The sequence below is a fragment of the Macrosteles quadrilineatus genome, unplaced genomic scaffold (assembly GCF_028750875.1).
Source record: "Macrosteles quadrilineatus isolate MER2022 unplaced genomic scaffold, UCM_ALF_1.0 Scaffold_5__1_contigs__length_97177068, whole genome shotgun sequence".
NCBI lineage: Eukaryota > Metazoa > Arthropoda > Insecta > Hemiptera > Cicadellidae > Macrosteles > Macrosteles quadrilineatus.
In genome coordinates, this window is record NW_026542598.1 from 19,728,329 (window position 1) to 19,996,069 (window position 267,741).

Below are 267,741 nucleotides of genomic sequence, written 5' to 3' on the forward strand. Positions count from 1 at the left end.
CTTTTTAGGGAAATAATTAGAGATTAAAGCCCTGGGGTCCTTTAAAGTTTCGTCTCCATAAGATTAACATGGGTAGCAAACATTGTTATGAAACTCCAGCTGTTGTCAGAAATTAAAAGTGAGAAGAAGAACATATGTTAATTGTAACCAGTCAATGTGTAAATTATCTGTGTTGTATTGAAAATGTGTATAGTTTTGGATGTTGGTTTGTGTTTAATAATACAATTTATTAATTATTGAACTTTTTAAGTCAGGAATGTTTTGTAAAAAACGCTAAAAAACAATATCAGCTTATGAAACATAATAAAATATTTACAGGAAATGTTGATTATATCAAACTGTTATATACAGCATGAGTATGTCCATGAGTTACACACCGGTAATCTTGAATCGACTTAAACTCATTGTAAATATGACTGTTCGTTTTGAAATAACTTCTGTAATACTTTTCAATTGCTCGAATTCAAGCAACGTGTACACTAGTAGCAATAAACACAGCTACAAACACTACCTGGCACCAATGTGTAAATCAAGGTTATTTTACACATTAATAGCACATTTAAAGACCAGTACGAGTATTCGGAACAGAGATTGTCTCCCACAAAAATTGTGACACCATCAAAACCATAAGAAATTACAAACACATAGCTAGGTAATGCCATGCCTCTATTATACATTTTTACACAGATCTACCGATTCGATCAATAAAATAAAATAAACTAAAACCGTAGAATTAACAGATAGAAAACTAGCAAGAAACAAAATGCCAGCAAGCATAACAACTTTTGCAGCGAAAGTAACTTCAAATTTCATCTCACAATTTTATTGTCAAGTACTTAAGTAAATTTTCTAAATTCTTTATAAAAAGAGCCCATAAACCCATTAATATCGGTGTGTCATAAACTCATTAACCTCATTAAATTTATTTTAAGTTGTCCATTCAAAACTTGCAAGAGACTTTTCAACGTTTGTACACATTAAGAATTTCACTTGAAACTATAAACAAAAGTAAAACCAAAAGTAAAACCAGCCTTTTTAAGGATCTGAAGCTTATTAAGGATGAACAGTGTGAGTTTTTCCATATGTATTCAACTAGCAATGTAGTTGAGTGAAGTTGTTTTGATCTAAACTGTTTTATTAGATTGTTTCAAGTTTTTGATAAGAATTAACCAATTAGGCTTATACCCAGACTATATTGTTAAGGAAAATTGTTAAAGTAACAAACTTTATATTTAATTGGTGTTAGTGTTTATTGCTTTGTGATGTATTGTGTTCATTACAAAAAATAAAACATCGTGTAGTCAAAGTTGAAATTGTTTACATTTTTAATATGATTCTGCATTGGCAAAATTTACAGTAATAATAATATTAACGCCGCAGCAAACCTGCCGACTTTTCCATTTGTCTGAATTCATTTTCAACTAAACCTATTTAAATAACATTGGGTTTAATGAGTATGCCTACCAAGGTTTGCTGCTACAAGGAAACTAATAAAGTGTATTTTTTAGTAAAATATAAATAACTTAGTATAAAATAAATAAATTTGCCAAGTTTGATCAAATGTATCCATTAACAAGCAAACTACATTTTACAATATTCACCATAGCATGGGAATTTTAAATTTACAATTTTTTGAATTTTTTCCGTTACCAATAACCGTACAAAAACACTTTGATATACTAAATTATTTGTTTTTTATGCTCTTTAAAAAGGTCTAGAGATAAATTGGTAAATTTTTTATTTTGAGGTTCAAAAATGAGAAAAACAATTTTTTACCCCATAAAACCCCACGTAAAACCTCGTTCCCATGGTCCAATCATGCTGGTTCGCGAACTCATTCAAGTTTATCCCGCTTTGCAGCTTTAAACCAAATGTCATCAAAATTGGGCAACAATTACTCAAGTTATCACGTTCACTATGTAAAAATTCGTTCAAATGGTGTTTTTGGCCTCTGGGGACATCAAAATGAAGAAGTAGCTCGGTCCCGGGCCTAGACTTTACCGTGCCACCTACGGTAATAGCTACTTCCCTATAGGGAAATTCGCTAAAACTTGTGTTATAATGGGGAAAAGATTATCAACTAAGGATATTCATCCTGGGGGTGAGAAAGATACCATATTTATGTACACTATTTCCTGTATCGCAAAATTAAAAACGCGAATTAAAAACTTTCAGTCAACCAAGTAAGCAAAATAAACCCTCATGGCGAAAAAAATAATTTACAAACGCTTCCCACTCAAAAAACTGGCATTAGCATAAACGTGTTGTAATGAGGGATCGGTTTTTCATGTGGGATTGTCATTGTGGGGGGGGGGAGAGCGACTTGTGGCCAGTAAAGCAGCTGAGAGAATGACGTCACACACCCCTCCCCCCGTCAACCCCTAGCTTAGGCCTAAGCCCTGAAACCCCTGAAACAAGCATGAGCTGCCTTCAACAAGATTCGGACCGAAGATAGCTCAGTGGTTGACAACCAGGTGACGCGCCATCACCTGCCTTCTGCACCCTGGACATCGCGATGTCATAATAAAGGGATGTCAGAGGGAATACACTGGACACTGGGGTAGTTTGTCAAAATGTTCACTTCAGGATGGTTGATGGATAATCGGTAATGGTATATAGTTATGTTTCAAGTGCTTGTAGACTTTTGAAAACCCATTCTATAGTCCTATACTGTACATCCAACAAAATAAGAGTAATACAGTATTGTTCTGGTATTGGGAATAATGTTTAAGACCGTTACAGATGTTTAACTACTGTAAATTTTAAGTACCTAGTAGCACTTGAAAAAGGTAAAGAAATTCTTCATTTAGTTATGGAAGAATGTATGACATTACTACATTAATTACAATTAATGTAGTTAATTACCTACATTAATTAATTAACTACGTTTCTACATTATTTTCTTGTTGTTCAGCCTCTCAATTGCGTACATTAAAAATACAAGCCATAGAGGTAATAGACAGACATCGAGAATAAAAAAAGTCTAACTGTACTGTACAGTTAATCGCAAACTATTGTAAAACCATAATCTCAAAAAAATAACGAAATTCAAAATGGTTATGTTTATTCTAGAAGTGTAACATATTTCATGTGTTACAGGTGTTTACACACCACTTGAAAATTATCACCAAGAAACACATAACACAATCGATCAAATTGTAAAATAAATACTTCAGTCTTATGATCAACCTTTAAATACCATTTACCATTACCATTTACCATCCGGTGTCTTCTCCACAATCCAGGGATCGGGGAATCGTCAAACTTCTTCCTGGGACCAGGGGAATGATGGGTTTGTAGGCCTATTCATGTCTCAGGTGTTGGAAAGTGTGCTCCACAATAAATTCGAAGACTGTGTAGTATGGCCTATCTGTTAAGTATTGTTTTAGTTTACTATTGAAGGTGACAGGTTTTTTGATGGTTTTGAGTTGTGGTGGTAATAAATTGAAGAAGTAAGAGCCAGAATAGTGAGGACTATTGTTGAATTTCTGCAATTGATGTTGTGGCAAGTCTATGTTATGTGTGTTGCGGAGGTTGTATGAATGTTGTTCTGATCTCAGGGTAGGTGTCGATTGTTTTGCAAGTGTGATGGATTCCAACAGGTACAGGGATATGACTGTAAGGATTTTGTGATCTCTGAAAATCGGCTTGCAGTGTTCATAATTTGGCAGTTGAAAGATTGTCCTTATGGTCTTCTTTTGGATGGTGAGGAAATACATTATACATTATATAGTTTTGCTGAAGGTTGAATGTGACTTTTAATCTGATACCCATGCTCATGTCTATTTCCAGCTTATTTCCTAACCATTTTACTATAACCAATTTCCATAATTAACTTTATATTTTCAGTTATATTCTTAATTGGATTCACCTTACATCACAACCTTCCAACGCAAATCTACACTGGAAAACACGTATCCATTACTACTAGTAATGAATTTGCACATAAAACCATTCGTCTAAATTTCTCACCTCTTCAATTTTCTAAACGATCCTCAATAGCGTTGCTTTGGGGAAATTAGCGCAACTTTTCCTACTAATCCCACGATATAAAGATAAGCTCGATTTCTTATTTAGTTTTTGATTAAGTGCTATAATGACCGAGCCGCATTATTTGCTCACATTAACCCTCCCGCTTATCTGGAATTGCATCGGCGCGGCAAAGAAAGGCGGGAAGGGGTAATATTCGCGCGTAGCCCCACATAAAGACGGAAGAACAAAGTTTAAAAATGTATTAAAAAGTCCGAAGTGGATGCGTCCCAGGAGCGTTATAATCTACAGTATCATCCCTCTTATCTTGGGATGTTGTAAAACTCCCCCCCCCCCCCCCCCGAGATAAGCGGTTCCGAACCCATAACCACATCGTTCTACCGCTACTTGCAAAGAATTGTATAATTTATGCTTCACTTGATAAGGTTGGCGTTATTTCATTTAATTCGCTTTTTTATTATCTCGTTAGACCCCACCTTTCCCTTACAAACTGTCCCGGCCCTTGTTACACTTCTTTATGTTTTCGCACTTTTAATTTATATTTTATGAAGGGTTTACGACCGCGGTTTTTGCCTCTTGTAATTCCCGCCAGCTAACTGGGATCTCTGGAGTATTTATCTTGTGTTTTTAATTTTCTCGGTTAACTACTGAAAATCCTTGGGTTTCTGTTGTTTAATTTCTTAGTGTGGTTTAAAAAGCGTTTTTCTATATAGTGGTTTCTATTTAACTTTTCATTCTTCTTACATTCAATCTTATTATTTTGAGGTTGTAATCGCTATTCTTTACATTTTAGGTCAGGAAAAGGAGGCAAAATGACCAAATATGGGTTAATTTCTCGTTTAAGCCAAATTTGGTACAGTTGTAGGGGAAGGTCCGGGCGCGCTTTGCCCCTGACGCGCAACCGAATGCAAGGGTTTGCAAGATTTCTGTTTTCACCTGCTACATTGAAGGTAGAATCAAAGTTAAGGTCTCATATTAAAGACGATGAAATGTTCTATAGTTCTTTGTTTCTATATTTCAATTATTTTAAATACACACCTTATAAACTTGAGTTGTAGTACACGAAAAAGGATCTTTTCAACTAGCCTTAACTAAAAAAAAAAACGTTTTTTGAACATTTGAAAAACGCAGAACTACAGATTGGTCTTTGTACTACTGTACTATAAGCCGTCTAGAGTGTGTAGCTATAATTATTTGTTAATTCTAAAACAGAAATCTTGGAAACGTCTGCAAGCGCTTCTCGCAGCGCTGTCCAATGGGGAAACGGGGAAACATAGATACTGAAGCCCGAGCTGAGATTTCCGAGCTGAGGTAAAGCGCACCCTTAACCAACATACTAAAATTACCAACCGGTGGAGGTGGAGCTTAAAGCCCACTAAAAATAGCATAGAACATTGAGACAGGTGAATCGCTATAAAAATTATTAGAAAATGTGTTGCTATACCTTGAGCTCGTTCTACAATAAGTGCTTCAAACACCATAGTATTCTTTAATACTTCTAAGTATGTATAACATACAGCTCTGTCAATAAGTTTATACCATTATCCATGTTATGTCAATCGTTACGTTTCTGTGAATCGAGAACAAATTAAGTTCAAAGTCGTGCAAAATCAGGTTCGTACACGTCCTTAATATTAAACCCAATATTATAAGTAGTCTATATAATACTAACCCATTTTTAATATACCAAATATTACCCCAATAGCCTTTCGAAATATGTGGAGAATCCTTAAAAAGTCATAAAAAATTGTACTCTAATTTTCCCATGAAACGCGAAAAAATAACACGTCATTATCAAAATACTATCTATGGCTTCCATACCCAAGCAATGCACATCCTAAATATAATTGTATTCAAACTAATCACATTAATGCATTCACAACTGAATTTAATTACCAAAAATAATACCAGTAGTTTAACAGCAAAATGCAATGACAATGCAACCACCATAAATACCCAAAGTCAACAATGGTAAAAACACAGAATCATTACTATCGCTCTAATAAACATCAACTTTGCAACCAATGGCGGTGAATCATACGTATATCTCTATTATGCCACTGTGTTTGCATATCAATAAACTAACGGCGTATCGTCCATAAAAACCGCCATTGTAGTGATGGACTGACGTGGGAGATAGGTGACATAATTCCCTCAATTATACGCTAAACCACAGATCGCAGTCTGTGGTCGTTTGTCACGGGTAAATCCGGGACAAATGTGCAGTTGGTACGACTGACAGTAATACTGAGATCAGCTGATTTCAATTATCCGCGATAATCAGCTGTTGGCGTTAGATAGTGTAATACCGGCGTTTGTTCGGTGTAAAAGTGAGGACTCGGTAGTGGATGTTGTTGACAATTCGTCGGCTTATTTGACAATTGAATGCTTAGTTTTACGTGTTCGCGATAGTTGTGGTTAGTTTCAAAAGCCCAATAAACTGATCGTGTGTTGCTTTGAATTAGTTACTTAACAATGAGGGACTTAAATACCTTTTCACTGGTTATTTGTGGTAAATTGTATTTGTATCACAGTTTGTTTATTTAAGAAGAATTTGTCAGGTTATAGAGGTTATGGTTAAAATATAAATTCCCCTAAATAATGTTTAGAGTTTTTAAACTATTCAGTAAGGTCAGTGTAATGTGTTTTATATCTGTAGTTTTTATCTGTAGTGTTTTATATATGTGGTTTAATATCTGTAACGTTTTCTATACTGAAATGGGAGGCGATTGATTTAAAATATATGTGTTATACATAGGCTATACTTATCGACATGTTTACTTAGAAATCAATACAAAAGTTATTGTTTAATTTGTACAACACAGACAAATGAAATATAACAAATCGAAACAACAATTTATTTCAATGAAAAGTTAAGTTTAATTAATCATTAAATACAACAATTGTGTGAATGGTCTAGATAAATTTTAAATTCCTTTATTTAAGTGTCTTCTCAATAGCCACCGCCGTTTATAACAGTTTAAATCATCTACCAATAAACACTTCAAACAAAAGCCTACGCTCTGGATCTTAGTTTAAGTCGAAACAGTCACCTTATATCATTAATAACTAATACAAAAAACATCAAAGACCAATGCAACTAACTCAAAAGAAAACCGATCCGCAAGAAACCCCACTATTAGTATACCATAAATATACAAAACATTGAACCGGACAGCGCGCTGGCTGCCTGTTGCATTACGATGAATAATAATTGTTCCAAATGAAGGAAATTAATTCAATCTTGATGTACAGCGGTATTTATAGGCTGTATCTGACACAATTCAGCAATAATTCTTTGCGCGTATCTGGAGTTGCAGTGAGTTATGTCACTTTAAGCGCGGCTCACCTGATTGTTATTAGCATAATTATGATTCATGTGATATTCGCGTCCACCATCGCCACTGCCGTCTGTATCGCAAGTGAATTGTCCACTACCACTGCCACCGCGATATCTCGATTGTTATTGTAATTGATGGTATTTCGAGGGTTATTGCATTTAGTTACGAAATTTGTGACTTGGTTGCGTATTTTTTAATTTGGGTGGTAAGCGGTTTCGAGTAATATTAAATACCATTGTTTTAGTTTTGATTGTAGAATAGTTATTCACTACAAGTAGTCTATATTAAGCATCGCAACATAAAATTACCCTACAACTATTTTTATGTATATAAATAATCCAATATTGATAATGAATGCTATTTTTTCTTCCGACGGTAAAGCCAATACGTAAAGAAATATGGGATGGTTTGATAGAGAATTTTGAATGATAAATAAAAGTGTTCTTGAATTTTTTTATAAAATCGTCCATTTGTAAGTAAATTTAAATTATGAAAATAAATATGATAACCCTTTTGGAATTTATTATTTAATCAAGCTATTTTGTTATAACATTGATCTCTTTTGCCTTAACATGCATAACATTATTTATAAAGATCGGTTGAAAATTTGAAAAATAAAAATGTTTATGTAAAAAAATACTAAATAACAGATATCTGGTGAAAGGAGCGATTTTAGAAAAAGTTCATTCTTGATTTCCTCTTTATTTTGACCCATAGAACCATGTCCTGGAGTTTCGCTTTTATTTACGGGACACCATGTATATGAGGCAACATTTATTACAATTCAGTAATGTAACAACAGTAAAAACTCAGTGTTGGTTTTATAATTGTAATAATACCTATGTCACTTTATTTTTATAGTTACTTATTTTCAACTTTATTTTCCTACTATAAATGTCCTACTTAATTGGTGTAAATACCCTTACTAATGTGATCTTCAATGTTGCGTTATGGCATTGACTATACACAGAATAGATTTCCCATGTAATGTAAAAATTTGAAGCCAAAAAAGCGTGGTGCAATCTGTTGAGATGGTCACCAACTAATGACATATACTGTGATAAGTGATAAATCAATCAGCTGTTTGTTATGATACTGCATTGGTTTAAATTAATACAAGAGGTTCTACCCACAAATTCATGGGTGAACAGAAGTCTAAATTAATTTACCGGTAATCAACTTTGAATTTCCCCATTTCATTTAAAGGGCCCAAGTTCGAGAAATTGTCATCTGAAAGGATGTCAAAGGCAGTGGAACCTTCATACCTTACGTCTGAGGTGGCCGAGGTGGGTACGGTTGTATCTGAGCTCGCCGCTCTCTTTCACGACGTCTTTTATACTTTACTTAAATACTTTTCAATGAATTGGCGACCTGATGTTAAAGATCGGTGATAACCTCTTGGAACGAACAACATACATGGTTTGTTAATCTCATATTCATCGTGTTTCGATCGCCTTAATCACTTACTTGTAACAAACAGCTAGAAATAGCTTCATTGTCCATTCAACGCACCTCGCTTAAGAACATAAAAGTAAATAAAAAATTAGTAAACAAAAATGTAAACAAACAAACTATATTGTCAATTGCATTGGCCAGCTGTTGTTCACTAAATTAATCGAATAATGTTAACTTCCAAAACATGCAAGGCGTAGCCCTTTGAAAATCAGTCAGTGGGGGAGAGCCCTTAGGGAATTCGTCCATATCAATACTTTTCGGCAAATCTACACACTCTAAGCTTCATTTTGATATGCCATATGCCTTTATTTTTATATGGTAAATGGCCTTAAGCGTTTACATAAAATTTGATTGTATCACTTTAATAATATAATAGATTCACCCAATACACTAGTAAACTCTAGTGGGATGATCATGAACCTTATCTATTTTCTTGGCTTCAAAAAAGAACACATGGGAAGTCTATAGTCTATGGTTATGGTAACCAGTTTCTACTCCTGAAGTCATCTTAAGGCGTACAGATGTCATCTAGTCTCTTATTTTCTTACATTTATCTATGTATTTCTTAGGTAAAGACAATTTAAGATGGTGATGAATAAACTAAACTTTTTACACAGTTTTATATGGTCTCTTAACAAAAAAAACCGATTTTGATTGGACACTATAGCTGTGCAGAACAGATAATCTTCGAGGAAGACCTACAACTATCAATCTTTGAAATAAAACCGTCAGGTGGAGTTGTTGGTTGATTTTTTACACAATCCCAGGCTAAGGGCGGCCCCGGGGGTGTCAACAGAAGCCATAAAATGAAGAAATAGGTGACTCGGAGAGACACAATGCCAACGGTGGCGCCAGACCAGCACCATGTGATTAATACATCTGTGGTCACGTGACTTAGCAGTAGAAATGGCGGGTAAATGTGGCGGGTAAAGTAGAGACGGAATGTCAGCTGTTTAAATGAATTACACTTGTGGGAAGAATGTTATTCCATCTGAAAATCTCATATAAAGATCAAGTAAGTTGAATTAGCTGGTGTTTCACAAATCTTCCAAAGAATAGGTTTCTTCGGATAAGATATTACAAAAATACATGATCAAAGTGATAACAGTATCCAATCCAATGTAAGAGTGTTTCATATTTGTAACAGAATAAAGAAGTGAATTCTATAGTAGTTTCACTTTTAATTAATCTTTCTTGTTTTCCTTCTTAGTTCCTAGTTCCTAGTTAGTTTCCTAGTTCTTAGTTCTTAATTGAATTATGTACTTTTGCACTTTGTGGGTTTTTTTAATATTTGACAAGATAAAATCTCAGACCACGAACTGTTAAAAAAACCAGGCATTATAGGGTTCTAAAAATGGTTCCAATAACTTTCTTAATTTTATTTGTCAGTGATAGTGAATTATGTGAATTAATGCGTAAATTATGCATTAAGAAGAGAAGATTTTGAATACAGTACACCGAATTTTTAATTTTGAAACACAAAGAGTTTTGTCAGTTAGTTTTTAACGTACGAGTTAAACTGAAAGTTACTATTTGGTTTAAGCCGTAGTAAAAGTAATTATCTAGCCTAAACTCCATGTTAACAGGCAAGTTAATTGGTGCGTCAACCAACTAGACAAACTATAGATTCACTCCAGCATATACTAATTACCTACATCATGGACGATCACCCATATGAAGGTGTTGTTACTCTAGCCTTCAGTTATCGTCTCTAGCTTATTACAAAAATTTAATTTGTACCAATTTTCTGTAAGCGATTTTGAGCCTTTCGACAAAATGTCATCGTGCCACTACCACAACCCCTTAAAACCCTATACTTACTAGACGCAGAAATCTTTTTTCACAACACACTTAGCGTCCTGCAGGACTGCTCGACTTTTACCATATGTTCCAGGTGGGTCGGGCATGTTGTTCATCGCGAGAGAGCCTTCAGCCAAATTAATTAGCATAACTAGATCATATAAAGCGGACGCTGGGCGCTCGGCAGCCGCCCTCAGGGCGAACTTAACATAATTGTGCGTGCGAAGAATGGAAGGAGGAGCCCCACGCCTACTCTATATATCGTCCGATTTGTCTCAAATTAGAGCCATATCTGATATTTGTCCTATCTTACGAAATATTATAATAAATTATTACAATTAATTTGATGCCCGGAGAAACCAGCCTAATTACATGAACAGGTAATGAGATGGTAGATATAGTTTTACGTCCTGTATACATAGTACATGGCCGCATGCAGGGGATATGGAGAAGGGGTAGCCTACTTTGTAAATGGAGAAAACTGGTAGGGATACGAAATGAAAATGTAGCATTTTAACAGATTTTTAAATAACAATCCGTGAACTTTTAGCGATCTTTTGTTGTAAAGAAATATTCGTAATAATTCGTCAATTTCATTTATATTCTCTGTTGATTACTACAATACTTAAGGTTTTATTGTCAAATCACGGCCTTCGAGATACGATCCCGTCGTTGAATTGGCAAATATTTTGGCCGGCGTTGGATTAAATGCAGTAGGCCTAACTCATTTTCGGGCAAAACTACAGTTCAACATTTGGTGTTTTGTCCCAAACATGGATTGCTACAAAACAGCCGAAATGTCGACCACTACTTTTGGTAATTCGCAGTCATCTCCCGACAAGTTCTCCAGACTGTCTACTATGACCGTGGTAGCCTAAGCCTGTCATCCATACCTAGAGGTTTCTGTTTAAACCCATAGAATGCAAAAAATGTTGAAGGTTTTACTCATATGGTAGTTTATGTTAAATTATCGAAGTTGTTTTTAGCGTCTGAGTATACCGTCTGATTTTGTGCCGAATATGGATTACTGCAATGCATTCAAACTTCATTTAACATTTTACAAGTTCAGCGACGCATTCATCTCTAGAAGACATACATTCGACAAAGATCATACGATACTTTACTCTTACTGAGTCTTAGCTCGTGACCGAAACCCTGTAAAGAAATCCAGATTAGTTTCAAGCCATTCTATTAAAAAATATATATAAAAATTTCTTACACTTTTTCATACATCAACATACTCTTCAGCCAATTGAATGCCTCAATCTGAAGTTTTAGTTCTGAGATAAATCACAGTCATTACTGTAGAATCATACACTCCAGACTTCCTCACTACTATTCCCTGCACACACTATATTGTCTCAAGTCGTTGTCTCGATTGAATAACGAATACATCACTAGGCCAGAGACAGCCCATGGTAGCCCGGATCTGATGTTATCGCCCAGCTTGTCGAATATCCCGTCAGATGGAGTGGCAATACTCCGGTGGTCCGGTCAGACCGGCAGCACGTCCAGCCTCCACGGGGGCCGATGTGGTAGGTTATTGGGGACAAAATGTCATAGAATAAAAACTTTAAAAAAATTCATTGATCTGATTGAATTCTATGTTGTAGTTGTAGCTGTGAAGTTGTTTGAGTAGTTTAATAATCTGCAGGTCGTCGGTCCAACATTGAGAGAAGAAGGTCTAAGTAGCATTGCTGTGGCTTAAAACTGGACTCCTTGATATTTATACCATTTTAAATGACCTGGTCAAAAAATACAGCTCATCTTAGTCAGTAATAAAGATATGGAAGACGTCTCACTTATTTGACACTCATTTACCAATCATGTTGGGTTAAAGTACGGCCTTTTTTGTGCCCGAGTGCGTGCTCCCGACTACAAAACGTGCAAATAATTTTGTATGCTTATGGTTGTATGTTTGCATAAGAAAACAATATTTTATTTATGTATTACGAAAATAAAATGTTTATATTATATTTAAAACTTGAAACCCTGAAAAACCATCTAATGGAAAATATATTTATACACTAGCTGGCCCGGCAGACTAATGTAGTTATATGTCAAATGCTTTTTCATTTTCTAGATTAGCTCGTTCGCATCGCCCAATCACGTCCTGGTTGAAGTTCGTTCGCTACGCTCACCTTTTATTTGAAAATTAACTCATGTTTTTTTTAACACATGTTATTGTATTCCACAGTTTAATGAAAACATTTTCTCCAATGCTTATGTAAAGACAAGATTTTTGAATTTTTTAAATCAAATTACTAAATAACGGTTGGATGGATTATACATTTCCTTACATAAAAACCTTCTCCTGGCACTAAGGAACACAACAAAAAATAAATTATCCAATTCGGTGCACTCGTTCTCGAGTTATGGAATACCATCAAAAAAGGATTCATATTTATTTATATAGATTAAATAAATATAAATATATTAATCAAGTGTAATTTTAGATATTAATATTGAAAGGAAATTACTTCAACTGCAATAGCTCTATATTGAATATGTGTATAACCAATTTTCTCAGGGTGGTTCTTTATATTACCTTCTTTATCAAATATTATAAAGTAGGATTACATTACTTTAAAGATATTTACTTACAAAAGTGTTAATTTTCTTATTATGCCAAGATTATATTTTTTTAATAACGGTTTGTCAAGTCTTACAGCATAAATACGATCGTTTAATGTATTGGGGTCAATGATCGATAAATTGAAAGAAAAGCTGCTTTCAATGTTTCCCAGCTAAATTGAAAGGAAGGAGTTCTTCACAGATTTTATAACCAACCTCTTCTGCCGATTTTACAAGTGAAAGAGCGACAAATGAGACTTGATCCCACAAAAAGGAAAGAAGATTGTAGTTGCGAACATGTTTTGTATAAGACTTACTGCAAATGTTTAATGTGAGTGCAACCTGGAAAAAGTAGACACGGTGATACAAATGATGTGAGGTAGCTTCGGTATGTGTGTATTAGTTAACAACTAATAACTGAATTTAAATAGTTGTGAATTCAGCGATAAAACTTATTATATATATATAGTTTTTATTTAACTAACTACATTCTGTTGTTTGATCAAGTTGTTCGATCTTTGTAATTATCAGAATAAAGGCATAGAGTCCCAATCTTCTTACAAGTGCTTCAACATTACAAGTTGTCCTCATCACTGTGGACGACACTGAACAAATGTAAGGAAAATGCAAAAAAAAACCATTTTAAAATTTTAAGTACTTTTGTACGCTACAATCGTATAAAATTCTATTTCATCAAAGGTTTCGGGCTTTTTAATCCCTCTGTGCACTGGTAATTTCTAAAGCAATAGGGTAGTGGTAGTACTGTAGTTATTTTATTTTAGTAGTTAATTATTTGATGTGTAATTTTGTCCAACAACGGTGTTTTTTATTTCCAATATGCAATATGAGTTTTAATATTGGTGTACTTAACCATAAAAGGCGATTCCTGAATGCTATGAACAGAGGCTGTACAAGAAAATTTATTTACACAAGTCAGAAGATTTTCTTAAACGTTCAAAGTAATTCTCGCTTCAAGCTTATTATGTCTTAGGCTCTAATTTTTCTTATATTACTTTATCCGTTAATTAGTGTGCCCAGAAGGAATAGGAGAGTATTTTGGAGTAATTTCGTCTAATAAACGGTGTATTCACAAAAATAACACACTTCCATCAAATTTAGTTAATTACAAAAATCAGGGATGACCTTGATTGCTGATTAACCCGTTTTTCCGTCGGCCGAGTAGTGGAGTATGAGCTGGGCCAGCGCAATCTTATCACAGCTATCAATGCATTCAACATTCATACTTTACTAAACTCTTTTTACGCATCCTGGAGTGTGCGTATAACTTCTATAACTAATTGAACGCAATCTAATGTTGTATTTCTACGCACCTAGTATTTCCTGGTAACTAGATTGTGCACATGTCCTGGTGCCCTACTCCCTACTAAGCCGCAGCAGCCACAGAGCTGGTATTTGCGGACAGATGCTGCGATGCTGCCGATGCTATCGCGCGTGTGCCGATGCCTATCAGCATCAGTAACACTATCTTGCCCGAACACTCTTTTGGGGACAATACCCGCTGCTCTCGTCTTCTTTAAGCTCTGTCAACGGCTACTTTTTGCGGTCCAATATTGTCCAACTTTGGCGTAATCCTTAAATTGGAACGTATCGTTTTCATCTAGACATTGAGGCGCCTGTAGCGCTCCTACGTTGGACAGATGTAAAAACTTCTTAGAACAGCTCAGAATATATCGATTTATTAGGTTAAGTAGTTGGTTCAGTAAGGTCGTTAATTCTAATGAGGAATAATTAAAACATAAATAATGTTACTGACCTGTCGTCAATCTGTCCTACTGTTTCTGAGGTAACTAGTTTCTGGGGTTTCAACCACATTTTTAAATCCTTATTTCTTCTTGTCAGACATAAATTACTCATAATTGACGTTGCAAAATTTTAAAATACTTTATACACGAAGAAACACACTCAAAGAAACATTTACTTTTACAATATCTACAATACGCGAGACCGGCTAAGGGCAAAACCAGACTGCTGGCAAGACAAATGTAAAGTACTGTAGTTGTAAAAACTTTTTCCTCATATTCCAAATAACTCTGTTTTACTCTCAGTATTAATAGAACTACCTTAGCCCCGCAACACATGTATAAACAATAATTCAATGCATCGTGAATAAAATTATTTTAATTTTGTCTTGCGTGAATGGCCTATTATCAACAATGGAATGAAACCAAATCACACGAATCTCTTTGTACATATCCCCAGTACAAGCTGTACTTTAGAGGATACAGCACTAAGGGAAGCAATAATTATTCACAACTATTTACACGTATCTCATTTGTTCATTTTCTGTGAACAAGCTGTATTTCAGAGGATGCAGCACCAATGGAATGAATAATTATTCACAACTATTAATAACCGTACCTCATTTGTTCATTTTCTGTGAACAAGCTGTATTTCAGAGGATGCAGCACCAATGGAATGAATAATTATTCACAACTATAAATAAACATACCTCATTTGTGCATTTTTTTTTAACAAGCTGTATTCCAGAGAATGCAGCACTAAGGAAAGGAGTAGTTATTCACAGAGATTAATATTGACATTTAGACTTGACCTAGAAGAGTTACATCAAAATACTCAGGAAACCAATCCATGCAGTATTTTAAAGTCGATGAAAGAGAACTGTCTCCACAGTTAAAAAGATTTCCTCCATTTGAACATCCACTCTCAACCCCTACACTCCCGGTTTCTCCACCATTTCCATTTCGTCCACAAAGACCAAAGGCCCCCGATGTCTTACCTCAATCGTGACACTTCCCTCTCTGTCAAATCAGCTGTTTTTGCATCGGCACATACAGTAGGCCGAACAGTGGAGTATGAGTAGGGCCAGCGATCTTATCACTGGTGGGAGGATCAGAAGCGTGCTCTTATCTGTGATCGCCGCTAGATGCGTACCTAGATACACGTGTTGTACGTCAGCTGCCCTGCGAGTCCTTCGTCCTTTGTGGCTTGAGTGTCTTGTATGTTTGTTTATCAAAGGAGGTTGTCAAGGAGAATTGAGGTTAGGTTCACTTAGTATTTTGGTCGGGATTTCTTAGATACTGCTCTTGTTAGTGATATATTTGCTATTTCCAAGGATAACTTAGTGAGCAGTTTGAGAGTATCACTTCATAGCCAGAGCGTCCGTTATAGGTATGTTTGGTTTTCTTAGGAATTCATCATGCATTTCTTCATATATTTATCAAATATTCCGTTTGGTACTGATACTTTTGCTATTTCTGATGTAATGCTTGATTGCAGTAACTTAAGGCTGGAAGTTTGGAGATGAATCTGCTTCAAGTTAGGTATTTAACTCTATGCTTCAATAACGATGGATTTGTAAGATATTGCTTACTGTTGTTGTAAGATATTGTCTTACTGGATTTGTAAGATATATAATCGTATTTGCTGCGTTTCAATTTATGCTATTCTACACTAGCTAGACGTTTCACGTAGCTGCTGAGGAATAGTTACATTGAAGTTTAATGTGAAAACTATAAAAGTATAAACGAACAAATTGTTATACGTAGCTGATAGGCGAATGATTGTCCTAAACAACCAGCCTTTAGATGATTCAAAACTAGATCGTCCTTGATTATTTAGCTTTTGGTTGGGTGAAATATTGTTTTTAAAGTATTTGATGAACTAGAAAAAAAGGTGAAGTCTTCACATTCTATCAATCTCCGCTAAATCGTTTTGGAATTATTTACAACTATTCCTTCAATTGTCTCGTGGTTGTATCCCGAATAACTATTGCACGTGAATGCTCCTGATTTAACACGAGTTTAATTTGTTAGTCTAAATAATAAACTATTACCTTCTTCTACATCACATTGTCCAAACTAACAATATAATTCACAATGTTTAATGTTTGACGTATTTGCAAACAAAGAAAAGGATGTCCAATGATTAATCCTGGATAAATTCCGTTTTTAGACAACAAAACACCCAGCAGACAGGATTTGTTCAGAGGCTGTAGTGGTTGTGAGGGGGGAAGGAGGGGAGGGATGTCTGACAGAAACCATTAGTGTTGACATCTTCACTCCTTCATTAGCCCAATAAATATAACCTGTCCGCAGACACAGGCTTAACCACGCGTTCAATTAGGCCTGCGAGTGTCAAAGTTGTAGCATATGCTCCACAAACCTCGGCTTAAGTGATAATTTCCGTTATCTTCCGATAATTAAAAAGGGTTAGAAACGTCAAAGAGGTATTATTAGAGGACTAGGGCCCTTGGAAACGAAATCGTATGGCTTAAATGCTCCAAATTGAACTAGGGATTAAGAAGTGATGTTAATATCAACAGAATGTTTTTTGGTTTGTTTATTTAGGGAGAAAATGATAGTGAACGACTTGGCATTTTAGAGTTAAATCCCCTTACGCATGTGACTTCTAATATTGAGTCGGTCATGTTTGCAATTCAATAATGAATAATTGTAATAATGTAATTGAATAAATTATTTCCATTTAAGAAAAATAACCATTTATTGCCATCCAGCTAAAAACTTCTACCTTCAAACAAACTAAATCAATTCCTCTAGGCTTATTTAGGATTTTTTTTGTGTAACTGGATGATGTACAAATCACCACCTACGCTCTTGATAGTATAATGTAAGTATCTTCGTTGTTTGGATCGATTTACGAAGTACTTTATATTCCCTAAATATTTGTAAAGTAAACCCAATCTCATCAATTAATTATGAAGGCTTACCTTATAGTGGATAAATTCTTGAAGTACTTGTAATAGTAAGCCAGATGTACATTTCGTCACATGAGGGATATCATCAGAACAACGTTTATATTTTAACCACTGCTTCGGTCCGGAGATACACATTTTAAGTCCTACAAGTCCTACGCACAAGCCGTAAATCGTCCACTGACCAATATAAGTAAATAATATAGTTTTTTTGTTGTTGTTATTTTTTTTAGTTGTGTCAATGTTTTGTGATGGGATTTATGTTTAAACTTTGCACTTGATGATGACACAGATGAGACGAATTGTACATCTGGCTTCATATCACACGACTTCAAGAACTCGACAACCATAAGGCAAATATGCATAATTCCTTTAATAAATTTTATGGTTTTATTATAGTCCCTGTACATGAGAAATTAACATATTCAACCATCAATTTTATTTTTAAGGTCATATCGTCTTCAAAAATGTTCCTCTTGGCACACACTCCCCTTAATTGAATATGGTCATTTTAGTGGTAAAATATTTTTGTATACGAATCAGAAGGGTAATTATTGTTGTATCATAATCATAATGATTTAATTTTAGAAATTATCAATAACCATCAAGCAGAATAGCTAAGGAGGAGACACGACAAAATCCCAGGGATTTACAGTGGTGAAAAATCTTCAGTTGAATACCAAATGCTAATTTGAACCCCTACCACAAAAAGTAACTCTTATACCATTGTCAGTAACTGTAGTAGAAGAAGGTGACAGCGAACCTTTAATGACTATTTCAAACAAGACACCTTCTAAACTTAGCCGACCACAATGGTGTAGTCCTAAGTCCAGCGTTCCGAGAGGTGTCACTAGTGAAGTGGTGACTGAAGCCTAATCCAGACTCAACAATGGTCAGAACAAAGCCATGTTTGTGTAATAGTCCAGCCATTAGTCTTCCTAGTTCTTCCTAGAACTTCAGTGTTTTGCACTTCTGCTCTATTTGAAGCCACAGGTTGAACTGGCTATTTTGAAAAGAGGACATTGGCGTTGAAGCGTCCACGTCCACCAGTGGAAATTGGGGTTCCAGTGATTGTTTCTCGGACTTGGAGAAAGTTCTGGAAGTTTAATTTTATGGTTGTTCATAAATTCAGGATCTACAAGTTTAAGGGTTCGTAGTTAATTACACATATTTTCTGAACAACGCCAAACAAGAAAGCTTGGTTTCCGCAGATAACTTACGTTCTCTATCCCAAATATTAATAGCCTAAACTCTTGAACTCTAGATATTTGTCTTAATTTTTTATTCGATACGTAACATCAGCTATATTATATTAATTTTCCCAAAAACATATTAGAACTATATTTAATTTGAAATCGATTATGAATTTAGGTACAACTAATTATGTCTATATGTCTTGTAGAGGGGGATTAGATGGCAATACATATCGTACGATGGATTGGATGCTACAACTGAGAAGTATATCTTTCACGCAGAATCAATATTTCTTATATTAATGTGCTTTGTATATTGTATAATATTCCATTTTTGGCCAATGTAAACCTTAAAGTATCTAGCTACGCGAGATACAGTAGTTCAACTCTGGTTTCTTTCTAGACATATTTCCCTCTACCTTCACTGTGTTCAACAAATATTGACCGAGAAAAGAAAAGTTTTATACACAACGAAACATGAGATGTTCATTAAAATATTTTCCAAACCCATCAAAATAATTTGCCATAAACATTATTATTTTTCTCAGAAACTATAAGTAAAAAGATTTCTGAGTAAAGAATTCTGTGTAATTTACTAAAAAAATAAATGTTAGGTATTCAAATTTCAAATGTATTCTCGAAGTAAAACTCCCGTAAATGAATTGGCAAACCCGATTTTTGTGACCTATAATAATAGTACAGGTTGCCTAGTCTAGAAATAGATACCACGATCGCTCAACCTTTACAAACTCAAAGACGAAAGTTAGGGTGCGCATTTTTAGTTGAAAGCAGTTGGAGGATGATTGTAAAATGTAGAGACATCCAGAGCTAGAGATATACATATATAATATATACATATACATATATAACACACACATATATATATATAACATATATATTATGTATATCTCTAGCCCTGAGTGACATCTCTGTATCTTTGCGACAGAGTGAGATTAGCTGTTTCTTCAGCCAGGATGATTGTTAAAAGCCTAATGATAAAATCCAGCTAGTTTCAGTTTCGAATGATACCATTACTGTTGAGTCAGCAAAGTCACCTAAAACGATATATGAATTTTGGGGTAGTGTAGAATGAAATGAGATGTCTGCAGTTTTGTGACTAGGATCAGTTGTTTCTTTAGTCAGAACCATTTATTTATTAAAACCCAATCATCAATAACAGTTGAGTTCACTTGAAAATAATACCAAATTTACCAGTATCGAATCGACCTCTGGACTTATTTTTGACCACGTAAACCTAGAGTAGACAATAACCAAGCGGCAACAAGAAGCGCAGTTTTCAAGTAGCAGCTGTCTCTTGATGTGCTGATGTGATGCGTGCAGATATCTACAGGGTATGTCAATAATTACGCATGATTTGTCGTCCACGCCTCTCCAACAATGGTGATGGTATCTTCCCCCGGGCTCGGCCCCCCGTCTTGAGGTACACCTAGTCCACATTTCTGCACCGGGACCCTCCTACATGCGACATTTAGGACCAGACGAGCGAGTGAACAAGGATATCCTAACTAGATGTAAAATAGATCTTTAAAGGCACATTTGCGTATGTAAGTTTTGTACCATTGGAATATTTTAGTGTTTTGTAAGGGAACAGTGTAAGTACTGGTCTTGCTATCACCTAACATAGACCTTTGGTTGGATAGCATAATTAATTTAAATCTCAGAGACAAAAACATCTGGTTTCAGTATCTTCTCCACTTGGGATCAGACCAGCACCCTTCATATTTGAGGGCGGGTGCTTTAACAGCTCGGCTACCCGAACCGCTTTCTTAGCCTGGTTGCGGATTTTCTGAAATTGTTTATGATCATTTTGAGGGTTGAAGCATGACAAATAATATTATTGAGACAATAATACTCGAAAATGTGTACCAAGAGTCTAGAAACTTCGTAGGAACCTAATTAAATTACGTCCATGGAGAGAGAAGAGATGAGATAGTGGAGGTCAATTTTGTAAATGCTCGACACGCATTAAGTTTATCCAGAGATATTCTAACGATGTTTAACAGAGTTGTCTACTTTATTAACATTCTCACGTCGCGACGATGAAGCTCCTAATTTTCTTGTTTGTGACAAGAAACACAAGTTTAATCAAGATCGGCCCGATATGCTAATGGTGCTGACGGGGATTGACCGGGCAAAATAAAACCACGACGGTCTCGGTATTACGTGAATTCGGATTTCCAAAACCGCTAATGGTGGCTAATGGGCGTTTCTGGGGGATTTTGAGGGGGAGGTGTTAGGCTGGCGCCTCCCGTCACCTGTCAGCCCAAATCTTTACCCCTTTAACTCAATTTGTTTGGTCCCGACCGAGACGTCGTTTGAGTGACAGGTTTCTTCTTGACAATCGCTTCTGTTGCTTTTCCTTTCAACCCATTACGAACCAAACTTGGTGTCGTCTTACGTCCTACGCAGGTGTAAGGAGGAGTCCGAGTGTGTCTTTGTGGCACAGTGTGGAGGATGAGTTAGATTGTTTGTGAAATTGAATTCCATGAGTGGAACTTATTTTGAAAGGGTAAACCCACTAAGGGTTGACTATAGACTGAGGAAGGCTGTGTGGATTTGTAATGTGTGAAAAGGGAATTGTACCTAATTTCTGTAGCACCAAATTTCGGAATCGTTTAACTGTACGTTTATGGCAAAGACGTAATCGTCTCTTATTTTGGCAATGGTAACAGTAAACCCCACATATGTCAACTGAACAGTTATGGTTAACTTCAAAATAAAATACATTGTATGTATCTCTTTAAAATAAGTAAAGGTAGATTTGTTAAAAGCAAAACGAATAAATAAGATCTATCAGGCCAATGACATAACACCGCATTAAATACAACGTTCTTTGAACATTAGCATAAGAATCATCTGAAAAAGTAATTACCTTTCAATGGATACCTCCTAAAATCTCATATCTTCTAAGGTTACAGCACATGAGAGACCTACATTTTGCGTCAGTAAATCTAACAAGTACAAATGCACACTTTTTACACTTCCACATACTCATTATCTTTTTCCTGTTTCAAACTGCTCTTCAAGACAACTAAATCGAAAGAAAAAAACAAATAAAATGTACAATGTGCAGATATATAGCACAATTATAGCAGATATATAGTTTAACTGTACAAACTATCATAACGTTTTTATAGGATACGACGTACATCACTTAACTTAATAAAATCTTCTTTGATCCAACACAAATATTACTCCAGGAAAATTTAGCTTTCGGTGACTTTTCATTGCTAAATTATGTCAATTTCACGTTTCACATTATGCAAAAAGAGATAATATTTGAATCCTAACTCCTCGGTTGATCTATGTTTTCATTATGTTTGTAGACCCAGACCCAGATCAAACAAGACAAACAAACAAATCGAACATCCTAATTGTATGGATTTTGGATTGTGCTGCCCTCAATGGTTACAGTATCGAACCTCGGTGTGACATATTCACTGACACATTCACAAACATTTAATTTGGACAGTTTTCCCGTGTGCGATTCTTTCAAACAGAATGTTACTGGGGTAAACACCACAAAAGCATGAAGTTCCCTAGCAGCATTTTATTCAAACGATGCAATCCCTCCTGGTACACACTGCACAGATGAAACCCAAAGTCGCAGAAGTATCGTGCGTATCAGATGCGCTGCCAGAGCCAGAGGACACCTTTGATCCAATACAGCTGTCACATCTAATTGATGCTGTCACCAACGTTCCTGTACTCTCCCTACAGCACATCCTCTACCCCTGCCTCTACCTCTGATAACAGATAACGTATCTGGCCTGTGTGCGAGTGATGTGATTGATTCCGACCGTCAAACCATCCAGATACAACCCTTCTTGCCTAAAGGTCCTCCAAACAGATTATTTGCGCGATTACTTTTTTCGTACATGTGTTCTCTTGTGATGGGAGTGTGAGAATTATTCAGTCTGTTTTTTATTGAAGATCGGTTTGGGTTTTTCTCCCTGTAAAATGTTTTACTTTTCTTTTATGTTGTTTGTGTGTTGGAAACCTGCACTGTTGACATTGTTTGAAGTTTTTGTAAAGAGACGGTCAAAACCATGGTCTTGTTAGTACCTAAAGTCAACCTTTTGTTAGATAGTATAATTAATTGAGGGTCCAAAATTATCTGCTTCAGAATCATTTCCACTTGGTACTATCAACATTGTGGAGAGTTTATAACAATGCCCAGAAAGGGTCAGAGAATGAAAATATATTACAAAACTGTTTAGTTTGATAATGTAAATTATTGTAAGATTAGTACAGGGTGGCGCATAAAGAACGCATGGATTTGAGTTGGGTGGTGAGAGCAATAAGAGCGTAGTAGTGGAGGGACAGGGCCTGGTTGTTTTGTAGGTTACGGCGTCCAGTTTTATTAGCAAAGGTGCAATTGACCGTGGTGCATCGCGTTTTTGCTATAGAACATTTTATTTATTCAAAAGTAATGAATCTGTTAATTGTTCAATGGCTTCTCCGCGCACAGTTCAATGGTTCAAAACCCGATCATAACACAATACTTTGTTGGGTAGCCTCTTTTTGCACAACTGAATCAGTTATGGAGCAGTAGTGGTTTGTTGACAGCGTAACGGAATCTGTTAAAGCCCTCGCCGCTCCACCAGGCGATGTGCTCCAACTCTGTGGGTTTGTCTTATGGTCTTGACGCTCGCTGCAGGGCAACCTGAAAAATGAGTTAAAATTTCATCCTTACAAAATTATGATCGTACAGGAGATTTATAAACGTGATTACGAACAATGGAGACTGTTTTTAGAGAATGGTTGATGTTCTTGCCACTGATGACGTTTTGTTTATGATGTTAATGATGGAGCGCACTTTCATTTGGATAGTTATGTAAATAAGCAAAACTACCGCTATTTGGCAGATGAAGACCCAAAAGAATTACATCTAAAACCACCGCAAGATTTGAAACTTACTGTTTGGTGTAACTTTCGAAAGTGGGAATTCTTGGGCCTTGCCGTACTTTTTTTAGGACTCGCGGGACATTGAACTTGGTGCAGAAAAGCCATTGAGCAGTTATAACAGATTCAATTATTTTTGAATAAATGTTCTACAGTAAAAACGCGATGTGCCACGGTCCACTGCAACATTGCTACTAAAACTGGACACCCTAACCTACAAAACAACCAGGCCCTGTTCCTCCACTACGCTCCTATTGCTCTCACCACTCAACTCAAATCCATGCGTTCTTTATGCGCCACCCTGTATATATGAACTGGTATATGAAGAAAAGGTATCATACTTGAAGAGTAGATGTAGATGTTTCGGTGTGTAATATGCCAATTGAAATGTTATTTAATTTTAAAGTGTGAAACAAAAATGCCATATGGATAGTTTGTCAAGAATGGATAGCTTGGAATTAGATAGCTATGGAAGGCAACACTATGCAAAATGGTATTGAAGCGTATTAATTACTTCACATCATTATTAATGATAAACAAATCATTTGCTAACCTAGTGGATAGCGTCTCGGACTTCGGTGCGGGAGGGACGGGTTCAATTCCATGAACATCCACAACACGTGAATTTGAAACGATATTTCCAAAGGCGTTTAAGCACTTTCTCCTGTAACTCCTCAAGAAAAAAATTCACTGGCGTTGACAACGTAAGAAAATTACATCTGGGTCCGTTTTCACAGATATTTACCCAAAATTGAACCGACGACCCTTAGAATACTATAACCACTCTACCCAATCATATTACAGCAATCATCCCACAATGCTACAACCCTCCAACCATACATAATCTTATTACAAAAACCGAGCCTGGATCGTGTAGGAAGGCCGCGGCACAACTGGCAGATGAGGTGTTGTTGAGATGTCCAGTGATAAGACACAAAGCGCGTCCTCCAGCTGTTTGATAACATCACAACCCTTCCCTCGCTGTTTGTTTTCTATTGAGCACATTTTCCACAGTGCTGAACTCGCCCTGTTTATGTAGGGTTGTACCTGCAGCTTACAGCACAGTTGAGCTCAATTAGGCGCTAAAGCTGATGGTAACTGTGATAAATATATTCCCACCGAAGAGGATGTAAGGGTAGCAGGCTCTATGTGGTGTTAAAATGTAGGCTCAGTTAAAAGTACTGTAGGACTGCAGGACTAGGTTTAGGTAATAGTGATTTGGTAACTTGATTATGGTAAGCATATGCTTAATCCCAAAGAAGTACAGACTTTTTTTAACTTTAAAACGTTTTTCTCAGCTCGCTTTCTTGTCCGGTATAAATTTTGCGATTGATTTTAATTCTTTATTCCCGATGACCGGATGAGCTAGAGACTTGAAACTTATAGCTCACAAATGGATGACAAAAGAACATTATGTCATTTTATTTTCATATTTCCCTTGGCCTTAGTCCCATGGGCTTCCAAAGTGTCAATATTACATTTGGAAGGAATGTAAATAGTCAAATATATCAATTGAAGTCAGTAGCAAATACTTTGATTTGACAGTTTGTTCAAAGAGGTACAGTTCCTGCTCCCGATGGATTTTATAGTTTTATAATAATGAGAATAGTAGCTTTTTGTTTACAATTTTGAACTGATTAACATGTTAGGATTTAATAATTCAAGACAAAACATCTTATTATAGATAAAAAGGTTTTTTATGTATTAACAGGCCATATAAAAATAGATTCAACATATTTACACATTAAGTGCTACAAACTAAAAAATAATTTTAAAATAAAAAAACTTTTTTAAATACCACGTTTTTAAACACACTTAAAAGTATAAAATAATTTATAATTATGTGGAGAGAATAAATACATGTAAGATTTCAAACGAAAAAAGTGCGGCGAAGAACGTCTGGCCCATGTTAAATTTTAAAAAGTTTAGGGAAAAGCCCTGTGGTGCGACTTGTACGATTTCAGATTTATACTTTCCTATGGCTGGTTACTATGATTGTGCTAAATTTCGTGCAGATCGCTTCAGCCGTTCAGGAGGAGTATTTGTAAAAATAAAGCAGGAGTGTAGTAAGAGCTTCGCTCGCTTCGCTTCGCTCAGCTCAATTAAGGCTATTGTATTCCATCCCTGATCCCTGAAACTAAAAAAATATTATATATTGGCCTTTTTTGCCTTGAAATGTAGTATTATATTACATTTGTCTACTTGTAACAAATCGAAGGCCAGGAATATTGTTTGTATGAAGTAAAATAGTTATATGCAGTTAGAAGTGTGACGAGACTTAATTGTATGTAGGTCAATGGGATGATTAATTTAAAAACCATGGAAATTGCTTCATACTCTTAGCACGATTTTCAAGCACATGAAGACGATTCAATACGTAGTTCAGAATGGAGGGTTGCTAATAGGATTATTAAAAGTGAACTTGCAACGACAGGGCCTATAATCAAGTGTACTAAGTACTATCAAATTAATGAATGTTTTATATATACATATTTACATATTATATATACATTAATTTGATAGTACGTAGTACACTTGATTATAGGCGCTGGATTAAAGCTCAGAATATTTAGAGGGTTGCTAATAGGATTATTAAAAGTGAACTTGTAACGATAGAACCTATAATCAAATGTTCTATAATTATGTACTATCAAATTAATGAATGTTTCATATTATAATTTGTATTTGTATACAAAGCTACATAATAAGTAATGTTTGTTTTATTCATTACAAAAATACAAGTATGGAGTTTGGTTGAGAAAATAGTTACCTAATAGATGAACTTTCTTATCAGCCTATAAATCCGTGTTCAGTATATGTTGGCAAAAAACCCAATAAGTCTTTGACTTTCGACATAACTCTATTATTCCATGGATAGATAAAATGTGTTCAAAACAAATGTTTAAGTTTTATTAGTAAGAACTAAATGGATAATCAAGAGTACTCCGTAACTCTTTAGGAAGATTGTTTAGTGTTTACTCATAATATGTAACTGTAGAATTTACTTCAAAGCAAAACCACCCCGAATAAAAACATAAGGACAAATAATAGTTTAACACGAGAGCAGCTGCAGCATTAGTCACCCTTATCAGTCACAATTCCTCCACTTTTTACAACCCCGAATAATAAATTACGTCCTTAACTCGGATTGTGATAAAATTAATAAGATTACACTTTTTACAATTTATTCGGGCACATTTTAATGTCATGTTTTTACTGCGGGCGCTTATCTTCACGTACAATATTACTTCCCTGAATGCCCGCTTTCACTTTGCTTGCCCTGGGTGTCGTAAGAATAAAACTTCTTTATTGCGTTCACGCACTACTTTTTCCATTTTCATTGTTATTTTCACAGTGCAAACATATTTTATTTTATTAAAGTAGTGACAGATTAGTTGTTAATGTATTATTAAATGGTTCTAGCTTTATACCTACATTAATTTCAGCTCCTAAAATAATTTATCGAGAGTTTTACATATGTTTAATTTGTTTCAATACAGTTTCAACTTCCAAGGTTCATTAGGTTTTAGATTGTTCGATACTATACCCAGATTTTCTTCATCATTAGACTTATAGTAAATTGAAAAAAAATTAATCTTAGGCTTGTAAAAAACTACACAATGCCATTTTATTTATTGTGTACCAACCATGTATTCTTACTCAGCTTTCTAAGTGTGCGTCCCAGTCTTCTTTAAAAATTGATTAAATGATTACTTGTACGTGACTATTTGTTATCAGTAAAATTACTTTTTGACCGAAATGTAAGGTGTAATAGTAAAGAGTATTATATTTACAAGAAACGCTTTTGTAAACAAATTTTACCTCTTAAACAAAAAAATTATGTTTCCATTTAGTCTTTATAAATGTTTCTGTGTACCGTAAGTTGAAAGTTGATCGAGGAAATAGTACCTGGGGTGATTCTGTGATTCTGTCTCATTTTAGCTTCAAACTATACGTGGTATTGTGATGGTTCATTTTCTTCTGATGACACTAAAACTAAAATGCACACATGTTCCGGACCTACATGTTACATAGCTTGTAGCATTGATTTTTAATAAAGCAAGTAGACTTATCGCCCTATTGTAATATGATTGATAAGAGTTTCATGTATGTAATGTTTCTAGCCTGCAGATGTCAAATAAATGTTTTATTTTTATTTTAAGGTAGATATTTTACGATTTTTGCATTACAAATTGATTATAATGAAATGCAATGTCTTTATTGCGTGTAAAATGAAAATACATTCATTGCAATCGTCATATAAATAAATTAACTTTCCATACAAAGAAAACCATGCAAAAACATACTTAGAAAGTACAAAACCGTACTTTCTACTCTATAATGTTAATTCACTAAAAAATAACTCTGTCATACAAACTATTTACTTACACAATAGACCTTCGACTTTTTTAGCACCTTTTGGAAAAACGTACAGACTAACCACAAGCTTCTTCAGCTGTTCCCTAAGGACCATAAATATATAAGTAGGCCTAGTTAATCTCATGCTAGAAGCCGCATTAAAGGGAAATCCGCTGAAGACATCTCTTCAGAATCTGTTTGGATAGTTTGGTCAACAGTCAATAGTTGCTCGCCCGCAGCCCCTAGCCTCGCACAGCAGGACGCTAGACTGCGCTGCGGGACGGCTTTCGCGCTAAACACCCAATAATACACGCTAATATCACTGAGTTATTGCGGACGATGGCACAATGCGCGCTAGCGTGTTTGTTTAGGTAGGCCACCGATATTTCACGCCTTCAATAGAGGCCGAATAAAGATGTCTGGGTGTGGAATATCATAGAAGAACGGTCAGGGATGAATACATTGTTGACTTTTTGTTGTGACTTGTACCCGCGAACCTCTTGAAATGAGACCTCTGTATCAAAGTGGCCTTTGTGGTGGATATTTATAGTTCGGCATAAAGGAATGTCGGGAGCATTGGTGAATGTTGGCGACCAGAGTGTTGAGGGGTTTGAGAAAGGATAGGGAATGTTGTTGAATATACAGCATAACCTAATATAATATTAGGTATATGATTGTTAACTTAAAACTGGATTAAATGCACGCAGTTTGCTGTACGTTTGGTTGTCCTTTAGTACCAGTTCAATGCAGGCCACAGTGAACATTTGTAAAATGTCAATTAAGCTTGATTGTTCCGTAAGTGGTTTGAAATATGCCTACTATTTATATGTTCATGGTCAAACTATGTTTCAGTGCCATTGTTTTTGTACACACGATAAACTTAGCCTATATTGTAAGAATCTAAAAGTCGAGTTGTATAGAATAAACTCGCCTTTGGCTCGCTGGGGGCTCCGCCCCCAGGCCCCCTAGCTGTTAGTCGTCATTCAGAAATTTAGGAAGGGGTGAGAGGCCATCACCAAGAAGCCGGGGAAATTTCAAGCCCGTAGCACACCTAGAAGTGGTCTAGAAAGCACTCTCCGCATCTCTAAATTCTTTGTGGGGTTGTAATAGCGAAAATCGATATTGAAGTAATAACCATTTCACAAAATATTCGAGTAGATTGATAAGTAGAGAATAGTAAAGTATTATATTAAGTAAATAGTTCATCGTAAATATTCATGTATAAGTTTATGAAAATATATTAAGTTAGTTTTGTTTCCCTGTCAGTTAGCCACAAACTGTATGGCATATCCAGTTCCGCCACGGGGAGGCCAGGAAACGTAGGAACCATATTAATTTACAATTATTTATATTAACAGTTATAGTATTTAAAGTAAAAAGATGTTAGTAAATATTTATAAAAAAAAAAAAATAGATCAAGTTGAAAATAGATCAAGTAATGTTTGTTTCTCTGTCGGTTAGCCATAAGAACATTTTTACAAATTTATATTAGAAAGCCCCTTATACAAAAATTGTGGGTAAATTTGCGGTAAGTGAGTATGTTAGTATTTTTACAATTGAGTTTTTGGTCAAAGGAAGTAATAATATAAGGATAGAAGGGTTCGTTATAGTGAAAATCGACATTAAAGTAATAACAATTTCAAGAATTGATTAGAGGAGATTGATAAGTTAATAAGTTGATAATAGTAAAGCATAATATGAATTACATTGATTATAGTAGATATTCAAGTATATAATTATGAAAATAGATTAAGTAATGTTTGTTTCCCTGTCGGTTAGCCATAAACTTTATAGCAAAGTATTATATTAAGTAAATAGTTCATCGTAAATATTCATGTATATGTTTATGAAAATAGATGAAGTTTTTTTTGTTTCCCTGTCAGTTAGCCACAAACTGTATGGCATATCCAGTTCCGCCACGGGGAGGCCAGGAAACGTAGGAACCATATTAATTTACAATTATTTATATTAACAGTTATAGTATTTCAAGTAAAGAGATGTTAGTAAATATTTATAAATTTATTAATGAAAATAGATCAAGTAATGTTTGTTTCCCTGTCGGTTAGCCATAAACTGCAAGGCATATCCAGTTCCGCCACGAGGAGGCCAGGAAACGTCGGAACCATATTTACAATTATTAACACATGTACAAGTCAGTAAAATTTTGTATAACATAAGTAGATTGATAAGTGAATAAGTTGATAATAGTAAAGTGTTATATTAATAAAATAGATTATAGTAGATATTCATGTATATATTTATGAAAATAGATCAAGTAATGTTTGTTTCCCTGTCTGTTAGCCATAAACTTTATGGCATATCCAGTTCCGCCACGAGGAGGCCAGGAAACGTCGGAACCATATTTACAATTATTTACAAATGTACAAGTTAGTAAACGTTACTAACTAGGTACCTAAAGAAATATAAACAAAAACTTAACTAACTAATAAAAAGAAGAAAAAAATATATACAACAACGGGGACTTTTGATAAGGCAGGCCCCCTATCGTACTGCCAAACTAAAATACTAAAAACACACGAAAAACGACTTATTTCTAAAGAAAAAACCAAAAGAAAATATATACAACAACCTACAGCTAAAGTCAAGTCAGGGAAAGTCAAGTCAGGGTTAGAGGAGGAGATCGTCATACACGATATTCTTCGCGTATGCGATTCCACCTTGGACACGGTCGGGACGGACAAGGACGACTATATGGTCTGGATGCCTGACTCTACTGAGCAGGACGTACAACTGACCATGAGTGAAACAGTCACTGCGAAGATCGACTCCGACGCGATCAATCGTCTGGCCCTGGCTTTTGTGGCCAGTCATGGAATATGCCAGCATGAGAGGAAACTGAAGACGGCGGACACGAAGCGGTGACCCCTCGACGAACGGGAAAACGAATTGAATCCGGGGAATACAAATCGGATCCTGTTGTCCAGGGAGTCGCACTGTGATCAGACGAGGTCTTATTGCAGTCACGATCACTTTAGTGCCGTTTACGAGTCCGCTGTCAATGTTCAGGTTTCTCATGACGAGACACACGGAGCCAATCTTGAGTCGCAGGACATGGTCTGGTACACCCTTGCCAGTAGCTTGGTTCAACAAGTGAACGTCTACATCCATACCATCGTCGTTCTCCTTGTCCACAGAATCAGCACTTCTCAACTCATGAACGACGCCGTCCATCAGGTTGAGGACGGTGTTGTTGATCTGCTGGACATTGGCGTTCATGGTCGAAAGAATGGACCTGCCAGCAATTCTGTCTGTGTTGTGTAGGTCACAAGCAGGAAACACAAAATCTATCAAGTCGGGAAGGGATGTCACGTATTTCACACCGGACAGTGGGATCAGGGCAACAGAGTCACGGCCTTCCCCAAATGGAACAGATGAAATTGTTCCATTGCCTACTTGGAGGAGGAAGTCAGAGTAGGCAGTGGACCCAGAAGTCCGGTGAGGAGTGGAGAGAGAAAAGATTTTGAAACTTGACCACAGAGATGACGCACACAGTGATACACAGGCAATGTCGGCCGGAGTACGAGCCTTGGCAACAACTGGTGCGATCTGACGGAAATCTCCGCAGCAGATAAAGATCTTATTCCCGAATGACTCAGGTGAATTCATGAGATCACGCAGAGATCTGTCGATGATTTCAAAAATGTACCGGTGAGCCATCGGGGCCTCATCAAAAACTATGAGCTGTGCGGCTCTGATGAGTTCTGCCCGCTGAGATCCGTTGGTCAAGTTCCAATATCCAGTGCCATCGCCGAGATCAAGTGGTAGCCGAAACATGCTATGTGCTGTCGTGCCACCAGGCAGATTACCAGCGGCAATGCCGGAGCTAGCGACAGCAATAGCGACTTGGTTACGACTACGGACGTAAGCGAGAATTACGTGTATTAGGAAGGTCTTGCCGTAGCCTCCGGGTCCGTCAAGGAAAATCAATTTTGTTGATCGACGATCGACTTGGCCCTGTAGTAGAGACCGAACATAATCGAAGACCGCCCTCTGGTCGCGGGAAAGTTTAGGTTCCCACTCATCTACAAGCGATCTCTGACGATTTTCACCGTAGATGAGAAGTTCCCTCCCCAGTTCGGTCGTGTCGTCGTCTACAGTAGGGAGACCGTGGTCGGCCAAGCAGGATCCCTGACGTCGAAGGCTTCGATCGATCTCAATCAGAGCCAGCTTGTACGCAACCTCGTGATCAAGAGGATTCCGCTCCAAATGGTCTTCGCACAATGCGTCACGGAAAGCATCCCACAAGAGGGCCGCAGGAGCTCCCATGTTGCACAGAAGGACAAAGAAAGAGCGGAGCCTCGGGCCGACCATGAAACGAGCTGCTTCCTTGAGGGCTTGGTGGTACTCGTCCTCGTCCTCAACCAAACCGAGGGTGCGCGCAACCTGTTGATATGTCGTGCAACCATCACCACCACGAGCGAGCAGGTCGGCGTATCCCCGGCACGGAATGACCATCAAAAGGAGCCTAAGAAAGTACTGCTCGCTTCTGTTTGGCGAGACCCAGAAGAGACGACAGATCTTTTGACCACGCTTTCTTGAGGTAAGGAAATGCTTGCCGTCTGGATGGTCGTACACCTCAGCATTACTAGGGCGTTTGTTATGAATAACGTACTGCTCGAAAAAAGACTGGTAGGTTAAATCGTCGAATACCGAGTCAAGAGGCCTATTGAAATACAAGAGCAGGTCAGAGGTAGCTCCCGAAGTGGCGTGTGTCACGTTGTTAGGGCGGAAGCACACAGTCTGTTTTCCCTCTAGGTGGACAGGGAGACAATCGACTGTGGGCTCAGACTTTGAGATGGGAAAGTCCAAGAGACGCCAGCATGCATCGCTGGCTCCCACCATACGCTTTGTGACGTAGTGCTCAACTTCATCGTCTTGTTTACTAAGAGGAGTAACTTTGACGTTCTGAAGCGAGCCACCCTTCATGAGGTATTTAAACAGATACTTGATCACACGCCGAGTGGAAGCCACCTCCAAGTTGATGTGCGCCTCGTATTTAAGAAGTAATGCTGAGTTGTACGGCACGACCCAGCCGTCATGTACAGGAATGGATCTGTTCCTTGACGTTATGCTGCCCTCATTATCATAGTCTCGCCGGTACTTAACAAAACCCCTCTCGTCTACATGGGTTGATTCACAGGGAGGTTTGGGGAAAAATTTAGAACAGCTGCCTTTGGCAGTGTCCCAGCAAGGGAAGTCGGTCCTGTGATCCGTACCACAAGGGCCGTGGATCATGTGCCGCAGAACCAACGCCCTTAATCGGCCTCCTGCCTCCTCCGGAGATGGAATGTCAGCGCGGATGAGGGAGTCTATGTCCGAAGCCTGTACTGGTCCATCGCCTTCGATTTTAAACACGATGTGGGCATGTGGAAGGCCCCGCATCTGCATCTCGATGACGTGGACTATGTAGACAGACCGACCGAACATAGCTCCGCTGCGCAGATCGCGGAGGAGTTCCAGCAGTTTGATATAGAAAACTCTGCAGGCCGTGCTGGGATCACTGCGACCGCTATTCCGTGGACATGATTTTTTGTTCTCCTCCCAAGTCGCACTATATGTGAATGTGAGAAAAAATGTGGGGAAGCCGAGACGTGAGACCAATGCCATAGCATTCTCGTATCGAAGTTTCATGTATCTCGGCCCCCCGGTAAACGAACTTGGGAGGTAAACCTTTCCAGCTTGTACCCCACCCTCCCCCTGAACGGTCTCGTCATTGTTAATGTCGTGTAGCACCTGACGTCCACCACGATTCGCCGCTTCAATCTCATCCAACGGCCCTATCCTCATGGCATTTTCAGCTGCCTTCGTCTGCGTGAACTTGATGTAGTTGAGCTTCTCGTCCTCGTATCTGGCATACATTTCGACCTGCCATGCTTGAGACAGTCGGCCGAAGTGTGAGAAACGAGGCTCAGACAGCAGAAGGCAACGGGAATAATCATACTGGGACAATTTGTTGTTGTAATTGTCACGGCGACCAATATGCCAGCCCAAAGTGCCTTGAGGATAGAGGAGAGGGTATTGGAAGGGCTCCATGAGAGGACTAAAAAGGTTAATAGAAGTGGGTCGTCCGGATCCAACTTTCCAAACGGAAAGCTTGCGGGGCTCGTACACTGTCTCGTCGGTGCTTATGACAGCGTGCACCTCAACGCCTGTTTGCCTGTCTCCTAGAACGGGACCATGGGTAGATCTACTTGTCACTTGGAAATCCAAGTGAGCGTTCACAGCTGGCTCACTACCCAAACGCCGATAGTGAGCGACGTATGGATTCTGCTGTGACATGTACCGAGTGATGGAGTCAACAATGTCACCATCAAGTAATCTACCCAAGGCAATGTTCCGCCGTTCTTCACCGTCGTCGATATACAGACGAGAACGATTTACAAACTGAACGTCCCCAGTCTTGGTAGTGAACTTTTGACCGGGGTCGGACAGATTGTAGACCTGGTGGTACATTCTCCCTTCGATCTTAAAGAAAGATAGACCACTGGGGTGTCTGTACCCACCAGATACTTCCAAGGCACTAAACGCAAACAGGTCGTTGTAGGCACGAGCCCTATCGAGAAAACGCCGATCCGAATAGAAGGATTCATCAAGAGGGCTTAGATCAAGGACGTTGTATGCCCCTTGTCCGCAACACCACTTCTTCCTACCCTTTTCCTCCTCAAAAAGTGGAGCGCCACAGTGCATACACTTAAAAATATCATTGTCCCAAAGACTAACTTTTTTAAGACTAAAAGCTGGAATATCATTCAACAGCTCCCCCTTCCAAGACCCCATTGGACCGTGATCAGAAATGCTTCGAGCAAGTGAAGCAGGCAAGTGACGAAGATCGGAAAACAACGGATTATGTAACCGAAAAATCTGCACCCTTTGTCGAGAGGCATCAGGATTTCGTTGGCTGTATCGACCAACCGCCTCCCTGTTGACCTCAGGGTGAGTTTGGCTATAGCGATGTACAGCCTCCCTGTTGACTTCAGGGTGCGTTTGGCTGTAACGGTCAGCAGCAGCTCTGTAAATCTCAGGATGGTTTTGAGAATAAACCTTATTTTTCCCTCTGATTTGATCAGGGTGCGTCTCCCGATACTTTTTCTTCGCCGCATTCACTTGCTCTTCCCGCGTAGTTTCCAAAACTTTCGGGCGCCCACGTTTTACCTTTTTAGGTCTCCCGGGACATTTTTTGGGCTTGAAACTGTCTGGGAGGGGGGGATAGGTTGTGGATCATTATCGTCACGTTCGATCGACCGGACAGCGAAGTCAATTGAAAACCTAAGTTTCATGATGCTGTACTGTCCGCCGACGAACGCACAATTCACCAACAACAGTGAGGCTAGTGTAGGGAAACTCCCACATACAAATAACCTAGCCTTGTTTTTATCTGGATCTACGTCTCTTCGGCGGGTTTCATTAACGGCGTGAGAGTCGAAAAGATACAATTGTTCTCTATGACGCCAAATTGCGACGGTGACTAATTGCCCCGTGAATAAAAACCCACCGTCGAGAGAATCCCCGGGCATGGTACTCTCCAAAGTGGACGTCAAAGATTTAACGGCCTCATCCAAGCCATTAACGCAAGTCGGGTACAACCCGTTACTGACATGCGTCATATCATCAACGCAAATCTGTTTGTCATCAATATCAAAATTCCGTGACAGTTCCTCGGGGTAAAGGTACCTGCCAACAACGCAATACTCACGGCGAGATTTCTTATACAAGCAATCGCCGGCCGTGAGTATTTTATCAATGGCAGTTGTATTGAAACCACCGCAGAAAACGTGCCAGGAGAGGGCACAGGCTGCATTAGCCGTGCACTGAGCATTACTACTCTCTCCGAATCTTGGGTCTCCCTGATGGAACGACCCAGCAGCAACGCAAGAGTAATCCATACTATCAATACGTACGGTAAACTCGTATGGATCGCAAAAATAGAAAAATAATAGTCCCAATAGGATTAAGCGATAGTGAAACTTTAACAGGTGTAGTCAAATCAGGTAGCAAAAATAAGAGCGAGAACCAACTCACTATATACAGGATTACCGATTAACGCGTACTGCATGACCAATGACCCGCCATTTTATTTTTTTTTAGGCGTTTTAATTTTAAATTTAACTACAAGGAGTTATTCTTTAAAGATAAAAAGAAAATAATTTAAAAATTTGTCCAAAAAGTAATTTTAAAAATTAAAAACAAGTCGAAAACCAAACAAATTTTCGGAAAATCTAAAAGTAGGGCGTTTTTTTAGGGGTGAAGGGCCTGATTTTTTGAAAACACCTAAGAGGGTTTTGTAGAAAATTTAATTCCTGTTCCTGGATATACTTTCAAATCTTTTCTAGCTCTTACTGTTTTCGAGCTAAATCCGTTTGAAAAAAACGTGTTTTATCGTTTTCAGAGGTCCGCTATTTTGGATTTTTGGGGGGGTTAAAATTTGAAAATGGGACTTTTGAAAATTTCACCATTAGCTTATGATCCCTTAATACAATACTACCAAATTACAAGTCTCTAGCACATTTCTAAACGATTCATATGACCATACCAAAGTCATTATATTTCAATCTTATTCTCCATAAGAATAACACGGGGCTCGTAAAAGTGGCAAAAAACCTTCAAATTTTGAGATTAAAATTAAGTTTTGGGGTCAAGGAGTAAAGTTACGAAAAAACATGTAATGAGTAAAATTTAAAATAAAGTAAGGAGAATGCAAAGCAATAATAATTTTTGAAAAAATAAATTATTTAAGTATGAAAACATGGCGAAAACCGGTAAAAATTTAATAAAAATTTTCCAAATTTTGAAAGTAGGGCGTTTTTTGAAGCTGAAGGAGTGCGATTTTTGGAAAACGCCTAATAGGGTTTTGTATAAAATTTAATTCCTGTTCCTGGATATACTTTCAAATCTTTTCTAGCTCTTACTGTTTTCGAGCTACATCCGGTTGAAAAAAAAGTGTTTTTTCGTTTTCAGAGGTCCGCCATTTTGGATTTTTGGGTGGGTTAAAATTTGAAAATGGGACTTTTGCATATTCCACCGGTAATTTAAGGTCTCTTACTACAATACTACGCAAATTTGAAGTCTCTAGCACGTTTCTAAACGATTCATATGACCATACCAAAGTCGGGAATTTTCAATGTTATTTCCCATAAGAATAACAAGGGGGGGAAATTCGAGATTACGGGGGGGTTAATGTAAAAAAATGCGACTTTTTAGGATTTTCCCGTGGGTTTGGGCCCAAGACCTACAAGTGTGCCAAATTTCAGATCTCTAGCTCATCTAGAAGTGGTCTAGAATTAGTATCCCCATTGAGTGAGTGAGTTACACATCGGGCTGTATAGTTATTTAGATATGCAATGTAAATAATTCTGGACCAGGAAACTCGAGATGTTGATAACTTGCAAACACTGTGTTGGAAATCTATTCGCTGAAAAGTAAATAAATATACCAGAAATAACCCCTCACTAATCTCTCCTAATTATCAATTGCGATGCTGATACGGTAAAAAGGGCGAATAAATAATATGTTATTTTCACATCGATTTCAAACTGATAGGCAAAAACGTTTACAGCAGTTTTGTTTATAGAAAATATTTAGTATCAATCAAATTATTATTACCAAAATATTCAATTTTGTCGTCTCTTATCAATGAACCATGTAGTTACTTGAATTTGTGATTCAGTTACAAAGATATTAAAGGAGGGTGTCGACATTTTTAGGGTTGTTGTGGCATTTTTAAATCATGCTGCTTGAAACCCCCATTTTTTGTCTTAGGACGCTTGGCAAGAGCCTGGAATTGTTTTTCAAATTACTTCAGGCTAGACCTAGGGGTTGCGGCATTATCACTTAGATAAAATTCATTGGTGATTTGGCGGGATTTAAACCCGGGACCTCTTGGACCAAAGTCCCGCGCCCTAACCACTAGACCAGCTCGCTCCCCATAGGTTGACGAGGTTGACCATAATGTGGGGTATAAACCCCCGTAGGTAGACCATAGTGTGGAGTATAAACCCCCGTAGGTAGACCATAATGTGGGGTATAAACCCCCGTAGGTAGACCATAATGTGGAGTATAAACCCCCGTAGGTAGACCATAATGTGGAGTATAAACCCCCGTAGGTAGACCATAGTGTGGAGTATAAACCCCCGTAGGTAGACCATAATGTGGGGTATAAACCCCCGTGGGTAGACCACGCTGCTACCGCGCCGCCGACGCAACGCCCCCAGCGTCGACAGTCTAACAGTATTGTCCGCGTTATTAGTTTATGGCGCTTTTAGATTATCAATGATCGGATAACGACTACTTACCGAACATTCCGAAGGGATTAAAAACAAATGGGGCTAGTTAAGATAAGTCGCTCGCTGGTTGCGGCTGCAGTAGGCTTCACCAGTGGCGAGATCGCCAGATAGACCCGCGGCTACTTCCGTGGCTATTGTATTTAAATATGCTCCATACACTAATTATATCTCGCCCGACTCTCCCTTCTCTTCGTTTAGCGTTTTTTTACACCTTGAGCGATATTTTGGGTGGGGCTATTACTGGCCACATTAAGCCTGTCGACCATTGTCTTTTCGGCGAAAGCTTTTTTGGGTTAATAAACCTGTTGGGTTTGATTTGTGGTTCATTAATGAGTTTAAGTCAGTCCTTGCATTACCTCGTGGATAGTGAGAGAATATATATTTATTTATCAGAGAATTTTATTTGGTAGGGAATGGATCAAACCCTAATACTGTTACCATCTTACGTTTAGATATCAGAATTAATTGATAACCAAACGTTTCTGGTTGATAAAAAAAGTCTTATGGGTTTAGAATCGGCGTTGCTTGGGATCGAATACGAATCCTTAGATTTGAATGTGACACTAGGCCAAAACATTTAACCCAATCCAAAGCGACGCATTAACGATCTTTTAGTTGAAATGTTTTAGTTTGGCTACCAACCTAAGTACCTACTATGATACTCATTTCTCGTCATTATAAAGCATAATGCCCCATAAGGGCCAAACACGGCACAATATTAATGAACGTGTATGGGTTAAATTGAAGGCAAAAATCAGATTGTGCAATCTATTGAGTAAACAAAATTTTTTTTAAAAAATATTGCTCAATTTTAATTATATTGAATCGTATACGGGTGGTGTTGCGCCATATCGTGTCAGTCTGCAAGTGCATCTTCATGAAATTGACTCAACCGTAGGTTGCACAATATTATTGAACTATGGTCACTCTCAATAAGATTGCGTCGTGTATGGGCCCCTTTTTAGAAGTGCTTGATAGTTCACGTTCCAGATTTGTGGCAGCACTCGAACAATTTTACTTCGGCTGGTGATCATTTAGAGTTGTGTTTGCTCTTGTGTACTTGCTGACGTTGTGAGTCAGTTTGTTATTTTAGCCTAGATCAGTTTTTTGTGTAAATTTGAGTGTTTGCCATTACAAATAAAGGATTTACGTTCATTTACATATTCGATTATAGTTTAAATACGCGATTTGATCTTTTCTAGTTATTATTATAGGTAGTAATAGAGAAAAAGTGTATAGTTTTTAGAATCCTTTGCAAATATGAGTGAGAAACAAATTAAAACCGGAATAAAGGAACAAATTTGCAGAACAATGTTTTATACATTTCCATTTACAAACAATAATTTAGTTCGTGTTGCTCCTGGAATCAATTCGATTTAGCTGATTTAATTATACTAAATGTTGATTTCATCAGGGACTTATTTTAAACACTCAAACAGCTCGCAAATTAAGCTTGCTTACTTCACACAAGTTGTTGTTCTTGTACACAACCTACAAGGACATTGGAAAAATACTTTACATCCTGTAAGATGTAAATATTTCGGTGGGAAAATCGAAGAGACTGCAATGCAAGGCCTTGAGTATTTCTATGTCTTCCACTTTCATCGGGTATTTCCCTGGTAATCCCCAATCCTACTTAACCTACACCTCAAATATCAGAGGCGAAGTACTGTAACCTGTGTCGACATGATCGCACAAATCCCTGTGTGATATAAATAATATCGACTATTTCTAAATACGTGTCAGCTAAAATTATTGTAATACATGCAAAGTCCGGTTTGAAAAGTATGAACAAATGCATTTTAAAAATAGCTTTCTGATTAAATATATCAGAATATTAGTGGTTTGGAAACAAACTACCCAAGACCCTGCATAAGGCACAAATGTAATTAACAAGTGTAAAATTTAAGTCCTAAGTAAGAACAACATTTTGAGAAACTCATAACGTCTATATCTGAATATTTTGTCGGGTTTGTAAACAATCCTCCATATCATAATTTTGCTGTAATACAATTAGAATTCGAACATAATCTTAACTTAACTAAATCACGAGCATTCTTAAATTCTTCACTTTAAAGAAAATATTAAATTATTTCAACTTAACTGTCAAACCGTTACACTCCCTTCCACATTCTTGAAAAGAACAAAATAGGGACGAATCACATAAAAATTATAATAATAAAATGTTTGGAATTTCTAATGAAAAAGTGTTATTGTTAGTTTGACCGATTAACAATCTGATATGGTTTGAAGATGCCTTAATGACTTAATGACACTGAGAAGACAGAATTAAAGCATTTTAAAAATGTCATTGTTGACCCGTACTAAAATGGTAAATAGTTTGTTTTTAACCTAATTGCGCTTTAATGATAAAATTTAGTCTTTTCTACTAAATGATTAGCGAAAATACATCAAAAACAACCTTTGGGGTACAATTCTGATACATAATTAATTCAATGATAAAATGTTTATATTTCACACATGTATCTAAAAAGAATTGAAAATAAATAAGAATTTAAAAATTACAGGAGCAGTATGAGCGTCGTCTAATTTTTATTGCACGCTAAAAACACAGAACATAATTTTTCTTCATTAGTTATATTGTCGTTGTTAATATACAAAACAATTTTTAACTTTTAAGTTTTTACTTTTTACCGCAAAACTTTCCAAAATTGAATAAACAAAGTTGAGTTTTTGCCTCATGGCTGAAGAAAAGAGAACTCGGGTCTCTATTCCTGAAAGCTATAAAACAGCTCGATCTTCATTTCGGTATTTTAAATTTATTTTTTTATTTAATAAAACATTTTTAGACGTATGGAAACTAAAGTTACCCACCCAAACTTGGTAAACGCCGGTCGCATGATTGCTTATATTTAGTTATGCAGGTTTGGCAAGCAACACAGGGGAGTACAGTACTAGGCGGACGTAAAATTAACAGAGTAATAATTCTATGTGCGTTGAAGATACAAATATCTTTGTTTAGGCCTATGTAATCATCTTAAAATTTAGTTTGCTTTGATTTTTTCCAAACAGGTATTTTATTGATCAATAATTGATCAAATTCAAATGCTCCATGAACATTTTCAAATTTGTCTACAATGTTGCAGTTCGAGTTTCCTTTTGCATTGTATAAAGTAAAATTAATGTAATTTATTAAAGTAAAGTTTTGAGGAGAATATATTGTAGTTTTGTCTTATATTCTCCACAATGTTACAGGTGATCATCGGGTGCGAGTTTCCCTATCAACAAAATTAAATCACAAACACCGTTATTTAATACTGACTGGTTTCATAATACTACCTCACATTACTCCACGGTAAGCTACTATGCCTATATTATTTAAATATTCTGCCAACCCAATTGTGAGTATGGATATATAAAGGGTAGATTCTGTTCCTGTCACCCCTCACGTCATGCGTATAACGTCCCCAGTATGTCAAGGGGTTCTATTGCTATTCGTCCACAAGCAGGCCAGCCAGGTAGGCTCAATCATAATGGATGTTCAATATCCTCGTACGATTTGAATACGAGGGAGCGATAGCGGGTCCGGGCCAGGGGATAATAGATGTGGCGTTTTGAAATTCTGGCAGATAAACCGTTCTCCAGGGAGAGAAAAATGAAACGAGGCACGAGGGAGAGAGCGAGAGGGTAAATCGTCTCGACGGGAGCGGAAGAGAGAGGGAGAACCGTCGTCATGGCGACGAATAGACAAGAAGAATGCGATTGGTTCGGAGATAAAAACAAATGAATAAAAGCGCGGAGAGGGGTAGTTTGGCGCGAGTCCTCTTCCCGCGTTTTTCTCGGTGCGATTTTTCCCTCCCGGAACGACAGAGCGTTCCGGTGCCCATAGATCAAAAGTTTTTAGTCGAATTTATTGCTCCGAGATAGGGACCTTGCGAAAATCGCGATGTATTTTTTCGGCCCTCCGAAAAAACAACCCTACACGGGAACGAGATTTCATGTCGGAATAAAGAATGACTTTGTGCGGTATGCTTTCTCCCACCCCCGCGACTGATAAGCCAGATTTATATTTCCGACCCTCTGCAAAAAAGCTCGCCGAGTACGACCCCGGCCTAACGCTGTATTCTTTATTATTGTAAATATTTTTATCGTTAAACACCGGTCGGTAGAATGTCCGGTTTTGTTTTCTCTGTGGCGAAATACTACACGTACAATGGGCGGCAATATCTGTTGTGCTCTGAATTAGTTTCCGCGGCAGCGCGGGTAGCCACTGATAAGGGCTCGGTCTTCGGTTATCAGCTGTCCCGGGTAAAGTACGAGCTACGAGCGATGTCGCGGCTGTCAATGGATGCGACATGGATTCTACCTTATCGCGAGGATTACACGCTTTAGAATATCACCATCACTGACATCGCCACCGACCCGTCCTCCATGTATCACGTTCTGGGCGATATACCTTCGTAAACTAGGCGAGCCGGTGTACACGATAGATGGCGATCTAAGGTTATTAGTACGAGCTTAATGACACAATACTCAGATCCTCTAAAGTATCGTCGGGTAATGTAAAAATTCCTTACTGTAATAATTAAATTACTAAAATATTATTTTAATAAAGGAAAAATGATAAAACAATTTAAATAGAACGCGGCTCAAAATCCTAATGTTTGTTGTGTCGCGGAGATAGAATCCACCACCCTTGCACCGAGACAATAACCACTCAAGTCAACAAATTCAAAGTGTCACAGATTATGACATAAAAGTTCCAAGGAAATATACAGTCGTGAAAGATTAGGTAATATTATAATCAAGCAGAGGTGAAAAAAATGTTAAGAAAATAGTAATTTGAATTCGCCATCAATACTCTTTTGAACAAAGGGGTATTTTCAACGTCAACCTAGCCTAGCCCACTACCATTCCGGCAATCTCCAATCTCAGCAGATTCCCCTCATATTAGCAGTGGGAATATTCATTTTATCGGCTATCAATTAAAACTGTACACGGAGGGATTAGAGGGGTGGGACCCTTGATCGGATAACAGCCCTATCTCGCTGGAGCGCTGTGATAACACTGAAACTGCATACTTCATTTACCGCCACCCCAGACCCTATAAACAGAAGCGTCCGCTAATAGACTGTAGGTATAACTGGCGGATTTGAAGCTAGAGACCATATAGACACATTCGGCATGCAGAAGCGTACGCTAATAGACTGTAAGTATAACTGGTGGATTTGACACTAGATACCATATAGACACTTTCGGCCTGCTAGACTGTAGGCCCCGGGTACGATACGAGCGGCGAGCGGCATGAGCGGCGCCGCTCTGACATCGGGTCTCATTTGGTTGCGTGTAAATTTGTTGAGGGTGGCCACGATACGTCTGAGCGGCGAGCGGCGGTGAGCGGCACCGCTCAGCATAACAGTTTTACAATAAAGGTTTCCCACTCTCGCAACAAGAGAGAACCTAATTCCGCCATGAAAAGCAGTTAAAATTAAGATTAAAACAGGACATAAACAAAACCAGGGTAAATTGTGAGAGGGTCGCACTGGTTGATTACCAACGAGGGAGACTGCAGACACCAGACAACCTCACTACTGCGCAAATACTTTTAAATTAGTTGAGTTAAGCTGAATAGGAATCGCCCTCTTGATAAAATGACGTCAATATTGTCCCTGTCTAAGTCACTGTACGTCATCTGTTACCCCATGCAGCAGCCTTCATACTCATTGATCAATTACAAAAGGATACTGTGGGATTATATCGGAAAACTCAATATATAAATTTATAGTTTACTACCTTCGCAATCCTGATTTCGTTATAGCACTACGGCCGTTTCGTTATAGCACTACGGCCATTTCGTTAAAGCACTATGGCCATTTCGTTATAGCACAATGGCCGTTTCGTTATAGCACTATGGCCGTTTTTTATAGCACTACGGCCGTTTTGTTATAGCACTACGGCCGTTTCGATATAGCAGTATGGCCGTTTCGTTATAGCAGTATGGCCGTTTCGTTATAGCACTACGGCCGTTTTGTTATAGCACTATGGCCATTTCGGAGTTTACTCCATGTTTCGGAGTAACAGGACTCCGTTTCGGAAAACTCAAGATAATGTGAAGCTCTCTAACAAGTGCTTCTGATTGTTGACATAGACGTCAGTGAACCGTAGTTTAGTGTGTGACTAGTTTGTAACTTATGGTTAAAATTATAATTTGATAAAGACTCGTTATTAATCAACGTCGGTAGCACGACAGAGTGTGAACCAAGGCAGTGGTGTCTCAGTACTACCATTTACTTAACATTTATCTGTACAAAGTTTCGCTATACCACAGATTAAAAGTGGACGTGTGTACTCTTCAATCTGTGGTTTCTGTATACTATTGTGGCCCTTGCATTACTAGGTACGTTCCTCGTAAAGGATTTTAATGCCAAAGTAGGCGGGTTTTAAGAGGCCGCATTTCTCTTAACAATTTTAAAAATCCCCGTTAAAAATGATAGGCTTACGCGAGAGGTATTATAAAACAAAATTATACGAGGCTTACTGGCTAAAATAATAAACTTGCTATTCAACCAGGCCCATAGTGGCATTACGTCATAAATTAGATTCAGTTCTAAAAACGTATGTTTTTGTATTGGTTTAAATCAAGAGAAACTACAGGGTTTTGATAAAATCAAAATTTTAATTTAGCGTTGCAGTTGTTTTTATCTTTTACCTTAATTAAATTTTGGACCAAGTCCAACCGAAAAAGTCTGTCTTCATTCTGTGGCTAACGAAACTGCAGTTTTCCAAAAAATGAGGATTTAAAGTGAGAACTTTTAAATAACTTAATTCATTATTTTAGCAAGTTTGGCTCAGTATACATACAATAATTTATTCTCTATTACGATTTTCAACTTGTTATATATTCAAGTGCTGATAAAACTGCAATACGCTAATTAATAGAACGCTTATTTCATAGTTATTAAACATAGTTATTTAGTATTAGAACTCATTATTCGATTCACATTCACGCAACTCATTCGCCTAATTACTTTAGGTTGCCCATCCATTACATAAAAAACCCATCTCAAAATACTCATTACAAATTTTACACAAAACAACATCAAACCTCGCAATCCACCCAGAAAAACATGCATTTCCCGAAATGACAACCGCACTAGTTTTTACACTCCATTGTGCCCGGGACATATCGAATACAAAATCATTCACACGCAGCACAATGGGCCTTTATGGACTGGGATGATGTAAGGCAAGTGTGATATTGTAGTGTAATGATGTAGGGTAGGTGGAGAGGGTGGCGAAGCGAAAGCAATAGCCTGGGAATTAACTGGCGAGCTGTGGGGGGGTTGCCTAAACAATGTGAGGCATATGTCGCGCGGTTACATACAAATCACGCTCCGGTTACTATAGACCTGGGCCGTGGACGTCGTGGACGATCGTTAAGCGAAATCCGATCGTGACAAATGTTTTCGACGCACTCCCCGTCGGGGTTGAATTTATTTTGAGAAATATCGTTTAGGATTTTCATCCATGTGTGATTTGTAGGGGTTTGGTTGGGATTTGTTGTAAGTAAATCGGTCAGACCACAGAATGAATGCGTGAAACATAATGAGATGTATTCTTTATTCCATGGTCAGACGAGGGAAGATATTTTAAGTAAGTTTTAAATTGAGTCAGATTAGACTAAGAGGGCTTTGCTGTATAGCAGAGAAGGAAAGTTTTGAACTTTGAAGTGTACAGGCTACTTTTAAAAGGCAAGATTTTTAAACCCAACACAGTATGGCTGTGTATGATTTTTTAATATTTTTATTACTGGAGTAAATAATAGTAGTTTTTGCGTCGAATTAGCTAAATTCAATGGCTTTTTGCAGTAAATCATCTTCTTCGTGAATATTGAATATTCATACCCCTACAGATAGCAAACGGGAGTGCCGATGGAGACCTGTGGGGATGCGTGCGTGTGAAGGGACTTGACCTGGTCTCCATCGGCACTCCCGTTTTGCTACCACTGTTAAGTTGACCCAATTTTAAATATTTACCTATTTTTAATAGTTCATAATATGATTCCCTGACAATTTTTTGGAATAAGTAAATCAATATTGGTTACTCTAAAATTTTTATAAATTATTGCATTTCTAACCTAAAATTACGATATAGCAAATTTATGAAGAAAGCGTCCATCTATTTGAATATTGTTGGAGTAATTCGTGAAAGTTTGCTGTCATGGAGAATTCGTTGGGTCAAGAACTAACTGTATCCTATTAAAATTGGAGAGATATTTTCCCTTGAGTTTTCAACGTAAATTTAAATTTACAACTAAGAATTTGTTATTGTGTATTGTACTGTAAAACATGTAATAGTTTATCCTAGTTAGTTTAGTTTATTCGTATAGAAACACAGTTTTCGTGTTGTTTAACACCATAGGGGTCAAACCATTCTACTAACAAAAGTAGAAATATAAACATTTGTCCAAACTCATCTGTCACTAATTAATTGTTGTTAGATTTCCACCGCATTTGGCTGTCAAAACCTGTGTTGAGTTTTAAGGTTTAAAACACTGACCGAATATAAAGATGGAATGAATATAAAATAGTATTGTAAAATGTAAATGATGTTTACAAACTGCTAGAGAAAATGTATACTAGAACAATCAAACCTAATCACACCAAGGGCTGACTTAACTAATGTAGTTTTCTTTTGAATAACTGCTACACTTTTAAAGTTTCCTTCATATTGAGATACATTTTTATAATACCTATTATAATTTCATCAACATGTTACATTGGTATATTCGCCCCCCCCCCCTCACGGAAGATTCACCCCCGGTTTCACGCGCGTTATCTTGTCCCGCGCTCGTGCCGGTTTTATAGTCCACTTTACAACCGACGCTAATCAAACGACCAATAACATTGGACATGCCTTTGTGCCAGCCTCCGTCTAAATATGCCTACAATTACACAATGTCACAGTCATACAAAACTCATCCCAAAGTCTTGGGAACGCTTGCGCCGATCCTCCGCGCCGATTAGTCCAAATATTTATGGGACGTTTACGGGGATGAATTAGCGGGATTGGAGATGGGGTGGGATTGAGCAAGAGCGTCGGTCGGATATGATATGGTTATTCAGATTTTCCTAGGGTGGCTGGATAGCTGAGTGGTTGTGGTGCTTGCCGGTTCGATCCTAAACGAACGTCATTAGCTTTTTGAAAAACTGGTCCGAATTGTCCTCTTATGGGCTTTTAACAAATGGTCCTGGCTAAAGACATAGCTGATCTTAGTCTGTGAAGTGTGGGTTCTCTCAAAAAGAGCGCCAGTTGATAGGAATTATTATTTCTTATGCAACATTTTGTAATTTATGCAAGCTTGCTGGACAACGGATTGTAAACTGTTCAATTATTGTGTCATTTAAAAGTGTTAGACAGGGTTTCAGGTAAAAACCCCCTCGGTTGCGTTCGCATATCATTAAACTGATAAACATAATTATTATCATCTAAAATATCGGTAATCGAGGGATTGTTATGTGTTTTAAAGCTATAACAAAAATAAAAGGAAGGGTAATTGTAATTTTAAACGAGAGTGGGTAGTAAATTAGACAAAAGTAAGTAACGAAATCATAGTTGATCTTATGATATGGAATGACGACTTAATTATTCAACGATGTGTTTTAAGGGGAGAAATTCAGTGAAAACATAGGCATGTAGTTGTAAACTGTTTTGGTCCCTCCAAAGTTTAACTTATGTACATTCATATGTTTCCCTACTACAGTACCAAAGAATAAAGATTGCACCAGAGAATAGGGAAGAGTATGACCACTCTTTATTCTATGCTACGACACATTTGGTACTTTCAATGGTACTTTTCCTGCTATTTGAGTGTAAAATAACATAGATTTTCGTATGAAATTACAATTTCATTACTAGGTGAATGCTTCTAATTTTACAACTCGTAAAAAACTTTAAATTCGAGTAACATACAAAGCAAGTCGAACAAAATAATACGGCGTTAATCATGGCACAATATTAAAGAGGGGTTTCTCTCTTAAGCAAAAGTTGGATTAACCTTGGATACTTGATAAATTTACTTAATATATTTGAAACTGGACCAACCTATAATTATTAGAATTTTCTATTTATAAAGATGTCCCCTATTGTACATGACTAACCTACACACTGTATACATTAACTGGCGCCTGGGCCCTTGACTACCTATAGCTTCATACTCCATTCTGGACCGAGGTGTGTGGCACGGTGGCGCCCCCCTGGGTCTTCGCCCCCCGGGGCTAGGCCCCACAACCTGCCACTTCCTACTTCATCCTGCAAATCCGTCATCCTCCTACCTACATTCGATATTGTCGATAGACTAGTCTAATACACGTCCACGTATTGAATCACAATTCGCTTTAAACCTCTTTCATTGAGTAACCAATACAATTGTTTATGAAAAATAAAATAGATGATTTGGTATTTAAGAAACAACTATTTAGTTTTTGATTTTACCCATTCTGTACAACAAATATACCATGCTTTTCCAACCAAAATGGTTTAGTTAACCATTAATTAATCATAATGTAAGGTACCTAGCATTAACTTAAAGTAAAAAAGTTGTGTAGTTTCCCCCTACATCCACTCAGTATTATTTTGTTATTATTTTCAAGCCTGAAAACCTTCCACGCCGAAACACATAAACAAGTCAATTAACGTTTCAACTACGCAATAAATGTTAAACTATACCTAACTTGTATCAAATACAAACCGCAACTCAATAATAAACAGGCAAATAAAAACTTGAACGTTTCCAACATCAATTCAGTATTTGGTCACGTATTGTAAACCTGAAACAAATCCTTGGTGAAACACATTTTGACCAATTCAATTTTTGGACAAAAAATTATATTCCACACTTTCATGTCAAAATGGTTACATCAACATAAACTGACCTAATTAAAACTACACATTTAGCAAAAATACACTCACTATTGGTAACATACTACTGTGCAATCATAAATTTCATTACACATTTTGACCAACCCGTGTACAGTTTACATTTCAGCTACGTTTTATAGCTCCCACTGATGTACACAGCCATCAACTGTAGATGACCGTTTGGCCGGTAATGAAACTGTGTTTACCGCCTCCCCCGGGACCCGGGACTCTACCAGGGAGAGGGGGAGTCCTACGGGACTCTAGAGTCCTGAGGGACAGCTTTAGCATCGCGTTTATCCTGTGTTTGATTGTTGACTCAATTGTCTTGTGACATCTGTTGTATTTCAACAATCAACGCGAGGTTGAGATTGTCCTAGGGGACTCGACAGAAGCTCTGGGTCACATTAGGTTTTAATTGACGATTTTGAGGACAGTTTTATATCCCGGATAAATAGTGGAGGAAGATACGTCATTGTTGGCTAAATAAGGTTTTGTAGCCCCCCCTGAGAGGGAAATTATACTTTGAGAGCATCTGTGGCATGTTTAATGTTTGGTGAAGGGTAAACATTTAGAAGTATTTTTCTATTTTTTGTGCAACTTGTCCATTATTTGACAGCCCATACATTACTTTGATTGTTCATCTTAAATGTTAGAATGTAAGTAATCTATAATCTATCACGACGTGTATAACTCAACGTAAAACCATTTAACCCATACCTGGATGAACCTACGAGCTAGTAATTAATTTTTGGTTTAGCGATCTAATAGAATTGAACAAGTAACCTTACATTTGTACAAACAATTTATATGTAGTTGCATTTGATAGTTCAATGCAATGTGTTTGACGTGCCTACAGGTATAAGTGTGGTTTTAAGTTTTCCGTTTTGTTTTTTCCTGCTTAGGTTAGTTTTACATTTTAACTCCTCTTCATGTTTTTCAATTAGATTTATTTATTTATTTTGCGTGGTGTGCTCTTAGGACTTTCTGTTATCTAGAAATTCCATCCCCATGTTAAATTTGTAGCCAGATTTGTTTATCAAAATCGTCATAGTTGATGTGACCCACCTACAGATTGGGCTGATCTAAATTACTAAATTATGTCGAAAACAAACTTGTTTACCATGTCAAACTTAGGGAATGACGTATGGTGAGCTATAGCAACTGTTATGACCCATCAACCTGGTCAGCAACCAAAAATAAGGTATATAAAATAGAAATTTAGACACTAGCGCTTTCTGTAACTGGCTCACACAACTACGTTCTTTTTTAATTGAAAATTGGCGACAGCTGATCCATATGGATGGGTTATCTACATCAGTATCCAATAGGTCAATGGTTTTAGTGACTTGGCCAATTGTAAAAAAAACGAAGGACTGAATACATTTTGAATCTTGATTAATAAGGTGGTTTATTTGCAAGGGGACTATTTCTCTTTTTAAATTTGCAGTTAAAGAGAAAACACAGGGCCATAGTTGTATCTATACTTGTTACACAACTATGCTGCTGCTATACGCAAGCAGGACTTTTATTTTTGTGACAATTACTCCTCCGAAACTACTGAACCGATTGACATGTTTTTGGTGTCATTGGAAAGAGCGTAACGTGAAATTGTGCACGAAACTTTCTATTAAACTTTTTAGGAAAATAATTAGAGAGTGAGGCCCTGGGGCCCTTTAAAGTTTCGTATTTCTCCATAATATTAACATGGGAAACAAACATTGTTTTGAAACTCCTGTCGTTGTCAGAAATTAAACCTCACTTAATAATTGGTCTCCGTGGAAGTGTGAAAAAATTCACAATGTTTACATTTGCTTTGACATTTAAATGTAAACAACCAGAACTGTCAAATGCCTATTTCACAATTTCATACAGCTGATCCAAAAAATAAAACAACTATGTGGTAGGTTTATTTAATCTTAAACTTTATGATGGATTATCTATATATATAAAAGGCAAAGCCCTCATTTATTATAAATCCATTTCAATGATTATGAAACAGATTTTTCCCGTTGCGAAGAAAAATTAAAAGTGAGAAGAAGAACATATGTTAATTGTAAACAGCCAATGTGTAAATTATCTATGTTGTATTACAAATTTGTATAGTTTTGGATGTTGGTTTGTATTTAGTGATATAAGTTATTTATTATAGAATTTGTATTTTAAGGATTTGGCATATGAGTAAGCCTGTGATAAATAACACCATTTCAGAGTTTTGCCAGTTTTTGTCTAATTCTGTCCTGTAGAGTTCAAAGTAGCCTACACTTTATTGTCTACAAATTGGCTAAATATTTTAGGTACGGTATTTTATAAAAGCTGACAGCCTTTTTAAGTTGACTTAAATTGTAAGCTTACCTTTTCCCGTCCATGGGCAGTTTTATTGTCATAAATTAACCCTTTAAACTGGAATAGGACTGTTATGTAAATTGTTAGTATTTCCATTAGTTCTTTTAGTTGACTGTTTTAAAATCATCGGAAACTATGACTGTTAGTTTTTAAACAAGTTGTTTGTTTATAAAACACTCCAGTACTTCTTTGCAATTGCTCGATTTTGAGCAACATGTACACTAGTTTCTTTAGAATAAACCCATTGGTAAAATATGGTTTAAAACAAGGATTTGACCTGCAGGCCCTATAACTTAAAGTCTATGTACAAATAAATTTTTTATTCTCATTTAATAAAATGTTTGCAGTAGTTAATAAACACAAACCACACTTAATGACTATAAAAAATCACCTTTTAAATTAACAAAGGTCAAAAGGATTTCACCTCATAAAACGCAATCAATACACCCACACTCTGCATGAGGTATCTAAATCAAGACTCCAGCGCCATATAACAACCTCATTCGTTACCGATGAAAAGCCTAATTCATAAAAACATGTCGTAATTTTAGTTTTATTTGTCTGTTTTGATGAGTCAACGTTTAAATAAGCATAAATATCCGAGGTATAAAGCCACGGCCCAGTTGCCAGCGGGGCGTAGCCCTACCCCCCGCGGGATCACACCAGCTTAGACACTAGGCTCTACGTCCCATGGCTTTATAGTGACTAAACCTGTCCTGCTTCTGCATCAACTTTACATAAACAAAATTCCTTGCTTTAGGGATTTTACGAGTCTAAAATTGCCCTCAGTCCTGGATCATTATCATTTTCTCGTATTCAATTCACCTGTTTCGGTCTGGAAATATTTTGTTTGCAAAAAAATGCCTGGAAATAATTTTAGAGGCCTAAATAATATATGGGACCAAAGATATGGGAGAAAATGGAAAAATTCGGAATACCAGATAAGCTTATTAAATTAGTAACCACATGTGTCTCAAACTCTCGTTGTAAAGTGAAGATAGATGGAGAAACCACAACTAAATTTAATGTGAATACGGGGGTGAGACAGGGGGATGGACTCTCCCCCCTCCTATTCAACATTGCTCTAGAGGAAGCCCTACAAACAATAAAAAATGCACACATGGGACTAAAACTAGGAACGAATATTAATATATTAGCTTTTGCAGATGACGTAGTACTGATGGCTGAAAGAAAAGAAGATCTTAGGGTTTTAACGGAGATACTAATAAATGAAACTGAGTATGTAGGGCTAAAAATAAATGATGCAAAAACCAAATTCATGATAGTAACAAGAGGAGAAGCTGGAAATAATGAAGAGTTTTTTCAAGTCAACAACCATGAATTCCAAAGAGTAAATAATTTCACCTATCTAGGCGTTCTACTATCTGACAAAAATACGGAAGACATGGAAATTCAGAATAGGATAAATTTAGCAAATAAGAGTTGGTACGCATGCAGTAAACTAATGAAATCAAAACTTTTAACAAGAAAGACAAAAATTAGAATCTACAAAACTATAGTAAGACCTGTACTTTTATATGGAGGGGAAAATTGGATCCTGAGCAAGAACTCAGAAAAGAAAATAATAACTTTTGAGAACAAAGTTTTGAGAACTATATATGGGCCAGTATGTGAAGATGGAGTATGGAGAATCCGCCACAACCGGGAGCTAAGAGAATTATTTCAAGACCCTGATATCATTGGAGAAGTTAAGAGTAGAAGATTAAGGTGGGTTGGCCATATCCTAAGGAGAAAGGAGGAGAGTCTACTGAAGATAGCACTCAGAGGAAATCCGAGGGGAAGAAGACCAATAGGTAGACCGAAAGCCAGGTGGTGGGGTCAAGTACGAAAAGATTTGGAAAGGATGAGGCTTGTAGAGGAAGATGCATGGGACCGAGACTATTGGCGACAGCGTGTTGGCGAGGCCAAGTACCAGCTAGGGTACAAGTGGCCATGGCAGTAAGTAAGTAAGCAGTAAGTAAATAATATATTACCAAAGTAGAGGCCCATCTGATATGGTAAGAATGAGTGAACATGGAAGAACTGTTTAGTATCCGCAAGTTGCTCTGAGCGTATATGTTTCCAATTGTGTTCAAAGCATTTACGTTATAATAGGCCTATATACACACATAGGCATAGTAAATAAACAGTAAATTGGTCGGTAAGCTAACATTGAACGCATTAATCTATGAAAACATTTGAGCAAGTTAAGGAGGCGGACGTAGATAAAATTTACCTTTAAATAGGCATCGTGACGAATGTTGTAGCTATAATATTTTGCCATAAACGTAGTATTATAATATATTACTTGACCTATGGTTTTACATGGTATACTACTGTATTAGTTTAATTATGATTCCTTATGTCTGACCCTTGGGCAGAGAAGTAGACATCAAATCTAAATCGCCTGCGATATCCAGATTTCACCCGAAAAAAGTTGAATATGCAGGCAGAGTGTTATTTCCCCCATAGTTCTTAGCACTATGATGTTAGATGGAGAGGTTACAACCAGTTACGATTCAAGTTTGACATGATGAAAATAATGGTACGTTGGCCACTATACTCTGGCAGGAACCCGATGGACGCTAAAAGGCGACCCTTCGCCATATAGGTCTGGTCTGTGGCCCAATGGAATTTCTACTTTGCATAAGTGTATCAAACTATGATCCTGAAAACTTTCTAAGCACCGTACCTATTACACAAATTACCCAACATATTTAAAAAAGCTTGATGGCTGATTTGCTGCAACACCGGTGTTATTTCCCACCTCAAGTACACCATGACGTCAATATCAAACTTATTTGTTTGCGGCACAATTAGCGGCAAGGGTCGTGTGTCAACGCTATTGTCTCTTTGTTTCATTACAATACCGAGAGCAGAAGTTGGTTGGCGGTCTGCTGTCTGCACTCTGCAGCATGAGCATGAGAAGGTTTTGTGTTGCTATGCAGCCTGCGGGGTGGCCACCGGGAGTTCCAGAGTACCTACTCCAGTGAAGTGCTGCGGAGTGGAAAGGGTTACATGCCAACAGTCAGGAACGACAATGTACTGATGTTAACACTAGACAGTAGTGCGCGTGCGGCGGACGTGGTAACTACTAGAACAATAGACAATAGAGAGTATCAAGTCGCCACTTGAGAGTTCGCCAGGGTGGGCTATCTGGGTGTCTGCCACCCCTGCATGAGATACATACACTTCCTGTATGTAGACCTACTGCAGCACGCGGTACAAGAGCTGTTATTGCTTATGTAAAGTAAAATAGACAAATACAATTAGTAAACGTAACAATGCAGTTTGCAACTCAGAATCTAAGTAAAACTCATTCATCCAATTTTCATCAGTTGACATATCAATTTTGCTCATTGGTCAATTTTCTATCCATTCAACATTTCATTCATCAGCATCAACTAATCTGTATATTTATACATTTTGTTCATAAATTAGTTATCCATTGTGATATATTACCAACTGCGATGGGGAAGCGTATTTTAACCTAAATATGAGTGTAAAATGAAGATGCCTTGCGTAGCTTTGTTACTGACTAAAGACCAGCTGTTTCATTAGCCACGACCCTTTAAAAAGTCCAATGCTGGGTCCAGTTTTGACCCATCAAAAAACTACTAACTTTTCTAAGGATCGACCTTTTGATCACATAGAATCATAGCCACTCAGCTACCCAGCTTATTTAGTCTATTTATCCGCTTCTGATCAGTCAATCCCTTGCTCAGTCAATTCATCCACTAAAACCATTCACAAATCAAGCATCCATACATCGAACTCTTTATTCTCTCTTTACTAAAGGAAACTAATCAAAATTTGTAAATACAAACGCAACTAAAAGAATCAACCAATAGTTTAATTTCCTTATGTCATAAGACGTTTCACTTAATGCTCGCGATTAATGAATAGCAAAGACAACTAGTCATACTCTGGTTTAACTTGTGCAAAGAAGCAAATTGAAGAGAGCAAACGTGCGTATTCTTTTCATCTTTAAATCCATTGCATGTATTTAAAAAATAACAAATCTCTACCGTGTGTGCGAAGTAATCATAAAGTCACACGTAGTGAATTTGACTATGATAAAACGGGAATCACAAATATTCCACACACAATCTTACTCCAAAGAGTTATTGGAAAAATGATGATAAATAAGTTTTCATGAAGTTTCAGGATTAGAGATCTACTCATTTTTCAAGTAGTTACAGTTAGTGATGTAAAATACCTGGGTATTTAAAACTCGGGGTAAATACCCTGGGTATTTACCCGGGTAAATACCCAAAATCCATAAATACCCGGGTATTTTGGGTATTTATGAAATCGATTGAAATTCGTTTTTATCTACCCCTAAATATGTTATTGTTATCATTACATGATAAATTAGGATAGTCTATTTCACCTTTTACAGTATCTTGAAGCTTTGCAGAATTGCTAGTACCTTTTATTTAATGATTTAGCACTTGTTTTTATGAAATCAAGACAACACCTCATCAGAGAAATAGTGCACCTAAATCTACTTCTACTGTTATTAAATTATGATAGTTAAAATTTGTATTGTGTAAATGGCTTGGAAGGCTAGACAGACCCAAGGCCTGATTGATATAGGCAAAATGGCAGAATACTGAATGTACAGTAGACTCCCTCTTATCCGGGTTCCTCGGGACCGAGGCTAGTCCAGATAATGGGTTTTCTGGTTAAACCGACGTCCCCAAAAACTTGTTAAAAAAAATCGTGTACTGGTACTGTCATATTCGACTTTAATTTAGGAGAGCATTGTATTTATATACGTGATCACTGGTCTCAAATCTTTCCCACGAGAACAGTCGTTTCAGTACCGCTCACTTCTTGCCAATCTAGTCAGGTTAAACCAATGGGCTGATAAAAATTGTCCGGTTAAAAGGTGTCCGGATAAGAGGGAGTCTACATTAAACTTTTCTGTGTTACCGCTTAGATAGGAACAAATGTATCTCCTGTTTTTTGGTCTAACTTAGGGCCTATAATATAATTTTGAAAGATTTATTGTGCTATAGATTCAAATTTTTTGTATCACAAGTTTATGAAATTAGTTTTTTTTTATAAGTTTTTCCAACAAAAGATCTAGAACAAAAATATTATTAAATCCTGCCATCCTACAGATTTAATTTTAATTATTTTCTTAAGTTGTTTACACATAGGCCACTACTAGGTTAAATTTTCCTAACTTTCTAAATAATAATTATTACTTTACAAATTATTTTTCTTCACTTTTAATAAAATAAATTCATCTATCTATCATAGAAATTAAAAAATCATAAGTAGTCAGGACCAGTGCAACCATGCGACCAGGGTATTTATGCCGATTATGCTCAGACCTGGGTATTTATGGCGATCATACGGAGAAGTAAAATGCTAGTAGTGACCATATGAAATTTTGTTTTACACATTTTATTATCATTTTGCTATCCTTACAAGGTAATAATTGCAAAAAAACATCTCAATCTTCTCTAACTTTAATACAAATTATAAATACCCAGTTTTTGGGTATTTACCCGGGCCTGGGGTAAATAACCCCCGCCGCAGCAAACCTGCAGACTAAGCGAATTTCCATTAACCTGATTGGATTTACACTAAAATGCCTCCATAAAAATAGCACATTTATTTCCTATTTAAATAGAATTAGTTTAACGAGTACTTAGGTTTGCTGCAACAGGGAGGGTAAAAAAGATTTTTTTATAAAATGATAATAGTTTAGTAAGAAATAAAAGTATTTTCCAAAATCGATCAAAATATGTTCATAAACAAGCAAACTACAACAGTTGACTTATTCTCCATAAGAATAACATGGGAATTTTAAAATTACAATTTTTTTGAATTTTCTCTGTAACAATTAGGCGCATAATAATGCTTCAATATACTAAATTATTTGTTTTTTTAAGCACTACAAAATGGTTTAAAAAGAAATTGTGAAATTGTTTGTTTTTAGGGTCAAAAATGGGAAAAACCTATTTTTACCCCATAAAACCCCCCATAAACCCCCGTTCCCATAGTCCGATCATGCTGGTTCGCGAACTCATTCAAGTTTATCCCGCCTTACACCTTCAAACCAAATTTTATCAAAATCGGACAAAAATTACTCAAGTTATCGTGCGGATGGACACACACACACACACATATATATATATATATATATATATATATATATATAGATATAGATATATAAAAATTTGAACGAATGGTGTTTTTGGCCTCTGGGGACATCAAAATGAAAAAGTAAATCGGTCCCGGGCTTAGGTCTTACCATGAGACCTACGGTAATAGCTACTTCCCTATAGGGAAATTCGCTAAAAACTATCTACTTTATAAATCTCTACAAATAACAAAACACCGCACTCTATTATGAAAACAAATGGTATGTATAATGAAATAATAACATTATTTTAAAATCTTTTATTTCTTTAATTTAAGGCTTGGTTTATGACGGTCACCTTTTTATACTAGACCCGTTTTACCTTAAAACAAAATCTCACATCAAAACCTAGTGAAAACTAAAATCACAAGGAGTCCAATAATTAAGAAATACATAACCATAAACATAATTAATTAATGTGTAAAGTATCATTGTGGATATAGATTATTAGGAGAGCCCGAGTGTGAGGTATTTGTGGGCAAGTCGTATATCTACGCGGGACCGAGATCTGCTCGTATGTTAGCTCCGTCTTGGCGTTATCTGATAAGGAGGGGGTTGATAAGGAGGGTGGTGATAAGGAGGGGTATCAAGATGGCGTACTGACGTCACATCCATCTGCTACTATTGATCCGGCCTGCAAACAATAACTACACTTGCTTATTATTGTGCACAACTTCTACTTGGCTGGAATTATCTGTGATTCTGAAATACAGCTTGTGGTTGGGTTTCATTTTAATAATGTTGAAATTGTGAAATAAGTTTGACTAGGTTATCGAATTTAAGACTATGTTAAAAAAGGGATTGACTGGGTTATCGAAATTCTGAACGACTTAAGACTATCTTAAAAAAGGGAAGGATATAATATGACGATATTTTTTGGTTAAACGCAAACGTGTACCTACAATGTATTATGTTTTAAGATTGATTACTGAAGTTTTTCATTGGCTTATCTACTATTGGTCACTCCTTACTGTACATATTTACTGTATCTTTACTGTACCTTACTGGTACAAACAACTGTTAAAACTCATATACAAATGTAACTATATTCATTAACTAGACCGTCCATTCCAAAAACTTTTTCACTGAAGATCAAGTTGAATGCCTGTATTAGTGATGACGAATCAAATAGCATACCATACAGATAGATACTAGGCTGGCACATCATAGAGTGTGGTTTATGGAGAAAGATGAGTGTAATGAATAATGTCAAAGCTTTGTCAATGAAACCAACTGATTCTTCAGACAGAATTATTAAAATTCATGTAGGCCTGGTATGTATTCATTGCCTATACCAAAAATTTTAAAGGGAAACTGGGTCCAGTTTTTAATTGTCAAAACTTATTCTTCGACTTTTACATCAATGAACATTATACACTCAGCTATGCACACGTGATCTCATGACATGTTTGATTCTAGATACTTGATCTCGTTTTCATAATTTACTTTTGAGGACTCATTCAACTCCTACTGTTAATAGCTTTTACATTAACCATTCTTTATCATTGGCTTTTTTGTGGATATTAAAGGGTGCACTTCATTGAACGACACCAACTAGTGTATTATGGACTCATAATATAACGCTTTATTTTTAGTTTGAACATAATCAATCACATAAATAATATATGAAAATACAGTATAAAAATCCCACCCGAACAAAAAAGTCTTCCAATAGCTTTTGTTTTAAAATTATCATCCAAACTTATTCCTTGGGAACAGTGTTACCAGCGCAGTGTACTGTTTACACAGGACCCCTCATTGACTCAGTAAGCCTCACACACAGCTTCAGATCACATTTCTTAGGCAGAATTAGCGGTTAGAATCCGCGTGGGAGAGAGGGTGTTAACACGTCTAATGGCGCGGACACGCGGCTAGCTGGGGGGATTATTTTTATACTGATCTATAGTTTTTCATCTTTATTTCGTCCTGGTAAAAAATTTCCCTTTGCAGTAAGAACAACATTGAATTATGAACTTCAATGAAAAAACTTGGTTGATGTTCAATTTAAAATTTCGTAAAATTGGTCCATAACAAAGTCCTGTGAAATGAAGGCAATTTCGAAGGACATATTTTCATTTTATATTGTTCACGATGTCGTTATTAGGACACAAACGACAAATAAGTTACTTGTGATCTACAAGCAAGTCATTTATGATCCATGCTTCACAAAATTCATAACAGGAAACACCTCAATTCACAATTTTATAGAACACGAAATAAAGTAGTAACACAAAACCATAGGTAAATACTCAGTCCATATTTGACATGTTATTAAAAATCCTCTAATCTGTACTTATTTTACACATCTTGATGCAACAGAAGACAATAGTAAAACTAACTATTGTTTAGCCTTGTGACGCTATTATACATATTTTCTGTGTGAAATAGATAAGGATTGATTAGTGAGTCGCTACTTAATATTTTTAAAAATTGTATGAAACAGCTTCAAGCTAATGGTAAACACTAGAAATTAACGGTAACATCAATCTGGCACATATCTTTCTGGTCAAAACCACTTATATCGGTAAGTGGTAGGAGTGATTGTGTCATTTTATGGATATAATCAATACAATTGCAATAAGTTTTGAACTGTAATTTTTATGGTTGTACCATTTTGTCAAGGGTTAAATTTACCACAGCATGTCAAATTTTAATCAAAATCGTCGAACGGTTTTGTGATAATCAGCCTGGAGATCCCATGGATTAGTACCCACATACCAAATTTCAACAAATTCGGATCACAGGTGTATTCTGTAGCTCTGAACACTCCACAATTTTTGGTTCTGGGGGATTCAAAACGGACATTTTCACTAAACACAAACTCGAAAATGTTAACGAAAACCATACTTTCTCCATGGGAAAAAGAAATATATAGGGGGGTATATATAGGGGGAGACAGTAAAAATGACATCCAAATCGCTCACTACACTACTACTGTAGTTTTAATAATTACACATTGTGACCAACCCGTTCACCGCCAAATGACAGGAGTTTCACATCTATGTCTGTGGTCTTGAGCCAGATATAGCCTGCTTCTACGTCGATGATCTGTTGACATTATCTAACCCTACAAAAGGTTCTAATTTAATCACAGATCATATCACAACATCTGCGTCGGGCCTTCAAAGCTTCCCTCAACATCATCTCTGCGCTTGTACATGACTGATAGGAGTCTGTGTGTTTGTTTGATGTTACAATTGGCAATCGTATCTATCTGTTACTCCATAAATTGTATAAAGGAATGCAAAACATAATGATGGGTGCATTTTCCTACGTTATCCAAAAGAACCCGGTTAGGTTGATGTAGCTTTGTTTTTAGTATAGTTGATGTAATATATTATTGTTATTATTCAGAATGTACATTGCCTGAAACAAGTATTTTTAACATTTAATTTCAAATACAATGTTTCACCGCTTTAATGTTGCAATAATACATGTTAATGCATTTTTTGACATTTACAAAAAACAAGATGTTGTACTGAGTATATATTAAAACATCATACTTAATTACGTCGCATTTTAACGTATAACACGTTTAACTTGGAATTGGTGTAACGTGGTTATGTCCCATTCAATTTCTTGAGAAATACATTTATTGGTATATGAGGTATATATATATATATATATATATATACATATAGATTAGATAACCTATAGAAGAGAGTCGGATCTTGGCCTTGTGGACACCGTCGAGCCACAAAATAAACATGTATAAATTTGTATTCTATGAGAAGTGGCGAAAATATTGTCTGACTTTTGAATATATTGTAGTTATTAATTGTGGTAAGCTGCAATGCAACGTAACTTTAATGCAATGGTTGGTTGTAGCTATGTATTATTTTGGCATATATTTACAACTTCACAAAAATGTCTAATAACGATTACTTGTGTAAAAAAAATGTTAGGTGTAGGGTTGTTAGTTAAAGTTAAATATAGTTTGGATGAAATTAATTATTGTTTTCTTAGGTAGTTACTGAGTCTTGTATGTCTATTGTATTTAGGATATAATGTGAGTGAAATAGCCATAGCCAGAGCCCGGTACACACGCTCAGCACACACCTGATGTAGCCAAGATATGTGTGCAGTCAAAATTTTACTCTGCTCAAAGTTCGCTATTTTTATGGTAAAAAAGCACCGTGTCAACATGAAAAAGACTTTCATTTTTACCGTGACTCTCGTAGCCGTCTCATCATTCTTCCTTTGTACTTGTTTCATATCTCGTCATCAGGAAATCTTTTCTTCTTTTAACTTCACCACCCACACGGAAAACTTCTATGAAGTGCAATTAATTATGTGAGAATGTCGAATACGTCAATATCCACCACAGCTCCAAAAATTACATACGTTCACTGACGTAACTTGAGCCAGTCTAAGTACACATTTGTGCAAACACATGTCAGAGCGTAGACTGGTGTAGATCTGAAGGAACAACTTTGGTTAAAAACAAACTTGAATCCCTCATTGTTCCATCCTTCATTTTGAAACGTTACATGGACTTCCGATAATCCTAGAAGATTTATCACCCTATTGTAAAATCTAAAGTGTTTTGTATGTTCGATTATGTTTCAGAGCGCTGATTCTGACGTGTTTTATGTTTAAAATAAAATAAAAATTTTGAACCATAACACTTTAAATATGATACAAGGTTGAAAGCATGAATAAGTATTTTAGTTGATTTTGAACAGTTAAAAGTAGGTAAAATATTTCGGCTGATTCATAAAGCACGACAAATCCATGACTCAATACCAACATGTACGACACTCCCCGATGGAATTTGATACACAAGAAGCTAATCTAAGTTCTCAACCCTTGCTGTACAGTCACATAGAGGGTAGGTGGGGGGAGGGGGGTGGAAAGTTCGCGCCACGCCACAATAGCGCCGCGTGGCGCGCGTTAATCCGCTATTGCGTAACTCCCTCTCACGCGTAACCCTCCCTAAACGGCCGCGATCATAACTAACTGACTCCACCTACGAGGGGATGCACTGTGACCTGTCCGGCAAGAGATCGATAACGGGCAAAACAGAGTAACTGTATAATTCATTAAAGGTAAACATTGGCTCTAAGGAGAACATGGTGTTTCTCAATGTAATGGTTCAAAAACATAGCACGTTAGCTAAGGGATAATGTTGGTCACTGAAAATCCAATGATTGAACTATGTAGGGAAGTACGTAAAAGGTCACTAATCATAGTGAAATGTCAGGGAAGTGAAGGAAAAGTCACTGATTAATGAGATTTTGGAGGTCACTAAAAGTCTAAAACTACTGATTTCACCAGGGTGGAAGTCACTGAAAATACACTGATTTTACCAAGTTTTCATTTTAGTGACTGATAGAAACTCAAAAGTATTCTAGATAACAGATTTTAATCATGCTTAAAGATTAAATTGAATTTTCCTATCATAGCAAAAACCCCACAAACGAATTCCAATTTGTGTGCTAGTTATGTCTAGTCAAAACCATCAAACGATGGATGGTCAGCTCACACAGTCCTTACTTCATTACCGATCAATTTTTTTTCATAAAATAATTTTAATAAAAACTATTTAGAAAGCTGTGTTTAATATTATATACAAACAAAATGTTATATAAATAGCACCAACACTTGAGAATTACCAAATGTTTTCGTATAATTTGTTTCTGTAATATTTAGACAGTATTTTATGATATTATTGTTCGTAATTGAAATACATATTATGAATGTTTTACATTTTAAACCCATTAAGCACCACCGAGTAATACTCGATACACAGACACTTTTTATAGGTTACAAAGTGGATCAATTCATAAATTTATCATTTAACACTAGCACAAATGTACCGTACATGTAATAGCACAGACTAAAGGGAGATTGTTTACTCTGTGGCAATAGGTTTTTTAAAGAAATTAATTCCAAGGAATTGGTTATTCACTTACTCCATACATAAGCCCTCAGGTAACGGAATATGAACGACATAGGGCAATGAGTTTAGTGTGGTTTATGGTATAAGTGAAGTATTTAGTACAGTACAGAATTAAGCTTAGTTTAAGTAGTATTTTTCAAGGGTTTGACCGAATTGACGACCATCAATGCTACATTGATATATACATATATATATCGATCAATCGATGTGGATGGCAGATAACAATTAACGTTTGTTTTGCGTCGTTTTGAAACCACGATCTTCTCAAATCTAAATAAATTTATGCATTTAGTAACGTAGATATAACATTTAGCGATTTGGTATTTATTTGTATGGATTTGGCGTGATGTACGACGGCACGAGAAACATACAACAAAAGCAATCTTAGATAAACAAAACCAAATTTAGGTCACATACATAAAATGAAACCATCTCAGATAAATATAATAGAACAACCAAACACTGAAGTTATTTACATTTCATTCAAATCACTCATAAAAAGACGACAGAAATTGAAAAACTTCGCAGATGGATATGAAAAGGTAAGAGGATAAGAAAATTGCATCAGGTCAAGCGAAAGAAAGCATTTTTGCCATCAAGAGCAGAAAGCAAGGGGAGGCAAATTGCGGGGGTGAAGACACATTTGTGGGGGACAGGGGGGGGGGCAGGGGGGTCGAGGATTGATGGGGAACGATCTGCAAGGAGGAGATAAGGTATCGCGCGATGCGGAAATAACATGGTTGCTAGGCGACCATCGGCACCCGCCATCTTGAACATCTACATCACTACATCTACATCAGTCATTAGCAGACGACAGTTGAACAGCTGAGAAACCTTCGACCTTCAACAACAACCTAAATTGTTGTTTATTAATTACTAGCTGTAACCCGCGGGCTTTGCCCCGTTTAACTTCTTAATTTTCAAAGATGATCTCGTTCGCATGGCTCAATCACGTCCTGGTTGAAGTTCGTTCGCTACGCTCACTCACCTTTAGGTTGGAGCTCGTTCGCTACGCTCACTCACCTTTAAGTAGGTTGGAGCTCGTTCGCTGCGCTCACTTGCCTTCAGGTTGGCTCGTTCGCTACGCTCACTTGCCTTCAGGTTAGCTCGTTCGCTACGCTAACTCGCCTCCAGGTTGAAGTTCGTTCGCTATGCTCACTCACCTTTTGGTTGCAAATTAGCTGTTGTCATAAATGTAAAAGAAATAATAGTGCTGCATCCTGTTGGTAATCCTTGTAACTTTAATGCTATTGAACATCATAGAACAGAACCAACTTGTTTAATGAAACAGCTGTTAAGATTCATTAATTCCATTTCTCATAAGGTTAACATGGGAAACTCCAGAGCCACTGGGGCGGAGCCCGAGAGTCCGATCTGAATAAAAACAACTTAGTTTTCCTATTTAATGCCTAAAGAATCAGTGTACCAAATTTCAGCCTCCTAGGTAAATGGGATGTGGGAGAATTAGTGATGAGTGAGTCAGTCAGTGAGGGCTATGCCTTTTATATATATAGATTACAAGTGGCGATGAAAACGTTTGTTCAAGATTAGAGTCTGTTATGTATGATCATAGGGTTAGGGTTACTCTATTCTATGATGTGGAGTGTGATACAAGATAGGATTTGGAAAGTGTTGTGGGTTCAAAACCACTGAGTTGTTGGTTTATTACTTAGCCACCAACATCTATCCCTAAATTCTAAAATTCACATTTGTTTACAATGTAGGATCAATGTGTAATGGTTTCATCAAGGTTAGGGGTTTTGCATTTTATTTGTTTAGCTGTAAGTTGCATTAGCACATCTTATATTTTACAATAACACTTACAGATTAACAACAACGCGACGAGCAATATATCTTTTAGAATTTAAATTTATAAAAATCCTGTGTTCTATGACTGTGTTCTAAAAATATGATGCTATGACTATAATTATATGCCTATAGGCCAAACTATAAGAAGAGCTAACGGAAATTTTAATACCTTAATACGTTTAACAGAAATTACGAATTCATTGGATGAATAAATGAATATCCATTCATGAATAAAGAGGGAAAAATATATACACACATGCAAGCAGATTTGATACTTTGTGAAACAGCTTCATTTAGGTATCGATTTTAATATGAGACCATTTTATTTAGGTTTTAATTTTATTCATGACACTTATTAGTAAAAGTTAATCTGTATATACATACAATTACCCATCACTCATGCTTTATATTAACTGTCTCGTTTAGAAAAAGTGACACTTACTCACTAGCTGGAAAAACAGGTAGTGCAGTAATCAAAAAAGGAAGATAGATCAAAATAAATCAAATAACTTCTTACAAAGACAATACACGATGTATAGAAAAGTCAAGTCTTACGAATATCTTAAAATCTGTTGGAAAACTTCACTAATAGTTCATAAAAATCAGTACCTCCAACAACGTTTGAACTGTATAAACAGACAGTGGGTAGGCAAGTTTAGTTTTCTTATAAGAATAAGACTTGTCTTTGAAATATTGAAGTACTGTATTTAAAAGGTCACACTAACTTATTTTACTAATTTAGGTCGCTTTCACCCCCTCAAAAACTGCTAATTGTAGACTCATTACACAGTTGGGGTTAGGGAAGAGAATGCTGCAAATTGTAATGGTTATGTACAGAAGCGTGAGTAGAAAATAATCTAAATAAATCGAATTTACATTCAATCAGTCAATACAATGACATAACAGTTCTGCTACTTGGACATACGTTAACGACCAACTTGTTATATTTACATTTGAATTCAATAATAAGGTTGCACGAATTAGGTACACTACACAAGGTTCGTAAGGTTACACTACGTAAGTCGGTTAATTAATTCTGAGGCGATTGAAACGTGTCTTTACGTTCAATACAGATCTTTAATGTTCCCACTTGGTATTTAAAACCATGTGTAATTTGTTAAATAACTACTGTACAACAATTCAATTCAATTCAATTATTTAAGATGGGGACGCCACTATGTGCGTATTTTAACCCAACTATGAGTGAAGGATGAGTGTAGGATGAGTGGCGCGATCTTGTAGTCTTTTTAGTGACTAATAATGTGTTCAAACTACACTACGTCATAAAACTCATAAAATTTCCTCCGACCCAACTACATCCCAGGTTGTTGATTTTCCATCCGTTTACGCCCGGAAGCGCTCACGCCGCGTTCGCCCCGCAACGACACCCTTAAAGATCCTCTAAACGACCCCTCCCCCATGAATACATAAAACATTAAACTACATTTCATGAAACACCCTGTAGTCGATACCCGCTCAGCGGCACGCGGCTCGCACGCGGCAGCGGCGCTGGACCCAGCGATAAGCAGCAGCAGCCCCCGCTAATCTCAAAGTCAACAGTGATTGATTGACACTTTGCTGTTTTAGTTTTTTGAGTGCCCCAAATTCCCCCCCCCCCCTCGGCGTATTGCACACGTCATGTTTTTTGTCATCTCAACAACTAATTTTGATTAAGCTGATCTCTGAAATTAGCTTGACTTGTGGGAGCCGTCAGTGTGTCGTGGTTTTTTATAAGTTTTTTGTGGCTTGTTTTGGGTTTGTTAACTTGTAAGTCTAACGTAGGAACGGTAATTTGGATCCAACAAAATGTTTAACAATCGGAATTATTGCTTTGCATCATTGGTCAGGTTTTACCTCTCAATATGGATATTACTAGATCTTCTATTCCCATGTTAAAGATGTAGACTTTTGAGATAGAATTAAGAAAACGAAGTAAACAATCCATAAATTAACTAGCTGAGTAATAAACAGAAAGGACATTATCAGAGGCACTATATACAGTCTGAAATTATATCTTTTTTTAGTTAGTGTTAAAACTCAAACACAGTTGATATGACATAAACGATGCTATTGCTTACAATATGGCCTATCAGTTTGACCGTTTGACTTAGTTTTAAAGTTGGTAAGTTTGTACGGTGCATTTGACATAAATCAATAAATCAGTAATTCACATAAGCGCACTGTCCGTCAATTCAACTACATACAATACCTTCGGCCATTTGTATTTTAAACCCGGTGAAAATTTCAACGACGTGATGGAATTACTAGTTTCATTAACAGTCAGGATAGAAACTTCTATTAACTTCAATATGTACAAAAATGGCTTTGTCTGATCCATTTGTATGAAATATTTGATTTAGTATCCAAAAGTCTATGATGTTATTCACTCATACTGTGACCGTTGGTTAGGGCAGCTCTGATGACGTCACATAACTACCCAGGCTCTCACGCCAACCTCTGCTTATCGCAGCGCACAGTTATTTATTGGCCAGATAAAACGGCTTAAAATCGCCCTAGAACACTCTTAAAATATCCTTAATTTGTACCCTGATTTACGACACGTTGCTGTATTTGGGAAAATTGTACGTTTCGGTTGAAACTGGTTTGTGATTCTTTAACTCGGGCGGAATAAATTGACCATAGGTAGGTACAGCTCTGTGGGTAGGTACTTGTTGACAGTTTCATTTCACAAGTAATTTTTGTAGTTTTATAACTCAATATGTGATTTGATTGGTTCGTATATCTTTATAAAATGCTGAATGGCTCTATAGAATGGAGTGAATGTCGGTATCCCGGTATAAAACACTATAGTGTTACCGTATATAAAAATTCAATGGTGAAGCTAGCTTTGTTAACTGACTGGTCTTTGCAGTCAGGACTATTCGTTAAAATCCCAATGATCAAGGACAGTTGGTTACCATAGATTAAACCCGCAGTAATAGATATTAATATTACATGGAGTTTTCCATCCAAGAAATCAATTTTCGACATACTTATAGCGAATAAGCTCGTCACACATTGAGGTTATGCAACACAATAATAGTTTACGCATGAGTTTACACAACGATCGCGTAAATATAGTTTTAACGACAAGAGTAAAAATTTAAGGTACGAACCTTGGCGAGTGCCTTAAAAACTTCTACGAGTGTCGTTAAGACTATTTACACTACTTTACCTACGAAAGTTTTTTAATTACTACAATCACTACTCTCTTCTAGAGAGGTTATAACCTCTCATTGCCACTGACAGTCATGCAACGACTCGTTCTACCGAACACTAATTGCACCACTCAACAATTAAATTGACCTGAACAGCTGATTAGTTAGTTCGAAGTATTTCATTTTTACTTCTTTTCTCTCAATCCTTGAACCTCATTGGTCGGTTACCCGTGTTTTTAAGTAAAACAATGCTGATACGTGAGTCTTTTCAATTATTCTAGGAACTGAACTGAAACTTCTAGTTTAGTTTAAAACACTGTCGTAGGTCGTAGGTAAACAGCCCACATATACAGGGTGTTGAAAATGTCTGGAACCAACATTATATCTGGTGAGTGGTTAAAGAAAAACAAATGATATTTTGTGTACGGATATACTATGGTTTTACCTATCTTTTGGTGCCTTATGAAAATTTTTACCACTTATAGGGAACGTCCTGTGGAGGATGCAGTAATAAGTTTAAATGGAAGCCTATGGTAAATGATACATCATTTTAAAGGCCATTTTTTTCTGAGTAAGGAGCCACAAGTTTCATCTCAAAAGGACCACCCTAGCAAAAATGACGACTGTTTGAAATTTAAATAACCACTTATAGGGAACGTTCTGTGGAGGATGCAGTAAAAAGTTTTTATTGAAGCCTATGGTAAATAATACATCATTTTAAAGGCCATTTTTTTCTGAGTAAGGAGCCACAAGTTTCATCTCAAAAGGACCACCCTAGCGAAAATGGTGACTGTTTGAAATTTAAAAATTCCGTTCCCTATAAGTGGTTTTTTAAATTTCAAACAGTCGCCATTTTTGCTAGGGTGGTCCTTTTGAGATGAAACTTGTGGCTCCTTACTCAGAAAAAAATGGCCTTTAAAATGATGTATCATTTACCATAGGCTTCCATTAAAACTTTTTACTGCATCCTCCACAGGACGTTCCCTATAAGTGGTAAAAATTTTCATAAGGCACTAAAAGATAGGTAAAACCATAGTATATCCGTACACAAAATATCAGTTGTTTTTCTTTAACCACTCACGAGATATAATGTTGGTTCCAGACATTTTCAACACCCTGTATATGAAATTGACACTACTTTGTACTTGTACTTTGTACTACTTTGTACTTTAACAATGTCCAGTTGGTTATTACAACAATTATGTAAAATTAACTACTTTCTCTTCACCTAAATGAGTTAGGTTATGTTCTTCGGAGGGAATCCAATACCCAAATCCATTTATCATCAACGAAGCCGAGAGGTTATAGCTGGATTGATACAGATTTGTATCGATTCTTAACCAAGACACTACTTGTTATTGGGCTGCTAATTAATGATGCTCTGTAACAAAATCTCGACGATAGAAGTGAAAACGGGTGGGTTTGGCCAGTTCCTTTACGACAAACGTAACACACCAATCATAAAGTATAAAACATAAAAGGGCGTGTATCTTTCAAGAATCGTAAGAACATTAGAAAATGTACACCAAGCTTGAATTTATTTTTAAATTCTTACGTTTTAACAAATGCGTCGTTTATGTTTGAAAAAATCCGCGACGAGGGGTGACTGCGCGCGCACCCCGGAAATTAAAGCGGGCAAACTTTCATCTGCGGACGCTGACTATTTCCGCTCTGCTGCCAACCGGCAAATGTGCAAAACAGACGTGAACAAAGGAAAACAATCACCCCAAAGCTGTAAAGTAGTCAAGTCATTTGACTATTCTTAAATACTTATACAAGAGTTTAGTAGTTCTTGCTGCAGGTGGAGGTGGAAGGACAATCAGGGGTGTCACAAGAAAGATATATTGAAGGGACATACTTTGAATTTCCCAACTACAACTACTATATTACACGGATTTCCCAACTATATTACAAAGATTTCCCAACTATATTACAAAGATTTCCCAACTATATTTACTCACTTGCACTTCACATAAACTTACATGAGATGCCGATAAATTTAGTCGTTGTGTTTGCTTAACCTCTGCTTGAACTAACGAAACAGTATCATAAAATACAATTTCATGCAGTTTACTTTCGTTTCTAAAATCAGCAAAATCAATAGTATTTTTGAAACTATGTATCTTTAGTCAATGGTGCTGGTATTAATAATGTGTTTATGTAAATACAATGAATTATGGAATGGGTAAAGTCAAAGTGGATGATTATGAATGTTGTTTTTACACTGAAAATATATTGTTGTGTCTTAATTAACAACAATAGGATTTTGTAACTGAAGAAAGATAGGGTTGGTTTTGTACTTTTAGCGAATTTCCCATAGAGGGAATAAGCTATTACCGTAGGTCTCAAGGCAAGACCTAGACCCAGTACCGATTTAGTTGATCGTTTTGAGGTTTTCAGAGGCCAAAAACACCCTCCGTTCAAATTCATAGTGTCCATTAGTGCGATAACTTGAGTAAAAATGATCCGATTTTGATGAAATTTGGTACAAACAAGTAAACCTATGTTTATTCAAACGAGTTTGCAAACCAGCATGATCGGACAATGGGAACAGAGGTTTATGGGGGTTTTATGGGGTAAAAATGGGGTTTTCCCATTTTTTACACTAAAAACATAAAATTTCACAATTTCTTTCCAAACTATTTTGTAGAGCTTAAAAAAAGAAATAATTATGTATATCAAAGCGTTGTTGTATGCAGTTACCGAAATAATTCAAAACATTTTTTAATTAAAAATTCCCATGTTATTCTTATGGTGAATAAAAAAACTTTTGTAGTTTGCTTGTTTATGGATATATTTTTATCAAATTTGGCAATTTTGTTTATTCTATTCGAAGCTATCAACATTTTGATAAAAAAAACACCTCAATACCTTCCTTATAGCAGCAAACCTAAGTATTCATTAAAATAATTGTTAGGTATTTAATTAGGAAATAGATCTGACAATTATTTTAAGGGAATATTTTAGTAGAAATATCCAGCCCGGTAAATGGCAATTCGCTTAGTCTACAGGTTTGCTGCGGCGGGGGTATTTTTTGTTTACTGTGATAAATCTGTGATCTAGCTGCAGGTAACCACTACTAAAATAGAAGAATTTGGGTAAAAAAAGTATGTATAATGGATAGTGAATTGTTTTGTATGTTGTTTGTTGATGTCTTATTTTTACAATGATGAAATTTGTCTTGAAATTTTTCTTGTTGATTGGTTATTAGCAACAAAATGGTTTTGTTAAGTTGATGAAAGGTAGGGAAAGTTTTGTATTATTTTTTTTTTACCGTGATATTTATCTAGCTGCAGGTAAAGGGTAGTAAATTGAAGAATTCGGGTAAAACAAAAGTATGTAATTGTAATTGACAAAGGTAGGGAAAGTTTGGTATTATTTTCTTTGTTTACAGTGATTTTTATCTAGATGCAGGTAAAGGGTGCTAAAATCGAAGAAATTAGGAAGAACAAAAATATGTTATAGGTAAAGTGAATGGTTTTGTATGTTATTTGTTGATGTTTTATTCTTATTAAGACTGATAAAATTTGTCTCTCAAATAGCATCAATAGGGTTTAAAACTGACGAAACGAAGGGAAAAATTGTATTATTTTCTTTGTTAATTATTGTGATATTTGTCAAGCTGCAGGTAAAGGGTACCTACTAAAAAAAAAGAATTTGGGTAAAACAAAAATCTATTTCATGTGACATCAATATCCATTGACTAATTGATTTTTTGCGTACCTTCACTACTTTATCTGGAATTACGTTTCAATTTTACAAGTTTTTTAAAGTAAATATGTGTATCTACAAAATGTATTTAAAAATGTGATCATAGTTACATCATTTTCATATTTGCATGAGCATCACTAATATATATTACTTTACTTTATAGCCTCATAAGTATTTTCCACTTACCCAAATAAAAAAAAGAAACCTTTAACAATCTAAACGCCAAACAGCTACAAAAAAAATGGCGAATTATGTAACGTTTTATATAGGGTGGGGAAGAGAGATTTGATTATTTCAGTAAGTAATCCTTAAGCAAAAAAAGTTATAGCAAAGAATAACTAAACCGCACCTTTGGTTATATTCAAAGAAATTCAGGTTATTCACTCAAAGGTAATTTTTTTTATCAATGGCTTTATTTGAGCATTTAATTACAGTAATGTTGGCGTAACCATTTTATAATACTGGTTTTACGGATGATAAAATAAACACACACAATTACACAGGAATGACAAGTTACAAAACTGAATGTTTCAGTTCAAAGCTTAAACTGATAAACACTTAACATAACCACATTTTCCAATACTAAATATATTTTCAGGTATACTTTTCAGGTAAATCTAGATACACATTCGAGAAACGTCCAGAAAAAATACTGAATTCAATCAGGATCACAACAATAAGATATTATAAATGTCGACTCCATAAAAATATAATTTTATCATCTACAAATTATGATACATGTACACACGGAGATTTACAACTTTTATTCAGCATGTATAAAAATATACAAAACTACAAAAATCGTTAAAAAAATACTTTTAACACATAAAAGGAATCAACAAAAATAAAATAAGTCATGCAATAACAAATACCGGTATCCGTGCAAATGGCTAAACAAAGCTCAGTCTATAAAGTAATAAGCTAGATAAAATATAATAAGTTGGCAACAATATATCATACAATTCAACTAATACTAGACTATAGCTAAACTTGACTAGTGCATTTTACAGAAGCCGATATGAGGCCAGATGATAATGTATTCGTTGTATACTTTCAACATTTACTACTCGTTCCATCATATAGTATAGAGATGAGTTACAAAAGAGTACAGAGCACAAAACCTGGTTAGTGGCAGTTGTAGTTACTAAGAGTTAAGCTCCATTAGACAAAACTATCCCTCTGAAGTGAGAATCCAGAAACCAAATACCGTAAATAAACTTTCGAATCACGCACAGATTAGAAACTACATGATTGGTGAATAAAAATGTAATTACTCTTTGAGCTAGTCTTCTTTATATCTGTTTGAAAAATGTCACCTATCAATCTTGTATGAATTGTATTTACGTATTCCTCAACTCAGCTGGAGAAGATTAGAGAGATAGATTTGGCTTTGAACAGAATTATTTTTTTTCTGAATTGGTCACCAATTACAATAAGGTGACCAACTAGAGAGAAAAACTTAAACAAATTCTGGATTCTCAACTTCGAAAATACAAGAATATAAAACACATTATTTCATAGCTACTTTTTAAGGGTTTACAGGTTTACTGTTTGAAACCTATACAAACAAAAGCATCACTGATGTATTATTTGTACTTTTTTGCACTGTAAGTGGCTGAAAAAATCTTTAAAATATTTAAATCCTTAATTTTATACAAAAAAATTACATTGTAGGATACATAGGCCTATTAGTTATCATGTACAATTAACAAATGTAATAAGTTAAAAATATCTAAATACAGGTTTTTTTAATTTTGGATTATATATACAGTAGACTCCCTCTTATCCGGACACCTTTTAACCGGACTACACTCGGCGGAAATGACATATCTTTAACCGGAAATTTTTTATCAGCACATTGGTTTAACCAGAATAGATCGGCGAAAGTGGGAGGTACTGAAACGACTGTTCTCGTGGGAAAGATTTGAGACCAGTGATCACATGTCTAAATACAATACTCTCCTAAATTTAAGTCGAATATCACAGTAAACGGTCCGTTTTAACGAGTTTTTGGCGATGTCGGTTTAACAGGAAAAACCGTTATCCGGACTGGCCTCGGTCCTGAGGAGTCCGGATGAGAGGGAGTCTACTGTATATTTTAAGGTGGTGATATTATCCAAGACTCAACAGATTTAAAATATATATAAACCAATAAAGCCGTTTGCCTAGTGACATTATACCAAACATTTTCTAATTTCAATACAACTTCAAAGCAATCAAACCAAGTACAAAATCAAACCAGTACGATTAAAGATCAATTTCTATGGCTTTTAAAATTATTAATAAAACCTTTTAGAAGTAACACTCATTAAGCTTGAATTTAAATTTTTCTATTGAGCATGCTAAAGTCATAATCTCAATATTTTTCCTATTCATTTACAAAATCCAGTTGTTGGTAGACGAAGACTACCCGTAAAAAAACCTATTTGACACAGAAACGCTATCATCGTCATAACTAATTATAGGAAGATACATCAGTAATCTTGAGTAAAAAATACTTTTTCGTCATACTGCAGCAAAAACAGATGTTTTTATATTTCCCTACCATATATCCCTGGGAGAAAAATCTGCTGTTGTAAAAATAGTTGTAAACTACGCAAAATTATGTATCAACTGATACATCGGTTGTAGCTTATTGTTGCATTCTTGTCCATAGCTTCACATATCGATAGTAATTTTTACTAACACAATGGTAATAGACTAAATTATTGAATCACTTACTAAATAGCTGCTTATTTGCATTAACAAAATTGAAAACAAGTTGGAAGTCGTTTTGAGAGGTTATCTTTTCATGAAAAGTATTATTTTTCTAGCTAAGATTGTTACTGTTGTGATATGACGAAAAATATATAGTAATTCATCACATGGCCAAAAAGTAAATATTCAACCATTGCTCATTTTCCGACCTTGGTTTCACCTCATGAAACTTAAGCTGGCCGAAAAAGAGTCAATTTACGCCCTACTGATGAAATATAGTAGTTTTCTAGATCATTAAATTCTACCTAGTTTTTACAGTACTATGATTAAATAAAATACCTAATGATTGTACTTTTTTCAAATTGGATGTAGTTGTATAATCAATAACAGTAGTTAAACCACTATTACATTCAAGCCATGGTAAATGAGAAAAAAAAGGAAATTTGTTGTATTGTCCAAGATATTTTGATAATAGTTATTTGTTAATATTACTTAAGTTTTACTTATTGGGAGCAAGAAAAAACACTCTAAGCAATGCCACAGAGGTAAAATGCAGTGTACAAATAATAATTAATTATACTGTTTCAAAATACACAATGAAACTAGGATTCAAACCCAACCAATGACTTTACCTATAATACTGACTCACTCCCCTATAAAAGGTCTGCACAAGACATAAGGTACTTTATCTGGCATATTCCCAAAATAAAACGTAGAATTAAATTACTCAATATGCAACTTTTATGTTGTTTTGTGTTTAAAAAAAGTTTACATAAACCTCCATCAAAACATTAAAACATGTTAAAGATTGTGTTAAGCAGTTTAGAATAGTGGATACACAAGTTGCTAGAAGCACAATTTCAAGGGTTTGTGGTTTTAACATTAACAAAATTTGGAAAAGCATATGTTTAAAAAGATTATTGAGGTTTACTTAAAAGATTACAACAACTAAAACTGATAATAATTCTAAAACTTTCAAGCCAAAATAAAATATGATTATGGAAGTGAAAAACATTTTGAACTCGCGATAATAAAAAATTCTTTGCAACTAGTTGTGCCAAAAATAACATCATAAGATGTAAGAAATGTAAGAAAATAAGAAATTCCCACTTACTAGTGCGGTTAAAGTATAAAAAGCTCTTAGAAGAAATATCACTAAATGTTGACCATTGATGCTTATGTATCGTGGTCGGGGTCTGGAATGTTACTTTGTAGTCTGGGTACCGAGTAGTTCTCTACGGCTCCTCTGGTGACTGCGGCTACTGCAACAACAGATACATTAGTTATCAATATATCAAAATAATATTAAAATCTTCATAAAATATCCTTTGAGAAATACACAACTTAACCCCTTCGATGCTAGATTTTTAAAATAATTTTCCTGAAAATGTTAGAATTATTTACTTATTTAGTCCGAAAAGTACTAGGCTTGCCACGGAGGCGAAGTCTATTGTGTTAGAAAAAAAATTGGTAAAAACAGAATCTTTCATCTCAAAAGTACTAAGGAAATATATATCGGGCCTCGATCATATAAGAAATAGAAAGAAACCATCACTGTTTCAAAACCGAGTTAACCGATATGCTCATTTACACTCACATGATCGAAAGCCGCGCCGGCACGATATATTACTAATATATGTTGTTAATAGTGCTTAGCACTTTTCGAATGAAACGCGGACAACGATATATTAAATAACTTCTTGATCAGCATTGTACGTGTTATTAAATTTACGGAAAGTAAATAAAAGAAACGTCTTATAACACTTAAAACATATATTTACGCTTATACTGTTACTCACAAGACGGTAAATATACAAAACAGATGGTAAGTGGTGATCGATTTCGATTGGACACTCCAATCATCATCAGACCCAATAGGCGAATGTTATGTCATTCGCCTATTGGGTCTGATGATGATTGGAGTGTCCAATCGAAATCGATCACCACTTACCATCTGTTTTGTATATTTACCGTCTTGTGAGTAACAGTATAAGCGTAAATATATGTTTTAAGTGTTATAAGACGTTTCTTTTATTTACTTTCCGTAACGATATATTGTTCCATAGCACTTTTCGGGAAAAAGACGCAAAACGATATATCGTCGCATAGCACTGAAAGGGTTAATACATTTGAACAAATTAAACAATTTGTTGAGTGTATCTAATAACTCAAACCAAAATCAAAAGTATACTTTACATTTTTTCAGGATAGCCTAGCTGGTGAAATGTCTGACTTGCTCTTTAAATTATATCAGTGACTTTTGTGACCCCAAAGTAAAATCAATCACTGACTGTTTCACCCTCCAGTAAAATCAATGATTTTTACCTCTAGTAGGCCTATAATCGGTAACAACCCCAATGCTCCAATGATCACAATGATCAGTAGACACACTGTTAAGTAGACTGGGATTTGCTATCCAAGGTAAAGATGATCCCAGTACAGTCTTAATATATTAAATGTAAGCCCCAAGTGTTAAATGCATTAATTTGATAACTACTAAATTTAAAACAATTTCTTATTCTATCCCCAACAAGGATTTACATTGACTCGCAAACTTCTACCTTTTAAATCTATGGATCACAAAATCAACTTGTTACCCACCATGGCTAGACTCATCAGCATGTGTTGGTGCCTTAGGAGGGATGGGTGGAGGCAGCGGGGGCCCCTGTGTGCGGGGGGACACTGCGGGGGGCAACACCCACTCCTCGTACCCCGACAGATTGTTACTATTCTCTGAGTAGCCTGAGTCTCGTAACAAGCTTGCACAGTCCGCAGCCCCTTCAGAATCCTGGGAAAAGTATAAAATCTTTGATCTACAAGAAAAGATCAATGAAATCTATCACAACACCCATCTAACTAGGACTCTAATCTGTTCCTAAACTGAATAAAAAGTTTAATTTTAATGCCATTAGTATACAACAGTCATAAGTTGATACAATGCCAGGTTTCACTATAGTTCGGCCGCTTAGAAAACGACCTGCGCGCTAATGCTAAACCAATGCTGGAGGAGGTCGCTTTCTAAGCGACCGAACTATAGCTGGTGCAGTTTACACAAATAAAAGGTTGGATATTGTGATGGACTGTTTGTCAGGTTAATAGTGCTGATATGATATTTCTCTCAATAAGATGAGGAACTCCTGTCTAAATATAGGTGATAAAAAGTGAGCAGCCTTTAGCATGAATTTTAATTCTCTGTGCTTGTGTGGCTGGCTGTTGGGAAGGGTATGTTGCTTAGTGGTTAATTAGCATCTCGGACGGTGCAAGGAAGACAGCTTATCCAAAAAGATTTGTGTTTCTTTCATGCGAAATTCCACTGGCATAGACATCAAAAATGCTCTAACTAGAAGCCTAATAAAAATCTTCAAGATGTGTGTAAAAATGTTGAGATGGATAGTTTTTCAGGTAAAATATCCTGTATAGTATAACATGTGATACAGACCTTACGACTAGGCAGTCGTTTAGGAGGCGCAGGAGGTACTTCTCCACTGTTCCTCTTGTCTGGGGCTGAAATACAAGATTGTTAGCTACATTATAGCAATAAAATAGTACCGGTACTCTAATTCAAAAGAATTTTAGTCAAAAGAGTTGTAGATTTTCTAGATGAAGTTAGAACACCTATACACGTTTCTAACCATATTCTAGTTAGTTGCAAACAAGCCAAGCCAATCGCGTTTTTTGTTTATGTTTAATTAAATTGCATGAAAGCGATGGTTAAACATGTATCATTCCCAAATCAAAATAGGTGTAAAGAGAGTATAGCTAGGTTGATGATGTGTGGTCAGACCTTGCAAGTTTAGAAAAGCTCTGGAGGTGTTTACATACACAAGAAGTGCCTTATTATTAGCAAATCTGGCGGATAAATAACCCACCATTGGTTAGGAAAAGGGTCAGTTCAGGTAGCATAGAAGAACCAAAAGTAGGTTGGGTGAGTAGGTACTGTTTTTGGTTTAGGTCCTGTTCTTTTGTTTTTAGGGAGATAAGGTTGAAACGAAAAGAGTAGTCATTAATAGGGGGATAAATATTGATTTTTGTCCGAATTTGATTTATAAGGAATCAATCTAGTTGTTTTGTGAATTTGTATCATTCTTTGGGGTATTTCTTTTACAGCATTTTCTTTCTTTACAGCATTTAGCTACCCCAAAGAGAGTTATGTTACCGTAATTTAATCAAAGACCTAAAAGAAATTTTGCTAAATCTACTCTTATCTCCTCAGACCACAAACAACTAGCTCCTAATCTCTTTAGAAATATTAGGCTCTGTCAAGCGCTACACTTCTATGAGTAAACTTAAGGGACTATAGGTGAGAGGTCTGCATGGTAAAATATACACATATGCAACCCATTGATGAAGCTTTAGTCACTTAGCACTTACTGGTCCGAGGGGGTAGAGGTGGAGCCTCCTCACCACCCCCTGCAGTTTCACCTCCACCATCAGACAGCCTCTGAGACTGTACTCTACTGAGCGACCTCTGGTGTCTCTTCATACCATCTCCACCACTGCAACACATGTGAATCAACATCAGTGGGCAAGTGTAACACGTTCATTGAGTTAAAAGAAACACTCCTATTAAACTTTTGATCAAGTTCTTAACAAGCGCTTTTTGGTGAGTCAGGTGGCTTAATCGATACTATGATGAACAGCAAAACCAAGTAACAATGTCTTGGATTCAACCTAGTGCTGTAATTTGAAATTTATCTATACAATTCATTCTTGTACTGTAGCGGCTCACCCCTCGCTTCCCTTTATATGTTCCATGCACAGGCCTTTGAGACTCTTATGGGAGACAAAATGCAAGGTTAAAAGAGGCCGTCAATCTCTTTAAATAAAAAAGCGTTAGGCCTATTTATCTAGGACATAAATCAGCATATTTCTGAACATCAACTTATACTTCCTCAATTAACAGTTTTGAATATAATCCTGTTACTAGTGTTCTTAACAAAACAAATAGTTAAGAGTAGGAGAGTTAATGCTGGGTTGTCACTCGACCCGATTCTGTTGGGACAGTCCCGACTTCAGAAAATTTTGCCCATGTTTATGCTGTGTTAATACTGGGGGGAGGAGGGGTCTCGTTTTTCCCTAATTAAAGATGGCAACCCTTAATATAATGAGGTGGTTAAGCGTGTATCTTTTTTGTCAGTAACACTTCTTCAATATTTATTCCTAGCAATAGTTTAATTTCATAAGGTTACTTGTGTTTTGCTGTCGAAACTATCCAATGTAGCTTAATTTGACTTGACTTCATATTTTTGTTTTCGGGAAAAGAGTACATCTTCAGTTCAGAATATCTAGTTGAATAAAAATGACGTTATTGACCATTTAACAAATATTTTTATAATTTTAAATTCATTTATTTTTATTTTATTTAAAACTACCGAGTGCTAGACATTCAGAGCAGAAGATATATTCCATTTTCCAAAGCACAAAACAGCTGTAGTTGAATTATTACACTCCAACAGATCGTTCTGCTAGCAACACAGATAACCTACACCTTTTTTTATCACTGACAATCGAGAGACCGATCCATCATGAAATCGATTTCACATTTTGTATTATTGCAAGTAATGCCTTTCAGATCATATTAATGTAGTTTTTCTGAAAACCGGTAGTCACTACACTCATATGACTACCACATCGTGATATTACTGAGTGCATGCTAACATCCCTGATCCCAAGTTTCTGCCTAGGGTTCGCCATTACCTAGTGTTGGAGTTAGTCCCAGTAGACCTTGGCCTGACAGGGATGGCTGGAGGAGGAGAGTCTCTGCCATCAAGTGCTTCTGACAACTCCTGAAACACACATGCTTTTATACAATAATGTCCAGAAATCTCTTAAACAAACTTGTAAAACTATTACAAACTACAATTAAATACATTCTATTAGGTGTTGGTAATTTTTCACATCCCAATCAACATTTATTCCAGGATAAAAAAACATCGGTTAATAAAATGAGACTAGACTTCAATAGATACAAAAATACAAAACGTATAAAATGCACAAACAAGCCTATACATTCTTGGTGAAAAGAGACTAAATACGATGTTTTAAATCAATCTATACACTTCTATTGCATTGTAGCATCAGCTTACCAGAGGTTTGCTGTAGATATCGTCCTCCTGAGCACTGAAGTGGTTGTACCCCACAGTGTTGCAATACTGCTCAGCACATGGCACAGGAGGTAGAGGGGTGCTGGAAGAGAACAGATTTAATATGTGTCTTCGTAAGTCATTATTAACTAGGTTGATTGTTGGGTGTTAGTGTAAATTACATGTGTCAGTTCTTCATTGTGGGGTAAAATAACGGGAGGATACAGTTGTCAGTACACAATTGGAGGTACAGTAGAAGTCCAATTATCCGAACTTCAACCATCCGAATCACCAATCATCCCAATCGCTTACAGAAAGTATATTAAAAACTTAAAACTACAATTAATGAGAATCGTTATTAAGGAAGGCAGAAGCTGAGATAGCGGCAAAATCCAAAACCTCTCTCGCGGTCGTGTAGACATAATCATCGTCTCCCGTGGTCACAGAAACATCGTCATAGTTTTTCACAATGACAGCAAAATCTTGCACATATTGTGGTCTTCTAGACATCATCATCGTCATCCGAATGTAGTACGGTCACTATTGATTCAAATAATTGGAGTTTTACTGTAGTTCCATCTTTTCAGTCCATACAGCTTACTTAAGATATTTGTAAATTAACATCTTCAATTTGGGATTTAATACCAACACACAGAATGTCATCATCTCGGTAGGTAATACCTAAAATCTCATGGTGGTGAGCCATTGATAATTGGCAAAATTCAAACCCAAACATTTTAAAAATATGTCTTTCAAATACAGACACAGCTATGGCCAAATATTAGGCATAATTCATCAACATCCGGCCAATTAGTCAATTAAGCCTTAAGTCTCTAGCTACCCATATAGGATGCATTCAACAATCCATGCCTTTAAGGAATTTAAAAACTGACAATTCATCACTAAATGATTTAATCTGTCCAATTGCCAACAAAAATGAGCTAAGTTTTCTGATGGTAAGCATCCCTAGACCAGTCTTACTCAAGAGCATATTTTGATATGTTTTTTACCATATTCCATCTGTGATAATGTTCAAAATTTTGTTCCTCTATGTTCATTGTTACACCTGTGATAACCATTAGCCTTTTTTAAGAAAGACCCACTATCATTCATAATTTAAGTTTGTTAAGTTTGCCTATTTTTAAATTATTTTAAACCTGTTAAATGTTAAACTAAGGGCAGCCTATATTTTGGATTTTTCATGTCTAATTTTATTAATTATATAAGTATTGCATCTTATATCTTTTTACAATAATAATGACGATGTCAATTACAATAATGTATTGTTTAAAGACTGAATAAATGACTATTCAGTGACTATTCAATGACTATTCTATTCATACATGAAACATATGTTGTGTCTTATTAAAATTTAGAATTAACACTTGTACTGACTTGACAATGCTGTCCATGGGTCGCTTGATGCTGACTCTCAGCTGGTCTAGTCTCTCCTGCAATCTACGATGTAGAGGCTGTACCTCAGCAGGGGCCAGCTGTCCGTGTACCACCAGTCCACTGGCTAGGATGTCCACCTGTCATACAGTACATACAGTATAAGTAGATTGAGAAAACTAAAAATACTTAAAGGATGAGATTCAAGGAAGACGGAGAAGATAGTACATCAAAGTTTTCAGAGCTCAACTAATTTGATATTTTACTACTTTAAGGGGAACCTTCTACACCTTCCTTCTGAAGAACCCCCTTGAGGAAGCAAAGTATCAATTTTGGGGGGGGGGGGGGGTTTCTACGCTGATGGTATTTTTTGACCAGTCTGAACCTTGGTGTTGTAATAATCTAACACCGACCTTTAGTTAAATATAATCATTAGTTGCCAAATAACAAATGGTGGGTTTTAAATTTACCCCGTATAGAATTAAACTATCAAACCTTTAGATATAATAGAGGAGCGCTATGACTACTTCGTTAACCATAGACTCGGATAGTTATAAACACTACGTAAAACTAGCTTAGGAAAACTAATAATGCTTCAAGATGTCAAATATTAGGACTACAGTAATTCTTTGAGGAAGAAGGAATAGATGGATACATTACTATTTAACAACTAATCTGATATTTCACCTCTTCTAACCTAGTGGTTTTGTTGTTTTTTTAAGTTTTTTTTTTATAAAGAAGTAGTATAAGGGTCAATAAACATTCTGTTTTCTACTGACAACATGGAACTCTTTTCTTAGGTGAGTTAGTGTATCCATTCATTTTTCCTTGATGTAATTCTAAGCCATGAGCTTTTCTCTAGAGAACTGTTGAAATAATTGATCCTTGGCATAAATCCTAGAGTTAAGGTTTCCTGGGAATCATTTAGTAGCTTTTGACTGATGGAAATAATATTTGTTGGATTTAATTAACAAGCAGTGTCCTAACTTACCTGTTCAACTATGAGTGTGTAAAGCCTCTGAACATGAGAGGCTGCTGTAGGACAACTCCTGATGAACTCTGGAGTGAAAAATGCCTCTTGATACTTAGCGATCCCTCCCATCACATTGGCGTCTATCATTCCCTGCACACAAACAGTGAAAACTCTTCGTAGAATCAGCACCAACGCTTTAACAATTAAGTGATTATATGAATATGATTTTGAAGTGGCAACCTGCTAGCATTTCAACATCAAAGCTAGTGAGTCATCTTGTTCTCTAGCAATACACTCAAAAACTATGATGATATTAATGAAGTTTATTTTGGCAACTATATGCCTCCTCCAACAACAATCTAAAACCAATAACACTATTTATTGCCTCATGTAGTTATTCAGTCAGTAAACTTTTGCTTTTTTGTTTGAACCCAAATAATTGTGTTTTGTTCCCAAGGATGTCAGACTGTTAGCCACAATTTGATTATCAACAATCCTTGAGATACTTACTTACAATCAGTATATTTTTGTCTAAGGGAAGATTATTGGATTAATGGCTGGAGGTTGGATTAATTGGCTCTCAATACCTTTATCCATTGTTATAAAGGACCTATATTTCCACAAATAAAGCACACTAAGAGTGTGGCAGCGTTTTGTAACACATTGTATCCCTAGTAAACAATTAGTGTTGAAAACATACATAAAGGTAAACAGCACATGCAGACAAGCTTAGTTCAAATAATATTTAGTGACAGTAATCAAATTATACAAAAATAAATTATTGTTAGGTTATCTACAGAGTTACGCCCACTGCAGCATTGAAAAATACTTAAACGGGCCTAATTAGACCAACTAACAAAAAAATACAACTGCATAGTTCTGTGTTACCAGTGGGATAGATTACTCAAGTATCAAGTAAGCAGTTACAAGTGAAAAATGAAAGCAGCTCACCTGAAGCCTCATGCTAAGAGGGTTGATGTTTCGCTTGGGGTCTTGCACATAGGTAGTAACCAGTTGGTTTAGTTTGCTATTAGCGTTCTGCACAGTCTCACAAGCGAACTGCACTGGCGGCACCTCCTCAGTGGACGACTGCACCACCTCAAACCACCGCAGTATACCTGGCAGTGGCGAACTGATCCCCAACAACGTCCGCTCCAGCCACAAACTCTGCAGAACACAAAGTATATAATAATGAACTATAGACATCTTCAATGTATGTAAGTATTTACTACAAGCTATATTTTCAAGGACACTTTAATAACATTCCACTCCTATAACAAAATTATAATTAAATACTTATAGCTTGCCTGAAAGCCATAAGCGATAGCCTTTTGATAGTTTGAAACCGGGCCCAGCTATCCTTGGTACAAGCAAAAAATCCCATGGTAAATAAACAACTAGTAGGAATTGGCAACTTGGCCAGTAACAAAACTCCAAAAAGCACCTCAGACATTCATCAATCATCTTTCATTCATATTGTTTGATAAGTCTAGTAGAGTCTACAGTAACACAGTGATGACTTTCAATTTTACTATGATTCTTGAAAGTGAAATCAAACCGTCCAACACTGCTAGTTTAAGATCACAGAATGACTTAACAATTTGTTACTAATTTTGCTCAATCAGGGTAAATTTCCTGTAGAAAGAGCACAACAATTTCTAGCATTGACTTTTGGATACTAGGGTAGACATTCTATTTATTATGTGTTACTATTTCATTTGAGTAGAACCTAGTACGATGAGCCACTCACACAGTGTTCTAATATCAGAAGTCTCTTTTTCTCTCTTGGTTTTTGAAACTGTGATAACTGACGTGACATAAAAGACGCAGTAATTTGCTATAAATTGTTCTTTTTTGTAGCTTGGTCAAAAAGTTGGTTTGAACAACCGCGTATTTGTACTTCGGCATGTGCAAGATACGTCATTTGCAGCGCTACTAAAAGAAATTATTAATTGATCAAACTCATTCTGTCAGCAAACTCTGTCAGTGGCCCAATCAACTACTTTCATTTACAGTCTACAACTTTAATTTGGAAATAGGGTGTTGACTATTCTCCTCTTCATAGCCAAAAGTGTTCTTTATCTTACTTAAACAATGTCCACTGAGACATCCAAGCACTGAAAACTCAAGGCCCTAAATAATTACTCTTAGTCACATTGTTTATTGTTGATAATACTTTTGTTTACCTTGAATTCATTGTCCTTGTCTATGGGAGGTTTGTGTATCGGCCGGTCCAGCTGGAACCGAGACACCTGGTTCACTTGGTAGAACCTGGCCACCTTGAACGGAACCGAGGCAAGCGGAGGATCGTCCTGGGGAGGCCCACTATCTGGCAGAGGCTTCACATTGCAGATTTGTATGTCTGTTTAGAGTCAAGGATGGTATAGTATTGATATATGGACTACAAATCTTAAATCTTTTACACCCTTTGACTGTTGAGTGTTGACTATCAACAACTATCTTTTCCTTAATCTCCATTATTTGCATATAAATGAGAGGCTTTTTTTATAATCAAGCAATATGTGTAAGAACATTTTAGGTGGCAATGACACACTGGGCTAGAAAACAACATTTCACCACAGAAAACATATTACTATAACCCAGAATGCCAACCGCATGGTAAAAAGCATTAAGTGTTTTGAGAGAGCTTTGCCTGTCAATCGTACGCAGCGCCACCAGCGTTGCCATGCACTCAGCATAGCAAAACGGTTGACAGGCAAAGCTCTCTCAAAACACTTAATGCTTTTTACCATGCGGTTGGCATTCTGGGTTATAGTAATAAGTTTTCTGTGATTTCACTCACCTTCATTAAACAACAGTCAATTTGTGCGCTTTGTTGGGGCAGATATTTTACAAAGGAGTTTCTTAAAATACAGAAAATGGACTCTATAATTGGTTTAGTATCTGAGTTATTCTAGTGCTTGGCAGTGGCGGCGATTGGGCTTGAGAGGTGGGGGGGGGGCGAAATCTAGATTTATTGTTGATATAATTCTATTTTATAATTTTTATAAATAATATTCCTTATGAAAGTGGGGGGGCAACTGCCCCCCCTGGCCCCCCCTAAACGCCGCCTCTGGTGCTTGGCTTGAAAATCAGAAGGCTGCTGGTTTAGCATTCTAGACCCAGATACCATTATTATTTTTCTATCAATTAATGCTATTTAACAGAAGGTCGCCATTGGATAGAAACACTAGAGTTGTGACCTTTCCATTAAAATAAAATACCAAGGATATAGAAAGCACAAATTAAAACCCATAAACTATCCGTGCTGTTTGTGTTTTAAGGATACATTGAACATCAGAGTTGAGTATTGCGTGAGATGGAGGACTGTTCTTGGACATTATCTGAGCTGAAGGAAACTCTGTTTGTAGTCTCTGGGTGAAGGCCTCTATCCTCTCATACTCCAGGCCTCGGTAGATAAACACTTTGTTCTGCAAAACCATAGAAATTCCCACATAGAATACAAAAACTGAATTTCTATACAATTCAATATGTCATTGTCATGCTTGTATTTTCATGACCATCAAAGGGAGCAAACTCCTCGGTGATAAGTTTTTAGAACTAGAGTACTAAGCAAATTGTAAAAATAAAAATACATATAATATATTGAACTTATTACTGTATTCAGTATTCAGATCTTATACTGTGATATAAAGTTCAGTAAACAACTGTTGATTATTTTAAGAAAACTATTTTGTGTATAGAGTTTTAATTGTTATTAGAGTTTAAGAGTTTTTAGAGTTTTTTTTATTGAGTTTTTTTTTTTATTTCAAGATGAATCATTAAAAAATAATGTTAATAACTACTATTTTAGGTCTCTTTGAATAGACATTGCTTAAATGCTTAATTCTGATTAACCAGAAAAATAGGATATCCAAAACGGCTTTGCCCTCTGTATCTCTATTAATTGGTGTTTTATTGTATCCTGTTTCTTTGAAGACACAGTGTTTAGATTCAAAGTATTCAATTCAATGAATATACATTCCAATAGTAAAACATGTACCCTTAGAAAGAGAGGGAAGCTGAGGCCGTAGAAGCCAACTCTGAAGTACTCGGGTTCGGGTCTGAGCAGTGTGAGAATGTTGTCACAAAACTTGGCTTGCATCTGCAGAATGTGACTCAACTTGCCGTAGTCGAACAACTTCTTCTCATACAAGTTAGCCAGCTCCTTGCACAGCGGGATACCTTGCTCCCAGCACTGCAGCAAGCACATCAGTAACTTAGTATACAGCTTCTAAATTCAAATAAATATACCTAAATCCATCATCTTAACATCACTCGAGATCTTATAATCCATAAGATATTATAATCCAGCCTGAGTAACTGATACACCAAGCGTAATAGTCAAAGATAACAAGTTTATATAGTAGATACTAGATTCCTTCATAGGCTAACCAACACAAGTAGACTTCTCATCCCATTGTAAATTTTGAAGCACGTTTTTCATGTCTAGTTCATGTACGGTGGCACTGGGCCCTAATGTTGAAAAAATTTTGTTTCTATTATTTTAAGTTTAATTTCTTGATTTATGCTTTACTGTTTGGTTATATAGCTAGGGGACAATTTATTGTTTATGATTAGATCGTATTATTTGTTTAAACGAGGTTTTAAATGACTGTAATAACGGGAAACAAATTGTAAACAAAACACGACCTCTACATAAACCGTACAGAACTAACAATAAAATTGTCTTCAGCTGTTCCATAAGGATGAGAAATCTACTAAGGGAGTATGTTTTATCTATGATTCCTTCTAATCTGGTGAACTAACTGGGCCCTTGGTCAAAATAAAATACCCTTGCCACAGCAAACCTGCAGACTAAGCGAATTACCATTTACCTGATTGGATTTTCACTAAATTACCTACTGATAAAAACACATGAACTTATTACTCATAGCACTAATATGATTCCAAACAAATTCACAATAGAAATGTTGTATTGTATTGTACTGAGAAGACATTGTGTCAATTGTTTACCTTGCCCTTGTCAAAGTACTGCAGTATCTGGTGGTACAGCTGCTCCTTGCGATGCCACTCCGGCTGCTCGGCCTGCGCCAGAGGATCTGACATCACAGCTCTGTTGCTCCACTGTAGAGAGTCTGCGTACAGCTTCAATGTGAACCCGGCCTCTGTGTAGTTGTCTGCGGGGACGTGCAGTGCGTGCAACTTGTAAATATACCTCAGGTACATCTCCTTCCTGTTTATCTCGTTCTTGTAGAAGTTCTGCAACAATTGTTGAATGTATGGTATGGTATAACCGTATTACTCTACTCTTGGTAGAAATACTTCTATCACAGGTTCTTTAACTTTAAATGTTACCAAGCAAAACAAAATCAAACCAAGTTATTCAACGAATTTAGTTTGCAAGTAAACCGAAATGAGGCTTGATATGGAGAGGTTAAAAGTGATAAGAGTATTTTTAAGTGTTTTACTCTATTAACAGTGTCTTTATTAAAGTACAAAAACTGTATTTAATGAAAACAGAAAATTTTATTTAATTTAGTTTTATTTTGTATCAGTTATTATTTGTAGTTGTTATTTTGTATAGTGGGTGAATTAACAGTCCTGATAAATAAATAAAATACCTAACTGTCATATATTCAAAATTGTTTACACAAATTCCATCATTCTGAATATCCCAGTCTTGAATAGGCGTTCAACCTTTAAGTGGGACAACTATACGTTTTCAGACCCTGAGGAAGCAGGACTTTATTTAATTCTGCAAAAGAACAAACTAAATTTTCCAGGATGATTGTGTTTGTGTAATTGTAGCTGATGAGTCCTGGATATCACCAGGAAAAATAAAGGTGAGTGATGTCAATGAAATATCACTAATACTATCATGTTTATGATATACTTTACAGTACAGACAATTTAAATAAATGATCCTAACTTGTAGGTGGTGATAAGTGGGTTGCTGCAATCTTCACCTATCATGACAGCTTATTAAAAATAGGAGTCAAATAAAAATATATTAATAGCTTAACTGAAAATAAACTCAAAATGACCTAGTTAATACTGCACAACGACTAGACTACTACTCTACTTTACAAACAATAAACTTCTCATCCAATAGAAATGCCCAAACATTAAGCCAAAATGAAAAGAAAGAATAAAATATAAGGGACTCTGTAGTGGAGTCACTACATACACTCACATGTCGACTCAAAATAAATAAAAAAGTCATTCTCTTCATAAATCATCATAAATTTAGCACCAGTCTCACAAATTCCCCCCTCCAAAACCTATCCTCTGCTAGATCCATACAGCATTTTTTATATTATTACGTCTTAAGATTTACTTCAACCAACAAATTTCCACAAATTTCTTGCCCGTTGTTAACTACTACTTCATGTATCTTTTTCATTTGGCCTAACTACCCTAATATTGCCATCCTGATTTTTCCCAATATTGTTCTCTCATTCATACTGTCTGTTAAGGCCATTTTGTACAAAATTGCGCCTCCATCCTTCTCTAACATCAGCCTTCTTGAATTCCCAAAAGTCTCGCGTCTTGCTGGACGTAATCCCACCATCTAGTTCTTGGTCTTCCCCTCGGTCTTCTTCATTAAACCGTTCCCTTCAAAATGTTTTTTAAGTTTGAATTTTTTCTCTTCATAGTACGTGTCCAGTCCATCTAAGTATCCTGCTTCCTATCCCTCCACAATTCGTTATACAACTGTCGAAGATATTTCTGGTTATGCCTCCATTCACCGTTGTCTTAAGTTGGTCCAAAAACTTTTCTTAATATCTTATTTTCAATACTATTTGTTTCTTTTCTTCTTTTTCCTCTCTCATTCATGGCTATATATTTTCTCTCACACACAAAGTTCAAATCATACTAATCACACTTTACCAGTAAGTTGACGGTGCAGCTCATGCGCTTGTCCCTGTTCTCGTCACCCTGTATGACACTGCGGTAGTCCAGCAGTCTCTCCAACAGTCGTGTCACAGATGTGATGAAGGCCGAGCCGTTCTCCTTCCACGCAGGGTCTTCCTGCTGAACTCTCTCCAGCAATCTGTCAGACAATAGATGATTTAGTACTTAAACAGTAACAGTCTGGATTAATGAGGATTCATAGTCCCTGAATAAATTTAATATGTGTATGCATTCAGAAAGTTGTTGTACATTTAAAATAAAAGGAGGTAATTTTGTACCATAATGAAACATTCTGAGACCAATATGTAAATTATTTTCTGATATTTCATCACCAATGGAGATGAATGATAAATTGTTGATGTTCCAGCAATTAATTGCTCATTATTGGGTCAGTGATTGGAGCTGGAATCAATTAATTACTGTGGTTGTCAAGTGATTATAAAAATGATTAAGAGACTTTTGGAATTGAATATCTTTAAATACAATAAATAAATATTTAGAGTTAGAAGTTAGGTCACAACAGATATTCTGTACAGTGTACATATTAGTAATTTCAGTCAAATAAGCCATCCCTGTAATGGAAAACAGCTTTAAATCAAATTGTTCTTTTGGTTTGATTAGGTTTTAGGTTTTAGGTCTAACAGCTAGTATAGACATATGTTTTACTCAAATTAGTATCACAATGAAAATAAGAAAATTATAACTCACGTCCACGCTTTACTTTGCTCCCTGGATCATTTACTACTTTCTTATGAAATTTTAAAAATATAATATAACTTTCTTTCAGTTATTTTGGATAAAGAAAGTAAAAAGTATTATTTTGTTTTACTGAAAAAAAGCTTTTGGCTTCTCCATTAAGCTCATTTTTTATAAGTTTCCTTACATTTTATTTTATTAGAGACAAAAATAAGTTAAATCACGGGAAATATGTACGGTGAAGCAAAACATAACCGGCATTGCAAAGCCTTCCCTCATATCTAAGTTACGGAATCTCCTGATTGAATGGAGATATTTCCTTTGCAGATAAAGGAATAAAGAAGTTCTATCATGCTTAAACTTAACATTCTATGTACAAAACACTCTAACCAAAAAGACTAGATATACCAGTACTTTTAAACTACTTGAATCAAAAATATACTGAACTAAATAAAAAATAATCAAATTAAAAACCATACTTGTTCTACAACTAGCAAAATCTAAACAAAAATAACTAAACAAGATCCCATTATTGTAGATTCAATAGTATTATGAAGTAGATGTAAAGAATCGGTGGATTAAATTAACAAATTTAATTTAATAAAAAATTCAAGTTTTAGCTTAACATTAGAATAAGTTGTTTAATTGGAGGCTGAGAGTGACAACTTATTTTCATAACATTAGTTATTTCAAGATCTCATCCATAAAGTAGTATTTATTACAAGTGATCATGTAGAACTCACTTCAGTACAATAATAAAAACAATTCTTACACACATACAACATGTTCATGCTTCTAACAAAGGTAAATCAAATTTAAGATTTTCTAATTTCTTAAAATTTTACAATGACAATTGTACCCGTATTACCATATCTACAATTTATAATCACATGAGTACTATTACTTACACTGAACTGAGATGTTCCCTGGATTCAATGAGGCATGGAAATAAAGTAACTGTTCAGAATATTTCACTTAAATTACTATTTTTCAATGGCATATGTACAAGTATGCCAAACCAGTTACTCTATAACGTTGTTGTATTAATAGTCAAAGCTATAACTAAATGCAGTAAAATAATACCCCCGCCACAGCAAACTTGCAGACTAAGCTAATTTCAACATCTCTGATTGGATTTTTACTCAAATATTTCCATATAAACAAGACTTATTCCCCATTTAAATAAACTTACATTTTATGAGTACTACGGTTTGCTGCTAAGGGGAAGGTAAAAAGTTTCTTTGGCCGAATGTTAATGAATAGTATAGTTTTAAATAAATAAACTATCAAAACTTCATCAACATGTGTCCATAAGCAAGCAAACCAACAACAAATTTCTTTTTCTTCAAAAGAATAACATTATCTAGTCAATTTAAAAATGTCTATTCACCATGTACCTGATACGTAATATTTTATATGTAGCCAATGTAGACTAACTTAATAATCTGATGTGGTCTATAACTGTATTTCATGTTCAATGACCAAATAATTAATCTTTAATCTTAAATCTCATGGAAAGCCTTGACAAATTCTTCATCATTCAGTGTACAGTTTGTTAGAATTTTCTCCCTACACTTTAATTGTACAACAGCCCAACAATGTACAATTTGTTTTTTTTTAAGCTCTACAATTTGTTGCAACAAAAATTGGGTATTTTTATGTTTCAAGGGTAAAAAATTTAAAAACTTTTCGAAAATTTCAAAAACCTATAATACCTTGTTCACATAACCCAATTTCTTTGCAAACTCATTGAAATTCATCCCGCCCTACATTTTCAAGCCAAATTTTATCAAAATTGGACCAAACTTTCCTGAGTTATTGCGTTCAGGGACACATATATACATAAAATTTGAGCGAATAGTGTTTTTGGCCTCTGGGGACATCAAATTGCAAAAGTAAATCAGTCCCGGGTCTAATTCTTACTTTGCCACCTACGGTAACAGCTACTGACCTATAGGGAAATTCGCTAATGGCTAGAGGGAATGCAAACATGACCGCTTGTATCACCCTCACTATAAAACATATGACGGATACTGAGCGGCAGTACTAGTGTAACTTCAATGTGTAATTGACTTACATTGTGTTAAACAGTTGTCTGTACTCATCATCTCCTTTGTTGTCACTTATCAGGATATCAAGCTTATCAATGAGTTCAGACTCCACCTAGAGAAAAAAATTAATTTATAAATTATTTAGGAAAATGTATTATTTTTTGTTCAGAGCTCTAAGTACACAATTAATACATCATATACATCTTCAAAACATACCATAGTTTAAAAGTCAAGCAACAGACACTAGGAGCAAAAGTTGTTCTTTTTGGTATGAAATTGTGTTTTACAAGTGAGGCGCAACCGGGCTTGGAAATGCTTCCATTTCTATTGTTTACACATATAACTTACTAATGACGTGTGATTAGCAGCTATTCCATAATGTACTAATACAATTTTGAGGTTAGCAAACAAAAATTGCAGCCTGATAGTAAACAGTACCACAAATAGTTTTTTTTAGAAGAGTGTTTGCACAATAAGTGATTACCTGTTTGAAGTTTCCATGCACCCTCTGTTCACAGTCCATCATATCAAAGAATATGTGAAGAGTTGCTTTCCTCAGTTCTGGCTCAGGCACTAGAGTCACTTCCAAGAAAGGTCCAACCATTGATGGGATGAAATTTATTTTATGTTCACCTGAAATGAGTATAGCTACTTATATTCTTCATTGCTTGTTTGTGGTGTTTCCAAACCAATTAATTGACAAATAAAAAGGTTCAATTGCCTGTGCAAGTGAGTTCATGTAACTTCTTGATCATAATGGTGTCACCTTATTTTATAAGTGGATTAAGAAAGTCACCAAATGACTTTAAAAATACACAATTTGAACTTGGACTGTAGTGTGTTTTTGTCACTTAACAGGTTGTTTGTATTGATTTTGGTGGCATTAAAATCTCCAACTGTTCCATTGCTGTCGTTGTTCAGCCTTTTTGGCAGCGTTTGATGTAATTGTAATGGTAAAGACCTAGAGGCAAGAACAAGAACATTATGGCCTCTGGAAATAAAAACATTTGTTTAAACTCATGGATACATACATGTTCAAAAACGCGGTAATTAAAAAAAAATTGTCTGATTTTGTTAACTTTGTAATCGTTCATTTGTAAATGAATACGCAAACTAACCCAATATGACATCAGAAAAGGAGTTTTGGGGGGTTTATACACCTTATCTCCCATTTTATCCTTAATCTGATAGAACATAGCTATAATTTGATGGATCTTTTTCTTTTAAGTAGAAACCCTATGTACTCATTCCACTAATGTTAATTATACTGGATTTGGATATAAGTGTTGATATCATCCTTTCAATATTGACCTGCTTGAATAAAACCTTAAATATCAAATAGAAATGTTCTTAGACTTCAGGTTTTCTGCAATATGGGTATTTGAGGAGTATAATTGCATCCCAAATCACAACACAACAACATCACAAGATCACAGTATAGCTCAAAGTCTCAATACTTAAATCTGCGGGCATATATGCACAGTGAGGTTTAGTAATTCAACGCTTCTTGGTTCCATTTTACATTTACTATTATTTTCCAACAGTCATATGTAACATACAGTGTGATTGAAAAGTCCCGAAACGGTGTAATATATTTTTTACCACTCTAGATAAAGTAACGAGACTAGGTATACCAATAATATAAATATAATATAATATAATATAATATAAATGTCTACTCTTGTAAGCCTTTATCACTTTTTTATCTCTTGAAGGGGCGGCCAAGGAGGAATCACAAAATTCAAATGGTACTAAGACAAAACTCTTAATAGCTGCATAGGTAGAGTTTGGTATCAAATTAAAGTTCTTAGTTAGAAGAACACATTTCCGCAAACCCGACCTCAAACGGACAATTGAAATAAAAATGGCATCTGTTCAAATATTACTTGAATCTGCCATTTTGAATCTTTGAACGGCCGCCATTTTTTACTCAATAGTTCTATTGAGCTCAAATTTGCTGTATTGTATTCTACCAATAATAAAGACCTTTAATTTGATGTGCATATCAACCAACGCTTAGGTTTATGATTTTCTTCAAACTTCTAGCGGTCGCCCCTCTGGGAGGTAGAGTATAATAGCATTGCAAATTCAATGCATCTTTGAACAGCTTTCATTTTTGACTCAGTTGACTTTTTGAGTTGGAGTTTGTGGCAATGTGTTTTGCTAACTAAGACCTTTAACGTGATGCCATATTTGACCTATGCTGCTATTTAAGAATTTTGTCTGACTCCTCGTGGGCCGCACCCCTTTAGGGATAGAAAAGTGATCATAGCTCAAAATAGTATACATTCATGGCTTTTATTGATATACCAAGTTTCAATTTTTAATCTATAATGGTAAAAATCTATTACACCGTTTCAGGACTTTTCAATCACCCTGTATATTATGTGTAGCACGCAAATTGTCTCTCTATATGTGGCACAATACAAATGTGTTATGGACCAGCATCATATGTGCTACTAAATATGAACAATTTCACATTGCTACAACTTACCCAGCTTTGACCATACAGACAGTATCTGGAAGCCCATCTTTACCCTCATGTCTCCGTATTTTGTGGCAATTTTCCCACGTTTGACTTCACTGAACTTCTCCAACTGCAATGATGGCTGCGTAAGGAAGGCTACAGCGAGGTTGAAATAGTCTGACCATACCTGTGGAATCATCCAGGTTGTGTTTGGGTTGGAGAGTTTAAAATGTGCAAACCATAAAGCAATTACATTTAACAATAGATGAAAATTAATAGTGAGACCGTTTTGAATCAGAAGGAATTTGCTGATTTAATTTCTAATCTGGGAATTTTGGTTACATATAAAATAATCCCATTTTGCAGTAGATTCTTGATTATACAACCTCAACTGGTCTAAGAAAGGTCAGATGACCCAGAAACGAGAAAAATCCATGTAAAAATACAACATATAACATTCAAAAACATACATAAACATATATAACATTTAAAAACATACATAAACATTTATAAATTTTTAAAATACAGGTGTAATGATTAGATATTATGTATTAAATACTGTACATTTCCAATTTTTTTAATTAGGGTAAAACATTTTTTTTGCATTTGCTTTTTTCTTACTAGTTGTTTACATTTTTAGACATTTTTTGGATGACGAACTATCCAGTATCCACAATCAAATAAGACACTGATTGCCCTTATTCTATGTAACAAAGATAGATTTAATGAGAATTTTTTTTCTAAGTTTATATGAATGAGAAACACATCGACAAACTGTACCTGGCAGTCAAAGTGGCAGCGTGAGTCGAGGAAGCGCAGCACTAGTGGGTGAGCCAGTTCCTGCAGTGCGCCGAGGATCACATGATTGGCGGCCATCTTCATGACCAGCCAGTCCGGTGGGAACACATCCTGGCGCACCAGCATACGCAGCACCAGGAACGCCCGCAGCAGGAAGTCCTTGAGTGGCTTGCGTTCCCGCAGCTCCTCCCACACCTTCCTGTAGTGGTACTCGTCCAGCAGCTGCAGTAGACCTACCAGACAGGCAACCAGTCCTCCCTGCGACAAGACAGTATGCATGTAAAAGAGTTTTGCATTGGAAGGATGAATAAAGAAAAGGGGAATTGACCCTGCATGTCACCATACACTACTTTTTTGCCATCCCAGTTACAAGAACTTGAAGTATATTAGATTTACCTTTGTTGTTGTAGCCTGAGTTCTTCTATCTAAGATGTTTAGTGTCACCCTATGCGTTTCTCCCCTTGTCTGGCAGAAACACAGAAATAAGCCAGCAACACTACAGAGATCAAATCACCTGCTCAACTAAACCAGGAAAGTCCAAACTACGCTTCAACCATCGAACAGCCCAAATACCAACACCCTCAGTTCAAGAAATTAAACGGGAGAAGAAAGACCTCTCGCATTGTGTCCATCGTAACGTTGTCTGATAGAATCAACTACCGGCTGTGTATGTGTAAGTATTTATGTAAGTAAGTATAAACTATAGGGTTGGCGACAAGATGAGATTACATCACAAGAAGACCCCTGAGACTGCCACACAAGGCTGGCGAAATGCATATGATGACACAAACACCTTACCTACAAGAACTCAGGCAATAACAACAAAGGTAAATCTGACATACACTACTAGTCTACACAATACACAGTGATCTAAAGGCACTAAAGTCAGTGAAGTAACTTTATAGTATAAGTAACATGAGCGAGTCAGTGTTGATCGAAATGATAAGAAGGTGTATGTGGCTGATCTCAAACCAAAGTCTGGCTTCTCAGCCCAGAACGCAACCACTGATCTACCGTTTTTGGGAAACTTGATAGTCTGATACACTGGGTGAATGACTGATTACTAACCCCTGTTACAGAGTAAGTTACAGAGTACTGGAATTTGATTCACATCATGACAGGAGTTTCACATCTTGATCTTATCACAGTTTCCAGCATACTTCCACCGTTCTTACAGTGTTACTTTGGAACCCTAATAGTCAAATATTAGTTTACATAAGCACACTAAGTCAGAGGTTCAATTAAACTATTGTACATTAATTTAGATTCTAAAAATGGCTACAACTGTAACTTTATCATAGGAATAGAATGTCTAGTTTTTCAAACTCACCAGCACAGGTGGGGATCTGTCTATGATGATAAGCACAGTCTGTATCAGCATGTCCAATGTATCTCTGCAAAGGATCTCCAGGTCTAGGTGTAAACTGTTGTTTACCTACAAAACCATTAGTCGTTTTACGTTCTTATGCTATATCATCATATATCTATTATCTACACTTGACCTTCCTAAGAAAAACGAACTGTAACCAACCTTAAATTAATTTGTTGATACATCTATATTTTACCTTTAAAAGTTCTTTTGAGTAATGTTTATTTTGCATTCAATCACAGTCAACAATATGGTACCTTGGCACATATTTCGAGTAAGTTTGGTAAATTAAGACAGTTCAAAACTGTAGCCAATATTAAGTACTTTAATCACATTACTCAAATTAGATCAATATTGAAAATTAATCTGAAAAATACAATCGTTAATCTTGTATCTCAGGGAATATTGGAACACAAAAAAATCTAACTCTAAAATAGAGTGCACTCTAAGGAAAAGAAAAATGTATTTATAAAAACATCTTTTCTAAAAAGTTATTAAATTTTAACACACTTCTCAGTGATTTGACTTACTAAATCAGAATTTCTGAAATTTGAATCTCCACAAAACTTTAGATTCATTCTTATAAATTGATTAAATTACGGCAACACATTATCTGAAGAGCCTGGGTAAAATTTTTGTTTAACTTTATTTAATTTACAATCTGTTCAAGTTGAACAATAAGCAAATGATATAAATAGTAATACAATAACAACTTGAAGAACATGAGCTAGTGATTGACCACTGTCAACACTAGCTAACAAAGAGAATTTTGATAACACTTAGCCGAATCTGAATGGTAGGTCCAATATCGTATGTCGCTTCAGTCTGTAAATGGTGTTGTGATTGTCCAATAAATTAAGTGCAAGATGATTTGAATGATTTTCCAATTTGATAATATATTTTTCACTAGATTTTGTAATATCTTCTTTGACTGTTCGAATTTGAAGATCATTATGAAGTGTTCTGTTGGTAACAAACCAAGGTGCGTTGACAATTTTACGTAATAATTTTGATTGGTAACGTTGAATAATTTCAATGTTTGAGGTACTTGCTGATCCCCAAAGCTGAATACCATAAGTCCAAATTGATTTTATAATTGTTTTGTACAGTAACAATTTATTTTGTGTACTAAGTTTTGATTTAGATCCAAGAAGCCAATTAAGTTTAGTTGTTTTTAAATTTAGATGTTGTCTTTTAGTCCAGATATGTGCCTTCCAATTAAGCTTTGCATCTAAGTGCATGCCCAAGTATTTTATTTCCCTGGGTAACATGACTGTAGAAATTCCTCTCTGAGCGCCATGGTAACTAACAAGTGTAGGTACCTTGGTTTCAACTCTCTACAGTCCGACAGTGATTCTCTGCTCACCTTGCCATTGACCTGCTCCAGCCTCTGTTGTTGGAAGATGTAGGACAGAATCTCCGACAATATCTCAGAGCACAGTCTCAGCTCGTCCCTGTGAGCCAGATGCATACGCAGGTGTTTGCAGCAAGTGTTCAGCAGCAAATATCTTGCCTCTGCAAAACCAGGTACTTGTAATAAGTTATGTAGACTTAATTATACTTATGTAATACATACTGGATGTTGGTTGACATCCAATTTACAATTAGTCTATTTGCAATACCATTTATTAAGCGATTAGAATTTGTAAATAGTAAATGTACTTGAGAAAATAAATAGCTAGCAAACAAATTCTTGAAATGACAGAAGACGTTCACGATTTATCCAAAACCACGGAAGATGCTCTCAAGATCACAGAACAGAATATATTATATCATATCAACAGAATATATTATATCATATCATAACAGAAGATTTTCTCTATTTTGCCATTACCGCTTAAGATGTTCTTGATTTTGCGGTCACCTCAAAAGATGTTCGCAGAAGTACTGTGAACATGGAAAATGTCCTCAAATTAGCGGTGACCGGGGCAAATGTTCACAATCTTACCGTGGCCTAGGAAAATTGATCAAGATTTTGCTATGACTGCAGAAGATGTTCAGTATTTCACTGCAATATGGGGGAGAACATAATGTACAATATTGTATAGCCCGATTGTAATATTACGATTTCCAAAGCAACCTGATTTTAACCCCAACCCGATTATGGCCTGAGCACTGAAATCCAAAATTTTTGACCCGACCTGACCCCAACCTAAGAAACAAAGTCCAGCTCACAGAATAAAAGATACACCAACATACCATCATCTTGCTTGAACAGCTTGCCAGTAACCAGGTTACGTATAGCAACCAACTTGGCCTGCGTCAGTTGTGCAGGCAGCTCTGTAGTGCGAGTAGGCAGACTGTCCAACATCTCCGCAGCCAGCATGGCCACATCAGTGAGGGCCAACACTCTAGTCAGCTGATCATACACTGCAGAGATACTGTGTAGCAGAGCTATCTGTAAACAGTACACTCAAACATTAATGTGTGAAAAGACTTTCCACCTTCTTAGCTGTAAATATTATAGCTTTAGGACTAATATTGATTGTGTTGTCCTCTTTAAAAACTCAGTGCAAGTTTAGAGGAATTTTAAAAGTGTGTTAAAAAATTACCCCTCTGAACCAATTTATGGTTCTTAAAAGTTTGTGCTTCATATTTACGGTTTAATACATTTATTTGTCACTTATTTACTTATTTGTGACCTTGTGTTAATGAAAAAGTGTCCATTCAAATTTTTATTTGTATAAAACTCAAATATAACCACAATATGTGAAGAAACAAAAGATTTGTGAACGGAAAGAGCAAATTTGGAGGATTACGGTGATCTCGTATGAATCAAAGAATATCCTTTGTAGAAAGTAGGAACCGAAAAGTACTCCAGTAGTATGAATCCTGTAGTATGATTGAAACACATAAAAAAAAATTGTTCTGTTCACACCAACCCAAAAATCGTTTGGAATTCCCACCTAACAACTGATAATTTAAGCTAAATTTTAGGTCTAAGCAAGTATCATACTGAAGCAAAAATGTATTTAATAAAACAGTTTGTTCTGATATATTCTTATTAATTTAACTTTTGGAATCCCAAATAATACGTCACCTGTGTGGGCAAGATGACGTCGTAGGTGCGGACCAGCATGCCATTCAGTGCCGCCATGACACCCAGCAAGTCCCGCTTGAAGCTATCTTCAAACTGGTTGCCCATGGCTCGAGCAAACAGGAACCTCGATTCAATGATGAATTTGAACATGTACTCCAGGGAGCGGAAACACTTCTGTATAGCCTCCTGCTCATGGGTCGCCCTCACCCATGTGGCACAATGCTTCACGCTAGTCAGTAGACCCCTGTGAACATAGATGCCATTACCAACTGGGCAAAGTATAGCCCAAATATGTGAAGGATGGGTGTAGAATGGAATGCCATGGCTTGAGTAGCTTTGTTACTGACCAAGATCAAGATCATCCACTTCTTTAGCCAGAACTTAAAAGCTCAATGATCAAGGACAGCTGGATCCAGTTCAAACCCTCTTAAAGCTACTGACTTTTCACAGAATCAAACCGACGACCTTCTGATTCCTGGATGGTCAAGCACTATAATCACTCAGCTAGGCCATTGGCATTTTTTAAATTTTTTGTATGAGAGCAGTCTTGGCTTTGTTACTATCTAACAAAAACTTTTTGTTAATTAGCGTCATTAATTAGTTATTTATGGTTTTACTTTTAACTGGAATCATTAACTCCTTTCTACCAATCTAAGTCAACTCTAGAACTGTACTTTCATTTAATTTTTTCACTCAACCTCACACACAGGTAATGTTAAATTAATTAGTAACAAACAGAACATTTTTGCTTTATGTATGCTATATTTATAGAAAATTTAAGAAATTACAACTCACTTGTACACCAGAGCAGCAGCAAAATGTCCCTCAATATAGGCATCCATCACTGGCTTGAAGTGTTCAAACTTGGGATCATCTAGTAGACTCAAAATACTCACCTATAACCATTAACTAATTAGAGAGTATAAATTTTTATAACTGTTTGTATTTGTTTAAGTATTTTATTTAAAACATTCTAATTTATTTTTTATTTTCCTGCAACAACAACTGTATATACAGTTAAAATAGATACAAGTATCTATATTCTTAAAAGAAAACTTACCAACACATGAAAGACAGGTCCAGAATGGTCATTGGAGTTTCCGTCTTCAGTTGAAAATATTGAAAATAACGCATCTAAAACATCTTGTAAAAACTTGACAAGTTCTTCGCCATTCAGAATCAGCACTCTCTCCAAGGCTACTTTGATTTGCTCAGGGTGAGTCTTCCACTGCAGCAGCGACAGCAAGTCAACTGAAAAGTAGTTTAACATAAGTAATAGGGGTGTGCAATGCATCAAAAATGCATCGAAATTCCGATTCTATTCGATTTGATGCATCGAATCGCGATTCAATTCAGTGGTGGTCAAAAACCGATTCGATTCATGAGGGAGTCAGTATCCATATACGAAAAACGCCTGCAGAAAGTCAATGCAATACCCGCAATACAGGAGCGAGCTGTTGTTACGTTTCCTTTGTGAAGGTGTTCTTGTAAATATTGCTTTAATTGTTTTATAATATTTTGTTTTGAAATTGCAAATGATGAGAAGTTTTGATGAGTGTACGCAGTTTGAGACATGTTTTACTACAGTAAACATAGCCAAAACAAGTCACTCCAAAATCATTCTAAAAACAAGTCTGAAAAATTGTAACTTGATACTAAATTAGTAAGACTAATGTTTTAGACTGATACATTTTTCATGTCGGCCTTAGTCACTAACAAGACTAGAAGATCGCGCCACTCATAGTACACTCATCTCCATTCATACCTGGCTTAAAATACCTTCTTTGTATGGTCACCATTTCAATGAAAAGTATAAAAAAAAGTATTCAACTACACATATTTTTATTCAAAAACTGTGGATGGAATGGTTTCGTACCGTTCTGAGTCAGTTTGGTGGAGCACAACAAGGTGCGTATGCTGACACACTCCTTGTTGCTCCGCGCGTACATCGTAGACGTGGCATTGTTATCCTGCAGATCCCTAGTGGTGGCTGGCAGTCCCAGGTACTGGTCAGGGTGTAGCTTGGCTGTCTCACCACATCTGTACACTAACATCCTGTGGCCTCCGTCCTGCGATCATACAGACCCAGTTGACTCTCAGTACAGTGCAATATAGATATAAAGAATCCCAATTTAGATGCAACCAACAATTTGTTACATTGAGTATTACGTTTCAATGAGGTTCTTTACATTGAGTTCAGGTGATCTGGAGATTCGTTACATCAAGGTTGACAGCCCATCCCTATGTATTTTTTCAACATAAAAATATTTACCAAGTTTAAAAAGCCTAACATTTTCATTTTATTTGTTCTCAAATCTATTTAAATAAGTCTAGTCTAAATGACCTTGCATGATTCCTCAAGTTCTCAAAACAATGAGGACTCTCCACAATATTTACAAATATACACAAAGACTGTACACTTTTGGGGTCCTTTGGAAGTTTAAAATATTTTAAACTAGCTTCTTCCCCGAACTCACCCCATGTATAGGATGAGTTGACTTAGAGCTTAAACTCCTAGACAGAATACCACAGAGACACAGCTTTAACAATGGGCAGAAGTGTAAATCATAAAACCAGATAAGAAAGATTAAGACTCAAATGATATTTTACCTGCAAAGTTGCACCACTTGGTTCCATTAGCCGAGCAAACGAGAAGCCAAACAATTTCTTGTTGTCAGGTTTGTCTTTTGCTGGAAAACATGAATACAATGATAACAAACTTTTGTGTGAAACATGTTTTGAAGGTTATCAAAATTTTTGGGGTTATAAATTTAAAAAAGCCGCTTCTACAAGGTAGCTTTCCCTTAAAGTAGCAGCTTCTCAAAAAATATTAGGCTACAAAATACAACTGTACTGCACCCCCAACCAACCACAAAGTACAACTGTACTGGTATCCCCAATCTCGATATTCAAAAAAATTAATTTTGTAGCAAAACTAGTCTTTCTCTACCAAGAGGATTGTTAAGTAAATTAAGCCTGCATGTTCTCATTTTTTTACTATTTTCTGTACAAATTTTCAAGACGACTGTACTTACTAGAGCAGTGTTTGTACTCGAGTCTAACATGGGCTGTAGCGTACTTGTCTATGGGTACAGTCAGTCTGATAGTCTCAGCCCAGCAAGGAGCGTTGTCATGGTACACTATCATGGACTGGTAGTCTGAGCTGCCTTCCATCCCTGATGCTCCCCAGAGGCATTCCTGTGTCAATACAAAACCCTTCATAGATAAGAGCACAACAAGTAAAAAACCATAGCCTCCTACAATACAAGGCAACGGGGAGACAAAAGTGGCAACACCAGTGTCCTGGCAAACCGTAACAGCTGTTGCACTAGTTTATAGCAGAGCATTTGTTATTACTAGTGAAGTTGATACACACCGACGAAGAGGCCTTGTATTATAGAGGAGGCTGTGAAAATATGCATCACAGGTGAAAATACAGCAAGACATTTTCCTGAGTGGCTATCAAAATCTTGAGAATTTTGAACACACCCAAAACTGCTGCAACTAAATCTAAATCCCTGGACAGTAATAGCCCCAAACAAAACGGAAGCAAATTACAGTTGTGGTCCCCTTTTACACGACAAGCAGGGAATAAAGCCCTATAAAATTGTAACTTATTCTGATGACACAACTGAGGTGTTTCATATTAAATGTTGACATTTGTAACATAAATACCTGAAGCAGCTTCCCTTCATTGTCCAACACCAGCACAGTAACTTCAATATTCTTGCCAGTAGTCTTCCCCCCTCTCTCAAACTCTCCTTTCTCAAGCGTCATGTAAAGGTCATTCCTGTTAAATACTCACAGTTAATTTAATTGCCTTATAAACAAGGTTTTAAAGTATATCTTTCGTAAATAAGAACGAAACTCGGCGGGATTGCTATTTCCATAGGTTAAAAACGTTATCCCTTTCCATCCATAGTTAAGTAGATCTGTGTTTTTCTTTGATGACTATTTCATCATTCTTTTTTGTGTTTTTGACAATACTGCCAGATTTTGACATAAGAAAAGTGTACCAAAGGTGATTAAATACAGAAAAACTACTTTGATTGTTTTACAGTTAAGATTTTAAGATTAGAAAGTCACGTTAGTGTATAATACGGTTTGTTTTGGCCCAGTTTAGAGGTTATAAGAGCATTTATCTTTGTAGGACCTTTAAAGGAGAATCCTGATAGATGACATAAAACTTTCATATTTAACAAAATCGTAAAAAAAACTTTGACAGTTCTTCTTATTTCTCTCACCTGACATCCCCTGGCATGATAACATCCGAGAAACCCAACTTTCTTGTTAAAGATATGCTCTTGAATAACAGCGGGTTTTCTTCCCTCACTTTATTCAGCTCTCCATGTAAAATTCTCATTGATAAAGCTATTCCTGGAATAAAATACAAGTAAAATATTATAAGAGCATTATCCTACTGTTTGTTTACCTCAAGAAAGTCGTAAAAAATATACTTGATTAAAAGTTTTTTTTAAACACCAGTTATATGACTATAGATACTTTAATACTTTATTATTATATAACGGATTATTCTAAATTGTGTTGATTATATAATTAATTGTTAAATTGCTTGCGAGTAACATTTCAAAGCAGCTTACAAATTTAAACAATAGAACATACATTTTCTCAACAATAGTGACATAGTCAGTGGTTTAACAAAATTATGGCTTAAGTTTAAATTCAATAAGTCATAAAAACTTTAAATTGCATTGAACTGGTTTAACAATATCAACAGAAATACCTTTTTTTTATTGTAAAAACAACAATGAAATAAAAAATATCAAATGTATTGGTAAACTATTATCAAAACAGTTATAAAACGAGTTGTCAGAAGATTTCTATGTAAACAAGCTATTACATACTACAGCCAACAATTGTGTAGTTGTTAAAGTACAAGTTGATGGCAAACTTTTAAAAATATATTCAAATAAAATTGTATTGTTTGACTATGCACAAACTGACTCATTTGAAATTAGAAAGACAAGGTTATTTTATTCAATACAATAGATATTGATCTGGAAATACAATATTTTTTAAAGGTATTTTTTACTTGTATCCAAATGAAACCATCGATAAATTGAATATAAGAAAGATAAAATTCCTAAAGAAACCTAGAGGTAAGTTGTCAAAGTTCCAGGGTTGTAAAACTAGTTTCATAGTAAATTTGTAGCTACTGTAATAATTTTGTTACTTTGGTCGAGCTAACGTTTTGAATTATTTAATAACGTTGAATCGCAGTATACCAAATATTATTAGCTATTATCCTAATTAGTTTAATTGTACTTACCATAATGACTAGAAATTTGACTAAACTTATTGTTTTGTTTTTTAATTATAAAATCGTGCAGTTGATGGAAGTCCTTCTCCTCCCCCTGATAGACTTTGAACATAAACTCCTTCTCTTCACCTCCGGAGGTCAACATCTCCTCTATGTTCAGAACAGCCACTCCGTGCGGCCTCTTAAAACTGAAGTTTCCACTCTGGGAGGATGTACTGGCTATGGACCAAGAACAAGATAAGTTGTCAGTTATAGTTATGGACAAGCTAACGTGGGCCCAGAGATTGGGTCCTTTCTATAAATTGGCTTTTGTTACTTTCGTTCATAGCCTATGTTAGCTTATGTTCTATAAATTGGCTTTTGTTTATAAGGATGTGCAACACCAGATTTAAGTAACTATTTGAGCGTCAGAGGATAAGAAGTAAGGCTACCTCACCACCCTCTTGAAGGGTTTTAAAATATTGAATGAACACGTGTTATATGTTCATTAACTAATGAACCCCCTTAACTAAACTGGGGTGGAACCAGCACCTAGTAACTGAAGCATCACATTTTGCAAAATGATCACACACAATTGTTTAAAGTATAAATTGCTACAATTAGGATTATGTCTGATCTAAAACAACAATCAGCTTTAACTTATAGATCTCACTCACCTTTCTTATTTGATATTTGATTTGATGAGTAGAGCATTTTGCCTATCCTCAAAATATGGGCAATGACATACACATTTTTGGTAAGGTCCCCATTTCCCAAGTCCTGAAAAAAGACAAAATAATTCATTAAATTATTAATAACTAGCTGATATACCAGCAATTGAAACAGGGTGAGGAGACAGAAAAGAAAAATGATGTTCTTTAAATCACTGTAAGAAAAATAAAGAAAGAGCTCTCGTTTATAATAAATACAGTATAAGAAGTGACTGTTAAATGGTCAAAAAGTGTTATCTACAAAGACCATTTTATATTCCATGGAATGGAGAAAAAATTAAGGTTATCCGTTAATGTCATCCCAGTGGAAAAAACTTAAAATTGTTATTATAAGAAAATATACTCAACAAAGTGTATTTGCCTTATCTCTTGCTATATCTCTTGCATCGGGAAATAGAACAAATTTCAAATCTACTTACTGTAAATATTGTACAATTGCTACTCAGCTTCTCCACATAGTTTGCAAAACCTTCTTTTGATATTCGGACTAGAAACCTTTCACTGAAATCAAAATAGACTATTAGTAATTTTTAAAACTTGAGAACTAAGTTATTTTTTTTCAACCACTCAAAAAAATGGTTGGTTTACGCTTAGAACAATTTTACACTTTACCAAATAGAAGGATTAGTAGTAATACTATAAACTGTTCAAATATGGAGGTTACTATACTTTAACAACTGATAAAACTGGGCGTTGAATCTAGTTGAAAGTATTATTACACCCTAGGAATGAATCAGTAGAATCAAATCAGAAATGTTTTATTGTCCTTCAACATTTACAACAAATGCAATAGACAAAAGTCAAGAAAATTCAGCTATTACATGATCGTTCAATCAAATTCAAAACCATATTGTTGCTTTAGTTTTTAGTTTTTATAATGTGTCCAAAAGAAATGTCAGCCCAAGGACCATGGACACAAAAATGATTGTAAACATGAGTTGCACATTATTGAGTAATTTTAGACCACAGTAAACCACTCATCAACGTTAAACCTCGATAAATTAAAATCTTGAATATCTCAAATTACAAAAACCATCATCCCTAAATCGATCAAATTTAACAAATCTATATTACCCTTTTAAAGTATATAACACAATATAGCCTATGTGACTAAAATTTCAGTTAATAAGAGGATTTAAAATTTATCTTTACCACCAAAAGTAAAAGTGAATTCCAGGTCTAAAATTTTTCTCTATGTACCAACGGAAGGTGGAACTCGGTTTAAACGTATCAGTTCGGTAAATCAAATAATATCTGATAAAGTAAGCTTTGTACTGTCACATCAAGTAGTACTTGAGCATACAGTATTTGAGTCAGGGGTCTCCAAACTACGACCCACAGGCCGGTCCTGGCCCGCGAGAGGTTTTTGCCTGTGCCCTGTGTTGGCATGAACGTTGAGTGATATGATCGTAGCCGTATTTTCGGGCCCTATTTTCCAATATATTTCTCTGTCTTTATCTTAAACACTATTGGAATGCCAATCTTTTGAAAAATTTTAATGTTTGTTTTAATTTTATTTGATACAATTAATGATTTGTTTGTAGTGGTTGTTTTGCACATTTTATTTTAGTGATGACGGGTATCTCACTACAGGTAATAACATTTAAGAATACTCTTTTAGGTATTTTCTGAATTATTTTATCAAGCTTTCAGATTTGTTCATAGGCTAAACCAACTGGAAAATAACAGCTCCAAATTACACCAATCTGAAAAGGGATTCAGATTGCAAGAGATACAACTTTTTCCTTGTAAAAGTGCTTAAAATGTCAACTTTGCAAGTAAATTTTTGCACAAATTTCTAAAAAATTTATCTTTAGTGGTTTTACAAGTAGTCGATCTCTTCATACAGACAACCTCCTGTATATTCACCTGATATATTTACTCTTGACAGAATCGTATAAGGAGAAGTATATCTCCGTATCCTCAAACATATGCTGGCCGTAGTCTCTCATACAAAGGTACAAGTGATGGGTCAATATTTTGCTGTTCTCCTTCTTCTTCATGGTGCCTCTAGCCTGAAAATTTTATATTTTTTTAGAACGTATAGGTAGTACATTATTGACAAATGAAATTGTTACAACAATCACATTTTCAGACAAATTAACAAAATGTTTTTAAATTATGATTGAAATGAGAGAGGTTTAAATCAGTAAAAAAGATAATACAATTTAAGAATTACCAATTGAATATGAATAGGTTTTCCAAAATAAAGAATATAAATTTACACAATTTATAATAAAAAAGTTAAGTATCCATATGCCATCCTTATGCAAGCAACGTAAATGGGGGCTATGGGGAGGAGCTGAAGACAATTTTAATGTTAGTTCCGTTCGGTTAATGCTGGGACGAGTTTTTGTTTGCAATATCTTTCTGGACATTTAAAAACTAGTTTCACCAAAAATATTATCTAATCATAAACAATAGCTTTTCCGCTGGTTTCATAACCAAACAGCAAAGCACAAGTCTTCAAATTAACTCTAAAGTAAGTTTTTAAACATTTTCGTAACACTAGCGCTCAACATCACCATCATGAAGCATTTGTAAAAACAAGTTTCAGATTTTACAATGATATGAGAAGACTGCTTATGTTAGTTTGTCTAGGATAAAGGCTACTTGTACAAAATAACTTGAGAATAAAACATACCACAGCAAGGATCTTTAAAACAATGATTTTTTTAACTCAATCATGTAGACTCATCATTTAAGAAGTTACGGAAAACCTATTACTAAATGTGCAATGAACCTATGAGAAGCCTTGATGATAGTTCATTTTATGATAACTAATTTACTCACAGTAACTCCTCCTGAGTTTTCTGAGCTCTGCATGTGCTAAAACAGAAAGAAAACAAAGTAAACTAATTCAATCCAGATTTGTTCATAATCGTAATGTTTGTGAAATCAATCATAAATTAAATAGTCAATGTGTGGGTCAATAAAATAAGAATAAAAAAATATATCCTTAAAACCAACATTTTCACATAGGTGTGGTGAGTTTTAAACTATTGGATCACCTATGATTGGATTTGTCTGTTCACAATTAGTTATTTATCTTCACTAATCTGCTAAGTACAGTAGTTTTTTAGAGATATATCTTTACAAAATTTATCAATTTTGGGTCGGTAGCACAATAGCACAACGTTAATTTCATTCTAAAACTGGCTACAACTTAAATATGGGAAGTGAATTTTTACTTCCAAATAAAAAATGGCATGTATGTGTAAGCCCTGTGAGCATAAATTAGAATATTTATTTATTAAGTATAAAGGTGAACACATTTTAGTTCAAATTGTCAGCATTTATATACGTCTCACCACTTGATATAGCTGCACAATGCTCATGGAGCTTGGGTCCACCATCTCTGCACCACATCTTGGTACAAGGTCCAGTCCCAGCTTTCTGTAACAGAAAAATACCAATGTACATGCTCCATGTAGACGCAATAGTGTAGGTGTTAACAATGACAAAAATGTCCATAAATATAAGATAAAATTACTTGCATGAGTAGTGATTGACTGCTACAGCTTAGAGACTTATTGAAGCAGAAATATGCACAACTAGTGGCTTGTAGGGGCAGTAGCCCCTATGTATATATTGTAGTAATTATTTTGTACAAATTATTAGTCCCATGGGTTACCCTACCTTGATTATCATTTAACATTATTGTATATTATAATATGTATAATAGTTATTACATACCTGCATAATGCATTTTGAGGTCTGCTCTGTTAAAAATAAAAATTACAAAGGATTTTTCATGCGGTGTGTTTATAGTATAAACTTTCTAATCATAATACAACTAAGGATAATTTTCAATGATAATCTTCATGACTATTAATTAAATGTATATACATTTCTTTGAATATAGACAAATTCACTTAGATAAAATACATGGAGATAAATTTTTCAAATAAATGCCAATTTTTGTGAAAATTTTCCTTGTAAACTTAAACGGCATATTAGGATCTGTGGATATTAGTATTATTTTTGGCATGGAAAATACGTTTCCTTTGCCTACTCCAGTAATTACTACTAACTTTACACTTTTTCCAGTAATACCTAACACAACCAATCGTACTCCATTAACTAATCCAGACCCTAACTTCATATTTCTAATGAGCATCACTATTGAACCAACTTTTAAAACTAATTTGTGTGGTGGCATTCCAGATCGTGCAATTAAATTAATATAGTCAATTGGTAGGTTCAACCTCTCTTAAGGGTTAGTATACATATTACAGTGCATATTACATATTACCATATGCTTTAAATAAAGTTAAACCACATGTTTTAATGTAAACAAAGCAAACATGACCTAGATTCCCATGTTATTTAAATGTGAATTATTTTATTCTGTCACAACCTTTTGGTGCATAATTAAGAAAAATGAATAATTTTCCCCAAAATTTCATGCCCAGACCTTTAAAATGAGACCCCTCCCAGCTTTCTACGCCCTCCGGTTCGCTCACAATTTCATTGTAAAATTTTGGGCTTACGGAATTAGATATATAGATGTGACAACTACAATGGGGGTTATTGGTTTTGGTATTGACCACTGTTAGTTTAAATAATCTTCACAATTTGTAACATACTTTGTGTTCTCACATTGTGTAGGACAGAGGCATTTTTGTCTTGTTATTTAGGATTGAGCAAATACAGGTTCTAATGCCTCCAATAACCAACCAGAATTGCTATGTAACAATAAGTTTTAGGTCTACCAATTGAGTAGATACTAAACCATATCACAAAGGTTTTGATATCAACGCGACTAAACAGTTTAAAAACGTATGTGATTAAAGTTGGCTCTTAATAATTTGACAATGCATGACCAGGAAGTTTTTGAATTACAAAACTCTTTGGGATTCCCAGAAATAATTCCAAAATCACCTATAATAATCAAAACAATAGTCAACCAATTTTAGTTATGTACACTTTAACTTAAAAATTAATTTGCTCATATAGTACAAAGCTTGAAAGCATTCTAGGACTGTACACCAAAGGGGAGATCTCCTAGCATTTACAGTATCAGTTATCCCCCCCCCCCACCGGAAGATTTTTTTTAAATTTAAAGATGAAAGGTGTATTATTCGATTTGATTATTTTTTTCATATCAATACTAAGTTTTAAAAGAACAATTAATCATTATTTAAAATGTACCAATTACCGTAAGTTATTCCCTTCAGATTTCAGGCCTTGACACTAAATATGGTAGGATTATCGAAGGTGTCAGAGTATATTTTTACAACATTAAACAGGCATATTATTTAAATGACATTGACTTTGACTGTTTTGTTAAGTGTTGGTGGTTGGCAGAAGATAATGTAATTGTCCTATCCAAGGTGAGGGTCATCTCTCCCCTCATATCATGTCAATAGAGCCTTGCATATTGCACAGTGATGCACTATCATACCACCATAGCATACTGCAGTGAATCTACATACGGTGTATAGAAGTAAGGAAAATGAAATAACTCTGGTTATCCAAGTAACAAACATTACAAGGTGTGTCAAACTATGTACAACATCATCCGCTTGGAAAGGTTTTACCGTTGAACTTAGACATTTTATTTGTTCAAAAATGTATCAACTCTCTAGGTATCTAACTATTTAACCAACGAGACCTAAAATGTGGGGATGTAATTTAAATCCAACAAAACTGATTTCTGTTGTCACTATTCAATTAACAAGGGGAATATAAAAATCTTTAAACTGAACTAATTCAGGATGGTTTGCTAGGGACATGATAGTTTTATTGACAAACACTTAAAAAAATAAAGTTACGAGGTACTGTACACAAATTGTTGGAGGAGTACGGTACATGATTGTTTCAGACAAGTGCTACAAATAGGCCGGGGTTTAAGGTGAATAACACCTTGGACTGCTTCTGTGGGCTTTCCCAGGGATCTGTTGGGCATCCTCCCAGGAGTCATGAGTATAGAATACCCCCCCCCCCCCCACAGAACGGAACAACATTTTTGAAATTAGCGTAGTTGAAAACAGTTTTCATGCCAGGACGTTTCGTGCAGGAACGTTCCTTTGTGTGGGAGGATAAAATAATGATTTTTTTTGTCGTCCCTGAAGATTCGGTGATCTTGGCATAGGTGATTAGTCAGTTCATATATAAAGTAGGGCTTGGTCACAGATAATGGTTATATTATCTGTGGCTTGGTGCAGAAGTTTTTTTTAACAAATTTTGTCAAGAAATAGGGCAAAATAGATATCTTAAAAAATGTCACTAAACATGTAAAAATAAATGCAAATCCGGAAATCCCAATAGGTACCAATGTTTGTTCCGACGCGTTTAGAGACTATAAATCAAAACAAAATACAATATACCAATATATTTTTTACATACACTTACTCATAGATATAATGTCATATTAAAACGAAATATATTACAGTAACGAAATTGAAAGGTACGATAGTTGACATTTTTTAACCATACAACAGTTGGTGTTCCTACAACAAGAACAGGCTAACAAACGGGGTAAACACCTCTAAAAACAATCAATTTACTTCCTCCCGAGCAAGTGGCAATCTTACATGTAAATTAGCGCTAAGTGACGAATGTTTCCACGACGAGTAGTACACCGGACGATGTTTTCACAACTGCCAGACTTCAGTTGATGGTGTAAACCCGTTCTGAGAGTGGCCGATAGTTGACCAGACGATGGTTCCTGGGTCTACTGCAAGATGCACGACCACGGTGCGATGCAATCACAGTCGATACCACAGAATAAAGGAGCAGACACCATATTTAGTATGGGCACCATCTTGTGTACTCTTTGCCACAGCCAAATTAAAAACGACAAGAAAATTAGACAGACAAAAAAGTCTAGCCACGATGGCCGACGTGATGTAACGTAGGCTACAGTACCGCTCTCGCCGATATCATGTTCAATAAAACGTGTAAAGCTTTTTTATTTGTGGCAATTTTTCGAACCGTATTGACCTTTTAATTCGCACATAGCTTCTATAAGACGCGTTGTTACTGACTAAGATCAGTTGGTTATATGGCCTGGAAATATTATTAAGCTAGGAGCCAATAAACAAGTACAACTAAATACAATCACATACCAATAAAAAGCTTATGACTTTTCTCGGGATCGGACCGGCGCGCAAGTGATGATTTATTTTTACTAAGGTCGTCGTGGTCTTCAGAGAAGAACCGTGCTACAACTATACTATTAGCAATATGGGCGTGCCTCTGAACCACAAGTAGCCTACTTTGCCTATGCATTTTACCTGATGTTCAGGGGCACTCCCAAAGTCCCATACTGATAAGGTGCATACGTGGTGTGAAGATATTTTGTCACGTTCACGTTGCAAGTAGTCATATTCAGAGTGATATCCGGTACTCATACTACTACAGTACCCTAAACCTCTTGGGTGAAATATTTGGAATTACCCTCGAAAACACTACATTTTCTGAATCAGAGGAGCAAATCGCACATCACAAGTGAGAAGTGATGAGTAGTAGGATTAATTAATTACCGAAATGTAAGAATTGGCAGATAACTTTGGATATGGCAAGTGTAATATCAACCAATTGTCAATCATAAACTCTATTTTTATGTGTGTGTTTCATATCCAAGTGATTTTTTTTTGTGTGCCTAAATGTCATAGTATTAGCGTAAGTGTTTAGATCACTGCCGACAGCTGAATTCTATGGTTATGGGGGAAGTTGGAGTCAACAGAACTACTATATTTATGTTTGGAAAAAATCATATGCCTAGATATTTTTTCACTAAGGTTAGAATTCGCACCATCCGTGCGTAAAGATGTTGACAGAATACAGTACGTGCAGTAGCAGACAGCACAATATCGTGATCACATGCATTTGTAGACCTGTTTGTTAACTCCTACGCAAGTACGCAATCCCCAGCCACATGTTGTATTATGTAACCTGCCTGGAGGATCTAGCATGCAGGAGCATCACTCATTACTGACACGTACTTTGAATAGATCGACGCGCGATAACGGAATCTACGTATGAATCATAAGTCGAGGTGACAGGTGTGAACCGACCATTGTGTTGTAAAATAATCGTCCACAATATACGAGCTGCAAGAGTATTTAGTGAGAAGAAACTTGGTCTCCCGTAGATGTCCGAGTAGTTAAAGTTGATGTGGCGAAGCACCGACGGACGTTTCGGCCATCTCCGGAACAAGCTACGAGTCAAATGAAGCTACCAGTTGAATAGTAGTTTGCCCCAAAGATGTAGGCCTATTGCAATGCATCCACACGTAGACGAGTATTTTCGGCAGTTCAACATCGTAGCTAGCTCCCAAAGACAAAGTTTACTGGTGAGGATCCCATAGGCTTCTTCGTGGAAGCTAACCGTCCTCCTGTATCTTATAGATTTAGTACTCTATTTATATGAAAAGTGAGATGTGCCCGGGTGTGCGATTACATTCATTCGTATTTCGTTTGGAGCATTTTACACAGTACCATTTATCTACCCAGGTGTTAGTGTCTGGAACCCCTTTTCAATAAATGAACTGAAAAATCTTAAACTCAAGGTGACTTTGGTTTGGTTGGTGAATGGTGACCAATAGTTTTGAACAAGGTTCATTCTCAAGTTGAATTTTGATAGCCTGGTATTGAACTAAATTATTTTAGGGTGAATTTTACTGTATCAGATTTACTATTTAGTTATAATAACAAAAGTAAAAGAGTTTGTGTATACCGCTTTTTTCATAAACACAGTCTTCACAAGCTGGCGAAATGACAGTAAATTGCTTCAATAGAACATTTTTAAATGCATTCTAAACCGGACACTTCTACTTAACTGGACTCAGCTCTTCTATAAGGATGGCAAATAAGGAAATATCTTTAATTTTTTGCATAAACTTATCTGTACTGTTATAGAAACGAAGTTGCGTTATTTATTTATAATACAGGGTGAGTAAGTGAAACGGGCCATTTTTCGGTAAGTATTAAAAATAGGTCAAAAATCATAACATCGATGTATTCATTAAAAAACATAGTAAATGAGTGGAAGTTTGTGTTGAACCAACAAAACAAGCATCAAGTCTTGAAAATAATATCAGAATCAACTCCTTAAACTTTGACCAGGCAATATCCCCATTTCATGTCAAGGGAAGAAACGGCACACCAAACCGTAGCTTTATTAGAGTGAACTTTCCATTCGTGAAGTGCTTGTGGACCGACCAATATAAAAAAGTTGCTTATTGACACATCCCGAAAGTGAGCCTCATCGCTCATCCATAGGTTGTGAATTAGCTCTGGGTCATCTTCCATTAGCTGAAGCATATGCTCACAAAAATTAATGTGAGATCGAAAATCACCCATATTCTAGGCTTGCACAACCTGAATTTTGTACGGATTCATGTTAAGATCTTAATGCAAAATTCGCCTCACTGTTGGCGCAGAAAGTCCAATTGCTTTTCTAAGCTGTCGGTCAGATCCACAGGGACTTCTGGCAATCGTTTAACTGATTCAAATGTTTCGGGTGTCCAAACACTTCTGGTACTCCCACCTCTTCTTTTTGTGATTTGTCTAGTTTCTTCCAAGTTTCAGCCCTGAGTTGCATGTCTCGATGAAACTTGAGGGGGCAGACCAAAATGAATGCGCAAGGCCCGATGTGGTGTACGCACAGAACTTTCACTGTTTTGATCAAATGCCTTGACGGCAAAACCCCGCTGTGACCAACGCTAAAGCTGTATGGCAACTAAACTTCCAGAGGTTGGGAACGCAGGGTAACTTACTCGGCCCCTTTCCTTCTTCCCCTCTACTCACTAACGTTATAAGAAAATAGCCCGTTTCACTGACTCACCCTGTATAACGTCAGAAGACCGGGGGCAATGGTGGACGACGCAGAAGAAAGAGAAGGATGGAGGCACCTTGTTGGCGAGTCCAAAAATCTTCTTGGATTTGAGTGGCCACAGGAGTAAGTAAGTATATACTTTTAATTATGCAATAACTAAATAGTTGCAGTTATATAATACATAATTCCAATGAAACCTTATTATTGTGAACTATTATGTTGACAAATCTGTAAGAGAGTTTGTTTCATATATGACTGACATATTAACACCTTAATCAGTACCAAGAAATGACTATTTGACTGGTGAACATTGCAACACTATACAGTGGGCCGAGGAAACGCAGTATCACATGGCGCTGATACGGGGATATAAACAATCCGATTGCAAGGTTAGGCTTTAGTGTGTCGACGTATAGACTCATTCTTTGTGAAATCTTACACTAGCTGAGTAATCATGTTTGTACACACCTCGTTTCCTGCCACCGAGAAAGATTAAACACGACCACATTTCAACCAGTGAAAATAAAATGGCATACAACTGTTATAATTAGTACGTGGGGACCGAGCTTTGCTCGAGGAAAATAATAAGTTTACTATGAAAGCAGTCTTAGTATTGCAGATACATTAATCCATTCCCAAACTCCACACTGCTCGCCTTCCTTTATTATTTCTTTCACCTCTTCTTACGTCCCAGACCTGTTTCCCTCCCTTCCCATAGCATTTTAAGATTGCATATACCTTAATCTAATCCTCATAAACAAAAACAGTTCCCATACATGTTAAGCTTTGATTAGCGTGTAGTGTGGTGTACGATTCATAGGTATCTTACCTTGATATTTCGACAGCTTTAAATTGAAATCATGATAAATCAAGGGTTTCAGTTGTCTCGATATAGATAAAACTGAGTCTAGCTCTGGAATTTACCAATTAAGTTACGTTCTTCCAACGCATTAATAAATACGCAGCATAGAAAGATAATGATACATATGAAACTAACGACTAGACATACCTAGTGTTCACAAATTTATCCAAAAAAAATATTAGACGGTCAAAAATCAGTTTAAAAACTTCAAAAAATTAATTAGAGAGGTATATACAAATACTGACAAATGCCAAATTTGATAATTTAGTAGTATCAATATGAATATTGATTACTATATCTTATTAAAGGAAACTGGCCGAGACACATTATTATAATTATATCAGTTTATCCATGGTTGTATTCTATGACTAATCGGACTGTCGGACCCGGGCCTAATGAGTACATTGACACCAACCCAACTGATAGTATCGTGTCCGGTGTGTCTGTGTGGCGTGTATCGTGACCAAAAGAAAATCTTAATCTTGACATAACTAGAATATTTTTGAGACACAAACGCATAGTCACTTCCTTGTGTAGTTTTTAATCTTTCAATTTGTCCAATACATTGCACAACAGTAACTTATATAAAACAGTAAATTTTAACTTTTAAGAATTTACTTCTCTTACGCACATCAAATGAGAACGATATATGTACAAATATACACAATTTAGTGTATGTTAGAGGAAGATTTGCAGCAAAAGAGGGGATTAACAGGTGGAGAGAAGACCAATAAGCTAGTCTTAGTAGTGGCATTCATCAAACTATTTCTGTAGATCCAATCACATATGTTAGCTTGCTTGAATTTAAATGGAACCTTAACACTTGAAATTAAGACTTTTTAGAAGGTACCCTGCATGAATTTATATTTTTTTTTTAAGAAACCCTACCGAATACGAATCGTTATTAATTGATACATTCAGGATTGAGTCATATGGCCACCGGAACCTTTGAGGGGAAAGGTATGCCAGGAATTAAAAAGTGAGATAAAGATTACAGATACGTCGTGGCGAGGTACTCCCCACCACTTGCTGCAGCAACCACGCAACCATCTCCGTCGCGCAACCAGCGTAGCAACCAGCAAGAGCAACCAGCGAGCAAGCGGCTCAGTGGCTCATTCCGAGTAGATTGCCCGCGCGGGTAGAACGGTCACCATGTCTTCCTAGCCCCAGCCCGTATAGCTCCCCTGCTGTTCTTCCCCAGTGCTGTGTAAAGTGAAGTGTTTGTGTCTTGTGAAAGGATTACTTTGGTTTCAATAGGCTTTTAATAGGTGGGTAGTTTTTGGTGTCAAATAAATATTCAATTAAAACCTGTCCTTTCCGTGTCTTTTGCATGGGTGTTTTACATTTGAATATGCCTCTAGTTATGATACTGGAATAAGATGTTTAAGACAATTGACTTGTGGGGTATTGCAGCCAGCAGATAATGTTTAATGTGGGCTATCCGCTAATCTCATTTTACAGAAAATGATTGACTGATGGATTAAAACTAGGGAATGTTCCAAATATTAGTTGTCATCACATTGTTTAGGGTAGGATAGAATTCTCACTAGGCCCTATAAGAACAAGACGAAGTTGATAGTTTTTAACTTCAGAATCAGAATAATCGTGCTTTGTTAAAAGTTCGTTTTAAGGTGGGGGGGGGGGGTATTTTTCACACATACCGTACCCGTTTTCATCATAATTATGGCTAGGTGAGGCATCTGGGAACTTTCTTTTTTACGACATTTCTTGTAACTGCCACTCCCGTTCATTCAAAAGTCTTTTATAATCTTATGAGCCAATATTATCATAAGGGTTTGTGATTTTTTTGTTATTGACGATGCAAGTTATAGTGTTCAATAATTACTTCAGTTCAACTTGCTTTCAATCTGATTTGCAAATCGTGTTGGAATTTTGGGGTATAAATATTTATTCTCTTCATCCATTAGTTTTGCTCTCTTACATTTTTCACTAAAACTGATTTATTGGCTGCTTAAACGTGGCACTGGAGACACGTGATGGATTTTTAAAGTGACAAGTTTTCGACCTGACGTCTAAATAATGTATGGCAAGTAAATCAACTTAGATGGTACTTCCTATCCTAACAAACTACACAGACGATTAACAACCTCCTAAACTAGTTCCAATTAAATGTAACACACGAGACGGCATGTATTCATGTTTACAAAATGACGCAATCCCCCATGCACAATGAATGTTCCACGAAGAAAGCATGAATTGCAATTTGCCGGTTGTATTACGTAAGCATACTGCTGACTTTGAGAGAAGTATTATAAACTGACTGATACAAATGACCCTATACATTACAACTTCGTGATAAATCAATTTAACTGTGCCTTTAAGTGGCTAGGTCAGGCAGGACGGTTGGTTGGAGGTCCTTTGCATCAGAGACATTTCTTCTCTGGAAGATCCCGACTTTAATTTTGCTCGGACATGGTGAATTCCCAAACGGTACTATGCCCTAAGCCACTTAATTTAAAAATATATTTGGCTAATAATGGTCGGGATTTTGCTCCAAGAAATTGAAGTTCGAAGCTCTAGTTATCTAGTAGGCAATACATAGATTATGGGAATTTTCTTTTGCATGGTCCTTGTGGATGTTAGGATTGAAGCAAATTTTAACTGCTCGATATTTTTTAACCACTAATAATTTTGTTCGGAAATCCATGAATAATTAATTGTCAGCTTGTTAACTACCGGATTTTAACTGAGAAACTACAGCCAATACTCTGTTGGTGATTGTTGGCAATATACATTTCATCACTTCATTTATTCCAGATCTTTTGCGGCGGTTGTTCCGTCTCTGTGTCCAAGCATATTCTGTTGCATTCACCAAAACACATCTAAGAAATCCTAAATAGTCTATATTTAAAACTGAAACGCCAAAATTTGAAGTTCCTCGCCCTACATCACCAATGATTGTAGGCATTTTATAGTCCTTCGTGACCATCCTACCATCCTACACTCTAGGAATGTGGTGTGGGTAAGGGTGGATGTCGAAAAAACAAACCCGATCATTTATCACCTTCCAAATACGTCCCAACTGTCTTTTCTTCTCCCTCCGCTCCCAAATCAGTTTAGTTCTTGTCCCCTTTGTTCTCTTTCCACTTCTCCTTGAGTCCAGGATCACTTTTTGTTGACTCAATCGTCCTTCATTCCTTCATTCTACAGTGTTGCTGAAATGCAACACCGTGATTGAGGTCGCCAACCGCTGTATTATTATCAGTGCACTATCAAATCACCTTATGCTCTGACTAGGTTTGTTTTTACATCAGCGAGATTGTAATCTGATAATAAGTGGATTTTCTGGCGCCGAATCGTGAAGTTGCAGCGATTAACGGGCAATCTAGTTGGATTTATCAATTATATTATAACAAATGGTTTGATAAAGTTTTTCCCCCTTTTCCAGGTTTACTATTATCCTACACTTCGGTAAACATATCAGAATCAAAAATAGTACATTCAAGATCCATTAAAAATAAATACATTATTTTAATCTAAAAAGAAAGTTTCCTGCACAACTTCAATTTACGCTCTTCCCAATGACACCAAAACCATCTCACGGTTCAGTAGTTTCGGTGGAGTAGGGTAATTGTCACAAAAAAACCTGCTTGCGTATTAAATAAGTATACTGTATAGTGTATAGATATATAGATGTTTGAGTGACTTGATGTGAAATGCTTCATGCTTAAGTAAGTTAATTAATTACAACAATTGTTATCTCTAAAACCTTAAAGAATAAACCATATTCATTAATTACTGCATATAAGAAAATATATAACATTCCACTATAAGTTAAATATTGTACAGAATCGCTCATCATAAGTTATGTTCCTTCACCAAAATTACCAAGAAACCCATCGCCAACATAAAGAAGGGAAGTCATATAAAATGAACATAACACGTAAAATACACTTACAAAATCCCTATCGTAATCGTGATTTTACAGATGGTAGTAGTTTAAAATTAAAGACATCATTTGAGGTCTGCTAGGTAGATTAACACATTTTGAATATGTACCCAAAAATAACCTTTGGATCTTTTAACTTCTAAAACTTTGGGCGGATGACTGAGAAAGTTAGTCACAGCTGTTGCCAATTACACATTCTTTTTCAACACTCAAACTCAATGCGAAGTAAAAAGTCCCGCCAAATACAGCAGAGGAAGGCCACACCAAACGTCATCACATCCGAGCTACTTTATCATTTTTATCATTTGCAAGTGATAAGAGCTTATTTCCAAGAGTGAGTTTAGACACTATTGACTGCAACAATGATAATAATCATTGTAAATGACTTACCACACTGGACCACATGCTAAAACGCGACGACACAAAATATTAAATACCTACCTTTGTATGGTCGCCAAAGAAAAAGTATTAAAAAAGTATTGGAGAATAAATTAGATTAATTTTGTTTACCATGACGTTCTATAAACGCGTACATTCGACCAAAATAAACGTTTAAAACACCATTATCAATGAATATCGGGCGAAGTAGCAAATACGATTATGTACTCCCAAGTTACCCACAAATTAAATTTATTTTAGTTATACACCTACACGTGAGAATGCTTAAACAAACCTATGAACTCCATTCCATCTTCCATCAATGTTTATCAGACAAACTTCAAAAATAATACGATACTTTGGCTATTCAGTAACCGTGTGGCGCTCGCTGCAGCTGCACTTTAGTGGGTGGCCGTCTGGTCCACGCATCTCTCTACCTACCAATTACACAGACACAACACCGGATGTAGCCGACCTCGGCTCTCACGTATCACACCAAAACTAATTGTGTGTTTTGAACACTCGGAAATCGACGGAGATGAGATTTTAGACATATTTCGTAAGTGCGTTTTAATTTGCCTTAAGATCTTTAAAATGTGTTACTGTTGATTTCTCTATACAGGTTGAAAATTTATTCGTAAACTAACTTCAGCACGAATCATTCGGTTCACAAAATAACCATGTATTTAATATTTGTAAGCTGTTGGTTGTCCTATAATATCATTACCAAAGAGTAAACCACGAATTGTAAGTCTACCTTAAATTTAAGAGACAATACATAGTAGACGATAGGTATAATTACTATACACGTATCTTAGATGAAACACATTACATTATTCTCTGTATACACTAACTTGGCGTCTGAACCCTTGACCGGCTTCAGATTTTATATTGGGCGAAACAAGTCAATATTTATTTGTATTTTGAAATGGGACTTTGTGAAGGTGCATAAAGTGTTGACATTAAAAGCTGTTGTGTACGTCGCCACTGCACATCCTTATTGATAACAAGCAACAATATAGGCCTACCAGACCCCAGACACAGTTGCTGTGTTCTGTATTGTGCCTCGACAGCTGTTTACGACTAACAGCTGGCTACTACAGAATAACATTTCAGGGCGTCACCTGTTGAACGCGAACACTTGTTGCATTTAATGTAACCCACATTTCAGATATTTTAAGCGATACACAACCTTGCTTATTAAAATGAATGAAACCACATAAACTTGGTTAAATTTTACTCCCTTGCTATAAATTATACGGAAAGTAAATAAAGAAACATCTTATAACACTTAAAACATATATTTACGCTTATACTGTTACTCACAAGACGGTAAATATACAAAAAAGATAATGATAAAAAGATGATGATTGGAGTGTCCAATCGAAATCTATCACCACTTACCACCCTTTTCGTATTTACCGTCTTGTGAGTAACAGTATAAGCGTAGGCCTAAATATATGTTTTAAGTGTTATAAGACGTTTCTTTATTTACTTTCCGTAAATTTAATAACACGTACGATGCTGATCAAGAAGTTATTTATAAAAATACACTAAGGATAGTAGGGTAGAAAATCTGAATTTATAGGGGAATTAATGCATGGTGTAATTTAGGCATAGTTACAACCAGGATCAAAAATACTAATAGGTAGTTTAAAAGATCTGACCGTTAATAAAAAACTAAACAAACCAATAAACAGTATTCCTGCAGTCAAAGATATGATTTTAAATTATATTTGAATTATTTAATTATAGATATACATTCCCCCTCTCTATCATAATTTTTTACTACTTGATGGCAATAACTAGTGAGGATTAGGCTAAAATTTACTCTTTGATCAAAACCAAATAATGTGCCTAAACCAGTGAAATTTCTCAAAACTCCATCAATCAAAGTAACAGTCAAAACCCCCCGACGACGACAAGCAACAAAGAAACCAATTGATGAACAAAACGTTGATTAAACGACGGAGGCCCCATTTGGTAGCACGTTGTTAGAGAGACGTTGTAGGTACGTATGTATTCTATAAATTGTCGGATTTATAGTGACGAAGCGATAATTTGTACTGTTAAATTAATTAATAATGAATTTAAATTATTTTCTAATCGGAATCAAACAGATACCAAGCTTTGCTGATAGCGAGACGCAAGTCGAGTTAAGATTGTTTCTCTTATCATTATTGTCTATAATGACGACATTAAAGACTAGATATCAGAGACATAGTGAAGTATGTACTTCGTCACACAATCTTAATGATCCACATGCAGTTGTGGAATTGTAGTTTTTAATCTACGATGAGGCTTTGCAAAACTACACAAGTTCTTACTACAGATTTTACCAGTATCATCTTACTTTGGTGTGGATTTAAGATTATATCGAAAGCCACAGCTAACTCTGAAACTGCAGGAGTATTCCGGATTAGTTCATTTCAGGAGAACTTTGAAGGGGTATTTTTATGCTTAGGAATGAAGTAAGATAAATTGTGTTGCTTTTTTGCTCACTAATTATCATTACTTCTACTTCTACTATGTGCAGTCATCCTGAGTGCGTATTTTAAAAGTTTAGTATAAGTTCAGGGTTGGCTTTTAATGGAGGATATTACATCGTGTGCTTTACTGACTAGCTTTATATAAACCCCATAAAACAGCTGGTCCCAGTTTAGAACCAACATCAATGGATACTGCTATTACAGTATCGAACCGGTGACCTGTAGGCTTCCACATTCCCTTTGATCTTTCGCTAGGCTACATGACCAGCAAGAATGCTTAAGTTTCATTAAACTCTGAAGAAGCATAATCGTCACTAGTGCCATACTATCTACCCCTGCACTATAGTTATGCAAGAAGCTGTGTGCTGTGTGAGGTAGAAGAACCCATATAAACCACATCCTGCAATACCCGTAACTTGATCCTGCATCTCGTATGTCTCCTCTGGTATGACCTTCCTACAAACATGGCTCAATTAACTTCGCTGTTTGCCGCTTAGTGGCTACACAACACTTCAATTCACTCTACACGGGATGAAAGTCTTGTTTAAAGGAAATGCAATATGTAGATTGCAGTATTGACTTTGAATACTGCAAGTAGACTTATCAAACTATTGTAAAATATAAAGCTGGTTTGATCTTAGATCACGATTTTTTCTACTTCAAGGTACTCTTTTGCCACGTTGCCAGGTGGCAAACAATGCAGTTGTAAAAAATGATAATTTTTCTTAAAGTAGTCTAGTTTGAATTGGTAAACACAAAATAATTTCAAGCTCATTACAACCACCTGACCCAGAAAATGTAAACATTTTTTGGAGTATGCCTATTTCAAGTTTAGAATTTAACATGATCAAGTTAGTAATCTCAGAAATAAACTCCAAGATGCGTCTTACATGTATTTTCAGCTAATCCAGGTCGAATCTATAAGGGAGTATTGTAGTGTCTAGGGATTGGACTTAAAGTTGATTATTCGATCTCGCAGTTGGCTGTTTGCTACAATACCGTCAGGAAAACACATGTTAAACATTCGTGGTTGTAATTTTGACAAGGCCATGCTACAAATGTCTCGTGTTATCTCTAAACTAAAACTACTTGTTTATATCCTAATCTGGTTAAAAAACTTTTACAAAATAAACACTTCCTTAACTATTACACAGTCAATCCACACACCATTATGCTAAACATTATATAGTCTATGCTATTGCAGTACGTTCGACGAGCTCAGGCTGTTATGGCAATGAATTAGCAGACCGTGGCGTGTGAAAGCACCAGAAACATGCTATTTTCGGCACGCTGTGAACTGCCTTGGGTTAGGAACGTGTTCTTCGAACAGCTTATTAGGACGATCGCAATTTCCCACAGTGAATCATGCGACGGAACCAATAAAGTGAGTTAGTCATAGTCATAGCGGTGAGACTGTAGGACTGTAGGTGCCAGCACAATAGGTCTGGACTTTGGATCTACCGCTTATCAGGAGTTTACATACGGTTTGTCATCTTCATGCGGGGCTATAACACACATAGAATGACCTAAATTCTAGCTCTATATAATGTATTCTATAACCTCGATCTTCATGGTATGGCCTCCGGATTACCAGTATGTATTGACAATCCTCTGCATCGCATTTAGCAACTTGTTCAGTCACCATTCTCAGGTTGTAAAATATCCGTCAATAGTAGTCGTCTAATGCTGGGCATCGTCACTTTCAAACCCCGAAACGGCACAGCAATGAACAACCGGATTACCAGTATGTATTGACAATCCTCTGCATCGCATTTAGCAACTTGTTCAGTCACCATTCTCAGGTCGTATAATATCCGTCTATTGTAGTCATCTAATGCTGAACATCGTCACTTTTAAACCCCGAAACGGCACAGCAATGAACAAACATATTCTATTAATACTACTTTACACTTATTATTGTTTTTTTTTTTTCAAATGCTAGTGAATTGTGTTAAGTTTTTGTACAGGTCTAAATCTTGGTCCTGATTCTTTGGTCAACAATATCATTTTTTAATAGCCACCCGCAAAATAACTACTGTACTTAGTTCTAAATAATCTTTTTCGCGTCCGAGCTAGAAATTCATAAACAATCAAATAAATTTATCCTTGCAGCGAAAAAAAATCAACTTGTAGTAAATTTGTCTAAAGCTTTATGTAGTCTAGCAAGGCCGCAGTCTAGCATAGCAAACTGGCTGGGTAGCTGAGTGGTTTTAGTGCTCGCCTACTAATCAGCCGGTTCGATCCAAAGAAAAGTGAGTAGCTTTTTGATGGTTCGAAACTGGACCCAGCTGTTCCTGATCATTGGGCTTTGAATAAATGCTCCTGGCTAATGAAATAGCTGATCTTAGTCAGTAACAAAGCTACACAGATCATCTCACACCATTCTACACTCATCCTTCACTCATATTTGGGTTAAAATACGCACCTAAGTGGCGTCCCCATCTGAATGATTGATGATTGATTGATAATTGATTGAATAATCCTCAGTTTTGTTTTCAAACAAACATACCAGCAATAGTTATTTAAATATTCACCCAGTTATGATACGACTATCGAAAACCAGGAGTTATTGATAAGGGGTACAAGAAGAAAATTTTAAAGACGCACGCATCGTTAAAAAAAGTTGTACAACTTTGTACAACATGATGGAGACGCTATGAACTGAGGCCTGGTGACGACAAGAGGACGGATGACGAAACGTCGCTAACAAGAGCGGGTCAAGTGTATGATGGGTAGAGGAAATGCGGCACGCAGCTTGTTGATAGGCCTACTCGCGTGGCAGACTGCTGTGTATTACGATTCCAACATATATAATCTATCTTTTTCTATTATATTATTAAAGTGATACAATCAGATTTTATGTAAACGGTTAAGGCCATTTACCAAATAAAAATATAGGCATATGGCATATCAAAATGAAGCTTAGAGTATGTAGATTTGCCGGAAAGTATTGATATGACGAACTCCCTAAGGGCTCTGCCCCACAGGCTGATTTCCAAAGGGCTACGCCTTGTACTTATTTAATACGCAAGCATGTTTTGTGACAATTACTCCTGCGAAACTACTGAACCGATTGACAAGTTTTTGGTGTCATTGGAAAGAGCGTAACGTGTTGTAAGTTGTGCAGGAAACTTTCTTTTTAGGGAAATAATCAGAGAGTGAGGCCCTGGGGCCCTTTAAAGTTTCGTATTTCTCCATAAGATTAACATGGGAAACAAAAATTGTTATGCAACTCCAGCTGTTGTCGGAAATTAAAAGTGAGAAGAAGAACATTATGTTAATTTTAAACAGTCAAGTCAATAAGTTTGCTAATTTTACAGTTTGCTACAAACATTTACTGACTTGGTTGGAATGAAATATTTACTATTTGAATTCGGGTTGGCGTATATATTACAATGGAAAAAAGCGAGAGAGCCTGGATAAATTGATATATTCTGTTATGTATATCTTGAATATTTCCATAATATTTGGGTCGAATCTTTTAAAGTCATCAGAAATTATGAACGTTATTCCTTTTAAAATAACGCCTCTAATACTTAGAAATTGCTCGAATTCGAGCAACAGGGACACTAGTAAGAATAATTTCGGTAGCACATTTAGGCTGTTCACCATCATATTACTTTTAATCTTGCACCAAAAGTGAGAATAACTTTTCCAATTAAGTAAAGATTATTTCACAACTACATCGCTTGAACAACTGCATTAGCAGCATCAAATTCTCACATTCCTCCATAGAGAGGTGCTACAGTGCCAAATCCTCATTACAGTATTAGATTTCGGAGCCATGGGATTCGGTGGTATAAGATGATCTTATATTCGACGCTGTGGGAACCCTGCTCAAAAGACACATCTAGCTGCTGAATGATTCATAAGCTGTTGTCAAGTAATCGTTCTCTAGGCCGGAAAGGTATTTACGCACGAGTGAGCCCCTATGGCCAGGGATTGTAGTGAAGGCCAGTGACCTTCAATCCGATTAAATTGTAGCCTATGTGACGTGTGAAAGTATGTGACTCATGCCCGGGGCTTGTAGACGCGTCTACCATTGTCTTCCGCTGAACAACGTTCACTTAATTGGATATTATGTGTTGATGAGATACAAATTGGCGGAGCTAACTTTAGACACTATTGTGTGGCGATTCCCATACCAGTGATGAGGAAATTGATCGGATCATTGTATAACTAGTTAATAGTATGACTATTTGTAGCAGGAGTTTTCCAACTCAGAGAAAGTTATCGTAATTGTTTTCTGGATAGTTGTATTTACAGCTTAAAGTGGTATCCGAACCACCGGGCTGAGTCATTATCACTGGGGAAGGCACAGGGTCTTAGAAAACTAGAAATGAAAATACCATACAATAGCAATTCAAGATGATTTTAACGGGAAATTGTATCAAAGGATTATGTACGTCAGTAGTCAGCTATTGAAGAACTATTTCGCCTATATCTACTATTAGAGTTTATTTTTGCTTCTGAACACAAGATCTAATTTTGTTGTTTTTCATATGAGGCCATTACCGATGTTTTCGAAGAATAACATCCACAAGCGATGTAGTACATATTTAGATATAAATTCGCCGTCGGTCCTAACCATCATGGTTTGTTTATAGTCTTGTGACAAGCTTAATGCCAGAGGCAGTTCAGTAGTTGACGAAAACAGTAACATCTTGTTTGGCGACCTAACACTCAACAACTGCACTGTCCGCACTACTGGGTGTTAATAATTGGAAACTCCTATAAAACATTTCCTAATTACAATGTATATGTTTCGAGGTTAATATATTCATAATTTTAATTGAAATGAAAATTGTCGGGGTATACGGGTGGTTACAAAGCTCGCCTTCCAATCTGAAGGTTCCTGGTTTGATCCTGCGGAATCGGTTCTGGTCCCACGAGTTCTCTACAGATTTCCAAAGTTGAAACCATAGGACCAAGGATGATCAGGGAGAGTAGTAACTAACTCTAACGACTTTTGATCTTTCGCGTACTATCCGTTTTATAGTTAAAACTTTGTTCTCTAGTGACTCGAGCTAATTATGGTTGACACAACATGATCCAAGATACTGTATATTTGTTGCATCAGAATAGTGTATGACGATCAATGCCTAATAGGGTTAACTCTAAGGACTAAAATATCAAGAACTACCCACTGTTGAAAAAGTGTGTATGCAGCTACAACTTTGACAGAGACGTTTGTTCCACTGAGCTATAGTAATAACTGGAGTAACCACTCTGTGTTTAAAAAACGTACCACTGTTTTTGCTGGTTTTGTTTCAGAGTTTCGATTTGTTAGGTTGGCCGGGTGATCGGGTTGGTGGGACTTGTCAAATTAGAGGCAAGATCAAGATGGCGTCATCCTGTTTTGTTGATAGTAAACGAAAATCTGCCAACTCAACATTATGATTGCAATTGCAATATAAGTTTATTTATTTATTTTACGAGCAAGAGCAACCCATTTTATCAAGATCATAAACCGATGGTCGTTATTTAATCAAATGCCATAGGGCTATTGGCCTAAACCAATATCTCCAAACCAGGAAACTGAACTAGCCTATTTTTACAACATAGCTTGAAAAGAGGTGGCTGCACTTTACTTGACGTCCTACACTCATTCGATTGTTTTTTTTTTCGATTCGATATTTTTATTCGATTGTTTCATTCGATATATCGTTTGGTTAGTTAGGTTAGGTTAACCTTACCTAACTAACCAAACGATATATCGAATAAAGCAATCGATTAATCGATATATTGATCGATATTTTCATTCAAATGAGTGTAGGACGTCAAGTAAAGTGCAGCCAAAGAGGCTAATAAGTTAGTATTTATTTACTATCAAACAAAAACAATTTATAATGTTTCAAAATAACTTTAAATACAGAGGTTTTAACGTGCAATAACAAGTTTTTGATACAAGTCCTTGAAATAACGAATAACATAACCCCAAATAAATAGTATGGTTAGGTTAGAATGAGTTGGAATTATTTGGCAGCATCCCACCAACCGATCACACGGCCAACCTAACAACACGAAACACCGAAAACAAACCAGCCAAAACAGTGGCACGTTTTTCTCTAACGTTTAACCAGAGAGTAGTGACTCCAGTTATAATCTATATCTCAATGGTTTGTTCTCAAATGAATCCAGATGGTTAAAATAACTAACGTTGGAGACAGATGATTAGAAATATCCTCTCCTTGAGCACTGGAAGAAGTTCTTTTCCAGCCAAGACTTCCTGACACAGAGACGCAAGTTCCTCCTACACTAAACGCGCCACCGAGGTAGCCGATAGATGGCGGTTGGTAACAAAGCTATCCATTACCAGGACCCTGGGCCAGTAACTACCCAGATCCAGCCGTGTAGTCCGTGACTATTTTCGATTGGTTCCCGACAATCAGTGGCCCGCGACGTGGAGGACCAAGCATGATGGAGGCATTACAGGTGGATTGAAGAGAAACTAGGTAGGTACCGCCGGCGCCACGTCAGGTTGCCACCAGCGTGCGCTTTGGGTAGAGTAAACTTCATTAAGAGAAATTCCGTCATTTAATTTCCACAATCCTTGAACAGATCGCGTAGGAGTTGACTTTGCAAATACAACTGTTTTAGTTTAAGAGATAAATAATTTATACTACGTCAAAGAGAAAGCGAAAATAATCTAAATTTACGTAGAATTTGAACACAAAGACTTTCTACGGCGGAAATCTCTTATCGGCTTAAAATGCTTAAATCCAAGTGATATCTTGTTTCATAATCCATTCAACAAGTCTTCCCTAGATCAACGATAGATCAAATGAGGTTATTTTGGTGAACACCCAACGAGAACTTGAGGAAGCTCAACATTTAGCTCACAATAAAACATGTAAAGTAGGCAAATATGTTTACATAGAGCACTTTCAGGACTTGTTGGTCGGTGAAGGCTATTCCAGCCAGTCTCTTGGGCAACCGATCGTTACAATCACGACCTTGAACATAACAAATGCTTTATTAGGAATAATTATCACACTGCAACAGAAACTGGTCTGCTCATATGATGGAGTTCAACACATATGCTATATCAAAAAGATCAATCCCAAAAGGATATACAGACACTATTTTATCAATTTTTCAACTAACGGGCGCAGAAACCTATGCCATCTCCCAAGGAATCTTATCCATTTATTCAGCACATTATGAAAAATACTATTATGGTTTTAGTTTTCATTGTTCCAAAATCCCAACATCATCTATATGCGTTTACCAAATCTTCTCAGTTGATTAATTCAAACAAATTGATTACTTCAAACAATCGAGTTGAACTTAGTAACGTATCAAACACAACGTTAAACTATGCGTGCAGGCTACCACGCAAGCGTTTAGTGCATGTTATTTTCCAAGAAGAGTTTGGTGCGGAATACAGTATTGCCTCAAACTTTCCCAAAGTGTCAACGCTTTTCCAAGGAGAGATCGACGTCCACGAACCACCAGTCGACCACGGAAGCGCGACGATTTTCTCTTTCATCGATAGTGACCACAAAATATCCTAGTCGGAAATCAGAATCATAAAACAGCGAGGACAAGGTGGAGGATCAGTGACACTTTGGCAGACATAACTATCAACACTTGCACTATTTTTTAAACAGGATATTAGTTTAAACAAAGTTAGTGGGAAATCAAAATAATAACTCCACAACCCGAATGAATTTACCAAATATCAAAATCATTTTATAGCGTTGTGTTAGTATTTACAGGAAGTATTATAAAAGCCCTCAACAACTCATGCGAGTGTCGATGAAAATGCTTATCCCATTCTAGATTATACAACACCTACAGTCCGTGATCGGAAGTAAGAATCTACGTTGGCACAACCAGAATCCAAAGGCATGGGAAGAATATTGAGTTAAAGTGTAATGATATCGAGATGTGGCGACTGACTGGACAATAAGCAAATGCAGAAGACAGTGCGAGAGGAAGATAGCGTTACCGCGTAGTCCGTGCTTGGCCACCCACAGTATTGCCCACCTGTCACACTACCGTTACCAGCCAGTCGAATGCCCGGTGGGCAGAACATTTGACGATTTACATTTGTCCAGACATTTCTCTGGAAATGCAAGTCAAGCTTGGCCAAAGCTATTTTAAAAGCGTCAAAACAATCCAGTTATTTAAATAAAAATCTTCCTTTACATTTGACGGGGAATTTGTCCCGGAAGATTTGTCCGGACGTATCAACTAACGTTACTTGTGAAACCCTCCTCGTATCAGAAATATTTGATGTAGTCTAAATTAGAGACGTTACTGATAACTCACTTCGTATTAATGTCAAGCATAGAGTTGTCAGAGGAAGCGATCCACTTCGTACTCAAATGACTCAAATGTCTATACTGTCGCCAATGTGTTTCGAAGGTCTATCTATCGAAGGTGTATCTTGCTCTAACGGTTATTCTATTCCGGGTGAAAGTTCACTAAACTACAGATTTATTCTTGTTCGAATCCGTTCGGTCACATACAAGGAAAGTACAGACATGCTTAAAACCATTTTGTCCGTTCGGATAACTGTTATGATGACTCAACCACTTTCACAGTCGCACACGCACATACACTGTATACAAACTCACCACCTGTTCGTCCAGCGCTATTCGGCACGCACATGACATTGCTGTGTTCCTCTATTGGCTAGCGTATAGTATACACTACTGCAGTTTACTAATCCGGACGAGAAGCAGTCGAAAAACTTATCTTCCGACCAAGAGCATTAACATTCGACAAGTAACTTATTATTTTAAATTATCACACTTTCCGAGAAGTTTGCACCCTAATCACAATCTACATGTGAATGTCTGGACTTGACGTGACAGATAGCACATTAACACGTAACCAAGTCGGATACAAAACATCTACCGAGATGGAGAGTGAGTTGTAGCCGTGTTGCATCAGTGTACCTGTAATATTACCATCACCTCACCGATAGTCTGCTTGACTGCAGAGTGCAACGTGCAGGTGCAAGACAAAGAGCCATAACGCAGGATGACTAGCGATCAAGTGGCCTTGGTGGGTATTATTTGTAGTATGCCTCAATATTAGAGCTCGCCTCGACTGCAACCGGTAAAACCCCCACTTTTTGTATTGATTAATAATGAATTATAGGGCACAAACGTAGCGATCGAGCACTTAATCCGCAATCATGTTACTATAGAGTAAAAAGTGTGCTCGGTTTGTTTTGCAATACAAATACAAGTTATTTTTCACGAAATCCACTCCTCACTGCCATTACTAAAGCAATAAAGTTGTCGTATAGATTCTCATCGAATTTCAATACATAAACGGTTTTCCTTCTTAAGAAGCCCCCCATCAATTTTTATTCGTTAGGTGCAACTATTTAACAATGAGCCCCGAAGAACTGATCCACGGAAAACCAACCAAATATAGCTAAAATGCATTGGTAATTACTAATTAGCAATATCTTATTCCGGAACTTTCAAGGCAGAAGTCCACCCTCCAACCATTATACCAGCCGCGACCTCTGCCATTATTATGCCACTGGCAGTAAAACACAAGACAGTTTATGGACAGACCCACATAAGGTACATATCAGACACGGACAAACGGCCGCGCCAGACCGTTACGGGATCAATCAATCTAGCCATTACAAGACACATTACATAGCTGACAACGTTGTCGTCCAAGATATGCAGCCAACGACTTAAACTGTGCCCCATACAGTCCAGACAGTTTGAAAAGCATTTCAAACTTCCTTGGAATTAGAATGGATCACCAAACATATAATTACGTTTTTCAAGTCGCCAAAATGATAATTTAGGAATTAATTTTTGAGATCACAAATGTGTGTAGTGATTCATTAAACGCTTTCAAACGATTGACGAGTTTTTTGTCTATATGGAAACCTCAACAATCGACCATAATATGGTTGATCCTGACACACCAAAGAACAGTCCTAACAAGTGACTAAAGACTAAATAATGTTCGAATTCGAACTTCTCTGTGCACAGTTCGAACGTACAGTTTTACGTAAGAGGGTTTCGAATTCTGGAAGACATCGATGGAAAATGTGTGACGCTGGGCGAATTAACTTGTTTTTTTGCTGCACAATTTAAAATTTATTTAGATGCCATGTACAGGGGTTTCCACTGTTTTAGGGATTATCTTTTGGGCCAACAGAAACGCAAGAACATAATTATATCATAGCCCGAAGCCACTAACTCGGCCTAAACGTTGAGATTTCCTCGACTCGCTTGCGCAACCCAATACGGTCGTCCTACTTGGACCTGGTCTGTGGTCAGCGGCCGCGGTCACCGCGCTGTGTCAACCAACGTGACAACCGTCAAGCCGTCTAGGTCTACCCGTCAACGTCAACAACCCTTCTATCTGGCAACATCAACAACCCTTCTACCTGTAACACCAGTCCAAAGATGTAAAAATACGACTTTTTAGTCTTCAAACTACGACTTGGCACTTCCCAAGTAGAGTAGGATAGTCCCTACTTGGTAGTCATGAGCAACCGGCAGCTCCACGACAATGCCTGCCAATCCACAGACAGGCCATGTGCGATGTGACTTTTAACGAACCTTGCGTGCTTCACCGCACGGCGACACCGCATTGCACTTCAACTTCACACTTCAGAGGTGCAATTCTATACAAGCAAACTTCAAAGCAGAGAATGTCGATTATCCTGCAGCATTTTACAATCTGAGGAAAGCTAAAGTCAGAAATTGTGTCACTAGTTTTGTTTGAATACGGTAGCGCTGTTTACAAAACCTTATCTTGAAGATAAGCAGATAATATAGTATACATTCTCAAGAACAAATAACATTGTCTTCAGTTATCGACGAGGGACAATAGATTGATACGGTTGGAAAACTGAATAGATTCTCGTTCACAGTGATCGTGCAATTCTCAAGCATTGGACGACACTTCGACCACACTAGTACCGAGTTACGTACTGGGCACTCGTTGTCAACGATATCTAAAACTTACTTATAAATCATGTACACAAAACTAATACGAGTACGCTACGTAATAATAACGTAACTGAAACTACATAATAATTCACCATCCTACCACATTAAATGGCTCTCAGGTCTTTTGGAGTGGACCTAGGCGACAAATAAATATCTTTATCTACACGTACTAAACACCCGTATAACCCCATTAGCGAATTTATCATAGGATAACATAATGCTATGTGTTTATAAATGATAATACTAATTCCTCTCCTCCCAGGATAGAAAGTGATTCCTGTGGACGCCCTAGTTACAGAATAGTGGACAGCTTTCAGCCTCGCGTTGAATGGAAGCCTCTGTTCACTGGATAACAGGCGTGCACCTCATCTATTGTGATCGAGGGCGTCCTTCGGTACATCAATGCGCCAATGGTGTCCAGGCATCACTAACACGACCATAACACTGTGTCATTTGGTCATGGAATCATACAGTCGTAGAAAAACATTGTACCGTGGTTAAGGTGATATAGAATAAATTGTCGAACTAGGGAAGCAAAGGATCATAATTATCTACAGTGTATTGCAATTACATATCCCCCAAAAAACTCAGTAGTACAGGTTTTTTTTTAACTAAAATCCGTTCGGATGGCCATTCACGATTACGAAAAATTCAAGTTTGCTCATTCTTCCTAGGTAAAAAAATTCAAATTCATTGAATGACGCGAGAAACCCTGAGACCAAATAAAATATTCCTCAAATTTTTCAAACAGCAGCAAAGAAAGAAAAAATGGCCAGTAAACAGGTTTCAAACGACGTTTTCGCTATGCAACTAATAACCTAGTCTTAGAGAATGGGAATGGGAGAGGGTAGGGTAGAGTAATACATTACCGTTTCTTTACGAAATACAGTAGTACCTAGATTGGACAACCTGAGAAATCTACAATACGAAAACTTGGGAAAACGATCAGCTGATACATTCAAGACAAAAGATCAACAATAGTAATATTCTATTGATCTAGGAAACTACTAACAAAACTTATGGGATGTTTGAGCATGAACTTGAATCTGCAACTTTAGTGAAAAATTACTCATAATTGATGACTCAACAAATCTACGAAACCCATGTACAACAATCAGCTGATTCCTTATGCCAAGATCAACAATGAACATAACACACCAATGAGGAAGAACCAGTTCGTTTTTGAGCAACTCTGCTACTAACCTAGTGTATAAGGGTTGGAAGCAGGTAGATACGGAGTCAATACCCTCAGAGTGGGTCTTTGTCTCGGCTGCTGTCTGATTCACCGAGTGCAGGCACTAGGCAGCAGTCGGAGCCGGTCTTTCCAAGGACACATACCTGGTGCCTGGCCACCACTCGCCACTCAGCCACCAGCGGGTCCACAATATAGCTGTGTGTAGTGATAGTTTGGGTGGTGTGTGATAGTGTGTCCGAAGAAACTCATTACTGGATAACTGGGAGGTAACATGAGTTGATCTGCTCTGTAGAATACGGTAGGGTAGAATCAGGACTAGTACACTATTTTCCCTACTTCTATGGTTAAGGAAGCGCTGGTGTTTACTGAATGAGTTTTGCTTATTCAGCGAACATTAAACATAAGCCCAATGATATCATTGGTTGGTAACTAAAGTTGTTCAGCGCAGTTTAATAAAATAAGATTGAAATACAATAAAAACCTTACTAAGACTGGGAAAATATACGGTTTATCATGGTATTTTTCGTTCTATATATAGTGAAAACTGAAATGGCAATTTTGTATGAAGGAATCACAAACTTGTTTAAAGATGGCCCAAACACCTCGAATAAATAATTGGCAGTGAGATATTTAATTTATTTAACTAATGGCAACAAACGGTAGCAACAATGGAGAGCAATAAAGATTTTGTAAAATCAGCTGTTTTCAACTAAATAAATTGTCAGATAATTCATGATTTCATCTAAGTAAACGAATGAATAAAAATTTTTTGTGTTTACTTTGTTGCTTGTGTTTTTTCCAGTGTTAAAACTTAAATTAAGCAATGTTAATGCTGTTTTTGGAAGATTATTGACTCACAATTTTTATTTTTATTGTTATTTAATCTGAGTTTTTACAAAGGAAATTCTTGTTGTGTGTTTTAGAAGTGTGTAGAACTGTAAGTGTGTATTTTAGCAGAAAACTTGAAAAGTTTTGTAATGTTTAGGATCAGTTACCGGTAATGTTGATAATTGTTATTAATTACATAGATTACATCATACCTCAAATGGATAAATTCTTGTAAAAAAAACAGTATTTTAATTTTAATTAAATCAGTAAACCTATCAATTGATCCATATTGAGATCGTAAACAGTAGAACTTGCAGTTTTAAATTACTACGGTACACATTACCTCATTCCTGCACAGCATTCAAAAACAGTTAATTGGAATGGAAGAGTCCTCTAAGATGTGAACTCAGGTTCTTTGATTTTTTTACGATAACAAATATTCAACATCTCATTTTCCGTTCTGGTTTTCTATCAAACAAAATGCTCTTTGCAATGATTTACTCCTCCAAAACTACTCTTTATGCATATTATGGGACACAGCTATTTGTTATAGTGGTTCAGAACTTTGGTCCAACGGACCTGGGTTCAAATCTCACCAATCCCCAATGACTTTTAGCTGTGGGATAATGCCGAGGCTCTCTGGTTCAAAGCCAATCGCAAGCTCTCTAGAAAACAATAACATTACTTTTAGACCAGAAGTACTTTTCTCTACTGAATTACAAATTCTGTCCTTTAAATTCTTTTGGATAGGTATCTTTTTATCAATATATTTTTATTTTCCAGAAACTAATCCACGATGTCGGTGTTTGCAATGGCGTCATCGGTGGCGGGCTTCGTCAAAGTCCGCTACCTGATGGACAAAGCCATCATAGACAACATGGTGTTCAGGTTCCACTATAGAGTGACGAGTGCGATCCTCTTTGTATCCTGTGTACTCGTAACAGCCAACAATCTAATAGGTAAGCAGCATCAGGAATATCATAATCATTTTCAATTTCAGCACTAAGAACCAGTTCATGAATGTATTTTCTGCTGTTGTTTTACTCACCAGAAATCATAATTTTGTAAATCAATCTTTAGAATCCTTAATTCTCATATACCATTCTAACATTTCTGGACCACTTGAAAACCAAATATTCATTTTATCGCTTATTTTCAACCCCAATTCTACTTCCCACATTGGTCCTGAATTGATCTTCTGTTGCAGGAGACCCAATAGCCTGTATCACGGATGGTGCAGTCCCAGGCCATGTCATCAACACTTACTGTTGGATTACGCACACGTTCACACTGCCGCACCAACAAGGGAAGCCTGTCGGCACCCACGTAGCACATCCTGGTGTCGGGGACTTTGTACAGGGTGAGGACGAGACCCGCTACCACTCATACTACCAGTGGGTCCCGTTCATGCTGTTCTTCCAGGTAAAGATTATTCCATTTAAAAGTAATTAAGTCCAAATACGTTTTGTAACTGGATCGTCGGGACAAAAATTTAACACCTTTCAGTTATTCTTGGTAAAAAATCTACAAAAGGCATATTAGCCATACTCTTCTTGTGTTTATATTTACCCAGTTGTATTCTCACCTTAATTGGTGGGTTATAACTGACCAGGAAGTACTCTTGTTAATCATCTGCTTTTTACTTGCATAAGCAATATCAATCAAATGCAATACTGAGTTTAGATAAAGCTTGTAGAAGAGGCAGTCATTCTATTTTCAAAATTTCCTGTTACTTTGGGTGCTGAATTCACTTATAAAACCTACAACAAGACAGTTACTGAGCCAATCCTGAGAAAAGCATAAAGGACTTTTGAAGTTTAAAAATTGATTCTACAGCCCTTGACGGTTGGCTTTTATTGAAACTCTGGTTCAAGAATCAACTGATATTAGTCAGTAACGAGACTATCTTTGGGTTTTTTTTAATATTCGTCCTTCACTCACCTTCTCTTCAATCTATTCACCCTGGTTGAAGTATAATAGTATGTCAAAAGAAATATATCCAGTATGACACATTTATGTGACAACACTGGAATTTCTTTTTTAATTTTACACAAAGATAAAGGCATTACGATATCACACAAAAGGTATTATAGTCAACCCAAGACTTCGTCTTGAAAAACCTACTAAAACAGCTGACCGCCAAAGTTGAGAAGTACTTTTCATTGATACGTAAAACTTGAATCCCACACTACATCACTCCTTTTGTCTTAGGGTGTCCTGTTCTACATCCCCCACTGGGTCTGGAAGACTTGGGAGGAGGGGAAGATCCGGATGATCACTGACGGCATCCGAGGAGCCATTGTGGGGCCCAAGGAGGATCGTAGAGACAGACTCAGCAGGCTGGTCCAATACTTCATTGACACTCTACACATGCACAACGTCTACGCCAGCGGCTACTTTGTGTGCGAAGCTCTTAACTTTCTCAACGTCGTGAGTACAACTGATCATTCCTCAATTGACGAATAAGAATCTTGATATTTTACATTCTTAAGTCTGAAACTGTAAAGGTTTCCTGTAGAGGTACTTCACATACTTCAATAATTTTGGTATCCCAAAAAAATAAATGTGTATTCTATCATATAATTTTTACTAGCCGTTTAACAGCAACGTACCTTTGAGTACCTTTGTAGTACCTTTGAGAAATATAAACAACAGATGTAAACATTAGTATTTAGTTACAATGAACAACAATACTATGTACTTCTCAAAGCCCCATCTAAAAATATAGAGACCAACGGCAAAGCCCTAAAGACAAAATATCAATTAACAGACTATGATACCTTTGGATATAAAAGCTGTCTGTAGACATTTAATTAAACTAGCTCAGTGTGATTCTCTTTGCATTGTGTAGAGGAGACAGACTTTTTATATTTTGAACAAAATTCTAACAAATCCAATAAGTAATACGTAACATATTGAATTCTTACACCAAAAGATTGATTTACTTGAGTGAAATTACTAAATCAGATTAGTTTAAATTATTTCAACCAAATTTGTTACAAGGTGCAAACCTGTAATCTGCAAATTATATGTTATTATGTTGTAGAACACAAACACCTAAATATTTATACAAAGACATATGCAACCCATACAGAAGCCAAATGATGTAAATTAAGAAGTAATGGAACTTTGAACGTATTTTACATCCATTTTACAAAACAACAGTACATGATATCTGCACTTTAATATTTTTCAAACTGTAGCAGACAGTGTAACTATCTGAGGCAGCACTCTACATTGTACAAGGCTTTTTTCAGTTAATGATAACACATGACAACAAACATTTACCAGTGTAATCTAACAGTCTGTGGAATGTAATGACTTTGAACTCTAATCCCAGTCAATTAAGAGTAGCAACTCAAACTTCTATCTACTTAAATTTGTCAGGCCTTTCACAGTTGCTGGTTTTGGGTTACAAAAACCTAAAGCTGAGCACATAAATTATTATGTAATTTGATTGCTTTTTGTTTGTAATTGTTTGGAATTCACATTCAACATTTTAATGTAAACTGCTGATGAAATTGTGGTTCACTTTTCATTTGAAACATTCATAAATATTTTTGAACACCAAATTGAAAATACAATTTGTGATCACTTACTGAAGAAGAAAACAAATTAATTGAACAGTAATCAATTTGAATATATTGATAGTTCTCAATAATTGACCTGAGCGATTGCCATGGGAAAAATTCCTATGAAGGAGCAGGGTTTGCTGCAGAACATTGGCGAAGGCTTTAGAAAGTTGCTTCTCACTGACTGTGTGACCTTGAACCAATCAGCTCACAGGATTGGTTCAATGGACCACCATCTTGTTACCACAGTAACACAGACTTCTGTTTACAAAATATAAATCTGCTGCTGAATAGGAACAATCATTGTAAATTATTGACAAACTGTTCATATCTGTACTCAAATCCCAACAAATTGTAAAACACATACGATTAGGGATACATTTTGGTTAAAGAAAAATACTTAAATGCAAGTTCGAGCTTTTATATCATTTACTCATCCATGAAGCTTTATCTTTAAAACTTAGTTAATTCTACTAGACCTAAGTACATTTTAAAATTAAAAACTAAAAGTTAGACTAAATATTCTAATACATTTTAACATTTTTTATATCTGCAGTAATATGTATTGATCAATATTTTAATATTATTGTTGCCAGAACAGCGTATAATGGAAATGGAACAAATAAATCTTGAATCCATTGTTAATACTGTATTTGTAAAGCAATATATTTACAATAATACTGATCTAAGCTTTTAGTTAAAATCTTTTTTCTATTGTATCAACTGAATTTTTTTCAACACTACATTCTAGTTTATAGTTATTTTTTTAGTTTATTTTTCAATATGGAAACACGTACAGGACACTTTATATAATAGCAAAAACTCAAATGTGACAAATGCTTCCAATTCTCTCAACACGTAATAGGCCATAGGTTCTGTTTACTAAAGTCAGAGATATTTAGAACAATCTTATCATGTTTCTAGGGACAGAGTACAATTCCAAAGTAATCTCATCTTAAGATATCTGATAAGTAATACTGCTACTATTCATTATTCGTGGCTATTATTCATGTGTTAATCGTTTTTGACGATAACTACGGAATTAACGTGATGGATTCGTTCTGAATTAGAAATCAGCTGGTTTTAATCAGTAAGAAGCTTTCCCGACATAGATACAATCATACTTAAATGATATTTACCTTAAACAACACTACTCTCTATTTTATGTTGGTCCATCAGTCCAGTAATTCAGTACTTGGAGTAATGTAGACTTTCACTATTCCTTTACTCCTACGCTGTCATTTGGGATCCATAGATAATTCAGGTCAGTTGAGGCCATTAAGGGTTCATATTCCATTGCCTAGTAAGAAAATGTTGTTCCTCCGCAGAAACGGGCAAATGAATAAAACCTTTAGCTGCTGTCATAACTGTACACTTGGTAATCCAACTTTATCGTAACACAGTTTTGTATGTCCAGATTGCCAACATGTTCATGATTGACGCGTTCCTCGGAGGAGCGTTCTTCACTTACGGCACAGATGTTATCAAGTTCTCTCAGCAGGACCAGGAGAACCGCACAGACCCAATGGTTGCAGTGTTCCCTAGAGTCACTAAGTGTACATTCCACAAGTTTGGTCCGTCAGGCAGCATCGTACGTCTCGACGCTCTCTGTGTTCTCGCTCTCAACATTCTCAATGAGAAGATCTACATCTTCCTCTGGTGAGTAAAAGTTTCTATCTTCTAGATTGTCAGTTGTGGTGAGGAAGATGAGTTCTAGCTTTTAGTTTGATTGAAATCAAAATGAGAATCACACCAGAGTAAACTGTATGTACGAATGTATTGTTATAGTGAAAAGGTTAAGAACTACTCTGTTAACCAAAAGTAACACGGAAATCAAAATAAGAGGAATCAGAGCGGATTTTTAGACAGACAACTACAAAATACTTTGCAGCACAAATATGTGTTAAATTATGATTAAACTGTGGCAATATTACATGTAACCGAATAAGTGGAGTTTTTAATGTCTTGATGATATTAATTTAAATAATTTAATTATTTTGGCTTGGCAAAAGTAGGAAACATAATTTGCACAGGGTCCTTCTGATTAGGTATGGTTTAAGTATATTTTTTAAGACTATTTTGTTGTTGCATTTCATACATTTTGGTGGCATTTAGCATGCAACTTTTAGTAGAATTTTGATTAATCCGATTTTGATGATCAAGAATTGAGATGGTTTCATAGGGCTTAAGATTTAAGTGTCTCGTTTGTTGATAATTCTCCGGCAATAGCAATTATAGTTTAAAAATCAAAATACAGTATAGTTTTTAACAATCCAAATACACTGTTGGATACATGTTTTATTAGCACTAGCAACTCGTCAGTTTCAATTTAGTGAACAATGATCAGGTTTTGTAATTTCCCGTTGGAGGTGGAGTACTCCAATACAGCCTTGAACAAGCTATTCAGCAATACGACTTTAATAAAATACTAACATAATTTGATTCAAGAGTATAACTAGTATCTCTTACACACCACTCATGTTATAGTTAATTTTTACTTGAGTAGTACATGACATTTACAAAAACATTTTCTGTCATAAAAAAAATATGAAGATTCTGTTTCATTTTTTTTACAAAGAGTTTCATTGAGTGTAACTTAGTCTCCTTTACAGATGAGTGTAACTTATGTATTTTTGTTTTCTGGTGATACATAATTTTATGTGAAGTATAGATGAAAGATCATGGAGATTATGACATTTCTTTAGTGCAATGCCGTAATTCAGTGGGTTTTTGACAAAAATCTAGTTGTAAATGCAGAAAAGACTAGTTTTGTGGATTTTAGGATTTCCTCTCATTCAACCTAAATTAGTTTGCACATGGATGATTAGTCTGCCTTGGGCCCGAAGTCCGCGACGCTACCGACTGAGCCACCGACTCACTTTAAACTCACTTAAACACTTAATTAAACACTTTAATAACTTTAAACACTTTATTTTTCTCACTTTTCTTCAGGCCCGGACTGGGACCATTTGGGGCCCTCTACCGGGGAATTATCTTTTATTAGGTTCTTGTAAACGAGTTTTTTCTCACACTATTTTGGCAATTATAAGAAGGACGAAATTCAGCTAGGTATTTATAAAATATTAGAATATTTACTTAGCTTATTATTTATTATTAAAATAAACTTTATTATTTATTAAAATAAAAAAATTTAATTATTTTCAGGATACTACAACAATACAATACACACATTGAGAAGTGTCAATAAGTGTTATAACAGAGTTCAAATTAAAATGCAGTATTATTCACACCAAAGTTAATAAATTCTATCAACATTATTTGTGTGCTAATAATAATCACAAAAAGATTTTAGGGATTTAAAAATTATACTAACAAGACAAAGACTGTATTAATCAGTAGGCCTACTTAACAACAAGCAAAAATATTGAACTATAACTATAAACACATAACATGAGTCATAACACATGGAATATTCACAAAAATTACACACCATTCACAATTAATAAGCACTGTCTACAAGCTGAGCAACCTCACAAAGCTCGTAAAGCTCGCGTTGTAGGTTTGTGTATCTTTACTCACAAACGCATACACACATAGAACAAAAATCGTGTAACGCAAGAATATTAGGTTGTATCAGATAAACCATCAATATATAACTAACTAGATAGGCTAAACATACTCCCTAGAGTTCTTATCCTTATGGATCAGCTGAGGTCAATTTTATTGTTAGTTCTGTTCGGTGCACTATAGAGGTCGTGTTTTGTAACAAATTGTTTCTTGTTACTTACCAGTTATTTAAAAACTCAATTAACCAAATAAAACGATGTAATCATAAACAATAACTCGTCCCCTAGTTATATAACCAAACAGTAAGGCAAAAATTGCAAAATTAACCCTAAAATAATAGGAACAAAATGTTGTCGACACTTGTGATCAGTGTCACCAACATGATCTAGACACAAAAAAGACCTTTTACAAGAAAGTCAAGAAGCCCACTTGTTGGTTAGTTTATGGTTGTACCAGTAATAACCAATTTATATATTGTTGTTTACATTTCAACTGCTTATAATTTTGCCATGTAGTAGGCCTTCTTAAAGAGCACGGTTAAATTATTCTGCTGAAATCATTATACTGAAATATTCTGTCTAACAAATTAGGCTACACATCTTTAGTTAGGCTTAACAACCAAGATTTATTTTTACTAACTAAAATAATAAACTTAAAAATATGGCTAAGCATTTAATATGGGGATGGAGTGTCTAGTTGTACGGTATTAATAGTCAAAGCTATTATGTTCTTAATAAATACATAAATTAAAAATATTATTTTCTTTCTAATACACCAAACTATTAATGCCCTTATTATCACAATATTTTTATGTAGGCAAGACGATGTAGTAGCTGGTTGACTGGCATTTAATTGCCCATTGTGCAATACTAGCTGTACTCTGAATTTTCTTGGGTTGGAAATTTTAACAGTTAGATTAGATTTTAGCTGTTGTTACTGCTTTAAGCTGGGTTTTCCTAGCAGCGGAATCGGCCAGCGGAGAGAGGAACGCGGAGAGCGGACTCAGCTGGTCTTAGGCAATTTAATGTTACTGTTTTCCTAGCAGCGGAGCGGAATGCCATGTTAATTTCAATTCCGCTCTCCGTTGTCCGCTCTCCGCTGGCCGACTCCGCGTCTAGGAAAACCCAGCTTTAGCCTTTAGATGCGGTGGTGAAAAAAATCAAAATTCTATGGTCGAATTTCGTCAATTGATTTTCGCATTCGAATTATTCCTATCCACTTCTAGGTATCGGTAGCGTCGTTGACTCTTGACGATCAATTATTCTCGATACACATACCAATGTTCCAGAATCTGTGGTATCGAGATTCGGCACATCCCTACCGGAAAGCTTCCAGTATATTTTTATTCTTTTCCTGTCTTTTTGCGCTATCTTTATGCTGAGTAATCAGCTGATATGATAGAGCATCACTTTGCCGTTGTCTAAAGTCACCGCGCAGACGATGTATTACACTACAACAACGTAACTCAACTTACAATACAGTAGGTTGTATGCCTTTATGTATAAACGACAAGATACAAACGGTTGTTAAACACAGTTCTCTAGTTTGGATGTGTAGAAATGTAAACAAAACGATACGTTAGAAATGTAAACAAAACGATACGTTAGAAATGTAAACAAAACGATACTATGAACATATGATAACTTATAAGCGACTTAAAATTTTGAAGCGAGAAGGGTCCCCTTCAGGGCCCCTTTGAGCTGGGGGCCCTCCGCGATCGCGGACCGGCGGACCTAGCCAGTCCGGGCCTGCTTTTCTTTATGTTTTTTTATGTTGGCAAACAGTGTTCGATTGGTGGAGACGTGGCTTAAGACATCTCAATTGATAGGAATCTGAACTATTTCTCTCATACTGATTGTACTCAAAACTTGTACAATAGCATTTGTGTGGCCGATGGAACAGAAATGTACTGTTGTTATTATATTGTTAAGGAATTTTTATTCTTAGAGAAATAGATGTAACGTGTATGATTTTGTATTGAATGTGACGCTTGCCAATGCCAGTAATGAGTGTAACAGCAATAAACATAAATTTATTTTATCTTGTAACTTGTAGCAAAAATTTTAACTTCCTCTCTAGAATTGTAGAATTAAAAACTATCGTTAATATGCGACCTTGACTACAAGGAGTTATGAGTATGAGACCACATAACTCAGAGGTATTGGTGATTGAAAGGTTTGAAATTGAGCCTCTAGAATTCCCAACCCCTAACCTGTAGACCAGCTTCTAACCTTGAGAATTTATTAAATGTATACGTAGCAAATATAACAATGATTTTTACCTTAGTGAATATCTAATATGTGAAAGCCGTTGGTGATTGGTATGAATTAAAACTCAGCTCCTGTGACAAGGATCCTATCCTTTAAACTATATACCACCAGCCACCCTTGAGAATTTATGTTATGATTACACCGAGCTAAGAGGGATTTAACTAAACGATCACTAGAGTCTAATGTTTCCTTTCTTGCCCAGGTTTTGGTTTATCCTGCTGGCTTTCATGTCAGGAGCAGCCCTTGTCTACAGTTTAACAATCCTCTTGCTGCCTTCCATCCGGGAAACCATCCTGATCCGGCGCTTCCGCTTTGGCACACCGGCCGGCGTTTCGGCTCTCATCCGTAAAACTCAGGTTTGTATTAAGTCAGATTTACAATCTAATTGAGTCTTATTCTTACAATACTTGCTCGCCAATGTAGACTCCAAGATTGAGCGGTGAAAATATTGAGCATTCAGTACAAGAGTAGTGGCTAACAGGCTAGCAGAAGAAAACATCACATGAGTCTAGGTCATTGAGTGATTTAGAGGACTTTAATTCAGACATTCTCACCTTAGTCTGTTGCACGTTTCCATAAACAATTCTACTACAGTCCAACCTCAGTATAACGAATCTGAAGGGACCGAACTGAATATTCGTTATATCAAGGATTTCGTTAAAACGAGGTTCGTTATATTTGCATATAATATATTTGTTATATTTGTTATATTTGTTCGTTAGGTTTGCAGGAATTTCGCTAAGTCGAGGTTCAGAACCAGCGTCGGTCAATCAATATAGGTCGGGATTTGACCTCATTAAATACAGTACAATTAAAGTAGCATAGGCTACAATACTTTACAGTACAGTGTTTACATTGTACAATAGAACCTAAATTATACGGCATAATAAAGAGGAGGGATCTTGAATATTGCGCAATCATGACAATGGCATTGACCTTGGTACAGGATAAAAACTGTAAGTTTCAAATCACGGCTTAATCTAACCCTCCTAAAACCTAGCCAAACACTGTATTGTATAGTCATAAACCACGTAAGGAACAAAACAAAACAGTAGAGAGTTTTGTAAGTTACTGCTCGTGTTAGGTCGGTAGGCTACTTACAGTACAGTACTGATTTATCACAACAGAGGAATCTCAATAATAATCATCTACTATAGCATTAGCATTGCTAGTTGAAACAAATCGTATTGAAAACAAGAAATTATTAGATAAGCCATTATAAAAGTGTATAATCATAGCCAACTTAAGGATAATAAAAACACTCGTAAAAGGAATGTTAAAATAACGATGTTGCTATTCTTTCTCTTTGGTTTTGTTTTTATATTCTTTCTTAGGTTTCTCTTTATCCAAAAATTGTACAATTCACCATAGCTATTCCATATCGCCCAATCGCTTACTAAACATTACGTCGTCATCAGTCCTCAGTGAATGAAATCAGTTCTCAGTTGCAACATAGCGCGCGCAGCGACAGCAGACAAAAGGATGTAAAACGGAGCAGACAAATGTTAGCGCAAGCGATGACGTGACCTTTCCATTTCATTTGATAAAGAAACAGATTTTCCCACAACAATAATTGGGTGAGGGATTTGTTATATCGAGAGAAAGACGTAGACAATTCGTTATGCAGAGGTTAAATTCGCAATGTAGAGGTTCTGACAATGATAAATTCGTATATTGAGGTGTCTTATTTTAGCCGAAATCACGAAATTTCGTTAAATCAAGGTCGTTGTTATGGTTTGTTCGTTATGTAGAGGTAAAATATACATTGTGTCTTATGGAGAGTTCTAGGGGATTATAAAAAAATCGTTATATCAAGGAATTCGTTATATCGAGGTTCGTTTTATCAAGGTTAGACTGTACAACTATTACAACTTGTAACTATTCTATTGCAACTTGGATCCAAACGATTTCTTTTTCTCACCCTCTTGCGGCTATTTCATATGATTGTTTTAAACTGCATTAGAAAGTCTAAACAAAAGTTTTAGTTGATCTCATTTTGATTACAAAAAGACTATTTTTGTAACCGTACAAATGATAATCTGAACTTTAAGAGAGATTTTAAGCTATGTAGTTAGATCTAAATTAGATACCGTATACAGAATTAATACTTGTGATAAATTATAGGATAAAGTTTTGAGGACAAAGAAGTGGAGGTTTCCAAGTATACATATTATAACGGTGGCATATCTTTATTTAACGTTTTTAAGTCTTTGGTTGCATGCTGTGTATGTGAGTGGTTATAACGCTCACCTAAGAATTAGAAGTTGCCTGATTCATCCTGAGTAAATTCAGTAGCTTTTGATGGTTCGAAACTGGACCCAGCTGTTCATTATAAACTTCAATCACAACACCTAACTTTTTCTAGTTAAAACATATTAATGATTTTTTTTCACCAGGTCGGTGACTTTTTGCTGTTGCACCTCATCGGCCAAAACCTCAACATGATGATGTTTGGTGAGCTGTTGGATGAACTGAGCCGTAAACTACATCTTGGTAACAACATTCCAACAGCTCCGTCAACTCTGGAGTTGTCACCTATCTACCCCACGGACAAACTACGACTGCACAAAGAGACTGAAGCTTGATCTTAAACTAGATCGTACTAACTGATCTACGTTGGTAGTAGTTGCATTTGGCCTAAAAAAAATGTTTCTAAATTTTTTCCCAATGTTTATCATGATTGAATGAAGTTAAGGTCATGAAGGGTCAAATTGTAATTCCAATCTAGGCCTTATGGAAAGATGTTTTTGAAATCGTGAGATGCTGTACCTATGTCAAATAGGTTAGTTGATCAAATAGCAATAATTTTCCTGTATTTATTTTTTGATCCGACTTAAATCAGCGTTTCAACTTTCAATGGCAGCTTTCTAATTAACATGAACAATATAAGTGATAAGCTTTATGACTGATAAGGCGGTTAAAAAGAATGATCTCTAGAATCTGTTGCGCAGATGTCAATGTATTGAATCGGACATTCCGTTTTGTTGATTACAAAAAGTATTTTACGTTGAGGGGGTTACTCGGGGATAGTAAAAGTTGATATTATATAGATTACACAATATTTTATATGTGTTTATATAGAAAAACAGTATTTCCCGAATCAAAATGTACATTATGTTTTTCTCCAAATACACTTAGCTTCCATGAGTCTTCCATGTTCTTCTGGCATCACTTTAAGAAGAATATTTATGTATTTAGTCATGTAAGTGTTTATTTTATTGAAGGCGAGAATTACAACATATCAATGTTAGGTCTGCTTTGCTTTACATTTTGGTTTGTTAAGGACTGAGAAGCACTTGTTCATTTACACTTTAGTATTTTATGTAGATTGTCTTTACTTTTCATAGAATAATAGGTAATTATACTCGGTTAGTTAGTGTTAAGAGTCTAGTTTCACAGGATGAGAATGTGATAGCAGAATTAATTAAACATTCCACATAAAAAGACAACGAAAGGCTCAATGTGTATTTTTCTATTTATAGTGTAAGAAAATAGATTCTCTCTCCATTTGTTATTAGTAAGTTTTGTACTCAATATGTTCTTATTGAATAGTGATAATATCCAATAATTGTATATTCAAAAGCGCTATTAAAGTGAATTTTAAAATGAATTTATTTTATTGCCACCCAGATTTAACCACACCTAGAAAAACAATAAAGTTGTTGCAAAAATATAGAGCATACAACACAAATATGTTGGTAAGTAATATATTGAACAAAAATATATTGCTAGTTGACCAGTGTAAAATGATAGGTACAACTACCAGTGTTGAAGTTTTGAACCTATCGAGTTATTGCATTTTTAAGTAGGTTGTTTTATACATGAAAACATGTCCACCAGTCAGGAAGTTATTATGAACGATACCAGTAAGAATAAGAAGAAGGTAAGAATAAGAAATTAATAAAAAGCACAATCATTTTATTGAATACATGACTATTAAGTCCAAGTTTAGTGTTATTGAACTAGCATTATTATTGATATATTTATCAAGTGAGGCATTTGCCTCTGTAAACCAATATTACTAGTTTAAAATGTAATATTGAATAATTTATTAATGTGTCAACTTGAATACCCCCTCCCCCGCAGCAAACCTCTAGACTAAGCGAATTTCCATTGGTCTGATTGAATTTTTTACTAAAACGTTTCCTTAAACATATTAGATTCATTACACATCGTTCCTGGGTCTTACCGTTTGGATCTTACCACCTAAGGTGTTGGAAAATTTTGCTCAAAACCAGAAAACCACCATTTGCAGTAAAGTATAACTCAAATCAATGATATAACAAAATTTTCCAAGTTTCTCATACATGTCCAGCCTTCATGACAAATTGAAAATAACCTAGTATCAAGTAGAGCATTCTAGGTGGCCAAAGACCAGTGCTTCAATACAGAATCAAATGATTGTTATTCTGTTTTCCAAACTTTTTACTTGAAGTACTGTACCACTTTACAAGACAAAAATAGTTTGGGCAACACTAAGCCAAATACCTAATTAGAGCTAGTTAAAACCAATGTAACTAGTGGCCATATTACACCGTAAAATGTTTTATAAAAGATATTCTATAAAATATGTTGTTCATCTTTTATAAAATATAATGCCAACCTGTTAACCCATTTTTCATACCCAGGTATGAATTTTATCTGAGAAGGTTATATTTTTGCAGATGAAGCTGTTTTAGTTTTGCTCATATTATTCGAGTGCTATATTTCAAGTCAGTTACCAGTACTTAGTTTTTAAAGTTAAGCTAACATGCAATATTAACGCCTACCACAGGTTCAAAACACTGCCCAAGACTACTCACATTGTTTGGCTACTAAATAAATAACAAGTACACCAGATAGAAGTTGCTGTCTGTTGTCTAGGTCAGTTTACTCTTTAAGATAGTGAGGTTTTTTATATGTAGTTGATTTGGTTGGGGATGAAAGACTCCTCTTGCTAGGAGGACGTAGTAGACTATAAATTATAAACTGCTGTTGATAAGTTTAAAATTAGCTATCAGGATGCCAAGGCCATTAAAAAGCGGTCCTCGGTGATCTTGGTAACTGCTATGACTTATGAAAGCTATGAATCACTGAGTTACACAATGGTTACGCTGTTGGAGGAAATCTTTAGCACGATCAGAAGAATTCCCAATAAACACCAGGGGGAATATAAAGGTAAGTAGTTATTTTAGTTGTGGCAGTGAGAAAACTCACAATAATTTTACAAAATGAGTACAACTACTTTGAATCTCCTTAGCGGATAAAGATCTCTTTAGATCTTGTTTTAAATGGAATCTATGAGATCATTCCAGTTTAATTCTTCACCAATTTACCATACTAAAGATAAGTCAGCTAGCTCCTGTCTGATCTTTAGAGAATACAATAATTAGGTTGGGAAATCCAGCCCTGCTCGCATCTCCAGATTCTTGCAACCAATTTTATTTGTTTTTGAAGCGAGTACGTATTTGCAGTGTGTAGGTTTTTGATCTTCGGTTTATTCTTTCTTATCAAATGGATGAACATTTGATTGAGTTTTATAATCTCTTTTGCACGATCACGATCTCTCCTACATTCCAAGCACCTTCTCATTGCCCCGTCTGTACTACGAACATGTACTAATGTTATCATACGTTTTTCTCCTGGAGAAACACTCCGAGACGAGATTTGTTTTTGATCAAGATTTTTTCAAGACAAGAATAAAAAAAAATTAAGAACGCCTGCAGAAAGTCAATGCAATACCCGCAATACAGGAACACGTTGTAGTTGCGTTTCCTTTGCGAAGGCGTTCTTATTTAATTAATTCTTTACATGTAAATATTACTTTAATTATTTTATCATTTGAGAAGTTTTGTTAAGTGTAAGCAGTGTGAGGCATGTTTTACTACTATAAACAAAGCCAAAACAGGTAAGTATTTAATAAAAATTTATATTGCTTTTATTTTATGATTGCTTTTATTTTATGATAAGTTTAGCTCTATCCTAACTGATATCACCATGTTTTCAAATTGTATGAATTTTTAAAAAATTAGGCGTAATTAATATACATTTTTTATGCTAATGTTTTTTAATAACAGATTTTAAATATTCTTGCCTATTATTATTATTTTTGTTATTATTTTGTATTATTTTTTTAATAGTCATCTAACAAGGTGGTATTCTCCTCCTACTTCTCTGTCAACGAAGTAATCGTTCACCCATTCTTCCCTAAATGGTTCACTATCCACTACTAAAACCTAGTTCTTTTGAAAAACTTCAAAACACTAATTTCCATCATAAAAATGTCATCATCACATGACTTTTGACCTAACTAGCCAGCAATATGCAAGTACCTGCACGTAATATGAATACCCCAACTCGTGCGAGCTCGCATCACATAATGCGCTTGCAAGCAATGTGATCATAGCCTTTCACTCACGGGTGTTGCTGCCGTTGCGAGAAACGATTACTGAAGTCGCGGAGACTGAAAGTTACTCCCACGAGTGTTGTCGCGGTCACGGGAGACGATTACCGAAGTCGTAGAGTATAGAGTGGAGTACAGATGTTACTGCTGTTTCTAAAGTAGTGATGATGATAAATAACATACTGACCACCAAACACAATGTAACCATCACTGTTGGGGAAGCTACTTTTAAAATGTAGCTAGCTACAACTACTGCTATATTTCCAAAAAAGTAGCTTAGCTACAGCTACAGTTCCGAGAAAGTAGCTAGCTACAACTACAGCTACAATGAAATGTAGCTATAGCTACAATTTTAGCTACTTTTCCAAAGATGATGAACCACAATCAACAGCTGAAGCAAAGGTTGATAGACCAGCTTTCTCATTATTTTAAGGTTTAGTGTTGGTTTCCATTAAAACCCATGTTTAAACTAAATTGATACAATAAAGAAACTAAATTGATTACTAATTTCCCTGTCAATCACTTGCAAGCATTCAACAGCTTCTCTTGTCACCGGTAACGTTTAAACGTCGTCTGCATCTAGCGATTTTATTTTATCTGACAGTAATCATAGAGTAGCAAATGAAGGAAATGAGAGCCAAAAATGTGGATAACACTCAGATAATGGCCTCCATGTCCACGCAACGTTGTAATGGGTAATGAAACGACTGTGACCATCTGTATAAAGCCAAGAAAGTTGGCCTAATTTTCTTGAAAAAATCTCAGTTTGAAAAAGGTTATCTCAATCAATGTTAATGTAGCGAGAAAAGTAGCTAAAATTCTGCTACAACTACTTTAAAAATGTAGCTAGCTACAGCTAAAAAGCTACAAAATCTTAAAAGTAGCGTAGCTACAGCTAACGCTACAAAAAAAGTAGCGTGCTACTTCCCAACACTGGTAACTATGCACTGACCTGTTTCCCCAGTCTATCTTGGCTGTGATCTTGAGCTTGAGTTCTCTCATCTGGTCTTGAGTAAGAGTTCCGGTCAACAGCTGTCTCCGCCAGTCTACCAGGTCTCGCATCACCTTGCGAACGGTCTGGAACTTGTATGTCTCTCGTTCCTGGAATACAGGTCGCTTATTAATCAATATATAATAAATGTAGGAGGGCTGTGTGGGTACACACTAAAAAGTTATCTTAACATAAAAACTTGCTTGGATATCCAACCACTAATTAGCTGATCTTTATAAGATTTTAAAACTTAAGTCTATTTTTTTCAGAGGTGGTCGCCTCTTTTAGCCTTCCGTTTGTCTACCCATGGTAAAGCAATAGGTGAACCGGTAAAATACAAGAATGAACTGAATTTGTGGAAGAATTTAAAATACCCCCGCCGCAGCAAACCTGCAGACTTAGCGAATTTCCATTTGCCTGATTGGATTTAAACTAAAATGTCTCCTTAAAAATATCACATTTATTCCCTATTTAAACAGAATTTGTTTAATGAGTACTTAGGTTTGCTGCAACAGGGAGGGTAAAATTTTTTTTTATGTAGAATATTAAAAGGTACTGTGGTTTAGTAAGAAATTAATGTATTTTCCAACTTTCATCAAAATATGTTCATAAACAAGCAAACTACAACAGTTGACTTATTCTCCATAAGAATAACATGGGAATTTTAAAATTACAATTTTTTTTAATTTTCTCCGTAACAATTAGGCGCATAATAATGCTTCAATATACTAAATTATTTGTTTTTTTAAGCTCTACAAAATGGTTTAAAAAGAAATTGTAAAATTTTGTGTTTTTAGGGTCTAAAATGGGAAAAACCTATTTTTACCCCATAAAACCCCCCATAAACACCCGTTCCCATAGTCCGATCATGCTGGTTCGCGAACTCATTCAAGTTTATCTCGCCTTACACCTTCAAACCAAATTTTATCGAAATCGGGCAAAAATTACTCAAGTTATCGTGCGGATGGACACATATATATATAAAAATTTGAACGAATGGTGTTTTTGGCCTCTGGGGACATCAAAATGAAAAAGTAAATCGGTCCCGGGCTTAAGTCTTACCATGAGACCTACGGTAATAGCTACTTCCCTATAGGGAAATTCGCTAAAAATAGCATCAGGAACGAGAATTGAGCATAGATTTTTCAGGAATCGGTATCGTGAATCAATAAATTTAGTTTTTGACAAATCTGAACAAGATCCCCTTATTTGTCATTACAACTGATTTTCTAATGTAAAGATTTGCAGCCCTTTTAGCGAATTTCCCATATAGGGAATAAGCTATTATTTATATATATTTTAAAGTTTTGCAGTGAAATTAAAGATTCAAGATATATTGATGGGAACAAAAATAAACATTTTTTTGTCATAATGTAGCAAAAATACTAAATAGCTCTTTTTAATTAATATTAACAAGAGGTCGTCCAGTGGTCGAAACTCGACCAAAAATATGTAATGTACTCACTTCTCCATTTTCACCCCACACTGTAAATAAAACATGTGATTGGAGTTTCTTCCATTTGTTTTGATTGTCTGTTTATATTTCGTTGTTATTTCGTCACCAGCATGGCAACGCATAAGATCCATGTTAATTTTTTCAAATTTTTAAACTAATTTTTTGTGCTTATCTTTGAGCCTATTTAAATTTATAAAGGGGTTCTGCACACCTACAGGAAAATTGCTTTCTAACGGTATGCGCAGATTTACCCCACGATGCACACAAGCTGAGAAAAAAGGTTTTAAAGAAACATGCTTGCCTATTAATATATAGATAGATAGATAGATAGATAGATTGGGTCTAAAGTAGAACAAAACAGCTGCTGGTTTTGCATTAGCAAAATTGAAAACCGGTTGGAAGTCGTTTATAGAGGTTATTTTTACAAGTGATTTCTAACTTAGTTTGTTAAATAATGTTGAAATTGTTGGTCTTTCACTCATGATCTGTATATAAGCAAGCATGTGGTGACTATTATTTTTTATCAGTCATATGTTCATGTTTATCTATTAGATTATTACCTTTGTGTTTTTGCTTTAGTTAAAAACTAGTTTTCTATTCTGTCTCAATTTAATTTGATTTGATATTCATGAGTTTTTTTAGTCAATCCCACATTTAATAAGCTCTCCCCTTTAGAAATATGCCAAAATAGTGGAACATTGACAATACTCTGAACTGTTTAACCCTCCGAGTGTCCATAGTTTAGGCCTTAATGTCCGCCTATTTTTGGCACATTTGCAAGGTTTTATTAAAACGGATCTGAGAAGCTTAAAACAATGTTAATTCTACTGTTCTATATACCATTTTGTTTGGAAAATCATGGGCTTCAATATCATACATAAAACATAAGGAATATTTGTTTCAAAAAAATTGTAAGTAGATTTGCAAATAAATAAGTTATGGGCAAAAAACAGATTTCGGTACATAGCGTTTAGCTAAGAATGCATAGCCTAACCATAGCTAGGAATCTGGCTGATAATTTACATCAATATCACTACCTACTTCTTCAGGATCATCAACCAGCCCTTCAAAATCTTCAAAATCACTTAAATCTTCTTATAATGCACCACGTATATCACTACTTTTGATTTTTAACACTAAAACAATGATAAACGTAATAAAACACATCAGTCATCGGTCCGAGGTTAACCGAGCTGTTTACAAATACGCACGTCAGCTGTCTGCTACAATATTTTCGGAACTAAAATGAAAAGCGCTTAGAGACAGACCTCCGGAGAAAGCTTAGAATCTAACAAAAAGAACGATACCTAACTCGATCCAGTTCAATCCGATTCAATCAGTCATAGAGCCTTCGCCGTAAACGATGTTCGTGTGTCGAAAAATCGACAAGTGATACTACACAAAGTGCGTCGTGAGTAGATTTTTCGACAAGTGATGCTCGGAGGGTTAAATGTACATTGTTTCAATATCATATGTTTTACTTTTTATGTTAAGCTGTGTTCATGATTATGTTTGTGTGATCTAAATAAAAGTGTGGATTCCTTTCTGTAATATATTTTGTTTCTCATTAATTTAAAAGTTTATTCTTATAAGTCACCTAGAGAAAGAATGCCTTGGACAAGTACGTATCAATAGGTTGTGGGCTATTCTACAAATAAGGTATTTTTTAAATCACTTCTAAAGAAGCTATATAATATTTCTTCATTGTTTTGCCATTGTAACTGTTGACTTTTTTCTTGGAGCAAGTATAAAATTGGTTAGACATTATGGCAAATGCTAATGAAAAGATATGTATAGAGAAACTTTTGGGTGCAAGTAATTGGACTAAATGGAAGATGCTTATCCAGTTGTTGTTGAGACAACAAGGCTTGTTAACCCTCCGAGCGTCGATTGTCGAAAAATCGACTCACGACACACTTTGTGTAGTGTCACTTGTCGATTTTTCGACACACGAACATCGTTTACGGCGAAGGCTCTATGACTGACTGAATCGGATTGAACTGGATCGAGTTAGGTATCGTTCTTTTTGTTAGATTCAGAGCTTTCTCCGGAGGTCTGTCTCTAAGCGCTATTCATTTTAGTTCCGAAAATATTGTAGCAGACAGCTGACGTGCGTATTTGTAAACAGCTTGGTTAACCTCGGACCGATGACTGATGTGTTTTATTACGTTTATCATTGTTTTAGTGTTAAAAATCAAAAGTAGTGATATACGTGGTGCATTATAAGAAGATTTAAGTGATTTTGAAGATTTTGAAGGGCTGGTTGATGATCCTGAAGAAGTAGGTAGTGATATTGATGTAAATTATCAGCCAGATTCCTAGCTATGGTTAGGCTATGCATTCTTAGCTAAACGCTATGTACCGAAATCTGTTTTTTGCCCATAACTTATTTATTTGCAAATCTACTTCCTTATATTATTATACATTTGTAATCCTCATAAAATTTAGAACAAAGTGGCTATTTTCAAATATGTATAGGCCTATAATTTATACAATTTCATTGAGCGCAAACTTATTTTTTTTTTTTATTTTCCAAAATTTTTTTTTACCTAAAATTTTTTTTGAAACAAATGTTCCTTATGTTTTATGTATAATATTGAAGCCCATGATTTTCCAAACAAAATGGTATATAGAACAGTAACATTAACATTGTTTTAAGCTTCTCAGATCCGTTTTAATAAAACCTTGCAAATGCGCCAAAAATAGGCGGACATTAAGGCTTAAACTATGGACACTCGGAGGGTTAAATTTCATAATGGGATCTGAAGTAAGACCTATTAATAACATCTCTGGATCTGAGCAAAATGCTATTGCAGATTGGGACAGAAAAGATGCTTCTGCTATGTTATACATGATGTCATCCCTAGGGGATGAACCATCTACACTGGTTTTGACTTGTTCAACTTCTAAAGAAGTTTGGGATTGTTTAATATCTGTGTATGAACAGTCTAGTGAACAAAGGCTAGATCGTTTGCAAGAAGAGTTTTTTAGGTGGGATCGGGATCCTAATGAGGACATAGCTACCCATGTTGCAAAGCTTCAAAAACATTTTTCCGAATTAAATGATGCACTTGAGAAACAAAAGGAATCAAAGCTTAGTGATAGAGTTTTAATTGCAAGAATTTTATCTACTTTGGGGCCAAGCTTTCGTGAATTCAGAAATGTATGGGAAGCTGCCATCTAAGGATAGAACAATTAAAACACTATAGTTCGGCCGCTTAGAAAACGACCTGCGCGCTAATGCTAAACCAATGCTAGAGGAGGTCGTTTTCTAAGCGGCTGAACTATAGTTGAAAAGCTTCATACTATAGAGCAGCGTGATAACGTGGAGTTACTGAAAACTGCTTTGTATGTTTCAAAACCCACGGGTACAAGGGTTAAAAAAGAAAAACAAGGGCAGAGTAATCAGAATCAAAAGCAGGTTACTAAGATATTTTGTTTTAAGTGTAAACACTTAAAAAGAAGTCTACGGTATCTACATCTGATAACAAGAAGGATGTGTCTGCAAAACATAGGCCTAGTTTTATGAACGGGAATGAGTTAACTTTTGCAAATCGGGACGTTTGGATTGCGGATTGTGGTGCTACTCATCATGTAACGTGGTGTAAAGAATATTTTACAGAGTATTCACAATTTTCAGAACCACAACTTATGTCTGGCTTCAGTGATAATGCTTCTGATAAAAAGTGTTATGCCGAGGGATCTGGGATCATTGTTGTTGAAACTAAAGTTGGTAAAGAGCTAATTCAAACGACTGTGGAAAACGTTTTGTATGTACCTAATTCTAGAGCTCATCTGTTGTCAGTCAGCAAGGCAGCGAAGAAGAACCATGTGTTTTCTGCTGACAATCTTGCATGTAAATTTACCCTCGATGGTATTGATACATTGACTGGACGTTTGCATGGGGATTTAAATTTTCTTAACATGCGTGCTATTTGTCCTATACAACCCACTGTACAACTTGCATGTAAGAAAGATTCTTTACAGCTATGGCATGAACGGCTAGGTAATCAGAATCAACGCTATGTTAAACAAGTTTTGAAGATGAATGGAATTAATGTGACTGGAGACATGGGTCTGTGTAATGGATGTGTTCTTGGTAAATCTCATCGTGATCCATTTCATTCTCGTCCAACTTGTCCTGAGGTGGTTGGTGAACTGATCAGTACAGATGTCTGCGGACCTATGGAGGTCACTTCTCTTGGAGGTAACCGCTATTTTGTATTGTTTAAAGACCACTACAGTAAGTATCGCCAAGTATTTTTCATAAAGAATAAAAGTGAAGTAGCTGATTGTATGCACATCTTTCTTGTAGAAGCAAAACAAGGTGGAACGATCATAAAAGAAATGTTGTTTGATAACGGGTCTGAATTCCTATCAAAGGAAACTACGAGAATCATTCAGGAGTATGGTATTAAGATACGTACCGGTACAACTTCTCCCAACTGTCCTGAACAGAATGGTTCTGTTGAGAGGGACAATCGAACGATTGTGAAGTCTGCTCGCTCTATGCTTCAGAGGAAAGTCTTGCCAAAGTTTCTTTGGGGTGAGGCTTGTAATACTGCAGTTTACTTCCTTAATCTTACAGGACCAAGTCCTGTAGAAGGCAAATCACCACTGCAATTGTGGTCGGGTAAGAGTGTTCCAGGTCTGCAACACCTCAGGGTATTTGGAACTAACTGCTTTGTACATCAGCCGAAGCAAAAGCGGAAAAAGTGGGATGCTAAAAGCATTGACGGAATCTTTGTTGGGTATCATGGTTTGAGAGATGGATACAGAGTGTATGTACCAAGCAAACGGCAAACTGTTATCTTTCTGCCTAAGATATCCCAAGGAAGTACTGTTCCTGATAATGAGCTATCTTCGAGCGATGAAGTTCATTTTGACATCAATTCAAAAGCAACAGAAGTGGAAACTGACAAAGCGGTACCTCCTTTTGTTTTGGAGGGATGTGAGCAGTGTGATGTATTGTCTCAAAATGAAACCATGGTAGTAGAAACTGATGAAGTGGCAACTCCTGTTGTTTTGGAGGGAGGTGAGCAAAACAAGCGTGTTGTATTGTCTAAAAATGAAACCACAAAAAAGATGTCTTGCGACAAGGAAAACGAGTGAAAAATGTACCAACTTGTATGAGCAGTGGACATTTTGATCTGATGCTGGTTCAATCAGAAACACAGATGTTTCCGTGGTCTTACAAGGAAGCAATGGTGTTGGATGATGCATCTGACTGGAAGGCTGCTATGGACGATGAAATAAAATCTATTCATGAAAATAAAACTTGGATTTTGTGGATGAACCAGAAGAAGCTCGTGTCCTGGGATGTCGTTGGGTACTTCGAACCAAACCTAATTCTGAGGGTTCTCATGAAAAATACAAAGCTCGACTAGTTGCCAAGGGATATGCACAACGTGAAGGAATTGATTATATCAAATCAAATAAAATCGTTTAGTCAAATGAACTGTTTAGTCCTGTGGCACGTTATGACACCATTAGATCTGTGCTAAGTACGGCTTCCGTTGAAAATCTGGAATTGTGTCAGTTTGACGTGAAGACTGCCTTTTTATATGGTGATCTTTCAGAGGAAGTTTACATGGAGCAACCTGAAGGTTATTCTGATGGAACTGGACGTGTGTGTAAACTACAAAAGTCATTATATGGTCTGAAACAATCTCCTCGTTGTTGGAGCTTGAAACTTACAAAGTTTCTTGAATCTCAAGGTCTTAAGAGAAGTAAATCGGATCCCTGTCTCTTTTATAAAAACGATCAAGGGAAGAAGCTACTTGTACTTATTTATGTAGATGATGGATTAGTAGCTGGGACCAACAATAGCATAATTAATGACTTCATGAAAAGCTTATCCAATGTTTTTTAAATCAAATCTGGTGAACTTGACAGTTATTTAGGATTGCAGATCAAGAAAGGTTCAAGTGGAATATGGATTGGTCAATCAGCTTATACTAAACGCATATTACAACGTTTTGGTATGAGTGACTCAAATTCCATTTTTACACCAAGTGAAAAACCTGTAAACAATGGTCCAGTGGAGACTGTTAGTGGAAAAGTTACATACTGTGAGGCTGTTGAAAGCTTGATGCATTTAAGTTGTGTATCAAGACCAGATATTTCCTTTGCTGTGGGATTGGCTTCGAGGAATATGGAACATCCTACTCAAGCGGATTGGTTGAGTGTCAAAAGGATATTTAGATATCTTCGAGGAACCATAAATGTTGGTATCTTGTACAAGTCCTCACCGTGCAGTAATCTGGATGTTTTCACTGATTCTGATTTTGCTGGAGAGGAAAGTACGCGGAAATCAACCTCTGGGTTTATCAGTTGTTATACTGAAGGTCAAGTGAGCTGGCGAAGCGAGAAACAGTGTTCTGTAGCACTGTCTACGACAGAAGCCGAGTTTGTGGCTGCATGTGAAGGAGCTAAAGAAGATGGCTGAAATGTCTGTTTGAAGAAATGAAGTTGTCACTCACAATTGACACCTGTTCTGAAAATTGACAATGGCAGTGCTGTGAAACTCATAAAGAACCCTGAGTTTCATCGCAGAACGAAGCATATCAAAGTTAAGTATTACTTTGTCAGAGAAAAATTCTTGGAAGGACTTGTTGATGTTGAACATGTATCTACAACATATCAACTTGCCGACATCCTTACTAAACCTCTCAATCGAGTAAGGTTTACACAGCTTAAAGTAAACATTGGACTTTGTGGCAATTAGTTTCAAAATTATGAAGGGAGTATTGGAAAATTGACAATTTTGCCTCTGAACTGTTTAAATGTACATTGTTTCAATATCATATGTTTTACTTTTTATATTAAGCTGTGTTCATGTTTATGTTTGTGTGATCTAAATAAAAGTGTGGATTCCTTTCTGTAATATATTTTGTTTCTCATTAATTTAAAAGTTTATTCTTATAAGTCACCTAGAGAAAGTATGCCTTGGACAAGTACGTATCAATACTTTAGTTAAAAACTAGTTTTCTATTCTGTCTCAATTTAATTTGATTTGATATTCATGAGTTTTTTGAGTCAATTCCACATTTAATATGCTCTCCCCTTTAGAAATATGCCAAAAAATGTAGTTCATCGCACAGGCAAAAAGTGTCTTTTCAATCTTCGCTCATTTCCAACATCAGCTTCGCCTTGATTGCAAACTTTGAGCCTGGGTCAGTAAGATTCACTTTACGCCCTAGTAATGAAATGTTATTGCATGGGAGCCATCAAACCACATCATTAGTCTGTGGGTTTCATGATTTCGACACATTAATTTATATAATTTCAGTTAGTTAAGCATACATAATAGTTTAACTGTAATGCTATATACATCAACCAGTCCTACACCAACCTTGCTACAAGGTTGGTAGCCTATTGTTTATGGTTTGATAAGTGTACCAGGAGATCTGTAATTAGCTACCTACAATGTGGCTATTAAAAGACTTTACTACTTACCACGTAAAGGTTTTTCCAGATTCCGTTCCATTCTCTCAAGACCAATGTTGTTTCTCGCACCACTGGATCTTCCAAAGGAACTACTGTTTCATATGTTCTGAAAAAAAATCAAAATGCTCTATTCAGACAGTTGTATCTTCCAATTTCTTAAATATTACTTTTTACAAAGAACCAAACGGTTTCTTTTTTTTATATTCCAATCTGACACAGGTTTATTGACACTAAGTTCGTACGGGGCTATTTTACACAAGCAATTAGGCTTCCTTTGACAAGAGACTTAACTAATGTTAATGTACTTGAAAATATTACTTACACTTCATTTTCCACCTTGCATGGCTTGATATGTATGTAGCTTGAAGGAAATATTCCCTGAAACACATTTTATTAGATTGAGTGTTTTAAAAAACTGTTTTTACTTTGTACATTTTTTGTGAATGAAAATTGTTAAACTGGAAACTGTGAAGGATTGAAAACAAAATTTTCAGCTTGCAGTGATATAAAGAAGATATACAGAACTTAATAATGTTAATTTCCAAATTTGACCTTGTGCCTTATTCAATAAAACTAGTGTACCAGTTGTCCTCGGATTACTTTATCTAGCGTTGTCGCGAGTAAGAACAAGAACTATTGAGGTACAGTATTGCTAACTGAGCCATTTTTATAGGGAGAGTTACAGGCATAAAGAAACAGTATTTGGACTTAAAGTAATCTACTTGTATGATGATGTATTGATCTTTAAAAGTTTTCTTAAGTTCTTATGTTTATAGTCTATTTTGAAATTCAAATTTTATTTAGAATAAAAGATTATTTGTTAACTATTTTGTTTACTCCGCTCAATTGGTAGACCTGAGACCGCACAACTAGTACTGTTCCCAGAGCTAAATTACAATGAATACACAAACTATAAAGAAGAACAGGTCCTATGGACAATATTCTGCGGAAAGGAGGAAAATTCTGATCGTATCAGATAGTCATGGCAAGGACTTAGCTAGCTATCTAACTGTCTTGACAGAAAATAAGTTCAATTTCAACATTTTTTCTCTGTGTAGACCCGTTGCCAAACTAGCCGATGTTATTGACGGACTTAACAAGCAGGTCGAGGGTATGGGTGGTGAGGACACGGTGGTAATCATAGGAGGCAGTAACGACATCTCCCAGGGGATGTCTACGATTATCTCCAGTAAAGTGAAGCAAAGACTAAAATGTCTCAAGAAGCTAGGGGGTCCTAAAGTGATAATGATGAAACTTCCACCAAGACATGATGATCCGAGACTCAATTGGACAGTCCAGGAATGCAATAAGGGGATGGAGGCTAATAATGTAACAAAAGACTTTAACTTTATATCTATTGGTAACTTTCATAGACGGTTTTTCACTAAACATGGGCAACACCTAAACAAATCAGGTAAATTGTTATTGAGTAGGAACATATTGACTTGTATAATTAAACTAGATAGTAGGCCTAAGATTAACGCAACTTCAAATGATGTGTCTTTTTTAGGGAGGACATAGTCAATCATGGGTTTTCATTGCCCAATAGGCCCATAGAAAAAGCTATAGGCCTATCTAAAAATATTGGTAATAGCAAATTAAATGCATCAATATCCATGTTGCAAATAAATCTACAAAGCATTAGAAACAAACTGTTGGAGCTTGAGCTTTTTTGTGGTAGCCACAACATAGATGTAGTACAGTATACTCTTGATAATTCGAAATTGGTGGGCCAAGCATATAAATTTGAATTATCAAGAGTTTTGAATTATCAAGAGTTCGATTTATCGGGAGGAAAATAAACCATTCGAATTACAGAGAGTTCATTTGTTTAATACATACAAAGGTACAGCACGTTACAACCAATAAAACATCAACTAAACAATCAACGGCTTATTTTTCAGTTACTGTAGTTGCAAAGAAATCTGTTATTTAGCGCTATATATTTCGCCAATAGCTGAACTATCAGCTGTCGACAACTACGTTTGTGCTCAAGGAGATGTCGCGCAATCTAGAGATCGGATTGCCAACTTAGAAAAACAAGTCAGCGAACTAACTCTGACTACTGCTCTAACTAAACAAACATCAAAACGTCCAACACTAGCCTACCATGGGAACAGGATGTACTGTACTGTATAGTTTCCTGTTATAACAGGAAGAGATCACTTTGAATTATAGAGCGTTTTGCCGACTGAACTTCAAATTACTGTGTGACTTTGATTTATAGAGTGTTTTTTCGACGAAACTTCAAATTACAGCATGACTTCGAATTATAGAGTGTTAACCGACGAAACTTCGAATTACTGAGTTACTTTGAATTATAGAGTGTTTTTCCGATGAAACTTCGAATTACTGCGTGTTACAAATTGACCTGCCCTCTATTTGGACTTTGAAATACCGAGTGTATCAAAATGCATGGTAAAAATTTGAAATATTGAGAGATTCTCTAGGGACTGAGCCTTCATTTTGAATTATCGAAAGTTTTGAATTATCAAGTGTTTGAATTACCAAGAGTGGACTGTATGCATTTCTGAGCACTGGCTAAATGTAGATGAAATAGATTTTTATGTCCCTAGTGGATTTGTACCTGCAAGTTTTTATTGTAGGAAAGTAATTAGAAATGGTGGTAGTGGTATTTTTATCAAAGAAGGAGTTAATTTTAAAGTAATTGATCTAGATGCTTTTTGTAAAGAAGTAGATTGTGAATTTAGCTGTGTTAGAATAATTGAACAGAATATTATAGTGTTAAGTTTGTATAGGTCCCCACTGGGTAATCTAGAAACGTTCTTCGAAAACTTTGAATTGGTTTTGACAAAATTAAATAGTTTTGGAACCTGCATCACAGTTTGTGGTGATTTTAATATTGAACTGGGAAACCCAACTGAAAAAAAAATCACAAGTTTTTCTTAACCTTCTGAGGTCTCTAAATTTAACATGTACTTTTAATAAACCAACACACCTAAATTCTTGCATCGATAATATTCTGGTCAATTTCTCAAATGATATGTACAATGTGTGCTCCATTGAAGGTAATTTTTCTATTCATAGTGCTCAAATTATCAATATAAAGTCAAACAAAAAGATAAATAGTGATAAAACTGCTAGGAATATCACTAATGTTAATAAAGTCTTTTTCCGGAAGCAAACTGAGGAAAATATTAATTATTTTAAAGAGCAATTGAGCAACTATCAGTGGGACATTTTTGACAATTATATTGCAGGTAGAATCAATGTTGAAACTTTGGTTGACGAATTTTTTAAGCAATTTGTATCACTTTGGCACACTTGTTCTCCTTTGGTATGTAAGAAAAATAAAAATATCAAACATCCTGCTAAGAAAATTCAATGGTATTCTGCAGACTTGGTTAAGGAAAGAGAGTTGATGATGAGCCTGTTTAGTATCTATAAGAACTATAGAAGATGTAACTCTGACCAAATGCATAATGCCTTTATAGCTTACATATCATGTAAAAAGAGTTATAGAAACAATTTAAGATTGGCTAAAAGACAAGCCTGTGAGCATTATATAGAGTCTGCTCCAAACAAATGCAGAGCAGCCTGGGATATAGTTAAGCAGGAGCAATTTGCAGTTGGCACACATCAAACTACACTAGAACCTGAACAGCTCAACCAATTTTTCATTGACTCTGTCACAACACTCTCAAATAACATTCCAGCCACAAATGCTAGTGTCTCTGAGTTTCTGGGCAATGGTTTGACAGCAGTTGAGCCTTTTTATTGGCAACATATCACTCCAGAGGAAATTACCAGCATAGTTTCAAAATTCTCAAATTCTCGAAGCATGGATTATTATTGGTTGTCTAATTATATCATCAAAAACACTATTCATATCATCAAAGATCCTCTAGCCTTCATTTTCAACATTTGTTTGCAGCATGGATACTTCTCAGATCTTCTAAAAATTTCCAAAGTCATCCCTATTTTTAAAAAGGGAGACAAATCTTCTCCTGAAAATTATAGACCAATATCAATTGTTCCGATTTTCTCAAAAGTTTTTGAATCTCTGATGCACAAACAACTTGCTGCTCATTTTGATAAGTTTAATCTGTTATCTGATTCTCAGCACGGCTTCCGCAAAGGAAGATCAACTACATCGGCTGTCATGGAGATTGTTGATTACTCTTTAAATGCATTTGAGAGCAAAGAATCAGTTGCTGTGTCATTGTTAGATCTGAGCAAAGCATTTGATTGTGTTCCTTTCAATATCTTACTTGACAAACTTAAATTTTATGGAGTTCAGGATCAATCACTTAGCATATTCCGGTCATACCTGAATGGTAGGAAACAGTATGTTTCCATTCAGGGTGCTAATTCCAATGTTGTTGATATCAAAATGGGAGTGCCCCAAGGTTCTGTGCTTGGGCCTTTCTTCTTTATAATAGCCATAAATGATCTTCCAAAGAATCTAAGATCTGAGTCAGTAATATATGCTGATGACACATCAATTTTTGCTAAAAATTCGGACAAAATAGAGCTCTTCAGACAGGTGGGTGTGGCCCAGGGAGATGCATTGAATTGGTTTTCCACGAATAAACTACTTTGTAACCAAGGTAAAACTCAAAATATCATCCTCAGCACCTCTCTAAATCTGGATTTACAATCAGTCAAACTATTGGGTATTCATATCGATTCTAAATTGTCTTGGCATGTCCACATCAACAACCTTTGTAAAAAAATTTCACGGGTCAGCTATCTATTTTGGAAACTCAGGGAATCTGTGTCAGATGAATATCTAAGAATGACCTACTTTGGTTTATTTCAATCTCACATATCCTATGGGTTGGTTCTCTGGGGACATGCAACTGCTGTATCAGATGTTCTCCTGATACAGAAAAAGGTTCTTAGAACTATGTGCAGAGCTAACAGATTGGACCACTGTAGACCTTTATTTAAACAAATGAAAATTTTAACAGTAATTAACTTATACATACTACATATTCTAATTTACACTAAAGCTAATCTTCACCTTTTTCCCACCAGGCAAGAAATACATGAACATGAAACACGCAACAGGACAAAATTAGATATTCCACAGCACAGATTGACAAAATTCGGCATATCACACAAGGCAAATTGCATCAAATTTTTTAACAAACTGCATGAATCGTCAAGGACCTGCACACCCAAAATCTTCAAAAAAAAGGTAACTGCTTGGCTTTTAGACAATCCCTTTTACAATACATATGAATATCTTAATACATGTATAGAAATTAGATTTTAGTTAGTCTTTATAGATATATGACAATCTGTTTTAATTAATTTCATTAATCATATGTGACAATGCCCATTTCATGTACATGATCAACGGCAAATAAATCATTTCATTTCATTTCATTTCATTTCATTTCTAACAGTATTTTCAAATTTGGTGCCCGAAATATCTGTAGTTCTGCACTGAACCACCACTCAGCGCTGTAGTCAAGTTTAGCACGCGGTGAAGTGCGAGAGAGAGCGACATACACTGTTTTCGCCCCCTCTCTCTTTCTCTCGTGGCCTGGCCCACAGGGGACGAAAACGGTGTATGTCGCTCTCTCTCGCACTTCACCGCGTGCTAAACTTGACTACAGCGCTGAGTGGTGGTTCAGTGCAGAACTACAGATATTTCGCGCGCCAAATTTGAAAATACTGTTAGAATATTGTCCATAGGACCTGTTCTTCTTTATAGTTTGTGTATTCATTGTAAATTATGTTTTTGACTTATTAATAATAACACTTACCTTGATTGACCTGTTTTTAGTTGCAAATCCTCTGTACCATCCTGCAAAATACATGTTGTGTTATTTTAAACTGTCAGTATGCAAATAAGTTCAAATTTGACAAAATACTGATGAATATTTTAGTAAGGGGCCTCAATAGACTGCAAAAAAATTCACACTAAGGCTTATAGGTGGTACGGATTCCAAAAGTCAGATTTCCTGAAGTAAGTCATGTTTACAGGAAGAAGCCAGCCTTACGTATATTATGGTATTGACATACAGTAACATAAGAATATAATTAAAAATTAAAAATCAAACACTTTCATGGGCCCTAACAATTACTGTTTGAAAATTCAGCATTTAGTTTTCTCAATTGAAAAAGATAGCAGTGGCTTAAGATTAGCATTTGTTCATTACGTCCATGCAAAGTACTATTGTTGTAATAGGTAGAAATTATTTAAATGGAGATGCAATGAAAATAAAAACAAGTCATGGGTTAGGGCACTAAAAAAAATCAATCAATTCGCTATCGGTCTGGACTTCCTGGACTGAGGATTTTTTAGTCTTTTTGTATTTTAAATAATAACAATGTAATTGACATAATCAAAATGTATGCCTAGTACTCACCAACTTTTTCTTTGTCTAATTTTTCAATGCCTATGGTAGTTGTGAAAGTTATTTCATAAAGCTGTCTAATCTCTGATTTACTTAATATACACCATTAACCTGTTGTTGGACAGTATCATTTGTAAGGATGATATACACTACATTAAATCACAACACTTCATCAAACGTTTAACACAATTATATCATTACAGGTAGTCTTTGCTTATTTCACTACACAGTAGTGCCACTACAAAGTACTAAACCTTTTATGGTTTGCAAAGCAAGATCATTTAATGGATTTCGCTAACGGCGGCAATTGAACTTTAAAAGTAGGGTGTTAAAAAAACCTAAGCCCCAAGCATTTCAGTTATTTTTACACCAACCCCTACGAAGGAAGGGTACTCTTCTAGTAGCAAATAAAAACAAACATTTTTAAGAAAAGTAGCTTTTGTGAAGCTCGTGTATACATACATTGTGTATGAATACTTGTATATTCCAAGGTCTACCAACAAGGATTTATAAACCCAGTTGTGCAAACCCTTGAGATTTGATGATAAAACAGTAGTAGGCCTATTTTATACCCTTACCCACCCTGCATTTATATAAATAAGATGGCCCAACTTGGGTCTTAATTAAGTGGTTATTAGTCTTACCTTGACATTCTTCAAGGATCTGTACTGTGTCTCCGATGTCCAGAGGCAAGCCAAATCGTACATCTCCGTTCCAGTTATAGACAGCTGTAATAGAAGCATTGTATCAATATTGATAGAAGGTAATCAAATCAAGGCCACTACCAAACAAACCAACGTTTATTCTAATGTAATTTATTTTATAAAATTGTTACAGTAGCATTACCGTTGATTCCATCTCAATAATATCTCAGAACTGAACCATTAGAACCTAATAGGAAAATCAATGGATTTTTAAGTTAGTAGGCCTATTTTATTTCAAACAATAAGGACACAAAAATCAAATACAGATCTACGGACTGAACAGCGGTAGCCAATCATGTTGTGACTTGTTTGTCACTTGTTTGTTTACGTGGCTAAAGACAGTGGCTTCTACATTTTGAAAGTGTGTTCTAAGCGGATATAATATATCTATGGGAGATTATACAAATACATCTATAGTAGGGCCGTGCTTACTTAAAATAGTTAACAGACAAAAACATCTCATAAGTTATACTAATTTATCTAGACTAATTTTCTTTCTTGAACCACACGATTGGTAACTTTTAAAACACACTTAATATAACTAAAATCTCACTAATAAAAATCCAGCTCAACGTCATTTGCTGATATTAACTAAAATAAGATAAAATGGGAAGAATTGTTTTCTTGCTAACTAATTTTTTTTTCTTTAACGATAGATAGCTTATAGCTACACAGTATACAAAATGCAACAACACAATGTATAATTAATAGCATAATTACATCAGTAAAACGATTTACTTGCATATAAAAGAATTTAAATAAAAAATTATGTTCTAATGGACACTGGCTATTTACCTTTTTTATTGGTCACCGTGAAACCAACAATTTCTTTGATGAATGGAAAAAACAAATGTAGGCTAAGATATTTTGAATGAAGTTCCGATCAGATATCACAAGTATGATACTACATTTAATAGAATGATAACAATTTCCTTTGAAAATTAGATAATTTTTATCAGGATGCAAAATATACATCCTGAATAACGAGTTCTAATCATGATATTACCATGGGCCTGACACATAAATGGCCTTATATTGTTTGTCCAACATTATTTTCATTAATAATGCTGTTTCTTCAGACTTTTTTACCATCACACTTTAATTATAAACATTTCTTCCCATTACTATAAAAGATGATTGAACAGGTTAGGTTTATAGTCAAACCACTTTTAACACCAATAAATATTTTAAGTTTGTTTTTTTTCAAAAAAATCTGAAATTTACATAAAGGCTGCGATGCAGTTTAGAAAGAAATGTGAAAGAACAAGTTTTATTGACCCAGTGGCTCACATTGGCTATTGTACTTCTGTGACCTTCCCATGCTCACTCAAGCGGAACTTCCTCTTTGCTTGCAGAGAACCTCTCATAACATCAGATACTTCATACCTCAACTTTTCTTAGAACCACCTATAATGCTCAATATATATATATATTGATTAATATGAATCAATTAAATTTAATTTTCTACATTTCCCAATAACATGTACAGGATTATGATTATTTTAAGATACCAGTATGTCATCAGGATCGTTTGAGAGATTTCCTCTACGAAATTTAGATACAAATTTATATATTAAATGTAGCCTAGTCTATGAGTGATACGGATGAGTGTGTGAGTTTAAATCACAGAGAGATAAGGTATTGATGAAACATTCAATGGTACATGTAGCCTAAGTGGTGTCTAGTTGTTGGTGTCTAGGGCAAAGTCCACTGTCTCTGTTGCCCTCATGTACTAATACGCTCACAGTGGAGTACGACCCTGTGCGATAGGAATTTCTGCAAAGGCTCTTCCTTGCTCGTCACAAGTATATTACCGGCATAACATACTACAACTGAAAGCGCACGGTCACCCCATAAGCATATTTCCTCTGTACCTTACTTTCCAGTGATGAAATGTAGAAGGATTAGAGTAAAACACAGGCCAGAGTGTCGCGGAACCAGTCAATCACACTAATAGTCTTATCCTTTGAGTCTATAGGCATTATAAAATATCAATCAAGAAAAGGTCACCCCAAAGCAGTATGGTATTGTCAAGTTTTAGCTGAGTGGTTATGGTGCTCGCATAACAATAAAAAGGTTAGGTTTGATCCTGAGAAAAGTCAGTAGTTTTTTGAAGGTTCGAAACTGGACCCAACTGTCTCTGATCATTGGGCTTTAAATAAACGATCCTGGTTGAAGAAACGGTCATATTAGTCAGTAACAAAGCTACTCAGATTATCACACTTCATTCTGCACTCGTCCTTCACTCATATTTGGGTATAAATTCGCACCCAGGTGGAGTCCTTAACTCAATTGTAAGGTGTAATATACACACAAAATATCTCACACGGACACACGGACATTGATGGTACCGTACGCAAGTATTTTTTCTTTTGTGCGTGTAAAAGAAATGTTTTATTTTTCTGTCAAGACGCAATCCATCCCTATTTTGTGTAAAAGATGAAGGAATAAGTAAGTAAGTATTGACTGAGTTGTACAACCAATGGTTATAACATTATGGGCGGTAAGTTAAGACTACAGATAACTTACTACATGCTTACTACTGTTAGTTAGTGTGGATCAGTTGTTGATGGTTCCCATTATGCCATATTACTGATTAGCCTTTTAAGTAAGAACACTAAGTTTGAGTAAGTTTACCAGTTTAAGTAAGAACACTAAGTTTGAAACTAGGTAGTTGCGAGAAATGGGATAATGGGTATAGTTTAATATAAAATATTAACAAGTAAACAACCAGACTTGGGCGTTAATTACAGCAAATAACTTAAACAAGAGAACTAACTGTCTAATTGAGTATGGCCAATTGTTTCCTGTCATGACGGTGTCTACATTACTTTAGGATTAACAATGCCTGAGAGTGTAGTTTCTGCTGACTTAAGTTACATTAGGCCTAATCAACTTGGGACAGAAACATTTTTGGGTTGTTTTCTTGTTGTAAGCTACCTACATAAGGTCCTAACAAAGACGACATCAGTAATATTGGGCTAGTCTGGCCCAAAGACGTAAAAGAGCTAACTTACTGAGTTGTTTAAAGCAGCATTCACACCAAAGTCTTCCACTAAGTTTTGGACTAGTACTGGAAACTAGTTGCTTTTTCTACAAAATAAAGCGACTTTTTCTGTCGTCCATTAGTGGAGAGACAAGTTTTCCACTAAATTTTGGTTTCCCTCGGAGAGTTGGTAAATATCAAAAATGTTTACATCAAAATGTGGATGATTAGTTGAAACGCGCTTTGCGCAAGCAACTTGTGGGAAACTAGTGGAGAACTATTCCCCCTGGCCCCTCCACGCACCCCTGGTGTTACTTCGGGCGGTAGTCAATTCTTTGGCAACAACTTTTCCACTAGTTACTCTAAATTAGTGAGGAGCAACTTTGGGTTTTCTACAAAAACTCTTCCACTATGTAGGCCTAGCCTAGTTCCTCAAATTTGTTCAGAGCAACATTTAGTTGTAAGCTTTTGGTTGTTAACTTTTTGTTGTAAACTTTGGTGTAAACACGGCTTAAATATAGTTGGTCTACCCAAGGCCTAGTTTATAACATACTTAATAACTTAGGCCTAACTCAAGATTAAGTAAATTTGTATTATTTTATAGGGGCAGTTCAAGGATAAACTGTTTGAAGACTCAAAAAATGACATAACCAAAAACTGCAAGTAACAATAAAATTGACATTGGTTCTTTAATTACTAGACTAGTCCTATGCATTTACTCAGACTGAGATAACCACGAAACTCACCCACTCCATATTTCTTTATTTTTGTTGGTGTCCAGAGCATTTTAAAATTTGTCTTCTTATTAATGACTCATGTTCACAGAAATCTCACAATTCAACTAATTAAGAGTAAGTTAAGTTATTAAAAACTGTTATTGATATATTATTTACTAATAACACAACGATTTGACGTATCCCTCAGCTGTCATTCATTACGATTACAGGCAGGCGCAGGCGGCGGACATCATTAACAATACCTTCTACAAAAAAACATTTGTAGCAGCACAGTAGCACAGACTATAGACCAATATTGTTTTAGAATATAGCACACCATAGAATAAATAAAATTATTCCAAGTTTTATTATTCATTGACTATATACCACAACACATATGGTTGGAAAGCTTATAAAATGGCACAGTTTTTACCCCGGACACTTTCTTGTATACAGGGTGTGAAAAAATACAATAGACCAATGTTTTTTAGAACAAGTTACAATACAATAGTAACAATACCCCCGCCGCAGCAAACCTGCAGACTAAGCGAATTTCCATTTGACTGATTGGATTTACAATGAAATGTCTACTTAAAAATATAACATTTATTCCCTATTTAAATAGAATTAGTTTAACAAGTACTTAGGTTTGCTGCATCAGGGAGGGTAAAACTTTTTTTTTAATGTTAAAAGTCAGTAAGAAATAAAAACTTTTCCAAATTTCATCAAAATATGTTCATAAACAAGCAAACTACAACAGTTTACTTATTCTCCATAAGAATAACATGGGAATTTTAAATTTACAATTTTTTGGAATTTTCTCCGTAACCATTAGGCGCATAATAACGCTTCAATATACTAAATTATTTGTTTTTTTAAGCTCTACAAAATGGTTTGGAAAGAAATTGCTAAATTTTATGTTTTTTGGGTCAAAAATGGGAAAAACCTATTTTTACCTCATAAAACCCCCCGAAAATGACATTATCTACTCAAATCCATTTACAGGTTATTGAGAAATAGCTGTATAAAGTTTAAAAACATAGTTATTTTTGAAAAACATAAAATAATTCTTTGGGTAGCTAATTTTTAGACTGAAACTTTTTATATACATCATCACACTGCATTTACTTTGTACTTACACCAAAAAGTTTTTGTCATACTGAGTACCAATCACCGTAGAAGATGACGATGCATCTTGAAATCTTGAAAACAACATTTCAGTTGGCGGTAGCTGTTCTATTTGTCATGCTGAAGTAGACTTGTTAAAATAATTGATTTTGTGCTAGGTTTAACAGTTTTGCCCTGATACTAACAGTTCTGGTGAGGTTAGTCAACAATGGCAAAGTTGACGTGGAAGTTTATATGTCTCTCAAAGCGTCAAAATACTTGATTTCTTTAGGCTTTAGTTCAAAAATGAATATTTATATAAGTGCTTTTTTTAGGAGGAGACACACATGTGGGTATATGTGCAGTACCGGTACCTATACCCACAGTGGGTATAGGTACCGGTACTGCAAAAGTCAGCAAGTACCTAAATAGAGTTCATGTAAACTAAACATGAAAAGAAAAAAGTTTCAACTTCTTTGAAAGGAAGAGTAACACTGTACAATTTATTTGTTATAAATCAAATCAAATAAATTGAACTCATCAAAATGTTTAGTTTGAAGTTAGTTTTCCACTACTACTTTGATTTAGCATTTGATCTCCAACTCCAAAAATTACAAAAATCCATTGATGATATTAAATAAACCAATAAAGAAATAAGTGTACTGGTATCACAAGGTAAACTAAATAACAGGAATCCAAATGAACACATGATTTGTAAATGGAACAAAATTATGTTTATTGAACATAATTCACAAACTATAACTAGATCACAATATTTTCAATTCGACTAAATAGTAAGTCGTTAGATAATCACACACAACACAAAACGGACAAGACTTAAAGCGCTTTAGAATCTTAACATACAATATCAGATGAGTTAACTCATCTAATTAAATTATTATTACAGCACTAATTTATTCACAAACATTTTACATCTTACGGCAATGTAGTTCAGCTTTAGAGTAACTACTTACTTTCACTTAAGTTTTTGGAATAATAATCTCAGAAACTAAATATTCAGTTGGATTTACTTTTGTTTTATATGTGAATAATTTATGTTAAAACTAATTAGTTTTGTTTTTTGTACAACTTCATTGTGTTACATACAGTTAACGCTTTAGCTTATTCCATCATAATTATGTTCACACTTGTGATTAAAAGCTTCTTCACACATGTCAATCCACCAAACTTAAATTAACAAATAATCCAATCGTAAGGGAGAAAAGTGCCACAAAATATAACATATACTCTGTTCATTTTATGAACTGCAGAGTATTATGGAAGTTAAGTAACAAAATACTAAAACAGAATAAATTCAAAACCAAAAAGTACTACACAAATTAATAACTTTTAATACTATATATAGTCGTGTAGTGTAAATGTTCCCCAAATGAACATTTAATAAATAAATTTAATTCAGTCAATTTTAGATAATGTTGTCTCTTAAAGTATTTTCCACAAAAATTGAGATTAATAGAGACCAAATACTCATAAATTTGTAATCACATGATTGTGTCAAACACAAGAAAATTAATTTTTAAATTAAAAAACTGACATACAACTCCAAATTAAAATGTCTCCAAGGTGCCAGCTGATATAATATAATTTTTTCATTCATGAAAAACAATTAACTTTAACTTTAAAAACAATCATTAAATAGAACTGTTCGTTATATAAATACATTATTGTACAAAAATCAATTATGAGCTAATTTAAAGATATTTGGTTCACGCGTCCTTCCTGTTGATTATTTGGGCAGCTCTTCTCTCCTCCTTAGGCATATCCTTGTCGTCCCAGCCCCACAGTTCCTTCTCCTGGTGGATGGGATGAGTGCCATCTCCGGTTCTGAGAGCTCGCTTGCGGACATGCTCAGGGGAGACGGTCTTAAGGTCGTAGGCCCAACCAATCTTGGCGAAGAAGTCGATGAAGCCTACACAAAAATTGATATATTGCAAAAATAAACACAATATACCTTTGACCTTAAAGAATTAAAACTAATTGAGCCTCTGGCACATTCTGCTATTGGTTTTCTGCCTTTGACACCCAAAAAAAGTTAACTTAGTAAACTGTGGCATTGGTTACAGTGGCACAATCTCTAGAGATTGCAGAGACCAAGGCGAAGTTCAATAGCGAGCCTCTCTGAATACCTGAAATATGGCTGTGCGGGCCCCAGGCACCACCTTGTTCACCTTTATGTAGGGCCACCTCTTGGTTACTTCACATCAATCAAAAACTATTTGCTTTCTAGTAGCGCACTAAGGAGTGAGAATTCCACTAGGTTTTCTGTTGAAAATATAAAACTAGCGCATCAGATTGCTTATGAATTAAGAAAGGATGTTTTTGTTTTGAGTACCCGTAAGCCTAGAATAAGAGGAAAAATTTGTTATTGTGATCATGAAATCACATGCCCATGAAATGTGAGGAGTTAGCTAAAAGCCTTGTTGTTGATTAACAAGTATTTAATGAACTTGAACCTTCATAGTACAGTCTCACAATTTAACCGCGCCAGACCATTCCATTCCTGATTATAATTTTATTCAAATATAATCCATACTACCGCACCAAGTGTTGTTTTATCATTGCGCGCCACCAGTAGTTGTAGTTACAGCTATTTACCTGTGGTGAGGTTGTATCCGTATGTTCCCATCTCAGAAGTCTTGTAATCCCATGGGAAGGTGTGGTGGTAGTTGTGCCAACCTTCTCCCAGAGTCACCACGGACACACTCTTGTTCTCACGAGCAAAGAAGTTGCTGAAACAACACCATTCATTAACATTGCATTGATTCCTGGAAGAGCCTTAGCATGTAGATCTGTATGACATATTCAATGTGTCTGATAAAGCTGTACTTAAGATCTTTAAAACGAGAAAACAATAAAAATAAAGGTAATCACAGTCAAGAAAAACTTGAAAGTATATCTACTAAAGAGCCCTGTATTATATTATTACCTGGAAAATAAGATTTAATGAATAGGAGATGTTCAAGTGGGAGATGATCAAGTTTTATTGAAGTTAATGATTAAGTAAAGGTACCGTACTAAATTCATGAAGTATGAATGGTGGGTGGTGATTGATGGTGAAATTGGAGATTTAAAACTAAGCAAAAGTTATACAAACGTTGAAAGAGGTATCAGAGGAAAATCTTTGATCTTTAGCATTGACATAAATTAATGGCTGAATAGTTTTGAATAAGATTTTCCCGAATGGTGAAATCCGCTAAAAACAAATTATGTGAACGGTTGAGTGATCATTTATAGAAACTTAATTTACCATGCAAGTCGGATTAATGTCTTAAAAGTGTTTGTCACCTTGCAAAACACTATATGGTTTTTTATACAATTAATTATGTTTTGATGGTTTGAAACTGTAATCATAATTTTGGGCTTGTCAGTACAATACTATAATTTATTCAAAATTCATTTTCTCCTTGAACTATGCACATGCTGGTGTTAGCGCTTAAGTCTACATATATCCATATACAAAACTGTCAATGTTAAACACAACCTACATGTGTAATTAATCATTAGCACTACAGCTGCAAGTGCATGTGTGCATGTTTCAATGTCACATTCTTATATAGTCAGGGTTAGCATAGTTTTAGCCTATCTTATTTATTAAACTTTAAAATAAACCAAAACTGGATGTTAAAAAATTTTGATCATGCCTGCAAGTAAAATTTGGGCTTTATTATATATCTGACACTTAGTAATCACATGTAGATTGCCAAATGTTGAAGATATGCATGATTCTTTAATCTTTACTGCTCATGTAGAAAAAAGAGGACAAATCAACTAAAGAATAAATGTTATAAAGATTTTCAAATGTACAAAAAACAGAATTTCAGAATACTATAAGTTTCCTCATGTGAAAGATGAGTAGTACTGGTATCAATTAAGTTTTCTAAACAAGTTAACCTACAGCTTTAAGTAGGGTGCAAACCACCAATTAGGCATCACCACATTGGCAAAAACTATTTAAAAGGTTTCACCATGGCTTTAGTTAACAATAATGAAATAAGGTAAACAAATGAGGCAAGTTCAAATACTCACACATCGTAAGGCTGAGAGCCGTACTTGTGGGCGATACTGTTCACGAGCCAGGTAGCGTTGTAAGACATGACGAACCTGAGGCAGACTGCTACGTGCCACGCAGTGATCCACGACTCTCCCCAGAAATACACAGGTACCACAGTGGGCATGATGAGACACAGCACGTACACCAGGGGCCAGTAGTACCTACGGAACAATAGATGTATCTGTAGTATCTTTTTACCCTCGTGATCATTTACAAACATAATTTTTTTTCATCCTCAAGGACACACTCTTGCAAATCAACGTATCTGTCAACTGCCCTCAACAAATTAACATTATCTGTACTGACCAAGCATTCACTTCAACCACTTATCAAAAAGGAATTTATTGAGTTACAGATGCACAGTGTAAAAGGGCCCTGGCAAAATTTTCTTGTTCAATGTGATAAAGTGTAAACACACCTCAGAAAAATAATATACGAGGGGTGTTCAATAAAGACTGACAGTAGCTTACTTGTAAACAAAGTCAAATAATTAGTTTTTTATAAGTTGGTATGAAAGATTGAAGTATTAGCAACCACGAAATCAGCTGTTAACATCATAGCATTGTTGCATTGTTGTCATAGCATCCGATTCATAAACAGTTGCAAATTTTTGCCTCTAAGGTTTACTATGGCTGATTTTCGTGAGCAAAGATATGCGATAAATTTTTGTGTAAAATTAAGGAAAAGTGCTACGGATACTTACAGCGACTTGAAAAAAGCTTTTGGTAATGATGCAATGAGTGAAAGAACCTGTTTTAGGTGGCATAGAGACTAAAAATGGACGGGAATCATGTGAGTTGGAAGGTGGGCCTGGCGCCCCTGTTTCTGCCCTTACCGAAGAAACAATCAACACTGCGGGTGTTATGATTCACACTGATCCACATTTGACTATTAGACAGCTTGCTATACTGCTCGATATATCAATTGGCAGTGTCCATACACTCATGCACGATCATTTGAATATGACACGTGTCTGTGCCCGTTGGATACCACGTCTGTTAAAAACACCAGTTCAGAAACAAAATCGCGTTGAAATTTGCCAACTTTGGTTACAGTGTGTGATGCAAGGTGATGCATGGTGGAAAAACATTATTACTGCTGATGAAAGTTGGATTTATTGTTATGATCCCGCAACAAAACAACAGAGTACAGAGTGGGTGGAAAAAGGTGGACCAACGCCAAAAAAACCTCGTGCTCAAAAGTCTGCTGCAAAGGCAATGGTGATTACGTTCTTTGATTATCGTGGTATGGTGTATACCCATACTGTACCACAGGGTCAGACAATTAATGCAGAGTACTACATTTTAGTATTGAAGCAACTAATGAAAGATCACATCCCCAAAAAACGGCCTGACCTTGTTGGACGCTGGAAACTGCATCATGACAATGCTCGCCCCCATGTTGCCAATACTGTGCTTCAGTTTCTAGCCAAAAAAAAGTCGAAACTGTGCCACATCCACCCTACAGCCCTGACTTGGCTCCAAATGACTTTTTTCTCTATCCTCAGGCCAAAAAGGAGCTTAAAGGCCGCCGTTTTCCAACTACTATTGCTGCTATTAAGGCTTTAGAGGCGATTTTGAAGGTCCTGGCAAAGGAGGGCTTTGAACACGTCTTTAAGGAGTGGCAGAGGCGCTGGGACAAGTGTGTGGCTTTAAATGGTGACTACTTAGAAGGAGATACAAGTGTGAAAGTATAAGCTTTTATATTAAAGGTATTAAAAGAGTACTGTCAGTCTTTATTGAACACCCCTCGTACAAAAACAAAAAAAGTGTGGGGAGAAACAAGAGAGTGGCAGATTAGTTCATGATAGGAGAGTAAAAAGAGTGTGTTTTTATGTACCAGAAACTTTTACCATAGACAACAATTTTGCTTTGCATCCAAACTAATTAACTTATTTATATCATGGGTGTTTTTTTTAGAAAGGGAGCTCTCCAATACAAAAAAGATTCTCTAAAAACAAAAACCTACTCTTTTGTGGCTTAATTTTGTGCCTAAATACTTTAATGTACATGTTATAGTAGGCTCTGATCGATCAGGTTACGGCATTATCATACAGCTGAAGGACGTTGATAGTTATCAGGGTTTCAACCAGGGCCTCCAGAGATGTCAAACATACTGTCCAACCACTAGAGTAAGCCACATCCCCACCTAGACACTCTTGACTTTTTCCCCTGTACTTCAAATACACGATTCTTATAAAAAATTCAGAAAATTAAATGGTGTGGTATTTGAACAGGATCTCAAGACTTTAAAACTCACTTCTTCTGGAACATGACGAGTCCGTCAGCCTTGAGGTCGCTCATGTCGATGCCCTTGCCTTTCTCAATAACATCAGGGTGTTTGCTCTGCATCAGCCAGCCCATGTGTGAGAACCAGAGTCCTCGGCCAGCATTGTACGGGTCTGCGTCTGTCTCTTGGTACTTGTGGTGCACTCTGTGGTCTCTCGCCCAAACCCATACCTGCGCAACAAGTTTACGAGTCAACAAATGAAAGGATGTGTTTATCTTAAAGGGACATGAGTCACTGACACAGTGCACTAATATAAATTACGAATTTCTGTAGAACACACTTACTTTTATCAAACCGAACTGAAAGGATAACTTTTTGTGTAAGCTACAACATCTTTTATGTTACATCTCACATCGGCTATCCAAGCAACAACAACTAAGGTATGAAATAGAATTTCAGACTTCAACACATTCTGTGAGTAGCTCATCAAACTACTGTATGATCTTTTTAAAATAATAACTTGGTACAGCTGGTTAACTATATAAATAGGAAGTCTACCTCATCATTCAAAAGTAGGCTGCACTGTACAATTTAAATTTGTCTGAAAAATCCAGCTAATGACAATATATACACTGCACGCCACAATGTTTACTGTGAATGTAACGTAAGGAGTATACATTTTTACTTTTGACAGTGAAAACAGGTGTGACTATATTTACCTTGCCCTCAAAAGCCATTGTGAAGAACAACATCAACAAAGCTCTCAGAGGGAAGTTGGCCTTGTAGGATTTGTGTGTCCAAAGTCTGTGAACTCCCGCCGTGATTCCAATCTTTGTCACAACATACAGACCGAGAACTGAAACAGGAGAAAAACAATTAATTCAAAGTTACTTGCAGTCATAGACCGATGTAAATAACAGTGAAAGTGATCTGATGTAACGCAATAAAATGGAGAGTAAAATAGTTTTTTTCAATCTCTAAAGGAAAAAATAAAGAATAGTTTCCCTATTGAGTGAATTGTGATACCAAAAAACAATACTTATACTAAAACTTATCCTAAAAAAATATACTTCATCCACTACCATACTAATACATGTAGTCATGATTAGCACTCGTCCCTATAGGTACATCCCTGTCCAAGCGAAGTTGATTAAATTAAAGTGCTGGTTTAAACCACTTTAATTCTATCTCGATCGGAGGCTACCCATTCAAAAAAATGAAGTTGATTAAGTGATCAAATAGAAGATTTAAAGTGCATCACCTAGAAGCCTATCACAGTTTACAATACATTTATGTATACGAGTAAAAGTATTAACTGACCCCAGAGGTAAGTTGGCCATTTCGTGTTGGTGAACAGTAGGTAAACACCGAGTATGGAAGACAGATGGAAGTATGTGAGGGTGAACACATTTCTCCAGTAGATCTTGGCCTTGTGGGGTTTGAACTCTTTCTTCTCCGGTGGAGGAGGTGGAGGGGGGCAGGGATCCTCAGCAAAAAGCTGCCCTGTGGACTGGTCCATGTTTGGTGACATTTTCTTTCAGTCTGAAATAAACCAAAATTTCATGAGTCTTCAGTTAGTTCTTAAATAAATCTGTGCTGTGCTTTATACAGCACCCAATACTGTAGGGAAGTTAAAATTAATCACAACCACTCAAAAATGCACTTCCAGTTAACTTGAGTTCTAATAAAAATTGTAAAACAAAACAAATAAATAAATAATTTTTACAGTGTCCATTTGAGTTAACATTAGGCCTATTAATTTTAGTACAGTATAGAAAAAAATCGCTAGATATTTATAAAATGCATACAGTACAAAATGATACTTGCTTTGATTTACTTTATCGACATAAGTAGTTCAACATAGTTTAAAATTGTGGTTGGGTACAGGTGCCGTACCAGGCCGACGGTTTGCATGTAGTGCGCTATGGTTTCGAGAGATATTTGTGCCCTCTTCTGTGCAAGAGATTTTTTCTCTTCCTCGCAACCCCTATAAAACCCAAAAATTCCTTGCGCCCCTGGACCACATTTACTTGATAGTAAACTACACAAATTATGTAAAAAATACACAATACTATTTTAGAATTATAGATAAATTGAGCTCTCGGTTTTTTTTTAAGTTTTTATAAATTAATTTCTTAATGATAAACATACATGAAGTAATTGTAATTTAGCCATTAAAGAATTTTCTAACTGTCAATATTTTACAGATATGCCAACTTAAATTTATCAAGATTTTTAATTGAGTAATATTCCCCTTTTCCAAACACAATTTTACTTCTTTCTTTCATACAACAAATCTCTGAACAATAGAAAAAAGTGTAATCTTTATTTTATATACTAAAAAAAATTCTTGGGGTTTTATAATTCTTTTAGTAACGGTAAAAAATTAAATAAATAATTTAATAATGCACAGTTTAAAAATTATATTCTAAAACTTGTTACCAAACTAACCTGGGATGAAAATTCAAATTCATTATTTTTCTGAATAAACTCCAATAAAAATTAATAGGCATTAAAATTAGTTTCTTTCACATTCTTTACCACTCGCACCACTCTAAAGGTGCACGCTTAGGATAGTTGATGTGTAGTGAAAATGTTAAAATTTCTATAACTGTTACTAGATTAAATTTGATAATGATGTAAAAGTCTCCAATAAAAAAAATTTAAAAAATTCAATTTGCACTATGAATTATGAAAAATGTGGGCCTACGTGTTAAATTTTAAAACCATTCTCAAGTTGTATACAAAGTAAATTACAGTACCTTTATTGCAAGAGCGAAAGCAATGTCAATCCCCCGTAAAGTGAGAGACGAGTTGTCTGGGACAAGACCGGAGAGCAACTGACTTTTGAACAGTTGCGCTGCAGAAGCACAAGCTATCAGCAATCAACACGTGATTGCCAGCTGCTGACCAAGAGATAAGTTTTTGCTGAGGACCACTGACAAAGAGTGTGGAATACTGGGTTGTTTGAATTCATGGTGCTTTTATGTAACTTGTGGTATGACACGGTTTCGGCAATTTGGATTCAATGAAAGGTGGAAGTTCAAGGTGTAAGGTGACCTCTTTTAAGTTTAGTTTGTTATGCATCAAAAATGAATAACTGAATGAAGTGTAAGTAGGTCTCATGGGGCTTTGTGAAATTTTTTGAATGGTTTTAAAATTAATTTTAGCATTTTGTTTGGGTAAATAAAATACACAAAGACTACACAGAATAAAGCATAAGTTTAGCACTGTTATAGTGTTTATTCATTGTACTGTTAAATATACACAGAAAGGAAAATATTCTCTTACATTTTGTCATGTGTGTCATGTATCGCATTACAAACACCAATTACAGAATTTTTAACAAACTCCTCCCAAAGGCAGAGTTACTGAAACTCTATTTCAAATTTTCCTTGATCATCAACTTATAGATGGATTTCGTACTTATTACTAGAGTGTATGAATAATATATTTATGTAACCTTTGACTATTAATACAGCTAGACATTCCATCCCATTCTAGTTTTTTTGCAACTTTAAAATTAAAATCGTAGTTGATGAGAGCCACTGACAAATTTGTCTGATCTAAATTACTAATTTCTGTCGAATACACAAACCTTTTTATCAAGTCGAACTGATGGAACGACATATTTGCTATAGCAACTTTTTATGAACCATACCAGCAACAAAAAATAAGTTAGAAATAGAATTTTAGACACTAGTACATTCTGTGACTGGCCCACACAACTATTTTCTTTCTCAATAAGAAATTTGCGACAGCTGGTCCATAGACAGGATACCTACTTCATTATCCATTAGTCAATGATGTAAACAAACACGTATAATATGCATAAATGTGTGTGTTATTTTATACTTCATATCCATTCTCCAGCATGTTCCAGGACCGTAGCAAATTTAGTAGAAGAAAAATATTTGTATTTTTCATGTTCATCTTCAAAGATCTTTTTTGATAAAGTGTCCAACCGGCCTCCAATTGATCATTATCTATCTTTGATTTGGCAGCTGCAGCCTGTAAGTGCATTTATAGACATGATCAATTCTTGCATCTCTAGCTAAAGATCCATCTTTTCACTTCCAGAACTTGTGTTTTCCTTTCAGCACTTTTTTAACAATTATTTTGAAGAATTACATTTTCAAACTATACACTTTTCACAAAATTTGTCTCTCTAGAAACAAATTTTAGCCACTTTCTATCCACCCATAATTTTTCTATGACCAAACTAACCCAATTTGTTTTTCTCTCATAAAAATATAGTCCAATATTTTTGTTTCTGATTTTTCTTTTTTGTATATTTTTTGCAATGTTGAGCGGAGGATTTTTGTTTTCAAAGATTGTATACCGGTATTGTATTTTTTGCTGTGAGTATATTTTTTAAGGTAGGTATATGACATAATGGATAAAATCAAGGTATGTTAAACATTGTTCATTTGGTGTTTTCAATATTTTTTACAACCCCATAAAAAACTCAAACTTAAATTTCCCTCCTTTTGGAGACAGGGGCAGGAATTTCTACTGAAGCACACCTTATGTTATGCTGAACAACATCTAGTCCACCTGTGATTTTAGTTAGCCTAATATTTTTAAATTTTAAGGGGGGAGGGGTTAGTTTTAACACAGAAAGAGAAAGTTTTAAACGATAAGCTAAATTAAGAAATTTTATTTTTAAATTTTAAATTGTCGTTTGATACATACCAGGGTTTATAGCCTAATACGGCCATAGATTAATTTAAAAACATGATTTCTCTCTAAAAAAGAAGGGCAAAACCTTAGTTTGAAATAGTTAGGCCTATGGTATATTTTACGGCTTAGTGTTTAAACGTGATAGAAGTCACATTTTTCATAGTCCCTGACCCCCACTATCAAGTTCATTTGTGTTATTGACTTTTCTGTTTGCAAAATTCTTTATTGAAAGCTAATCTGTTCTGAATGTTACAGTTTTATCATGAGCAAACTTTGCAATCTGAATTGAGTGGATAATATGCAATCACTAACCTTTAACATTACTAGATAGAGTAACTTCTATGAATTTCACTTATGTATCTTCTTTTGTTGAATTGTTTTTCGCAAGGGCATAGCCAGGGGGGGTGCTGAAATGTGCTCCACCACCCCCTGAAATTCTCATAAAATAATTAATTTCTTACATTTTCCTATGGACCGTAATGAATCGAAATAAGAGGTTTTAAAAGCTCAAATCGCCTTAAGACCCACAATTTTGCTTTAAAATTTACAAACAGGCTCCATTCCCTCTTTATCCACACACATCAGGTTTGTATAACTTCCCCTAGTTCATGATTCTTCCTTAAGGCTAGGGTTGCTGTTGCTACATACTATGTTTCCACTTAGGCTGGTAGATTGGTTTTATTTTCACGTAAATAGAGAAGACAGACAGACATCCCCTAAATTTTAGTACAGATTAACAAATAGATCGGTTTTAGGCTACCATAACACTTTAAAGATTTGTATTACATTGTTGAACAATTAGATGTCTACACTCAAATTGTGAAATTCGTTACTTTTCACACAAATCTGTTAACTATTTTCAACATGATGGCTATAAAATGAACACCTAAAATATCATTTACTATCTACTTGTATTAAATCTTATACTCACATAACAAATTTCAGTAATTCACTAACAAAATTACAATACCTTCCAAGCAACTGAAGTTCAGAAAGTAAAGGGAGTTAATAATTTGTGTTTTTTAAAACATGTGTTTGTGTTTTGTAGGTAAGGAGAATAATAAATTTAACAACATAGCATGGTAGCATGGAGTACGTTAGTAATGGTTATATTAAATTATTTCATTGTTGGATTTTCATGTATTTTCTTCAACTAGTGAATTTGTTGATATTGCGAAGGACCATTTTGAGAAATTTAAAATGTACGAAAAATGTATACAAAAACTGTATTGTTTACAGATAACATTATTACATGGTTAGTAAACATTTCAGTGTTAAAGTGACATGGTTTTTAATCTTCTTGCAATTTAAAGGAGTGTTTATTGAACAATAACTGGTTCTCAAAAGCCTGTTGAAGATTCTAAATAAACTTAAGTTCCAAATGGTTCCAATATTATTTATTGAGGTGTTCAATAATTTAGATTACAGTATATACAAAGAGATCATACATTTTTTTGTAACTTGAAAACAAAATAATCAGATTTTCAATCCCAATAATATTTTAACTTTAAACTTTAGTCACCCAGCTAACATATTTTATTTTTTATTTCTTAAGTCCCCTTCCTGTAGATGTTTGACCCAAGCATTAATTCGTTATTGTTAATACTTTGAATACATCCAGCATCCCAGACAACATGCATCTATTTACAAGCACTTTATGTTATTACAAGATGAGAAATAGTTATTTGTGCAATTAGAGAGCAAAGTGAACAATTGCACTTTGCACTCGAGTTGCATATTATATTTTTCCTACAGGTACCTAATAATGTACATGTTCTCACACTGATTTGAGAAAGCAAAGTGGCCAATTCGCTCATCAGTGACACAATGTTAACATTATAAATAATGTAATGTGCAAAACAACAAACAAAAATATAATGTGCAATTCGAGTGCAAAGTGCAATTTCCTCACTAGAGAAACCATTCCTCTCTCGAGTGAGTCAATTGCTCCCTTTGCTCACTAGTTGAGAAATAGTTATTTGTGCAACTAGTGAGAAAAGTGAGCAATTGACTCACTCGAGAGAAATCCTTATTCATTGTCCTTACAATGAATAATGGTCGTGAGGAATGGTTTCTCGAGTGAGGCAATTGTACTTTGAACTCGAGTTGCACATTATACTTTTCCTACAGTTACCATAAAACAAATAAATTGGTGAAGAAACATAACCTATTTTTACACAGAAGTGAACTTTTAATATAACATTTAATGTGAAGTGACAAATACAAAAGTACAACAGCTGACCAGCTGATTTACAGGCAGTGCTGCCAACGTATTTCGCGCGCATACGACGTTGCCTGCATGTTACGCGCTCACTATTTCGTGCCTTCACGTTGCAAATCTGGAGTGAGACAAAGTAATTAGAGTGAGACAATGTTAACATTGTCTCACTGATGAGCGAATTGTGGTCACTTTGCTTTCTCAAATCAGTGAGAGAACATGTACATTGTTAGGTAACTGTAGGAAAATAACTATTTCCTACAGTTACCATAAAACAAATAAATTGGTAAAGAAACGTAACACATTTTTACACAGAAGTGAACTTTTAATATGACATTTAATGATACAACAGTACAACAGCTGACCAGCTGATTTACAGCAAGGGCTGCCAACGTAATTCGCGCGCATACGACATTGTCTGCATGTTACGCGCTCACTATTTCGTGCCTTCACGTTGCAAATCTGGAGTGAGACAATGTTAACATTGTCTCACGGGTGAGCGTATTGGACACTTTGCTTTCTAAAATCAATGAGAGAACATGTACATTAGGTAACTGTAGGAAAAATCAAATACAATGTTCCAACGAGTAGCATTTTGCTCCACCAAAAACAGTTAGGTAACCGACGAAAACATTGATAGTACAATAATTGAGTTTTGAGGTTATAGTTGTTGCTATGCAATCAACAATGCAGATGAAGTAATCATGCAAGTTATCGCTAGTACTTATAAGCACAGACTAACACAGCACAGAAAACACTAAGCACAGAATGGTCTATTGTCTGTGGTAGTAGAGTTTGATTTGAAACTTATTGAATGAGGTTGTTACAGTGAACGATTAAACTACAGTACACACTGATTCACAGAACAAAAAGTTTTAAGGGGGTTCTGGTACTAAAGATTGTGTAATTTAGGCTAAGGAATTTACAGTAACTGTCCTAGTTACAGAGCAAAATAATTTTAAAAGTAATATAAAAAAAACAAATAATTTAATTTTTTTTATATATAATAAAAAATTCTTAGCTTAAACTGTTCTCCAGGAACAAACTGACAATAAAAAAAAGTAGGGATACCACACTTAGTTTCAAAGAAAAAGGATCTTAAAAGTCAAGCAAATTAACATTGCAGAGATAGGGACACCTGGATCCCATTAACTAGACTCAGTCCTGTTAAAAACTAACCCTTTCATCAATAGAATTGGAAACTATTAAAAATAACCTTCTGTGGCGAAATATTCTTGAAATGCATGCCATTAATACTCTGAAGCAATACTCCATAATCTTCAGACTTAAGAATACGCTATGTTATAGATGAAATTCTACAATGGCCAGGCAAAAAGTGGACAGATTGTGCAGGAAGCGACCCCTGCCCTAACTTAATCTGTGCCATTTTGATCTCGGGTCAGGCCGAGTCGTGTACTGTGGCACTGGTTCAATGATATTCGCCAATGTCACTTTGTACAGTACTCTCTAAACGGTTTGAAATGTTTATCATATGGTTTACAGTCGTCTCATAGGACGGTAAGGTAAAATATCGAAAAAGCAAAATTAAAAAGTTTTCTTCATAATTTACCCTTTTTGTCATACAGCATAGTCGGTACATAAAAAGTAGAGAAAGGATCAGAATCAAATGTGTTAATCTAGCAAAGCTGCATGAACACTTATTGTAAACACGGCATATGTGTAACTAGGACGACCCTAGGGGGGTAAGGGTTACACCGGGGGTATTGAATGAATACCCCCCAGGAGAGGAAGGTGGTGGTCAGGGGGGCCTCTCCCAGGAAACATTTGAAAATTATACCTGTAAACTCGCGTTTAGGCCAATATAGAAGCATATAGAAGATATAATGTTAACTGTTGAAAAATATTTTAATTGTAAAAAATCACGTTTTAATGTTAGGGGGGGTTCAAACGCCCTGGGGGGGGCCAGATACGTCACTGGAGTGAAGGGGTCACGGTCACTGGCCACTGGTCGTAAATTCAGGGGCCATATGTATATAATCCAACTTATACTTAACATAACCTAACCAACCTAACCAAACTTCTATATGCGGATTAGGGCCAGAGGTGGCCGGTTCTCCGTTTCCCAAGCCACTTAGCCATTTGTATGAATAGTATCAAATATTATTTTAAAACATCGGAGAACATGTATGTTGACATGATCCCTGAGATCCATTCAACTGTATGTTCTCTTGGAGTAAAAAAGTGGCTACAGCTGGAAAATATTGGATTTTGGAACTATTTCCAGTCCTACTTTAATTTCAATTCCTAATTTTACTTTATTTCCAGTAATTGCCAAGTCAATTTAAGTATTAAAAGTATAATAGGCCTATTAAATGTGTTTTATTCCTTTGGTGCCGCATATAAGCTTAAATTTCATAAAACTTGCAATGTTGATGTTTGTTTTCTCCAAAGTCGAGAGTTGCAAACACCGAACATTCCTCTCAGGGTAACTAGGGTATATTTTTAGGCCTAGCTGGCACCCTGCTCAGTCAAGCACTAAAGATATCAATTGTTTCGTACACCAGTTCACCAGTGTAGCCAACTTCATCAAATCATCACAACAAGAATAATTGACGTACATTATAACTGGTTATCAACTTGCGGAATACGTCATACTTATCTTGAATGTTGTTGATTTGCGTCATTTTATTTAGTTTTTGCTCTAATCTACCAATTTTTAGTCCGTGGTTTTTTGCGACTAAAATTTTCATTCATAGTTTTTAGCCAATTTGAAACAGTTATTTTTTAACTTCCACCAAACGTTTTAGCTTCAATATTAATAGCCTAAACACGTCTGGTAATAATTGGTCCGACGTTCCAGAAGCTTGTCTGTTTTGAACATACGCGCATTTAAACACCAGTACAAACCGAAACATCTTTGTTGTTGTAGTTTCAACTATTTTTCTCCAGCAGTCAACAGGACTCGCATCTTGAGGAAGATGCCATAATTTGTTGAGAGTATATAAAACTAGGTGTAAAATGCAGTTGTCTTGTCTGCTTGAAATATTTAGCGGAGCTAGTATTAATCAAATAATTTGCCAAAGTCAATGATATCTGGTTAACGTAACTATACTTGCAGTATCTAAAGTTAATGGTACATCTGGGCCACATGAAAAATCTACTCGCAGTATCCAAAGTAAATGGCATATTTGGTTTAGATAAATGGAATGTCTATTTTCAGTATCCAAAGTCAATGATACGTCTGGTTCACGTAAATTAAATGTCTACTTGCAATATCCAAAGTCAAGATGGTTCATCTGATTCATTCCGGTATGTTTTTTTTTTCTTTCGTGATTAACATGGTTCATCTGGTTCTCATAAATTTAATGTCTACTTGCAGTATCCAATACTCCATGTGCATTTGGTTCACATAAATTGAATGCCTACTTGCATTATCCAAGTCAATGGTCCATTTACTTCACATAAATGAGATGCCTATTTGAAGTACTTAAAGTCAATGGTATGTTTGTTTTACTAAATAGAGTTTTATACTTGCAGTATACAAACTCACTCAATGGTAAATTTGGTACTCAATGGTTCACGTAAATAAATTGGATACTTGCATAATCGAAAGTCAATGGGACCGGTACGTCTGGTTCACGTTAATGGAATGTCTACTTGCAGTATCAAAACTCTTGGTTTACATTTGGAATTGTTATTTGGAGTATCAAAGTCAATGGTGCAGGTACATTAGCTAATTGTGGCAACCCTAATTATTATTGGTTATTCATTATGTAGTAACATTCCAATTTTAATCGTTATTCACCCAATGTTATTAATTTGATTTTTCTTCTTAAAGGTGATTTGTTGACTATTTATAACATATGTTGTATCGTGTTTACCTTTTATTATCTCACAAATAATGTCATGACGACCAATTAACCCATAAGGGCATAAGGCCCATGTTAAATTTCTAAAATTTTAAATTCACGTAGGGAAAAGCCCTGACGTCCGATTTGTACCATTTCAGATTTATACCTTCCTATGGTTGGTTACTATGACCGTGCTAAATTTCGTGCAAATCGCTTCTGCCGTTCAGGAGGAGTATTCGTAAAACAAAAGCAGGAGTGTAGGATAAGAGCTTTGCTTCGCTCGCTCCGCTCAATTAAAAATCTATGTTTTGTATAAACATTGTTTCCCTAGCATTACCAGTCTCCTTTCTCTACGTTTGCCATTTGTTTTGTCGTCTTGCAATGTAAAACGCTTCTTCCTGTACAAACTCCTCTCTCAAACCAGAATTTTGCTACTCTTCCTTTATCCATCTTTTTTACCTTTCCCAAGAAATTCTTGACATTCCGGAGCAAAGTATTACTGTACGCTTAGATTCAATTTATCTACGTAGGAGTAGGATTAGACTTCGTCATCTTTTCGGAGAAGGGTGAGATGCATCTACCATTGAAACAGACGAGACAAGGTCTAGACTATTCACAAATGCCTTCAATATTTTTTCTCTAGCGTATATAAAGATTATCGCCGCCACGTGGGCCGGTTAGTTGCGGCCTACGTGTTGGCCTATCTCCGTAGTTCTTGTCATAGTGCCATTTGTTATGTAAAGGTCGTTGATCGAGCGTAATTGTATCCATTGACCGTGAACTACGTGAGTGATCACGTGACGAGAGTGGTGTGATCGTGTGACGTAGTGTCTCCAGGCCTACCACCACCTCGGACATGTTTTACCCCGCGCTGCAATGATGCCAGTGCCATCTAGATCGTCTAACGGTTGATTATAATATATTATGTTACTCCTCAATATGTTTAATGCGGTCATATATTTAAATATATTTGATTATCTTGTTGCTTATTCAATTGAACTCTTAAGAGAATTGAAGCCGTAACATTTTTCTGTACGATGTACAGTATACTTGTGGTTATTTCATCTTAAAGTATGTCTATTACACACGATCTAAAAATAATTTTATGGAAAAGGACATTAGGGTAAAATCTCCGTAAACCCAGGATAAAAATATTCACTTACTGACTCGATTGTAAAAATTATCACGCGTTCTTTACATTTAAGATTTACAGGTAATAACAAGAGCTTGCTCCGTGGTCGAAAAATCAACCAAAGTGTGTTGTGCAAACTTTTCTATTTTCACCCCACGCTGAAAAAAAAACATGTGATTTAATTTATTCCATTTGTTTTAACTCTCTGTTTATATTTTGTTGTTATTTCGTCTCCAACATGGCAACCCATAAGACCCATTTTATTATTTTTTTTTTAAATCCATTTTATGCTTATTTTGAGCCTATTTTAATTTCTAAAGGGATTTTGCACATCTACAGGAAAATATATTTCATTTGGTACTACTGTAACCGCTTGCGATTCGGTCCAAGTAATATGGCCAGGCTAGCTGTCATAAATTTTGCAAAAGTTTTTTAATATAAGATTTTGTAAAATGACTGTTGCAAATTACCTAAAATATGTAGTACTACTCAGAACCAGTAGCTCAAACTAATATTATTAGTAAATCAGCTGATCGCCCAATGCAAATATAATGGAAATTACAAGTAGTTACAACTTTTAACTAGTAGTTTATTATAGTTTATTATGAGCTATACCCTGAGCTGTTATAGTTATAACTACAAGCAAGGGTTTACTGTATTATACAGTATTGGGGGTTGCTGTCGTACAGACATTGCTTTGCACGTGTGTCGAAGAGGAAGGGAAATTAATTCCCGGATGAAATCTAATGCTCAACTGACTGACGAGGCAAGTTTCAAGTTCTAAGTAAGTGTTGTAGGTACTTTTGCAACTCGTTCACACTTGAGTATGTACAGACATACTTTAAAATATAACAACGTTTGAATGACAGTTAAAATTAATGATTATAGGCGTACACTTCGTTTTGACGATTTGAACGCTATGCGGTAAATTGAACAAATTTAACGCTGGTCCTAAGTAAAATGGTAAAATGCATGCAACATTTCATAACATGTAAATGTATAAATACTAAATATTTTAAGGATATGATATTTATACAAAATATATAAAGTAAATGGGGGCCAATTTTTTGTATAAAATAGTAATCCTATACTTTTAAGCCATAAACACTCAGGAATTAGCATGGAGGTTCCAATCAACCTCTAGGTGTGCAATAAGAAGCGCTTTCAACAAATTCCATTAGGGCTCTGCCCTAGTGGCTTTTAAAGTTCCAATGTTATCCTTATGGAGAAAAGGTTTGTTTACATTTGAACACATGAATACTTTTAAATCTGCACTATTAATAATTAAGGGAACAGCTGGTTATATTTTATTATTAAATGAAACTATTACATTATATTTGTGGCTTGACTAAAGTGTTTTACTGCATAGAGTGCAGCAAAGTGCCACTTCGCACACTAGTTACACAAATAACTATTTAATTTAAATTTTCGCGAGCCATGACGGGTTTGCTAGTATAATATAATGTATATAACAGACATAATCATGGTGCATTGAATTTTTCTGAATAGATATTTGATTGGAACCAAATGCTTCTATACAACTGTCGATTTGTATAAGATGACGTGTACCCTGCTTGGTTCATTAAAATTAATTGTTGTTGTTGATAGTAATCGAACAGACTACAAACAATGCAGATTAAGGTTCGGTTAGTGTTTGAAAACGGTAAAATACTTAAGTATAATCTTTAATTTAATATCAAAATAAAACTGCCTTGCTTGCTTCTATTTGGTGATTACTTTATTTTAAAAATGTATAGTTCTTAAATTTAAAGTCACAATTTTCAAGTTTGAGATTTAGGCGGAACCCTCCTGAACTCAAAAATGTGGTTTTTGAAGTTACAGTGTGTCTGCGTGCGTGTGTGTGTGTTGGGGGGGGGGAGGTGGGTGTGTTTAGAGCTACAGACTACACACTGTGGCTAGATTTTGATACAATTTTTAATTTGTAGACGAATCTAGGGGATCTCTTGGAGTTTTTACATTTCAATTAAAATCCAGAAAATTACGGATAATCAGATTTTTCCAAAAACGGCTCCAACAATTCTAATGAAATTATGTTTCAGCCCTTTTTGACTCTAAACAAATTTGTACAGCCCGCATTGCTTCAAAAATTACTGTTCAAAAGTGTTTTGAACGTTTGTGATTTTCCTCATGACACATCAAGTGTTATTACACTTTTTATTTACTCTCGGAAAAATAATTAACGCGTATTCAGTTTTAACTAGCCTATTTCGAGGTAATTATTGACAAATTATAATCCCTTCCATTAACTTGCATATTGCAATGAATTCATTACAGATATCGACAATAAACGTAGAAACTGTTTTCTTTTAGTAATAAGTTGGTATATGTTTATTTTGAATTTCTGTTCTGTGCGTGATAATAATACATTTCCATTTGTATAAAAAATCAACTAACCTAACTGTAAGAAGTAAGAACTATCTGTCCGTCTGTCTGTGGTTAGATCGTAAGAGGAAGCCCTATTAGCTCAATCAATGTCAGCTGTGACAAGCCGAGCTTCATGAACAAAGTCAGCCCAATATTGTTGCAAATTGTAGAGAAGAGATAAGATGGGTGTTATGTGTTATGAGTTGTGAGTTACTATTTGTGAAAATATATTACATCATGCAGCCTAAAGTAATAACTTCGTCAAAGGTTCATTCGTTGTTATCAATGTTTTTTGTTAAATATCAGCGCAACGCTTAAACGTTCCAGAAAAAGTTCTAATATAATTTATTCCGATTTTCTATTCTTGTGTCTGCATTCATATTCAACGATACTCACATTCATTAATCGATCAATCACAATTCGTTAACTACTTATTTAACAAAGGGGTTTAACTCAAACTCAAGGACTTTTTACTGTAGGCAAAAGCCTTTTTGGATGGTACTAACAGTAAAGTTACTATTTCAACTTTGTGTTGAATTTGAAGTTACTAATCTTATCTTACTAATATTATAAATGTGAAAGTTTGTTTGTTTGTTTGTTTGAAGTTCAATCACGCATAAACTACTGGACGGATTGTGCTGAAATTTGGCATGATGGTAGCTCTCATTCCCGATTAACATATAGGCATATTCTTATCTCAAAAATCCTTTCAGGCTCCGCCCCAGTGGCTCTGTAGTTCCCATGTTAACCTTACGAGTATTCAGATTTAAAGGGAAATAAAGAATTTAGTCAGCTGTTTTAAGTAAAAAAGATTTACCAACAGGGTGCAGCACTACAATTTTTTTGCATTTATGAAAACAGCTAATTTTAACTAATCACCAACAAAAAACTGTGATATGCAATGAGAACTGTCAAAGTAGGATTGTTTACAGTTATGTTTAAGTTTTTAATGTTTAATGTGTATGTTTATGTATTTTGTGAACTTTTGATAATTTATTTTTCTCTATTGTTTAGGTGAAGTGGTGGAATATTATGGCTATGTTAGATGTATAATACTATAGTATACTGTAAATTTAAAGAAGCAAATTTTATCAAAATGTGTCCTACCCCATTGCAAACACAAAGCTTGAGTTGAGTATAACTGCAATAAGCATTTTATACTTATATGCCAATCCCGTTCGAAGGACGGGTACTCTGCTAGTATATAATATAAGCAGCATTGGCAGAATATCCTTATATATACAGTATAATACGTGAAGAGAATGTGATTTCTACAAAACAATACTCCTCCGTTAATACTGGACTGATTTTTTAAAACAATGTGTCAAAGTTAACTATTTTTTGTGTAGATGCCCCCTTTCACCAATTCATGTAATAAAAGTCCTAGGGCTTCGCCCCACAGGCCATCAAAATCCCAATGTATCCCTTATGAAGAAAATTAACCCAGCTGTTATGCTTCGTTCTGCTATTTTAAAACGTTTTTATTAGCTCGCTTTCTTGTCCGGTACAAACTTTGCAATCAATTTTATACTAACTTCCCGATGAGCTAGAGACTTGAAATTTGAAACATAGCTCACAAATGGAAGACAATGCAATATTATATAATTTAATTCTCATATTTCCCTTGGGCTACGCCCCATGGGCTTGTTTTTATTGACTCGCTTTCTTTTGTAAATTTGTTTATTATGAAGATTTGTTTCTTGGTCCTATGTGGTCAATGAATTAGACTTCTACATACAGTGCAACTATTTTTTTATAGTATCTTTTACGTGAATGCGATTTCTATGAAACACTATTCCTCCCTTTATAATGGACGGATTTTTACAGACGATGTGTACAAACGGAGTGTTTTATGTAAACTCCACCTCTCGTTAATTCATGTGGTTAAAACCTTCGGGTTTTGACCCACATGCCTTCAAAGATATAGTGTATTCTTTATGGAGAAAAGATTAGGATTATTTTAATGTGTATAGTTGAACTTTAATTTGGTTGTTAAAGCATACCAAATATTATGGATAAATTTGTGGCACATTGCGCCACAAGGGACCATTTTAATTTGTTATCTTGTATTTATGTCATGTAAATTAAGTGGCTGAATTAGACATCTGTACATCTACACCAGCTGTATGTAGCTCATTCACAACATAATTAAGTTGAATGATATTCTCATGGATTGCACTACATTTTAAATTCCATTTTATTTTGTTGATAACGTAATAGTTGATGGGATATAATAGAAGAAATTTAATTTCTCAATAAAAGTTACCCTTTAAGTTGGCGCAGTTAAAAGTTGAAGCATAAAAAATAAAACGGTATTTTTTTAGCAAAACGCTCCATCGGCAGCTCAATTTCATTTTATTCTACAACCTTAACATGGGAATTGAATACCTGTCTCACAGTAGTGTATATTCAAATGTGAAATATAAGCCCAAAATTAGACACAGGGTAACTTTTACCAATGTTTCCAATTTAAAGTTTAAGCTTTATTTCACAATATGTTAATAAAGCTAGATGATAACGGGTTGAGCGTTATCAGTAGGACTAGATAACGTAAACGAAATACTACTTTGTGAATGAGAAATGTTACGGTAGCCCACCACCGTAAAAATTCCTCATGCTTTTGAAGTTTTTTTTTGTTATAAAAGAGGTTGAGTGCCTCTTTTAACCTTGTATTTGCCCGTCCACATAGACTAAGCGCCCGTGCGTGGATCGTTTACAGCAGTTTTTTTTTTTTTTTTTTTAGTTGATGAAACAGATGATCTTAGTCAGTAACACAGCTACACAGATCATCAACTTTCTACATCCACACACTCATCCTTCGCTCATATTTGGGTTAAAATAAATGGTTAAAATACACACCTAGGAGGCGTCCCCACCTCAACTAATTGATAATTGAAGTGAACATATTCATTTTGTGAATACCACATGTTTATTTGAAATTTATTTGATCCGACCTAACATTGTACCTTAGATTAAACATACCCCCTTGTGTTGGTCAGTCTATGATTGCACTTTCCTATGCGTCATTTAACAATCTAGTGGATATTATTATTAATAAGTCATATAGGAAACAGATTATACAAACAATATATAAGATGTTGTAAGGCTTTTTTCGAGATGATTGCGAATCTTATAAAAATCCCATGATATCGAATGTTACAACAAAACGCTATACGTTATCGTAGGCCGTGTTCGTCGTGCGTGTTATGGCCGGCCGCGCATCTTTCTGTAACTTATTTGGTCGTGTTAAATGTTATATTTGTGTATTTTGACGACGACTTCATGTTCAAATAATTTTATGTTATACGACAAGGCTTGAAAATGAAACGTCAGTATCGAAACTAGTCGCTTGAAAGACTATTCAAGGATTGACGACGCAAGGCACGTAATAGTATATTTCGTACCTAGGGCCGAAAATGAGGTTTTGCCGGCTCGAGATAGTTTTTAAGTTCGAGACGAAGTCGAGAACTTAAATCGATCGAGAGCTGTAATACCATTTCGGTCCGTGGTACGAACGCTATTTTTCACCACACTTTACCCTATTACCACTGTTCACCACTATAATAATGCACACTGATAGTCAACACAGCTACAACTTTAAGGTTATGTGAAGAAATAATTTTCACCACACTTTACCCTATTACCACTATTCACCACTATAATAATGAACACTGATAGTCAACACAGCTACAACTTTAAAGTTATGTGAAGAAATAATTTGAGGAATCAGCAAAAATAAAAATAAATAGTTGCTAGGCAACGGTGACAATAGCACAATTCTATTGCAATGCTATGGATTTTGATTGTGTATTTAAAATGCATTCATGTTTGAAGTAAGTACAGCTGATTTTGCGGCCCCGGCCTGTAAAAACCTGCTTGGTCCCCAAATTACGATGACAGCTGGCATGGCCAGCAAAACTTAACTTTCAGCCACCAATTAACGTATGTAATACAGCCAAAAACATCATAGTGTGGTGAAAACCTATTTTATACTGTCTCAAATCAATCCTGGAGGCAATGCTGAATAAAGTTACCGTACCATTAAAACAAGTTGCAGCCACATGTTGTAGGATGGGTTTGGGACCAATCACTCAGGTTTTATACATACGCATGTTGTACATGGGACATGTGACAGCCAACGGACGTGAAATGGAAGTGTTTAAGTGCCTAACAGACCTGTAAAAGCTCAAATTGAACTTGTCTTTAACAAAAACAGAAATGTCCAAACAAATATTAAGCGCTTCGAAAAGTCTTGTTTTGATTATGTTTCAAATTGATTTTTTACAACTACAGTTTACACCAAAAATTATTCAATAAAAATAAATAAATAAACGAAAGTCAAAAATATTAGCCAGTATAAAGAAAAAAAATTGAATACCAACATGTTAAGTATTTAAGTATCAGTGTTTAGCGATTTAGAAAGTTTTAGTTGCAATATTTCTGCCATAAACGCAGTAAAACAGCAAATGAGAAAAACACGATTTGTACTTAGTCAAAATAAACCCTAAGAAATAGCTGACTTTTTTCGTATTCAACTTAAAATGTTTGTAACAAAGTTTGAAACATCAAACTTATTATACTTTTAAATAATAGAGGTCTATCTATACATATTTTCTTATAGTTGATTTACTTCTAAATAAAAAATCTATTTGATGAAATAAACTTAATATTTTTATGAGATGAGTAATTTTGCAAGTTTAGCATGTAAGTCAAGCATGCTTGTCGAGCACACCACGTGTTTCCTTATCATTTGCTGACCCGATGATAAGACAGATGACCCAATGATATTGATAAGGGATGGACTAACCTGATAGTAGACCTGACCTCGGAGCCGGTCCGACAGTGTGGGGAAACGGCGGGAGAGAGAGACGCCCTAGCTTTATACAGTTCACAGCTGGCTCACAGCAGTGATGCACCCGAACAGCTGACTAACCATGTATGATGTAGTTGGCATCACTGGCAATGTTCAAAACCTAGACTCTGCAATATTTCAAACGAATCTAAAACAATTTCATTCATGTTTAGACCTACATAATTTAGAATAAAATGTACTGAAAATAAAACATGCTTTGGTAGAGATTTTAATTTGAGCAAATTTCCCATCTAGGGAAAAAGCTATTACCATAGGTCTCATGGTAAGACCTAGGATTTACTTTTAACACCCTCCGTTCAAATTCATATATATATATACATATATATATACAGGGTGTTTCACTGGAACCCTGACAAACTTCAGTAAATGGTTCCTGGGGTCAAAACTGGAAAAAATGTCTTATAAGCATAAATGTCCCAAACTCACACGTTTTCTATTTATACGTAATAAGTTTTTTTAGGTTTTCAGTGTATATGTTGAACATTTTACCTCTAGATTGAAAAATTGACAAGATATTTTGATAAAACTTGCATTGATAGATAGAATATTACATTTCAAAGAGATTTCATTAGGTACTATTTTCAGAGGCATATCCATTCTCCAGAAGCCCTCCCTTGAAAGGGGGCTCCAATGGGAGGACCCTATCGTGTAGTGAAAGCAAGCCCCAAGATATTTTTGATACTTTTGAAATGATGTACCAACTGCCCAGTTTTTTTAAGAATACTAAGAGTCACCCTTCAAAACCAGAAAGACTGAAATTGCCCCTTATGCTGAGCCAGGTAAAGGGAGAAAAGAATAAAGTGTTAGAGGTTATTTTTTGGGGTAAATGGATTGTGGGGGTATGGACAAATTTGATATTTCAGTGTTTGAAAATGAAAGTTTCGGCCAATCTTTTACATAAATCTTTCATATTGAAGCTACATTCTTTCTCTTTTCTGTCATAATTTTGGCTACATTATACTGTTAATATTTCGGTACTATTTTCAATGAACAAATACAACACTTAGTCATTTGATGAAATCTCATTTCATTCATAGTACCAAAACAATATATGAAACCTAATTACAATAATTAATTAAACCAACAGAGTGTTCTTCGTTTGTGTTCCAATTAAATAAACATAAAGACAATACAACAAATAAAGAATATGGAGACAAACAAAAATCATAAATTCGTAAAATAACAAGTCATACAGCGACCGGTCATTCTACTTTGTTAACCAGTAACACAATGTGGTGTCCATATACACATTACTTCTATAATACAGTTTTTTACTTACCATAACATTTTTATCCTGAATCTTTGTTTTTATCTTGAAAAAAAAAAAAAACACATTATTTCTAATAATTAGATAACAAAAATATAATTGTCTAAATCTTTGGGGATTTTTAAATATCCAAATAAATAAATAATTACAATTACTTTGAGTATAAAAAACAATTTTTTTTAAATTAGTATTTCATATAGTAATGGGAATAAAGTTTTAAAATATTGAACAATACTTTAAACAAATTAAGGACAGTCAGTATTGAGTATCAACAATTAAAACCATGTGATTTGTTGTGGATATTCAGTTTTGTTTATTCCAAATTTTTTGTTGCTTTCAGAAGAAAATTTATAGTGAATATAGGCACAAAAAAGTAAGTTTCTAAATTAAGTAATCATAAAAGATTGTGTAATCTTACATTACTAACTACTAACTACATACTAACATAGGTAACTATAATTATTTTGGATAAATCATCAACATGTTTTCCACAATTACAAAAGTAATGAGCAGACCTTTCCCATGCCCATTCCCCTACAGGCAACAACTGCCTAGATTATTTGCAGTTGAGAGTGAATGTCCAGTTAATTCATGGAGTAGAGAGGCAGAAGCCGAGGGAGGGTTATCTTGTGTAGCAGCAGATGATGGATCTGCTCTTGTATTAGGAGTGTATCCAGAAGATGAATTTTCTGGAGGTACTGTCTGCCTGACCAAGGCAGCAGCTTTATTCAATCATAATGTAAATGGAAAACTTGTTGAATTGTTGAAGGCTTCTGGACCACTTCCAAAGTTAGGAGAAATAAGAGTATTTCCAAAAGTAGAACCAGTATTTAGTGTTGTAGCTGTTGTTGGACTCGGAGAAAATAATTCAGGTTACAGTAAGACAGAGCAGAGAGACGAATCTAAGGAAAATATAAGAAAAGCCGTCGGCTTAGCTACTCGCTACTTCCAGTCACTCAATGTCCAAAAAATATTTGTAGACAGTTTTGAAGACCCTGAATCTACAGCAGAAGGGGCTTACATGGCACTGTGGGAAAACCAACTTCTCAGAGCTCATAAGAACAGATCTGTGAAAATTCCAGATGTTCAAATGTACGGAGATTGTGACTGGAAAAAATGGCGCATAGGACTTGAAAAAGCAGAGGCACAAAACTTTGCTCGTAAGTTGATGGAACTACCGGCAAATTTGCTAACACCGAGATCTTTTAGTCACACCATTGTGCAAAATCTGTGTAAGACCAATGTTGACGTTTGTCTTCGGCCAGAAGCTTGGTTGAGAGAAAACAACATGAATGCATTTATAGCCAACGTAAAAGGATCTCCTCAACCTCCGTTTCTTTTGGAGATGACGTACAACGGGTGTGATCCTGCTGTTCCACCCATTGTCTTGATTGGTAAAGGGCTGACTTTTAACAGTGGAGGTCTGTGCATCAAAAGCTGCGAGGAAATGAAGCACATGCGAGGAGACATGGGAGGAGCTGCGATTGTAGCTGCGACAATCAGGGCACTGGCGAATCTTGGGCTACCGATAAATGTTAAAGGCTTGATACCACTCGGTGAAAACATGCCTGGTGCGACAGCATTTAGACCTCGTGATATTGTCAAGTCTGCCAGTGGGAAATCAATCTTAATTTCTCCTAGAGACTTTAACGGGACTTTGATGCTAGCAGACACGCTATGTTATGCTCAACAATTCAACCCTAAATATGTACTAACCCTTGCAACTATGACTAAAGAGATCCAAACCTCCTTTGATTTGTCTACTAACGCTGTTTACACTCAAAATGAACATTTGTGGCAACTGCTAAAAACTGCTTCTATTCATACTGGAGACAGACTTTGGAAACTACCGTTGTGGAACATGTTTGAAAGAGAAGTGAAAGATTTTACTTGTGCGGATTTGTCGGTTTTGTCAAAGTACTTCAGGAGAGGAATACCGGCGACTACAACAGCTTTGCTTAATCAGTTCACTTGTAAGCCTAACTGGGCATTTATCGACTCATTTGGCACTATGCATGAAGACGGTAAAACCACATATCTTAAAAAAGGAATGTCTGGTAGACCAACAAGAACGGTAATAGAATTCCTTGGGCAGATGGCTTATCCTCCAAATGAAGCATTGGATCAACGTGGTGACATTAAAGAGTGATTAATTTTGTTCCAGGAAGCAATCATTTTGTTCGTAGTGAAGTGAATTTTTTTATATTTGTTTTTCCTTAAAATTAATTACATGTTTCCTGAGAATTGTTTTCCCTTTGATAATTAGTGTACACCGTATTATTTCAAGTTGAACATTTATAGGTAGGTAGTAGCACAGAAAACGTACTACTATACCCAGAATGCCAACCGCATGGTAAAAAGCATTAAGCGGTTTGAGAGAGCTTTGCCTGTCAATCTGTAGGCAGCGCCACCAGCGTTGCTATGCTATTGCATGGCAACGCTGGTGGCGCTGCCTACGGATTGACAGGCAAAGCTCTCTCAAACCGCTTAATGCTTTTTACCATGCGGTTGGCATTCTGGGTATAGTAGTACGTTTTCTGTGGTAGTAGGTACCTACTTAAATTATCTTGATTAATCATTTTCATTTTGCAATTTAACTTTTAGGTAGGCCTACCTCATTGTTATAAAAAAATAATAGTTTGGTTTAAAGAGCATGATGAATGACAAAATACTCAATACGGTAGCTAGGTACCACTTACTATGGTGTATGGTACAATGGTGCTTGTCTTCACCATTGGCATCTTTATCTTTTTGTAAGGGAATGGCCCAAACTCCTAACATTAGACTTGTTACTAATTTATCTAGCATCAACATTTTGTTAGAACATTAATTGATAACTCAAAAACAAATGGCATCTGGGTTCAGAAATTATTTTGCTTGGAATTTAACCAGCTACCTTCAGGTTTGAAGGTGAGCATTATAACAATAACATCTTGCTTCTCTCAATTAAAATACTAAAACAATGCTCATACCTGGAACTCACCTCTGTTAGAGATTTTAGTACAGGACTCTCCAACCTACTGCCCAAGGAGGATTCTGTCTTAAAACTTTAGAAAAAAAAATTGTCATCTTGTGTTTTTATATTAAACAGACAGGAACAAGACACTATCAAGTTATCATTTAATAACGTATGAGAGGTAATAGAACGAATATAATCTATAGTATTTTAGCTATCCAACAAATTGTACTATTATAAGGAAAATATGGAAAGTAAAAATATAAATATATAATAAAAAATAGGAAAGTAAGGAAATCTAAAAAACTATACCCCAAAAGTATTGATTAATTAAGGCATGATGGTTAAGTCTAAGGCACTGATATAAAGATAGTTCATGTTTTTTGTGGTAGAGTTGTGGGCGGGGGCACAGAAAACATACTATGTTTTCTGTGGCGGGGGGCACATCCATCCAAGCAAGCAAACAGTTATATGTTGATTGAACAGTTGATTTTGTTGTGAGTTCCAACTCAGGCATTTATTAGCCACTGTGTACTCGGCACTACTTTGCTAGTGTATAGCAGCTGTCATACTGAAAAACGCAACTCATTTACACACTTATATCAAATGAGCTGATAGGTTTTCTCCTGGCTGTTCTAAACTTATCAATCTCAATCGTCAGATTGGCTCTAAAACAACTGAAATAAGATATTGAATTAAATTAACTATCTATAAGCTAATAAAGGTCACAAACTTTAAACTTATATGAGAAAACGGTAAGCCAAACGCCTATCAACCAAATACTTAAATGACAGGACTTGATCTGAAACTTCCCCTGAAAATATCAGTTTCTCGATAAAGCCTCTCCTAAGAGTACGAACCTAAATTATTAAAGGGCTGTATTTAATCACATTTTGAATACAATTCAGCTGTTTCTGTTTTGATGTATAACAGTTTGTTTGCTTTTTACCTGAGTTAAACCAAAAAGTTAGGTATTTACTCAAGGGAGGTATAGAAGAGCCTTCGATGACATCAGCTGTCAGATCTCTTCTCTTGAGGGAACAACATTACCGCAACGATACGGTATAGAGCCATCGTCCTCAGTGGTGTAGTGGAAGCGTTCCTGGCTGATGAACTGAAGGTAGCCGGATCGATTCCCACCGATAGCACTAACTTTTTGTCAACGATTTAGCTTAGAATGCGATTAACTTACTTCTTAACTTTACATCTTTTGTTGAAATATTTAATTGAACTATTTTTTCTATTAGTAAACCTTCTTTTGATTTTTTCATTATCAGCAAGTTTGGTTAGGTTATGAATAAGATTAATTTTATAATTTTTCTTAATTTTATAATTAAGTATGACATCATGGATCAGAAGAAAACGAGAGGCCTCCAAAAGACACTGTTGGCCAAACTAATAGTGAAATAAAAATTACACGCTGTGCTCTCTACTACAGCGCTGTTCACGGAGGAATTTTTAACTAAACTATGATACCATCGTTGCCTCATTTTTACCTCCCGTAAGTCAGACCCAAAAAGTTAAACCAAAAACCTTTTGATTCTCATTATTGATGTTTATATTTCACGATTAGTTTTGATTCCGCCACACAGTTTGCCAGAGATTTTCACTAAAATAACGCAATAAGTACGGTTGAGATTTGCCTGTTTTATCCATGGTAAGTGTGTGTGATTATTTTATACAGTAGATTTAAAGACCCACATTTCTTTCCTGTTGTGAAGCAAAGGCAGAACAACTAGAATTTATAACCGGTTATGATGAAATAAAATAACAATACATTTTAAATAATGTATTTTCAACACAAAACAAATCATAAACACTTGAGTGGTGAAACAAACTTACTTTTAAAACAAAATAAGTTTTAAACAACAATTAATAATAATAAATGTATAAAAAAACTAAAATTAACACTTGAGATCTTGTTTTCACAACAATAGGCATCACACGATTAAGAACAATAATGTTAGTTAAATTAACTAATATGATAGTTCAAATTAAAAACAAAATTAAAATAACACTTCTAAAATAAATATTTTATAGCACTGAAAGAGAGATTCTTCACAGACTTGTTTATATTAACTTCTATCCAAAACATCTGAAACAAAAAAATAAAGCTTGATAGAAAACACCATGTTCAAATATTTCAATTCATTCAATAACTTTGTCCCTAGAGGGTTGCTAGAAGCAAATAATAGTAAATGTACCACTATAGTTCGGCCTCTTAGAAAGCGACCTCCTCCAGCATTGGTTTAGCATTAGCGCGCAGGTCGTTTTCTAAGCGGCCGAACTATAACAATAAAATTAATAATCATAGTTAAAGTTAAGCACATTCCTAATGAATGAGAAGGTACATTTCAAAGTTCCTTAATATAAAAATATTTTTTTTTGAAATTGCTGATAAATAAACGAGTTTGTTGCATAGCCAACTACTATGTAGTAATACCTAACATCATCGAATTTCAAAACCCAACTTAAGGTAAATATAATAATTTCAAACACAATCTTTAGTCAAAAGTAGATGAAATATTTTTTTGTTGAAGATGGTATTACAATTTATAAACTTGCTTTTTAATAAACTTGTAATTTTTTTCTATCCTGAAGGTCATGTGTATGTTTACTATTTATTTCCTGTTATTTACCACGTTTAAAACTATTAAACTATTACGACCAAATAGACGAATTGGTAAACTGTTGCTCAACTTCTGTTACTGTTACAATAGAGTAGAGCACATATTAAAAAGTTTACCCAGAAGTAGGAAGAATATTTAGATTACAATTTACATTTGTTTTGTTTAGACTGTATACATGCACTGAAGTGTTCACTAAGATAGGGACGTACATTGTTTAACTATTTCAAGCTGAACATCTATATAATTAATACGCTACATGAAACTTTGTCGGTTGAACTCCTCCGCCATTTGTTAACCGATTTTATCCTTTGACGTCTCATTGGAAAGAGCGTGTCACGTAGATTTGCAAACTGGCCTTACATTTTTGAAAAAGTCCCTTGGGCTCTGCCCCAGTGGCTGTTTAAGTTCCCATGTTATCCTTATGAAGAACATAATTGTTTACATTTTGATCAGCTGTAGAATTTAATTGCTGTTATTTATTTTTCAATTCAATGAAACGCATTGGGTAGATTTACTGATTTTGTTGAAATTAAATATTTACTACTAGGTGAAATCCGTCGAAATAGACGGTTAGGGGCCACCTCGTAAATAATAAATTCAGGATAACTGTAGAGTGGAACTAGATGAAAAGTAGCTTTGTTACTGACTAAGATTGGGTCTTTCTTTAGACAGGACATCAGTTCTAAGATCAAAGAAAGCCGTGAGTCCAGCTTTGTACCATCAAAAAGCTTCTGAATTTTTTTAAGATACCAGCAACTTTCTAATCACAATCCAAGCACTATTACCACTATTACCACACTTACCAGCTCAGCTATCCAGCTTCCAGATTGGACATGTAACCAAATATGAAATTTCTATAGTTGTATTGCTTAAAGTTAATTATATAACTTATAGAGTCTTAGGATACCTACTTATGATACTTAGGAGTTCCTTTTCTAAACCAGGTTTTAGATATTTTTGTGGGGTTGGGGGGGAGGATGGAATGTCTATAGTTGTATTGCTTGAAGTTGATTATATAACTTATAGAGACTTAGGATACTTAGGAGTTTTCATAATCCGTACGTTCTTTTTTAAACATTAGTGTTATACAAAAAAACCACATGGAAAGAAGAACTGAAACTATAAAACTGAGTAAAATATTTAAACACTCTCCTACTCAAAGATATTGAAAAATTTACTGTACATATCTGATCTTTCTACTCACCAGTTTCATTGGCCACTTAGATATCTTTATAAGTATTTTGTCGCATTAGCTGCAACAAAGCCTCGACCATTTTTGTTTGTAATTCCTCCATACGAGCTATCATATCAGTCAGTTTGGAGATTTGCTTTGACAAATTGTCTAGTTTTTGTTCAAGCCTCTGTTCAAACTCATTTGAATTTTTCTGAAATAAAAATAAAACATCATTGAGTAATAACAAAAAGAAATGTTTTGAAATAAATAACTTGGACTTGACATGAGATATGTTTTCCTTACTTTGTGATTTAGACAGAGTGTTGAGATACAATTGCATTAGTAATCTTGAGATTCCTTTTCTGTAAGTCAATAACATACATTGGCAACGGGATGAAATTAGACTGGCAGATCGCTAATATGATTAAAGTGTATGGATTTTCAAAAATGTTAATTGAAATAATCCAAGAATAAGTAAGAACTGTGAAGCACTTCTAGAGACCTAATAACATTTACAATGAGATATTGAAATTTATAAGTTTTTATCTTCATATAATGACAGAGTAACTTTTTATCTAAATTGGTTCAAAACCTGTAACTAAATGCTTGGTCAAAGCGGAGCCTAGTAACTGGATAATCCTGATGTCAGGAATAAGCTTAAACCCAAAGAACCATATCTTTTGTTTTTGGTACTGGTGTTGTTGGGACTGTTGTATTCAGAGAAATGGTATAACCAAAAACACTATATTACCATCTAAAAAAAATTAACACAACACACTGAACAAAATTCCATGATATTAAAATGAGACAAATAGATTGCTCCTCCGTCAGAAATGGCTTGAGTAAAATGCGAAAAACTCTATTGACATGAACCTACCAACTGTAAACTAGCTTCCATTTTAGCCTTCTTTGAGTAGCCTTTGTACTCCCCTGACCTCTTCTTGGGCTTGGTGCACGTGTCAAGAGAAGACCATCCTTCTGACAACGGATTGTCTGCCTCCTCTCTCTCCTTATCTCTCTTGGGACAACTGCAGATCTTCACAGATAAGCATTGCCGCCCTACAACATCTCCCCTGAAAAAACATTACACCACAGTTATACAAGTTTATATGGTAAGCTAAAGTCACATCTGATGAGTTAAGTGAGTGAAATTTAGACATAGGCTACACAGAAAAAATATATCATTCTGTAAAGTGGTCCAGATGCATATTTTCAATAGCAAATAAGAAAGAGCAAGCAATCATATATTTTTAAAGTCAAATTTTTATCTTGATAGATAATGGAATTGCATAGGTAGAGTATCCTATAGCTTTTGTGCTATATACAGAGTAATTATAAAAGAATGCCGGGATTTTAAATGTTCGTTGCTCGGGGACTATTCAAAGATAATTAAATAAAATCAAATTGAAGGGAAAAGTACAAAGTTTTTTCTCATTTTTTTATACAATTCGGAAAAAAGTAATAAAATTAGGATTTTAATCAATTTTAGATGAGCGTAAAACTGTCTAAGTCTGTACGCTTAGGGCGATCGACGGGTTTATCTCATATCTTAACTGAATCTTTTTAGGCACAAAAACTCTATCTTTTACAGATAACATCATCAAGTTTTGATTTAGGTATGTTAAACTGAAGACTTTATCGGGCAATCAATGTTTTGGGGCTTCCGATGCAGAATTGTTGGATTTCTTTGACTATGTCATTGCTTGTTTTTAGCTGAATGTCCAAGTGAATGTCTTTTCAAAACACTAGAGTGCCACGAAACTCATTAAACCAGCGTCAAATTTATTTATCATCAAGTAGATTTAAATTTAGTTTAATTTAGCAATCGATATAAACTCTGTAAACCACAGATTACACTATGTGCCTTCTGTTGCGCCAAAAACATTGCACTGGCAACTGGCGCGTGAGTAGCAATAGTGGCCTATTACCGTGCACCTGTTTTGTACATGCCAAGGTCAAAGTTCTGTCCCTTTGCTACACAGGAAACAAAACATAGTTATTTTAGCTTCAATTTAACGTAAAAAACGTTTAGTTACCTTAAATAGTATCCAAGCAATTACCATTTTAAATCCCGGCATTCTTCTATAAACACCCTGTATTTGTTTTTGACATGACAATTGATTGGGTTTGATCATTGGGTTTTTTGATTAATGAAACAGTCGATCTTGGTCAACAAAGCTAACAAACAAGTCTAACAAAGCTAGCTCACCCCATTCAACTCTCACTATGCTTTCATATTCAGCTTAAACTATACACATAAAGACTAGTTCACACATGGCGATTTTACTCGCTGCGACTAGAGTAGCCGCTACTAATCGCTTTGTGAGAACAGAAAGTAGCTGCAGGTAGCACTCGCCAACGAGTAAAAATTTATTACCGCAGAAAGTCGGACATGTTCAACTTTTGTGGGGAGTAGTTGATAGTAGCCAACCTTAAAGAGTCACATGATTCATGCAAAAATTGTATTATCTGGTACTCTAAAGAGGTATTGAAGCAGAGGCGGCCCTACATAAAGGCATACGCGGGGCCCGCACAGCCGTATTTCAGGTAGTAAGAGGCCCGTTATTGAACTTCGCCTTGGGCCCCGTAATCTCTAGGGCTGCCACTGTGTTGTAGTGATTTTAAGGAGTCTCCACTCGCCATATATCTCAAAGTTATTTCCAGTTTTGTTTGGCAAGGAAATGCTTGCTTCCAGTGTGTATTCTCCTTCTTTTGGTGATATCATTTATAATAACTAACTCCTCAAACTTGGGTAATAGTAGCCTCAAAATGTTGTTTCCTATCCGGGTCACAACATAATGAAGTTTTTTTCTTTTTTATTCTTACTTTATCAACTGATTTTTCGCAAATACAATGTGTGAACCAGCATTATAAGTCTGCATCACTGTCTCGAAGAATTGTTTGCAGAAACTTCTTTTGTAGGATCCATACAAAATTGAGATAAAAAGTGTGATGATTTTTGTATTTAGCTTTGTTTACACCATCAGAAAAACTACATTATTGTATTCCATACATTTGCCACAGCTTTTTTTTCTATGAAAGCTTTATACTGTATAATGGCTATTTTTTTACCTGTATATAAAAACTATTCTGATATTAAACATTGACAACGCAATGTCCGATAAACCGTTTATCCAATTAAATCATTAAATGAATGAATGTAATTTAATCTTTATATAAAAAAAAATACTTTCAAAAATGTACAAGAATATTCAGCGGAGAGAAGAAAAACATAAATGTAAAATTTAAAGAATAATAAACTAAATTAACTTTTTACATAACATCTATGTTTAACAAAAAATTGTACATAGTTTTATAGAATAAGCCAACATGGGCACTGAGCCTGTGCGTTGACTGTAGTTGCGTCCAAAGAAATCATTATTTTACAAAATAGAAAGAAGAAAAAGAAATAAAAAAGGAGATATGAATATGAGCAAACTGGAATGGCAAGATAGTAAAAGTGGTGAAATAAATCAACTATGATAACTAAATAATAAAACTAAATAATAAATCAACTATGATTTTTCGCAAATACAATGTGTGAACCAGCATTATAAGTCTGCATCACTGTCTCGAAGAATTGTTTGCAGAAACTTCTTTTGTAGGATCCATACAAAATTGAGATAAAAAGTGTGATGATTTTTGTATTTAGCTTTGTTTACACCATCAGAAAAACTACATTATTGTATTCCATACATTTGCCACAGCTTTTTTTTCTATGAAAGCTTTATACTGTATAATGGCTATTTTTTTACCTGTATATAAAAACTATTCTGATATTAAACATTGACAACGCAATGTCCGATAAACCGTTTATCCAATTAAATCATTAAATGAATGAATGTAATTTAATCTTTATATAAAAAAAAATACTTTCAAAAATGTACAAGAATATTCAGCGGAGAGAAGAAAAACATAAATGTAAAATTTAAAGAATAATAAACTAAATTAACTTTTTACATAACATCTATGTTTAACAAAAAATTGTACATAGTTTTATAGAATAAGCCAACATGGGCACTGAGCCTGTGCGTTGACTGTAGTTGCGTCCAAAGAAATCATTATTTTACAAAATAGAAAGAAGAAAAAGAAATAAAAAAGGAGATATGAATATGAGCAAACTGGAATGGCAAGATAGTAAAAGTGGTGAAATAAATCAACTATGATAACTAAATAATAAAACTAAATAATAAATCAACTATGATTTTTCGCAAATACAATGTGTGAACCAGCATTATAAGTCTGCATCACTGTCTCGAAGAATTGTTTGCAGAAACTTCTTTTGTAGGATCCATACAAAATTGAGATAAAAAGTGTGATGATTTTTGTATTTAGCTTTGTTTACACCATCAGAAAAACTACATTATTGTATTCCATACATTTGCCACAGCTTTTTTTTCTATGAAAGCTTTATACTGTATAATGGCTATTTTTTTACCTGTATATAAAAACTATTCTGATATTAAACATTGACAACGCAATGTCCGATAAACCGTTTATCCAATTAAATCATTAAATGAATGAATGTAATTTAATCTTTATATAAAAAAAAATACTTTCAAAAATGTACAAGAATATTCAGCGGAGAGAAGAAAAACATAAATGTAAAATTTAAAGAATAATAAACTAAATTAACTTTTTACATAACATCTATGTTTAACAAAAAATTGTACATAGTTTTATAGAATAAGCCAACATGGGCACTGAGCCTGTGCGTTGACTGTAGTTGCGTCCAAAGAAATCATTATTTTACAAAATAGAAAGAAGAAAAAGAAATAAAAAAGGAGATATGAATATGAGCAAACTGGAATGGCAAGATAGTAAAAGTGGTGAAATAAATCAACTATGATAAAAAAAAAATTAGCCTAGGTGAAAAAAAAGCAATGTTAGTGGCAGAAAGTCGACGGCTGTCAAGGGATGTCTAAAAGGGTGTCTAAAGGGGTGGCTAAATTTATAAACAAAACTAGTTTCCCCATAGCACAATGTATTGCATAAATACAGGTATGATGAATCAATTTTCAATGGCTATTACGTCAACACATAAAATTAACCGTCTTGCCATTTTTTTTTCATTCTACATTGATCGCTCAAGTGAATTGTTTACTCACTGGGCAGTCTCCAGAGTGAAGATGATAGAGATGGGTCTCCTCTGCATACCCTGAGGACAGCTGGTCTTACAGGTGAACTGATAAGCCACAGACACCGTGTCAGAGCCTGGCTGAGGCAGCTCCAGGGGTACCACTACGCTGTGACGATCACTAGAGCTGTCATAGTCGTACATCGCTCCTGCGTGGGACGACTGGACTACATGTCTCACCCAGTTGTAGCTCGGGCAGTAGCACGTCTTGTTGTCTTCCGAGTGAGCTGGACAACCAATACGAGAAGTTTTACTTTCAAACCTTTACTGCTCGTTACAAAGCAATACATTCTGTGGTGGAATTTCAGGCTGAATACTTTATACTTTATACTTTCTTATGAAATGGCGACCATACAATGTAGGTATTTTAAGCCAAGTATGAATGGAGATGAGTGTATGATGAGTGGCGCGATCTTGTAGTCTTGTTAGTGACTAAGGCCGACATTCCTTAGACACAGCTGTTAATTAATAGCCCAAACAGCTAATGGCAACTAAGGGACCTACAGTTTATAGTGGAATCCGAACCACATTTTTTCCTTGGTATATACGAATTGGTCTAATTATCAGGATAGTACTGCGGATAGTCGTAATACTCACTAGTGCGGACGTTAATCCACACCAGGGAGTATCCCATCCACAGTGCATACCTATAAATATCCACAATCCGTATATCGGGTAGGGTGGTAGAATGGATCGAGAAGGCTCTTGTTAGATTTTTTTTAGATTAAATATTGAACGCTATAGTTATTTTAATACCCCCGCCTACTATTATTTTAATAGTTATTTTAATACAGTTATTTTAATGGTAGGATGAAGTGAAGGGGGTAGATTTCTTCCCCTTCTTCCCTAAGATGTTAATATCTTTCAGTCTCTGATGATATACTTAGAAGTATGAAACAGCTATAGTATAGTTAATAAGCTATAGTATAAGAAATAACTATAGTCAAAATGCACATTTTGTTTGATTGCACATGTAAAATAAACCTGACATTTTCTCATTCCAAAAATCCAGAAGCTATTACAGTTTTTGGACATTTTCCGTTAATTAATTATATCTACCACTACTTAGTTTGTATGTAACAATACACGACTGACGTTTTTGGTAATATCTCAGTTCTAACCTAACCTACCCTAACAAAACTTAAGCCAACCTAGTCCCTATACATGTTAATTAAACAATTATAGCATTTTATCATGACAAAAAGTAGTGGTGGTGAATTAACAGAAAACGTCCCATGTTTAAATGCAACTGAAATGTGAGGTTATGTTACCCTGATGCAGAGGATCACTGTTGAGCATATGGAGGGCACATCTCTGTACAGGGATGTTGAGGAAATCAGCTGTGGAGTAGACAGGCAAAGCTCGCACCTGCAGTCCCCCCACAGCCTTGCTCAGCCTGAACTGTACCAACAACGTCTTGTTCATGTCAATAAACACTTTCTGTAGCACCTCCGAGTACTGAAACATGAGAAATGAGGTGTAAGGTATGATGTGGTACATGAGATATGAGACTTTGAAATAGGTTCTCCACGGTATAGTCTTGGTTATCTGGCCTAAATCTGTCACAGGAACTTTGGATGACACTAAGAATGAGGACAACTGTTAAAATGTCAAAAATATCTAACCGCAATCTTCACTCATATTTGGACTATACACACCCTGGTGTTTCATCCTTATCTCAATTGGTAGTAATAGTAATTTTTGTTTAAAGAACATAGTCGATAGAGCCAGTCATAGAGTGAAAAAGTGTCTAAAATAATATTATCTACCTTTTTGCTACAGTTGATAGGACAAAACAGATGCTAAAGCTTACAATAAGTCGTCCTATCAGAGTTGACTCTTGTTTATACATTGGCGTATTAGCAGAAATCAAGATTTTACAACAGTGCAATCAGTAGTGTGGCTCAATTAAACCACATCCATTTTGATTTTTTTTTTATTGGCAACAGCTTTAACATTGGGATTGAATGTCTAGTATCAATAGTCAAAGATACTTTGTCATAAACACATTAGACTAAAAAAATCATATCTCAAAATTGCGTAGAGATTTAAATTGACTTTTGCTTTCTGGTATCATCCGAGTTCAGTCGGAGAGAGTGAGCGGGGGGGGGGGGGGGGCAAAAGGGGTTGCCTCGAAGCTATGGTAATGATGTATCCCATGTCACATTTCCTCCATAACCAAATTAACTAAATTAACGGTATGTGTATCCTGGTCACTGCCACTAAAATTTACGGGCGCTTAGTCTATGTGGATGGGCAAATGCAAGGTTAAAAAAGGCCGCCAACCTCTTTTTTATAAAAAAAAAAATAAAGGTAAGATAATCAAGACTATAAATTCCATGATCATACTAAGGTCTTTTAACACTCTAAGCGCACAAGGTAGATTTTCTATCATAAACATGAGTAACAAAACCTTCACTTGTATCTATCTATGAAAGCAAAACTCACCAAAAACTGCTGAAATCTGTACTAAAGAGTCCATGTAACCTTACAAGCAGTAAACTACAGTTAGGACGTTGTGAAGTCGTATGTGCTATGTCTAACTATAGTTTTAAGGCTGACAAAACATCTGTCAATTATTCTATGTCATGTGGGTATAACTCACCACCCAAGATCGTTTGTGGTTGGTGAGTGTGTCAAGCATGAGCTCAAAGTTGTACGGCCCAGGATAAATATCTGTGCAGGGCAGAGGGCTGGTCGGTGAACAAGCGATGATTAACTTGTGTTCATCTGTAGAATCTGCAGCATCTTCCATCTGGAACAATCAACAATTATATGAGACTAGGTGAAACCCGTCAAAATCGACGGTTACTTTCAAGGCTTACGTTAATTTATCTAACTGCGATAAATTGGGTGAAATAAACATATTTTGAACATTTAGCAATAAGTGTAAAAACAATAATGACATTAATTGTGTTAGTTGCCAAATTTGGTTGATCATTCAATGAATAAAATATTCCCCATACCGTACGTCATCGGAGTTATTATTAGTATAATATATGGTATATCTTCCTTTGGAAGAACGTTTAAATAGTATTAAAATCGTATTGATGGATCTTTTGTAGTTAAACACTTTCGTGATTTCATCAGTGTAATATGATTTTATTTCAAAAGAAAACTTTTTTTGGGAAGACATTCTAACTTCAAAGGGAGGTATATCCGTTACAGTGTAAGTTTAATTTTTCCTTCGTCACGTCGCGTCAGTTCATATCGTACTTCTGTGCCAATGAATGAACCCTCTAGCATAGTTTTGAGAAATTATTGATTGTGGGGTTACTGTTAAAGCTGGAATTCCTTGACATGGGGTATGTCAGTTAGTTGTCTCAGCCTTATAAATAACATAAAGTTGTCAATATAATCTCTCTACGGAATGTTTGATGTAGTGGAATACTTGAAGTGAAGTTGGCTTTTATTCTTGTACTGTTAGGGGCCTTCTCGTTTATATGGTCGTGCGGCTTCATAGGCAACAAATAATGCAAATGACATAGCAATGGAACATTTCCAAAAGGCAAAAATACTGTAAATTGGATGTTACGTATATATTGACGTTTACATATGGTTAATCAACGTATCTTATAAAGAATTATGTGATCTTGATCTAGTTTAAAAGGAATATGACCTTTCTGTCATGACAGTAGCTGATAAACGTATTTTCTCTCTGTACCATCTTTTACAGCCAAAATGTCGTGTTATTTTCAATAACGTTACCAAACCGTGCCAAAGTCCGTAATATAGGAAGGTGCAAATAATTTGTCAAGATGGGAACCATTTTAGACAAAGTTTCTATGTTTGGATTTTATTAGACACGATAAGAGCAGATATTTCTTCATAAATATTTCATATGTGTTGAATAATATGATAAAATGTAGGCAAAAGTGGTAAAAAAGGCAGACACCAACCCGTACAATAGATATAAGATAGTTCAATAAGAAATAATTTAAGAATTGCTGTGATAAAAGGATTTTCCACTGCTTACATAATGGAACGTTATATTGCAAAACATGACATGATAAAGAAGAAAATCAATTTTACAATCAGAAAATAACATTGCAAATACTTATTTGGTAGAATTCAGTAACTCCCAATAAATGTGTGTTGTTTGAAATACAATTTAAAAATGAACAGCTGTTTCATTAAAAAGTATTATTCACACGGCCAAAATGTAAACAACTCTGTGAAGGGATCTTTAAAGGCTTCTGGGGCAGAGTCCTAAGGGATTTTGATTAGTTTTTCTTTTGATAACTCATCTACAGACCAAGACCTTTCTTTGGACACCTCTACCAAGTTTCTACGCCCAGCCGTTCTCTCAAATAAGTGGGGACAATTAAATATTTGGATTCCCCAATGTTAATCTTATGGGAGAAACTCCAACTTTGATGGCCTGTGGGGCAAAGCCCGAGGATTTTTATTACAGGAATTGGTGAAAGGGGGTGTCTACACAAAAAATACCTTATTTTGACACGTTGTTTGTAAAAATCGGTCCATTATTAACGGAGGAGTAGTGTTTTGTAGAAATCGCCTTCACGTATTATATATAAGGATTATTGTATGCACTGCAAAGTTTGTATTTTATAAAGGAGGATGAGTGAAAAATATGAGTTTTGATTGAGTAAGATGATAGCTTTGTTGGTGACTCAGAAGGTGATTCTCCAGCCACGACTATTTGTTAAAAGCTTGATAAGAAGAACAATTCAATCCAATTTTGAACCCTTTAAAAGCTAATGGCTTTTCTCAGGGTCCGGCAGAACACGGTTAGATTAGATAGCCATTTAAGTATTTTTGTGGGTGCTATTTACACTATTGACTTTTGATTTTTTACATTTTTTGTAAGGGAACTGTCCAGTCGCTGGTCTTGATGCTAACATATTATGTTAGACAGCATCATTAATTGATAGACCTATTACAATTAATTAGCATCTGGGTCTGGTAACAATCTTGCTTAGAACCTTCAGCATAACTCTTGCAGACAGCTGTGTATTTTGTGGGTTTTCTGTTCCAATGGCTTTTTTTACCGTTTGAAAGGGAACGAACCAAACCTTGGTCTTGTTACTATCCAACGACGACCTTTTTGTTATACAGCAGCATTAATTCATAGCCCAATGACAAATGGCAGGGTCTGGAAACGATCTTGTTAGGAATCAAAACAGCGAACTTCAGAATTGGAAGCGAGCACTATAACCACTCTGTTACCCAGACAACTGCTAATAGATGACCTTTGATTGTATTGTAGGGAGAATCAATCATTTGATTTTATCTAATGGTATTAAATAAGTGCAGCATACAAATTCTCAAACCTATATCAATAACGTAAATATAACGATATATATTTTAAATCCCCTCTTCAAAAATTATAGTTCAAAAAACTAACCAGTTTCAATGACTCTAATTCATGTGACTGTGTATATAAAATGAAATAAAGTTATTTTGATTGGTTGATTGATTGACATTCAGATTTCAGCTTAAAATACTTTCCTAGCTTGAATGAATAAAATGCTATTATATTTAATAAAGAAGATTGTAGTTAAAATATACTTTGTATGTTCATGTCATAGTTACATTTGCCATAAAAATTAAACCCTTAGAAATGAGCCTGAAAATTATTTGTTGAATAAACGGGAAATAAAAAAAATTAATTTGTGTTGCAAAACCAATAACTTTATGCAAAACTTATAGGTTACAAACAAATTATTATTTATTTTCTTATCACTTTAAGTTCCTTAGTTAAAATTTATAAATAATAAGTTATGAAACAGTTTTATTTTAATTTCAACAACATTTTTATCTGTAAAGTAAAGCAACATATTTAGGTAAAGCAAGTAACTAAATATTCCTAAAAATGAGGGGTTTAATTGATGATTTTTTTAGTAAGTAGGTTATTAGTTTTTAAAAGAATTATAATGTGTATGTAGTGACTTCAGACTACTTACCTGTACATTAATTTTGATTCAACATGAGTTATTTATTTATTTATTTTTCATTCAATTGTTATTGTTCACTTGACTTTTTTACAAAATACACATATTTTTTATCTCCTCTTGAATTTGTGAGTTTACAGCTTCAGTGTATAATGTCTTTTATAATACTGTGACTAACTTAACTTAGAACAAAATGTGATTTATAATAGTTTCTAAACATTCACCTTTCTGAAGAATGTAAGTTTAATTTTGAATTTTGTATATTAAACTGTGGTAAAAAAGATACGTACAGAAATTCATATGCAATTTACAAGCTAAACATTATAAGCTCATTTTTTGCGTCAATAGTATTTATTTTGAAAATTGTGACTACAACATGCATTAAACACATCCAAATAAAAATAACATTGGAGAAATTCTAATTGCATTAAACCTTACAGAACAGTAATGAATTAATTTAAAGTTTTGAGTTTAAAACATATACTCTTACCTTTAGAAATTTACAAAAATATTAACACAATTTGTAAATGAAGCATAGACAAAATGTGTCCACATGTAGGTCTAACTAAGACTGATGTTCTGATCAAGAATGGACGAACAAGAAATATCAGTCATGACTAAACATGATTACAATGTTGGTGAAACCTTCCTTTATCTGCCTCAACAATATAGCAGATAACAGATCTATAACATTTCTGGACTATAAAGCAGTGTTCATTAAAATACTTTGTGAGTTTATCTAATTGAGTTTATCGATTAGGCCTAGATTATCATAGTTGAGGTTTCCTTTTATTTTTATTTAATAACTTAGTTCAATCTTCATTAACCCATGCTTATACTGTATTTATTTGCCAAAAATCTCAAAATCACTGAAACATTAAAAATAAAAATAATAAATTTTACTATTTTTAAAGATGTTATATAGTACGGTATTTTATTGCTGAAAATAATAATAAAATGCAAATGTATATATAATTATGCATTTTGTATATTTATATGTATTTAGTAGTTGTTTACACTAAGTTATTTTACATATTTATAAAAGAAATAGGTGAAAATACCTGACTGAAAAAATATTAGACTATTTTTATATGTTTTTTATAGTATTTTATAGCTGAAAATAAATGTATAGGCCTATGTATGTATAATTTTGGATGTTATATGCATATTTATATGTATTTAGGATATGTTTACACTATTTTTTATACTTCTCACAAAATAAGTACATACCTCCCTATATTACGTAAATATCAAATCCTTCAAGGAATCTAATATTTTGATGATCAAAATTAAATACCTATCATATGTAGGCTATGTATGTAAATATAAATGTTTAACTTTTATTTTCAAATTTCATGGCTGACATACTAGTACGTCAGCCATGATACTGTACATCACGGACTTGTTGTACTAGTACATCATCCGATGCAAATGGGTTAGTAAGAATACTTTTTTTATTGGAAACTTATAGTAGATTTTCAAAGAAATATTCATTTATTTAATATGGTATTTAATCTTTCTTACTAATATTATAAATGTGAAAGTTTGTGTGTTTGTTTGTTTCTTTGTTTGAAGTTCAATCACGCATAAACCACTGGATGGATTGGGCTGAAATTTGGCATGATGATAGCTCACATTCCCGATTAACGTATAGGCATACTCTTATCTCAAAAATCCTTTCGGGCTCCGCCCCAGTGGCTCTGTAGTTCCCCATGTTAAACTTATGAGTACCTATTCATATTTAAAGGGAATTAAAGAATTTAGTCAGCTGTTTCAACTAAAAAAGTTGGTTCTATGATAAGCAAAAGCATTAGAAAGTTATAAGATTTACCAAACAGGGTGCAGCACTATATTTTTTTTTGCATTTATGAAAACAGCTAATCTTACTAATATTATAAATCTGAAAGTTTGTGAGTTTGCGTGTGTGTTGCTCAATCACGCATAAACTACTGGACGGATTGGGCTGAAATTTGGCATAATGATAGCTCACATTCCCGATTAACATTAAGGCATATTCTTATCTCAAAAATCCTTTCAGGCTCCGCCCCAGTGGCTCTGTATTTCCCCATGTTAACCTTATGAGTATTCATATTTAAATGGAATTAAAGAATTTAGTCAGCTGTTTCAAATTAAAAAGTTAGTTTTATGATATGAAAAGCATTAAACATTTTTAAGATTTACCAACAGGATGCAGCACTATTATCTTTTTGCATTTATGAAAACAGCTAATTTGAACTAAGCAGCAACAAAAAACTGTGGTGATACGCAATGAGAACTGTCAAAGTAGGATTGTTTACAGTTATGTTTAGGATTTTAATTTCATGAACAATTTGTGATAGGTACTTTGCAAATTTTTGCTAATTTAATTTTCTCTATTGTTTAGGTGAATTGGTCGAACATGATGGCTATGGTAGATGTGTATGGTATAGTATACTGTAAACTTAAAGAAGCAAATTTTATCAAACTGTGTTCTCCCCCATTGCAAACGCAAAGCTTGAGTACCTATAACTGCAATAAGCGTTTTATACTTATATGCCAACCCTGTACGAAGGACGGGTATTCTGCTAGTTTGAACTAAGCAGCAACAAAAAACTGTCAAACGCAATGAGAACTGTCAAAGAAGGATTGTTTACAGTTATGTTTATGTTTTTAATGTCATGAATAATTTGTGATTTTTTGTGAATTTTTAATAATTTTTTTTTTTTATTGTTTAGGTGAAGTGGTAGAACATTATGGCTATGGTAGATGTGTAAATTGTTTGGGTTTTGTGATATCTTCATCATTCACATTTAAAAAGCTTAGCTGAAAACATGTACTATGCTAAGGTAGACAATTCTGTGAATGTTAGCTAACATTCCTAATTTAAACCAGCATCAAATGATTATGGACTCAGATAACAAAAATGTAAAACCTGCTGACATTTCAGTTGTTTGTTTTTCTATTGACAGTGATAACAAAAATTAAGTAAACTTTATACACATTTTCTACACTAGAGGTGCTTTTCTGCATGTCTGCCTGTGTGTTTGTTTTGGTTAAACACAAAAACTAAACAACCAACTGGGCGGAAACTTTTTGAAAATTAAGCAACTTATCCGCCAAAATACAGACCATAAAATCATCATCATGGATTTAAATTGCATAAAATGATGTCCTTGAACCCCTCGGGCTAGATCCCAGTAGTGTCAAAATTTTGAAGGTGGAGCTTTCAGGGAACCAATACCAACAAATAAGGAAAAAGAAGGAAACCACAAAATCAAATCAAATCATTTTATTGGGCCAAATTAACAATTATCCAGTTTGCATTAGCCAGGTCAATGTTGACATTCCATTTTTTTTTTTTTATTTCAATAAAGCTATATTCATTTTACTACACTATGCACCAGTAGGATTGATATTTGATCCTAAGCAAGAGAATTAGGCCTACCAAGTACCTTCTTGGTAGGTAAATGCAATGGTATATTCGAGTTTTGTTTGTATAAATCATCAATGTTGGGCATATAACTGTTTTCTACTGAAGATTTAAAGAACCTTTAAAGAAGAAGATTTAATATTAGGCTACTCTATCCTCCATACTCTCTCTATCCTGCTTCCTGAACTAATTGTGAAACATAGGTAAAGCAGCTAGTCCCAAAAAAACTACCATGTAATTCTACCTAAATTCAAGTAGCCAAGAGATACTTACAGTAATTCTCGCAAAATTTATGTCTGGCGGTGAAAATTTCATTTCACAGAATGTGTTGTCATCCCTTCTGAAAAGGAAGAAAAAAATATATAGTTTTAGACACTTCAAAATTAGGTGTCACTTGATGGAGGTTTACATTGAAACATTTTTAGTTGCCCCCCAAATCCCCCCTTTTGGGGGGACACTCTAAAGTTTGTAATGTAAACCCCCATTTAGTGACACTTCGTTTTGAAGTGCTTACAAAAACTTAAAGAATTGTGAAAACCAGAGTTCGCTATCTCTTTTCTATCCAAAATGGTAGCCAATATTACCATTACAAATCAATTTTACCATTGATTTTCCACAACATTTGACGGACTACCATTTTGGATAGAGAAGAGATAGCGACCTCTAGTTTTCACCATTCTTTAAGTTTTTGTAAACTCTTCAAAATGAGGTGTCACTTGATGGGGGTTTACGTTGAAAATTTTTTAGTTGCCCCCCAAATCCCCCTTTTGGGGGGACATTCAAAAATTTCAAAATCATAAAATGAAACTTCCTGCTAAGATTGCACGACCACCAAAAGCCTATCTCTGTATATTTACTTGGAAAAATATTAGAGGGGGGGGGGGGGGTCTATACTTTTTATTCACCCTGTATAAAACAAATATATAGTTGACTGTATGTATACAATACAAAGTATAAACATAAACAATCTCACAACAACATAATAATATGACATAAACCATATTTTATGAACAAATTAGGCAGGTAAGGTGAGTAAGCTAGGCATGACAACAGTTTGCTTGTTTATGGATATATTCTTTATCAAACTTGGCAAATTTATCTATTTTATCCTATATACTACTGGCATTTTATAAAAAACATTTTTCCCTTTCCCTCGCAGAACACTAAGTAAGTTTTGGAGATACCTAGTTTCTGGAGCGTTATTGAACATTGGTAAAATCTAAGGCTTACCTTACAATTAATTGATGTATGAAGTGATAACGACTATGCTATAGGTCGGCCGCTTAGAAAGCGACCTCTTCGTAGAATTTGTGCGAGAGAGAAATACCGAGCTGTGGGAGTGAGAAAGTCTATGGCTCTACCCCCACTCGGCTGCAGCCCGATCCCCTCCCGTCATGGCCGTTTTTCACACTGCACGACACGACAACCGTCTAGGCACTGCCCCGGTGTAGTGGGAGTTGGAATCCTGTGTTACCAAATGAGCTGCTTACTCACACACTGAAACGTGCCGTGCCGGTGCCTTGTCGTGCAGTGTGAAAACGGCCATTGGCGGAGAGGGGAAACATACCCTCCCTTGCTGTTACCTCCCCTACATGCGCTAAAAATCCTCGCGCAGGTCGCTATCTATCCGGCCGACCTGTAGAAGTAAAGTAATCACATCTCAGCATTGGAGGTTAGGATTGATAAAGAATATCATGGCCATGAATCTAAGCTTTTTTAATCTATCTCTTTGTAAATATTTGTATGTGTTAATGTGTTTAATGGTTAGGCAAATTATACCAGATTAACAAATAACTACTTTTTAACGCTAACCAACTTTTTTTGATAATATTTTTACCCTGCCATTTTGTTTCATAAATAAAAATCAAATGAGACTTGCAGGTATTTTTTAGACATTTATTATCTGTGAAGTTTCAAGTTTGTACCGTGTTTCATAGGTCTGGTATATATAATTCAAAAATAGCATCCCCTTCATGAGACACCCTGTATATTGTGGTATAACTCCTAATAAAAAGGGCAATCCCAAGTGTCACATTCAACGAATCAAATTCTGTTTGGGTCATACAGAAAATAGAATACTAAGTAAAGGCCTACCTACCTACTTACAAAAAGTAATACTTACAGATCATTTATAATTTGTTCGTAATCACTGTTATTCATGAATCCACCTTCAGCACTTGGATCCATTCTAAAAAAAAGACATAAATAAAGATTATTGTAACATTTCAAAAACTCTTGTCCCAGAATAATTTACAACTATTATAGTGCACCTGTTGCTTGAATTTGAGCAATTGCAAAGTAATACAGACGTTACTGACTGAAGCGTAGCAGCTTCGAAACAATTATCACAAACTTCGTGTTGGCCTATTAAATATATAGATTTTCACACCTAATCAATGAACAAAAATACAGTTACCAGTGGTACAGTGATATTTTTTATTTAACCCAGGTCTATTGTAGAAAAACATACTGGTCTTAAAAAAACACAACTGACTGATTATGGGATAGCAAGGCTCTAATATTAAATTTTAAACCATGGTCAAAAAGAGTTTTACATCAACATTATTATAGAAACTATTTAGGTTACCTATAACATTTCTGGAAATATTTAATAAACAGTGTAATTAAATAAATATCATACAAATTAACAAAATTTAGATAAGGATATCTGAATAATTTTAATGGATGACCATCAGTTTTTTAAAGGCACACTTAAAAATAACTTAAATAAGTGAAAATCTACATCTTACCTTTGATATAGAGCACTTTGCAATACTATTTATGGGTTAAAACCAAAATTTGAAAATGAAAGTTTAAATGAGATGAGATATGTTAAATTGAAAACATAACAGATAAAAATTAAGAAATAGTTATCCTTTTGTTGACAGAGTCAGTGCCCTAGCCTAGCTAAATAATCTTATCTTTATCTTTATGCTTCACCTTATCTTTCACATTTTACTTTTCCCTCCACTCTCTTTAATCTTAAATTCTATATTCCCAACTCTCTCCAGTGTGACCAACACACTAAAAATATATTATCCATTGATCATGCACTATGTGAAATTACATAATACAGATACACAATGAATTTGCCAAAAAACATTCTAAATTAGTGATTAGTCATCTAATAACCCATACCGGTATTACTGTTTAAAATGTATTCAAAATAAAGATATATATATATATTATTTGGAAAATAATGTAGGACCATGTATAGAAAGATACTACAGCAGTAAGTTACATAAAATACCCCCACCACCGAAGCGAATTTCCATTTGTCTGAATTTATTTTGAATCAAATCTATTTAAATTACTTTAGGTTTAAACCTAGGTTTGCTGCTACAAGGAAACTAATAAAGTGTGTTTTTTAGTAAAATATTAATAGCTTAGTATAAAATAAATAAATTTGCTAGGTTTGGTCAAAACAATAGTTATTTGTGTAACTAGTGGTGAAAGTGGCACTTTGCTGCACACGAGAGCAATGTTTACGCATGAGCCGCAGGCGAGTGCGGAATGATCTCGAGTGCAGCAAAGGCCTTTTTCACTCGTGTTGCACATTATATTTTTCCTACAGTCACTATAAAGCATATAAATAATTAGTCTTTCAAACACTATACAACACGTTTTTAGGTTCAGCTGGCAACACAAATGGTAGCCTACCCTAGAGAAAGTAGTACCCGCGGTCCGTATCACTCCGCTATTTTTCCTCGGCAAGAAATGTGCTCCGCGTTTTGAGAATATAGTTCCGTATGTTTTTGTAATTTGAAGTGGTTTCCGCGCCTAAAAAAATGCTTTAAAGGTATTTTCTTGTTTATTAAGATCGTAGGAATGTTTTAAAAACGTTTAAAAGAAAAGTCCAGAAAGTTCAGAAATACCGAAACTATAAACACAAATTGACAGGTTAAATCGTAGTTATAATAGTCAATCAGCTGCTCATATATTATTATCTTTAAGTGTTGCCAACCTATTTCCAAGCGTACACGGATTACGTGCATAATAGAACCACGCTGTTTTGTGTTGTTTCGTTGGAATCCTGATGTGCGGCAAAGTATAAACCGTACGGCAAAGTATAAACCGTACGGCAAAGTATAAATATGCAGCAATTAGCAGCTTTCTGTACTATAAACAGTACAAGGAAGTCAACTTTGTCGGGTGACTGTAGGAAAAATATATTCATAAACAAGCAAATTACAAAATTTTACAATATTCCCCATAAGAATAACATAGATATTTAAAATTTACATTTTTTTTAAATTTTCTCTGTAACCAATAATTATTGTACAAAAATACTTTGATATACTAAATCATCTGTTTTTTAAGCTCTTTAAAAAGGTCTAAAGAGAAATTGGGAAATGTTGTGTTTTGAGGGTGAAAAATGAGAAAAGACAATTTTTACTCCATAAAACTTCCCGTAAAACACTGTTCCCATGGTCCGATCATGCTGGTTCCCAAACTCATTCAAGTAAATCCTGCCTTACACCTTTAAACTAAATTTCATCAAAATTGGACAAAAATTGTTCACAGACGTATATATATTTTATAAACTCAAAATAAATATAAAATCATTTCAGGGTACTGAGTTAGTATGCTTTCTTTAATATATATATATATAAATTTTAACGAATGGTGTTTTTGGCCTCTGGGTATATCAAAATTAAAAGTAAATCGGTCCTGGGCCTAGGTCTTACCCACCTACGGTAATAGCTACTTCCCTATAGGGAATTCGCTAAAACAAAATTCATTCTAAATAATCTTTAACCTAAACAAGATCTGAATTGGTGTAAATACCTGTTTCCTTGTAATCCAAGATGTTGCTAATGTCGCAACTATTTTTAACTTTCACGAAGTCATCATCAGGTGTCAAAGGATGTCATAACCACTTCATCAGAAAGTGGTCGATTCACATAAATTACATAGATAGACAAACGAACACGAAAACGGACATTGAAATGGTAAAATAGTATATTTAAAACGAGTAAAGAGAAATAAATGGTAACTGTGGTATGGAGAATGATGCGTCAAGACCGGATGGATGTAGAGTCTACATAACTGTACATCCATCCGGTTGTGAGTGGTCGCAAAACCGTCTGAAGGGGGTGGCAACCTGCCCTGGGCGCTGCGGCTGAGGGGGCGCCATGCCGCGGCTATTTGTATTAACATAGTATTAAAAATATGCGAATGCGGCTATTACTGGGGGGGAGAGGGGGCGCCACGACCACGTTTGTTCCGGGCGCCGCCAACCCTAGGGACGGCCCTGAGTGGTCGGGAAGCATCATTCAAAAAATAAGGTAGAAATAGAGTTCTAGACTCTAGCACATTCTGTGACTGGCTCACAGAACTATGTTCTTGTTTGATGAAATGTTGGCCACAGCTGGTCCATATAGATGGAATGTCTATAGACATTCCATCCCCATGTTAATGTTGTAGCCAATAATAACATTTGTCTTAGTTGATGTGAGCCACTTACAGATTGCGCTGATCTAAATTACTGATTTATCCCGATTACATGATGGTGTTTACCAAGTGAAACTGATGGATTGACTTATTATGAGCTATAGCAACTGTTGTGACCCAGCAATATGTCAGGGAGTTTTAGACACTAGCGCAATCTGTGACTGGCTCACACAACTACATTCTTTTTTAGTAAAAAATTGGTGACAGCTGATCCATATAGATGGGATATCTTTGTATCCAATAGTCAATGATACAACTATACATTCCATCCCCATGTTTAAGTTATCGCTAGTTTTTAAAATGAAAATCATAGTTGATGTGAGCCACCGACAGATTGTGCTGATCTAAATTATTAATTTATGTTGAATACAACATACTTTTTACCAAGTCAAACTGATTGATTTTCTAGTGGGGCCTTGCTTTATGGTCCTTCAGTTGTTTACTTCAGGCTCAGCTGAGTTAAATCAATAATAACAATTAAATAAGCTAAAAATACTGTTCAGAAAAATCTTCAAACTATTGAACATTTTATCAATCAACTTACTTGCAATGATTTCTAAAATATTAACTTTTAACTTATAACATTTCAACACTAACTCATATTACTCTACCTCTAAAAAGTGTTATCATGGAAAAAGGATACTGGCATCGAGGTCCTTCATCACTTTACCGGATTACAATGATTTCACTTGTGCGTCAGAAATGGAATTTGGCCTTTATAAAAACTCTTCCTGGACACATAAAAGAAGATTTGTTGCAGCTAGGAATATTAAGAAGAAGAGTGAATAGTGATCTGGGTCTCAGTGAATTTCTACATCCCAACGTAATGAGATTGGACACATTTCATTGCGATATATCTAGTAAAGATTTGTTGGAGATATCTCGATGTCGCCGGTTGAGACTTTTGGTAATGAATCCACCAAGATACTATAGATTCAGCCATTCTACTCCCATTCTCAAACAGATGTTTTCAAATCTCCCCTTCCTGGTTAAGTTGCACATCACAAATAACGATGGAGTGACAGATGACGTAGTATCTGTCATTACAAAGACTTGTAATCTAGTTCAAGAGTTAGATCTGAGTGGAGACTATAATCTCACAGATGCAGCGACAGATAGTCTTGCACGAATGTGTAATTTGAAAGCTATCGATCTGTCCAACACAAACATAGGAGACCGTGGCCTGAAAACATTGAGTCAAGGACCACATTCAAAAATGATCTCCCATCTTAGGCTCAACCACTGCAAGAACGTTTCTGACGATGGCATATATGCTCTAATACAGGGTTGTGAGAATTTACTGAAACTCATTGTGTGTGGATGGCCAAGAGTTTCTATAGAGTGTCAACTAGCTCTGAATACATTTCTGAGCAGACAATCAACAGAAAAAAATACATCCATGTAATCTATAATATTAAAACGAAACAGTGTTTTTTTATTTCACGATTCTGAATCAACCACTCGACGGATTTTCATGATTTTTGTGTTGAAAGAAAGTTAATTTTGAGAACTAGGGAATGTCGAAGCCATAATTTTAGTTATAGGTCCCAGTTTTTTAGAAATTGAGTTTTAATTTTTAAAAAGTCTAGCAGCCGACGCTAAGATTCTAAACTAGCTTTTGGCATAAAATAATTTGTTTAACATAACAGCTGTAAACATTCAGCTTTTGTGTCGGAAATTCAGCATTTGGAAAAAATGTAAATACATACTTAGGGTTGACTTATTTATACTATATGTATTGCTAATCATTGATACGTTCAATTCTTCTGTAAGAGGATGACAGATTAATTAAATACACATAGTAAAATACCAGGATGTTCAAATTATTTTTTAAAGCAATCTTTGTAATCTTAGATTTGTTTTAGAGCAATATAATTTGTTTTAACTCACAGCTGGTTAAATATAAACTACGGAACTATGAGGTTATTTTATTTACTCTTATTTTTTCATTGATTATAGGAAATAAGTAAGATTAGTAGAGATAATTAGACCACAGTTTAAAATAGTTTAGATCAAAATTAATTCAACCACAGTACAAATCGAGGCTCTGTACACGAGTCTTAAAAAACAAGGATAAATGCAAATTATTTTACTGCTCCAATTTTCAAGGAAAGAATAGAAAAATAACAATTTTTACCTGTTTTAATTCTTCATGGTAGCTTTTTGTTTACAATTAATGTTTGTCTGCTTTAAATTTCCAAGGCCCGGAAATATTGATGTCATAAAAAGAAGATCAAGAATAATCAGGAATCACGATTTTAAATTACCACCACAACCTCAGCCGGGTTTTATAAAAAGATAAACAGATGGATGACATAGATTGAACACAACGTCAACATTGACCTAGGATACTGCAATTAGACAAACCATCCTTTTATGAAATCGTGTTCAGTTGTGGTTACGTTTGGGGGTGCCTATATCAGCGCCCCCAAACGTGAAAATATCACTTTTATTTCAACTATGAATATATTGTAGTTTAAATTAACTAATATGGGAAATTACAATGTACATTTATTCAATGAGGGTGGGTAATTATCAAGGATAGAACTGATAACGGTATGGATAATAAACATGGACAATTACGTCATTAGTTTTACTAGCGTGTTTACTTTTTATATTCCTGCTACATGTGACCAGTTATTTTTTTCAAATGAATGTTATTTGAACCAAACAGCTGTTTCAAAACAAACTGTTATTGTTTTTACTTTTCTTTGTTTACACTTATTTATTTAGCAATTAATGCAGTGAAATTTATATAAAGGATAGGTGTGACGATTAGTTTTGATGTTAGGACACCAAAGTTAAATTATGTGTACTGTGAATTTTATTGGATATTGTCGTTTTATTTTAGGTCGTTTCTATTCAGACCTACTGGAAATTGTGTATAGTAGTTGTATTGTGGTGATAATAATTATGGAAGAGGCAGGTATGTGATGGAAGGTGGTATCGTCGACTAGGTCTATGCACTTCTCAATTGACTATTACTCTCTCTACTGTAGACTACTTATAATCAGTGTATCAGTGTGTGTCTGTGCGAATCGGCTGCAAATCTCACTTCAACGCTTTTCACATCGTAAAAATTGCAGAATTGCTGTTTTATTGTAAACTAGCTGATCTGAATTGTACACGGTTTTAACTGACTACTGAATTCCCGTACGTAGGACGGGCTAACACCTCGTGTATGTTAATTGTGTAAGACAATTAACATACATTATATGTTCCCTGTGCCGGACAGTCTCGCTGATTGGTAAGATGGATTGTAAAGTTTACACTTGCAGTAACAGCAACTGTTGCTGTCTGTGTTGGTGTTCGCACTATCAGAAGAGGGTCTCTGCGATTTGTTTGTAAGCTATTCTATAGAGCCAGGGATGAGTATAGTGAAACTAACATGATTACTAAATATAAATAAAACTAAAAATACCAACATAGCCTTTCTTACTATGCTGCAATAGATTCTGCCTGACCACATATTTAAGTGTCTTCTACTGAGTCTCCTCTTAAATCAACCTCTGGAATAAAGTAGGCATATTTAAAAAAATTATTCTTGCTGAAGAGCCAGCTCATCTTAGTGAAAAAGATACACAGGCAATCTCAATCTGTTCTGTATTCCCTGCGTTCATAGACCTATCCAACTTAAAATATGTATATAAGTTATTTCACTGTCTTAGTGAAGTGATTAAGCTATTTACTAATTAGCTTTTCAATTCACAGTAAAAAAAACACACACTTTCATAGTATGATTAAATTACATAACTGTTGAAAATTTTGGATTAAAGTGGATATAATAAAGTAGGTTTTAGGAAAAAGCAGAAGATAAAATACGACTTTTATAGTTGACATGGAAGCTCTTTTTGTATTTAAAAGTTTACAAGAAGTACAATTTACACTAATAGTTTTAACACAAAAAACAATTGTTTAACTTAAAACAACTATTTACTCCAGATCTTAATCAATAACACAAAATCGCCTAGAACAATGTCACATTATTATAGAATCCAACAAAATAGTATAAAAAATAAATGTTTTTTAAAAATCATCATTGTGTGTCTTTGTTGGGATAACAGGCTTTACCTTAAGGGTAATGAGGGCATCTTGGACACAATAAACACAATTTAGAAGAATATAAAATGAACCATTAAATTCTAGACATTTATTTCCAACTATAACCTCCCTTGGTATACGTTCAGTGGTAGTTTACTGTTTGATTTATTTATGAATGTAGATGTTTAGTAAAGTTTTTGTGGTCAGTATTACAGTCAGCTCTTTGCGGTTCAAGCAAGCCTGATATCCCGACTGAAGTCTTATAACACAGGCACTTGTGCTCTATACTACATCAGTAACTTCATTATGAGGATGTCTTTTAAGTACCTAACCCCTAGCTTTATGTTAATTTAACATTAGTTTTATCCAAAGGGCAGTCATGTTGTGTGGTATAATCCCCTATCTCTATCCAAAACAAAGATAGTACATATTTATTAGAAATATGATGGCTTCGCCATACTTTTAACACTAGGTATCTGTTTATTGTGCTTAACTATGAGGCGATGAAGCTTTATTAAGATGGGGAATGATTTTAATTATTAGTGGTAAAAAAAAATTGTGTAATACATTAATTTGGAAAAAAGTATTTACAGCAAAAGAACAACAATGTTAGTTGACGATTCAAAAGACTGTTAAGTTATAACATTACTTCTCAAGCAACAGTATGGGTGATAGTGTTTTTTGAAATTACTGTAGCCTACAGCATAAATAATGTCTTTAGGGAAACAAGAGTAGATGTTACAAAAACAAGATTTAAGCAACCAAAACCATTACAAGAGAAGGATTTAAATTTATCATTATGATTTTAATTTTGATAGCAAATATAACACTGAATATTTTTAACGAGGGTCGTATAATAAGTTTTAAAAACTTAACATTTTCTTCCCCTTAAGCATACTAATTAGGTAAATTATTGTAGGTGAATCATATCAGACAAAACTGAAATGTAATATGCTTTTCAAAATCAAGGAGTGTTTGGTTATGAAGAGTTACTGAATATAAAGACAGATTTTACACAAAATTTGATAGAATCCAATTTTTTCTTTACTTGAATCGTTGAATCAAAACTTGTTTTTATTCAATTTGAAAAATTTTAACGGATGCTATTTTTTTTATGTAGTGTGTTACCTCTAGTTTTTATTTTTAACTCTAGTCTTACACAGACAAAAATATTTATATGAATAAGTTTATCACATTAAGTTAAAATAGCTAAATAGGAGTGTGAAAATATTGATCCCTCTATCACTTGTAGGTTTCTTCATATGAGATCTTCAACATATTTAGACTAAAATTTGATTATTCTGAAACAAATCACACAGACATAAAAGATCAAATAAATATTATTCACATGCTAATGATGCATTATTAAAAAAAATACTAAAACAATTCAATTTCTTATTATTTTAATGAATAAGCACAGTTATTTAACAAGATATATGCATTATTTAAATGGAAGTCTGGAAATATGGAAGTAAGGACGTATGGAAGACGCTATGTTAATACCAAAATGAAAAACTAATCAATGGATATTTTAGGTCTAAAGAGAGTACAATACAATACAGTAGTAACTAAATCTGTGCAAGTAACATTCTTGGGTCAAGAAATCATGTTTCAAAACCCAATAATTAATTGGTTATGTCTGTACGAAGATCATCAGTTAAGGATTTTCCAGCAAAATTATCAAACAAACCTGTCTATTACGGTGTACTTTTTTTCCACAAATTTTATATGAATTGCATTATAGGGTGTGGAAAGCACAAGAACAGGAATTTTCCGGGAAGAATGGTAGTTTTATATGAAAACACAAACTAAACATGATCTTATATTTAGGCATGTACGGAGGGTAGGCCGGGGTGTTTATGTGGATTTGTGGCTGCAAGAAGTGTAGGTTATAGTCTACTAGGTTGTTAATTGCGTTGAATCCTTATTGTTTTTAAGCTAATGGAGTAGTTGGCCAAGATTTCAGAGTTCATAAGAGCTACATGGTAAAATCTAAAACGCAATAATTTCCTATAGGCCTAAATATCGGGAAATGGTGGGATGGACAGGGGAGTTATCCATTTGAGGGGTATTACAAAAACTCATTTTTGTAAATGTAATATCTCGCTTATTTGACATAGGATGAAAATAAAAATTGCATATTCGTTATTTCCGTTTTTCACGTTTATTGTTGTTTTTTTCACAGAAAAAGAGCATCATTTTTGGAATCAGCGTTGAATTTCTAGTAAAATCGGGTGAAGACCTTAAAATGCATATTTACCGTAAATTTGTTTTTAAGTTATCCTGTGAATGTTTACACAAAAAGTGGAGATAAAATTAAAATTGTAGCAAAACATAGCTTTCAAATGACAAATGAAGACATACTTACTTGGCTTGTATTCCGATTCATTTTTTTGTTGCATAACAGCTGATTCCATTGCTCTAAGAAACGAGTCTAGATTCGCAGTTCGGGACTTGACGAACAGAGCGTGGGCCAAAAAAGGTATCCTGCGCAATGTTCTGCCGCTCAGTCCTTCACTCAATCTGGAAATGAACGATTCTACAGTGTTTTAGTTATAAGTTACTTGAGCAGTGTACTTTAAACCTACAGTCTACTTTAGTCATTTTTAAATACACATTTTACCTGCATTAAAAAATAGTAATCTATCTATTCATATTATTAATACGCTACATGAAACTTTGTGAACAATAAGGCTTTTTTGTTTTAAGATTTAACCCCACATATTATATACCAAAATGTTCCGTCTAGGTGTGTAGATTTGCAAACTGACCTTACATTTTTGAAAAAGTCCCTTGGGCTCTGCCCCAGTGGCTTTTAAAAAGGGACCATGTTATCCTTAAGAAGAACATATTTGTATACATTATGATCAGCTGGATAATTTAAATGATGTTAATATTAACATAGAAGTTTCATTTTGGAAACGTGTGCTACAAATATTTTATGACTTGGTTGAAATGAAATAATCTATAATATTAATTTGAAACTGTTTTTCTTTGTGACAGCTAATTTGAGAGAACGGCTGGCCGTAGAAACTCGGTAGAGGTGTCTAAAAACAGCGCTTGGTCCGTAGATGAGCCATCAAAAGAGAAACGTGGTAAATTCCCTTGGGGCTCTGCCCCAGTGGCCTTTAAATTCCCATCCCATGTTATTCTTATGGGGGAAAACGGATTTTTGTTACAGCTAATTTCAGAGAACGGCTGGGCGTAGAAACTTGGTAGGGTTCTCTAAAGAAAGGTCTTGGTCTGTAGATGACCCATCAAAAGAGAAACGAGGTAAATTCCCTTGGGGCTCTGCCCCAGAGGCCTTTAAAGTCCCCTCAGCAGATTTGTTTACATTATGACCATATGTATAATTTTACACAACTTGTTAATGAAACAGCTGTTAATATTTAAATTGTGATTTACTGAATTTGTCAAAATGAAGTATTTGCAAAGGTTTTTTCTGATTTTAAAATAGATTTTCTTTGCGTCTGTAGACAATACTTGGGTTGGTGTAATTATTACAATGGGAAAAAAATATCCTGGACAATTTGGTATAGGCCTACTAAAAATAAAACTAAATTAGAAGAAATAGAAATAATGGTTTTTTTTCTTCCCATTTATAATCGTTATTATAGAGAACCTAATACGGCTATGAGTGGGAAACATTTGTAGAAAACTCTAAAAAACAAGATCAGCTATTGAAAAAAGATAAGATATTTACAAACTATTTTGATTATATCTAACTGTTGTTTACATCATGAGTATTTCCATAATCTTTGAGTCAACTTTTATAAAGTCATCGGAAATTATGACCGTTATTCGTTTTAAAATAACGCCTGTAATGCTTCGCAATTGCTCAAATTCGAGCAACAGGTACACTAGTATTTATTATTTGAATTTGGGTTGGCGTAAATATTACAATGGAAAAAAGCGAGAAAGCCTGGACAGTTTGATATACCAAAAAGAAAACTGAGCAATAATTGAAAGAGCCGATTTGCAATCTACGGAAACATAGGAAAGTCATAGAACAGAACACCACAAAGTAGGAGAAATAGAAATCATGTTTTTCTAGAATTTATAAGTTATTGTGGACAACCTAATGGGGAGTGGGAATTTTTTTTAGAAAACCCTAAAAACAAGACCAGTTTTTTTTTTAAATGATAAGATATTTTGATTACATCGAACTGTTATGTACATCGTTAGTATTTCCATAATCTCTGAGTCAACCCTTTTAAAGTCATCGGAAATTATGACTGTTATTTGTTTTAAAATAATGCCGTAATACTTCGCAATAGATCAAATTCGAGCAACAGGTACACTAGTACTATTTATACTGAGTCAAAACAACATTAGGAATGGATATGGCGGTGATGAAATTTATAAATACTTTGTCCTTTCTCATTGTCTTAATAACTACGCAAAAAATAAGGATAACAATAACAATACATCACTTTGTTGATTTATAAGCATACATGCTTTCTTCTGGTGTAAATTAAACACAACTATCTTGATTTGTGGGATGAAAAATGAAAGATAATTACTTGACAGCCTTTTACCAGTAGGCTAGAACAACGTACTAAGATGTTTACCATTATATTAAGTTGGTGATGAGTAATTTTACCCAAGTTTGGGTGAATTTACACACTTCTTAATACTGATCATAGCTGTAGTCAGGTTCTTACCTTGAAAGTGCTAATAACTGTTGAACACTTTCGTGTGTGCTGTCTTCTCCATTAGACTCTAGCCTCAGTCTGTCAAATGTTAGCGAGTCAAATTGAGAAGAAGATACAATCAGGTTTACCTGAAATAACAAATGCAAAACGTCAAAACCTTTCATTTGACCCCTTATAGTTTTTAAATCACTTACATATCACCACGGCATACTAATAGGTACAGAATACCACAGCCAGTTAAACCAAAACGATGAAATAAAATACAACATAAGAGTTAAATCGGAGGAGGCCCTAAGACACTTAAGTACTGTCCCGTTTGTGTTGAAATTTTATGACTATTAGAGATAAGATATATCTAAGGGTTATATGCACACATCTAAACTAAAGTATCAGCACCACTTGGTTAAGTTAGGCTATACCCACATGTATACTGTGTTGCTTGTGTATACTTGTTGAAACTGACGTTTACGGTTGCCGTGTACAATAAACTTATAACACATAATAAGACTTATAATCAACTTTTTCCCATACATACCCGAATAAGCTCTTTGAGGCATGTTAGATAGATTTTGAATATGGCATGATAAGATGGCAATCCAATATATTGTTTGATATCAGCTCGGTCGAGGAACGCTCCGTCTATCGCTCCGGTTATGTTTGATGTTGACAGTATCATCACATTTGGAAACCTGAAAAATACAGTATTACGAATTTAGGAGATTTGTTACATGAATTTTGAAAGTATAAACACTTTTGCTGATAGCCACGTTAATGCAGTTTAAGCAATGGAATGTCTGATTTATAAAAATTACTAAGAAACAATAAATAAAAGCAGCACAGTTTTGGAGTTTAGAGCTTCTTCTTTTTGCGTGTGTGTTTGTATTTTCTTCACTTGTTCAACTGATATTTTTTACCACAGGCCTCCACCACTAGATATAACTTCTGCACAATCCCGGGACAACAACATCCCCACCTGCAATTGGCACAAAATTGTGAACAACACCACAGAAAACATACTGCTATAACCCAGAATGCCAACCGCATGGTAAAAACCATTAAGTGTTTTGAGAGAGCTTTGCCTGTCAATCCGTAGGTGGCGCTGCCTACGGATTGACAGGCAAAGCTCTCTCAAAACACTTAATGGTTTTTACCATGCGGTTGGCATTGTGGGTTATAGTAGTATGTTTTCTGTGACACCACCCATGATTGCTGTGCAATAGTCAACTCCTCCTGCATTCACGGGACATCGTCCTTTCTCGTGCTCATGGCACATTCACATTATTAATTTTACAAAATCAAAATTTTATCTATGACCTTAAAACATTGTTTTGATACAAAACGCAACAGCCTCCTTTTGCTTGCCCAGTGGTAAATCCGGCACTGCTTATTTTTACCACAAGGGCTACAGTAATATCCACCTCCTCTTCTTCAGGGAATTTTGATAAAACTGACACAAAATTTACATTTCTGATAGGTCAGAATTGAATTTTACTTTGGTTTTTACTAGTAGTCTAGAACTATTACGTAGGTAATTTTATTAAAGTCATACTTGCGAATCTGATCAATCTCTGTGAGAACAGAGTTGACTGCTCGTATCATGTCTGAAGGTTCAGCGCCACTCATAGACGACTCACGAGCTCTTGTCAAACTCTCCACTTCATCAATGAGGACAAACACGAGGGCGTTGGTGTCTTCAATCAGCTCTCTGATCTTGGTAAACATCTTTCCAACCAACTTGCCACTCTGCCGACACCAATAAAACATTATTAATTGTAATATTGGTAATAATGTAGAATGGATGATGTATCACTACAATGATGAGAGCAAGTTTGTGAAAATTATGTATGATCTGTAGCCACCTCACATTTCTTGAGTCAAGAAAATTCATAGGTAGCAGTGTTAAGACATGTATGCGCGAAAGAATTAATAATGATGATTATTCCAAAACATTGTTAAAACTAGTTTTGAAATACAACACTAATAAATCAAGCAAAAAATAAAATATTTAGTAACCAAAACATAAAATTAAAATTCTGTAGCCCATAAGTTCTGGTTAGGAATCGGCAAACATAATTTAGAGCTGCCTGTACTTCCTCTGGGTTGCTGTAGACAAATTTACTGTGGATCAATTTATTAGGAATTTGATGGTAAATCAAATTTGATGTTTAACTAGGTGGCGTTCGCAGAGGCATCCACAAAATTGAGCGGAGTCATCAAGGGTTCATATTATATTGTTTTTGTCATACTGCAGTAAAAAAACAGTCGTTTTTAATGCATGCGTTGCTGGTCTAAAGTAGCATTTTTACTCTCTAGGGAGTAAAAATCGTGTTTTGCCTCTATGGAGTAAAAATCAGTTGTTGTCAACTCAGTTGTAAATTTTGATCCATTCCAACACTCAACGATGCTCACCTTCACTACTTCCTTCACCACCCCCTACGTCGTGGACCTGTTTCCCTCTCTTCTAGTAGCATTTTAGGATTGCAGATACATTAATGTAATTGCCAAAGACAGTTCCCACACTCTGCACTGCTAGCCTTACTAATTGCTTCACCATTTCCTACGTCATAGACCTGTTTCCTTCCCTTCTCATAGCATTTATGTATTACATTACAGATACATTTATCTAACTGCACAAACGGTTCCCCCACTCTGCACTGCCAGCCTTTAATACTTCCTTCACTACTTCCTCCGTCGTGGGGTCTGTTTCCTTCCCTTCTCATAGCATTTTAGGATTGAAGATACATTAATCTAACTGCCACAGACGATTCTCACACTACGCTCATACTTTACTACTTCCTGAGCTACTTCCTACGTCATCGACCTGTTTTCATCACTTTCCAAATCATTTTAGTATTTTAGATACGTTAATCTAATTGCCACAAACATTCCCCACACTCCACACTGCTAGCCTTTACTACTTCTTTCACCATTTTCTATGTCGTGGGCATGCTTCCATCCCTTCTCATTGCATTTCAGCTTTGCAGATACATTAATCTAATTGCTACAAACGGTTTCTAGTTCCCACACTCCACACTGCTCACCTTACTACTTCCTTCACCTCTTCCTACGTCACGGACCTGTTTACATCTCTTCCCATAGCAATTTAAGATTGTAGATACCTTAATCTGGTCGTCATAAACAGTTCCCACACTCCGGACAGCTCGCCTCGACTACTTCCTTCACCACTTCCTACGTCTCGGACCTGTTTTCCTCCCTTCCATTAGCATTTTAGGATTGCAGATCCCTTAATCTAATCGTCATAAACAGTTCCCACACTCCGGACAGCTCGCCTCAAGTACTTCCTTCACCACTTCCTACATCGCGGACCTGTTTCCCTCCCTTTCCTTAGCATTATTGGATTGCAAATACCTTAATCTATTAATCATAAACAGATCCCACATTCCGAACAACTCGCCTTTACTACTTCCTTCACCACTTCCTATGTCACGGACCTGTTCCCCTCCCATTTTAGAATTGCAGATACCTTAATCTAATCGTCATAAACAGTTCCCACACCCCGGTCAGCTTGCCTTGACTACTTCCGTCACCACTTCCTACGTCGGGGACCTGTTTTCATCCCTTCCGATAGAATTTTAGGAATGCAGGTACCTTAATCTAATCGTCATATACAGTTTCCACACTCCAGACTGCTAACCTTTACTACTTCCTTTACCACTTCCTACGTCACGGACCTCAAGCTAGTGTCGTCATTTCATTACGTTTATGATCCATACCGTTTCTGTTCTAATATCTGTGGAATAATGCTATCAGCTATTTCTTTATTTACTGCATTCAAAAGTCAACAGCTGATTATATGTCTTTGTTTATGTGTCAAATACTGCTTCCATAAGGATTACATTGAAACTTTGAGACCCAGTGGGGCGGATTCCTGAGAGACTTTTTTAACGCCATATAGATGTTGGCACTCACCGATATGGTCTTTATCACCATGAAAAATTTGAAAACGATTGATTCAGCCGTCTAGGAGGAGTTTGCGTATTACGAAATGCATAAGAGTCGACGTATAAGAGCTTCGCTCGCTCCGCTCAAAAATGGAATGGGTGATAGAGCACGAAACACAACAAATTAGTTCATTGACAACTATTTGCCACATCACACAACAAACTAATAATTTGTATAAAATAAAAAAAGTATTATGATACATTATTGACCATAAAATTAAGAACTAAAATATTTCATTTAGATTTAGGGAAAAATGCTCTACTGTTTCATGCCAACTAACAGGGAAGCAAAAATCAACGTGGTGGTACATTATGCTGATTACAACCCCTGTAGCACAACACTATGGTACACTCTGGGTATTCAAACCAGTAGTAATTGAAAATTGACTCACTTCAGAGAAGAACTTGGAGAATAGACTGTGACTATTGATTTCCACCAGTTGTCCGTGTGTGTACCTGTGGCCCATCCTGATAGACAGCTTGTGAGCCAGAGCCTTACACAAGGAAGTTTTGCCTGTGCCTGGAGGTCCATGTAGCAGAACCAGCCTGTTCCATGTGATGATGTTTGTGTCCACCTTACAATCACTGAATAACATGGTAGTTTCCATGTAGCTGAGTAGCTGCAACAACATTAGGCTACTTGTACAGCAGATCTTGGCAAAGTCATTGATGATTTAAAAAAGTATTATTTTACAATATTTTCAAATACTCGTACATACTTAAGTCCATAACTTTACGTTTTGTTATTCTTATAATATTATAATATTATTATAATATTCTTAGGGATCTATTAACATCAAAAGTAGGGGTTTTAAAGTAAGCAGGTTTACGCTTTTAAATCAGTTCATGTTTTCAAACTAAATCATAGAGTTGCTGTATCTTAAAACACACATCAGCACCACTTTAATAGCTGTTTAGGTCACATTATCTTCCCGTTGCAAAGCACGGGTATAGCAGCTTGTAAATGGTTAAAAAGAGACAGTTTCTATTATTCTTGCATTATTGAAATTCTCTCGTCACACGGTTGGGGGGAGGAGGGCGGCCAGTTGTGGATAGCCCAGGGGTGGCAAATCCTAAACTAAAATCCGCCTCTGCCAGTTGGTAGACACCCTGTGCTACAGTTTTGCATTTTGCTGCTACAGTAAATGTAATAAAATGTGTGTTTATTTTTTAATAAAATGGTAGTACTGTAATTTAGTATGAAATCAAGAATTATTGAAAACTACCAAAATAAGTTTTTAATAAGCTAACTACAACAGTTTACCTATTCTCAATAAGAATACCATAAGAATTTTAAACTGCAGCAACAACTAATTGACAAAAGGTTTTCATAAAGTTAGTATACATTCTGTGCACCTACATTTTCTTTGACATTATTATCGTAAACAAGGCTCTCCCAAAGACCTCGAAAATCTGAAGAAGGCAAGATCCAATGATTGGCCACGGGTTGATCTTCCTCACTCTGGTCTCCTGAGTCCATGCTCTCTAATTGCACACCTTCTGTGTTGAGCCGATAGACGTGGAAATTCAAACACACGTCTCTGGGCAGGAACTCGTTTTGAAGATCAGCCTAAATAACAACATTGAGTTAGTCAGTTTTAAGTAAAGACCTTCAATAAAATTGAGCTGTTTGTCGGATTTATAAGGTATGTTACCTATTTATAATACTAAACAAATATGTTCTTCATAAGGATAACATGGGAACTTTAAAAGCCACCAGGGCAGAGCCCAAGGGACTTTTTCAATGTAAGGTCAGTTTGCATATCTACACACCTAGACCTTATTGTTTACAAAGTTTCATGTAGCGTATTATTAATATAGATAGATTGATGCCTATTTGTTTCTTCGAGCACATACCATGGGTTTCCTTACAGTAGTCAACACAACAACTGGTTGTATACTTTGTACCGGATGCCTACAACTACATTTTAACAGGCAGCTCATGGTTTGTGCCTGAAGAAACAATAAAGGGATAGTATTTTGTTATTGTTACGATACAAACGAGGGAATTTTTTTTCCTCAGTCATATAATCAATCGTTAAACAAATGATCGAAACAATTAATATGCATACGGGCTACTCAGTTCGTTTACATACACGTTATAAACAAACAGTTGCCCCAAAAAAATCTAATCCCGAATCTCAAAATTATATTCCAAAACCTGTTTCATTAGTAGAGGTTACAAATAAATTAAGATAGGCTACTTAATAATAAATTGTTTACTACAGTAGACTCCCTCTTTTCCGGACACCTTTTAACCGGACATCGGTTTAACCGGACTACACTCAACGGAAATTACATCTCTTTAACCGGACAATTTTTTTCAGCACATTGGTTTAATCGGACTAGATCGGCAGGAAGTGGCCGGTACTGAAACGACTGTTCTCGTGGGAAAGATTTGAGAACAGTAATCACATGTCTAAATACAATGCTCTCCTAAATTTAAGTCGAATATCACCGTAAACGGTGTGTTTTAATGAGTTTTTGGGGACGTCGGCTTAACCGGAAAACCCGTTATCCGGACTGGCCTCGGTCCCTAGGAGTTCGGATAAGAGGGAGTCTACTGTATTAATTAAACCTGAAAGAAGAAAACTATAGTTCGGCCGCTTAGAAAGCGACCACCTCCAGCATTGGTTTAGCATTAGGGGGCAGGTCGTTTTTTAAGCGGCCGAACTAAAATTAAGTTATTCTCACTAATTTCTATATCCAGCCAGGGGGTGAAATTCCGGGGGGTAACATTCTAAGTTTTATAATTTGATTTGTTCTGATTAATATCACTACCGTGAAAATATACCTTTGAATCGGCCTTTAATTTATTGAACTGATCTTGTCCAACTCTAGAGTTTGCGGCCGTAATTTTACCCCGGCCTGGTTTGTGACATCAGTTTTGCTCAGGGGGTAAAATTCCGCTAACCCCAAAAAAACACATACTACCAAATGATATACTAAATTATTTGTTTTTTAAGCTCTTGAAAGTGGCCTAGATAGAAATTGAGAAATTGTTGGTTTGAGGGTAAAATAAAAAATGAGAAAATCAAATTTTTGGGCCATAAAACCCCGTTCCCATGGCCCGATCATGCTGGTACTAGTATTTTCATGCAAAACTGACTGCAAAGTTGACTTTCAAAGTAATTTTTTTTTTTGGTTTCCAAATATAAAAAAAATATATTTAATTGTTTTGTACTTCCCGATTTTTTATGTAGCCTAAGTTAGCCTCCTCCGGATAACTGAGGTTGTACTGTATAACTTAAGCTTTTTATATTGCCTACCAGTTTTTCGTGATGAAGACTACTCTCGCCATCTTTATCACAAATCTGTATTTGTTCTACATTTTCCACAAGGATTCTATCTGAAAACTGTGTAATGCAAGTTCCGGGTTTTATTTTGCCAAGACGATAAATTTCTTCTTGAACACTTTCTTTCAGTTCTTTTACGCTGACAGTAGGCCTGCTGAAAAATAAAGTCACTATTAGAATTTACATAGGCATTTCTCTGTATGGCGCTACATCTATCAATAACTTAGAAACAATCCTAGAATTACAAAAAAAGCTAACTTATTTAAGAATTATTTTGGACCTTGACTCGAGAACTTCAAAAGAGCATTTTAAAATAATGACAGTATATGGGTTGTATATCTATGAAACAGTTCTATATGTTAAAAACAGATTTTCTCTATTGGCGTTAACTGGTGAACACCACCACTACAATAAAAGCCAACATTGCTTTAAACCGCCACAGATTAGAACTTTACAGTAGAAAACCAAGTTATACCGGCTCCAAATTGTACAACAAAATTCCAAATGAAATTAAATGGGCAAAAAGCATGGTGGGATTTAAGAGGGGTCTTAAAACATTTCTCGGCAACAAGGTATTGTATTCCCTAGATGAACTTTAGAATTTTAGAAGGAGCGTTAATTTTTAATTTGTATAAACTTATGTTAGATTTTAAGAACTTTGTATCTATAGAATGTAAGAACATTGTAATACAAAAATATGTAAGAGAATGACACTATTCATGTAGGTACTTTGTGCTTTAATGAATAAAGAAATATTGAATTGAATTAAATAGGATGAAGTAATCACAAGTTTATTCATTTGAAGTACCAATGGGCAGTAAATTGATTATACTTTCAAATTTCCTCGAATTTTTTTTTATCTGGTTTTGCAATTTGCTAACAAAACAATATCTTGATGAAAAATTGATAAAATTGGAACAATACTGGTATTCTTTCAAATTTACTGCTTGTAATTAAGAAAGTAGGCCCTGATGAGGCAAAATGCAGTTGAATGGTGTTAATTAAGATACCTGGACTCAATATATCTTCACAATTCCTGTCGCTGCTTGAACCATATTCAAATAAACCTAACAACCTCGTCAAAGTGCACAATAATACCTCAGCTGCGTATCATAGCCAATTTTTATGTTTTTTTAATAGGTAAATATAATTAATAAACAGAGAACCAGAGACTTATCTATATAAATGGACTAATCTGATTTCATTAATAAATCTACAAGATAAGTTACTGTAATGTGAATTCAAATATCTATATAATTAATACGCTAGGCCTACATGAAACTTTGTCAGTTGAACTCCTCCACCATTTCTTAACCGATTTTATCCATTGACGTCTCATTGGAAAGAGCGTGTCGCGTACATTTGCAAACTGACCTTACATTTTTTTTAAAGTCCCTTGGGCTCTGCCCCAGTAGCTGTTAAAGTTCCCATTTTATCCTTATGAAGAACATGATTGTTTACATTTTGATCAGCTGTATATTTTAATTGCTGTTATTTTTCATTTCAAAGTCTTTTAAACTCATCGGAAATTATGATGACTTTTATTTGTTTTTAAATAACTACTTTAATTACTTCTTTGCAATTGCTCGATTTCAAGCAATGTGTTTACTAGTTAATTTTAATAAACTGGAAACTGAACCACAACACAACCATGGTAAACTTAATAATCGACATACGGTAGCCTAATTAAATTATCTCATTGCCCTAGTCTACAAACTTCCCCAACCCCTATTAGTCCTATATTATACTCATGCTAAGGCTACTCGTCCGATTGAAGATAACCCGCAGGCAGCTACCATACACTACAGACTGACCGAATCCTCATTGCCGGCAAATTAGGGGGTGCGCACACATCTAGCTATTGTGACCGTGACCGTCGCGAGTCGTCTGCGTGACGTCATGGGCAACGGCTACTTTCGGTACAAAAACAAATGGACAATTGGACGCCAAAACAAAAACAAACTCCACTTGTTGTAGCGGAGACGCTACACTACCTATTTATCTAAGTTAGGGTAGTTTTTAAGACATGTTTGAATTTTAAAACACACATGCATTGACATTGTCAGTGGAGCATAACATAAAGAAGAACACTTAAACCAAAACATGGCCTTTAATTATGCTGACAACAGACGGTCAACTTGTGAATTGATTGTCTGAATGGATTGACAGTGGTTCAAAGTGTATGGCCTATTTAGGTGATAAATAAGTATGCTTTCATATGGAAAGGTGAAGCCAAGGGGTTGGGTTGCAGTAACGGGGAAGTGCTTGTGCCGTGCTTAATGATTGTTAGCAATCCGAATCCCTAACTTACATAAGCCTAGGTCCTATCCTCATTTGGTGATCATCCTGAGAGTGAAATGTGTTTAAACGAAAGTAGGCTAAATACAACAAAGCTTCAAGAGGACTTCGTTTGAGAGAAAACAAAATTGTTAAAAACCTTCTCATGTCTAAGTTTAGGCCTGCCTACTTCATTTCCCTCTGGTATGCCTACACAAGATTCAGCCATTTATTTACATAGGTAACTTAGGCCTAACTTAAGTAAATTTTATCACTTAGCCTGTAAAACATTACTAGGATTTGCTTCAATCCTTACCATTATTTCATACTAGCCTAAATGGGGCTGGGTGGAAAATTAAAACACTGAAAGAAATCTTATTGACTTAGGCCCTCACCTACCCTAACCAATCTTACCTCGTTTCTCTTCTAAGAATTTCTACATGTAATACTGGATTCATTTTCATCATGTTGGATTTAAAATCACTGCAATTAAGTTATTTGAATTCGTAGGTGAGTTAACAATACCGGCGATTAATTACACTCTTCAAGTAGTTTTCTAGCCAAGAACCTAGTTTAACCTATAAATTAGTAGTGACTACTGACTACTAGTAGTGATGTTATAAAATAGGCTAGTTAGTTTGTTTATCCCGCTCAAAATAAATCTGTTTCTTCAGTCATCTTGCCCCAGTAGTCGAGTCCAATATAATAATGTTCAAAACGCTCAAGGACAGATTGAGTTTGAGTTTGAGATTACTCTTAAAATACACTACATACGGACGGATACGATTACATGAACACACGAGTGCACCACTGCACCAGTGTCAGTCACTAGTCAGTACTCAATAGTTAGGCATCCGGTATCGGCATCGGTCATTTCGGTACGGTATTTGTATTGTATTGGTATTTGGTAGGTAAGTGGTCGTGGTCAAAATAGTCAATCGAATCAGATAGGATCACATCAATTCAATAATTCAATAGTCGTCCTGCCCTTTGCTTTGACGTAATGACGTGTATAAAACCGTCGTGAAGTTAGCGGCTCTTTTCATCAGCGCTTTTTCGGTTTGTAATAGATGTGGGTTGGTACTCCTGCGGACGCCACAAACGTGTTTTGCAGGGATGTCGGAAACACAATTCAATGACAATACGGTGCGAAATGATGTTTTTATATTTATATAATGTCAATTATACATTGATAAAACGAGTATACAAGTTAAAACTAATTAATTGACCTATTTTAAAAGGCATATTTGAGACCGTAGTGTACATTATACGTAGCTATGGCTTAACATAACGCGATCAATTAAAACTCCGAACATAAAAAGTGCATAATCTTTTTTCCCAAGCCCATCACATCAACTTTGAGCTATTCTAATGGTAATATACAATGTGTAGAATACTCAGTATAAATATGATTGAGGCAGTCCAGTGAATTACGAAGCTATAAGGCAAAATGTATATGGTTGATAGGAACTCGCATCAGGAAAAGTGCACAATCTTTTTCCTGAGCCCATCACATCAACTTTGAGGTATTCTAATGGTAATATACAATGTGTAGAATACTCAGTATAAATATGATTGCGGCAGTCCAGTGAATTACGAAGTTATATGGCAAAATGTATATGGTTGATAGGAACTCGCATCAGGAAAAGTGCACAATCTTTTTCCTAAGCCCATCACATCAACTTTGAGGTATTCTAATGGTAATATACAATGTGTAGAACACTCAGTATAAATATGATTGAGGCAGTCCAGTGAATTACGAAGCTATAAGGCAAAATGTATATGGTTGATAGTAACTCGTATCAGGAAAAAGTGCACAATCTTTTTCCTAAGCCCATCACATCAACTTTGAGGTATTCTAATGGTAATGTACAATGTGTAGAATACTCAGTATAAATATGATTGAGGCAGTCCAGTAAATTACGAAGTTATATGGCAAAATGTATATGGTTGATAGGAACTCGCATCAGGAAAAGTGCACAATCTTTTTCCTGAGCCCATCACATCAACTTTGAGGTATTCTAATGGTAATATACAATGTGTAGAATACTCAGTATAAATATGATTGAGGCAGTCCAGTAAATTACGAAGTTATATGGCAAAATGTATATGGTTGATAGGAACTCGCATCAGGAAAAGTGCACAATCTTTTTCCTGAGCCCATCACATCAACTTTGAGGTATTCTAATGGTAATATACAATGTGTAGAATACTCAGTATAAATATGATTGCGGCAGTCCAGTGAATTACGAAGTTATATGGCAAAATGTATATATATGGTTGATAGGAACTCGCATCAGGAAAATTGCACAATCTTTTTCCTAAGCCCATCACATCAACTTTGAGGTATTCTAATGGTAATATACAATGTGTAGAACACTCAGTATAAATTGAGGCAGTCCAGTAAATTACGAAGCTATATGGCAAAATGTATATGGTTGATAGGAACTCGCATCAGGAAAAGTGCACAATCTTTTTCCTAAGCCCATCACATCAACTTTGATGTATTCTAATGCTAATATACAATGTATAGAATAATCAGTATGAGTATGATTGCGGCAGTCCAGTGAATTACGAAGCTATAAGGCAAAATCTATATGGTTGATAGGAATTTGCGTCAGGAAAAGTGCACAATCTTTTTCCTAAGCCCATCACATCAACTTTGATGTATTCTAATGCTAATATACAATGTATAGAATAATCAGTATGAGTATGATTGCGGCAGTCCAGTGAATTACGAAGCTATAAGGCAAAATCTATATGGTTGATAGGAATTTGCGTCAGGAAAAGTGCACAATCTTTTTCCTAAGTCCATCACATCAACTTTGAGGTATTCTAATGGTAATATACAATGTGTAGAATAATCAGTATAATTATGATTGAGGCAGTCCAGTAAATTACCAAGTTATATGGCAAAATGTATTTAGTTGATAGGAATTTGCGTCAGGAAAAGTGCACAATATTTTTCCTAAGCCTATCACATCAATTTTGAGGTAATCTAATGGTAATATACAATGTGTAGAATAGTCAGTATAAATATGATTGAGGCAGTCCCCTTAATTACCAAGTTATATGGCAAAATGTATATGGTTGATAGGAACTCGCATCAGGAAAAAGTGCACAATCTTTTTCCTAAGTCCATCACATCAACTTTGAGGTATTCTAATGGTAATATACAATGTGTAGAATAATCTGTATAAGTATGATTGAGGCAGTCATCTAAATTACCAAGTTATATGGCAAAATGTATATGGTTGATAGGAACTTGCAAGAAATAAGAATTCATTATATTTTTCTATGCACATCACAACAACTTTGAGCTATTCCAATTGTAAAATACATCGTAGTATATAATATTTATGAATATGATTGAGGCAATCAAGTCAATTATCTGTGGAGAAATCTGAGGTATAATCTGAGGAGAGGTAACCTTAACGAAAGGGAAACAAAATGAAACTGCTTTTTCAAAAAGATAAAAATTTAAATAAGCTATTTTATTTACTTTATAAACATATCGTGTATGAAAATAATCTATTTACACAACCTTAAACTATAAACGTAAGAAAATCATGTTGGAAAACATAAAGATAAAAAAACAACTAACTAGAATAATATCTAATTTGTTCCATTATACTGTAATGTTTTACCGAAACTCTGATCCATGATTCCTCTGGATCAAATAATTTCATTTGTAGTTTTAGATTTTTGTGTTCATAAACAAGCAAACTGCAACGGTTTAATTATTCTACGTAGGTAATGTATAAATAACATAGAAATTAAAATTTTGCATGTTTTTTATAAATGTTTTTCTTTAACTTTAAGCCTTAGCAACTATTCAACATAATAAATGATTTGTTTTTAAGACATTAAAAATGGGTTGAAAAGAATTTTATATAACATTTGTATTACTTCAAAATTTAATAGATACGTTATATAAGGTAATAAAGACGATTCTTTTTTTAAAAAATTCTGTCAAATCAGTGGCGATAGATATCGAAGTTTAAATAGATTTCAACTGTAAACACCATAGCCGGCCTTGGATGGTGCAAACAAAAAATTGATGATAAAATAATTCCCCCTTTTAATTTTTTATAATTAACATAAATATTGTAAAATTTTAATACTTTTAAATTATTCTGTATTTTATACCCAATGTGTGGGCATTGTACCTAAGGCCGGCTCTGATGAACACACGACTAACACAAAAGGAGACTAAAATATCCAAGAAAAACCAATACCTAATACTATGAACACTGTATTGGACAGGAAATGTTCTTTGGAGTTTTACGACTGACATAAACAGGTCATAAAATCTACTAACTGAACAAGCTAACAAACCTTATACTAGTGGAAGATCTCAATAAATTACTGGAAAACAGTTAATAACAGCATTACGTTGAAAATTGCACTATAACGAGTAAATAATAACGAGTAATGGGGTTTAATGAATACAGTTTTCGGAAAAAGGACATTTATGCTTAAGGATACTGATTATTGATTATTCCATAGCCATGATAATTGATCTAATGCACACACAAAACAATAATAGGTAAATGCATCTGATGTACAAACAGAACTACATAGAAAGTTACCAAATTACAGTGATAAAGTAAAAAGTTCAAGATTCGTTATAATGAAGATTTTGAGGAAATATTTACGTAAACAAACTGAATAATAATAACAAATGCCCTTATGATTTTGACTGTATAGTTCGGCCGCTTAGAAAACGACTTGCGCGCTAATGCTAAACTAATGCTGGAGGAGGTCGCTTTCTAAGCGGCCGAACTATAGTAGCAAATTTAACACAGCTAGAATGTAGGAGGATTAAATTTTAGGAGGATAGAGGAAAAGCTCTAGTTTTGTTGAAGCCAGCCCGACCCCGCGGTGATCCGTTTTGTGTGTGTGTGTGGGGGGGGGATTTTTAGATACCTGCATTACAATATAACATTTTTAAGGCAACCGTACACGCCAACCAATTAGGACCGTTAGAATGTCATTTTAGAGATTAAGTTACTGAAATAGCAGTGAAGTATTTAAAAGATTTATATAGGTCTACATAAATCACGCAAACAAAATTAATAACTCATATTATGGAATCGGAATATTAGAAACCTACATAAGAGGAAGAATGTATTAATGAACGAATAATATGTACTAAGATGGCCAGTTAATATGGTTTTAAAAAGGATTCATGTTTTTTGTCCTACTACTATCCATAAATCCCACATGAGAAAAATACAAGTCACACCCCCATAAACCATATACTTAAAATGTTTGTCATTACGAGAAACCTTGCGCAAAACTATCCATTATGCCATAAATTGCCCTTTAAGGTCGCAATTCCTTTCTAAAGGGAACACTTATATACCTAATGTTAAAAATACCTCAGCTGTACTTATTTGTTTGTTAATATTTTAATTTATTACCTTATTAAATTTAGGTGTTATTATTTGTTTGTATTACTGTATTATGTTTTGCTAATTTCTGTTTAACTTAACCAACCAATATTTTTATTAATACTTATGAAGTCAAACGGGGTGAAGCCCGTGTGTAACAGCTAGTTGTGTTAATATAGATTGTGTGGTTCATAATCATATACTCAAATCATAAAAAAGTAGAAGTACCTATTTGAAAATATTTGCATAAAAACAAATCAAATAACTATAAAATAATGATAGGGTCTTCTACGTACGCACTGTCGCGTCAGAGGATGCGATAGCAGAAAGATTTCGCTTTTTAGTAAAAGCACAGAAAACATTCTACGCAAAAGTTTCCCAATCTCATCCATGTTTATTATAGGTAGCTACGGTTTTTGCCACTCGAGTGTTCTACCGTTGACTTTAAATCCTTAACGGTTCTACCATAAGCTTCACCGCTATTAGGTACTAGGCTTCACCGCAACATGTATATCCCTATTCGCATGCCCTCTCCTTAATGTTTAATCCTCCTAGGCTAGACTCTTAAGAAACCTCGACATTTTGATCACTTCAGATAAGAATCTTCATCACCCCCAGAGAAACGCTACAAACATGTTTTGGTAATATTCCCATGCTTCCCACGTTATTTAAAAATGTGCAATTTGAACTAAATTGCTATATACTGTATATATAAAAATAAAGGGCGATGTAGAGCGCTGATAAATGGATACAATTTATATAATAGCAACTGCCGGTTTTGTTTAGTAGATTTGTACATTTTGTGTATTTTATTTATATTTGTTTCTATCACATACTAGAAGAGATTGTAATTAAAAACGTGTTAAAAACGTAGTACAGTTATTTTATTACGTATTGCTAAAATGCCGTAATGCCGTATTGCTGTACCGTAAAATACTGTACTCTTCACCTTCAGCACCCGCTCGTCCTGAAACCACCCCCTCCCCTCCACCGATAACTGATCACACAAACCAAAGGTGATGATGACTCTCCTACGGGACCGCGTCTCGTTGTCCCTCCGTCTCGTTGTCCCTCCGTCTACTTGTACCTCGAGGCCTAGAGACAACTAGTCGTAGGTACAACTAGACGTAGGTACAAGTAGACGGTGGCTCACCCGACTAGTTGTACCTGCAGATTTTTAGGAGGTACAACTAGACGTAGGTACAAGTAGACGTAGGTACAACTAGACGTGTATCCCACCGACAAGTAGTATCACCTAGCTTGTACGGATGCGACCAGTTGTCCCTACGACTAGTAGTCCCTACGACTAGTAGTCTCTACGACTAGTGGTCCCTCCGTCTAGTAGTCCCTACGTCTAGTTGTGTTGTACCTACGCGTATTTTGCGTCCTTATAGTCTAGTTGTATCTATCCTTCAATTCGTTACCCTGTTTAATTGATTACTGCACGAGTACTTTTTAATAATACCCTTAATTAAATCAGGAACTGCAGTGTTCCGAGTCGATTGAGTATGATTGGCAAATATTTTTCACCGCAATACGATGTTTTAGTAGTTTTACAGACGTTAATTGGAGGCTGAAAGCTACGCATTGCTGTCCAGGGTCGAAATGGCAGCTATAGTTGTGATTAAAATTTTCCAGCCCTAGTACCGAAAATCGCTTATTTAATTAAAACATTTATATATATCATTAAATATACAAGCAGTATATCCCTAATGAATTGCAATAGACCGCTGCCCAGCAATTATGTATTACTATTTTTGCTGATTCCTTTAAATATTTATTCACATAACCTTAAAGTATTTGCATTGATTAGTGTGCATATCTTATAGTTTACAATGGATTTCCCAGTGATCAATGAACAATGAAGTGTACAATGAAGTTGAGGTCCAGCGGTCAAAAAAAAAAAAAAAAAAAAAAAAAAAAAAAAACTCGACAAAAACTATGCAATGCACTACACATACTTCTCAATTTAACATACACTGTAAATAATAAATGTGATTGGAATATGTTCCATTTGTTTTGATTTTATTTTCATAATTAGTTGTTATTTCGTCACCAGCATAGCAACCCGTTAAACCCATGTTAGTTTTAAACATTTGTAATTCTTTTTTTATGTCTTTTTAGCCTATTTTAATTTATAAAGGCATTCTGTAGATCGACAGGAAAATACATTTCCACCGATATGCGGATATTTTCTCCGTGATGTTCACGAGCTGATAAAAAGGTGTCTTAAATTAAACTGATTTTCTACAAAAATTAGAATAAACCAGTTTTAAAAAGTTACATTTTTTGTTTATTATATTTCTACAAACAATTATAACATTATTTATACATATGCAAATTGAAAAAATGTGTTTCTCAAAGTGTTGTTAAAAAATAATCCAAAGGGGACTAAGTTAAAAAGTTAAACATTTCCAACAGTTGTAAAGAAACATGCTTGCCTACATTATTGATATATTTTCTCAGTTTTGTATAGTTTGGTGAAAAACAGCAATCGTACCACGGACCGATTTCATCTTCGTCTCGAACTTACAAATGATCCAGAGCTGAAAAAAAGTCATTTTCGGCCCTAGGTACGAAATATACTCTTAAACTATCGTAGGATCGGTGAATACTAAACTCTATCTTGGAATTGCATACACTCGCTCCTATCTTTAAGTTTACGTTGTTGTCATACAATAAATGTATAAATAAACACAAAAATTCACAAGTTTTGTTGTAAGTACCTATATTATGTATAAATAAAAACATACAATAGCATCATGTGTAAGTGTATTCTGTAAAACTTTAAACAAATATTAGTAAAATAGTTTTCAGGTAAACTATTGTTGAATGAATTAGTTTTAAGTTGTTAAATTAACCTCGACCCGTGCTATATGTTTAATGGAGTTTGTCCGGAAAAATACCATAGTAAAATTAAATCAAATAAATAAAATCAAAAGCAATTCATAACAAAAGAATAATAGATACAGAATGAACGTAATTTCTGAAAATCGACAGGGCCCACATATGCGAAGCCTGTGCGTGGGGACCAAGTTGACTCAATAATTGACAATTTGTCATAGTCTTGTAACATAATTATCTAACACTACTATAATTATCAATACATTTTCAAAGGAGAAACAAACGTCCGATTATTTCTAGGCAGCCACAACAGATAACTTTAGAAAACTACGTTATAAGAATTAGAACAACTCAAAAATTAAATTGTTAACATGATTTGTTTAGCCTAACGAAGAAAATCATGAAAACCAAATTTAACTCCCATAAGAAAAACATGGGGAGCAATTTCGTTTACGTATAAGCCGAGTGAGATTATAGAAAAATATACGCCGATGCTTGATGGCAAATCTGTGCGTGCATACCTTTAATTTGAGACCTCAATAATAAAAATGGTCGGGTAGCAGAGCCAAACGAATAACCCATTTTCTTAAATTTATAAGATTATTTAATTATTTATTTATTTTAATTATTTATTTATTTTACTTGACTGTTAATACCAAAGCAAAAGCTTCAACTTCGTATGCGTCCGGATTACGAATAAACCTAAAACAATCTTACACCAATTTACCAATAAGTTTAATAAACCAAAATTGCACATACTCCGGACAGATTTCTTATAAAGAGATGCTATGACAATATGATCAAATCTCTATTTAATATCGTTTAGGTTGTGTATTGATTAGTCAGGACATTGATTGAATAAATAAATATTTAAACAGTATATATAAAACATAAATACAGCACAAAACAAACATATAAAACATAAATCTAAAACATAAAACATAAATGTACAGTACATAAATAGCCTAATTGTTACAATAAATTAACAATGATCATTTGTTAAATTAATCAGTTCAATGTTATTTATATAATACGACCATAAAGATATGCGAATGTCTCTCGTGTTTATTAGGACAATAACACAATATACCTTATTGTTGATTCAGGAACACGCCATGAACAGCTATTTCTGAGAAAGGTGAACGAAATACCTGTTGTAAAATGCAGCTAAAGACATCTGCTACAACGTATTTGACTTATTGTTTAATATAAGCAAAACCATATAGATTCAGTACTTGGAAAGGCAAAGGAAATATTTTGTAAACAGCGTACAGAATGTCCCGTTAATCCCCACACGTTACCCAGAATGGACTTCATTTGCAAATTCTTAGAGTTTCCTTTCACAACAATCCATTCCAGTTATTGGGGTGTTGGGTCAGCCCTCTATCGCGTAGTTGCGAGAAAGTGATTGACCTCCAATCAACCTAAATATTGTTTTGATTTTACGTAGTACTGTGGTAGTTGCTAAAAAAAAACTCTTTCACTCACAGTATTAAACATTTTCAAAAAAATGTTGATTATATCAAACTGTTATGAACAGTGTGATTTTTTTATTAATAACATAAGCTTTTAGTTGAGTATTTTAAACTCCTTGAATGACAAAAGTTTTAATGTAAAACAGATCTATAATCTGATGTACGCTGCCCAACAAAGACGTTATTTATTTATTAGTTTTGAAATAATTCCTGGTAATACACATAGCTTAAAAATTAGTCGATTTCGAGAAACAGGTACACTACATTATAGTGCAAACAAAACGTAAATAACACTTAGATTTTCAATCCATTACTGATTTTATACAGATTTTAAGTCTAAATTTACACAGGCAACGTAACTTATGAAATACTCTTAGTTTATGAAGGCTTGGTATAAAAAGTCTTGTAAAGTGCCATTCTTGTGTGTTCTCAGGTTAGGAAACTAGCCTTAATATTTAGTTGTTTATGATATAAGCGGTCTGATTCATACCTACAGTGTATTCAGGTTTTGGACTGGCTAGGCCTATATACAAATATGCATGAGTGTTCGATGTCATCATGAGCGTTGGAATGTTTACCTAAAAAAAATGTCGTAGTAGAGGGTGATAGTGTAAATCATAGCTGTTCCCTGGTCCATCGGCCGGTGCCTCGAGGGATAATGACCGACGGACTAGGGATAGAGCTGATGACTCATCCGGTCATGTGAACATCGATATATTAACTAATACTATTTAATAGTAACTAGGTGAAACTTGTCGAAATCGACGGTTACTTTCAAGGATTACGTTAATTCACCTAACTGCGATAAATTGGATGAAATATAGGCTACATATTTTGAGCATTTAGCATTGTTTAAAGAATAATAAGTGTAAAAACAATATTGATATTAATTGCGTTAGTCGCCAAATTCGGTTGATCATTCAATGAATAAAATATTCCCCTTACCGTACGTCATCGGAGTTATTATTAGTACGTTATCTGGTATCTCTTCCTTTGGAAGAACCTTTAAATAGTATTAAAATCGTATTGGTGGATCTTTTGTAGTTAAACACTTCCGTGATTTCATCAGTGTAATTTGTGTTGTAATTTTATACTGAGCTAGGTATGTGTACACTGGCTATGTAGTCTGCAACTAAACCAAGATTAGTTTTACTAAGAACTAATAAGAGCGCGCAAAAAAAGTCATATCTGGGTTATTTTTTTAAATGGTATTTCAATACTGAGCTTTAATTACGTTTGCGTAGAAGGTAATTAAGATGTTTTTTTGAGAAAAGTTAGTAGTTAAGTGTGAAATAAACTAATTTGTCAAAGTATATGCATCAACTACCAGTTTACGTAATATCCATAAGAATAACATATACATTTTTAATTTGAACTTGTTGTAATATTCTCCGTGACTAATACCGTACAAAAACACTTTATTATACTCAATTACTTGTTTTTGTAAACTCTGAATTTATTTATTTAAGATAATTGTTTAAAGTTGTTGTTTAAGCTAGATAATGTTAGTTTTCTATAGAAAGGTAGAGTTTAAGTGGAAAAAACAATGATAGCAGATCTTGACAAGAAATAAGGAAAACCAAAGTGTAATATGGATAAGGACTGACCAAGGGACACAAGTAGGCCTACGTTGTTGTCAAGAACAGGGGTTTCTCAATAAGCTGCAGACAAGCCAAATTTTCCTGGCTTTTGTAGCAAGTTGTTTATAATAAATTGTTGTAAGATTGTATGATTTTTAAAGAAATAAAATAAATCTCTTAAACCGGTGACAAGTTGAAGGGGAGATACAACTAGCCGCAGGTACAACTAGACGTAGGTACAAGTAGGCGTAGGTACAACTAGTCGTAGGTACAAGTAGTCGTAGGTACAAGTAGTCGTAGGTACAAGTAGTCGTAGGTACAAGTAGTCGTAGGTACAAGTAGACGCAGACGTATGAGGTACAAGTAGACGGTGACGTTCCCGACTAGTTGTACCTGTAGATTTTTAAGAGGTACAACTAGACTTAGAGACAACTAGACGTAGAGACAACTAGACGTCCGCACCATCGTCAAGTTGTCTCTACAGCTTTGGACGGGGTACAACTAGACGCCTGTCACCAAAACGCAGCAGGTACAACTAGACGCCGGTACAAGTAGACATCGCCCCCTCTCCTACTAGTTGGTATTATATTACCTTTTACAATAAGGTTTCTATACACCTAGAAACTATCTTGTAAGATTTATTAATTGGTAAGATTGTCGCTAGATGTACAGAAAAAACTTACTGTACATGCTTGTTGGTACTAGTGTATTGTCTTAAAACCCATATTTAGTATTATTTTTAGTAATACTTCTTATGCTACAAAGTGTCAATTTATTACAGTAAAACAAATATAATCAACAACAATATTTTAAGAGTCCTTGGAGGCTAGCGGCCATCTTGGATAGTTTTAAACAGCTGCTGTAGAGTTAATGATCCAATAGTAGTTTACGCAACGATTGCGTTAAGTGAGTCTTTACGACACGAGTAGAAAATTTAAGGCACGAGCCTTGGCGAGTGCCTTAAAAACTTCTACGAGTGTCGTAAAGACTATTAACGCGAGTTGCGTACACTACTTTACCTACGACCGTTTTTTAATTACTATCAATCTGGATTTAATTACTAACAATAACTACTGATAACTTTTTAGAGAGGTTATGTTTTCGTGTATTGTCATTGCCACTGAAAGTGATGCAACGACTTGTTGTATAATCAGCTGATTTCCTGTAATTACGTGTTTGTTAAACTTCGTTAAATATTACATTGCTAGCAGCATTCTTACCATAAATAATATTGCATCAGGTACAATTCGGCAAATATTTCATTTATTTTTGGACTTCCACCAACTTAATTAACTTAATACGCGAGTATCAACATGAACAAGTCGGATCAACAATTAAATTGGTCAACTGATCAGCTGATCAGCTGATTAGTTGACGTTCGAAGCATTACAATTTTAATTATTTTCTCTCAATATTTGAACCTCATTGGTCCGTTACCTGTGTGGATATGAGAAAACTATGCGGATATGAAATGAAACTATGCGGATATGAAAGTAAACAGCTGTAAAGTGAAACTTTTCAATTCTAAGAACTGGACTGAAATGGCTACTTTAAAAAACGGTCGTAGGTAAAAATAGTTTTTCAAACACCAAAGTGATCATTTAAATATCCTCAATACTATGACATTAAAAATTGTCTTGTTTGTTTTGAATTGATTTTCAAGGGAGATCATGGAAGCAAACGGCCATATTAGATTTTCCCGCAATAAGAGCAATGTTAAATGCGTTATTTTTAAATCGCCACTGAAGAGTTATTTACCACCTCAAAATATGTTTTCAAATACCAAAGTGATTGTAATTTAAATATACAGCACCCTGTTAAATGGAAAATTTCCTAAATTGTTTTATGAATCAGAACGTCTAGGCTCCAAGGACTCCTAGGCCTAATGAAATGTAAAAGTGGAGCGTTTCGACTGTCTTATATTCCGAGTGTAGCCGCGATGTCAAACTGTATGTTGACTCGTCCCTATCATTGTTTGAAGCACGTCCAAGTATGCCGGTGTCAGAATTGGTGCTGTTGTCCGTTCAACGGTGAACCTCCGCCGCAACAGTGAAGCACACAACACACAGTCTTGACGGGACAGGCAGGACGACACATCTCCAATGTTCCGACAGATCAGCAGTAATCGCATATGTAACAATAATGACAAGTATTAAAAACAAATTATGTTATTGGTAAAATGTTATAAATGTTTTTCCTGCAAATGAAAATGTATTAATATCAAGTGCATTTCACTATTCTTCAGCTAGATTGCGGCTGCCGGCCGTTACCCTCATGGCAAGTGCTACTAAAAAGTTAATTGATATCATTAATAAGCTCAAGAATATCCCTAGGCATTTTTTAACATTCCAGTAACCAATACAATAACAAATACCCCCGCCGCAGCAAACCTGCCGACTAAGCGAATTTCCATTTGTCTTAATTGATTTTCAATTAAATATATTTTAATAACATTCAGTTTAACGAGTACCTAGGTTTGCTGCTACAAGGAAACTAATAAAGTGTGTTTTTTTGTAAAATATTGATAGCTTAGTACAAAATAAATAAATTTGATCAAAATACAAAATAAAAAAGCAAACTACAATATTTTACAATATTCTCCATAAGAATAACATGGGAATTTTAAATTTACAATTTTTTAAATTTTCTCCGTTACTATTAACCGAACAAAAATACTTTTATATACTAAATTAATTGTTTTTTTTTTAAGGATATATTTTGTATCCCGTTTCCAGTGATATGGGATACAAAATATGTCCTTACCAATAAAAGATATTAAAATAAAAATTAAACATAAAATTGGTCAGTCACCGTGTTGTTTATGATGTATTGAACTACTTTGAGATAAGTTCAATTCTTGATAAACTACTTGATTTTGATTTTTCATATACAGTAGTATCAATATTGAAGTTTACACATAGTACATTGAATTATATTTCAGTAACTTATTCCATATATATCAATATTTCCAAACGCAGCCTATTGCTACCGGCAAAAGTTACGTTGGCATTGTTTTCGTCAAAACCTTTTAAGTTAGTTTATATATTAGTTACTATTCTGAATCCTGAGCCCTAAACGTGGTTTATATACGAAGTGATGTTGGTGTTCACTAACCTAAATAAAACGACTTGATTGAATTTAAATAAATGAATTAGTTTTGTTTTTATTTGATTACAGTTAAATACGAGTTTGATCGTACAGAGACTGGACAAATGTATTCAAATTGGGAAAACCGACAAAATATTCTATTATTTTGTCATGATTGCAAAAACTGTAGTGACGAATAAATCAATGTGAATTTATATTTATAACCTTGTTACCGACCTCTTCTGATGGACTGAGAGCTAAGGAGGTCGTCTTTGGAAAACGCCGAAATATGTCTGGGGTTGTAAATTCTTGGCTAGCAGCTACGAAGGTCAACGAACGTTAAAGAGATGCCGCTGTCTCGGGTTTTCCTTAAGGGTTGGTTGTTAACAGGTGTTCGCACGGTGACACTATAGGGAGAGAAAGTAGGGACGGGAGCGAAACCATGTCGGTCAGCGCTAGATCAAAGCTGTGAGACGGCCCCGTCAGCCCATGTATTTCATACTTTTTTTGTAGTCTCGGGGAGAAATTCCAAGCCGGGCGTGGCGCCGTTTTCAATTTCAACACTTCCTTATGAAGCCCCTGACCTTGGTTGAATTAAATCTTTTTCCATACGCTAAGTTTGTTAGTTTATGGTAATATGTTATAAACAACAGACGAATAAGACGTTATACCATAATAATATTATGATGGACTACCATTAGACATTTAAGGCTTCCTTGAGTAAAGTAAACTCACTTACTTACCTCAATGAACCACACGATCACAGGCGAGAGGATAGATGTATGGGTATTCATCTATCCTATCGCCGGTGATCGTGTGGTTAGAGCATGATTATTGAATAGTTAGGTCAACCATATACATTTTGCCAGATAACTTCGTAATTTACTTGTCTGCCTCAATCATATTTATACTGACTATTCTACACATTGTATATTACCATTAGAATACCTCAAAGTTGATGTGATGGACTTAGGAATAAAAGATTGTGCACTTTTCCTGACGCAAATTCCTATCAACCAATGTATAATTGACATTATATAAATATAAAAACATCATTTCGCACCGTATTGTCATTGATTTGTGTTTCCGTCATCCCTGCAAAACACGTTTGTGGCGTCCGCAGGCGTACCAACCCACATCTATTACAAACCGAAACTTTTCCTGACGCAAATTCCTATAAACCATATAGATTTTGCCTTATAGCTTCGTAATTCACTGGACTGCCGCAATCATATTTACCCTGAGTATTCTACACATTGTATATTACCATTAGAATACCTCAAAGTTGATGTGATGGGCTCAGGAAAAGGATTGTGCACTTTTCCTGATGCGAGTTCCTATCAATCATATACATTTTGCCATATAGCTTCGTAATTTACTGGACTGCCTCAATCATATTTATACTGAGTGTTCTACACATTGTATATTACCATTAGAATACCTCAAAGTTGATATGATGGGCTTAGGAAAAAGATTGTGCACTTTTTCTGATGCGAGTTCCTATCAACCATATACATTTTGCCATATAACTTCGTAATTTACAGGACTGCCGCAATCATACTCATACTGAATATTCTACACATTGTACATTACCATTAGAATACCTCAAAGTTAATGTGATGGGCTTAGGAAAAATATTGTGCACTTTTCCTGACGCAAATTCCTATCAACCATATAGATTTTGCCATATAACTTCGTAATTCACTGGACTGCCGCAATCATACTCATACTGATTATTCTAAACATTGTATATTACCATTAGAATACCTCAAAATTGATGTGATGGGCTTAGGAAAAAGATTGTGCACTTTTCCTGACGCAAATTCCTATCAACCAATGTATAATTGACATTATATAAATATAAAAACATCATTTCGCACCGTATTGTCATTGATTTGTGTTTCCGTCATCCCTGCAAAACACGTTTGTGGCGTCCGCAGGCGTACCAACCCACATCTATTACAAACCGAAACTTTTCCTGACGCAAATTCCTATAAACCATATAGATTTTGCCTTATAGCTTCGTAATTCACTGGACTGCCGCAATCATATTTACCCTGAGTATTCTACACATTGTATATTACCATTAGAATACCTCAAAATTGATGTGATGGGCTTAGGAAAAAGATTGTGCACTTTTCCTGACGCAAATTCCTATCAACCATATAGATTTTGCCTTATAGCTTCGTAATTCACTGGACTGCCGCAAGCATACTCATACTGATTATTCTATACATTGTATATTAGCATTAGAATACCTCAAAGTTGATGTGATGGGCTTAGGAAAAAGATTGTGCACTTTTCCTGATGCGCGAGTTCCTATCAACCATATACATTTTGCCATATAACTTCGTAATTCACTGGACTGCCGCAATCATATTTATACTGAGTATTCTACACATTGTATATTACCATTAGAATACCTCAAAGTTGATGTGATGGGCTCAGGAAAAGGATTGTGCACTTTTCCTGATGCGAGTTCCTATCAACCATATACATTTTGATATATAGCTTCGTAATTTACTGGACTGCCTCAATCATATTTATACTGAGTGTTCTACACATTGTATATTACCATTAGAATACCTCAAAGTTGATGTGATGGGCTTAGGAAAAAGATTGTGCACTTTTCCTGATGCGAGTTCCTATCAACCATATACATTTTGCCATATAACTTCGTAATTCACTGGACTGCCGCAATCATATTTATACTGAGTATTCTACACATTGTATATTACCATTAGAATACCTCAAAATTGATGTGATGGGCTCAGGAAAAAGATTTTGCACTTTTCCTGATGTGAGTTCCTATCAACCATATACATTTTGCCATATAACTTCGTAATTTACAGGACTGCCGCAATCATACTCATACTGAATATTCTACACATTGTACATTACCATTAGAATACCTCAAAGTTAATGTGATGGGCTTAGGAAAAATATTGTGCACTTTTCCTGACGCAAATTCCTATCAACCATATAGATTTTGCCATATAACTTCGTAATTCACTGGACTGCCGCAATCATACTCATACTGATTATTCTAAACATTGTATATTACCATTAGAATACCTCAAAATTGATGTGATGGGCTTAGGAAAAAGATTGTGCACTTTTCCTGACGCAAATTCCTATCAACCATATAGATTTTGTCTTATAGCTTCGTAATTCACTGGACTGCCGCAATCATACTCATACTGATTATTCTATACATTGTATATTAGCATTAGAATACATCAAAGTTGATGTGATGGGCTTAGGAAAAAGATTGTGCACTTTTCCTGACGCAAATTCCTATCAACCATATAGATTTTGCCATATAACTTCGTAATTCACTGGACTGCCGCAATCATACTCATACTGATTATTCTAAACATTGTATATTACCATTAGAATACCTCAAAATTGATGTGATGGGCTTAGGAAAAAGATTGTGCACTTTTCCTGACGCAAATTCCTATCAACCAATGTATAATTGACATTATATAAATATAAAAACATCATTTCGCACCGTATTGTCATTGATTTGTGTTTCCGTCATCCCTGCAAAACACGTTTGTGGCGTCCGCAGGCGTACCAACCCACATCTATTACAAACCGAAACTTTTCCTGACGCAAATTCCTATAAACCATATAGATTTTGCCTTATAGCTTCGTAAAACACTGGACTGCCGCAATCATATTTACCCTGAGTATTCTACACATTGTATATTACCATTAGAATACCTCAAAATTGATGTGATGGGCTTAGGAAAAAGATTGTGCACTTTTCCTGACGCAAATTCCTATCAACCATATAGATTTTGCCTTATAGCTTCGTAATTCACTGGACTGCCGCAAGCATACTCATACTGATTATTCTATACATTGTATATTAGCATTAGAATACCTCAAAGTTGATGTGATGGGCTTAGGAAAAAGATTGTGCACTTTTCCTGATGCGCGAGTTCCTATCAACCATATACATTTTGCCATATAACTTCGTAATTCACTGGACTGCCGCAATCATATTTATACTGAGTATTCTACACATTGTATATTACCATTAGAATACCTCAAAGTTGATGTGATGGGCTCAGGAAAAGGATTGTGCACTTTTCCTGATGCGAGTTCCTATCAACCATATACATTTTGATATATAGCTTCGTAATTTACTGGACTGCCTCAATCATATTTATACTGAGTGTTCTACACATTGTATATTACCATTAGAATACCTCAAAGTTGATGTGATGGGCTTAGGAAAAAGATTGTGCACTTTTCCTGATGCGAGTTCCTATCAACCATATACATTTTGCCATATAACTTCGTAATTCACTGGACTGCCGCAATCATATTTATACTGAGTATTCTACACATTGTATATTACCATTAGAATACCTCAAAATTGATGTGATGGGCTCAGGAAAAAGATTTTGCACTTTTCCTGATGTGAGTTCCTATCAACCATATACATTTTGCCATATAACTTCGTAATTTACAGGACTGCCGCAATCATACTCATACTGAATATTCTACACATTGTACATTACCATTAGAATACCTCAAAGTTAATGTGATGGGCTTAGGAAAAATATTGTGCACTTTTCCTGACGCAAATTCCTATCAACCATATAGATTTTGCCATATAACTTCGTAATTCACTGGACTGCCGCAATCATACTCATACTGATTATTCTAAACATTGTATATTACCATTAGAATACCTCAAAATTGATGTGATGGGCTTAGGAAAAAGATTGTGCACTTTTCCTGACGCAAATTCCTATCAACCATATAGATTTTGTCTTATAGCTTCGTAATTCACTGGACTGCCGCAATCATACTCATACTGATTATTCTATACATTGTATATTAGCATTAGAATACATCAAAGTTGATGTGATGGGCTTAGGAAAAAGATTGTGCACTTTTCCTGATGCGAGTTCCTATCAACCATATACATTTTGCCATATAGCTTCGTAATTTACTGGACTGCCTCAATCATATTTTTACTGAGTGTTCTACACATTGTATATTACCATTAGAATACCTCAAAATTGATGTGATGGGCTTAGGAAAAAGATTGTGCACTTTTCCTGATGCGAGTTCCTATCAACTATATACATTTTGCCATATAACTTCGTAATTCACTGGACTGCCGCAATCATATTTATACTGAGTATTCTACACATTGTATATTACCATTAGAATACCTCAAAGTTGATGTGATGGGCGCAGGAAAAAGATTGTGCACTTTTCCTGATGCGAGTTCCTATCAACCATATACATTTTGCCATATAACTTCGTAATTTACTGGACTGCCTCAATCATATTTATACTGAGTATTCTACACATTGTACATTACCATTAGAATACCTCAAAGTTGATGTGATGGGCTTAGGAAAAAGATTGTGCACTTTTTCCTGATACGAGTTACTATCAACCATATACATTTTGCCTTATAGCTTCGTAATTCACTGGACTGCCTCAATCATATTTATACTGAATATTCTACACATTGTATATTACCAATAGAATAGCTCAAAGTTGATGTGATGGGCTTGGGAAAAAAGATTATGCACTTTTTATGTTCGGAGTTTTAATTGATCGCGTTATGTTAAGCCATAGCTACGTATAATGTACACTACGGTCTCAAATATGCCTTTTAAAATAGGTCAATTAATTAGTATTAACTTGTATACACGTTTTATCAATGTATAATTGACATTATATAAATATAAAAACATCATTTCGCACCGTAGTGTCATTGAATTGTGTTTCCGACATCCCCGCAAAACACGTTTGTGGCGTCCGCAGGAGTACCAACCCACATCTATTACAAACCGAAAAAGCGCCGATGAAAAGAGCCGCTAACTTCACGACGGTTAAATACATGTATGTTTCGTTTTTCCCGCGTAAATTTAGATCCTCCTATTTCCTCTTTGTACAGTATAGCAGCAAAAAGAGAAGGTGGTTCTGGTTAAAAAAAAAACTAAAAAACTCTTGTTTCCACCACAGTACAGTATACGACGACGTAGCCTGCCTTGCTGTTGCCATTGATTATCAAATGGCCCATGTCTATGTTTACATTTGAAAATTCAGAGATTCGAACTAGTGACCGGGTGACCCTCAGTTTTTGGCACACCCCCCTGTATTGGAAAAAGTTAAACTAATATTTTTACATTATTCCTTGGGGTTGATTTAGCGGGAAATAATTTTATTTCATCTTTGTAAGTTAAGTAGTTTTTTCGTAATCAATTTAAGACACCTCTCGTGGGACACTCTGTATATGACAAGACAAGAATGTTTATTGAAAACATTTTTTCTCAGCTCCTGGCTATGTGCATCGCAGGGAAAATTAATTTACGCATATTTTTAGAAAACTATTTGTAGATGTCAGGAATCCCTTTATAAATTAAATAGGCTCAAAAATAAGCACAACAAATAAATTTGAAATAAAAACAATTAATATGAGCCTTATGGGTTGCCATGTTGGTGACGAAATAACAACAGAAAATCGAAACAAATTGAAGAAATTCCAATCACACGTTTATTTATAGTGTGGGGTAAAAATAGAGAAGTTTGTACAATACATACTTTATTTGGTTGAGTTTTCGACCACAGGGCGAGCTCCTAGTTTTTTATTAAATTTATGATCATAACTTTAAATTAATACAGTAATACGCAATTGAATGAATGGGTGTCAAAACTGTCTTCCATGTTAGCTTAAGGAACGTCTGGGTATAAACAGCACTACTTGCGATGTTGCCAATTCTACCATGCCGCGTCCTGGAGTTAAAGGTGGCCCTGGCTCATTCTGTCGAGGTGATCATCCGTCTCCATGGATTCCGTCATATCCATATTAAGGAGGACTTTAA

The 267,741-nt window shown here is 35.3% G+C and overlaps 8 protein-coding genes across 13 annotated transcripts; 3 read left to right on the forward strand and 5 right to left on the reverse strand.

Moving 5' to 3' along the window:
- Positions 1 to 30,959: 30,959 nt before the first annotated feature.
- On the reverse strand, positions 30,960 to 36,235 carry LOC128995459 (uncharacterized). The gene is made up of 2 exons (XM_054420478.1): positions 35,505 to 36,235; positions 30,960 to 35,361 (listed from the first exon to the last, which is right to left on the reverse strand). Exons 1-2 carry the CDS (start codon positions 36,233 to 36,235, stop codon positions 30,960 to 30,962), a joined length of 5,133 nt encoding a protein of 1,710 aa, XP_054276453.1.
- A 36,776-nt stretch (positions 36,236 to 73,011) lies between these two features.
- Positions 73,012 to 174,017, reverse strand: LOC128993767 (dedicator of cytokinesis protein 3). 2 transcript variants are annotated; one of them, XM_054417747.1, is made up of 42 exons: positions 173,843 to 174,017; positions 170,051 to 170,134; positions 168,813 to 168,853; positions 163,397 to 163,452; positions 163,084 to 163,180; positions 154,131 to 154,279; positions 110,344 to 110,428; positions 109,826 to 109,861; positions 108,902 to 109,047; positions 107,452 to 107,533; positions 106,979 to 107,081; positions 106,332 to 106,541; positions 105,286 to 105,418; positions 104,717 to 104,831; positions 104,077 to 104,239; positions 103,652 to 103,731; positions 102,918 to 103,110; positions 102,102 to 102,292; positions 101,837 to 101,937; positions 101,042 to 101,285; positions 100,201 to 100,399; positions 99,368 to 99,516; positions 97,963 to 98,067; positions 96,615 to 96,890; positions 95,862 to 96,021; positions 93,852 to 94,000; positions 93,394 to 93,479; positions 92,225 to 92,242; positions 90,597 to 90,759; positions 88,719 to 88,964; positions 87,745 to 87,939; positions 87,031 to 87,172; positions 85,928 to 86,103; positions 84,693 to 84,908; positions 83,760 to 83,891; positions 82,772 to 82,908; positions 81,380 to 81,479; positions 80,991 to 81,079; positions 79,665 to 79,789; positions 78,733 to 78,797; positions 77,895 to 78,081; positions 73,012 to 76,555 (listed from the first exon to the last, which is right to left on the reverse strand). In XM_054417747.1, the coding sequence occupies exons 1-42, from the start codon at positions 173,880 to 173,882 to the stop codon at positions 76,470 to 76,472; spliced, it is 5,550 nt and encodes a 1,849-aa protein (XP_054273722.1). In that variant the 5' UTR covers positions 173,883 to 174,017; the 3' UTR covers positions 73,012 to 76,469. The 2 variants fall into 2 exon arrangements, with proteins under 2 accessions (XP_054273722.1, XP_054273723.1); XM_054417748.1 differs by lacking the exon at positions 92,225 to 92,242.
- On the forward strand, positions 118,793 to 150,406 carry LOC128993768 (innexin inx3). 3 transcript variants are annotated; one of them, XM_054417749.1, is made up of 7 exons: positions 118,793 to 118,948; positions 138,210 to 138,385; positions 138,634 to 138,848; positions 139,638 to 139,856; positions 142,416 to 142,657; positions 146,999 to 147,152; positions 149,193 to 150,406. In XM_054417749.1, the coding sequence occupies exons 2-7, from the start codon at positions 138,223 to 138,225 to the stop codon at positions 149,379 to 149,381; spliced, it is 1,182 nt and encodes a 393-aa protein (XP_054273724.1). In that variant the 5' UTR covers positions 118,793 to 118,948; positions 138,210 to 138,222; the 3' UTR covers positions 149,382 to 150,406. The 3 variants fall into 3 exon arrangements, with proteins under 3 accessions (XP_054273724.1, XP_054273726.1, XP_054273725.1); XM_054417751.1 differs by lacking the exon at positions 118,793 to 118,948 and adding an exon at positions 122,394 to 122,527; XM_054417750.1 differs by lacking the exon at positions 118,793 to 118,948 and adding an exon at positions 136,747 to 136,864.
- A 1,613-nt stretch (positions 174,018 to 175,630) lies between the features above and the next one.
- On the reverse strand, positions 175,631 to 200,364 carry LOC128993765 (acyl-CoA Delta-9 desaturase-like). Of its 2 annotated transcripts, none has more exons than XM_054417743.1 (7): positions 200,258 to 200,364; positions 182,541 to 182,762; positions 181,940 to 182,076; positions 181,251 to 181,450; positions 178,967 to 179,152; positions 177,536 to 177,669; positions 175,631 to 176,849 (listed from the first exon to the last, which is right to left on the reverse strand). In XM_054417743.1, exons 2-7 carry the CDS (start codon positions 182,749 to 182,751, stop codon positions 176,647 to 176,649), a joined length of 1,071 nt encoding a protein of 356 aa, XP_054273718.1. In that variant the 5' UTR covers positions 182,752 to 182,762; positions 200,258 to 200,364; the 3' UTR covers positions 175,631 to 176,646. The 2 variants fall into 2 exon arrangements, with proteins under 2 accessions (XP_054273718.1, XP_054273717.1); XM_054417742.1 differs by lacking the exon at positions 200,258 to 200,364 and adding an exon at positions 183,983 to 184,096.
- A 1,731-nt stretch (positions 200,365 to 202,095) lies between these two features.
- On the forward strand, positions 202,096 to 203,739 carry LOC128995460 (cytosol aminopeptidase-like). The gene has a single exon (XM_054420479.1). It carries the CDS (start codon positions 202,096 to 202,098, stop codon positions 203,737 to 203,739), a length of 1,644 nt encoding a protein of 547 aa, XP_054276454.1.
- Positions 203,740 to 206,349: 2,610 nt separating this feature from the next.
- LOC128994983 (cellular tumor antigen p53-like) lies at positions 206,350 to 224,995 on the reverse strand. Of its 2 annotated transcripts, XM_054419844.1 has the most exons (8): positions 224,934 to 224,995; positions 223,085 to 223,151; positions 216,093 to 216,242; positions 214,759 to 214,945; positions 213,459 to 213,714; positions 209,228 to 209,423; positions 208,381 to 208,561; positions 206,350 to 206,641 (listed from the first exon to the last, which is right to left on the reverse strand). In XM_054419844.1, the coding sequence occupies exons 1-7, from the start codon at positions 224,969 to 224,971 to the stop codon at positions 208,397 to 208,399; spliced, it is 1,059 nt and encodes a 352-aa protein (XP_054275819.1). In that variant the 5' UTR covers positions 224,972 to 224,995; the 3' UTR covers positions 206,350 to 206,641; positions 208,381 to 208,396. The 2 variants fall into 2 exon arrangements, with proteins under 2 accessions (XP_054275819.1, XP_054275820.1); XM_054419845.1 differs by lacking the exons at positions 223,085 to 223,151; positions 224,934 to 224,995 and adding an exon at positions 219,893 to 219,990 and having other exon boundaries at positions 206,352 to 206,641.
- Positions 224,996 to 228,893: 3,898 nt separating this feature from the next.
- Positions 228,894 to 229,670, forward strand: LOC128995461 (protein AMN1 homolog). Its single transcript, XM_054420480.1, has one exon. It carries the CDS (start codon positions 228,894 to 228,896, stop codon positions 229,668 to 229,670), a length of 777 nt encoding a protein of 258 aa, XP_054276455.1.
- Positions 229,671 to 232,068: 2,398 nt separating this feature from the next.
- LOC128995226 (pachytene checkpoint protein 2 homolog) lies at positions 232,069 to 247,281 on the reverse strand. The gene is made up of 9 exons (XM_054420172.1): positions 246,911 to 247,281; positions 244,193 to 244,373; positions 242,284 to 242,493; positions 241,316 to 241,543; positions 238,511 to 238,704; positions 237,497 to 237,650; positions 236,971 to 237,089; positions 234,675 to 234,829; positions 232,069 to 233,607 (listed from the first exon to the last, which is right to left on the reverse strand). The coding sequence occupies exons 1-9, from the start codon at positions 246,961 to 246,963 to the stop codon at positions 233,603 to 233,605; spliced, it is 1,299 nt and encodes a 432-aa protein (XP_054276147.1). The 5' UTR covers positions 246,964 to 247,281; the 3' UTR covers positions 232,069 to 233,602.
- Positions 247,282 to 267,741: the final 20,460 nt, after the last annotated feature.

Bases quoted from the DNA above. Each gene is read 5' to 3' on its own strand.
- LOC128993767 (XM_054417747.1), bottom strand. From the start codon at position 173,882: ATGCTCTGGACACCAACAAAAATAAAGAAATATGGAGTGG. The intron at 105,419-106,331 runs GTAAGTACAATT...ATTTTATTCCAG, and splicing joins TCAAATTTCTAGTCATTATG to GAATAGCTTTATCAATGAGA. The intron at 94,001-95,861 runs GTAAGTTGTAGC...TACTCATTTCAG, and splicing joins GTCTGTATGGTCAAAGCTGG to GTGAACATAAAATAAATTTC.
- LOC128994983 (XM_054419844.1), bottom strand. From the start codon at position 224,971: ATGAATAACAGTGATTACGAACAAATTATAAATGATCT. The intron at 223,152-224,933 runs GTAAGTATTACT...CTTCCTTTTCAG, and splicing joins GAACAAATTATAAATGATCT to AAGGGATGACAACACATTCT. The intron at 209,424-213,458 runs GTGAGTAAACAA...ATGTTTTTTCAG, and splicing joins TTCACTCTGGAGACTGCCCA to GGGAGATGTTGTAGGGCGGC.
- LOC128993768 (XM_054417749.1), top strand. From the start codon at position 138,223: ATGTCGGTGTTTGCAATGGCGTCATCGGTGGCGGGCTTCGTCAAAGTC. The intron at 138,849-139,637 runs GTAAAGATTATT...CTTTTGTCTTAG, and splicing joins CGTTCATGCTGTTCTTCCAG to GGTGTCCTGTTCTACATCCC. The intron at 147,153-149,192 runs GTTTGTATTAAG...TTTTTTCACCAG, and splicing joins CTCTCATCCGTAAAACTCAG to GTCGGTGACTTTTTGCTGTT.
- LOC128995461 (XM_054420480.1), top strand. From the start codon at position 228,894: ATGGAAAAAGGATACTGGCATCGAGGTCCTTCATCACTTTACCGGATT.
- LOC128995460 (XM_054420479.1), top strand. From the start codon at position 202,096: ATGAGCAGACCTTTCCCATGCCCATTCCCCTACAGGCAACAACTGCCT.
- LOC128995459 (XM_054420478.1), bottom strand. From the start codon at position 36,235: ATGGATTACTCTTGCGTTGCTGCTGGGTCGTTCCATCAGGGAGACCCA. The intron at 35,362-35,504 runs GTAAAACGTGGG...TGAGATTTACAG, and splicing joins GTCCCGGGAGACCTAAAAAG to AGCTGCTGCTGACCGTTACA.
- LOC128993765 (XM_054417743.1), bottom strand. From the start codon at position 182,751: ATGTCACCAAACATGGACCAGTCCACAGGGCAGCTTTTTGCTGAGGAT. The intron at 181,451-181,939 runs GTAAATATAGTC...CTTGTTGCGCAG, and splicing joins CAATGGCTTTTGAGGGCAAG to GTATGGGTTTGGGCGAGAGA. The intron at 179,153-181,250 runs GTGAGTTTTAAA...ATTGTTCCGTAG, and splicing joins CTCGTCATGTTCCAGAAGAA to GTACTACTGGCCCCTGGTGT.
- LOC128995226 (XM_054420172.1), bottom strand. From the start codon at position 246,963: ATGATGAAAATGAATCCAGTATTACATGTAGAAATTCTTAGAAGAGAA. The intron at 241,544-242,283 runs GTAGGTGCACAG...ATGTTGTTGCAG, and splicing joins ATAATAATGTCAAAGAAAAT to CTACTCAGCTACATGGAAAC. The intron at 237,651-238,510 runs GTATGACTTTAA...TGTATTTTTCAG, and splicing joins GAGATTGATCAGATTCGCAA to GTTTCCAAATGTGATGATAC.